The 211197-nt window shown below is 38.7% G+C and overlaps 1 protein-coding gene, 2 long non-coding RNA genes and 1 other non-coding gene across 4 annotated transcripts; all 4 read left to right on the plus strand.

Annotated features, from left to right (window-relative positions):
• Positions 1-23305: 23305 nt before the first annotated feature.
• Positions 23306-56762, plus strand: LOC119513865. The gene is made up of 4 exons (XR_005212704.1): positions 23306-23372; positions 48810-49043; positions 51533-51620; positions 56706-56762. It is a non-coding gene; the product is annotated as an uncharacterized LOC119513865 (long non-coding RNA).
• On the plus strand, positions 35574-37821 carry LOC119513866. Its single transcript, XR_005212705.1, has 3 exons — positions 35574-35748; positions 36568-36886; positions 37557-37821. It is a non-coding gene; the product is annotated as an uncharacterized LOC119513866 (long non-coding RNA).
• Positions 56763-85717: 28955 nt separating the features above from the next.
• On the plus strand, positions 85718-210597 carry METTL16 (methyltransferase like 16). Its single transcript, XM_037808969.1, has 10 exons — positions 85718-85883; positions 91060-91188; positions 116663-116862; positions 128575-128715; positions 129690-129805; positions 134901-135043; positions 151374-151443; positions 152441-152530; positions 202353-202526; positions 202636-210597. The coding sequence occupies exons 2-10, from the start codon at positions 91061-91063 to the stop codon at positions 203257-203259; spliced, it is 1686 nt and encodes a 561-aa protein (XP_037664897.1). The 5' UTR covers positions 85718-85883; position 91060; the 3' UTR covers positions 203260-210597.
• On the plus strand, positions 107000-107130 carry LOC119515022. Its single transcript, XR_005212920.1, has one exon. It is a non-coding gene; the product is annotated as a small nucleolar RNA SNORA31 (small nucleolar RNA).
• Positions 210598-211197: the final 600 nt, after the last annotated feature.

Here is a 211197-nt window from a genome sequence, read left to right on the forward strand (position 1 = left end):
CATGATGCTGTAAGTAAAAATGCTGTACCTCATTCTGACCAAAGCTAAAGAGATATAGACACAGGGTTATCAAACTTCAAGAGAAACAAGGAAGTATTAAAATTTAGGGGATCTGGATGATTGTATGATATGTGAATATATCTCAATAAAACTGAATTTTAAAAATAAAAAAATAAATAAAAATTTAGGGGATCTATTTCTTATGCAGGCATCGGAAATAAAGGCAAAGCAAGAAGAACTGGCAAAGCACATGACTTAAGGATCTGGCTTAAGAGGGGAGCTAGTATCCAGAAAATATAATTAATGATACCTAGGAGAAAAGTTTAACTTTGAATATCTCTGGATAAATATTTTAATCTGAACATTCACTCGAAGGATAACCATAAACTCTGTATAAAGGAGGCCTAGAAAGGGTGATTAACGTATGTTCATCATTTTGGGTAAAGTTTCTTACAGGGTCTGAATTTCTTGTGTGGGCAGTCTCTATTTGGGAATATATCATTTATGTAAATAGGACTGTTTGACTCCTGGCTGAAATGGACTTTGCATCACGGGTTTCATGTAAATGAGTCCCATATATAAAATGTGGGAATTTCTTAAGTGATTATTGGAAACCTTTCTACCCATTTTTTTCTCTTGTACTTGTAAGTCCTTATAGACCATCTTGATTCATCAGCTTATCAAGCCTAGTCAGTAATCATCACATGTGGTCATTTTAATTCAGACAGTTATTCTGAAGCACCTCTAAAATAAACTCTGAAAATTTAATAGCTTGAGAAAATAAAAGTATGTCCAGAGCAAAAATCTGTTTTCAATAAACACAAATGTTAAAATATTATTTTGAGAATTAAACCACCCTCTATGGTTTATAGTTAAGTGTACACTGTTGTATGTGCATATTGATAGCAAATTAACATGGTGAGAAGATAGCTCTCAGGCATATGAGTTGTGTGAATCAAAGTCCCATTTGAAGGAGAACCGTGACCCAATTGGCAAAAGACATTAAAAGAGAGTCACCCTAGAAGATTCTAACTAACTAACTTGTGTGCCTGCAATTCCACAAAGCACAGATATGTCAATGAGGGCAGGTCCAACTGGATCAGTCATTCTTCATCTCAGCACCGTGCCATCCTCATGTGTCATGAATATTGGGCAACTATAGAAACAATTATAAGACAATTAAAAGAACAAAACTCTCAACCTGGACATGGAAGGAATATTTAAAAGCAGCACTTTATAATCTGAAACATTTTTTTTAATATAGTAAAATAATTTTAAATTGTTGACATAAAGAAACATAACACAAAAGGATATAATAAAATTCATTGGTAATAGCACCACAGTAAAAGAAGCAAAGAGAAAAACATACTTTATTTCCCTTTAGGCCTGCTTTGTGCACCCAGTGGAGTAATAGATTAATTCTCACCTGGAGGACTCAAAAAAGATTTTACGAAAGAGGTGATTTAAAGCAGGACCTTAAAGAATGGATAAAATTTTAATTCATTCATTCAAAAATATTTATTGAGTGCCTACATGTGCCAGACCCTGTGCTGGGTGCTGAATAAACATAATGAACAAGACAGACAGAATCCTTGAGCTCATGGAGCTTATAGTTTGGTAGAGGAAACAGAAAAAAAGAACTGAAAGTGGTGAGACCTGTTATGAAAACAATAAACAGTATTGAGATGGAGAAAAGTAGGAAGGACTATGTTAGTGAGGTATTAAGAGAAGACATTTCTGAGGAGTGAGTGGCGTTTAATCTGAAACTTAAACAGCTAAGGCATTCTAGATGAAAGAAGAGCCAGTGCAAAGGCCCTGAGGCAGGAAAAGGCTTGCTGTGTCTGAAGGAATGAAAGAAGACCCAGACAGGTGAGATGAAGTGATAGTGAGGAAAGGGGCCTCCTAGCTGCACTGCTCCAGAGGACAGCATTCACGTTTTATTCCCTGAATAGGCCAGGAGAGGAAAGTATCAGAAAAGAAGATTAAAGAGACAGGTAGGGCCTTGGGAGTTTGAATTTAATTTTTATAGAGCAAAAAGGAAGTACACATTTTAACTCTGCCTTTTGATCTTAAGTATTTTTAAACATTTAGGTTATTTTATCTGTTATTATGGAAAATTTCAATTATATACAAAACTAGGCAGAATGATATAATGAACCCTCATATACCTACAATACCAAGCTAATCTTCTTTGATCTATACTCCTACCCGCTTCTTCCTTATTATTATGAAACAAAAGCTAGATATATTATTTCACCCATTCATAGTTTGGTGTGTATCTCTAAAAATGAAAGAACTCTTTAAACTTAATCATAATACCATTATTACATCTAAAAAAATAACATTAATTCCTTAAGGATATTTTTACCATACCCATTGCTCTTTTCTCCATCAAAGGCATGGAATGATCAGAGTTACGGAGAAATTGCACAAGCAATATGGTAAAGCAATCCTGGACAATAGAATTTACCAGGATTATTCAAGAACTGCTCACAATTTTCTCATGCATAAATTGAGAAATTAATACAAATTAATGGTGTTTTTTCTAATTTAAAATGAAGATTACTAACAGAAATGATTTACAGAGCATATAAATGATGTGATGGCTTCAGTTATGTACCCCAAATTTAGACAAAGTGTTGGTCTTAATCCACATTCCTGTGGGTTTGAACCCATTGGAAATAGGATCTCTTGAATGTGTTATTTTTAATTAAGGTGTGGCCCAACTGGATGAAGTTGGGTCTTAATCTGAATTATTGGAGTCTTTTATAAGCAGAAGAAATTCAAAAATAGTAAGAGAAAGCTATAGGGAGGAGACAGAAGGGGGAAGTCAACGGAACCTGGAAGAAAAAGGAGAGGACATCACCATGTGATGGGAAAGCCAAAGAACCCAAGGATTGCTAGCCAGCCAGAACACTACCATCCCTGGAAGGAAGCAAGCTTTCTAGCCTCTGAAACCTTGAGCCAATAATTGCGGGTTTAGCCAACCCATTGTGTGGTCTTAGCAGCCAAGAAACTTAAACAAATGGCAATGGCTAAAATTGCACACAATATATTTTTGATCTGCAAACCTTGCTCCAGGAAAGTTGCATGTGGTCAAAACCATGGCCACAGAAGGATACTCACATTAACAGAAGACATAAAAAGACCACACACACACACACACACACACACACACACACACACACACACACACACAAATCTGTGATAAATAAATCAAATTTTCTTGTAAAATTATTATAGGAAAGAACCAATTCCAATGCAAATAATTTCATTAAAATCAGGATGCAGATAAGAAAATTGGAAATGACTTAATTTTACTAAATAGAGAATAGACCAAAGAATGAGGTTGGTTAAATAGGATTTCTTCTGACAAGTATATTTAACCTAAAAATTCACTGAAGTTAGAATAGTTCTGATTAAAATACTTGGATTTACCAATGTTGACGCAACTTGTCCTTGAGGTAAGATGTAAAGGTAAAAACTTCCTGGATCAAACAAAAAATTTAAAAATTTAAAAATTTAAACAAAAACAAAACTTCCTGGATCTAAGGCAAGCACTGTCCAATAGAAATATAATTCAAACAATGGATGTACTTTGAAATTTTGTAGTGGCCACGTTAAAAAAAAGGGATGAAATTCCATCTTTTTTTTCATACTAAGTCTTTGACGTTGGTGTGCATTTTACACTTAACACACATCTCAGTCTTCACCAGCAATGTTGCAAATGCTTAATAGACAGATGTAGTTAGTGACTACCATTCTGGACCGAGTAGGGGAAAGGCAAGCTAGGTGGAGAGAACAGCTTGAGCATAGGTAGGGAGTAATGGTCCAGTGTAGCTGAAAAGGAGTGTTTATATATGTGAGAGACGGGTGGAAGGGAATTGGAGGGTTGGAGAGGGAAAGGGGGAGAAATACAAGGGCTATAAGCCTGGAAAAATAATCTGAAATGGAAGGTTGTCAGTACCTCAATAGTGAGTCTGTCCAGTTTGCTCTGGGGCTGCTCGTACTATTTTTGTATAAAACCCCAAGCCAATAATCTTCATCTTCTGAGGAGATCTTTCTTAACTCCCTTCAACAGTTCCCTCTTCTTCCCTCCCAGTTGCTATTTCTACAGTCCCTCTTCCCCCTATTGACTGTACAGAGAAAAGAAGGACTAGATTCCGGGTCTCGAAAATGATAGTCCAGGAAAACCACTAATATTGAGTTATATCAAGTCATACCCTAAATCATGGTTTTCATACTTTATTTTTTCCAAAGCTTTTACCAAACAAAATATTGTACAGAATGCCCATATGTATAAAATAGAAAAAAGCAGGACTTCCCTGTTTGAAGTAGAGGTTTGGGACCCAAAGTGCCACCTCCACCACACTGCACCAGTAGGAAGAAATTTATACCATCTCACTGTGCATCCTTGAGAGCCTTCACAACTCTCACCGGATTAATTTCTTCATTTAAAAAAATTAGTAAACTTACTCCACCCCCTTTTTAAAGGTGAGTAGATTACAGCTGTATATCCAGAATTTAAGACATCCTCCTACAGTCCAGCATATAGCACTTAAACAAAATAATACTCTGCTCCCCATAATCACTTTTGATACCCGATAATTAAAAGAATGTAAAACTTTGTTCCAGACTTCTTCCTTGTAAGATTGGGGTTTGTTTTAAAAACCTGTGCATATTCTAGGACTGCAATCAGGTGGGAGCACCCCAATAGCAGGAAAGGAAATTCTTTAGGTCAGAAGGCCCCTGTGCCCTACAAACCATAGCCAGCTTATTTGTGGCACTGGCTATTCCTTCTCATTAGTTATTTGTTTATTTCACTTGTTTATTGCTTATGCTCATGGTAAAAACTTGGAAAATGTGGAAAATATTAAAAAGGTAATCAAAATCACCAGTGATCCCATAACAGATACAACCACAGTTAACAATTTGAGATATGCCATTTGAATCCTTTTTTTGCATGTATGTAAGTAAATATTTTTCATAAAATTGGGGTCATAGTTTAAATGCAGTTTTGAATAATATTTATTACCTTAATGTTATATCATGAACATTTTCCCATGTCATTAAATAATCTTCAAAAGCATAATATTTTAATAGCTGCTAAAATAGCCAATTGTACTGTATTAGTGCTTCACACAGAGCCACTATTGGCATTTTGCATGGGACAGTCCTTTTAATTATTTTTAATTAGATTTTTTATTTTAAGATAATTGTAAATTCACATGACATGCAGTTGTAAGAAATAATACAGAGAGATAGATCCCTTACACTCTCCCCCAATGTTAACATCTTACAAAACTAGTAAATATCACAACCAGGATATTGATACAGATATTTATGTGGAGCTATTTCTGGATTCTCTATTCTGTTCCATTGATCTATGTGTCAATTCCTCCTACAATACCACACAGTCTTGATTACTGTAGCTTTATAGTAAACCTTAACATTTGGAAGAGTGATTCCTCCACCTTCCTTCTTTTTAAAGATTGCTTTAGCTCTTCTAGTTCCCTGGTCTTTCCATATAAATTGTAGAATAATCTTATCTATATCTATTAAAAAAATCTTGCTGAGATTTTGATAGAAATTGCATTAAACCTCTATTCAAATCAGGGAGAATCAGCATCTTTACTATATTGAGCCTTTCAATCCATGAACACAATATATTTCTCCTTTTATTTAGGTCTTCTTTGATTTCCTCCATCAGTTTGTAGTTTCAGTATACAAGTCTTTTACATGTTTTGTTAGATTTACACCTAAGTATTTTTTGAGTTGATTATAAATGGCATTGTATTTTTAATTTCTATGCCCACATGTTCACTGCTAGTATGCAGAAATACAATTGATTTTTGTATGTTTATCTTTTATCTTGAAACTTTGCTGAACTCATTGATTAGTTCCAGGTGTTTTTTTCTTGGTGACATCTTGGAATTTTCTAGGTAAACAGTTATGTCATCTGAAATAGAGATTTTTTTTTCCCTTTCCCATCTGTATACATTTTATTTCCTATTCTTGCCTTAATGCACTTGCTAGAACTTCAGCACTATGTTGAATGAGAGTGGTCAGAGTGAACATCCTTGACTTGTTCCCAGTCTTAGGAGGAAAGTATTCAATCTTTCAAGTACAATGTTAACTGCAAGCTTTTTGTAGATGCTTTTTATCGAGTTGTGGTAGTTCCTCTCTTTTCCTATTTTTTTCTGAGAATTTTTATCATGAAAGCTTGTTAAATTTTGTCATCATCTGATTTTTCTTCTGTTAACAAGGTTGGTTGCATTGATTGATTGATTTTAGAGTATTGAACCAGCCTTGTATTGCTGGTCATGATGTATAATTCCTTTTCTATATTACTGAATTCTATCTGTTAATATTTTTGTTAAGGGTTTTTGTGTATATATTCATGAGGGGAATTGGCCTGTAGTTTTCTTTTTAATGTACTGTACTTGTCTGGTTTTGGTAGCAGGATAATATGAGTTGGGAAGAGTTCCCTCCTCTTCTAATTCCTGGAAGAAATTATGTAGAATTGGTGTTAATTTTTCTTTAAGTATTAGGTAGAAGTCTCCAGTAAAACCATCTGGGCCTGGAGATTTATTTTGAGGGAGTTTTTAAATTATGAATTCAATGCCCTTAATACATATTTGAATTATCTGTTTGATATTGGGTAAATTGGGATATTTGTGTTAAAGAATTGGTCCATTTCATCTAAGTTGTTAAATCTATGTATGTAGAGATGTTTGTAGTATTCCCTTATCTTTTTTAGGTCTACAGGGACTGTAGTAATATCCCTGTTTTCATTCCTGGTATTGGAAATTTGTGTCTTCTCTCTTTTTTTCTTTGTCAATTTTGCTAGAGGTTTTTAAATTACATTGGTCTTTTCAGAGAATCAACCTTTTGCTTCATTGATCTTCGCTATTGTTTTTCTGTTTCCAATTTTACTGATTTCTACTGTTGTCTTTATTATTTCTTCCCTTCTGCTTGCTTTGGGTTTATTTTGTTCTTCTTTTTCTAGGTTCTTGAGTTGGGAGCTTAGATTATTGATTTGAGATTTTCCTTTTTCTAATGTATGCATTTAATCTCAGCACTACTTTAGCTGTGTTCTACAAATTTGGGTATGTAGTATTTTCATTCTAATCCAGTTCAATGTAGTTTTTTAATACCCTTGAGATGTCCTCTTTGACCCATGGGTTATTTAGAAGTGTGTTATTCAGTTTCCAAGTGTTTGCAGATATTCCTGTTATTGTTATTAATTTCTAGTTTGACTTTATTGTAGTCAGAGGACATACTTTGTATGCTTTAAGTTATTTTAAAATTTGTTGAAATTTGTTTGTGGCCTAGGATGTGATCTAGCTTAGTATATGTTCCATGAGCATTTGAAAACAATATGTATTCTGCATTTGGGGTTAGGGCTAGGGTCCTATAAAATGTAAACTGTGAGCAGCCACCTTCCGGATTTGGCCTAGTAGACAAGCTGCAGCCTGCCCTTGAGTTCCCCCCGCCCATCGAGTGGTGCCAAGATGGCGCCCACATCCTGCTTCCGGCTTCTGATGTATGTAACCACCCGCTGTATTCACCAATCATGCTTGTGTGCGTGGCGTTAGCCCATTGGATACACGCAAGGTTTATAAGAAAGTTCCCGGGCAAAGCTCGGAGAGACAGCCCACAAGGAGCCGTACCTGACGGCCGCATCGAGGTTGTTCTCCCCCGAGGTGTCTCGCCCCGGGTGGAACCTGTAAAGTTGATGATTGCCTAGTCCCATTAAAAGTTTATCTGCTTTACCACCGCGAGTCCTGAGTGATCACAAGTGCTCCGGGTAAGACGTTGTCCGCACCCTCTCTCCCCTTATCTCTCTGGTCCCCATCGCCGGCCGACCGAGGACTCGAGGCGGGGCGGAGAAGCGCCGGACAGTAAACTAGATCTTGTTGGTTGGTGGCATTTTTGAGATCTTCTGTGTCTTTGTTGATTTTCTGTATGGTTATTCTATTAATTGTTAACAAGGGCTGAAGTCTCCAACTATGATTGTGGATTTGTCTGTTTCTCTTTTTAGTTCTATCAGTTTTTGCAATTCTATTGTTTGGTACATGCACATTTAAGACTGCTAAGGCTTCTTAATAGATTGATCCTTTTATCATTATATAATGCCCCTCTCTGTTTATAGTAATTTTCTTTGCTCGGAAGTCTACTTTATCTTCCTCGTTTTTAGTATAGTCACTCTTCCTTTCTTTTGATTAGTACTTGAATGATATATGTTTTTCCATCCTTTTACTTTTAACCTGCTGTATTGTTATATTCGATGTGAATTTCTTTTAGATAGCATATAATCAGGTCATGTTTTTAAATCCACTCTACCAATCTCTGCCTTTTAATTGGTATATTTAGAACATTTACATTTCATATAATCATCAGTATAACTGTTAGGGCTTAAGTCTGCCTTTATTTATTTTTGTATTTACCATATTTTTGCTTAGCATGTTCTTCCTTTCTTCCTAATGTTCCAAGGCTCTTTCTTTTATAATTTCCTTTCTGCTTAGCCTTTCTTTTAGGGTAGTTCTGCAGAAGTCAAATTCTCTTAGTTTGCCATGATCTGAGAATATCTTGGTCTCCCCTTCATTCTTGAGGGATATTTTCATTGGCTATAGGACTTTGGATTCACAGATCTTTTCTTTCAGCATTTGAAAAAGGTTTTGCCACTTCATTCTGGCCTCCATGATTTCTGATAAAAAATCCTCTGTCATTTGAATTGTTTTTCCCCTATAGGTAAAGTTCAATTCTTTTTCACTGCTTTCAAGATTTTCACTTTGTTTTTACTTTTTAGAAATTTCTCTGTGATGTGGATTTATTTTTGTTTATCCTTTTTAGGGTTTTCTCATCTTCTTGAATATGTAGGTCTGGACAATTTCCCAAATTTGGGAAGTTCTCAACCATTATTTCAAGTACTTTTCCCCACCCCATTGTCTTTCTCCTCTCTTTCCAGTACTCTGATGACATGAATGTTAGATGTTTTGTTATAGTTTCACCAATCCTGAGGTTCTGGTCATTTTTTTATATAGTCTATTTTCTCTCTGTTGTTCAGATTAATTTCTATTGTTCTATCTTTGGGTTAGATAATTCTTTCTTCTGTCTCCTTCATTTTGCAGTTGAGCTCATCCATTGAGTTTTTTATTCCATTATTATATTTTTCAATTCTAAAATTTCCATTTGGTCCTTTTTTTTATCTTCTATTTCTTTGCTGACACTTTGTTTCTTTGCTGAGACTTTCGGTTTTTCCATTTGTTTCAAGTTGTGCTTATAATTGCTCATTTAAGTATGCTGGCTTTAACGTATTTGTCAGATAATTCTAACATCATCATCTTGGTGTTGGCATCTATTGATTGCCTTTTTTCATTCCATTTGATATCTTCCTCGTTTTTGGTGTGACAAGTGAATTCTATTGAAAACCGGACCTTTTGTTATCATGTAATGAGTCCTTTGATCTTATTTAAACCTTGTGTTTTAGCTGGCTTCCTCTAACACCATTCCAGCAATGGAAGGAGGAGGGCTACCTTGTTACTTCCAAGTGAGGGTGGAAGTCCTGGCTTTCCACTTTGCCTCTGTTGTGTTTTGAGAAGGAGGACCCCTCATTACTGCTGGGCAGGGATGGAAGTTCTGGCTCCCTACTAGCCCCTACTAATTCTTTCCTGAATAGGAAGGATAAGAGAACATTGTTACTGCTCCCCACGTGGTCTCCAGTGACACTACAGAAGAGGAGAGAGTAGGGTGGCCTCACTGCTGCGGGGAAATGGTGAAAGTCCTGACTCTTCACCAGGTCTCCTCTGATACCACCCCAGTGGGAGGGGCAGGGACACCTTGTTATTGCTGGGTGGGGCTGGAAGTCTAAGCTCTCTATTCTGCCTTTTCTGACACCACCCTGTAAGAGTTGGGGTTAGAGTGTGGCAAGGTTGGAATTCTAGGTTTCTCATTTGGCCTCTGCTGGTCAGTGGAGGTGGGGTGGGGGGGACCGGCACAATGTTTTCTCTATGTTTGGCTGGAGTAGTGTAGTTATTACCTAAATGTAAATGTTTTTTGTTTCCCTAGACTGCCCATTTCCTGGTTCTTTTGCTAGCTAGAGCAAGCATTTATTGTGCTTTTTTTTTTTTTTTTTTTTTTTTTGTCTGCACCTGATGGCATTTCCAAAATACTGGCTTCTTCAGCTCCAAGTCTGCGAGTACATGAGGCAAAAAGAAAGCCCAGGAAACTCACCACCATGTTGTTCCTTGGGTTCCAATTCCTCTGGCCTCTCTGCCTTCTTTTCTCCAACTTTCAGACTCTTCTTATATTTGTTTTACATATATAATTTTTCAAAGTTTTTAGTTTTACTTAGCAGAAGCAATAGGAAAAAGTATGTCTACTCCATCTTCCTGGAAGTGGAAGTCAGGTCTGTCCTTTTTTGAAAAGGATGTTTCACATCTCTGACCTCTGGGCACTAAATACTAGTAGTACTCTCAGCCACTGTGGCTACAAATGGCCTGGGTTGGAATGATTTAATTGTTTAAATATTCCTTTATTGTGCATTAAGTTTATTTCTAATATTTCATTATCATAAAGCATTGATGAACATTCTTGAACATACTTCTTTGCAGCATTGTGTTGGTTATTTCCTTAAACTAGATCCCAAAAATTGAGATTACTAGGCCAAAAAGAAAGAAAATTTTTTACAACTCTTAAGGCACATGTAAAATCACTTTTCAGAAAGACAGTGTCAGTGGATTCATTTATCCATATTACATTGAGTTTTATCATTCTTTTCTAAAAAAGATTATCTTCTATTGTGTTTTTCAGATTATAAAAGGAAAATGTGTAGAATAAACTTTTTTTTTAATCCAGTGTATTAGTTAGGGTTCTCTAAGGAAACAGAATCAACAAGAGATATCTATAAATAAAAGATTTTATAAAAGTGTCTCACGCAACTGTGGGTATGCACGAGTCCAAATTCCATAGGGCAGGCAGCAAACTGGCAACTCCAATGAAGGTGTTTGATGAACTCCTCAGAAAACGCTTCATTGGCTAGCTGAAGAAGAAGTGAAGGTCCTCTAACTTTTCTTGCCTAAAAGTCTTCAACTGATTGGATTAAATCCAGCCGATTGAATTCTCTCATTGAGGAAGACATGCCCTTCATTGATGTAATCAGTCACAGCTGCAGCCAGTTGACTGATGATTTAATAAACCAGCCTTCTGATTTATTAACCAGCCACAAATGTCCTTGCAGTTCCGGTTAGGCCAGTGCTTGCTTGATGAAACACCTGGACACCATCACCTGGCCAAGTTGACACATGAACCTAACCATCACATCCAGGGAATTGTACAACAAAGTGAAACTTAAACCATAGACTATAGGTTAAAAAAAAAAACAAAAAAATGGAATATGTGATCATTCCAGAATAATCAGTAAAGAACAAAAAGCTGAGCAGGATGAAAATAAATCTTCCTATACAATAGCAACTGCTTTTTCAATTTTGGTGCCTTTCCACAATTTTTTTATTGTAGTTATTATTTACATTTGCTTATATATTTTACTTTTCTAAACATTCAGTCATACCACATATCTGTTTTGTAACCTGCTTTTTCAACTGAACAAATTTTAATAACTATTTTTGTATGTCAATAAATTTCTACAACATAACTTTTAAAACATTGTGGTAACACATATATAACAAAATTTGCTATTTTAACTACTTTTGAAGTTATGAAGTTATGATTCAGTGATATTAATTGCATTTACAATGTGATGCATCATCATCATCCATTTCCCCAAGCAGAAACATTTTCATCACCCAAAACTGAAACTGTAACAAGTAAGCAATAACTCCTCATTTATTTCTCCCCCACCCCCTAGTAACCTCTAATCTAATTTCTGTCTTCATGAATTTTCTTTTCCTAGACATTTCATGTAAGTGAAATCATACCATATTTGTTCTTTTGTGTCTGGCTTATTTCACGTAACAGTATTTTCAAGGTTCATCCATATTGTAGCCATATCAGAATTTTGTACCTTTTAATGGCTGAATAATATTCCATTGTATGAATATACAGCATTTTGTTTATCCTTTCAGCTGCTGATTGACACTTGGGTTGTTCCTGCCTTTTAGCTATTGTGGATAATGCTGCTATGAACACTGTATACAGATAGCTTCTTGAGTCTCAGTTTTGTTCTTTTGGGTATATACCTAGGAGTGGGATTGCCAGTCATATGTTAATTGTATGTTTAACTTTTCAAGGAACCACCAAACTGTTTTCGACAATGGCTGCTCGATTTTTTAATTTCCACCAATTTTTCCAAGGTTTTTAATTACAGCCATTCTAGTGGATATGAAACTATCTCATTGTGGTTTTGATTTGCACTAAAATGACTAATGATGTTGAACATCTTTTCATATGCTTAAAATATGGCCATCTGTATATCTTCTTTGGAGAAATATCTATTCAAGTCTTTTGCCCATGTTTAGATTGTTTGTCTTTTTGTTGTTGAGTTGTAGGAGTTCTTTGTATATTCTGAATATCGAACTCTTATCAGATATATGATTTCCAAATATTTTCTTCCTCCATCTATAGGTTGTCTTTTCACTTTCTTGTAATGACCTTTGATGTACAAAAGTTTTTAATTTTGATGAGGTCCAATTTATCTATTTTTTCTCTTTTATTGCCGTTGATTGGTTTTGAATGTTAAAGCAATCTTGCATTCCTTATATAACCCCCTTTTGGTACTTGAAACCCTTTTGTTTTGTCAGAATGTTTTACTATGTGCACATAGTACTTATTAAATATTAATTAAATAAAATTTTAATATATATACCTGTCAAGGAGCACTGCCATTTCTGGGCATTTATCCTAAGGAAAACTGTATAAATATATGTCCATACAATGATGTTCATTGTTGTGTGCTTTTATAATAGTGAAAAAAAATGCTGTAGACAACCCAAATACCCACCATTTAGGGAGTGGTAAATAGATTAATTTATATCTAGACAATGGAATAATAGCCAACCGTTAAAACTCATAATTTATTTCCATAAATAAGCATAGAAAGATGACTAACCGTCTATCAAATTTTGAAAGCAGGTTACAAACTCTGGCTAAAGAGTGATCTCATTTTTTAAATCTCCAAGACATATTAAGTGAAAAAAATTAAGTTGCAGAGTAACACATTTAACATAATTCAGTTTATGGCAAAACAAAAAGAAAAAATATGTTGTATACATACATATATTTTTGCATATCAGGATTCTTCAGTAGTGAACTACACAATCTAATTTAAGCAAAACAAAAGGCAATAACAACAAAAATAGCTTATTGGTTGATAAGGGCCCACCCACAAAACTTAAGGAAAAAAAAAAAAAGAAAAGAAAAGAAAAAATGAACTGTTAACCACCTCTCAGTGTCTGGGGTTTGTCCTTTTCTTTACCTGATGTCAAACTTTGTGCATGTATTTCAATAAAAAGAAAAAAAGACAAAACAAAAAACAAAAAAACTTAAGGAAAATGCAGTGAACCAGGTCTCAGGAAAGCCAAGTATCATGCAGCCCTGGGGAGCTAAAGAGAAGCAAACGATGGTAGGTTCTTTCTGGTCCTGGCTTTAGAATGAACACATTCCAACAGGGCTGTATTTTTTCAGCTCAATATTCAAATTACATGAAGAGAGACTCTGATTGGCCTAGTTTGGGTCATCCATGTACCCACCCTTGACTGATAGCCCAACAGACTGTCTCTAATGTGGATGTTAAAATTTCAGTGCTGATTTCTTTGGTTTTTATATAGTTTGCTCTGGGAGTGCACAGCCTTTTACATAGACTATGACAAAATGGCATTCTCTAGATTTGCACAACTCTGCTACTATGGGAGGGGATTTATACTATTCACTTTTGAGTTTCTATCTCTCTGTGCCAATTAAGGCCAGAGCAGTCTGTGGCTCCAGCCCCATGACAGCACCCAGTATTAGAAAATGAAGTCCACACATGAAAAGTGGCAAAGACAAGAAACAGAGAGAACAAAGAACCTGATGCGGTCCACACCCTGGATCCAGTCATGCCTGAAGCCACTTCTACTCCTTCCCTTTCAAGATTTAGAGGTGGAACCACTAAATCCTTCCTCACCCTTTTTTTTTCCCCTAAATTGGTTTGAATTTCACTTGCAATCAAAAGAGCCTCATACATATATCCTTGTGCACTTGTGAAGGATTGTCTTTTAGAAGTAAAATTGCTAGGTCAAAGGATAAGAAATTTTATATTTTTGACATCCTCTCAAGTTATCCTCCAAACCACTTACCAATTTGTACTCTTACAAATAGAGTTTGAGAGCATCCATTCTTACCAACACTGAAATAATATAATTTCTTGTAATATAATTTCTTGTAATTTTTTATAATTTTTCCCCATCTGGTAGATGAAAAAAACAACAACAAAGATCATTATTTGTAAATTATATGATTGTTTACCTGGAAAACCCCCCAAAATTAAAGCTTAGACTGGAGAATAAGGTATGTATGAGGGAAAACACTCATTTCTGGTGGAAGTGTACATTGTACTCTGGAGGGCAATTTGGCAATATGAGTTAAAAACATTAAAAAATTGCATCTCTTCTAATCCAGAAATCAAAATCCAAAGTTTTTTGTTTCCTAGGGAAATAAGGAAGTGTACAATGATTTATCTACAGTAATTTTTTTGAAGCATGGTTTATACCTATGAAAAATTGAAAACAACCTAAATTTCAACAGTAAAGACTAGTTAAATAAATGAGGTTTATTTATACAGTTGGCATTATATATCCATTAGAAGTTATATTATAGACTAAAATTTATTGACAGATTAATTTTTCATATTATAGTACTAAATGTAAAAGGTTACAAAAAAGCATGTACAAGATGATGTCAGTAAAAAAATAAATGTAAATAAATGATGCTAAATTGCCCATCAAATTCAGTTTGATCAAATTTAGTCTGTTCTAAAAGTAAATTCTTTTAGAAGCCCAAGACAAAAACACTAATCCAAATGTAAGCTTAGCACCTGACACCCAAACTAAGCTCCCAGGAGTGGATACAAATATAAAACTCAGAGATAATCCTGACATAAAAAGAAATGCCTGCTCTGGGACTGTAAAATGAGGCATCTTAATGAAATTAACAGCTGTTTGAGTAACCTCTCTCTGCTTGTTTACAAAGATGACAAGCTCTGCCAGGGTGTTCAGGATTGTTTTAAGCCTCCCGGGGACCCTGGGAGCCCCATATTGCTTCTCTCATTTAGATATTTAGCCACTGATTGGGAGGATCGAAGCACAATGCTTTCAGCTAAACATTGCAGTGTCCCCAGCAAAAGCGACCACCAGTGCTTGCACTGTGACAATTCCATTTTATCACTATGAATCAGCCCCATTGTCCCACCCTTCTCTGTGCATCATTCATTCTGTTCATCTTGCAAAGACAAGAACATGGTAAAGAAACTGAAATTCTGGGGAAGGGGGAGAACACGAGGACACAGTATGTAATTCTTGTAAGGACAATCAGATTTCACAGGGGCTCTTTCCAGGGAAATGGCTGGGAGTGTGTCAGAACGCTAATTTTATGGACAAAATCTAATTTAAAAAAATAGTACTTGGCAATTAATCAGCATTTTTCATCCAAAGGTTAAAAAAAAACTCCAAACATGAATATGTAAAAATTTCTGGACACACACCATATCAGTTCTTTTCCTTCTCTCCTTCATCAGCTTTCCTTCCTCCTTTGTTTCCTTTCTCTCTCCTCCTCCCTGCTTCTTTCCAGCTGGAAAAAAAAAATGATAGCTTAACTTGGATAATACTCTCCCTTGTTCTCATTGTACAAGCTGATGTTCACACAACTGGCCTAAACATTTCATGCAATTTATTTTACAAAGAATAAAAGGAGAGAAAATTCCAATCATTGCACCCATAGTCCAAAGTCAGCTCAGTTTTTAATCCCCACAGGCCAGGTCAGGTCCATGTCTTTCTACTCCATGATGACTCAGTTTACCTCTATTGTACTGGTTAGGACTCTGTAAGTAACAGAAACCCATTTGAGTTAACTTTTAAAATGGGGACAATTTTTAAAGGATAGAAAGGTACTTGCACAGCACCAAAGGAAAAGTTTGTAGCCAGACCACTAAAAGGGTCTGGAATCAGCAATGACACCACAATCATTTCACCTTACTTCTCTCTCCCTGCTTCAGTTATTTTCTCTCTAAATATCTGCTTTTTTTTTTCTCCTCTGATCCACTTGACAGGCAGAATATGGCTCTGTGTAGCTCCCAGTTCATATCTCAAAATTTCAGCCAACTGCAGGCTGATTAGCTATTTCTCAGTCTAGTCCTAAATTCCCCCAAAGAAATAATCTAATTCACCAACTTGGGTGATTTATCCATCGCTGGTCCAAATCGCCATGGCCAGGAAGGCAGGGTAGGGTGGTAGCAAAACGGCTCCCAATAGCCCACAGTGATGTTGAGTATATGGGTGTACTTCCCAGAGAAAGGGGGTGGTGAGTGGGCTGAGGAAATGTTCTAAAACAAACTACAAGCAGTTTATCACTCTGATATTTGGACTATTTGGTAAGAGATTTCTTTTTCTTGCTGAAGTTCAGGAATAGTCTGAAGAAAAAATTTCCAATGACATTTTTATAAAATGAAGTTTGCATGACTGTGCCCAGCTCACACAGCAAGGGGGAAAGGTGTGACCACTTCTCATGGGTAGTCCTAATGACTGTTTTCTTGGATCCCAACTGCACGAAATCTCTGAGCCTTTCCAGTTTTCAAGGTCTGCTAAGCTCAAAATTAAGTAATGAGTATTGGCTTTTTGCTTCCAGTGCTTCCAGTACATAAATAGTACTGTGCCTATTTATGGGAATAACTTGGATCTTTGAAAAGACAGCTCAGTGTTTATTGAAGGTCAGTAATGTATGGAAAATAGTGATGATGGGCAGAAGACCTGAGTTTGAATCCAGAAGCTCTCACAGGAAGCTTTCTCATCTTGGGCAAAACACTTAGCTTTTCTAGGTCTCCTCATCTGTAAAATGGGATATTTTTACTCCCACCTCACAGGGCTGATTGTGGGTCAAATGAAAAATGAAATTATGTACTCAAAAGTATTTTGTAAACTGTAGAGAATAACACAAGTGTATCACCTGAATATTCCCAAGCCTCACCAGACTTTAGTACAAATCAGGACCAGAACTATTATTGACAATATAATGTGATGACTAAGTTGAGAACAGGTAGGTTTCAACAACTGGTGCTGCAAATTTGCATTACCTATGCCAAAAAAAAAAAAAAAAAAAAAAAAAGTGAACATTGATCCACCATATACAAAATGAACTTGAAATAAATTATAGCCCTCAATTTAAAATTATAAACCTTCTGCAATAAAACATAGGAGAAAATCTTTGTGATTTAAAGTTAGGCAAAAATTTCATAGATAAAACACAAAAGACATGAACCATGAAAGAAAAAATTGATAAATTGGGCTCATTAAAAAAAAAAAAAAAAAAATCTGCTCTTCCAAAGACATTGTTGCGTTCTACCTAGCTCCATGATTTTGTCCTGAGAATTAGTGACAAAATGTGGAATTCCTAGGTCTGCTTTTTAAGCTGTCTGATACTGGCCTCTATGTGTGAAAGCAACCATTTTGCCTCTATCTCACCAACATTGTGTTGTAGTTAGAGCACCTTTGGTTGTAAGAAAAAGATACCCGATGGAAATTGCTAAGAGTGAAATGAAGGTTTAGTGTAAGGGATAAAAAAAAAAGCAGAAACAAACCATGGAGCGTCAGGAAGGGCAGGATCCAAAGCCATTCTGGGATCAGCTGTTCTCTATATCTCTGTGAGGGTTTTTCTGCTGCTATAGATGCTTCTGCTCAGCTTTCTAGTTCCTTCCCAAATGTCTTCCTCTGGGTCTTACTCCTTCGTTTCTCTGACTTGCACATGCACCACTTCCTTCCACCCCCCACCCCCAGTGTGCTGCCCCATCCTTGATTCTTCACAGTGTTTCAGTTCAAGTGCCTACCTTGGACTGACAGCTTCCCTCTGTGTTATTTCCTGAGGGAGGAATACAGTAGGTCAAGCTCATCGTTTCCACCTTGGCCATACAAACGACAGATAGCTGACTGATCTGTGGCTCGTTCCCTTCAGAGAAGGTGTCAGCCAAGGTCCGTCACGTTTCCTGGTTTGGTCAGGTGGCTTGCTGATCATGACTGGCAGGTGGGAATGGCTTATCCGAAAGGCATTCAGAAATATGCTTAATGAAGGTGAATACTTTTTTTTTGGCAATTTTATTGAGATATAATCACATAACATACAATCATTCAAAGCATACAATCAGTGCTTCACACTATTGTCATATAGTTGTGCTTTCATCACCACAAACTTTGAACATTTTCATTACTCCAAAAAATAAAATAAAAATAAAAATAAAAAAGAACATCCAAAACATCCCATTCCCCTCCACCCCCATTGTTCATTTACTTTTTAGAAATTCAGTTTAATTGAGATATATTCACACACCCTAGTCATCCACAATGTGCAATCAGGTATTCAGAGCACCATCATATAGTTGTGTTCACCACCAGAATCCATTTTTGAAAATTTTCCTTACTCCAAAATAAAAATAAAAGCAAAAAAGAACCCCTAACTCTTTCCATCCCCTCCATCCCACCCTATTGTTCATCTAATGTTTGTCCCCATGTTTCCACTCATCTGTCCATACACTGATAAAGGGAGTAAGAGCCACAAGGTTTTCACAGTCACACAGTCACACTGTGCAATCTACATAGTTATACAATCGTCTTCAAGAATCAAGGTCACTGGGTTGCAGTTTGACAGCTTCAGGTATTTCCCTCTAGCCATTCCAACACACTAAGGACTAAACAGTGATATCTATATAGAGCATAAGAATACCCTCCAGAGTGACCTCTCGACTCCATTTGAAATCTCTCAGCACTGGAACTTTGTTTCATCTCTCTTCCCCTTTTTGGTCAAGAAGGTCCTCTCATTCCTGCAGTGCTCGGTCCAGGCTCATCTCCAGGAGACATCTTCTACGTTGCCGGGGAATTCACACCTCTGGGAGTCACGTCCCATGTAGCAGGAAGGGGGAAGGTAAACAGTTTTTAAAAGGTGAATACTATCATAAGATTTTATTTTGCTAATTTGACACATGAAAAATAGGGTTTCATTTTAATTGCAGTTTTTATTAGGAAGATTGAACATTTTCCCTTCATTTATCTGTTTATAATCTCTATTTTGTTTGTTTTTCAATGTTCTTGGTGTATTTTTCTATTGCTGTATCCATCTTTTCCTCATTGATTAGCAAAGACTATTAACCATTTGTTTATTATGTATATTGCAAATACTCCCACCAGTTTGTCATTTGCATTTTAACTTTGTAGTGGGATTTTGTCGTACAGTAGTTTTGTTTTTATGTAGTCAGAACAATTATCTTTTCCGTCACGCTTTCTACCCTTAGGGTCATATTTAGAAAGTCCTTCTGCTCCCCAGGATCATAATAATACTCATTTATTTTCTTTCTAGAATGTTTATGGTTTCATTTTGTACATTACTTTGTATGTGGTATAAGGTGGAAATAATAACAGCTAACATTTATGAGGCCCATTTTGTGTGATAGGCACTGTTTTTACTTTTTTATACCCGTATGTCTTTTAATCCTTACAATCCAATCCTATGAGGTAGTCACTTTAATTTCTTTGTTTTTAAATATGGGAAAAATGAAGCTTAGAGAGGTTAAGTATATTGCCTGCAATTACCCATCTAATTAGTGGCAAAACTGGCATTCAAACCCCAATCCTGTCTACTTTCAGAGTTCTTAAGCATTGCTGTCTATTCTTCTAACTTCCCCCCAACATCACTAGTCAAGTTTTTCAAAATTATTTATTTTCCAATATCATTTATTTGTTGTAAAATCCAGGCTTTCCCGCACTAATCTGAAATGTTCTCTTTTTATCTAAGAGTAGCCTGTAAGTCCATGGGTCTATTTCTGCCCTTTTTTGGTTGTTGTTTTCTGTTCTATTGATCCTTCTGTCTATTCCCGTGGCAGCAGCATACTGTTCTAGTTACTGCTGCATTATTTATACATTCCAATATTTGGTAGGCCAAGTCACCCCTAGATGCTCTCCTTTTTCAAAGTTTTCTGATATTTTCATCCATATTTATTCTTCCAGATGAAATTTAGAAGTATGTTTCAATGTCTCCCAAAAAATCCATTGAGATTTTTACCAAAATTGCATTAAAAACAAATTCTCGGGGTTCTTCCTGCGGCCCCGGCGCTCTGTCCCCTGCGCGGGCCGCGGAGCCGTCGGGCGGACGCCCCGGGGGAGCCTCGGGAGGCGGAGATGGTGTGTTGCGGGTTCTCAAGACCTCCACGATGTTGGATGATTGATTGGTGTGACTTCTGGGAATCAGTGTATAGTCCTCCTCACAACTGATTTATGACAGCAAAAGGATACAAACCAAAAACAGCAAAGGGAAAACAAACATCCATGGACCAAAGTCTGGAGGAAATCAGGCAGTGAGACTCAATTTCAAGCCAATAGGCTGGTTTCTCCAGAGGAAAGTTTTGGAAAAAACGTATTCAAGGAACAAAAAACATCAAAATTCACAAAAAATGATTCTTGGATCAGCATTTTAGGAAAAAATATCGATGCCCATAGCATTGAAAATCAGTGCAAAAGCCAGAGGAGAAATTTGAGGTGAATTACACTCACAAGAAAAAGCAGTGTACCAATTGGAAATCTTGGTATATCATGAAATTAAAAAAAAAAAAAAAAAAACACAAGGAAATAAAGCTATATGCCTGACTTCAAATTTGTCTATTTTCAGAGAATTTCACCAAAAATGTCTTCTTAAACGTAACATAGAGAGGTTCACCATTTGAAAAATAATTTAGGTGGAAATAATATCAAGAAACCCCATATGTAAGAAACACTTTTTTTGATGTTTGTAGTCAAGCCCTCTTCCAGGGTATTCAGTTTATTCTCCTTTCAGACAGAATAGAATACTATAAATTCTAATATTGACTAAAAATTTAAAATCATTAGTAAACCATTAACAATTTGTTCCTCATTTTAACAGAAATCATAGGGTGGAGAGAAGCTCTGAAAGTAGTGAAGGTGGTAATCAATGCAAAGAAGCCTTCAGCCAAATTCAAAATCTTAATCTATATAAGATAACTGCTGGAGTAACATTCTATGAATGTAGTGTGTGTGGGAAAGTCTTCAGGAATCATTCAGCTTTAAGAGGCACAACAGATCTCACATTGGATATGTGCCATGTGAAGGCAAGCCTTATGAATGTAAAAAATGTGGGAAAGTTTACAGCTATCTCCAGTTCTTTCGAAGACATGAAGGAACTCACACTGGAGAGAAACCATATGAATGTAAGAAGTGTGGGAAAGATCTTATTTATCTCTCAGAATTTCGAAGACACATGGTAACACACACTGGAGAGAAACCCTAGGAATGTAAGCCATGTGGTAAAGCCCTTAGTTGCCCCACTTCCTTTTGAAGACATAAAAAGACTCACATTGGAGACAAGCCCTATAAATGTAAAAAATGTAGGAAAGCCTTCAGTTATTCTCAATCTTTCCGAAGATGTGAAAGAACTCATACTGGAAAGAAACCCTATAGATGTCAGGAGTGTGGAAAAGACTTCATTTGTCTCTCAACCTTTCACAGACACATAATAACACATACTGCTAATGCGAACTCTGTAAAAAATGTAAAATAAATATTTTATATTGTAGAATGTAGAGGACCTAGAGATAGACAGCAGCTAGTGAAGGTGAAACGATAATCTAATAAGAACAGATGAGCTATTGAAGGTAATCTCAGTGGTATGGGAATGCTCTGGAATGATTATGGTTTGCCAATTTTCTTGGGTATGGTAGAAACATGTTGGAAGCAATGTAGTTATTTTAGGTCATTTGTTTTTCTTATTCCTTTGTTTTGTTTGAATTGTTTTTTACAAATTTTTTTTTGATAAAGTAAAAAAAAGCTATTGCATTAAAAAATTAGCTTCAATGTAGTTACTTTAGGTTATATTGTTTTTCTTATGCCTTTGTTAATTTTCTTAGGGTATAGTAGGAACATGTTGGAAGCAATGTTATTTTAGGTTATTTGTTTTTCCCAATTCTTTGCTTTGTTTTGTTTGAAATGTGTTTTTTTTTGTTGGTTGTTTTTTTAATTTTTTGATAAATAAAGTTAAAAAAGTAACATAAAAAAAAAAAAACAAATTCTCATATTTCTGAGAATTGAGTCCATCAGATCACCCCATACATGGTTGTTTCGGTTTACTAAAGCTACCAAAATGCAAAATACCAGAAATAGACTGGCTTACATAAAGGGGGTTTATTTGGCTGCAAATTTACTGTCCTAAGGCCATAAAACTATCCAAACTAAGGCATCAACAAGAGCATACCTTCACTGAGGAAAGACCGATGGCATCCCGGGACACCTGTGTTAGCTGGAAAGGCACGTGGCTGCCGTCCTCTGGTCATTTGCTCCCAGGTTGCATTGCTTTCGGCTTCTGATTCCAGTGGCTTTCTCTAAGCGTCTGTGTGTTTCTATTAGCTTAGCATCTCCAAAAATCTTTCTATCTGTATCTCCAAGCATCTGGGTCTATGTTGGCTCTTAGCTTCTCCCAGGGGCAAACTCTGGATAACATATCTTAGCTTCTATCCAAAATGTCTTTCTCAGCTTCTCTAAGCTCTTTCTTTCCGTGAGCTCTCTTAAAGGATTCCAGTGATCTAATCAAGACCCAATGGGAATGGGCAGTGTCACACCTCCATGTAAATGATCTAATCAAAAAGTTCTTACCTACAGTTGGGTGGGTCACATCTCTATGAAAACAACCTAATCAAAAGGTCCCACTCTAATCAAAAGACTATTAAGTATGCCCCCACAAGATTGCATTAAAGAACATGGCTTTTATGGGGGACATAATAGATTCAAACCAGCACAATGGTGTACATGACCTGCATACAACTCTTCCCTAATTTTAACCCCTCCATTATGCTTGGTCTGCATTCTCCTTCCCTTCTCACATTATCACCCACATCATATATTTCAAATGTGCTCTTTGGATCTGTAAGTATTCTTGTAAAATACATATTGCTATTTTGAGTGTGTTTTTAATTTGCATAAATAGTATTGGCTTAAGGATTTATTCTGTTTTATTTTTTACTCAACTGTTTTTAAGACCTACCCATGCTGCTGCATGTATATCTAGTTCATAGGTCCTACTGCAGAGCAGTATTCCACAGGATGCTACCAGATATTCCACTAGTGATAGACACCTTCCACAACAAACTGCAGTGAACATGTCTTATGGACCTAAAAGTATGTATTCTTATGGAGTACGTACTATGGGTTGGGATTGCTGGTTGTTCGTTATTTGCATCCTTGACTTCCCCAATTCTGCCATATTACTTCCCTCAATGTCAGTAACAGTTTGCATTCCCATAATGACCCAAAAGTATTTTCATTTCTTTAATTCTCACCATCACTTGGTATTTTCCATCTCTCTAATTTTTGCCTATCTGAGAGGTAAAAAATGATATCTCGTTTTAATTTGCATTTCATTGATTATCAGTAAGTTTGAACCTCCCTTATGCTTGTGAATCATTTGTGTTTTCCCTTTTGTCAATTACCTGTTTATATCCTTTACCCATTTTTTTAGTAGGTGTTTTAGTTTGCTAATGCTGCCAAAATGCAAAACACCAGAGATGGATTGGCTTTTATAAAAGGGGGTTTATTTGGTCACACAGTTACAGTCTTAAGGCCATAAAGTGTCCAAGGTAACACAACAGCAATTGGGTAACTTCACTGGAGGATGGTCAATGGTGTCCAGAAAACCTCTGATAGCTGGGAAGGCATGTGGCTGGCGTCTGTTCCAAAGTTCTGGTTTCAAAATGGCTTTCTCCCAGGATGTTCCTCTCTAGGCTGCAGTTCCTCAAAAACGTCACTCTTAGTTGCACTTGGGATATTTGTCCTCTCTCTGCTTCTCTGGAGCAAGAGTCTGCTTTCAACAGCCGCCTTCAGACTGTCTCTCATCTGCAGCTCCTGTGCTTTCTTCAAAGTGTCCCTCTTGGCTGTGTCAAGCTCGCTCCTTCTGTCTGAGCTTATATACTGCTCCAGCAATCAAGGCCAGGCTGAATGGGCGGGGCCACACCTCCATGGAAATTATCTCATCAGAGTTATCACCTACAGTTGGGTGGGTCACATCTCCATGGAAACACTCAAAGGATTCCAATCTAATCAGCACCAAAACGTCTGCCCTACAAGAGTGCATCAAAGAATATGGCTTTTTTCTGGGGGAAGTAATACATTCAAACTGGCACAGTGGGTTTCCTGTCTTTTTGGTGTTCTTTTATCTTTCACATGTAGATATATCATTCACTTGGAGTGTAGCTTAATGTATGGTATGGTATGTGATTGGAATCGTACTTTATTTTTCTTCAAACAGTTAGTTTTCCTGACATCATCCTTTCTACATTGATTTGTGGCATCATCTTTATCTTATATAAGATTCCCTTTGATGTGTGGATCTGTTTCTGAGCTCTATTCTGTTCCTCTTGTTTGTGTATCTATTTCTGTAGCATCACCTGGTTTTATGTCTATGCTCATAGTGTATCATAAAATCCGGCTGATCTAGTTCCCTCTGGTTCTTTGTTTTCAAAACTAATTTAATTATTCTAATAAGAATAAGTTTGTCAAATTTCTCAAAAACTCCTGATGACATTTTGATTGGAATTGAATTTAATGTATTGATTAATTTTGGGAGCATTAACTTTTTAAAGGAATATAAGTATATAAATATAAAAATAAAATAAAACTATAAGGTTTATAATAAAGTTAAGTAGTCCTCTGTTCCGTCCCTCCCCAATCTCAAGCCCTAATCCTTAGAAGCCACCCCTTTTATCCTCTTAGGCCTTTCTTCTAGTATTTATCTCCCTATCTATAAAGAATATATTTACACCAACATTTAAAAATGTTCCTATTTTAGACATTTATCTGTTGAATACTTACTATAGGAATAGAATTTTGCTCTATTTTACATCAGACATACATATACAGACACATAAACTCACATACACATCTTTCCTCATCCTCCCAATATGTTGTTTCTTTAAACTTTTTATTTTCAAATACTTTCAAACTTACTGGATAATTGTTGCAAAAATGATATAAAACCCATGTAGAGAACTCCAACATACCTCCCCAGATACCCAGATCTACCACTTGACATTTGCTGCATCATTCTATCTATCCGTCTTCAGTTTTTTTAATGTTTAAGAGTTGGTTGTATGTATCATGGTTTTTGAACACATAATATTTCCATGTATATTTTCTAAGAACAAGAATATTCACTTTTGTAATTACCTTAAATAGCTACAGTTTCAAGTTCAAGAATTTTAACATTGATATAACACTTTCAGTTTATATTCCAGTTTCTTCATGTGTCCCATTAACAGGCTTTGAAGACTTTTCTGTTCCATTTTTAGATCCCATCCAGGATCATTAATTGCATTTAATTGTCATTGTCTCCTTAGTTGCTCTTTCTCTTTTTTTTTTAATTGTGGAAACATATATAAACTTTTCCATCTCAACCACTCCCAAACATACCATTCAGTGGGATTGATCACATTCACCATGTTGCTATACCCACACCACCAATATGGCTTTATTACAAGTTTTTAAGTTGATGCTCAGTGCTTATATTGTTATAACCATATAATGTTGTTCACAGCTGCACCATATACTATGCCATGATTACACCTTGTCATTTCTTACACAACTTGGTTTCTCCTGGCATTAAAAATGGCTTCACTTTTCTGTTGGTTTTCTATGTACCTATCAAATGTATGCCCAAAGTCTGCCCTATAACTCCAAAACTCCTCTCAAAATAGTCAAACTTATCAGGAAAGCCATCTTGGGACGTTGCCCTTGAAGCTTTCTATCCTTCTGCTCTAATATGAGTCAGTTATTCTTTGTTGTTGTTGTTGTTGTTGTTGTTGTTGTTGTTGTTGCCAGTTACTCTTAAGACCTGTGTATTTGTATCCTAGAGCTACTATAACAAATACCACACAAGGGGTTGGCTTCAACAACAAGAATTAATTGGCTTGTGGTTTTAGAAGCCAGAAGTCCCAAGTCAAGTCATTGGTAAGGCGGTGCTTTCTCTCAGTCTGTAACATTCTGGTGATGGCTTGCCACAATTCATGCAACTCCTTGACTTGTGTTCCTGTCTCCATCACATGGCAATGTCCTTGATCTACTTCCTTGTCTTTCTCTGACTTCTGGCTTCTCTTTATAAGGCCTCTGGTAATAAGGATTAAGACCCAACTTTATTCAGTTGGCCAAACCTAAACAGAATCTTCAAAGATCCTTTTCACTGATGAGTCCCCATCTTAGCTGATAATAACATCTTCAGAGGACCCTATTTACAGATGGATTCACAACTACAGGAATGTGGATTAAGATTAAGAACGCCTCTTTTGTAGGGGTACATGATTTAATCTACCACAACCTGCTGAAGAATTGTTATCTTAGACTTCCTCTCAACAATCCTGGGTCTCTAATTTAAGCTGGAGCACCTATTTGTGGACCCATGTTATCCTCTTCTTGCTAGAGATCATCCTCCCCAACCTTCCTGGGTGTGCCAGTTTGAATGTATTATGTCCCCCAAAATGCCATTATCTTTGATGCAGTCTTGTGTGGGCAGGAAACGTATTGGTGTTGCTTGGGTTGGAGACTTTTGATTGGATGTTGCTGTGGAGATGTGATTCCTCAACTGTGGGCGAGATCTTTCACTGGAATATTTCCATGGAGGTGTGGTCCCACCCATTCAGCATGGGCCTTAATTAGTTCACTGGAGCACTATATAAGCTCAGACAGAAGGAGTGAGCTTGCCACAGCCAAGAGGGACACTTTAAAGAATGTACAGGAGCTGAAAGAGGAGCTGCAGATGAGACACATTTTGGAGATGGCCTTTGAAAGCAGACTTTCACTCTGTAAAAGCTAAGAGAGGACAAACATCCCAAGAGCAACTGAGAGTGACATTTTGGAGAGAAGCTGAAGCCTAGAGAGGAACATCCCAGGAGAAAGCCATTTTGAAACCAGAACTCTGGAAAAGATGACAGCCATGTGCTTTCCCAGCTAACAGAGGTTTTCCAGATGCCACTGGCCATCCTTCAGTGAAGGTACCCCCTTACCTTGGACACCTTCTGGCCTTAAGAATGTAACTTTGTAACCAAATAAACCCCCTTTATAAAAGCCAATCCATTCCTGGTGTCTTGCATTCTGGCAGCATTAGCAAACTGAAACACTGGGAGAAAAATTTTTTGAGAACATGCATGTTCAAATGTGTATTTATTCTTCCTTCACACTTGAATTATGGTTGACTAGACTTTTAGGTTGGAAGTCAGTTTTCCTCCATATTTCGAAGGCATTTCTCCATTGTCCTGTAGCTGCCAATGTTTATAATAAATCCAGTGTCATTCTGATTCCTGATTCTTTATGTATGGACCATTTTATTTCTCTTAAGATTTCTGTTGCCTCTGATGTTCTGATATTTCATGAAGACTGACTTGATGTGGGCCATTTCTCAGTAATTATGCTGGGCAATTGCTAGGTCTTTTTAATTTGAAAACTCATCCTTCAATTTGGGAAATTTTTTTTGTGTTATTTCTTTAATACTTTCCTCCCAACTACTTTTTTCTGTATTCTTTTTTCTTAAAACTCCTATTATGTAGTTGTTGGAACTTCTAAACATTCTAAACATACAGTCCTCTCTTTACTCTTTTCCTCCCCCTCTCCCCCCAATATGCTACATCTTAGGATGTTTTCTTAACCTTATCTTCCAACTCTTCTATTATTTTTTTTCTGTTGACATATTTTTAATTTTAAAGACGTACTTCTTACTTTCTGAATGTCCTTTTAGAAAAGCATCCTGTTTTTATTTCATAAATGTAATGGGTTCTGTTAGCTATCTGGGAATATTAATTATAGTTTTTATTTTTAAGTTCTCTGCAATGTCTCTGCCTCACCTGAGTTCCATCAAATGTTTGATCTATATCTATGCCCTCCTTTTTAAGAGTGAGGCATGGCAAAGGTAATTAGAAACTCTGCATTTGTAAGGCTTCTGGTAGCCTCACCACGGGTGAGGGATGCAACCATTGGTTGAATGATCCACAAATATCAGTATCTATAGAACTTTTCCCTCATAAAGTCCATTTCCCTAGAGATAAAAACCACCAATTCCAGGGTGAAGGTTGGTGGAGAGTAGCAATAATTCTGTCAGTCAGTGTTCCTGAAGCTAAGTGATGGAAGGAAGTAGGATGTTGAGTATGCAGACTTCCACTTCATCCTCCTCTTTTCAGTAAAGCACCTCAACCCTGCCCTGAGTTATGCCTGGTGTCCCTAGTCCAGAGTATCTTTAATTTTTCCAGACATTGAAACTCCCATCTTCTATTGGGAGATGTTACCTGCTTTTGCAGGGTTGGAGAAGTAACTTTCAGCTAATCCTCTTGTTTTCAGCCCTAACCTGCACTCCCATCTGGAGAAATATCCAATGCTTCTAATACCTGAGGCTTTCTACAGCCATTCTTCAGAGTGAACCTGCTGCTTCTTGCTTCTTGTGGCATTATCCCTCTGCAGTACTTAGCAGACAAGAGAAAGCTGAAACCTAAATCAGTTATCACTAATCCATCCCTTTTCCATCTTCCAAAATGTGGTTGACGTCTCTTATTTGCTTTCTCTGCTGCTGTTCCCTTTGACCTGTAGGCTTATTACATTTTTAGTCCTTTATTGTCCTTTCATAGGTCAACAGGAGGAACTAAATAAACGCTTGTAATCAACTGGAATGACTAACCAGGCATTCACTGTTGAGTTTTGTAAATTGATCTTGTACCTGGCCTTATTGCTGGATTCTATTTATCTCTAAGAATTTGTTGATTCATGAACCAAATTTGTTATATATAGATGATGTGGTTATATATAGATGTTTATACCATCTGCAAATATGACAATTTTGTCTCTTTCCTTCTGTATTAATTTCCTATTGCTGTTGTAGCAAATTACCACAAAATTAGTGATGTAAAACAACACAAATTTATATCTCATTACAATTGGTCAGAAGTCCAAAATGAGTTTTAGTGGCTCAAATCAAGGTATTGGCAGGGCTGCATTCTTTCTTAAAGGCTCTCCAAAAATCCATTTTCTTGGTTTTTCCAGCTTCTAGAGGCTGCCTGCATTCCTTGGCTGGTGGCTCCCTTACAACTTCAAAACCAGCAATGGCCATCTGGGTCTTTCTTACATAGGATCACTTTGACTCTAACCCTTCCATCTCTCTCTTTCACTTATAAGGCCCCTTGTGATTGCGTTGGAGCCACCTAGATAATCTAGGGTAATCTCTCTATATCAGGGTCCTTAAATTAATCACATCAGCAATATTCCTTTTGCCATGTAAGGTAACACATTCACAGGTTCTGAGGTTTTGAGGAGATGTGGACATCTTTGGGGACCATTATTCTGCCTCCCACACCTTCTAATCCTTAAAACTCTCATTTTAAAATTTGCTCTATTTTCTTGGCCATGACATAAATGTGAACAACAGTAGCATTGGTAGATATCCTTGTCTTATTCCCGATCTTAGAGGAAACTTCATCTGAATTTCTCTATTACGTTTGTACATAATGGATTTTTGATAGATTATATATATTAAGGAATCTCTGTTTTAAGTTTTCTGGGGAATTCTTCTGATCAGTAGATGTTGAAGTTATCAAATTATTTTCTTTGTTTATTTAGATAATCTCGTGTTTTCCTTCCTTAGACTATTAGCGAATTATCTTGATAGGTTTTTGTATTAGTTAGGGTTCTCTAAGGAAACAGAACGAACAGGAGATATCTGTAAATATGAGATTTTATAAAACTGTCTCATGCAACTGTGGGGATGTATGAGTCCGCATTCTATAGGGCAGGATTCACGAATCCAAATTCTATAGGGCAGGATGCACAAGTCCAGATTCCATAGAGCAGGCAGTGAGCTGGCAACTCCAACAAAAGTCTTCAATGAAGTCCCCAGGAGAGTCTGGCTGGCTGAGGGAGTGAAGGTTCTCTCTCTTCTCCCTTAAAAGTCTTCAACTGACTGGGTTAAATCCAGCTGATTGAATTCTCTCATTGAGGAAGACACTCCCTTCATTGATGTAATCAGCCACAGATGCAATCAATTGGCTGATGATTTAAAAAACCAGCCACAAATGTCTTTGTATTAATGGTTAGGCCAGTGCTTGCTTGACCAGACACCTGGACACCATCACCGGGCCAAGTTGACACATGAACCTAAACATCACAGTTTTCCAATGTCACACTTTTCATACATTCCTATTTGATCATGATATATTATTTTTATTTATAATTGGATTTGGTTAGTTAATATTTTATTTAAGATTTTCACATACATGTTCATAAGTGATGTAGATATTATTTTTTCCCTTTTATTGTCATTATCTGTGTTAGAAAAAAAGATTATATTAAGCCATAAAATGACGTACAAAGCCTTCACTCTGTTTTCTAATTTCTGGAACAACTTTTATGAAGCCATGGAGTATCATTCTAATATTTGATAGAACTTACCTGCAAACTATCTGGATATGGATTGTTTTTGTGGGGTAGAGGTTGAGAGAGGTCTTTTATTACCATTTATTTTACTTAATGACTCTTGGTCTATTCAAGCTTCCTATTTTTTCTTGCACCAATATTGTCATTTTATATTTTCCCAGAAATTTGTCTAGGTTTCCAAATTTATTAACCTATACTTATTTATCGTAGACTTTTTATTATTTTTTAATATCTATTGTGTCAGTACTATTTTCCCTTGTATGTTTTTATTTTATTTGCATCATCTCTTTCTTGAGTAGTCTAAATAGAGGTTTGTATAGTACTAATGTATTTAAAATTCATCTTTTGGTTTTATTAATCCTCACTCTCTTGATAATCCATTTTATTTATTATAGTTTCCTTCCTTCTTGTTCCTTTCAGTTTACTCTGTTATTTTTTTCTAACTTCCTATTTTTAATGTTTAGCTCATATACTTTCTAATAAATGTATTTAAAGATATTTATTTTCTTCTATTACTTCTTTGTGTCCTGTGTGTGTGTGTGTGTGTGTGTGTGTGTGTGTGTGTGTATATATACATTTTTTTGTATACTGTGTATATATATATATTTTGACATGTATTATTTTGTAATGCATTATGCCAGAGCATGTAGTATATTACTTTGGGTTTTATTGAGATTTCCATAAGAGACCTGGTACATGGCTAATTTTTGTCAATGTTCCCTCTCTGCTTAAAAAGAATACATACTTGCTGGGGTTTTGTGGGGAGTGCGTGTGGATGCACACACACACACACACACACACGTACATACATTTTTACTTACTTATTTATTGACATGCATATACACACATATATACTTGTTTGAGTTGATTAATCATATTATCCAAATCATGTAACGTTACCTATCTTTGTGTGCTTAAGTTACCAGTTTCTAAGTGGTGCAGATTTATCTATTTCTCATTTTAGTTCTATCAGTTACTACTTTATATAACTTGAAACTGTATACTTAGTTACATGTATGTTACTGATAATTATATGTTCTTGATCTGTTGTTCCTTTTTGTACTACGAGATTATGATTGTTGTTTTCCTTAAACTCTATTATGTCTGATGTTAAGATTACCATGGCTTCTCTTTGGCTCATATTTGTATGGTTAATTTTTTATATTTCTTTATTTTCAACCTTACAGTATTATTTTTGTTTTAAGAAATTCTTTTGTAGACAACATTTGCTTGATTTGTTTTTTGATCCAATCTGAGAGTCTTTTTTGATAAATGATTTCAATATATTTACATTTATTGTAATTATTTCTGACTCTTAATTTATGTTTTTTTATTTATCGTATTTCCTTTTTTTTTGCATTACATTGGATAGACAACATTCTTTTTTGTTGACTTGAAAGATACACCTATTTTTATTCTCCTTGTTGTTACCCCTAAACAGTGCAGTGCTGATAAATGTTTGACAATTGGCTCTCTGGAAAAAAAGCCCCGATTTGTAGTGTTTGCCAATTTCCATTGTGTAAATACTACTATCATGACCAATTTAAAGCTACCAATGTGACATCACTGAACGTGGAGTTGGGAAGAGATGTGCAGAAATAGCATGGACTATTTTCACCCTACAGATCTAATAGATGTAAATAACCTCAAAAAACATAGCTAATAGTAAATTGCACTAAAATCATTTGGATATGATGAGTTTTGAGTATTTATTACCTTTGTTTGGTTTTTATAAACATTTTATATTGTGATTAAAATGTACATAACATGAAACCATTTTCAGTGACAACTCAGCAACATTAAGTACATTAACAAAGTTATGTTACTTCACCACTATTTCCAGAACATTTTCATCATCCCAAATAGAAAATCTGCGCCCAATAAGCAGTAACTCCTTTTTCCCTCCTTCCCCCAGTCCCTAGTAACCTCTAAACTACTTTCTGTCTCTATGAAGTTGCCTACTCAAGACAACTCAGGTAAGTGGAATCATACAATATTTGTTCTTTTGTTTCTGGTTTATTTTACTCAGTATAATGTTTTCAAGGTTCATCCATATTGTAACATGTGTCAGTGCTTCATTCCTTTTTATAGCTGAATAACATTCCATTATATGGATATACCACATTTTGTTTATCCACTCATCTGTTGATGGACACTTGTGTTGCTTCCACCTTTTGGCTATTGTGAAAAGTGTACAATTTTATTGTATTGAGATATATATATATATATATATATAAAACGGGGGGTGAAAATATTAACACAATCAAGCCTATCAGAGTTTTAAGTAACTATACTCTCCATATATCTCAAAGTCTCTAAGGGTATTTTTCTTCTTGCTGGAGCGCATCTTTCAGGAGTGTTTTTAAAGTTGGGCTTTAGGTAATGAATGTTCTAATTCCTTGTATGCCTGAGAGTATCTTTATTTCAGGAATCATTTAGATAATAGTTAAGTTCTAGGAAAAATTCTGGATTTGAATTTCTCTTCTTTTAATATTTTGAAAATATTACTCCATGTTCTCCTTGCATGCCAGTTGGATTCTTGTTCTTTTATAGGTGAACTGCTCTTTTACTCGAAATTTTTATTTTCTCTTTGTCTTTGATACTGTTACATTTTACGGTAAAGGCTTCTAGCAGAGATTTTTCTTACCTATTTTGTTTGGCACTCTGCTCTCCCTTTACCTTGATCTCTTTTTTTCTTTAATTTTGGGAATTTTTCATCATTATTTTTTCATACATTTTCTCCTATTATATGATATAACACTTCTCTTTCTATCATGTGTATCTCTTAACTTTTATTTCATATTTTCCATCTCAACACCTTCTGGAAGAATTCCTCAACCTAATCTTCCAACACATGAATTAAAATTTGGCCATAAGCCCCCTTCAACACATCACTATTTGTTTATTTTAGTTTATATTTTTTTATTTAAATGATTATAGTTTTCATATATAGCATTTCCAAATTGCTCTTCTTCATAAATCTTGCTCCTTCTTTGCACATCTGAGACCCTCACTTATCGCTTTGAGGAAGATTTATTGTGCTTATTTTTAAATCTTTTCCTGCTTGGTCCATTAATTCTCCTTTGACTAAAGAAGATTATCTTTTTTGATGATGTTTGCTTTTTTTAAATATTTCATTTTTACCTCTGAGCTCATGTTCCCCTTTCGGTGTCCATACCTGATGGGGAGGGGCTACAGATCAGGCTCTGGTTTATATTCCTCCAGATTTTAGAGAGTTGAGGAGGAGGGGAGGGAAGAAAACTCCTTAGAGCTTTAGGGCAGTGGATTCCTGGCATAATTTCTTCTCAACCAACTCCCACAGGCAACCCTGCCCTTTGGGAAGCCCCCTGCATGTCTGCCCCAGGCACATCTCTTTCCAAAAGTCTGTTTCCCTTGGGCCTACTCATAATCAACTCTCCTTCAGGAGGCAGTGCTGGGGGACTGTATCAATATTCAATCAGAGAAGCAGAACCAGTAGGATATTTTATACTTACAGGGATTTTACCTTACATACTTGTAGGAGCTGGTCAAGCAGTTTCTAGAAGGCTGTTATCTCCACATCTGATACTTGAGCTTGATGTCCCTAGGGAAGGCAGTCAGGAAGGGAAGATGGATACAAAGTGAGGGAGAATTATCTCCTGCTGCCTAAGGAATTATCCCAAAGCTTTCTGGTTGAAAACAACAAACCATATTATCTCACACAATTTCTGAAGATCAGGAATATGGGGATAATTTAGCCGGGTGGCTAGGGCTCAGGAACTCTCATAGGTTGTAGCTAACCTGGGGCTGCAACTATCTGATGGGGCTGGAGAAGATGCTTCCAAGCTTACTTGTGCGACTGTTTACAGGGAGGCTTCAGTTCTCACCGTGCGGTCCTGTTGGTAGTAATCCTGCTCACACAGTATGGTAGCTGTGCTGGTTTGAATGTATCATGCCCCCCAGAAAAAGCCATATTCTTTGATGCAATCTGGTGGGGCAGACATATTAGTGGGGATTAAGTTGGAATGTTTGGAATGTTTGGATAATTTCCATGGAGGTGTGGCCCCACCCATTCAGGGTGGGTCTAAATTAAATCACTGGAGCTATATAAATGAGTTGACATTTATATATGCCAGTGCAGGAACTCAGTGCAGCTGTGAGTGACATTTTGAAGAGGAGCTACAGCCAAGAGGGACACTTTGAAGAATGCACTGGAACTGAGAGTGGAACTGCAGTTTACAAAGACATTGTGGAGACGGCCTTTGAAAGCAGACTTTTACTCCAGAGAAGCTAAGAGAGGACAAACGCCTCAAGAGCAACTGAGAGTGACATTTTGAATAGGAGCTGCAGCCTAGAGAGGAATGTCCTGGGAGAAAGCCATTTTGAAATCAAAACTTGGAGCAGATTCTAGCCACGTGCCTTCTGAGCTAACGGGTTTTCCGGATGCTATCTGCCATCCTCCAGTGAAGGTACCCGATTGTTGTTGCATTACCTTGGACACTTTATGGCCTTAAATCTGTAACTTTGTAACCAAATAAATCCCCTTTATAAAAGCCGATCCATTTCTGATGTTTTGCATCCTGGCAGCATTAGAAAACTAGAACAGTAGCTAACATACCCCAAAGTGAGTGATCTGAGAAAGAGAGGCCAAGCTAGAAGCTGCAGCCTTTTATAACCTAATCTCAGAGGTGACATACAATCACTTCCGCCATATGCTATTGGTCACACAGACCACCTCTAGTACAAGGATGTGACTAATAGGCAATAGAAATCATTGGGGCTCCCTCTCAGAAGCTGGCTACCAAAGGCCTTTGAGATATAAACAGAGTCTCTGGATTGGACTTTCGAAAAGTTCTGTAAAAAGGGAAGACTCATCTGGCATGTGCGTCTTTGAATTTGGTCCTTTGCCCCGCTTACTTCTTCTTCCCCAGAAGTTGGAAGGAATGCCTAGATGTCTAAGAGTTACCTTGAGACCATGAGGATAAGAACTGCACACTAAGAATGGGGGAAAAGAAAGACAAAATGATCCTGGGACAATGATGCTATTTGAAGCCACTGCAATAGCCCTGACCATCTAATATTGTTTATAGAAGATATTTTTCCAATGCTGAAATTCCATGTAAGTTTTATACAGCCATTTTGAATTGTGGTCACTAAGAGATCATTATAGTATGTCTCCAGGGAACAACCTCTTTCCAAAAGGCATTTGAACTTTTGATTATTTGAGTAGTAGTTGCCTTAAGCTGTGTAAGAGAATCTATGCATCTGTGAGTGAACTCAGAATTCCATCATGGCAGAGTGGGAGTTGGTCAAGTTGATCAACTTGATTGTATCATTTAACTTTCTCATTTTCTGGCTGAGGAATCTGAGACCAAGAGAAATGGTTGTATTAACAAAGTCACCTGTTGGAAACAACAGAATATTAACCAATCAGCTGGTACTTATTGTGCAAATGCAGTGTTTCAACTCTGCCTCATCTCCAGAGACCCATGCAGGTAAGACATCATTTGGTTCCCTCAAGGAGTTTACAGCCTGGTTGGGGTACAAGGCTAGCAGAAAACAGAGAACATTTTAAAAATAACACAGGAAACCAACAAGTAAGCACTGAGTTGTGTTTTTACTTTTTAAGCACTGAAAGAGACCATGGAATGCAGAAATCATTTAGTCATGCACAACAATTATTATAGTCAATTGTCTTTGATGTTTTGCCAACTTTCAGTTATATAAAAACCATGGCTTCATGTTTAAAAGAAAATTATTGTGACAAAGGTATATTTGTCAAGGTAGGAATATAGAACATATTTCATTTTACTGTTTTGTTAACTTGATTTATAACTGTTAAATATTTAGACGTACAATATGAAGTTATCCATTTGTACTCTTACCAAATATCAGGTGCAGCCACAAGTCCACTTTTCTCTATGTTGGCTTCATTCAGGCAGGTTCTTGCAATTCAGTGACAAAGATGGCCAGCAACAACACCAGGCTTACATTTTATTTCTTCAGCAACCTCCAAAGAAAGAGAGCTTCTCTTTATAAAAGGATATCACAAAGTCCTGGGATTGTATTTCACTGAAGAAACTGAAATCATATGCCCACTCCCAGGAAAAAATGAAGATCAAAAAGGAAACCCCATCCAAACCACATGGACTTAAATAGGAAAAAAGTGGTTTCCCAAAAGAAAAATCTATTTGCCATTATAAGAAGAAAGGGAAACAGCATCTGGCCAGGCAAAAAACAAGAGACAGCCACTAAAGGTAAGATAGGAAGAGAAAATGCATGAAGGAACTATCACTTGTGAAGTACTTTTTATATCAGTTGTTTATTGCTTCATTACAAAACATCCCCAAACTTAGTGACTTGCTCTTGCTTCTGTGGGTCAGCAATTTGGGCTGGCATCGGCTGGGTAGTTCTTCTGCTGATCTAGCCTAGAATCATCTATGTGTCTGTAGTCACCTGGTAGCTTAACTGGGGCAGGATGGTCTATTATCTGATAACTGGCAGGCTGCTGTCTGGGGGTCTTCAGTCCTCCTGCATGTAGCTTCTCTAGAAGGCTATCTCAGGCTTATTCATCACAGGCTCATGGTTCCAACCACAGCCCACAGTGGGTGAGCCAGGTAAGCCCTTTTGTGCAAGCAGTTTTCAAGTCTCTGCTTGCATCATATTTGCTAATATCCCATTGGCCTAGCCCAGATTCAAGGAATGGAGGAATAAACTCCACATCTTGATGGGAGGTGCAGCAAAATCGCATTGCAAAGGGACTTGTGTAGAGGGATGGGAAAAATTATTGCAGCTATCTTTGTAAACAAATGACCAATCCAATCATCTCTTCTATATATATGTGTGTGTGCGTATGTGCATGCGTGCATGTGTGTGTGTGTATATACATATTTAGTAAGTTAATAAGTGTCATGTGCTGTGTGCTAGGCTCTATGTATAAAGAGAAAACAGCCACGTTTTCTGTCCTCAAGATCTGAACTGGTGAAGAACCCAGACAACTAAATTAACAACCTGATGCAGTGCAATAGGAACTCGACAAAGTTCAGAGGATATGGTGCAAGTAGGTGGAAGGGAATGTGACTCACACTGGGTGAGGGACACAGGGAAGGTCTCCTAGAGACTTGTTTTTCTATACTGTTGTTTAACATTCTATAATTCTTTCTTGCTCCCCAATAAGACTATAAACTCCTTGAGGTGCTGAGATATTTTATACTCTGTATCCTCACAGCCTGAGACAGTGACGAAGTGTAGTACATGCACGATATGGATATATAAAAAAGCATGGCGCCATGTTCTGTACGTCATCTAAAATGAAGCATGGAATGCTTATGGGAGATGGTTGGGAGGGCAGCAGTGTCTGGGTCCTGAAGTCTACAGAGCTTGGAGTTTATCCTGAAAGCAGGAAGGAGCCAACAAAGAATTTTCAGTGTATGTGTGTGTGTGTCAGGATCACATTCTCCTTGAGGGTAGTGTGACAGATAAAAGGAGTAAGGCTGGAGATTGGGAAATAGGATTAGAGGACTCCAACAGGGCTATAGGAGAAATAATGAAGGTCTTGAATTAAAGCCATGGACATTGTGACCCCCACCATTTTGACTCAGAGGAAATTTTTATCCTTTCCATTTTAATCCCAAGAATTTTTTAACCTTTTAGTGAAGTATGAGGTACATATAGAAATGTGCACGTATCATAAGTATATAGCTCAGTGAATTTTTCACAAATTTTTCACAAATTGTACACACCCATGTGAGCAGATAATGACCAGCCTCTCACCAAAAGCCCCCCACTTGGGTCAATCACAGTTCTAATTTCCAACAGCATAAGTTAGTTATGTCTGTTGTTGTACTTTATATGAATGGAATTACAAAATGTCTACTCTTGCATTTGGACTCTTTTCCTTAATATGTTTGTGAGATTCATTCACGTTGCTCTAGTATAGTTATGGATTATTCATTCTGATTGCTGGATAGCATTCCACTGTGTGACTACTCCCGCATTTATTTCTCCAGCCTATGGTTGATGGGCATTTGAGTAGTTTCCAGGTTTGGGCAATTCTGAGTAACACTACTCTAAACATTCTAGTACATGCTTCTGGGTGTGTACATGTATGCATTTCTGTTGAAATCACTGGGTCATGGGGTAAGCATATGTTCGTGGGCAGTAACACAATAAAGCACAGCTATTTCAAGAAAGAGGCAAAGATTTAAAAAAAAAAAAAAAGCAACCTAATGTCTATCAGTCAGGGAATGGTTAGGAAAGGATAAATACATTTTGATAATCCATACTCTGGAATTACCATGAAGCTGTTCAAAAGAATGAGGTAGAAGAAAACAAGTTTGATGGTTCCTCAAGAATTTCAACAGAGAATTACCATATGGTTCCAGTTTGCCAATGCTGCCAGGATGCAAAATACCAGAAATGGATTGACTTTTATAAAGGGGGTTAATTTGGTTATACACAGTTACAGTCTTAAGGCCATAAAGCGTCCAGGGTAAGGGGGTACCTTCACTGGAGGATGGCCAATGGTGTCCGGAAAACCTCTGTTAGCTGGGAAAGCACATGGCTGGCATCTGCTCCAAGTTCTGGTTTCAAAATGGCTTTCTCCCAGGACGTTACTCTCTAGTCCGAAGCTCCTCTTCAAAATGTCACTCTCCGTTGCTCTTGGGGCATTTGTCCTCTCTTAGCTTCTCCAGAGCAAGAGTCTGCTTTCAACGGCAGCTACTCTCTCAGCTCCTTGTGCATTCTTCAAAGTGTCCCTCTTGGCTGTAGCAAGCTCTCTCCTTCTGTCTGAGCTTATATAGTGCTTTAGTTAACTAATCAAGGCCCATGCTGAATGGGTGGGGTCACACCTCCATGGAAACTATCCAGAGTTATCACCCAAAGTTGGGTGGGGCACATCTCCATGGAAACAACCTAATCCAAACGTTCCAACTTAATCAGCACTAAAATGTCTGCTCCCACCAGATTGTGTCAAAGAACATGGCTTTTTCTGGGGGACATAATATATACAAACCGGTACACCATATGACCTAGTAATTCCACTCCTAGGTATATACCCAAGAGAATTGAAAACAAGTACTCAAACAGATACATGTATACATATGTTCATAGCCGCACAATTCTTAATAGCCAAAAGGTGGAAAGAGCCCAAATGTCCATCAGTGGATGAATGGATAAACAAAATTGTGGTATAGAGATAAAATGGAATATTATTCAGCCAATACAGGCATGAAGTTGATACATGCTACAATGTGGATGAACCGTGACAACATTAGGCAAAATGAAAGATGACAGACTCAAAAGGTCACGTATTGTGTGATTCCATTTATATGAAATATCCAGAAAAGGTAAATCCATAGAGAATGCAGATTATTGGTTGCCAGGATCTGGGAAAAGAGAAATGGGGGCGGGGGTGACTGCTCAATGGGTTTCCTTTGGGAGTGATGACTTGTTTTGGAACTACATAGAGGTGATGGTTGCACAATACCGTGAATGTACTAAATCTGACTGAATTGTTCACTTTAAAAAAGAAGAATGAGGTAGAGCTATACATTCTGACAGGGAAAGATGCCTATGATATAATGCTAGAAGAAAAAAAGGAGAGTAAAGAACAAGTTGTTTGGTATGATCATTTTGGAAAATGTGAGTGTGTTTAAAAATGCATAAAAAATGTTTGAAAGGATACACACCAACAGCTATGTGTACTTACCTCACTGGAATTTAGGGGGAGTGGGAACTTTCATAATTTCCTATATTTACTTCTTTATTGTTTGAATAATTTACAATCAGCAGATATTGTTTTCTAAGTTTTAAACTTTGAGAAAAGAGCCAAAAGTTTTATAGCTCAGGCATCTGAAGCGTTTCCATCTACTACTACTGCTAGTAATAATAACAATAATAACTAACTCTTATGCGCTAAGCATTTTTTTTTTTTTTTTAGCATTTTATAAGTATTTATTATACAATTATACCTTACAGCAACTCTGTAAGTTGGTACAATTATTGTTCTTGTTTAACAGATTAGGAAACTGAGACTCAGCTAAATTACATAATTTGCCCACAGTGATACTAAAAAGTATAAGAGCAAGAATTTGACTTTAGGCTGTTTGGCTTGAGAGTCAATTCATAATCACTATGTTATACCAAAATACGCCTAATAATAGAGGAAACAGAAAAATATTTCTGGAAGTCTGAGAGCACAACCCAAAGTGGCAAGTAGTTTGTTCAAAGCTTCATAGTTTACCCTTAAACTTTATCATAAATTTCTTTCTGTCTCATGATACATGTACATTTGTTTAAAAATAAAATAATGTAAATTATTTCCCATCAAGTCAAATGAATGCTCCTGGAAGATGCCCTGTGTTTATCCTGGGGCTTCACGTGCCCTGGGCACACCACTATGGATATTCAAGGAACCATTTGCATCAGGTCAAGAAACAAAAGACAAACTAGCGTTCCCTGGTAGATCAACAAGGTCAGAATGTTTTACTTAGATCCTGGGAGTGGTCAGACATCAGTTAACTCTCCTCTCTACCCTGGTTCCAGCTTGGGAAATAAATTTTTCCTCTTAAGTAAAGCATGCCAATTGACCTATCTGGTGACAGCTGGCCGGGGTGTGACATTCCTCTGGCTGGTGCCAGCTGTCTGTCTCTTGGTCAGCTCCTCCTCACAGCCACAGCACACTTTCTAGGAATTCACATACAGTGACTGCTGCAATGATGTGGTTCAATCCAAAACACAGTTAAAAACTTAGCAAGTGCAAAAATTTGTCCACAGATAAACAATATTTGGTCCCAGCCTCAAGGATGTTCTGGGGTTGGGGGATGGTAACTGCATTCTAGGTGGATGGAGCTACTAACCAAGGGGAGTGCAAAGCTAATCCTGTAACCCCCTCACCGAAAACCCTTCAGTGGCTCCCCATTACTCTGGGAATAAAGACCAAAAGCTTTGAGAGGCTTATGAGGCCCTGTGTGGTCATCTTGCTGGCCTTGTTTTGTGCCACTTCCCTCCTTGCTTTTTTTGTGTTCTGGCCACCCTTGCCTTCCTTGTCTTCGCTTGAACATGCCAAGCTCCTTTCCACCCGGGTCTTTGCACAGAATGTCCCCTTTGCTTAAAACCCCAGCCCCCAACTTTATTAATTCAATTCCAGCATTACTCTCTCGGGGAAATCCCCAAGACTGGGTCAGGTTCCATGTTATATATGCTTATAGAACCACATATGTTCCCTTTATAGCTACAAATCACAGAAAACAAACAAAAACAGTAGTGTAAAACATGATCAAAGCTCATTTCTTTCTCATGTTCAGAAGTCTTTGACTGGCCTGGTGCTCCACGGTACCTGGGGCCCAGGCTTTTTTTATGTTGTTGCTCCACTGCACAAGGCTTTTACTCTCAGGGTCATCTCATGGCCCAAATCAGCAGCTGGAGCTCTGGCCATTGTGTCACATTCCCACCAGTGGGAAGAAAAAAGAGGGAAAAGGGGCAAGCTTCTTCCCTTTAGGGGTATTTCCTGGAAGGTTTACATACCTTTTCTGCTTGCATCCCATTTAGCCACATCTAGTTGCAAGGAGGCTGGTATATATAGTCTTTATTCTAGGTGAGCAAATGTCTAAACAGAAACCAAAACTTTTATTACTGAGAAAGAAGGGGAGACTGGACATTGAGGGACTACTAGAGACTGCCACAACTGCATTCATTTCATTTTGCAATCATACATTCATTGAAAGTGGTCATTCAATTGCAGACTTTCTGTCATTAGATTGTAAACTCCATGACAGCTGGGTCCTGTTTGTTTATTGTCGTATCCCCTGTGCCTAGCATGGTGCTTGGTACACAGCAGGCATTCCATAAAGGTTTGTGGACTGAATGTGGAAAGAAGGCCCAGGTGCCATCTGGGAGAGCCTATAAGCTCTAATACTTCTGGTAAGAGCTAATAAAAATAGATAACATTTACCGAGTACCTACTATGAACTAGGTATTGTCACCTAATGCTCAAAAGAGCTCCAGAAGGGAGTTTTCAGTGTTAACCCATTTATTTTCGAGGTGGAAACTGCAGTTCAGAGAGGCTAATGTCGTGCACAAGGTCACACTGCTGGAAAGCAGCAGAATGAGGACTTGAATCAGGGTCTGTCTGACTCAGAAGTCCATGCCCTTAACCACGACTTGAGTTGTGCCCAGAACTGCGCTGCAAAGTGGCACACTCCATTTCCTCTACTCCTACGTAACAGTGCCTGGCTGCCCCAGCTCCCCCCAACGCAGCCTTGGCGCCTCAGGCCAGCTCAGCCTAATTCAACACTCGGTCTTCCATTATAACAAAACCACTGCCTTACTGAGAACAACCAGGAGAGAGGAGAAAAGAAACATCAGTGTTTCCCAGTGAAGCCCTGCACTGGGCTTCCAGAGGGCAAGAACGTGGAGAAATGGGGACAGGAGGTTTGTCCAGATAGTTGCTTTGCCCTGTTTTCCTCAGGCACTCTGCTGCGGTGAGACTGGGTTGAGAGAAGGGCCTGGATCATTTATGGCGGCTGTCGTGAACTTTTCCTGTTTCTTGGACTCTTTACAAGGAAGCACCAAGAACAGTAGGCCCTGCCTGTCCCTGCGTGCCCCTCCCACCCCCAGAACAGTGCTGGTCCCAGTGGGATGTGTGGGGCCGGGCTGGATAATTGGCAGAACCACACCCTCAGCTCTTCCCCTCTTTTACGCTCCCTGCACCGTCCCCTGGCCCTGGGGTTCCTCCCAAGGGTGACTGTCCTTGTGGGAAACGCCTTTGGGCTGCGGGTTGTCCAAGGAAGGCAGGGGAGTGTGCAGGGGCGTCCTCTCCCGCCCTCTTAGTCAGCAGCCCTGGGCAGGTGGCATGTCCCGTCTTGGTCACCGAGCTCGACAAAAATGTGGCCTGGCCAGGACAAGACCAGGAAGCAGGAGCCACTTGACATCACTGGGGGAAAAGAAAGCCAAGTGTTATGATACCACACCTGTTTTCTGGCCATTAAAGGGAATTTTTACAATCACATTTAAATTTCTTTAGTAATCTTATCTTTAGTAAAATAATATAGAGTTTTAAAAAGCTAAACAGTCAGTAGAAGAAAAAGACTTAAAGGAAAAACAGCAGCTCCTTGGAGCCAACCACTTTTAACTTCTTTTAGCTGTTTCTTTTGGTATTTACTCCCATATCTCTAATAACAAGCTTATATTGGTATTCCTTAAAATTTCAGTTATAGATATTACCCAAGGGCTTCCTATTTTGGACTTGGAGGACTTAACTTCTTACATTACCTCTTCCCCAACCCTCTCAATGTATTTCAATGCAATTTTGGTTAAATCCACTCTTAGTGTCTTCACTGTTAACACTATGCAAATAACAGTGAATCTGTTAAGTGTTCCCCTACTTTCCAACGACTCTGTAGAATCCCTCTTAATCTAGTTTTCTACACAAATTTATCGGATAATCCCTCAATTCCATAGTTTCCTCGAGCATCCCTCTTGCAGTCCCCTGGCCTCCCTGGACTTTCCTTTGCTGATCTCCTGGGAATTCCGAAGAGAATTGTTCTATGACTATTTTTGTATGACTTCATTGTAGAAAAAATAGAAAGGCACAAGAAAGAAAATAAAGGTGACATATTCCTCAGTTGCATTAGCTACGTTTCAAGTACTCCATAGATGCATGTGGATAGTGGCTACAGCACTGGACAGTGCGGAAGAGACTATTCCCATCATTGCAGAAAGTTCTATTGGTCTCTAACAAAGATCAAAACCTTGCAATCCATGGGTGAAATTTAATTCTTTGATGTAAAGCATGATGATTAAGAGGGTAGTCTCTAGAGCCAGACACCTGAGTACAAATCCTGCCTCTACCGCTTGTTCTCCACATGCCCTTAAACAACTTTATCTCAATGCCTCAGTTTCCTCATCTGTAAAGTAGAGATAATAATAGCTTCTATCTCATTGGTTGCTTTAAAAATCAAATAATTAATACCTATGAAATGCTTAGGAAAGTACCTAACACATCATAAGTACTCAATAAATATTTTGGATTTGCCTATTAGTTATGAATGAATGAAGTGAGGATTTCAAAATAAAAATCTAGATTTCTGGCTTTTTTTTTTCCTTTTCTTTTCCTTTCTTTTGCAAGGTCTGGCAACCCTGGCTCCCATCCCTGCAAAGCAACGATTGGCTGGAACTGAGTAGCAGCTGCCAGGTTAAGATGGGGCATGGATTCTCCAGTGGCCCCACAAGGTGTGCCTATGCACTTAGAGCCAGCACACTCCCCTCGTGTACCTGCCACCTTTGTAGGCAGTGGAGTTTGTGACTTCTGCTGTAGAGAAGGATGGGAAGCCCGAGGAGCAGATGTTAAGCTGGGGCTGAAGGGGTGCGGGTTAGTGGGGGTGGAGGGTGGGGCAGCGGGACCACTGCATGCAAATTCAGCCTACACAGGATCACCTGGCCAAGGGGGTGTGGGTGGGGCAGAATCCGATTGTGTTCTTAATTGGGAGTTGCTGCATTAGCCACTCAGAGCAGGTGAAATTAGCACAATGGCACAGTGTAGGCTAGTGGGCAGCACTGGGGAGGTGGCAAACAATGAACATCCAAAAATGTCTTGAAATGGGAGAGTGGCAGATGATTATTTAAGACAGTGAGATCTATTTAATACAGTGAGATGTTCAAATTTGAACTGTAACCTGGTTATGGAGAATTGTGATGCTGTACCTCACAACTTCAGTGAAGTCTACTACACCTATAGTTTGATGTTGGTGTACAGTATTTTGGGGAAATAAGGGAATGAGGTGGTGTCCAGCATGGGACAAAAAATGGTGGGGAAAACAGGACAGGAGTTACAGAGTGAAGCCTGAGAATTTAGCAGTGTCCAGGAGAACAGTAAGCCCCTTGAAATATCTTAGGAGGTTTTTTGAGGGTGGATACTAAAATATGTGGAGTCATTCTGTTTGGATAATCTGGAAAAGCAAGACATTCTAAGGCTAGAAATATTGGCAATCTTCCAGGGGAGACATTTGGATTATATGCTCAGACACATTGGATGCAGAGGAGCAAAGAATAAGATCATTTGCAATGGTTTAACTTCCTCATCATGAACCTCTTTCTATGTCATCATTTTTTTACATCTGTGATTCTCAAGGAGGGAGGGCGTCCTGTTAGGGGTCATATCAGAAGCACCTGTGGAGCTTCTCCAACTCACACAGGTGTACCAGTCTGGGATCAGGTCAGGAAATGAAATCACTTCAAGTATTTAAAACAGATTGAATTTAACATATAGATTAGGTGATTTCCAAATCCCTGGAAGGGCAGGAGGAGCAGGCTGAAGGCTTGCCTCCATGAATGACTCCCAGAACACTACTGGGGAGCCATTGCCTCTGCCACTCTTGGGAAGATGGGCACCAATGAGTTCTAGAACATACTGCTTTAGACACAGTCCAGGTCCCAGAAACTGGGATAAGAAGGCTGCTGCCACTGCTCCAGCCTGGAAATTGGAAGGTTGATTTCTGCCACTGCTACCTCTATAGCTTCCTCTCAACCTTTCTGAACCTGGAGACTGGACCCTGGCATCTAATGATCTTGCCAGCAGCAAACAACCCAAAACACAAGAATCTGGCATGACCTCCATCTCACTTCCACTTTTCAAATCTTGCAGAAATGCATCTAACTGGCAGCACCTAGTTTGCATCCAGAATCCTAGCTGCATGCATTCGGTGCAAGAAGTCCCACTGGAATAGAACTGAGGGTCAATCAACCATATCCAGCATAGAGAGTCTAATATATCACCTTGAGGGAATCATTACCATCTGGTATGGTCAGGGTGATCATGGCCCTCCCCAGGATCGATGCCCCTTATTCTGGTAATTAATAGCCCCCTGATTTTCCTCTGAGGAACCACCTCTCCCATCCCCAGCAGTGGGTATATGTCCTAGTCCTGGGCAACTAGTGTATTCCATCTCCCATTCTCTGCTAGTGTATAATCCCTTAGGAATATGTGAAAAGATGTGATATATTCTTGGAGGCACCAGGAAAAGAAAGGACAGCCATTTATCTTGGACTGTTGAGACATTTGCCAACAGTGAAGCAGGGACCAGAATCCTATATCATTGTCACTTTCTGCTCTAAGTTTTGGCAATTGTCTGTCCAGGGTGATCCAGATGAGCAAATCATTTACAAATGTCTTTCAGAATTTCAGATTATCTACAAATAAGTAGGCAGTCCTGATTTCAAATACTCTGCCTTCTTAATTAAAAGAGGCATCTGACCACAATCTCAATATTTTATTTGGAAAATACAATCCCATAACACCTTTAGACTCAGCCTGACTTTCCCTACACCTCCTTCCCCCCACACTTACTCCATTTTTCCCAGCCTGGGATCTCTATTCCTCAGCACAAACAACCACGAAAAGCAGGGTCACTCCCCTTACCAAGAATTGAACACACCAACACTCAACAAAAAGGAGGAGGAAAGAGAGACTGAGAATATCCACCTTCTTAAGAAGTTTCTGGTGACCACGTGTGTTGGAGACGCAGGTCTGCTTGCCGCAGTGCTCAGCCCCATTCGGCTGAGGACCTGGGCTGTCTGTAATGGAGACAGCCGTGACTGACACAGGAGGACAGCCAGGCAACCCTGGGTAGTCTCTGGGCCTCGGTTTCTAGTTCGTAAAATAAAGGAGTTGGACTACTTGAACAGGAAGGACCCTTCCAGTTTTGATGGTTTACAGTCGCTTATTGGGTCAGTGCTGATTGGGGGTAAGCTGACCCAAGCCATAAGGTAGTTGGTTTTAGAAATACCCCATTTGTGCAGAAGACAAGCATTACTGTATTAAAGGGAGATCCCTGAGCTAGGAGTCAGGAAGCTTGGGCTCTGGTACTTACTGTGTAAACTAAGTACCACTGGGGAAGTCGCTAGACCCCTCTGGACTGTAAAGTGAGGGAGTTGGAGCAGATGATCTCTAATGGCCTTTCCAGCTCTGAAATCCTATGAGCCCATGAGCCCATGATTCTAAACTCACTAAGAAAGTGTCAGACCTGCCTGATGTTTTTCTGGGGAAGTACATCAGACTAGAAAGTGAATGCACGCTGTGGGTTAAGGGGCTGCCCTTAAAAGGTTCGAAGGCCTCCTGCATTCACAGGAATCTTCCTGGCCATGCCTCTACCCTTACTCCCAACCCCTCATGTCCAGGCTTAAGGGTAGGAGCTGGCACATCTGAGGCCTGAAGCCAGGACCTTGGGTTCTGCTGAGTCTTCCCAAGGCTGGAGTCCAAGGGTTGAAGAACAGACTTTCCCGGAAGCTTATCAGAGTCCATTATTGGCCCAGCCCTGGTGACTACTTGGCAGTGGACTTTGTCTGATCTATTGCTAAGTGGTCCAACAGTGCCACTTCTGCAGGCACCCTCTTCCACGCCAGGCCCCGTGCTGCAGGGGTCCTAAGACCTCCAAGTCTGGCTGCGTGGGAGGTCAATAAAGATCAACTCTCCTGGGAGATTTTCCAAGCTGAGTCACTTTGGAGAGGCATCACAGGGGCAGGGCCCAGTTTTGAAAGGAGTATTAACTAAGGAAGCATTGTGGCAAGAGAATGAGGGGAGGAGAAGTGGGAGTGGGGGATTCTGGAGTTACACACGGGGGGAAAGCAAGGTTTGAGCTGAGCGGAGTGAGAAGAGGCGTGGAATCAAGGAAATCCATTCCAGTGTTGGTAGATCTTTAGGGAAGTAACAAATTAAAATGTCCAAACCAATATTCCAAGTAGTCTAATTATTTATGTTACCTTTCGGTAATCCCCCCACCCCAATTTTAAAAGTAATAATTATCCAGTGTAAAAACTATGGAAAAGAAGAACTAAAAAAAATCAGTCATAATCCCACCACCTCGTGATAATCGCTATTACTGTGTTAGCATGGTTCCTTCTCAGCTTTTATGTTATGTACATATACACAATATACTTTTTAAAGAGATGATACCATTTATGCTTTTTTTCTATCCTGATCTTTTCACTGTGCTCTATATTATGAATGTTTTTTTCTTCTCAATCAATATTGATCCTTGTCACCATTTTTAAAAATCTGTGGCCAAACATTTTATGTTAGGAATTAATCAGCTGGTTCAGTTTAGATGATCCCAATTTTGTTGGCAACATCCAAAGGATCATAGTCAGGAACGAACTGAACATATGCCTTCTTCTCTCCAACAGGCCCGATCAGGGTGTTGACCTTGGCCACGTCAATGTCATAGTGCGTCATCACAGCCTGTTGGATCTGGTGCTTGTTGGCCTTGACATCCACAATGAACACAAGTGTGTTGTTGTCTTCAGTCTTCATGGCTGACTCAGTGGTCAGGAGGAACTTGATGACAGCCTAGTGGTCAAGCTTGTTTCTCCTGGGAGCACTCTTCTGAGGGTATTTGGGCTGTCTTGGGCCACTGGAAGGTGGGTGAAATGTGGATCTTTTTTTGTGTGTGGATGTGGATGCTTTTCAGTACTGCCTTCTTGGCTTTCAAAGCCTTTGCTTTGGCTACAGTTTTCAGAGGGGCAGGGGCTTCCTTCTTTGCTTTCAGCACCATCTTCGTGAAAATGGCCTCATCATCATTTTTAATGATATTTGACCATATGGATGTACGGTTTTTAAATTTAACAACCCCTTATCGCTAGATATTAAAATTATATCTATTTTCAATTATTGTAAACATGATCCCTTGGACCTCCAGACACACACGTCCGTGCATGTCTATCTAATCATTTCCTTCAGATGAATTCCCAAAAGTGGAATTGCTAGGTCAAGGTTTCTTATACATATTGACAAACTTTCTGCTGAAGGAAATATGTATAAGAAAGTTTCTGCCAATGTATTCTCTACCACCAGTGTCTGAGGTCTGATTACCCTTGCCTCAACAGCTTTGGCACTCTTTGTGTTAAGACTACAGTGATGTATCTCTTATTTAACATCAAAGTTGTACAAGTTTTATAGTTTGACTCAGTCATTCAATTTCTGGGAAATTTTTTTAAGAAAAAGTCCAAAGTACAGACACATAAAATGTTTATGAATATAGATAGATAAATAGATGGAGTGTGTGTGTGTGCGTGCGCATGTGCGTGCTCATGTGTTTGCTTGTTTGTTTTGAGTAAACCAGTTGCTTTGGACAATCATCACTACCCTTTTGGATTGCAAAGAGCACCCTGAATTGTGCCACAGCCTTCTCCCCACCTCTGCTCACTGAGGGAGAAGGAGCTGGTGGTTACTCCTAGCTCCTTGGACAGGGCCTCAATTATTTGGCCACCATCAGTCCACATCCTTCTCATTTTTTTAAGGATGGACCACCTGTTTATACACTCTCTCTACCCTCAATCTCCACAACTTTATCTCACCTTCCTTAATTACATCAGGCCTTGACTCACACACAGTTTTCTGCCCCAGCCTAAGGTCTCTGGTGACATGCACAAAAATTTTTGCAGCATTATTTATGAGGCAGGATAATAATTTGAGTTATTAACCAGGGTGTTCATTTCCTCTCTCTCAAAATCCCTTTTAATCCAAACCACCAATCCTCCCTTTGGACTATAAGATTTGGGGTCACCCTAGGGAAGAGTTGGTAGAACAGAACCAAAGAGCAAAGTCAACAAAATCTTGGCTTTTAAACCCACAAGCTATGTATCTAAGTATAAACCTAAAACATTTAGGAGAAAACATGATTATCCAAAAAACAATTTTCCCCACCTTCACTCCAGATAAGACCTTATTAGAGAGGGAAGTCCAGTGGAGAATTTGAAGAAGCAAGAGAGCAGGAACTGTGCACCCAGCCCACCTGAAGTTCAAATAAACCCCCTTTAATTGGGGATTGAAAAGACCTCGATTCCTGGGCAAGGCCCAAACAGGCAGCAAGCCTAGTAGAGAAGTCTTCCCCCACCATTATGGGAAGGATATAATGGAGTAGAAATGGCAGCTTGGCATGTCCAGGCTAGAGGACCAGAAACAGATTCTCCCAGTTTCTGCATCCCACTTTTGCAATGTGGGGGGTGTCTCATGGTTGAGGTAGGTGGATGCCCCCTGGGCAATCCCTCATGGACAGTTGAGGACACAGCTACACATCAGCAGATTGTCCGCATGAAGCAGGGGGATCCCTTCCCACCTCTCCCTCACCACACCTCTGCCCCCATCCAATCTCCTCCCCCTCCCAGTTACACCCAGAGCCAGACAAGGATGGGTTTCACCTGGAACAGGAGGTTGTCCCCTCCCTGCTTTCTCGCTGGTGATATTTTCATAACTCCCTCAGAAATAAAGAGAAGGGCTGCGAAGAGCTGAAAGATCCAGATTATGACTGAGTTTATATGGAAATGACTCGTTAATGTTTTCTGCTTCAAGATATCTGGAGCTTCTTAAGAAAGAAATTTAGTTCAGTTATAGAAAAATAAAGGAAGTCATATTTTTCCATATTTTAGTTCTTACAACTGTGAAATTTGAACCTCTTTTTTTAAAAATAATGAAAAATCAGAAAAACTGGAACATCTGACAAGAAAAGAAAGAGTACAATATTATGCCATCACTTAGTACTTACAAATACTACCTAATAAAGTAAAAAAAAAAAAAATTATGAAGTAATGGAAAGTGAAAAAAAACAGTATATAGAAATATATGTCCTTTTTAATTATAACAATGTGTAAAAGAAAAGCCTGAAAACATACAGTTGAAATAAAATTTGGGAAGGAAATATACTAAAATGTTACATGGTTGTCTTTGGGTGGGAAAGCTGTGGGTAACTTTTTTCTTCTTTCTCCTTGTTCTTAACTATCTTCTAGGAGCATATCTTTGTTTTGTAATGAAAATTTATACTTATATATTTAAATCGGTATGTGTATGTATTATCTTAAACATGGCTTGATCTACGGCCTGGAAATTTTTTCAGAGTTCCTTTTCTCTTCAGGTTGGAGAAACGGGGGAGGAGAGTGAAAGGGATTTTCCAGGCTCTGTTTAACTCTGTCCTGCTGAGTGACATCACCCATCATTACTAGGTAAGAAGATCAGAGGTAACAAGAACAGGCATTGGTTTCAGTCTGTCCTCACAGGCTCCAGCCCATGCTTGTGTGCTCCACCTTGGGCTTGTTCTCTTCCACTTTACGTCCATTCTCCCATCCCGACTGCCTGACTTGTGGCCTTCAAGCTCAAGCATCAAATGTGGATATAACAGCCTAATAGATACTCCTTAACTTGTTCTCACAATTGTATAAGGTCAAATCCCTGTAATAAATATATACTGGCAGTCTTTGCTTTGCATGGCAGTTCAGAACCATAAAATGCCCATGCAAGCTGAAATCATGCAAAGCAATCTCAATCAATGGGAAAAGTTATGATTGTTCTGAGACCTTTAAAAATTTGTTCAAGATGTTAAAAACTCTCTTACTGTTGATTATAAATGTATGGGGAAACGAAAAACAAGTAAAACTAATATTTTGTTGATACACTGTAATTTGAAACATTAGAAACAGTGAGAATTAAAATGTTTTATTTCTTTGTTAAAAAAAAAAAACTCATCAAGAGTAGTTTGAACAATGCTTGCCTTCTTCTTATCACTTACCATACAGAGCAAGCATCTTTTCTATACCTTAATGAATTGTCATACTAAGTTTGGATCATCTTCCAACATTTTATCCTTTGCACTTTTGAGGTCATGGAATATATCCAAGAGTTCCTTTAATGTGAAGTGGGTTTTTTGTGACCAGCTTTGTTTCCTTTGGGACACTGTCATCCTTTTCACCACAACCACCTGCCTTAACCAATTCTTGGAATCTGCGTGCAAATATCCCAGGAGCATTCTTACCTGCTCTAGCAACTTCACTGGATATCTTAACTAATCAATTCATGACAATTTCTGAAATGATGAAAGCAGCCTGAAGAAGTTTCTTCTTCAATGTCCTTGTAATTATTATTTTCTTTCAATGTGGCAACTAATTTCATTGTTTTGGCCTGAATGCGAGTCAAACTGGGAATTTCTTTTTATTATTATTATTATTATTATGACAGTCTTCAAAGTCGAAGTAAATGCTCAACTATAAGTGGCATTCTGTTCCTAGCACAATTTAAACTAAAAGTCATTGAAGAGACTTTACTTTTTAAAAAACTTTTTATTTTGAAATAATTTCAAACTTAAAGGACAATTGCAAAAATAACACAAACCCTGTACAGAGAACTTCAACATACCTCCATCCCCACCCCCAATACCCAGATTCACCAATTTTAACATTTTGCCACCTTCACATATCATTCTATGTACTTATCTTTCTTCTGAATATTTGAGAGTAGGTTGCACACATCATACTCCTTAAACACAATACTTCCACCTCCTATTTTTCCCTGTCCATATTCCTTCCATGAACAAGGATATTCCCTTATGTAATAACCTTAAGCACAATTATCAAGTTCAAGAAATTTAACACTGCTCTAAAGCTTACATTCTATATTCCAATTTTTTCTTATATCCCAATATGTCCTTTTGAGCCATTTCTCCTCCATTCTTAGATTCCATCCAGTATCATATATTGCATTCAATTGTACATTATCTGTTTAATTTATCTTTCTTTCTTTCTTTTTTAATTGTGGAAACATATGTACAACATAAATCTTCCCATCCCTACCCCTCCCAAGCATACCATTCAGTGGGATTAATCATATCCACAATGTAACAGTAGTACCCTCACCAGCATCCGTTACTAGAACTTTCTGTTCACCCCGAAAAGAAACCCTACACTCATTTTGCATTAACTCCTCATTACCCCCTCCCCTACCCCCAGCCCAAGAGGGCTTTTGTAGCCAAAGGACTAAAGAAAGCACCGGACATGTTCTGAGATATGAGCTTTTATTATAGGGCTTACTTACAGGGTGGGGAAATCAAGCCATGTTGCCCCGAAATCAGGAGCTTCTCTGAATGGATTCAGGAGCTGCTCTGAATGGCAGCCAGTTCAGAGCACAACGTGGAAATAGTCCGCTCTTGGGGAGCTGAATAAGCTGGTTATAAGGGCTCGACATTCCAATGGGTATGAGAGCATAAGGCAAGGAGAGGGGTCCTGCAACGTAGGGAGGGGTTGATTGTCAACAGGGAGGAAGGGAGGATTATAGAGATAACAGTATCTCAGGGAGTCTCAGAGAGGAGGTAGTTTTGGGTATAGATTACAGTTAGCATCTGATATTACAAGGAGAATAGGTCAAACCTCAGCTGTCTTAGGTCAAGCAAACTGCTGTGTGCAGTTTTCAAGACACTTGGGGACCAGGGGCTCCCACACCTGTACCCTACTTTTCTGTCTCTATGAGCTTGCTTATTCTCTGATATTTAATTGTGGTTACCATGGGGCTTATTTTAACACCCTAAATCTGTAACAATCTCATTTGCTTGATACCAACATAACTTTAATAGCATACGTAAATTATGTTCCTATACCCCTCTGTCCCCCCACTGCTATATAGTTCTTGCCACAAATTACAAATATATACATTATGAATCCAAAACCATTGATTTATTATTATATTTTATGCATTTGCCTTTTAGCTCCTGTAGGATGTAAAAAGTGCAGTTACAAATAAAAAATGCAGTAATAATGGTATATATATTTATCCATGTCATTCTCTACTGGAGATCCTTATTTCTTCATGTGGTTTCAGTCAATTGTCTAGTGTCCTTTCTTTCAACCTGCAGAACTCCCTTTAGCATTCCTTGTAGGGCCAGTCTAGTTGTGATGAAGTCCCTCAGCTTTTGTTTATCTGGGAAGGTCTTAATCACTCCCTTGTTTTTGAAAGGCAGTTTACCATATATAGGATTCTTGGTTGGCAATCTTTTGCTTTCAGAATTTAAAATATATCTTCCCACTGCCTTCTTGCCTCCATGGTTTCCAATCAGAAATCAGCTCTTATTCTTATTGAGGCTCCCTTGTGTTGCTTTTCCCTTGAGGCTTTCAGAATTCTCTATCTTTGGCATTTGACAGTTTGTTTATAACATAATATGGTGGGTCTATTTGGTTTTAAACTGTTTGGAATTTGTTGAATATCTTAGATATGTATCTTGTCTTTCATTAAATTTGGGGTTTTCAGGCATTATTTCTTTGAATATTCTCTCTGCCCCTTTCTTTCTTCTCCTTCAGGGTCTCCCACACTGCATATATTACTAGATTGCTTGATAGTTTCCCACAGATTCCTCAGGCTCTGTTCACTTTCCTTCATTCTTTCCTCTTTCTGCTTCTCAGACTGGATTATTTCAATTGTCTTATTTCCAAATACACTGATTCTTTCTTCTCCCAACTCCAATCTGCTTTTGAACTCCTTTGGGGAATTTTTAATTCCCTTTACTGTGGTCTTCAGCTCTATTTGGTTCCTTTTGATAATTGCCATCTCCATTGTCATTCTCTTTGTGCTCATCTATCATTTTTCTGATTTCCGTTAATTCTTTGCCCATTTTTTCCTTTAGTTCTTTGAGCATATCTAGGATCATTTTTTTTAAGTCTTTGTCCAGAATGTCCCAATTCTGATCCTCCTCATTGATCGTATCTAATGTTTCTTTGTATGTTTTGTAACTTTTTGTTGAAAACTGGATCTTTTGATATTTTGGGGTGTTATCGCTGGAATTTAGAATCTGTGATGTCTGTTCCTTAAGCTTGTATCCAGCTATTGTTATGATAGGTCTTTCCTTGAATGCCAGGAGCAGCAAAATAAATAAATAAATAAAGAGGGAGAGGGAGGGGGAGGGGAGAAACTTTCCCAGTCTTTGCAGGTTGACCTGAGTGAGTGCTCTCCTTCAAAGCTTACACATACAATGAGTTTAGAAAATAGCTCCAGACCAAAGTGTAGTCCCCATCTCCACGTCCTTTCTGCACATGCATCTTGTCTTAAGCATACATATATGACCCTAGGAATTTCCTCATTTACAAGGTTTCAAATGTGCCCTCTTCTCTAGGAAACAGTATCTTCACAGTTCCAAGAACAACACTGTATGTCTACAGCCAGCAATCGCTTGCCTCAGGTAGCACGACTTGACTGCTCTCCTATGGTGTTTCCATAGGAGAACTTGGTGAACTGCCTTCCACATGCAAAGCAAATTCTGGGACAGTGAGTCCCTTGTGACAACCACCAGATGGATTGGGCCAGACATACCTGCTCCCAGCATGTGCACGAGGGTCAGTGTGCTTCCACACTGGGAGCAAAGCCAGCTCTGCCCCAACCAGTATCGGCTGAGGGAGGCACCAGCCAGGGTGCTAGCAGAATCCTACCACTTTTTATTACTTTTTTTTACTTAAATTTTTTTTTTCTTTTTTAAGAAAAAAAGTTGTGGGTTTGCAGAACAATCATACATAAAATACAGGATTCCCATACACCACCCCACCACAAACACACTTCATTAGTGTGGAATATTTGTTACAATTGATGAAAGCACATTTTTATGATTGTACTGTTAACTGTAATCCATGGTTTAACTTATGATTCACTGTTTGTGTAGTGCAGTTCTATGGATATTTATATATATTTTTATTCTGTTAACATGTATGCAATCTAACTTTTCCCCCTTTTAATCACATTCAGATATATATTTCAGTGCTCTTAACCTCATTCACAATGTTGTGCTACCGTCACTACCATCCATTACTAAAATATTTCCATCATTCCAAAGAGGAACCCAGTACATTTTAAGCCTTGACTTCCCATTCCCTATTCCTACCTTGTCCCCTAGTAACCTATATTCTAGATTCTGACTCTATCAATTTGCTTATTCTAATTGTTTCAAATCAGTGAGCTCATACAGTCTTTGTCCTTTTGCATCTGGATTATTTCACTCAACATGATGTCTTCAAGCTTCATCCATGTTGTCACATATATCAGGACTTTGTTCCTTTTTACAGCCGAATAACGTTCCATTATATGTATATACCACATTTTATTTATCTATTCATCGGTTAATGGATACTTGGGTTGCTTCCATCTTTTGGCTATTGAGAATAATGCTGCTATGAACATTGGTGTGCAGATATCTGTTCGAGTCCCTGCTTTCAGTTTTTGGGGGTATATACCTAGTAGTGGATTTGTTGGGTCCTATGGTAATTTTATCTTTTTTTTCTGAGGAACTTCATTGGAGTTGCCAGCTTGCTGCCTGCCCTATGAAATTTGGACTCGTGCATTCTGCCCTATGGAATTTGGACTCATGCATCCTGCCCTATGGAATTTGGACTCATGCATCCCTACCGTTGCGTGAGATACTTTTATAAAATCTCATATTTATAGATACCTCCTGTTGGTTCTGTTTCCATAGAGAACCCTAACGTGTTTTCCAAATATTTTCACCCATTCTGTAAGTTGTCATTTTACTTTCACGATAAAGTCCTTTGAGGAACAAAAGTTTTTAATTTTGATTTATCTATTTTTTCTTTTGTTGCTTGTGCTTCAGTGTAAAGTCTAAGAAACCATTGCCTAACACAAGGTCCTGAAGATGCTTTCCTTTGTTTTCTTCTAGGAGTTTGATATTTCTAGATCTTATATTTAGGTTTTCAATCCACTTTGAGTTGACTTTTGTATATGGTGTGAGGTAGGGATCCTCCTTTTTTTTTTTTCGAATGGAGATCCAGTTTTCAGAGCATCATTTGTCAAGGACACTATTATTGCCCAATTGAGTGGCCTTCACCCCCTTGACAGAAATCAGTTGGCCATAAATTGGAGGGTTGATTTCCAATCTCTCAGTTTTGTTCCATTGGTTTATATGTCTGTCCTTGTGCCAATACCATTCTGTTTTGATTACTGTGGCTTTGTAATAAGTTTTAAGATCAGAAAGTGTCAGTCCTCCAACTTCATTCTTTTTCAAGATGGCTTTAGCTATTTGGGGCCCTTGCCTTTCCATATAAATTTGATGATTGGCTTTTCTATTTGTGCAAAGAAGGTTTTTGTGATTTTGATTGGGTTTGCATTGAGTCTAAAAATTGCTTTGGGTAGGATTGATATCTTAATGATATTTGGTCTTCCAATCCATGAACACAGTATGTCTTTCCATTTATTTAGGTCTTCTTTGATTTCTTTTAGCAATTTTTTTTTAGTTTTCTGTGTACAAGCCCTTTATATCTTTAATTAGATTTATTCCTGGCTATTTGATTCTTTTAGTTGCTATTTTAAATGGATTTTTTTTACTTGATTTCTTCTTCTGATTGTTCATTGCTTGTGTATGGAAACATTATTGATTTTGGGGTGTTGATCTTGTACCCTGCCACTTTGCTGAATTCATTTATTAGCTCTAGGGGCTTTGTTGTAGATTTTTCAGGATTTTTTGTTTATAGAATCATATTGTCTGCAAATAGGGAAAGTTTTACTTCTTTCTTTCCAGTTTGGGTGCCTTTTATTTCTTTTCCTTGCCTAATTGCTCTAGCAAGAATTTCCAGTACATTATTGAATATCAGTGGTGGCAGTGGGCATACTTGCCTTGTTCCTGATCTTAGAGGGAAAGTGTTCAGCCTTTCACCATTAAGTAGGATGTTAGCTGTGGACTTTTCACATATGCCCTTTATCATGTTGAGGAAGTTTCCTTCTATTCCTAGTGTTCTAAGTGTTTTTATCAAGAAGGGGGGCTGGATTTTTGCCTTTTCTCCATCAATTGAGACGATCACGTGGTTTTTCTCCTTTCATTCTGTTAATGTGGTGTATTACATTAATTGATTTTCTTACGTTGAACCAACCTTGCACACTAAGGAAAAATCCTGTTTGATCATGATGTATAATCTTTTAATACACTGTTATATTTGGTTTGCTAGTATTTTCTTGAGGATGTTTGTGTTCATAAGAGATACTGGTCTGTATCTTTTCTTGTGGTGTCTTTATCTGGTTTTGGTAGGAGGGTGATATTGGCCTCGTAGAATGAATTAAGGAGTTTCTCCTCCTCTTCGATATTTTGGAAAAGTTTGGGTAGAATTGTAGTTAAGTCTTCCTGGAATGTTCGATGGAATTCCCCTGTGAAGTCATCTGGTCCTGGGCTTTCCTTTGTTGGGAGGCTCCTACCATTTTTAAGTAGCCTTTTTCTTGGCACTTGCCCTGTTACGCAGTTTTCTAACTGATTTCTAGAGCTTTGAGAAAGATGTTTCTGCCCATTCTTGCTGGTTGTTCAAAGCTTCTGTGTGGGAGCAGAACCCTGAGGCTTCTCATTCTGCCATCTTGATCAGGGAAGGCTTACTTTTTTTTTTTTAATTAATCAAACTTTTTCAATATGGTTTGTACTAGAACTTTATGCAGGTCTAGGTCTCATCCTATCTTAGTTTCATTGTCACCATTTTCAAATCTTCCAACCACACCCAATTTCAATTCTAGCATTATCACTTTTCTTTTTTTTGTTGTTGTACTTTCATCTTTTTTGGCCAATTCTCTATCCATTTTTGTAAAATATCACATGAATTTATTATCAGGAGACAAAGAGGAAACACAACTACACTTTGTTATCTTTGCATGAATTGAATAACGGATATGTAATGACCAATCACTAATAGATTTTGAAAGAAGTGATGTGGTTGATCATTGACCATGGTGCACTTCTGTTATTTGCAAAGTTACCTGTGGACTGAAGAGGTAGTGTTAGGTTTGTACTTTGGGCAATTGCTCATATTTAATATAATGTGGTAACTGAAGTTAGAACTGCATTGTTGGGGACTAGTGTAATTGAACAATTCCATTGTTTTATATACCACATTTTGTTTTTCCATCCATCTGTTGGTGGAAACTTGTGTTGTTTTCACTTTTTTTGGATATAGTAAATAATGCTGCTATGAACATCAGTGTACAACCTGCAAATTTTAAAGTATTTAAATCATTTGGATTATTTCCACTGACCATAATGGAATTAAGTTTAAAATCAATAATAGAAAGATTAACTAGAAAATTCCTGTATATTGGAAAAATTTAAATACACTTCTATATAATCCATAGATGAAACAAGAACTCCCAATGGAAATGAGAAAATATTTTGAATTAAATAACATAAATATGATATGTCAAAGCTTATGGAATGTAACTGAATCTATGCTAAAGCAAATTTTATAGTCTTAAATGTACATATTAGAAAAGAAGAAAGGCTAAAAATCAGTGTTTGGAGCAGCCATGTCTATTTCAATGACAAACTAAGTCCAAAGAAAATGGAAGAAGAAATAATTAAGATAAGAGCTGAAATTAATGAAGTAGAGGTAAACATACAATATGGAAGATTAATAAAGAAAAATATTGGTATTTCAAAAAGACTAATTCCTAAACACCTGGCAGAACTGATCAAGAAGAAGAAGAAAAAAGGCTTAAGTAAGGAGTGAAAAAAAAGGCGATATCACTATAGGGTCAACAAATATTTTTAAATGATTTTACAAACAACTTTATTCAACAAATTTCTACATTTTGTTTGAAATGGGCAAATTCCAAGAAATGTTAAACTTATGAAAACAGACACAAGAATTGGAAAATCTGAATTGTTTAACATCTATTAAAGAAATTAAATCCATACTTAAAAGCTTCCCCCAAAAGTAACTCTAGGCCCAGATGGCTTTATCACTGAATTCTACTAAATATTTAAGGGAGATATAAAACTAACTTTACATTAACTTCCTCTCTGGGTCTCAGTTTCCTCATCTGTAAAGGAGGTGCTGAACCAGCTGAGCTCAAATGTCTCTTCCAGTAACAGTCCTTGATGTCTCTTTTGGCTCTCCTTCTGGCAGGCTCCAGTCCAAAGGCAAAGTTGAGGACAGTTGTCTTTGATGGGAAAAAAGTTTTAATTCTGTGGTTTGTTACCCACTGCCCACCAGTGGAGGAATGGGAGCTGCCTGGATCCTTTTCTCTGTGGTCTGTTATCTGCTATGGATGTTGCCATCGGCACTGAGGTGGGCCCTCCGCCAGTGGCCCTGGAATCTCCACCACTACCTTTTATCCCCAGTGGGGAACAGGATGCTTAAAAAGCACCCTTCATTGACCAAAAGGGGGATACAAAATGAAACAAAATAAAGCTTCAGTGGCTGAGAGATTTCATATGGAGTCGAGAGGTCACTCTGGTGGACAATCGTATGCACTATAATAATAACACTTTTTAGGTTTTAATGTATTGGAATAGCTAGAAGTAAATACCTGAAACTACCAAACTCCAACCCAGTAGCCTTGACTCTTGAAGATGATTGTATAACAATGTAGCTTACAAGGGGTGACAGTGTGATTGTGAAAACCTTGTGGATCGCTTTCCCTTTATCCAGCATATTGGATGGATGAGTAGATAAATGGGGACAAAACCTAAATGAAAAATAGAGTGGGATGGGGGGGATGATTTGGGTGTTCTTTTCTTATTTTTATTTTTTATTCTTATTCTGATTCTTTCTGGTTAAGGAAAATGTTCAAACATAGATTGGGGTGATGAATGCACAACTCTATGATGCTACTGTGAGCAGTTGATTATACATCATGGATGATTGTATGGTATGTGAATGTATCTCAATAAAACTGAATTAAAAAAAAAAAGTGCCCTCCAAGAAGAACCCGGGGTTATTGGGCTTGGGGTCCTGGGCATGATGTCATAGATGCAAAACCTCACCTCTTCAGAACCTGCAGATTTGCCCCTTTTAAACACCAAAACTTTATTTTAACCATTTTGCTTGGAAACTATGCTAAATATATTATTCCTCTCCCTTCTTCCTTAAGTATAGGTTACTAAGCATACATTCTTTAGCTTTTTCTTTAGATTACAGGGTCATGGTGATGAGTATCAATTATTATAATCTCAGAGAAGCAACCAGGAAAATTAAAATTTATGGTTATTTGCTCCTGTCTAATTTTCTGAGTTTTTTTAATTCTTGTCTGCTTTTAAAAACTCCTCTTCCTCTGTTTTAGGCTGTTTGCAGTCACCTTAGGTATTATAAATGCGTTCTCATTAGCAGTTCCTGAACCCTTTTTCTAATCTGTTGCTCCTATTTTTCTGCGAATTAAGAAAAGAGATTATAAGGCTTGTTAGGATTATGTGTAAACCGGAGTAAACCCCAAAGAAGGTAGAGTAGAAAACTTTTGTTGAGCTATTAACCTATGCACACATTTTCTCTCTCCCGCTGCCCATTGCAGCAGATAATAGGCCTTGTGCTACTAGTCTCAGGGAAGATTTGTGGCTCCTAGGGACTGAGAAGTGATGGATTTACTCTGACTAGGGTTTCTTATGATCTGGAGGCCCTGAACTTGGATAGGAAAAAAATTACATCTTTATTTTCACTAAACTGTATCTGTAATGCAGCAGTTCCTTCAACTATAGTAGGCAACAAATCACTATCATATTAACAGTACCTATGCCTTTGTCATTAGCAGAAATCATATATTTTCACGTCATAGGATAATTGTTGCAAAATGTTGAAATATTGTTTACACTCATCACCACTACAAAAGTGTGAAATTATTACCTCCATCAATAGATCTTGGCATTTAATGTATCTTTTTTAAATCCATATATTACTATGTCATAATTCTGTTTTTAAAATAGTTTTTTATAATTTAATTGCACATCCATATTTCCCCCCAGGCTGATGGAAGGAAAGCTGGAAGGCACAGAGAGGGCTGTGAGGCTGAGGGAGCCCTGGGCCTGTGGGGAGGGAGTGGCTGCTCACCGCGTCTAGGGACCGGAGAGTCCCCTGCTGCCAAGTTGGGGATGGAAACAGGCAATGGAGTCACTGTGACCTGGGGGACCAATGTCTGAGAACCCAATGGGCCCCCCCGACATACGTCCTTCCCAAACTGGACACAGCACATGGGAATAGGGGACCCCCAAAACAAAGCCCTATTTCTTACTCAAGTGAGTTTGGGGGCTGAGGTGTTTGGCAGCCATGCAGGCTTCTCGTGACTGAAAGACAAGGTGTCAGTGCAGAGGGCTGTGGAAACCTCTGACTGGATTGCTCAGGGGGCTCCAAAGGACTCCCAAGTCGTGGTTATGTTTGCCTGGGTGCTGAAGTATTGCAGTCTCTGTGCCAGAGCTGGGAGAGGCTGTGTGCAGTCCTGGCCTCTGTATTTGCAACCTCACAGGTCAGGGGACCAAACTGGGGCAGCCAGACATCCTTGTACTGAGGCCAGCCTCCACTGCCTCCATTGGAGTCTGCACTGGCAGCCTCCTGACCAACTTGGCCCTCTGTCTCTCCTGCTCCCACTTCTTCACAGATAAACCTCAGCTCCTGGGATGAAAGAAGGACCAGGCCAAAAGCGTCCTCCTCCTCCTTTCTAATTTGTTCACAAATTCCTTCCTCAAAATAGAAGACTCCTCTGGGTGGTAAGGAGAAGGGCCTGTGTCTACTACTCTGGCCCCTCAACTCAGGCAGAAAGAGCTTGCTTTTTTACCTCTGTTTCCCCTCCTTAGTCAATCTTACCTTCAATCCCCCCAAACCTCTTCAGGGAGAGAGGGTAGGATCTGAGGGAGAGGTGGGGGTATTGCCACAGTTTTTGTTATTCTCTACACCTTGACTTTCCCCTGTACAGCTGGGCCTAGTGTGGGAAAAAGAGCCCCAGGCCTCAGCTTGCCAAGTTGTGCAATGGAGCAGCTGACAGGTGAGGCAGGCCCCTCCTGCCCCCACATAGTGTCAGCCTCATCAGCAGTTTCAATATCAGCATCTTCCAAGGGTCGAGTGACTTGGCCTTGGGTAGAGCAGGAGCAAGTCTAGGCTCATGGCTGTAGGTCTTCCTCCCTCACCTCTGTGTCTCAGCAACAAACCAGCCCCCAGAAGGAGAGACATCAGCAGCAGCAGGGAGGTAAGGTAATGGACAGACAGGAGTCCTGGGTTGTAGCCCAACATCTGCCACTAAAGAGTCAAGCGTCCCTGCCCAATCCCAGCCTCTTGCCCACCTGAGCTTGAGTTTATCCATCTTTAACACAAACTAGATTAACTTTCAGGTCTCTTCCACCTCTAAATGTTCTGTGCACATTATCAACATCCCGAAAGTCAAGAATCTCTCTATCTGCCAGGCCAACCAGTAGGCTCAGAGGGAAGAGGGGCTGCCTTAAGCCACACGACCAGGCAGGGGACAGAGGTGGTTTGGAACACACCTATCTTGACTCCTGGTCCACTGAATTACATTTTCACTCATTGCATTTCTAAGATTCATCCATGTTGAGGTGTGTATAGTGCATTCGTTGTTCTATGTATAGTATCCCATGGTGTGAATGTACCACAATCTGTTTATCTGTTCTCCTGCCAGTGGGCATATGGATCGGTTCTAGTTGTTTACTGTTTGTAACAATGCTGCTAAGAACATCCTCATTTATGATTCCTGGAGCCCATTCGCAAGAGTTTCTCTGGGGTATATACCCTGGAGTGGAACTATAGGGTCAAATTGTTTTTCAGAGTGGCTGGACCAGACCAACTTATGTTCCCACTAGCAGAGTTCCTGTTGCTCCATGTCCTCGCCAAGGCTGAGTATTTTTCTTCCTTTTCCAGCAGCATCCCTAACCCCGGGTATCACTGCTGCTGACCCTGGGGTGCTTCTCTTCCCAGCTAGAGCCAGTGGCCTTTCTCTTGTCCCAACAAATATGCCAAGATGTCTCTATGTGCCCCCTGTATCCTAACTGAATAACACTGAGCTGCAGGGAGAAAGGATATGCCAGGTTAGGGATAGACTAGAGGACTTGGGGTCTTTCTCTGTGACTATCAGAATCACTGGACCCTCTTAGTGACTGAAGGCCAGCTGGTAGATTTGTTAGCACAAATCCAAAAGCACACTGGAGCCTGGCTCCCAGGGGTTACTGAAGACACCTAATTGATTTTCTTCCCTGTCAGCCCTACAATGGCCTTTCCTATTTCTCAGGAGAACACTATTTAACTTCCTCCACGCTCTAAGTTAGTTCTCCGAGTGTGGTCCACAAGCCACCTGTTTAAAATACAAATTCTCGGACCCCTCCCCAGCCTGAATCAGACTCTCTGGAGTAGGCTTATGAACCCGCTGTTTAACAAGTTCCCCAGGTGATCCGTGTACACTTTGCACATTGAGATTTGAAAGCTCTAAGCACTGCCATCAGGGAGGCCAGGCCAAGGTCACCACCAGTCAGTTTACTCATCCAACAAAAAGCTCCTCCGTAAGGGACAAGTTGAATCCCATCTTCTCTTACCCTGCCCTTCCTCTCCTTCCACTGTCCCCCAGCTCAGCAGGGATAAAGAGATCATTTAAATTATAATATCTGTGTCTACAAGATGTGCATCCCAGTGTTGTTTCTAATAAAAACAAAAAAACTGAAAATAGCTGCCCACTAGTAGTAGCCTAGGAACATCTATAACGGTATAACTTTCCAGTGGAATACTATGCAAGTATTAAAAAGTGATTACGTATGTTTTTATTCATGGGATATCCATGTTTCATTTAATTTGAAGAACTTACTTTTAAATGCATGTTAAATTTTATTGTGTCCAGTATTGTTTGTGAGTTTTCTATGTAAGTGTGTATTATCTTTATAACAAGGAAAACACAATGAAGTTATTTTCATTTGGGAAATAAAACACACACACACAAACAGAAACATACAGAAGCATTTGCTGGATATTTATAAAGGAGCCCTGATGATAAAAATCTCTTTGGATTATCAAAGAATATACTACAAGAAAAATTTTGTACATCTAAGTAACTTGAAATTCCAGATTGAAAGCTCACTAAAAGCCTAACACAATAATAAAAAAGAAATGATGCACTTATTTGTCTACAATTTCAGAACATCAAGAATAAAGAGAAGATCCTAGGAGTTTCCAAAGAGGGAAAAGGAAAAACAAGTCAAAGAAAAAGAATCAAGAATCAGAGCGGTATTTGGGCCATATTAGAGGCATTGGCTATCAGAAGACAATGAAGTTTTGCCTTCAAAATTCTGAGGGAAAATGATTTCTTTTTCCATTCTAAACAGTCACTCTTGTGTGCACATAGAATAATGACATACTCAGATTTGCAAGGGTTCCAATATTTAATTTCCCATGCACTCAATCATAGGATATTCCTGGAGGGTGTATTTTAGCAAAATGAGGATGTACAATGTGAAAGAGGAAGCTGTGGGCCCAGGAACCCCAGTATGCAGAGGCCACAGCAGGTGCAGCTGGTCTAGATTGAGGCGGGAGGATGGGTTGCAAGATGGATACCTCAATATTCAAAACTCAAGTGGAACTAACAAAGAATTTCAAACTGTGTTAGAGTATATGGAAACAATATTGTCAGGCATGTGACAGCTCTTTTGTAACACTTGAGAAGTAGTGAAATATAGACAGGCACTCAGAAAATTATGCAATTGAAAATATGACAACTGATAATGTCAGGAAGTCCAAAAAGTTGTATAAGAAAAAAAACACGGTATTGGAAATCAGCATAAAGCCTAAAACTGATAAACTATGCAATTGTAGCAAGTGGATTATTCAGAAATATTGTGGAGTTGAGAGTTGATTGACTCTGGATAATGGGACAGGAATGGGTAAAGGACTTTTGTATTTTGCCCATAAGCCTTATAGTACTATTTGCTTTAAACAAACAAACAAACAAACAAACAAACTATATCCATGTATTGTTTTGATAGTAAAAATTAAAACCCTCATATATTACTGATAGAAATATAAAATGGTGCAGCCACTGTTTGGCAGATCTTCAAAAAGTTAAACATAGAGTTACCACATGAAACCAGTTACCATGTAAACCAGTCCTAGGTATATACCCAAGAAAACTGAAAACTCAAACAAATATTTGTACACTAATGTTCATGCAGCACTAGTCACAATACCAAAAGGTAGAAACAATGCAAATGTCCATCAACTGATGACTGGATAAATAAAATGCTGTATATCTATACAATAGAACATTTTCATCCATAAAAAGCAATGAAGTACTGATACATCTACAACATGGATGAATCTTAAAAATATGCCAGATACAAAAGGCCACATATTGTATGATTCCACTTACATGGAATGTCCAGAATGGGAAAATCCATAGGGACAGAAAATAGATTAGTGGTTACCAGGGGCAAGGGGAAGGGAGGCTGACTGCTAATGGGCAAGGGATTCTTTCTGGGGTTCTGAAAGTGTCCTGGAATTAAATAGTGGTGATGATTGCACAACATTGTGAATAGATTAAAAACCACTGAACTGTGATCAAAATGGTGAATTTTGTTATATGAATTTTATCTCGAATTTTTTAAAAAAGATACATTAGTTGGAAGTAACAGAAAGCTCAATTCAAGCTGCCTTAAGCAAAAGGAGCTTTGTTTTGAGTTGAGTAAAAACACCCCCAAATAACATTTGAACCACTTTGCAGTTTGAAAAGCTGTATCACAGACACTGAGTTAGTGAGATGTCTTGGGATCCTCCAAACAACAGGCCGACTGTTAGTATTTCCCCACATTAAAAGAAGAAACTGAAGCTCAGGAAGATTAAATTCTTCAAAGGCACAGAGGTTGAGAAACACTAAAAGTCATCATGGAGACGAGTGATGCTGGGGGATTAGTAAAGAGGAAAAAGTGAGAAGTGCCAGTCCTTTGGGAGGAGGGGGAGTTTGAGGGAGGCAATTACTTACTTGAGTGGGAATATTACCAGCGCTGACTGGGACTTTTTTTTTAAATTCAGTTTTATTGAGATATATTCACATATCATACAGTTATCCATGGTGTACAATCAACTGTTCACAGTACCATCATATAGTTGTATATTCATCATCCCAATCTATTTTTGAACATTTTCCTTACACTGGAAAGAATAAAAATAAGAATAAAAAATAAAAGTAAAAAAGAACAACCAAATCACCCCCCCCCCATCCCACCCTATTTTTCATTTAGTTTTTGTCCCCATTTTTCTACTCATCCATCCATGCACTGGATAAAGGTAGTGTGATCCACAAGGTTTTCACAATCACACTGTCACACTACGTAAGCTACACAGTTATACAATCATCTTCAAGAATCAAGGCTATTGGGTTGCAGTTTGATAGTTTCAGGTATTTACTTCTAGCTGTTCGACTATACTGAAACCTAGAATGGGATATTTATATAGTGCGTAAGAAAGCCCACCAGAGTGAACTCTCGACTCCATTTGAAATCTCTCAGCCACTGAAACTTTCTTTTGTTTCATTTCACTTCCCCCTTTTGGTCAAGCAGATGTTCTCAATCCCACAATGCCGGGTTCAGGCTCATCTCCCGGAGTCATATCCTGCATTGCCAGGGAGATTCACACCCCTGGGAGTCAGGTCTCACGTAGTGGGGAGGGCAGTGGGTTCACCTGCCGAGTTGGCTTAGCTAAAGAGAGAGGGCCACATCTGAGCAACAAAGATGTACTCAGGGGGAGACTCTTAGGCACAATTACAAGCATGCTTAGCTTCTCCTTTGCAGTAACAAGCTTCACAAGGGCAAGCCCCAAGATAGCCAGTCCTCAATGTTTGTGAGAACATCAGCAACAACCCAGGTGGGGGAAGACCAACATTTCCGCATTTCCCCCCAGCTCCTCAAGGGGGCTCTGCATATATAGTTTTATTCTCTGCCCAAATTATTTTGGGATGTATCACTATTTCACACTAACCTGTACAAACATACAAGATCTCACTTCCTATTCAAAGTTCCATGTAATTATGGTGTTTGAATAAACTGACCATACAAGTTAAATTATTTAGTGTGCTATAGAAAAGGCAGATCCTGTACCAAATAAACATCTCTTCCCTTGGTCTCACATGGAAGTTGAAGTTTTAAAACAGTCAATATCGTCCTTTACCCTTTGGTCTGATTTGGCTGGCTGGGACTTTTGGCCTGGTCTGGTGCTATGTGTGGGCTTGTCTGCAGCTAGACCCATTCAGAGGCTCAGGCGTTTTCCCTCTATACTCTTCCATGGCCTAAAATCCACTGCTCCTCGAGACCCTCTGCACACAGGGCCCTGGGAGTAATCTGAGCACCCATTCTGCAGAACGGCTGGCAAGGGCAGTACATGATAGTGGTACAGTGGCACCTGAGAGCCTGGTAGTCCTGGCTGGAGTTCTAGTTCTGCCACTTACTGGCTGCAAGTCCATGTGTGTTAATCTCTCAAATCTGTTTCCTTATCAGTAAAATGGGACAATAACAGTGCTTATCTCATCCCAGGGTTGTGCAGATTAGAAGAGAGAACGTTTGTAAAGCCCCAGGGCACAGCTCTGACCCGTAGTAAACACGTAGATCAGCCATTTAATATTAGGATTAGCCAACTCTGCAAGCACGGACACTTTGGGAATGCCTCTCCCTGCGCCCACAGTGAGCAGCATAATTAAGCACAACGGAGCAGAGCAGGTAGAAGGATTTCAGGAAAAAGCAGTGCTATCTAACACTTTTTGAGTGCTTACTCGTGACGAGCCCTGTTCTAAGGCATTTCCGTGTATTCGCTGGTTTCCCCAGGCTGCCCTGCCTGCCCTCCCGCCCGCCCCTGACCTAGGGAGAGATGCCTTTGGGGTCCGAGATGCGGGCAGCACCAGGGCGAAATTTCGGGGCTGTGCTCTGCAGACACGCCGGCTTGCTCGGGGCATATGGGCGAGGAAAGGCTCCAGGGCCAGATTCATCCTGAAGAGGGCTGCCGGGCGGGGATCGTACCCGGCTCTGCAGCGCGGCGCTGCCCTTAATTGGTGACTTGTAGAAGGAACATGGGGCGCGGGGAATCTGGGTGAGGCGGGGCACGGAGGCCGGAGGAGGCGGGGACCGCAGGGAGCAGGGCTGTAACTGGGGCGGGGAGCGAGAGACGCAGGGGAGGCGGGCCCTGGAGTTGAAGGGGGCGCCGAGGGGCGCGGAGACTGGAGGGGAAGCAGGCCCGGGGCCGGGGGCGCGGGAGTGGGAGAGGCTTAGTAATCCGTAGGTTCCCGCCCACTCGAGGCTTGTTTTGACCGCGCCCCTCCCTTTACGCTCAGAGCCCACTCTGCGGGTTTGCTGAGAGCCTTTCCGGTTACCCCGGCTCTGTTTACTTTATTTCCTCCTTTAGCCTGAGGATGGAGGCGGTTTTGTAATCCCAAACGGCTTTGTCTGCGGAGTTACATTTTCTTCGTTTAAAACAATGGATAAAGGTTCCGCACTGTGTCCCTCTCTTTGGCTCCGAAAGACCTCTGGGCACCTTGAAAGCAGACTGGCCTTCTTTCTTTGTATCCCCAGTGCCAGGCGCAAGGTAGTCTCCATAGGTGGTGACTGAATAAATGACTGAATGGCTGAGTGAGCTACCTTTTCTTGGGGACACAGATTTCAACCTTTGGGACTCTACAAGCAGAGGTAGAGGGCTGTGTTGGGGGCTCTTGGCCCAGAGGTAATGTGCTGGTTTGTATATATTATGTCCCCCAGAAAAAGCCATATTCTTTAACACAATATTGTGGGGGCAGATGGTGAATTAGGTTGAAACCTAGTGGTTCATACTTCCATGGAGTTGTGGCCACACCCATTCAGCGTGGGCCTTGATTAGTTTATTGGAGCTTTATATAAGCTCAGACATAAGGAGCTCACAGCTGTTGCTGAGACAGACATTTTTGAAGATGACCATTGGAAGATGATGCAGACATTTTGGAGAACGCCATTTTGAAAGGCATCCTGGGAGCAAGCAGACACCAGCCAAGTGCCTCCCCAGCTAACAGGTTTTCCAGACACCATTGGCCATCCTCCAGTGAAGGTACCCAATTGTCAATGCTTATCTTGGACACTTTATGGCCTTAAGCCTGTAACTGTGTAACCAAATAAACCTCCTTTATAAAAGCCAATCCAGCATTAGCAAACCAGAACAGGTAATAATACCCCACCAATCGCATTTACAGGAATTTTTCCCGTGAAGAAACTCAGGAGCTACTATAATCCCTCACGTGTATATTGGTGGGCAGTTTCATTGCTGTTTTCTCTTCTGTGCCTCATATTGTCCTTGGGAAATAGATATGGCTAATGCTGTTATTCTTATTTTACAGCTGAGGAACCTGAGCCGCCGAAGAGTAACCCAGCTAGATATCACGGAGAACCCCATCTTGCCTTGCACCAGGCTGGTAGCTAGGAATGAGTGTAGGACTGACATTTCTCCTGTTTTTTTCCCTTGGCCACTGCAGTATTCGGGGCTGCTGGGTGCAAAGGGAGGGTCCTGGGCTGGGGACTACAGCCCAGGTTGTGTGGCAGTAAAGGTATTGAAACAGGATGGGCAACATTGTCATTAATGCCAGTCCAGGTTTGATTCAATGCCCGTTTGCTTTCCAAACCTTCTCTGGGCTAGGTATTCAGAGTGCAACAATCAATAAGACACAGGCCTTGCATTCAGGGAGCCAAAACTTGGTGTGATAATAGCTTTATATATATATGGTATTCAGGAGCTCATGAGGTTTATCTAGAATAGTGGTTCTCAACCAGAGGGTCACAGAATACCTATGGAGATTTTTAAGAATACACATGCAAAGTATAGATATGGGAGCCCCACCTGAGGCCTACTGAATCAATTTCCTGGAATGGGATCCAAGCATGTGGGCTCTGCTGTGCATTCCTAGTCAAGACCCCTCACTCTAATGCAAAATTGTTTTTAATTGTGGTACAATAAGAGAAGCACACAAATAATTATAACAGAGGTCTCACCTAAGAGAGTGAGACACCAATTGCTATGGGGTTTCAAAGGAGGGAGAGGTCACATCTGGATGGAGAAATCAGGAAGGCTTTTTGGGAAAGTGGCAATTTGAGATGGGAGATGTAAAGGCTGTGTAGGATATGGGCTAGTAGATATTGTGGGAAGGAGAGGAGACCATTTCTGGAAAAGAGAACAGCTTGAGCAAAGAGGCAGGCAGAAAAGAACCTTGAAAGTGTTCAGGGGTCAGATCAAGTGAGTTTGGCTGAAGGCTAGGGTGAAGTCTTATTAAAAGTAAATGAAAAGGTCAATATTGTAGAGATGCTGATCCTCTCAAGATTGATATATATATATTTAATGTAATAATTAAAAAAACACAAGAGGATTTTTCTAGAAAACTTAAAATGATTATAGAATTTATTTGGAAACATGAATATGTGAGAAGAGTCAGGTAAATTCTGAAAAGCAAGATTATATATCTGTGTTATGTGATGTTATGTATAGTAATAGAAAGCTACTTTAATGAAAACAAATATGTACATGTGTAGAAACAGATCAATGAAACTCAAGCTTATATGGGAACTTTGTAAATTATCAAGGGGGCAATTCAAATGGTTGCATTAAAAATGGCATTCAAACATCCAGCTAGGCATTTGGAAAAGACCCAAATCTCACTGCATTCTAGACTGATAACAAGAGTAAGCAGTAGGAAAACCCTCTATAGGGCACAGAGGCATTACCTGAGGAGGGCCCTTATTTACTCAGAAAGGTCCATAAAGATTTAAAATTCAGTATGGTCTTTGGATTATGATTTGGCAGGCAGTTTTTGGAAGGAAGCAACCAAAAGCCCTCAACTTCAGGAAATGAATCTCTAGTAGGTAACTGTGGAAAGAAATAGGATTTGTGTCTCAAAAGTAAACTGGAACCATTTTATTATGTTCACTAACTTACATAAAAAAGTGATTAATTCTTTGAAATTTTTCGAGTATTTCATTTAACGTAATTTCTGATATGTTGGGATTTATTCCTGCTGTCTTTTTTTGTTTTCAATTTAATATGCATTGTACCTTTCTTTTTCTTGTCATTCTCTAGATTGGTTAGATTTTGTTTCTATTTCCCTCCATTAGTTTGGGGTAAACATCCTATTTTTATACCCCTAAAAGCTATTTATAGCATTCATATTTAAAATTGCATTTTCTATAAAAGTCTTGAATTAATCAGTATTTATGTCTTTTTCCTAAAAAGCAAGGATTTTAGCGTTCCTCTACTTACTGCCCCCAACCCCAGCCTCTCAAGTAGATCATTTGGGATTTTAGTTCTAGATTTTTTTTAACTGTACATCAATGTTTATTTAGATTTTATCTGTAAATTTTATTAACTTTGTTCACCATTGCTTCTGCATTCCATGTCTCTCTCTCTCTCTCTCTTTTTTTTTTTTTGTTTTGTTTTGGCAGACTACATCTTCAGAAACTCTTTATGAAAGAGGCTATGAGTGGTACATATTTTTAGTACTTGCTTGTTTAAAAACGTATTTATCTTGCCTTAACACTTACATAATAATTTACCCTGGCAAAGAATCCTAAATAAAAATAATTTTCCCTTTGAACTTTGAAGACTCATTCCATTGTTTTCCAACACATATTTTTGACCCTGAGAAATCTGATGAAATTTGATTTTGTTTACTTGTAAGTAAGCACTTTTTTTTTTTTTTTCCTCCCTGAGAGCATCTGGATGTTTCTCTTTATCCTTGGTGGTCTGAAATTCCATTATGATGTGACTTGGTGTGGGTTTTTAATGAAGTCATTCAGTTTGGTAACCCAGTGAACTCCTTCAATTTGAAGATTTGTATCTTTCTCTGCTGTTAGAAGGTTTTTGCCGTCAAAGTTTTTGCCATCATTCTTTATTCTCCATTCTCACCTTCTGGAATCCTGTTAGACGGGTGCTGAAGTTTCTGAAAATATCTTCTAAATCTCTCTTTCTCCCCCTGTTATCCAATTCTTTGCCCTTATGTGCAGGTTCTGTTTATTTATTTATTTTTATTTTTGCCCTTCATTGTGCCATTCTACTTTTCAGCTCATTTGTTGAGCTTTCAGGTTCAACTATTTTATTTTTAATTTCCAAAATCTCTACTTGGTTTTTTTTTCACACTGACCTTCTTGTTTTATGCTCTCCCAAGATAGTATTTATTATCTATTTTAAAGTCCTCTTTGCCTTATTAATTCCTTTTTAGGGTGTACATTTTTTTTTTTTAATTTGATGCTGTCGTGGACATTTGAGGCAGCTGGTTATGTTTTGAATGATTTTTCTATATTAGGGAGAAATCATCATGTTACACATGCCACTTTACCACTGTAGAAGGCAGAAATCCAATTCACAGCTTTCTTACAGTGAGGACGAAGAAGGTGTGTTACCTAGACTCCACCAATCAGAAACACTCAAGCAGGATTTTTATTTACAAGGGAGCCACATGAGAAAATAGGGGATTCCTGTTCTTCCAGTGTAGGCTGGGACTCAAGACATCTTTTTGAGGGCAGCAAGCATTGAAAATACAGATACAGGCTGTCTGATAAGAATCTCATGGGTGCTGACAGCAGTAGCCGCAACCATGAAGACAAGTCCCTGGCATTTAGTGCTCAGTGGCAGTGTCCGTGGCAGCAGCAGCAGCAATATTTTTCTCATCAGGCCAGTTCTGCAGCATGGTTTTGGGCACTGTTCCACCCCTTCCCACGGTCCTACGAGCTAATATCTTCTGATGAATTCCTTTTGTGCTCTCATGTGACCGATACAAGTGCCTACCTTTCATGGTGCTGGCTTTCTTTATATTTTTGGTGATTCTTGGATATTTTGTCATGTGTAAACTTACCCTCTCTTCATCTATATGCTGATTCTGTTTCCCTCTGTCTCTGGTGCTCTGGTGATCATGGATGAGGTGTGTGCAGTGAGCAATACCCAGTTCTTCGTTTCTGGGCACGTGGAAGGAGTATATTCACCACCCACTCCCCCTACACACAGTGGGGGGGGCATGCGATTTCCTTTGGCCAATGAAATGTGAGTAGAAGTGATGTGTCACTTCTAAGTTGAAACACTAGAAAGCCACACTCTTCCCTGGCGATGGTGGTCACAGAAGCACATGTTGACGTGCAGGTGCCACAAAGTTGTGGCCGCCTAGATCACTGAGTCCTCATGTGGAGGCGGGCTGTCCTGGACCGCTGCCCAGGCCACAGTGGACTTGGCTCCTCCTCCAATCTGTCTTCTCCTGCATGAATTGTACAAATATGTTACCATGTTCTTGCTGTAAAACACTCAAATGATAGAAAAAAAAATTAAAGTCTCTCATGCCCCCACTTTGACATTCCAACTTGCTTCCTCTGAGGTAACCACTATTATTGGTTTAGGATTTTTCTTTTCAGATCTTTTCCTATGGCTCCTTTTTTTTTAATCATATTTTTTTAATGTTGAATATAACATATATACATAGAAGTGATAACTTTCCAAGTGCAATTTAACAGGTAGAGAGCAGATTTCAAAAAATATTATAGGTTACAGTTCCACAGTTTCAGTTATTTCTTTATTAGGAAATATAACATATATACAAAAAGGCAATATCTTTCAAAAGTATGATTTAACAAGTAGACATATAGGAAGTTTCCAAAGTTGTTATGAGTTATGGTACCATAGTTTCAATTATTTCCTTATTTTGAAATATATATATATAAAGGTTATAACTTTCAAATTATAATTTAACAAGTAGCTATAGAACAAAATTTCATGGATGCTATGGGTTACAGCTCCATCATTTCATTTTTTCGTTCTAGCTATTCTAATACCCTAGCAACTAAGAAAAAGAAAGTTATATAAAGATTTAAAGATTCAGTATTGATAATCCTTTATTAAATCCCATCTTGTCTGTTGCTATGCCTTCCTCTAGTTTAATCACTTTCCCAATCTTCAGGGATGTCTAGGCAGTGACCACCCTAACGTGTTCATGTTGAAAGGGGTGTCAACTTTATGAGCAAAGGGGACACATCTAGTTGTTGTTCTTGAAGAGGCTATTGCCTCTTGGTTTTGGGACTTAGCTGGCATAGGAGCTCTCTAAAGGATTTAAATCTCTGAAGAATAAACTTGTGAGTGAAACTTTTATAGAGTCCTAGATAGGGATCCGGGTTTTCATTAAGGTTTTTGGGACTACTGATGACTTGGGCTTATCATATTGTGGTCATTTGGCATATCTAGGTGAAGCTTGAGTAGGAATAACCTCCAGGACAGACTCTTGACTCTATTTGAACTCTCTTAGCCACTGATACCTTATTTTGTTGCCTTTATTTCCCCCCTTTTGGTCAAAAAGGCACAATCAATCCCTTGATACCAGGGTCAGGCTCATTCCCGGAATCCATGTCCCACATCACTTGGAAGGCTCATTCATCTTCCGGGTCCTGTTCCACGTTGGGAGGAGGGTGATGAATTTATTTGCTTAGGCTTAGAGAGAGAAAATCCACATCTAAGCAACAAAAGAGGCTCTCCTGAGGTGACTCCCAGGCACAACCATAGGTGAGCTTAGCCTCCCCTTTACAAACATAAGTTTCACTGGAGAAAGCCTCAAAATCGAGGACTTGACTTATAAAGCAGGGGGTTCCCAAGTTCACATAGCATAGTTATATCCACAGTAATCCAACCATATCTTACATTATCATCACTTAGCTGTACAATCTTCATCACTCTCCATTTTAAACAATTCTCATGACCTAAAACATCTCTTGGCTCATATCCTCTCTCAATTAATTGTCCCAAGTATTTGTGTAATACTAGTATGGTATTCCTATTAATTATAGTCTCTAGTATGCAATATGTAGATTTTTCCCATATAACCTTCTGTTGTCAACTCTCTGAGCTAGTGTCATACCTTAGAAGTATGTCATGCAAGCACCTATCTATATTTGTGGTGCTGATCTGTGGGAAACATGCCTATGGCTACTTTTATAACAGTTATATTTTCATATTGAAATATGCGCTTTGTGGGTTTTTTTTCCTGTATATCAATGATATCAAACTGAACTTACTGTTTTATAATTTGCTTTTTTTTTAAAGTAGGTTGTGTTTTTTAGTAGCTTGTTTTAATTTTCTGCAGTAACAGACAAACACCAAACAAAACAAGTAGGCTTTGAGTGCCCAAGGGCCAGTACAGGCAAAAACTTAAGTCCCCCAATAACAAAGTGGCTTTGGCTTCAGAAATCAATGCCCAGGGGAAGAATGTATTGCCTAGGAGAGGACACAAAGATAGGCCTCTGCCCCCTTTCCCCGCCTGAGGCTTAGCAAAAAATGCTGGGGCAAAGCACTGCACGGTGAGCACCAACAGGGAAAGGTGGCCAATGCCCGCCATGATGGAGACACCGGGTTGGCCAAGGTCAGCAATAGATAGACCACCAGGATATTGCTGATTGCTGTGTGTACCTTCTGCACAGGCGCTCAGGGGTGGGCATTTTGGAGCCAGGGACCCGCGGGTGTTCTCTGCCTCCAGAGGGCACAGTAAAGGCACAGTAAGGGAGAACCGGAGCAGTTGGCTTCCTGGCCCTCTGGCTGCGGTCACAGTGCCTCCAGCGCCACTGGAGTCCCTGGGCCTCCTGGGGTCCTTGGCTGCCAAGAGCACCCCTGTCGCGCTGGCCATCAGCATGACCCCTGCATGGTCTACACCTGCGGCTTAGGTGTCTGGAGCTCCTCTACCTTTGTTTCTACCTGCAGAGACCAGGTGGAACCCGTGCACCAGGCTGATGGCTGACTTAAATTTCTTCCTATATTTTGGATATTTTCCATGTCAGTGTATTTGGATTTACTTTTTTTTTTTTAACTACATAGCATGTGTATTATAAATGTACTATAATTTATTTATTACTATATATATATAATCCTTCCCCTACTGAGGGACATTTAGGTTGTTCCCACTTTTTTCTTTTTTATAAACAATGTAGCAATAAGCATCTTTGTATCTATCTCACTGTAAATATGTATTTCTCTGGGATATTTATTATACATTTTTATTAATATTAAAAATGAGATTACTGGTTAGAAGAACATGTACATTTCCTTTATTTATTTTTCACCCCACATACCTTGGTACAAAATCCAAAAGATACATAATCCATCATCTTGAAAAGCAAGCCTCCTTCATACTCCTGTCTCCCAGCCACCAGTTCTTGCCTCCAGAAGCCAATCACTATCATCAGTTTATTCCTTCCACAGATATTCTAGGAATGGATGGTTTAGATTCTATTATATATTGAGCCTTAAAAAGACAGTTTCTACTTACTATGGTAGCTTGCAAATGGCCACAAATTGTTTGCAGCTGCTCCCATCCAGAGGGGACGTGTAGTTCCTCACCCCTGGCACCTGGGTTGGCCTAGTGACTTGCTTTGACGAACAGAATGCAGAGGAAGTGATTGATGTCTTGAGGGTTGTGAACTTAGACCTTAAGAGCTATTGCAGATTATGTTCTCAATAAACCCAGTCTACCCTACCGGAAGATGAGAAACAGTGTGGAGCGGAGACAAGCACTCACAGCTAAGGTCCCTTAGATTGGGGGTGGGCAAACTTTTTTTTTTTGGTAAAGGGCCAAATAGTAAATATTTTCAGCTTTGTGGGCTATATGGCCTCTGCAGAAATTGCACAACTGTGCTGTTGTATTGTAAAAGTAGCCATACACAAGGCATAAACAAATTGGCGTGGAGAGATTTGGCCCACAGGGAGTAGTTTGCTGACTCTTTCTCTAGACTAATCAGCCTGCCAACTGCCAGACATATGAGTGAGGCCATTGGAGACCATCTAAGCCCTAGCAGAGCCTCCAGCAGACTACAGAGATCAGCTAAAGCCCAGACCAGAATAACAGCCCAGCTCAGCCATAAAATTGTGGGTAATGTCTGTTGTTTTAAGCCCCCAAGTTTTAGGATAGTTTGTTACATGGCACTAACTAACCAATACATGTGCCTTTACCATCCCTGGATACTATAATTTCATTAACTTGATGTGTTTTTAAAAAATGGTGTGTGTGTATATATATATATATATATATATAAAATCAAGGTATTAATTAATAGGGTGGTATATGCAAATCCTGTATTTTATGCATAATTGTTCTGTAAACTCACAACCTCTGTAATGAAACAAACAGGTATATCATAGTTATTTTAACATAAATTTCCATGAGTACTAATGAGTTTGAGATCATTTTTTCTTATATTTTTTGGTAAATTATACATGCTCTTTTGTGAGTTTCCTTTCATATCCTTTGTTCATTTTAATGTTGGATTGTTTTCTTACTGATTTGTCATTGTTTAATAATATATCCTGGATATTAATTTTTTTGTTATATATGTCGCACATATTTTTCCCTCTTTGTTGTCTATTATTTACAGTGCCGTTTATTATATTAAAATTTTGAAATTTTATATAATCAAATTTAGCATTCTTTTTCTTTTAGGTTTTGAGTTTTGTGTCTTTAGAAGACCCTTCCTATTCTAAGTTTATAAAAATATTCTAAAGTTCTCAAAAACTTTTTTTTTATTTTAAATAAAAAGTTTATTTAAAAAAAAAATGGATGGGACAAGATGCATCTCAATTGCCAAAGGTAGGCCCTGAAAAGTTAGTTCAATCACAAGTTTTAAAAGTCATAATACCTCTATTTTGACTTAAAAAGTTATCAGTAGCTTATTTTCATTTATCAGCTCTAGACTCTTCTAAAACTTTTATAGCTGATTTTATTTGTTTTTATGGTTGTTTTGTTTGTTAATTCATGAGAGATTTATTTTCTATATGCTGGTAATTTTAATTTTTTCCAAGTAGACAAACAGTTTTTGCACATTTAATTTACTGATATATTTTGTAATCATCTTAAGTTCCCTAGAAAACCTTTTGACATTTTAATCACTATTCCTATTTGCTTCCTATTTTTTTCAGATTATCCTTAAGTTTTCTGATCTGTTGATGCACTATTTCTTGGTTTTCAGCCCTATTTGAAATTTAGTGTTTTATTTTTTAAAATAATATTTTCTGCTCCATGGGACTTGGGACAAGAGGGAGAGTACATGTGCACATTTAGATCCAATCCTTCCACCAGCTATTCATTTTTGAAATTTACTTTTCAAGTTTTTTGAAAGAATTCAGCATTATTTATAATAATGAAAAATGATGTCCTAAGTATAAAGGGTTACTTTACTTGCTCTCTCAGTTATGTAAATGTAGACTGAGAAACAGTCATTATTCTGGGACTTACTTAAAGTGGCCATTAGATCTCTGGTATGTTAACTTGGTCCCTAAGAATGAGATGGATAAATTTACACAAGGACAGGGTATTCTGGGCTAAAAAGAATTGATACCCAACCATGGCTCCCTGAGACATGAAGTTAGAGACCTGTAGGTGTTGACTGGCTGGCCGTGGCCAAAGCACAGTGGCAGAGAAGAGCAACAAGGTCCTTGAAATTATTAAGTAAAGTGGGAGTCCAGGCTGATACCCCAAGGGTTGATTTCAGTCCAGTAGGTGGTTGATGATGACAGCAGCTCTGGCATCAGCTATGCAACATTTCAGAATAAAGCAGTATTAACTTATGAATATGCAGAATCAGTTTCCTACTACAACACAAGTGGCAGCAAGAAGCAAAGGACGTAATTGACTAATCAGACATCATACTGTCCTTGCTGGGGTGTGGAAGTTGGACAGACCTCTCTGATTAGATTAAATCCTTGTGGGATTTGAGGGCAAGTCATGAAGAGAAGCCCAAAGAGGGAGATGAATATCTCATTAATCTATTTTGTGGAGGTGCCAGACAATTTCCATTTTATATATAAAAAATTTACGGAGATATATTTATTCATTGTATCACAAGTTTTGGAAGTAGGTCATACCAGTTACATTAGAAACAACCTCATGTCTATCCATAGGGGAACTAGTAAAAAAAAAAATTGTGGCACATCCACACAAGGGAATACTATACACCCATCACAAAGGATGATATAGAACAATATTAATTGAAGGAGGAGAATCTCCAAGACTTATATTTGAGTAAAATATGTATAATATATATGTACCAGTTTGAATGTACTGTGTCCCCCAAAACACCATTATCTTTGATGCAATCTTGTGTGGGCAGACTTATTAGTGTTGATTAGATTGTAATTCTTTGAGTGTTTCCATGGAGATGTGACCCACCCAACTGATAACTCTGATTGGATGATTTCCATGGAGGTGTGGCCCTGCCCATTCAGTATGGGCCTTGATTAGTTTACTAGAGCACTATATAAGCTTAGACAGAAGGCGTGAGCTTGCTACAGTCAAGAGGGACACTTTGAAGAACATACAGGAGCTGAGAGAGGAGCTGCAACTTACAGAGACATTTTGAAGATGGCCGTTGAAAGCAAAATTTTACTGATGCTTTGGAGGTACTAGCCCAGTTTGCCCCAAGAAGCTGCAGCCTAGAGAGGAACATCCTGGGAGAAAGCCATTTTGAAACCAGAACTCCGGACCAGGCGCCAGCCACGTGCGTTCGCAGCTAACAGGTTTTCCAGACACCATTGGCCATCCTCCAGTGAAGGTACCTGATTGTTGACACCTTATCTTGGACACTTTATGGCCTTAAGACTATAACTTTGTAACCAAATAAACCCCCTTTATAAAAGTCAATGAGGAGAGCGTTTATTCCCTTACAGGTACCACTTTATTTCCGACAACTTGGGGGCTCGTCTGGGATCCAAAGCTTCGGAGGGGGACCCCCGAGGTGGACAAAGGGAAGGCGCGCCCCGCTGATTGAGCGGTCTCGGACTCCGCCATTGGGGGCCCATCTCCGGCAGCTAAAGGGCCCGAGACCAGATGCTTGGATCTGCCGGTTGTGGATGAGAAAAGGGGGAAAAGAAAAGGCCTGCCTCTGGTTAACCAGGCAACTCCGTGCACGGACCAAAGCGGCTATGAGAGAAAGAGAGAGACTGCATCCACCTAAAATAAAATTGGCTGTACCCATATCCCCAAAGAACGATGAAAGTTGAGGTTTGAAGTCAAGTGGTCTCAGGCTGGGAGAGTGGAGTGGCCCACATGCATGAAAAGGGCACCGTGGACTGCTGGCTCAGACCCCGCCTCTTGAATTTGCTGCCCATCGACATCAGCCTGGCAGCTGGGTTCTGATCCAGTCATGGAAAGAATCCAAACTTCAACCGATCTGGGAAGGACCCTATCAAGTCTTGCTGACAACTGAGATGGCAGTCCGAATGGCAGAAAGAGGCTGGACTCATTACACACAAGTGAAGGGACCGGTGCCTGAACCAGACGATAAGTATCCAGCAACTCAACCTGAATCCTGGAAAGTGACTCCTACCTCAGATCCCCTAAGGATCACTTTAAATAGGCAACAGTTAAAGGAACATATTAGAAGGGAGAAAGGGCTGGATTAAACCCTATGTTTGCATTGCGCTCTGTGTATAGCTTAATGATGAAATTGCTTATGTTGATCATAATGTTCTATATTCAAGGAGTAACAGGTTCTGCTAAGCTGGTTATAAGTGTAGTCAAAGGCTTAAAGTCTCAAACTGTACAATTTGATGTTTGTCAAGTAATGAGCTGTAAAAATCTAAAACATCAGCAACAACTGAGGGAGGAATATAAGCATTTATGTAAGCAGACTGTTCAAATAGAAAGCAAGATTGTTGGGGGGCGAACATTTGAGAGTATAACTTATGAGACACCTAACCCCTGTTATTCTTGGAACACTGCTTGGTGGACCACACAGTATGAGGGATGGGTCTTACCCAGGTTGGAGGAAAAACCATTAAGGGAAACTTGGCTGGAATTTAACTCTCCAGTACAAATTGACCCCAAGGTCATTAGAATACTTAAGACCAAAGACTTAAAGCAAACCACAGAAATAGAGACAGGTTATGGAAATACAAATGCCTGGGTAGAATGGGGCAAACATACCATCCAGAGTCTAAACAGAAGTGACTGTTATGCTTGTACAACCAAACAACCCACTGTTCAGATTATGCCCTTCTCCTTGGGGATGAAAAAGCATGAAAGGGAGTTTAAATGTATAACACTCCTCTTTCAAAATGCTACTCCTGGTGAAAGTTGTAGTACGTTGTCCTCCCTTTTCCCTCCAGTCCAGGAGGGAAGTGTCAAAGCCATACCAGCGTCTCACCTTGGTCCCGGAAACCACTCTGCCTGTCTCTCCAGATGGGAAGAAGGGCTCCAGGATCTTGGTACCATGGCTTTGTGTACACAGGTGTGGAATGTGAGCAAGGATAGTACTGGCAACTTCTCCAGCCTAACTATACCCCGAGCAGACCTCTGGTGGTACTGTGGGAAGGGCATCCTCTGGCCAACACTACCTGAAAGGTGGGGAGGAACCTGTGCTCTGGTTCAACTGGCTATCTCATTTACCCTGGCATTTGAAAGTAATAAAGTACCAACCCAAGGCAAAGGAGAAAAGAAAAATGTACAAAGTGTACCTAGTTCCTTCAATAAAAAATGTTTGTAGATAGTATAGGGGTTCCCCAGAAAGTTCCTAATGAGTTTAAAGCTAAAAATCAATTAGCTGCAAAATTTAAATCGTCCTTATTCTGGTGGGTCACCATCAATAAAAATGTCAATCATCAGCTAAAATTTATCAACTATACCAGGAATGTCATTAAAGAAATAGCAGAACAGTTAGATGCCACTAGCTGAATGGCATGGGAAAACAGAATGGCCCTAGACATGATGCTAGCTGAAAAAGGAGGCGTCTGTGCTATAGTTGGGGGAAATTGTCGCGCATTCATCCCCAATAATACCGCACCTAATGGAACTATCACCAAAGCCCTACAAGGCTTAACAGCCTTATTTCAGAAACTAGAAAAGAATTCTAGCATTAACAACCCACTCATAGAATGGTTGGAAAATTGGTTCGAGAAATGGAAAGGAATTGCAACATCTATTTTAATTTTCCTTATCATTCCAGCCAAAATGTTTATAACAGCTGGGTGCTACATAATCCCGTGTGCTCAAAGGCTAGTTCAAAAAGCCATCAAAACCACTAGAATCAAAAATAAGAAAGATCCCTATAATGAGGAATGTAAAAAAGCCCTTAGAAAATTTGAGAATCTAAAATGTGAAAACTAAAAGTGTTTAAAAAAAAAGAGGAGGGAATCTGTAAGAAAGGAATAAGTTTCGTTTTCACATAGAGACAGCATGGAATAAGGGAAATGGAGGCAAAACCAGTTTAAACAAGCCCCAGACAAAGAGAAGAGAGAATCTGCCTGATGTAAAGAGACATGAGGTAGTATCAGAGGCGGGAACTCACAGCAAAAAAAATAAAAATTTGGGGGGGCATTGGCTAATCAGTTCAAAATCTCAATAATGAGCTAGTTGGCTCTCTGGGATTGGCGGTACAAATTAAAATCTCAAAAGAGGAATTAGTTAGTGTTCTCGGATAGGCTGTAACCTCTGTAGTACCCAGTCAATGGGGAAACGGGAGGGACTTGCGAATTAGGAGTAGGAGATTTAAAGATCGCCATTCTCTTCCTCTGGCGCGCCAGCCTTCCGCGTGTTTGGCTGGACGCCCCATCTTGCAAGATCGTAAATAAATTCTTTTCTCCTCCAAAAAAAAAAAAAAAAAAAAAAAAAAAAAGTCAATGCATTTCTGGTATTCTGCTTAACAGCAGCATTGGCAAACTAGAACAATATACTATCTGCATAAATATTATAGAGTTATTTATCCTTATGAGCATATATTCACAGAGATCTAGAAGTAAGGTTATCAAAATTTGATGGTGGTTTGCTCTGGTGATGAGATTTAGGTAAGTTTTTCTTTGTTTTTCATATCTTTCTGTATATTTTGTTACAAATGTTCTATAATGAATGTTTTTATCTTTATTAAATATATTTTTAAAATGGAAACTGATCAGACAAATTTTAAGGAATAATTAGAATATTAAGAACATAATATGTGCCAGATGCTATTCTAAGTGCTTTACATGCATTATCTTATTTAATTCTCACAACAAAGCTATGAGATTATCATCCAGTTTTGCAATATTGAACAAACTGAGGCTTGAAGAGTTTAATTAATTGCCAGTAATCACAGGATTAGTACCAGTGGTGGGGCCAGAATTAAAGCCCAAGGTTGCCTGACTATAGGGCTAGGGTAGCTCTAGTTCAATCCATAGTGGAGCTGGATGCCTGTCTGGAACTTTCAGAGAAATTCACCAGTGTCTTAAATACAACTCACTTTCATCCCCACCAGTCATATTTCCAGGGCCATTTTCTCTTTCACCTTTCTAGAAACAGTGCTAAATAATGGTAAAAATAACTAGTACCAAAGTTGCCATCATCTAAAGACAGAGAAGTTTCTTTGGTAACCTGTTATATTGATGGCCCCAATGAATCTTGCCTTCTGGTATTGACCAGGCATATCCCCTTCCCTTGAATCCAGGCTGGTCCTGTGATTTGTTTCAACCAATAGAACATGGTAGAAGTGATCTTGCTGCAGTTCTGGGCCTAAGTCTTAAGAAGATCTGCCAGCTTCTACTTTTGCCTTTTTGGGAGCCCTGAGCCACCACGTAAGAAGTCTGGCTACTCTGCTGGAGAGAGATCACTTAGAAAGTCCACATGGAGGAGAGGACCTGAGAAGACAGGGAGAGAGGCCCATCCAACCCAGAACCCAGTTGATCCACAAGCTCAATGCAGCCACACAAATGACCACTAGGAAGACCATATGAACAGTGGAGCTAATCTGAACCTAAATTACAGAACTGTGAGCAAGAAGAGTTGGCTGTTGTTTCAAGCCACACATTTATACAATAGATAATGGAAACACCTCAGCTTTTCTTGAAGACCGGCACACTCAGTTCTGCATATAACTGAAGTCTCCATCCCTTCCTCCCTGCTATCTCTCAAATTTATGGCAATACTTTGTCATAACTTTTCATGTTAGTTACTAGGAAGCAACCTTTTTAAATGAAGAGATAGTAGATAGGGGTCCAGAGGCTCAGAATTTAGCTCTAGCTTTGTTATTATCTCTACGTCTCTTGAAAATCATTTGTCTCAATTGTAAAACGGGGCGACTAATGATCACACTGTTTATCAGAGAATAAAAACGAGTATAACCAAGTTGAAAAGAAAAATGAAGTGCATTAATGGCGCTTCCAGCTAGAGAGGGAGGTGATAAAATAGAACATGGATTTGATGTCATCTGGTTTTAAGATCTTGAGTAAGTGTAACTCCTCTACCGCACAGGATCTACGATTAAATGTGACATCGCCTGAGGAAAGACTTGTTGCTCAATAAACGCTAACAGCCCACCATCAAACCCCAAAGCCTCCATTCGTCATCCTCGAATTCCGCGCCCACCATCCAGACAATATGATTTAGTAAGTCTGGTCGGTCCAGAAATTTCCATTTTTATAAACAAGCTCCCTATTGGAATGTAACCCAGGTCCTCCTCAAACCACACTTCAAAACAACGCCGCAAACGCCTCCGCTTCCTACCACGACCCCTCCCTTGTCGCCAGGAGCTGCAAAGTCCAGGTATCGCGACAGTTTCCTCTTTCTTCAGGCTCGGCCTACAAGTCTCACGAGAGTAACTCGTCCAATCACGAGGCTAAACGGCAGCAGAAGATGGCGGCGCGCCGGTTGCGTAACTTCTGTGTTTCTAGGAGCTCACGCAGCGGGTAGCTTGACTCGGCGTTTATACCCGCCCTCTCCAAACAGGTGGTCTGGCAGGAACTTCTGCCTTCGAGGTGGGTCACTTAACGTCTCTCACGCGTGTTGCGAATTACTTAACTCCTGGGTCACACGGGTTTCTCTTCCGCGGGTTCTGGGCCCGTGAGATGCTGACTTGGGTCTAGGGAAGGAGACCTCGCGGGTGAACGTGTGTACGCTCGGGGGATTGGTGGGTGGGAGGAGTTGGCGAATAAAATAGAGACTAGAATTGAAGTCGGAAAGACCGGTTGGGCTGAGGAGATGAGATTTAGAGAGATCTGGAACTAAAGTGGAACTGAGTGGGGAAGAGGAGAGCGTGAAGTAGTGGAAGCGATGGAGAACTGGCAGTGGCGGCAGTTGTGGAAAAAGTCGGATATATGAAGGAAGACGAGAAGAGAAAACTGATGTGGTAGTTAAGGCGGGAGAATCTGTGCAGAAGGAAGTCAAAGTTTTGAAAGAATTTAGACTGTTATACAGGCTTTTGTGTTAAGAGACATGGTGGTTGAAGAGGGCCAAGGGTGAAGAAGAATCGAGGAAAAAATATGGATATGAGAAAGAAAAGTAGAGGCGTCAGCCTCAAAGGTTCACTCTTCTGGCTTTCTGGACCGACTCAGATAATCCGGAAGAAAACGCTCCAGCCTACGGGGTGACTTTTTGAGATTCAAGATGGGGACTGCCTACCCATAATTAGGGTATAACGTTTCGGTGGCATGGACAATGAAAAGAGTTCCATCGTGCTTTCAGTCAACAAGTGTTTATCGGGTGTCAAATATGTCGAGCCCTATTTTAGGTTCTGGGATATGGCAGTCAATAATACAGGCAAAAAATCTTTTCCCTCGTGAACTACCGACAGAGAAGGTTAAAAAAAAGTAGAATATATGGAATATCAGATGGGTAGGTTCTATGTAGAAGACTAAAGCAGGGGAAAGAGACAGGGAGCACATGTTTAACTAGAGTAACCAAAAAGCCTTCATTGAAAAGGTGACATTTGATCAAAGACCTGAAGAAGAGAGTGCCTTGCCTGTATGTATTTGTGGGGGAAGAGAATTCCATGCAGAGGGGACAGCAAAGTGCAGAAGCACTAGCAGGAGTGTGCCAGACTTGAGAAACAGCAGTGGGAGGCTAGTGTGACTAGAACAGAATGAGCCAGGAAGAGGAAGGTAGGAGTTCAGGTTAGAGAGAAGAGGAAAAATGACAGCGCTGGTACCAGGTCAGAGTTGATGCCACAGTTAAACTGAAGAATTGTTTATATTTAGCTAAGTACCGGTTACCTGTATTAGGACTTTGGTTAGCAAAGGAATGGCTTTAATCACTCTTTCTACATCTGTTCTTCTGACCAGAAAGATTGAGTAATGTAGAAAATAAACTGATTTTGCCATATTTGTAATTTAATTTGTTTCACGTATGTGCCTAGTGTTAGGTTGTGTGTGTCCTGCTGACAGCTATGTAGTCTTTAGAATCTTTCTTAATGTGTTGCAGAGCCCTAATATGCAAGAGTCTTTTTAAATTACTGTACCTTTCTTTTTTGTTGCTTGCCAAAATCATATAAAATGAAAGCATTTTCCTTTTCAACTTTTTCTTGGGATCTGAGACCTATTCTAATTTTTTGCTCACCTGTCTCCTAATGACCTGTAAAGTGTATGTCGGTGTTAGGAAATTAAAACTGGTGTATAGTGAATGTCAGTGATCATTTTGGTGATAGTGTGAGGAACCAAAGGTGGTAACTTAGTGTGCTGGAAATCCTTCCAGTTCTGAATTGGTTCATTCATTCACTCAACAAATAATTTAGTGTATGCCAGTTGCTGGAAGTACAGTGAAGAATAAGATGGACTTGGCTACAGCCTGTGTGTGTGTGTCTGTGTTTGTGTGTGTGTGTGTGTGGAGGCAGGGAGAGACAAATGTAAACTAATTGCACACATGATGGCAAACTAAAGAGCTGTGAGGAAAGAGCCCAGGATGCTTTAAAAGCATATGGAGTGGTTGCCTGATAGGATCTGTGGTGTCAGAGAAACCCTACGTGAGAAAATGATGTTTAGGGTGGGATTTGAAGTACTAGTGGGCGTTGAAGAGATGAAAGGGTATGGTTGCTGGTTGAGAATCAAGAAGTAAGAGTAGCAGATAGTGGGAGCATGATGCAGCTAAGAACATAAAAGAAGACTAATATGTCTGGAGCATAGTGTGGGTAGACGAAACTGGTGACAAAATAGGAGGTGTAGGCAAGGCTTAAATCATGCATTCCTTTTTAATGATTTTGAGCTTCAGCCTAATGGTGTTGGGAAGCCACTAAAGGAATTTAGCAAGAGAATGTTCAGATTTGAACTGAGGGAGAACAAGACAGACGGAGATAGAAAGACTTGTCTGCTGGGCAAAAAATGGATTCCAGAATGGCTAGACTGGTTAAGAGAGACTAGTTAGAGGCTATTATAGTAATCAAAGAAAGATGATAACAATCTGGACTAGAGAGGTGCGATTGTGAATGATAAAAATTGGGTAGGGTGAAGAAATAATTAGAAGACCTAAAATATTCAGGACACAGTGTGTATTTTTGGAATGGGGGAGGCAGGGAGGAAAAGATGCTAAAGGTTTCTGGCTTGTACACTACAAAGATAGTAGTGCCCAAGTGAGATAGGGAAGATTAGAAGAGGACCAGTTTGGGGTGGGTGGAAATGATTTTACTTTTGAGCCATTCAAGATGAAAAGTTTGGTAGGCAATTGGATATGTGATCCTGTTGCTCAGAAGAAAGATCTGGAGTAAAGACATTCTTTTTTGAAACTGGTTGTTATATTTTGAGTGTAGAAAGCTGTCAAAAAAAATCTTCTGAAATAGAGTGCTGACAGACTTATTATTATGTAAAATAACATCTCTAACAGAGGCTGTGAAGGAAAGGTGTTTGTTGCTCAGAGTTTATAGTAGGGGCAAATGGCTTAATTGGGGAGAATAGGGAAGTCAGGACCTTCCTGAAGAATACTTGAACTATGATTGGAAAGATGTGCGGGAATTCACCAGGTGAAAAGGGTGCAGAAAGGATATTATAGACAAAAGGAGTAGCCTTTGGAAGGCCCTATGGCAAGAGTGGAGGGACAGAAAAAATGTGGACGGACAGAAAGAAATGTGGCCAGAAAGGGAAGAGCAAGGGGGTGTGTGGTTTAAACTGAAGGTGAAAAGATAGGCAGGGCAAGGCCTTATATGTATGCTAGATTAATGATTTTTTTTTTATCCTAAGATTAAGGTTTTGAGCAAGTGAACATAGGAGGAGGACACAGTAGATTTGTGTTCAGAAATGCATTGTGACTGCAAGGTGCAAAAAGGAATGGAGACAACGAGTGGATGCAGGGAAACCAATTAAGAGGCTGTTGTAACGGAATAGTCTAAGTAGCTTTTTCTAGGATGATGGCGGTGGAGATAGAGTGAAACAGATGGATTTGAAAGGTATTTAGTAGGTAAAATGCACAGCACTAGTAACTTCTTGGATATGAGAGGGAGAGAAAACTATCAGGTGACTCCTAGGTTTCTGGCCTATATGATACTTACAGATAAATGTTCATTTTAGAAAAAGCTTGGAAAATACAGAAAGATAATAAAGAAGAAAATAAAAATCACCACCCAGGGATATACACAGAAATATTCTAAAAATTGCCTATACCTAAAGGTATTTACTAAACCACTAGTAGTGGTTTTTCTTCCAGTTTTTATTTTTTGCTGTGACTGTGTTAACTGTTTCATCTTTGTAATTTGGAAGAAGTCAAAATTATGTTTGGTTTGGTTTTTAGCTACTGGTAAACAATGATACTGAAATTTGTAAAAAAAAAAAAGTTAGAATAACAAATGTTTTTTTCAAACTCTAGTGACTTTGTGGTGTGCTACCAGATACTCAGTCCTTTAAGTCCACTGTAAAAACCAACCACTAACTAGAATGTTCTTGGCTGTAGATTATAGTACATTTTGTCACTTTGACACTCTTAAAGGAAGAATAACTTTCAATTTTTCTTCCTTTGGTTTAAAATAAAATGATTTATCATATGTTATATACATTTTAAAGATAAAAATTCTACTTTCTTATTGATTGGCAAAGATATATTGGCTGAATCTGTTGACTTGGTAACTGTGGCTTTTCTCCTGTTCTGAGTAAGGTGAAGGAGGGACTGTGTAATAAGACAGCCTTCCACCGAACTCTGAGGGGTATGACAGACCAACGAATGACTCGGACAAGTCCAGTTGGCAAGTAAGATAGAGTGTTTATTGGGGGCTTTCAGAGGGTCCTCATCCTTGTCAGTGGGAGGAGAAACAGCAGTTCCTTGCTATGATGGTTTGCACTGACCAGAGGACAGGGCAAGGTTTTATAAGATTTGAACAAAAGGAAGTGTGGTTGAGGCACTGGCACAGTGTGGTTGGCTGTGTGTGCATTCAAATTAAGGATTACAAGTTGGCCTGTCAAGCTTCTACAACACTAGACATTTTTCTTCTAGGCATAACTTCTGATGGTGGTGCTGTTTAACTTACTGGGCATAGATTTGATAACACTACTGTTTTCCTCAAGCTAAGATTTACTGTTTTACTGAATATCTGTTCTCTAGGGCCCGTGGGAAAGGGAAGAGTTGGGGGGGGGGGGTAATGCAAAAGTTCATGTATGTTACATCCCCATTCATGATTTTTTAAAAATTTTCCCAAGTTCATTTTATCAACAAAAAGTACAAACTGTTTTGAACAAAGGTAAACCATGAATCACAGTATTCTGCAAGACATTAGACATGAAAAAGTGAACAGTTCTCATAAGTAAAATATAAGCAGATGAGTTGTCTCTCACGTGTATGTATTCATGCTTTTTCAATATTCTCTTAGACAACTTTCAGTGTAATTTTCACAAACAGGTGTAGCAGCTTAAATGCCAATGCAGAAGCACAATTGCAAAGTTGGGCAGTTATTTTGGGCAAGTTATGAGTATGAAAGACAGGTTTATACCACAGTTTCATCTTCATGCAAGCAGCTGTGTAATATGCATGACTCTTTTGAAATCAGTAAGGAAACTTCCACTGTTTTCATCAGTATTGAAGCTGAGATCTTCAGGGCCTGTTTGTTCACCATCAGGAAAACTGGAATATGTGTCTTCATCTGGAAGGTGTGCCATGAAGAAGTCGTTAAATCCACCCATGCTGCTGTGCCTCTTAATGATTTTTAACTAAATATGATGATTTTTTTCCTTTTTTTTTTTTAAGGATGGCTCTGAATAAATCTATGCATGCAAGAAATAGATACAAGGACAAACCTCCTGACTTTGGTTATCTGGCATCCAAATATCCAGATTTTAAGCAACATGTTCAGATAAATCTGAATGGAAGAGTGAGGTAGGTATCAGATGAAGGATTCTTGATACCATATCATTCTAGCATAGTCTGAATGGACACAGTGTAGTGAGAAGTGTGCTGGACTGATACTGGCCCTGAATGCTGGTCCTAGGTATTTCATTAAAGTTCCTATCTGACTCAGACAAATTATAGCCCTCTCTCAGTCTCAGCCTTTTAATCTATAAAATGAGAAGATTGGACCAAGTGCTTTTACATTTCCTTTTGGCTTTAAAACAAAACCTGTTGGTGTCTAAATTGTTGCTTACTTGGCAGAGTTCCCACAGTAGCTGTAGAGATTTTAGGTTTGTGCTCTGCATGATTTGAAACTTGGTGATCAGTGAAGGTCTAAAGTCATTATTTTAGTAAGTGTATGTTTATTTTGATGAGAGGTAAGAAAGATATCAGGATATCTAAGGTATGATTTCCCAGATAGTATTACTTAAGATGCTGCTAAATTTAAGTTTAAAGGGTTGATTTTTTTTTAAAATTAGGAAAATAGTAGTACAATTGCTTCAGGAAATGGCAAGAATTATTATAATGGTGTAGGAATGAAGTATGTTATACCCATGAGAAGAAACCATTCCTAAACTCTGTGGATGTTACAGAGGTGATTGGAAATTGCCAACCTGCGGATAGACAGGTATGATGATTCAGCTGTGGGGAGGAGGAGCAGGGTTTGAGGAGAAGAGGAAAGGTAAGGAATAGGATTTTGAGGCTTTAGACATTTTGCCAACCTCTTTTTCCTTTCTCCCAGCAGTCTTCTTATGGCTTTTTCTAGAAATGAAGGCCCTAGGTTAGGTGTTCTTAACCTGGGTTTCAACACCCTTTAAATAACATACAGCAGTTTTTAAAATATATATATATAATGTAAATATAACATTCACTTTTCCAGGATATAGTCCTTAGCTTTCATTAGATTCCCAAAGGGATCTGTGACCCACCATCTTCTGCCCCAACAAAAGTTAAGATCCAGTCCCCAGAATTACGGTTTCTAAGCATTTTTGTTTGTTTCTAAGCATTTTGATTATTTACTCCACTCAGTAAAAAAAGTTGAACATACCCTATATAGGAATGCATATATCATTACTTAAGTACATTAAAAACCTACTTCAAAGTAGAAATGAAAAATGTATTTAAATAGGAGTTTTAATAGTCTCATTGTATACCCTAAAGAATCATCTTTGGATATCACCCTTAAGAGATTGAATTGGTATTTTTCTTTGTTTATAATATCCCTGTTGTTCTTAAATCTTTGTTCCGTAGTTATGCATGTGGGTGACTATTTATCCTAGGAGCTTTAAAGTAGATACAGTTTTTTGTTTTTTTTTTTAAATCTTCATTTTATTGAGATATATTCACATACCACGCAGTCATACAAAACAGATACAGTTTTGTTATTCTTTTTTCCTCTACTATATCTGCCATTGTACTTAATCAGCTAATTTACAGATATCTGTTGATTAACCAATTTATGCTAGGTTCTAGGAAAGCCATAATAAACAAGAAAAACACTCTTGCTGCCATATTTGGAACTTATATTCTAGTAGGGGAAGTGGACAATAAACAAGCAGTTCAGTATTCATTGTGACAAAATCTGTGGTTGTGCAGTGGGATCACATGAAAGGGAGAATGACCTGACTTTGGGACTTAGAGAATGATCTGAAGTGGAAGTGGTGTCTTGAGTGTGTTCTGAAGAATAAGTAGGAGTTAGCCTGGGATAAAGAAGAATGCTCCAGGCAGAGGGAACAGCATATGCAGAAAACACTGAATAGTAGGGGAACTGAAAAAGTTGAACGTGTAGTAGACAAACGACAGGAGAGGAGGGTGAGGAGGCTTAAGCTTGCTATTTGATAAAGCCATTTAAGGAGTTTAGAATTTATCTTAAGGCCATGGCAGGGGGGCCTCTTGTGACCTCAGGGCTATACACTCTATCCTTATCCCCTAAAGTTTTGAAGCAGGGGAGTAACATGTTCAGAATTGTGTTTTAGACAGATTTATTGTGGGAGCAGTGTGGAGAATGGATTGCAGGAGCTTTAAGACTGGGGCATAGAAGGTAGGTAGGAAATGGTTTCAGTAAACCAGCTTGGATACGTTGGAGGCTTCAGTAGGTAGAGACAGGTCTAGAGAACACTGGATGAATTTGAGAGAAATTCTGAGATAGGATTAACAGGGCTTGCTGGAAGTTAAGGAGAACAGAAAAGCTAAGTATGTCACTTAAGGTTTCGAATTAGGCAAGAGGATAGACGATAGTACCATTTACTGAAGGAGGGAACAATGGAGAATGAGCAGGTTTGGGGGCAGAGGGTATTTTCATTTAGGGAATATCAAATCTTGAGAAGTCCATGTGATATCTAAGTGGAGGTATTTAGTAGGCAGTTGAAAATACAAATCTGAAGAGACATACATAAGGCAGTGATGGTGGGGGTAGTGTTTGTGAAGGCCCCAGGCCTTTGAGCTGGATACTGAAGGATGAAATCAAAGGGTGAAAGAATACTTAGTATGGAGGGCAGATACTGTGAGCTGCATGTTAAGCTTTGAGAACTGCATGTAGGTGGGCTAAAGTGGATGTATGATAGCTGGTGGGAGAATTACAGAAGATGAGATTGAAAGGAAAACCAAGAACTGATCACAAAGAGCCTTTCATAGCACGCAAGTTAGAGTGGATTTGACAACTAACGGTAGGAAGCTAGTTATTTTTCTCATAGAAATGAATACTGATTAAAGTAAAGAATAATAAATAAAAAAGTTAGGATGATCTCGATTACTCAGACATTTGGGAACCAGAGGAGGATTTTAAGATGGTTAGTGACTTGGACAGTTTGACATTTGTAAAAAAATAAATCACTCTGAGAGCAGACCAAACAAATTTTTCACAACATATCAAAATGGATTGAAGGTGCCTGGCAAGTAATAGACATTCAGTAAATAATTGTTCAATGTATGAGAATAATTCCTCTATAAAATCTGGCTGATGCTGTTTATAAGTGGCATACCTAAAATGGCAGAAAAATTAAAAGTAAAGGGATGGGCAAAAATATACTAGGCAAAATCAGTCATGATACTAATATGAGATAAAATAGAAGGCAAAAAAAAAGCATCAAATTGGAAAAAGAGCTAGTTTATATTGGTAAAAGAAATAGTTCTCAAAGATTTTTTTAAAATGAACACTTTCAGCATTTCAAAAAATATAACGTAGAAATATCTTTTAAAAAGAATTTGACATAATTTGGGGACATTTTTCCTTGTATTTTAGACTGCTGTGGGAAAGCTTAGTGACTGCCTTCTTCACACTGGGCAGGTTCTGGTACAGCAAGTCTCTCAGGCCACTACCAGACAGACTGGGCCAGACATATATGGGCATATTTATAATTGGCCCATATAATTGGCTTAGAGGGGACCATGATAGATGTAGGAGAGAGGTACTTTCCTTTAGTGTAAAAGACCTGGCTGCTCCCAGACATCACATGCCTTCCTGTTTGTTTATGTGGGAGTTGCTGAAGAGCATCTGCATTGGTAGAATATTCTGTTTATTATTATTATTATTATATTATTGTGGTGGCATGTAAATAACATAAACTTTACCACTGTAAGCATTTTAAAATGTACTATTCAGTGGCATTAAGTATATCACAGTGCTGTGCACCCATCACTGCTATCTAATTCCAGAACTTTTTCATCACCTCAGACAGAAACTCTGTACACATTAAGCTGTCGCTCCCCATTCCCTCCAGCCCCCAACGCCAGGCAACCATTAATCTACCTTCTGTTTTATGGATTTGCATATTCTGTATATTTCATATAAATGGTATTATACAATATGTGATCTTTATGTCTAGCTTTTTTAACTTAGGATAATGTTTTCAAGGTTCATCCAAGTTGCAGTATATTAGTACTTCATCCTTTTTTATAGCTGAATAATATTTCAGTGTATGAAACATTTTGTTTACTTATCCGTTGGTGGACACTTGTTGTTTTCACCTTTTGGCTACTGTGACTAATGCTGCTGTGAACATTGGTATAAAAATACCTGTTTGAATCCCTGCTTTCAGTTCTTTGGGGTATACCTGGGAGTGTAATGCTGGGTCATCTGGTAATTCTGTGTTTAACTTTTTGAGGAACTGCCACACTGTTTTCCACAGTGGTTATTCCATTTTACATTCCTGCCAACAATGTACTAGCGTTCGTGTTTCTCGTATTTCTTCAGCACTTGTTATTTTCCTTTTTTTTTTTTAATAATAGCTATCATAGTGGGTATGAGGTAGTGTCTTGTGGTTTTGATTTGCATTTCCCTAAAATGTTGAACAACTTTTCATGTACTTATTGACCATTTGTATATTTTCTTTGGAAAAATGTCTGTTGAAATCTTTTGCCCATTTTTAATGGGTTGGTCTTTTTGTTGTTGAGTTGTAGGAGTTCTTTATATATTCTGGGTATTAAACTTATATTAGATGTATGATTTTCAACTGTAGGTTGCAACTGTAGGTTGATCTGTAGGTTCTCTTTTCACTTTCTTGATGATGTCCTTAGATATACAACAGTTTTTAATTTTAATGAAGTCCAGTTTATCTATTTTTCCTTTTGTTGCTTCTGCTTTTGGTGTCATATCGAAGAATCCATCACCAAATCCAAGGTCATAAGATTTTCCCCAATTTTTCTTGTAAGGGTTTTATGGTTTTAGCTTTTATAAGTTGGTTTTTATGTGTGGTGTGTAGTAAGGTTCCAATTTCTTTCTGCATATGGATATCCAGTTTTCTCAGCACAGCTTGTTGAAATATTTTATTCTTTTTGATGCTTTTCTAAATGGAGTTCTCTTTATTACCTTTTTAGATTGTTTGTTGCTAGTGTATAAAAATACAACTGATTTTTTTGTGTTGGTTGTGTATCCTGCAACTTTATATATTAGCTCTAACAGCTTTTTGGTGGATATTTAAGGTTTTCTACATATAAGACCATGCCAGTGCTCTTTATTTTATAATGGCTTTTTATTTAACTCCATGAGATGTATGAAAAAATAATTTCCAAAATATAAACCCAGCAATGATGGAAAAGGAATATCATACAAAACATTAGACCTGTGATGTTTTGGAGTGTCATTGATCTCCTTAACTCTTAAGTGCCTTTTTAAAGAAAACAGGGTGTTGTGGAAAGAATCATTTGTCCTAAGTACTGGTCTTAAGGGTGCCAAATTTTAGGTAATTTCCTTAGCTTCAGTGGAACTGAATTTCCTCATGTTAAAATGTGTGTGTGTGTGTGGGAGGTGTAAAAGGAAATACTTTGGATGATAAAGTTTAGCAACAATGTATGTAAAGTGACTGGCACATTGTAGATATTTAGTAAATGATAGGTGATCTTACTGTTACTAAGCCTAGTATAAATGATAAGGAGATGAAGATTGCTGCTGTGATCTCTCTGTTTTTTCTTCCCTGCACTTTTTGTTACTGTTATAATCATGTTTGACCACTGAAATTAGATTATTTTAGTTTGTGCTTTTTCATAACTGATTTTTTTTTTTTAAACCAAAGATCTAGCATTGAGGGGCTCTGTCATACTGTGTGACTGTACCATTTTTAGCACCTTATTGACTGTCTAATAAATAGAAACCAATGCTAGGGCAAGGTTGGGGGGTTTCAGCTTTTGTTGTTAAATCAGGTGCATCCTCTACAGTATTAGAACTATTACTATTTCAACTATGGATTTCAGAGTATCCTTCCAAACTCCCATTTATAATGATACTACTTTTTTCATAAGTAGTAAAGCAGGACTCGTTCTGGGAAATGTGACATGCCTGTTGAAACAGGCTATTTTGTGAAGCTGGATATGTAAAACAAACAACAAAGACTGATGAAATAAATTGTTAATTTCCACACAATAGCTGATTTTAGTTCCTGTGCCTCCTGTAATCTCAGAAATGAGAATGAAAAAAGATCTTGCCTATGTTCAGGAGTATTTTAATGTCCCAGGGTGTTAAAGTGACCTAGATACTTAACTAGTGAATTTGGATGACTAGACATTGTCCTATAAAAGAATTTTCAACCCTCAGATAAGTGTTTCTGTTTTCTTAGAAGTAGAAGTGACTATGTCTTGCCAACAAAGTCTAAGAATCAGCTGTTCATTAACTTTCAGTTTATTTTCTTCAGTTAGGCCTATGCTTGATATTCTGTATTTTTTGGTGATTAGGATCTAGTTCTTTGTTAATAAATTGTGTGCTCTAGTCTATCATGCTGAATATGTATGTATGTACTTTTTTTTAAAAATTCAGTTTTACTGAGATATATTCACACATCTTACAGTCATCCATGGTGTACAATCAACTGTTGACAGTACCGTCATATACTTGTTCCTCCATCACCCCAATGTATTTTTGAACATTTTCCTTATACCAGAAAGAATCAGAAAAAGAATAAAAAATAAAAATAAAAAAGAACAACCAAATCATCCCCTCATCCCACCCTATTTTTCATTTAGTTTTTGTCCCCATTTTTCTACCCATCCATCCATACACTGGATAAAGGGAGTGCGATCCACAGGGTTTTCACAATCACACTCTCACCCCTTGTAAGCTACATTGCTATACAATCATCTTCAAGAGTCAAGGCTGCTGGGTTGGAGTTTGGTAGTTTCAGGTATTTACTTCTAGCTGTTCCAGTGTATTAAAACCTGAAAGGTGTTGTCTATATAGTGCGTAAGAATGTCCACCAGAGTGACCTCTTGACTCCATTTGAAATCTGTCAGCTACTGGAGCTTTATTTCGTTTCATTTTGCATCCCCGTTTTGGTCAAGAAGGTGTTCTCAATCCCATAATACCGGGTCCAGATTCATCTCTGGGAGTCATATCCTGTGTTGCCAGGGAGATTTATACCCCTGGGAGTCCGGTCCCACATAGGGGAGAGGGCAGTGAGATCAGCTGCCAAGGTGGCTTAGTTAGAGAGAGAGGGCCACATCTGAGCAACAAAGAGGCATTCAGGGGCTTAGGCACAATTATAAGCAGGTATAGGCTCTCTTTTGCAGTAACAAGCTTCATAGGGGTGAGCCCCAAGATAGAGTGCTCAGCATGTCAAGCCTTCAGTCCCCAATGTTTGTGAGAACATCAGCAACAATCCAGGCGAGGAAGTCCAACACCTCCGCATCCTCCCCCAGCTCCTCAGGGGGGCCCTGAAAATATATTTTTATTCTCTGCTGAAATTACTTTGGGATGTGTTGCTATTTCACCCTAACTTATACAGGCCTGCCATATCTCACTTCCTATTCAAAGTTCCATGTAATTGTGGTGTTTGAACAAACTGACTGTAGAAGCTGTATTGTTTAGAAAATATAGAACCTACACGAAATAAACATTTCTTCACTTGGTCTTACATGGAATTTGAAGTTTTAACACATGGTCAGTTTCATCCTTTACCCTTTGGCCCAATTTGCCCTAGTCTTAACCAGATCTGCTTCATTCATATCTCTAATTGAAGTCTGGGCTTTTTTTTTTTTTCAAACGGTTGCTGTATTCTTTAATACTGACATTCATACCTGCCGAGCTTCTAGCTCTGAGTTTCAGGTGTCACATGGATACCCAGTGTTCCAGAGACCAATCAGGTTTATAGGGATCAACATCTCAGAATTTGGAGATAGCCATTACAATTCAGGAATAGATTTGACTGCTGTAAGAGCTTACAATCTAGGGACCATTACAATAATCATTGCCCTGTTATTCCACATTATAGTAGTTGTAGTTAGTCCACATTATAGTGTTTGCCTTTGTTTCTGGTGTACTTCACTCAAAATGCTGTCTACAGGATCCGTTCGCCTCCTTGTGTGTCTCACAACTTCACTCCTTCTCGTAGTTGCTCAGTATTCCATTGCTTGCATACACCACAGTTCACCATTCTATTCTTTAGTCAGTGTACCCTTAGGCCACCTCCACCCACTGCAGATCATGAATACTCCTCCATAAACACCAATGTACAAATGTCCATTCATGTCTCTGTCTTAGATCTTCCAAGTACATACCCCATAGTGAGGTTGCCTGACCTTATGGCCGTCGCGTACTTAGCTTCTTGTGGAACCACCACAGCGACCTCCAGAAAGGCTACCATTCTGCCTCCTCATCAACAGTAAATAGGTACATCCCTCTTTCCATGATTTCTCCAGCACTTTTACAACCCTATTTGTATTTTTTCCTACAATTTTATAGAGATACATTCACATACCATGCAATTATCCACAGTGTACAATCAGTTGTTCACGGTATCATCATATAGTTGTACATTTATCACCCTAGTCAGCACTTGAACATATTGATTACTATGAAAAAGTCTTTTTTTGTGTGTGTGAATAATAAGAAAGATAATAATAAAAAGAAAAATAAAGTGTCATGCAATATATTAGTAAGGACAGAAAACAACACGACTACCAAGAGTCCCATATCCCTCCCTTTTATCCCCCTCTCATACACATTTAACTTCGGTATATTGCCTTTGTTACATTTAATGGAAGCATATTACAATGTTACTGTTGACCATAGACTCCAGTTTGCTTTGGTTATGTTTTTTCCCAAATACCATCCCTTTTTCAATACTCGGCATAGTTGACATTCATTTGTTCTCCCACATGTGAGAACATTTTTATATTTGTACATTTAGTAACAGTCATTGGCCACTCCAGTTTTTGCCATGTTATACAGTCCCAGTCTTCATCATCTGTCTTTCTTTCTGGTGTCATACATTCCCCTATCCCACCTCTTTCAGCCTTAGTCACAGACATCTTTGTTCAGTGTACTTCCAGCATTGTGCCACCATCACACAGTATTTTGCTATTTCTGGATCTATACAATTAACCCTGCTGAACATTCTGTAGTCCTTCAGCATCAAATGCCTGATCTCTACCCTCTTTCTATCTCCTGGTAGACTGTGTTATTAGCTTTTAACTCTCAATGTTTGCTCACTAATGTTAGTTCATATTAATGAGACTGTACAGTATTTGTCCTTTTGTTTCTGGCTAACTTCACTCAATATAATGTCCTCAAGGTTCATCCACATTATTATTTGTTCCATGTCTTTGTTCTGTCTTACAGCTGCATAATATTCTATCATGGGTATATACCACAATTTGTTTATCCACTCATCTGTTGATGGACATTTGTTCTGCTTCCATCTCTTGGTAATTGTGAATAATGCTGCTATAAACATTGGTTTACAAATGTCCATTTGTGTCTTAACTTTCAGTTCCTTTGAGTGTATACCTAGCAATGGAATAGCTAGGTCATATGACAGATCTATACTTAGCTTCCTGAGGAACTCCACGCTGTCTTCCAGAGTGGTTGCATCATTCTACATTCCCAGCAGTAATGAATAAGTGTGCCACTTTTTCCATATCTCTCCAGCACTTGTAATTTTCTCTTTTTTGGATAATGGCCATTCTGGTAAGTGTGAGATGATCTCTCATTGTGGTTTTGATTTGCATTTCCCTAATAACCAATGAAGTTGAGCATTTTTACATATGTTTTTGAGCCATTTGTATTTCCTCTTCAGAAAACTATCTGTCCATGTCTTTTGCCCGTTTTTTGTTTGGGTTCTTTGTCTTTCTGTTGTTGAGTTGTAGAATTGCTTTATATATTCGGGATATTAAACCCTTATCTGATATGTGGTTTCCAAATATTGTCTCCAATTTTGTAGGCTGCCTTTTTACTTTTTTAACAGAGTTCTTTGATGTACAAAAGTGTTTGATTTTGAGGAAATCCTGTTTGTCTATTTGTTCTTTGGTTGCTTGCGCTTTGGGTGTAAGGTGTAGGAAACCACCTCCTATCACAAGATCTTTAAGATATTGCCCTACATTTTCTTCTAAGAGTCTTATGGTCTTAGCACTTATGTTTAGGTCTTTGATCTGTTTGGAGTTAATTTTTGTATAAGGTGTGAGGTAGGAGGCCTCTTTCATTCTTTTGAAATGGATATCCAGTCCTCCATTCACCATTTGTTGAAGAGGCTGCTCTGTCCCAGTTGCTTTGGCTTGACTGCCTTATCAAAGATCAGTTGTCCGTAGATGCGAGAGTCTATATCTGAACACTCAATTCAATTCCATTGGTCAGTATCTCTGTCCTTAAGCCAGTACCATGCTATTTTGAGTACTGTAGCTTTGTAATATGCTTCAAAGTCAGGTAGTGTGTCACCTCCCACTTCAGTCCTCTTTCTCAAGATATTTTTGGCTATTCAGGGCACCTTGCCCTTCCAAATAAATTTGGTTATTGGTTTTACTGTTTCTGCAAAGTAAGTTTTTGGGATTTTAATTGGTTTTGCATTGAATCTATAAATCAGTTTAGGTAGAGTTGACATCTTAATTATGTTTAGTCTTCCAATCCATGAACACAGTATGTTCTTCCATTGTTTGAGGTCCTGTTGGATTTCTTTTAGCAGCTCCTTGTAGTTTTTTTTTGTATAGGTCTTTTGTGGCCTTCGTTAAATTTATTCTTAAATACTTGATTCTTTTGGTTGCTATTGTAAATGGAATTTTTTTTTATTATTTTTTTCTCTTGTTGCACACTGCTTGTGTATAAGAACACTACAGATTTTTGCATGTTGATCTTGTGGCCTGCCACTTTTCTGTATTCACTGATTAGCTCTAATAGCTTTGCTGGAGATTTTTCTGGATTTTCTACATGTGGAATCATGTCATCTGCACACAGTGAAAGTTTTACTACTTCTCCAATCTGGATGCCGTTTATTTATTTTTCTTGCCTTATTGCTCTAGCTGGAACCAGCACAATGTTGAATAACAGTGGTGACAGTGAGCATCCCTGTCTTGTTCCAGATCTTAGAGGGAAAGCTTTCAATCTCTCCCCATTGAGTTTGATGTTATCTATGGGTTTTTCATATATTGCCTTTATCATATTGGGAAAATTCCTTTCTATTCCTATACTTTGAAGTGTTTTCATCAAGAAAGATGTGAATTTTGTCAAATGCCTTTTCTGCATCAATCAAGATGATCATGTGTTTCTTTTGCTTTGCTTGATTGATGTGGTGTATTACATTAATTGATTTTCTTGTGTTGAACCAGCATTACATACCTGGAATAAACCCCACTCAGTTGTGGTGTATAATTCTTTTAATGTGCTGCTGGATTCTATTTGCGAGTATTTTGTTCAGGATTTTTGCATCTATATTCGTTAAAGAGATTGGTCTGTAATTTTCTTTTTTTGTGGTAACTTTGTCTGATTTCGTTGTTAGGGTGATGTTGGCTTCATAGAATGAGTTGGGTTGCTTTCCCTCCTCTTCAGTTTTTTTGAATAGTTTGAACAGGATTGGTATTAATTCTTTCTTGAATGCTTGGTAGAATTTACATGTGAAGCCATCTGGTCCTGGGCTTTTCTTTTTTTGGGAGCTTTTTGATGACCGACTCAGTCTCTTTGCTTGTGTTTGGTTTGTTGAGGTCATCTATTTCTTCTCAGGTCAGTGTTGGTTGTTTATGCTTTTCTAGGAAGTTTTCCATTTCATGTAAGTTTTCCAGTTTTCTAGCATATAGTTGCTCATAGTATCTTCTCATTATCTCCTTTATTTCTGCAGGGTCAGTAGTTATGTTTCCTTTCCTGTTTCTGATTGCATTTATTTGCATCCGCCTTCTCTCTCTCTTTTTTTCTTTGTTAGCCTAGCGAGGGGTCCATCAATTTTGTTCATTTTTTTGAAGAATCAGCTTCTGGATTTGTTGACTATTGTTTTCCTGTTCTCAGTTTCATTTATTTCTGCTCGAATCTTTGTCATTTCTTTCCTTCTGTTTGCTTTGGGGTTTATTTGCTGTTCTTTCTCTAGTTCCTCCAGGTGGACAGTTAATTCCTCAATTTTTGCTCCCTCCTCTCTTTTAATATAGGCATTTAGGGCAATAAATTTCCCTCTCAGCACCGCCTTTGCTGCACCCCATAAGTTCTGATATGTTGTGTTTTCATTGTTATTTGCCTTGAGGTATTTACTAATTTCTCTTGTAATTTCTTCCTTTACCCACTGGTTTTCTGAGAGTGTGTTGTTTAGTCTCCATATATTTGTGAATTTTACAATCTTCTGCCTGTTATTTATTTCCAACTTCATTCCAGTATGATCTAAGATAGTGTTTTTTATAATATCAATATTTTTAAATTTGTTGAGACTTGCTTTGTGACCCAGCATGTAGTCTATCCTAGAAAATGTTCCATGAGCACTTGAGAAAAATGTGTATCCTGCTTTTGTGGGGTGTAGTGTTCTATAAATATCTGTCAAGTCTAGTTCATTTATCATACAATTCAACATCTCTGTTTCCTTGTTGATGCTCTGTCTAGATGTTCTATCCATTGATGAGAGTGGTATATTGAAGTCTCCAACTATTACTGTGGAGTTATCTATTTCTCCTTTCAGTGTTCTCAGTGTTTGCCTCATGAATTTTGGCCACTCTGGCTTGGTGCATAAATATTTATGATTGTTGTTTTCTTGATGAATCGACCCTTTTATTAATATAGTGTCCTTTGTCTCTTGTAACTGTTTTACTTTTGAAGTCTACATTGTCTGATATTAATATAGCTACTCCCACTTTTTTCTGGTTGTTGTTTGCATGAAATATCTTTTTCCAACCTTTCACTTTCAGCCTATTTTTGTCCTTGTGTCTAAGGTGAGTTTCTTGTAGACAGCGTATTGATGGGTCCTGTTTTTTAATCTATTCTGCCAGTCTGTGTCTTTTTATTGGGGAGTTTAATCCATTAACATTTAGTGTTATTACTATAAGGGCAGTACTTCTCTCATTTTGTCTTTTGGATTTTATACATCATGTCTTATTTTTTCCTGTCTCTCTTTTTACCCTTCCTGATAATCTTCATTTCTACACTCTTTTCCAAACCTCTTTCTCCTGTCTTTTCCTATCAGCCTGTAGCACTCCCTTTAGTATTTCTTGTAGTGCCAGTCTCTTATTCACAAACTCTCTCAGTGTCTGTTTGTCTGGAAATATTTTAATCTCTCCCTCATTTTTGAGGGACAGTTTTGCCGATTATAGAATTCTTGGTTGGCAGTTCTTCTCTTTCAGTATCTTAAATATATCATACCACTGTCTTCTCGCCTCCATGGTTTCTTTGGAGAAATCTGTACATAGGCTTATTGAGCTTCCCTTGTATGTGATGGATTGCTTTTCTCTTGCTGCTTTCAGAATTCTCTCTTTGTCTTTGATATTGGACAGTCTAACCAATAAGTGTCTTGGAGTAGGTCTGTTGGGGTCTGTTCTGTCTGGGGTGCGTTGTACTTCTTGAATCTCTAATTTTCTGTCTTTCATAAGAGTTGGGAAATTTTCAGTGATTATTTCTTCTTCTATTCTTTCTGCCCCCTTCCCCTCTCTTCTCCCTCTGGGACACCCATAACACATATATTTGTGTGTTTCATGTTGTCACTCAGCTCCGTAAGACCCTGCTCTTATTTTTTCATTCTTTTCACCATCTGTTCTTTTTGTGTGTGAATTCAGATATCTGGTCTTCCATTTCACTGATCTTTCTTCTCCCTGTTCAAATCTGTTGTATCCTCCATTGTCTTTTTCATCTTCTCCATTATGCCTTTCATTCCCGTAAGTTCGGTCATTTGCTTTTTCAAGTGTATGAATTCTTCCTTATAGTCATTCAGTTTCCTCCTTATATCCTTCATCTCTTTTGCTATGTCTTCCCTCAGTTCATTGACTTGATTTTTGAATTGATTTAGCTTTGTTTGAACATCTCCAATTAGTTCTTCCTTCAGTTCATTGAATTGATTTAGCATTAATTGCTTGAACGCCTGTGTCTCAGTTGAACTATTAGTTTGTTCCTTTGGCTGGTCCATATTTTCCTGTTTCCTAGTATGGCTCATTGTCTTAAGCTGTCTAGGCATCTGACTTTCTTGATTAGTTTATTCTGGAGCTTGTTTTTATTCTTTTACCTGGGGTTTTCTTGTTGGTTGGCTTTGTTCTTTAACCCTTGGTGTTCAGTTCAGCCTATTCTAGACCTTTAACTTAGATTCTGTTTAGTTGATCAGAGTTTTTCACCTCTTGTGTTTCTATTTCTTGCCCTGCCTCTATGTAGCCTTCTTGTGTGATGGTCTCTGATGCCTGCTGAGTAGTCACTACTTAGTCTTATGTTGTTTCCCTTGTATGTGGTAAATTACATCTCTCTTGCTACTTTCAGGACTTTGATGGTCTGATCAGAATATGTCTTGGAGTGGGTTTATTTGGATTTATCCTATTTGGAGTTTGTTGGGCATCTCTGATTTGCATATGTATGTCATTTTAGAAGGGTTGAGAAGTTTTCCCCAATAATGTCTTCGAATACTCTTCATAGCCCTTTACTCTTCTCTTTACCTTCTGGAGCACCAGTGATTCTTATATTTGTGTGCTTCATGTTGTTCATCATTTCCCTGTGATCCATTTTACATTTTTTGATTTTTTTCACCATTCATTCTTTTGTGCTTTTTCCTTCCATCGTTCTGTCCTCTAGTTCGCTTATTCTTTTCTCTGCCTCTTCAGATCTGCTGTTGTGTGTCTCAAGTATATTTTTAATTTGTTCAGTAGTATCTTTTATTTCCATAAGGTCTGCTTTTTTTTAATTTACTCTTTCAAATTTTTCTTTATGCTCTTCTAGGGTCTTGCTGTCCTTTATGTCCTTAGCTATCTCATTGCAATTGTTTGGAGATTTGTTTGTACTTCTTTGATTAATTGCTCCCACTCATGTGTCTTCTCCAGCTTTTTAATTTGGTTGTTTGGGTTGTCTATATCTTCATATGCTTTATGATTTTCTGTTGTTGGCCTGGTGGCATTTGCTTATCTTGATAAGGTTATTTTAGGTTATGCAAGATTATTTGAACATTTATCTGTAACTTGGCAGAGCTACAGCTTGGTGGTGTGCACTTCCCCTGTCCTACCAACAGTTAGCACTCTTAAGCCACCTCTTACTCTCAAGCCAGCTGTACCCCTACCTTGTCTGTGTGCTGGGCGGTGTCCAAACCGGGTTGAAATCCAATCAGCGCACCAGTTTTCTGTGTGCACTTGGGACTGCCAGCCCTGAGGGAGGGGAGTGGTTTCTGTGCAGTTTGGCAGGGTGTCCGCTCCAGGGCACAGTGGTGCCGGCAATTCCAAGGCTGTGAGTGGACCACTCAGGCTATGAAAGTGCGTGTCTCACCTTCCAGCTTAAATGTACTGCAGTCCCTGTCCACCGTGTGTCCTCTTGTCCCTAGTGCTGTGGTGGGCCTCCTGGCACTTCCGTGTGGTGCCTTTCCCTCTTGGCTTTGCACATCACAGGCTTTCATGGAGTAAGAGTGGCTGTGGTCACAAGCCTGTTGAATCCTGAGTTCCCTCACAGTGGCTTTCAGCTGTGGGGCTGTGAAGGATTATCTCCCCGGCCAATTGCTGAGATGGGTGCACAGGACGTGGAAAACTGCTCCCTTCCGTGTTTGTCTGCCAGCTCCAACTGCCAGTTCTCAGCACTAGAGCTCTCATTCACGGGGCTGCTAAGGGTTATCGCCTCCAGCCAACTGCTAAGAAGGGTGCACAGGGCGTGGAAGGCTGCTCCCTTCCACACTCGTTAGCCGGCTCCACCTGCCCCTCCCCGGCAGTGTTCCAGGCTGAACTCTTACACCCTTTCTAAACTCAGTTTCTCTGACTCTCCAGCCATGTCCTCACTATGTGTTGTAGAAGTCTCTGCCCAGTTGGTGGCAACCTGGAACTGCTGTTCTGGAGCATTTTCTGTCTTTTATCTAATGTTTTTCATGGAGGAGAATTTTCCTCTCCCTCTCCCAATCCACCATCTTCCCGGAAGCCTCATTGACTTTTAAACATGTTGAAATCTTTCATTAAAAAAAATTAATAATGCATCTATCTGACAGACGTGGATCAGTTTATGTCTGCTTCTAAGGTTTCCATTATAGATGCAAGAAAAAAGATCCTCACACTTACTGTCTGTCGGTTTGGGCAGTCAAGATTGAATGGGGGAATACAGGAAGTACAAAAAACGAGGTAGAGGAGATAATTTTTACAACTCAGAAATAACCTTGTAAACAGCAAAGAGTCTTTTTCTACCCTAAAGGAATCTTAAAGTTTGACTTTACATGAAAAAAAAAAAATAAAACCCCTTCTTCAACCCCACACTTCTGCTCCACTTCTCTTCTCCCTTGCACAACCCAGCTTCTTGAAAGAATTGTCTATTTTTGCTGTGTCCTTTTTCTCCCATCGTACTTAATCTTTAACTTTCTCCAGGGTGGTTTCTAATTCTGTTACCAGAGTAGCTCTTGAAAATGTCTCCTCTGATATCGTGTCACTATTTCCAGTCTTCACCTCTTAGTGGACTCTGAGTTACTCTTCTCCTACATAAACACCTTTTTTATCTTGGTTCCTTTGCCAAAACTATTCTGGTTTTCCTTCTTCCTCTCTGGCTCCCCTCTCTGTCGCTTTGTGTAACTTCCTTTGTAATGAATGATGTGTATACAAGTGTTAAAGGATTCTTCAAAGCTTATTTTTAAGTTCTTCTCACTTTGTATTTTCTCCTTAAGCAGTCTCATCTATGCTGGGGCTTTATTTGTTTGTTTGTAGATGACATAGATATTTATTTCACCAAACCTCTTATCTGGGTACCATACCTTAAAATCACTGCTTACCTAATATCTCCAGTTGGATGTCTCAAATACAGCTCAAATTTATGGTGTTTCTTCTCAAAATGGTTGTCTACCAGACTTCTCAACTTCAGTGAATGGCAGTGTCTATTCTGTTGAACAAGCCAGAATCTTAGGGGACAACTGTGAAGCACATCCCTTCCCTCACCTGTCAGTCCATCGCCAAATCTTGTAACTTTTCCCTCCTCAATATCTCTTAATTCCTTTCACTTTTCCCTATTTCTGCCATTGCCGCTCCCCTCTTTTTAGAAAGCAGTTTTATTGAGATAAATTCATATACAATACAATCTTTTAGTATATTCAAAGTTGTGCAGTCATTACCACATTATATTCTAGAATATTTTCACCCACAGGAGAGCTCACTATGTTACACAGTCCATGTTTCACCCCCTGGCTTTCCTTCTAGTGACATACATGACCCTAAACTTTCCCTTTCAACTACAATCAGATCCACATATCATCGCTGTTAATTACACTCAATATAATGTGCTACTGTTACCTTTATCCATTTCCAAACATTTACAACCAGCCTTATTACATATTCCCAAATTAAGCATCAGCTCCCCTTTCTCTGCCTTCACTCTATCTTCTAGTGACCTATGTTTTCGGTATTAACACCATGAGTTTGCTAGTTATATTTAGTTCATATTAGTGAGGTCATACAATATTTGTCCTTTTGTGTTTTTTCACTCAACATAATGTCCTCAAGCTTCATCCATGTAGTCACATGTGTCATGACTTCATTTCTTCTTACAGCTGCATAATATTCCACTGTATGTATATTCCACATTTTGTTTATCCATTTATTGGTGGATGGACATCTGGGTTGTTTCCATCTTTTGGCATTTGTGAATAATGCCACTGTGAACATCAGTGTGAAAATGTCTGTTTGCATCCCCAGTTTCAGTTCTTCTGAGTATATACCTAGTAGCGGGATTGCCAGATGATATGGCAATTATATACTTATCTTCCTGAAGAACTGCTAGACTGTCTTCCACAGTGGCTGTGCTATTCTACATTCCCACCAACAGTGAATGTGTGTTCTATTTCTCCACATCCTCTCCAACACATAAAGTTTTCTGTTTTTCTAATAGTGACCATTCTAATCGGTGTGAAATGATATCTCATTGAAGTTTTGATTTGCATTTCCCTAATAAATATTCACCATTGAGGAGGTTCTATTTATCTGTTTTTCCTTTTGTTGCTCCTGCTTTGGGTGTAAGGTCTAAGAAACCACCTCCTACCATAAGACCTTGAAGATGCTTCCCTATATTTTCTTCTAGGAGTTCATGATTCTGGCTTTTATATTTAGGTCTTTGATTCATTTTGAGTTAACTTTTGTATAAGGGGTGAGATAGGGGTCCTCTTTCATTCTTTGGATGTGGATATCCAGTTTTTCCAGCACCATTTATTGAAGAGACTGCTCTGTTCCAGTTGGGTGGATTTGGTAGCCTTGTCAAAAATCAGTTAACCATAGATGTGACGGTCTGGTTCTAAACTCTCAATTCAATTCCGTTGGTCAATATGTCTATCTTTATGCCACTACCATGTTGTTTTTACCATTGGAACTTTGTAAATATTCTTTCAACTTTGTTTTTCTTTTCCAAGATTATTTTGGCTATTTGGGGCCCCTTACCATTCTGCAGAAATTTGGGAATTGGCTTTTCCAGTTCCACAAAATAGGCTGTTAGAATTTTGATTGGGATTGTGTTGAATCTGGAAATCAATTTGGGTAGAATTGACATCTTAATATTTAGTCTTCCAATCCATGAACATGGAATTTCCTCCCATTTATTTAGGTCGTCTTTGATTTCTTTTAGCAATGCTTTGTAGTTTTCTGGATACAGGTCCTTACATCCTTGGTTCTTCTGTCAGTAAGATTTAGATTGTACTCTATTGTAGTTCATTGATTCTTTCTTCTTCCTGTTCAGATCTGCTGTTGTTTGCCTCTAGTGTGTTTTTGATCTCTTGTATTCTTCCTTCATCACCTTAAGTTCTGTTATGTTTCTTTTCACACTTTCACATTCTTCTTTATGCTCAGCCACGATCTTCTTAATATCCTTTATCTCTTTAGCCATATTTTTCTTCATCTCCTTGAATTGATTTAGGAGGTTTATTTGAACATCTTTGATTAGTTGTTCCAAATTCTGTGTCTCCTCTGAATTTTTAATTTGTTCCTTTGACTGGGCCATATATTCTTGTAATTTTTTCTGATGTCTAGGCATCTGATTATCTTGATGAGTTTTCTCTGAAGGTCTTTTCAGTCCCACTATTCATAATAGAGGATGCAGCCTTTTAGTCTGGGAATTGTATAAGGCTTGCATTTATTGTTTATTGTGTGCATTGTATTTTAAGAATTGAAGAAAATTCATATTAAAATATGGATTCCTGGTTTAATTTGAAAAGTTTAGAGATCTGGCAATACTGTGCTGGCAAGCCCACTTGATATTAATTGCCTAGGGCTGAGTGGTGGCCATACTCTTTGAAATGATCGTTTGTGTCATCTGGCATACAGCTACTAAAACTGTGATCAATGGACTGGTTGCTGGGCCACAATTTGTTACTGTCCACAGAGATAAGGACCTTGTGTCAGGATGTAAATCAACAGTGTCAGTAAGCGTTATGTTTAATTCAGCTGACATTTCTTTGGTTGCATGACTTTCTTTAGTGTGTTGATTTACCTTCTGACACAAGCTCCTTAGCTTGTCAAGGGCGGGCATTTTGAGTAGCACTGATAGCTATTCCTTGTAAATATTTGAATTTGCAACCCCTGATTGTCACAGTTTCTTTGAAATGCTAGTGCAAAATAATATTCAGAAATTCTAAGACAATATTTATTATAATATGTACTGCTCTTAGGAATACTGTTCATTAGGTTTATTTTTGATAAAGTACCTAGGCTATTAAGTTTGATACAAGAATTCTGCTATTTTACATTTGAGATTTTAAGGCTTTGGACATAGACATCGTATTGGGATAGTTTCCTTTTGTGTGTTTAGCAATGAAGTTTTTTTAATAGATTGGGCTGTCACTGTAGAGGAAAAGAAAAGAATTTATTCGAATACCTCAGTGTTGTAATCAGATGTTAACTTCTTTCTGTGTATAAAAATTGTCTCTCTTTGCTTTGTCATTGAAGAAAATGATTGTGGCTCATCTTTTTCACATACTTGATGGATTTTACAGGAGTAAAATACAGTATTCTTATTAGAATGGAAACTGAAGTTTTTATAATTTTCATTCCTTTTTATTGCTACTTCATTTATCTTATTGAACCTGAGTTTGTCCTGCTTTTAACTGAGGAGGAAATACTAAGGTGGTGTGATTTTACTGTTTTTTTTTAATGTGAAAATTTGTTGAGGCAGTTGCTATTGATTAAGTGAAACACAGATGTGTTCATGCTTGTTTGCCCACAGAGTAACTGTTTTATCAGCCCCCACAAATGAAAGAAGTAATATATATCTAGATCTGATATATAGGAATAGACTTATAATCTTTTTAAATAGGCTTATTATATTTAATGAGACTTTTTATGCTAGCATATATTTGCACAATCAACTTCCCCTTCTACTGTGCTGTAGGAACTGTTCTTTAAAAGCTCACCAATTCCCTCCTAACTATAAAGTCAATGACTTCTAAAAGTCATCCTCCTTGACCTCCAGTGGTTTGAATTTTTGTCTCTTCTTCAGCAGTTGCTTTCTCTTTCTACCCCACCTCCTTTTTTTCTTGAGTAGGTTACCTAATTCTTTTTTGGGGAAAAACAATAAAACAACTTTTACATTTAATTCCACTGTATTCTTTTTCTAATACATTAATTTCTGCTTTGGTCTTTAATAATTTGTTCCTTCTGCTATCCTCAGGTTTATTTTGTTTTTTTCATTCTTCTTTTGAGTCAGATTCTTTGTTTCCATTTTTTCTTGTTTACTAAGGTAAGTATTTAAGATTTTTAATGTTCCTTGATGGAACTTTAGTTCTATCCAAGATGATTCTGAATTTCCAAGTTGTGTCTCGGAGCATCTGTTTTCTAGATTGGATAATACTATGAAGTTTTACCACATTTGTGATCAGAGAATTTTTCATACCTTTTCTACTTACTGAGATTTTCTGTATGGGCAAATGGTTGATTTTTTACAAGTTCACGGGAACTGAAAAGATGTATTCTCTGTTTTCAGGATTTAGAGTTTTGATATGTCTTATTAGATCAGACTTATTAATTATGCTATTTAGTTCTTCCATATCCTTTCTTATTTTTATTTGGTTTATGTCTTGTCTTGAGAGGCTACATTAAGGTCTCTTACTACTAATATATTTACATCTGTTTTTCCTTACATTTCCTTTAGTTCTTATTTTATGAATTCTAATGCTCTTTTAGGGGAAGTGTAATATATATTTATGATTATTAAATCTTTGTGGTTTCCACCCTTTATAGAGGGCATTTTTTGTTTCATTTGCTTTTGTCCATAATTTAAGGTTGTCTATTATAAGATCGTGACCTCCTGCTTTCCTTTTATTTGCGATTGTCTGGTATGTTTTTGCTTAAGCTTTCACTTTGAACCTTTTAGTTACTTTATTTTAGGCATGGTTTTTGTCTACAGTATAGTTCATTGCAGTAAGTTGGTTTTGGCTTTGCGATCTGATTGAAAGTCTTTCTTACTGTTTACATTTATTTGTATGTTTCACATTTGTTTTGTGTGTGTGTGTTTTTTTTTTTTTACCTTATATAGTGTAAAATCTGGGTTTGATTCTTTTCCCCCATTCTTATTTGAGTTCCTTTTGATAAATTTAAGGTTGTGTTATGTTTTTAGATCTTCTGTTGGTTATTTTTATAAATGTATCTAAGTCTTTAAAGAGTACCAACTGATTACAACTACAGCAATAAAATTATTATACTTCCACTTCCTTTCACTTTCCCTTCCTTTACTACCTGATTTTGATTGCGTTATTTTCTTCATTCTTCTTGTGTTTATATTCCTAAATGTATACTTATCAGCTTTTTTTAATTTTTTTTTCTTTTTTTAAATAGTTTTATTGAGATATATTCACATACCCTACAATCATCCAGTGTACAATCAACTACTCTCAGTACCATCATACAGTTATGCAGTCATCACCAGAATCCAGTTTTTCAAGATTCATTTTATTGAGATATATTCACATGCCATGCAGTCATACAAAACAACGTGTACATTCAGTTGTTTACAGTACCATTATATAGTTGTGCATTCATCACCAAAATTAATTTTTGACATTTTCATTAGCACACAAAATAATAAGAATACAAATTAAAGTGACAAAGAACAATTAAAGTAAAAAAGAACACTAGGTGCCTTTGTTTTGTTTTGTTTTGTTTTGTTTCTTTCCTCCTTCCCCCATTTTTATACACATCCATCAATAAACTAGACAAAGGGGTGTGTGGTCCTTATGCCTTTCCCAATCACATTGTCACCCCCCATAAGCTACATTTTTGTACTGTTGTCTTCAGGATTTATGGGTTCTGGGTTGTAGTTTGATAGTTTCAGGTATTTACTGCTAGCTATTCCAATTCATTAGAACCTGAAAAGGGTTGTCTATATTGTGCATAAGAGTGCCCACCAGAGTGACCTTTCGGTTCCTTTTGGAATCTCTCTGCCACTGAAGCTTATTTCATTTCCTTTCACATCCCCCTTTTGGTCAAGAAGTTGTTTTCCATCCCACGATGCCGGGTCTAGCTTCCTCCCCAGGAGTCATATTCCACATTGCCAGGGAGATTCACTACCCTGGGTGTCAGATCCCACGTAGAGGGGAGAGCAGTAATTTCACCTGCCAAGCTGGCTTAGCTAGAGAGAGAGGGCCACATCTGAGCAACAAACAAAGAGGCATTCAGGAGGAGGCTCTTAGGCACAATTATAGGGAGGCCTAGTCTCTCCTTTGCAGCAACAGTCTTCCCAAAGGCAAGTCCTGTGGTAGTAGAGGGCTCAGCCCATCAAACCACCAGTCCCCTATGTCTGTGAGCACATCAGCAACCGTTGCGGTGGGGCAGGCCAATACCCCTGCATTCTCCACCAGCTCCTCAAGGGGGCTCTGCGTATATTTCATTGCTTTTTTTATTTATTTTTTATTTTATTTTTATTTTTTATTTTTTTTGAGATTGTTCAGATACCATACAATTATCCAAAGATCCAAAGTGTACAATCACTTGCCCCTGGGTACCCTCATACAGCTGTGCATCCATCACACTTAATTTTTGTTCAATTTTTAGAAACTTTTCATTACTCCAGACAAGAAATAAAGTGAAAGATGAAAAAAGAAAAAAAGAAAAGGAAACTCTAATCCTCCCCTATCCCTAACCAACCCCCCTCAATTGTTGACTCGTAGTATTGATATAGTAGATTTGTTACTGTTTATGAAAAAATGTTGAAATATTACTAACTGTAGTATATAGTTTGTAATAGGTATATATTTCTTCCCTATATGCCCCTCTATTATTAACTTCTAATTGTATTGTCATACATTTGTTCTGGTTCATGGAAGTGATTTCTAGTATTTGTACAGTTGATCATGGACCTTGCCCACCATAGGATTCAGTTTTCTACATTTCCATCTTTTGACCTCCAACTTTCCTTCTGGTGACATATATGACTCTGAGCTTCCCCTTTCCACCTTATTCACACACCATTCGGCGCTGTTAGTTGTTCTCACATCTTGCTACCAACACCCCTGTTCGTTTCTAAACATTTAAGTTCATCCTAATTGAACATTCTGCTCATACTAAGCAACCACTCCCCATTCTTAAGCCTCGTCCTATATCTTGGTACCTTATATTTCATGTCTATGAGTTTACATATTGTAATTAGTTCCTATCAGTGAGACCCTGCAATAATTGTCCTAACGTGTCTGGCTTATTTCACTCAGTATATTGCCCTTGAGGTTTTGTCATCAACCCATTTTTTTTAATATGGTTTTGTTCACTCACCATACATTCCATCCCAAGTAAATAATTGATGGTTTTCTGCATGGTCATACATTTATGTGTTCACCACCTTCACCACTATCTATATAAGAGCATCTACATTTCTTCTCCAAGGCAGGAGGGAGAGTCAAAGAAGGTAGAGAGGCAAAAGAAAGAGGAAAAAAAAATGACAGCTAGGAAGCAGCAAAAGGAAAAATAACCTTAAATCAAAGTAGAATAAAGAATCAGACAATACCACCAATCTTTTTTTTAAAAATCAACTATTTAAAAAAAAATTAAAAAAAACAATTAAAAAAATTTCAAACAAACCATAACAAGGGAGTAATAAAAAAACAACTAACCTGAGATAACTACTTCCAACATGTACTCTACCCCAAGAAAATAACCGAATATAGCAACATTTCTGTCAGCTTTAATTGAAATCTTTTGACCACATGTACAATGCACTTCTCCCTTTCCTGTTTCTCCTCCTGAATATTAATTTATGTGTACATATAATGGCTTGTAAACACATTCTGTTAGCCAAGAAATTGTGTTAGCCACAATTTATAGGTGTTTTAGGTTTAGCTGTTTGTCAAAAAAGCTCTTTCTGCCTTTACTTTGTTCATAGTCCATCCCCTATACTGGCTTTCTGCTCTCCCTTCTCCTACTTGCCCCATTTGTAATAAGGTCTAAGATTTTCAGCATAGCAGCTTTTTAACATCAAAATAGTTACATTGGCACGAGTTTTTTATTAAGAAGTCAAACATAAATTTAACCTAGACCAGCAATTCCTCTCCTAGATATCTACCTGAGAGAGATGAAAACATGTCTCCACAAAAAAACTTGTACATGAATATTCTAGTTGCATTAGTCATAGTAACCAAAAAGTAGAAACAATCCAAAATCTCCATCAACTGGTGAATGGATAAACAAAATATGGTATAGCCATACAATGGAATACTTTTCAGCAATAAAAAGGAACTAGTGACACATACTACAACATGGATGAACATTACAAACATTGACCTAAGTGAAAGAATCCAGGCACAGAAGACCATATATTGTATGATTCCATTTATATGAATTGTCCAGAAAAGGCAAATAAATCTATAGAGACAGAAAGTAGGTTAGTGGTTGCCTAGGGCTGAGGGTGGAAATAAGGAATGACTTGCAAATAGGGATGAGATTTCTTTTTGGAGTGGTGGAAATGTTTTAAAATGGGATTGTAATGGTGGATGGACAGCTTTCTGAATACATTAAATGCCATTGAATTGTACATTTACAGGTGAATTTTATAGTAGGTAAATTAAGCCTACTATAGCTGTTAACAGTAGGTACATTTTAATTGTGATATCTGTGATATTCGTTAGATTTACATGTTTTATGCTGTTTTTATTATTAAACCCTTTAATACTGCTTTATTTCTACTTTTATGTATGGTTTTCAAAGAACTCTAATGTCAAATAATATTAACGATAATAGAAAAAATAGCCAGCATTTACAAAACAGTTACTATGTACCAGGCATTACGCTAAGTACTTCTCACAATTATCTCACAGCAGCATGATGATACAGGTACTGTTATCTCCGTTTTACAGATGAAATGGGCTCAGAAAGGTTAACTTGTCCAAGGTCATAAAGCAGTAAGCAGTAAGGAAGCAAGCAGGGAGGAATTAGAACATTGGCACTGTTAACCTCTATGCTCCATGTATGGAAGTTTAATGTTTTTGGTAAAAAATTATACTGCCTTTTATATATTGTGATGGTGCTAAATACCCATGTGTGTACACCACTGTCTGAATGTTCTAAGTAGCTATTTATTTGTGATATTGCTAGAAAATTCAAGTGGCTGTTTGCTATCACCTGACTGCCGTAGAGCTAATACAACATAATTAATCTTACTAATCAGTTTTACTTCTTTTTCTCCACCCCCTAGTCTTAATTTTAAAGACCCTGAGGCAGTCAGAGCACTGACTTGTACTCTTCTAAGGGAAGATTTTGGACTTTCTATTGATATCCCGTTGGAGAGGCTAATTCCCACAGTTCCCTTGAGACTCAACTATATTCATTGGGTAGAAGATCTGATTGGTCATCAGGACTCTCACAAAAGTACTCTCCGAAGAGGAATTGACATAGGTATATGGTTTTAAATTTTTTCTTGGCTAAACATAAGTTTTATAAACTTTGCAACATCAAAGTCTTTGTAAACTTCTCTACAGGGTATTTGTTTTGAAAGAAACTGGCTATAGATATTACTATTCTTATTTGCTGTACTTAGGCTTTACTTCACTGATTTCTCTTGAGAAGGGATTGTGAGTTCCAAACAAGGAGCAGGGGGCGGAAAGAGGTGTGAAATGAAAAGGAGACTGCTGTTTTCTTTGATTTTCTATTACCATATTGATGTCTGTGCTTATTGGACGTTATTTTCACTCTGAATTATTTGATGATAATACAGTAGTCTCCATATTGTGATTTTGTGGTGATGGCCATTTAATATAAGATCATGTGGCCCTGAATACTTTAAGGAATCTCTTGGTGATTATTAGTAGAGGGAATTTTTAACCAAAATTAAAAGGAGGAAAAAGTCATTGAGTTAAAGTAAGATGTTCTCTTAATTGTAAAATTTTGTGATGAGGAATGCTGTCCACTTTTATTCATTTGGGAGAGTAAATGGAGGAGATACAGAAGGTAATGGAGCTAGGGTATGTTTTGTAGTTATAAATGTGTTGTAGTTTATCATAGCCAGTGTTTTTCATTTAATTTTTTTTTTTTAATCCTTTGGCTTTTGCAAGTTCTTTATAGGAAAGATTGAATTATAAAGGTCTGTGACTATTTCTAAATATAACTAATAGCTAGTAGTAAATGTTTAACTTTTATAGTTGCATGCATTTTCAGTGAAGATTTTTAGTCATCACCTTTTGTAACCTTTTCAGCAGCATTTATGGATCATTCCTTTTTCCTTCTTGCACTCTCCTCCATTGGCTTCTGTGACACCAGGCTCCTCTAGTTTTTCTTTCGTTTCTCGTCACTTCTCCTTTTCAGGCTTGCCTTCCTGTATCTGACAATTAGATGTTGAGAATCCTTCTTTAAAGCTCAGACTTGAGTCCTTTTCTCATTCAGTACCCTAGTTGTAGGCAATTTCATTTACATCTCTGACTTTATTTTCCACCTCTGTGCAAATAAAACACTACTTTTTATATTCCTCTATATAGTAAGGAATTTGGCCTCCGTAAAGAGGTCTGGCCTTTGTTTCTGCTCCTAGGGCTGCTAAATCTTTGGAATCTCCCATGATCTGAGTGTCTTTTTTTTTTATGGTGCCCCCCATCTGGTAGTTTATTGTAATGAGGTGATTCAGCCTTGGACCAGCTGCACCCATAGTCTTAGGATGGTCCAGAAGGATCAGCCAGCCATGTGATTAGGGAATTGGAGCTATGAGCCATATCATATCAGTCTGACACCTGAGGAGGGGAAGGGGCTGGAGGTTGAGTTCAACCACATAGTCATTGATTCCATCAATCGTGCCTACATAATGAAACCCCAATAAAAATTCTGGACACTGAAACTCAAGTGATTTTCCCTGATTGCTAATATACATTGATGTGCTAGAAGGGTGATACATCCTGATTCCATGGGGAGAGGACATGGGAGCTATGCATTTGTGGACCCCCCCCCCGACCCTGCCTATGTGTCTCTTATTTCTATCCTTTTCACTATAATAACACTGTAACTGTAAGTAGAGTGCTCTCTTGAGTTCTTTGTCATGCTAGCAAATTATTGAACCTGAGGAGGTAGTGGGAATCCCCAATTTGTAACCATTTGGTTAGAAGTGGGGTGTTCTGGGAACCCCAAACTTGTAGTTGATGTTGGAAATGAGAACAGTCCTGTTAAGGGTTGTGCTCTTAACCTGGGATTGTGCTCTTAACCTGTAGACTGTAACCCAGCTTTGGGTAGAGCCAGAATTGCGTTTTGTAATTGGTGTTGGAAATTACTGTACCTCTGTATTAGTTATGGTTCTCTAGGGAAACAGAATCAACAAGATATATAAATATAAGATTTTATAAAAGCGTCTCACACAACTGTGGGTATGCACGAGTCCAAATTCTGTAGGGCAGGCAGCAGGCTGGCAACTCCAGTGAAGGCATTCAATGAACTCCTCAGGCAGCGAACTGGCAACTCCAATGAAAGTATTCAGGAAATGCTTCTCTGGCTAGCTGAAGAAGAAGTGAAGGTCCTTTACCTGTCTCACTTAAAAGTCTTCAACTGATTAGATTAAATCCAGATGATTGAATTCTGTCACTGAAAGACAGGCCCTTTGTTGATGTAATCAGTCAGAGCTGCAGCCAATTGACTGATGATTTAATAAACCAACCTTCTGGTTTATTAACCAGCCACACTTGTTCTTGCAGTAATAGTTAGGCCAGTGCTTGCTTGACCTGGGCACCATCACCTGGCCAAGTTCACATATGAACCTAACCATCACAGTCCACCCCTTGTCAACTTGGCAGTTATACACATCGCCTTAAACCATACTTTAACTCTAAGTGCATAACAATAACAGACATATTTTTCACCTAATGATACTCTGCTGTCCTGCATACAACTGGAAATGCACTAAATTTCTCCAGAATAGGGTGCAAGTCCTTGGGTGATATTAACTCTTAAAATTGATTTCCTTTAACTTAAATACTGCAAAATGAACAATACAGCTTATGTCATATAAGGGCATAAGATAGAGAAGAAAACAAAGATATTTGCTTTATAGGCAAATACATACTCATAACAAAACAAGGAGGAAATATTCTTGCCATCATAGTCCTCGTTTCTGTAACTGGTCATGTGGTTGTAGTTCATATATGTATGTATTTTTACACATAGGTATTTCAGTATATAGCTTTAGCAGTATATATCTTTAATATAACCACAGTAGCATTATGACATCCAACAAAATTAACAGTAGTACTTTAAAGCCATCTGATAGATGGTCTCTGGTATTTAATTTCCCCAACTGACTAAAAAATGTCTTTTTACAGTTTGTTCAAAATCAAGCTCCAAACAGGTCTACGGATCTCATTTGGTTAATATATCCCTTAATAATCTTTTGAACTGTAAAAGTTTCCACTTCCATTTATTCTCCCTTTACATTTTTTAAAATTCAATTCCGCTGAGATATATTCACATACCATGCAGCCACACAAAGTGTACATTCAACTATGCACGGCACCACCACGCAGCTGCATGCCCATCACCAAAATCAATCCCTGGACACCTTCACCACCACACACACAAAAATAACAAGAATAAAAATTAAAGTGAAAAAGAGCAACGAAAGCAAAAAAGAACATTGGGTGTCCATTTTTTTTTTTTGCCCCTATTCCTCCACTCATCCATCTACACACCAGACAAAGGGGAGCGCAGTCCACATGGCTCTCCCAATCACACCGCCACCCCCCACAAGCCACACTTTTACACAATTGTCTTCAAGATTCAAGAGCTCTGGGCTTCCACTGACAGACGGTTCCTGGCATTTGTAAGTTCATATTTATCACTACTTTCTTCCACTACCCATTCCATGTTCCCTTTACCCTCAGCAAGCACTTCAGCTGGCCGTGGTTCTTTGTCTGGTGGAGTAACCCAAACCTTCATTCCTGAAGTTTCTTGGCAGTTGATAGTCCTGCCTGGATTGGGTTGTTGCAGTTTTCCATTGGCTTTAATCATAGGACATGGTAGTACTAAGAGATGCCCTAGGGCATCTCCTGTGTTCCAGGAAAACTCATCTTTACCTCCATTGTGTAGTTGCAGTGCTCTTTTCTCTTGATAGTCAGGATCAATCATCCCAGCCAGTACAGAAATCCCAAAATGGCCATGTGGCAGTGTTAACTTCCAGTTCAGTGGAATTATTGTTATGTTTCCTGGTGGGAGCACTCCTTTTGAAACTAAGACTTGTAGACCAGCAGAGGTTAAGCTTGCGGGGAGAGGAAGCAAAATGTTCCTAGTGGATCACTAGGAGTGATAGTGAGTGGTGCCACTCCTGTTTCCACCCATTGATTCCTGGACCCATGAATCTTAACTATGGGAGAAACAGCACCATAGAGTTGACACTGATTCAGAGCACACACAGCCTCCTGGAGAACACTGTCCCAGCCCTGCAAGGTATTGCCACCTAGTTGACACTGTAATTGAGTCTTCAACAGGCCATTCCACTGTTCTGTCAACCCAGCTGCCTCTGGATGGTGGGGAACATGGTAAGACCAGAGAATTCCATGAGCATGTGCCCATTCCCTCACTTCATTTGCTGTGAAGTGGGTTCCTTGGTCAGAAGCAATGCTGTGTGGAATACCATGACGGTGGATAAAGCATTCCATAAGTCCATGGATGATAGTTTTGGCAGAACCATTGCATGCAGGGAAGGCAAACCCATATCTGGAGTATGAGTCTGTTCCAGTGAACAAATTGCTGCCCCTTCCGTGATGGAAGTGGTCCAGTGTAATCAACCTGCCACCAGATAGCAGGCTGATCACCTTGGGGAATGATGCCATATCGGGGACTGAGTGTGGGTCTCTGCTGCTGGCAGATTGGGCACTCACAAGTGACTGTGGCCAGGTCTTGACCTTGGTCAGTGGAAGTCCATGTTGCTGAGCCCATGCATAACCTCCATCCGTACCACCATGTCCACTTTGTTCATGAGCCCACTGGGCAGTGACAGGAGTGGCTGGGGAAAGAGGCTGATTGGTATCCACCAAATAGGTCATCTTATCCACTTGATTATTAAAATTTTCTTATGCTGAAGTCACCTCTGATGAGCATTCACATGGGACACAAATATCTTCATGGTTTTTGCCCACTCAGAAAGGTCTATCCACATACCTCTTCCCCAGACTTCTTTGTCACCAATCTTCCAATCATATTCCTTCCAAGTCCCTGACCATCCAGCCAAACCATTAGCAAAAGCTCATGAATCAGTATACAGACACACCTCTGGCCAGTTCTCCTTCCAAGCAAAATGAACAACCAGGTGCACTGCTCAAAGTTCCAACCACTGGGAGGATTTCCCCTCACCACTGTCCTTCAGGGACATCCCAGAAAGGGGCTGCAGTGTTGCACTTGTCCACTTTCGGGTGGTGCCTGCATATCGTGCAGAACCATCTATAAACAAGGCCCGTGTTTTCTCTTCTTCAGTCAACTGATTATAAGGAACTCCCCTGAGGTCATAGCTGTGGGCTGGGAAAGAGAAGGTGATGTGAGAGGAGTGGGGCCATGAGCATTTGGGCTACTTCCTCATGTAATTTACTTGTGCCTTCAGGACCCACTCGAGCTCTGTCTCATATATACCATTTCCATTTTATGATAGAGTGCTGCTGTGCATGCCCAGCTTTATGGCTTATCGGGTCCGATAGCACCCAGCTCATGATAAGTAACTCAGGTCTCATGGTAACTTGGTGGCCCATGGTTAAGCATTCTGTCTCTACTAAGGCCCAATAGCAGGCCAAAAGCTGTTTCTCAAATGGAGTGTAGTTATTTGGAGTAAAGCTTTACTCCAAAATGCTAAGGGCCTGTATTGTGATTCTCCTACAGGAGCCTGCCAAAGGCTCCAAACAGCATCTCTGTTTGCCACTGACACTTCCAGCAGCATTGGATCAGGTGGATCATATGGTCCAAGTGGCAGAGCAACTTGCACGGCAGCCTGGACCTGTTACAGAGCCTTATTTTGTTCAGGTCCCCACTCAAAACTAGAAACTTTTCTGGTCACTCAGTAAATGAGCCACAGTAGCACACCCAAATGAAGAATATATTGTCTCCAAAATCCAAAGAGGTCAACTAAGTGTTGTGCCTCTCTTTTGGTCGTAGGAGGGGCCAGATGCAACAGCTTATCCTTCACCTTAAGAGGGATATCTTGACATGCCCTACACCATTGGACACCTAGAAATTTTACTGAGGTGGAAGGACCCTGTATTTTTATTGGATTTATCTCCCCCATCTTCTGACACACAAATACCTTACCAACAAATCTAGAGTAGTTGGTACTTCTTGCTCATAGGTCCAAACAACATGATATCACCAATATAATGGACTAGTGTGATGTCTTGTGGGAGGGAGAAATGATCAAGATTCCTGCGGAAAATATTATGACATAGGGCTGGAGAGTTGATATACCCCTGTCGTAGCACAGTGAATGTATACTGCTGGCCTTGCCAGCTGAATGCAAACTGTTTCTGGTGGTTCTTACTAACAGCTATAGAGAAAAAAGCATTTGCCAGCTCAGTAGCTGAATACCAGGTACCAGAGGATGTGTTGATTTGCTCAAGCAGTGATACCACATCTGCAACAGCAGCTGCAATTGGATTCACCACCTGGTTAAGCTTACAATAATCCACTGTCATCCTTCAAGACCCACCTGTTTTCTGCACTGGCCAAATAGGAGAGTTGAATGGGGATGTGGTGGGAATCACCACCCTGCGTCCTTCAAGTCCTTAAGAGTGGCATTAATCTCTGCAATCCCTCCAGGAATCTGGTATTGCTCCTGGTTTACTATTTTGCTAGGCAGGGACAATTCCAGCAGCTTCCACTTGGCCTTTCCCACCATAATAGCCCTCATACCATAAGTCAGGGAACCAGTGTGAGGATTCTGCCAGTTGCTGAGTATGTCTATTCCAATTATGCATTCCAGAACTGGGGAAATAACCACAGAATGGGTCTGGGACCCACTGGACTTGCTGTGAGACGGAACTGAGCTAAAACTCCATTGATCACCTGACGTCCAGAAGCCCTAACTCTGACTGGTGGAACAGAGTGATGTGTTGGGTCTCCTGAAATTAATGTCACTTCTGAACCAGTGTCTAATAATCCCCCAAATATCTGATCATTTCCTTTTCCCCAATGCACAGTTACCCTTGTAAAAGGCTGTAGGTCCCTCTGGGGAAGGCTGGGAGGAAGAGTAACAGTATAAATTTTTGGCAGTGTAACAGGGTCGTTCCCCAAGGGTACCCAGCCTTCCCCTCATTCAAGGGGCTCTGGAACTATAAACTATCTCCAGTCTAGGAATTGACTAAGGGGCCGTGACTCTGTTTTTGTAGTTCAAGGTAGACTTTTGTTCACTTGACCTAGAATTCTGCTTATACAGCTCAAACAAGAATTTCATAGACTGCCCATTTATTTTACTGCTAGGTACTCCATGATCTACTAGACAAAGCCATAAGTCTCTGCAAGTCAGATTATTTTGACTGCTGCTTTGAGCCTGTTTTCCATTATGGTAGCCACGCCCACCATGTCTTTGATGATTAACTGCTGCCCTGTGGCTTCTGCCAACTCAGGATCTGATTATCCTCATTGTGTTTAAGGATTCCAGCTCAGTGACAGCAGTTCCCACAGTAGTATCTTACCTACAGAGAAGGGCAACTACAGAGCTCTTCAAGGATTTTGGAGCTAGTCTCACAAATTCATTCCTCACAGTCCTGGTAAAAGGTATGTCCTCTGGACATTGCAGGGGTGTGTGAGCAGGTCTTCCATGATAAATCCACTCTAACATTCCAATCTCTCTAAGCCTTTGACTCCCCTCCTCTACCTTATACCAGGGCAGTTCTGGCATTTTGATCTCAGGTAATGTCGGCCACCTTTTGATCCATGTTTCAGCCAACCACCCAAACAAACTAAGGCCCTTTCTAACCCCTTGAGCTACAACATGGAATGCAAAATCTCTACTTAGTGGGCCCATATCAGTAAATTCAGCCTGATCCAACTTTATATTCCTTCCACCATTACACCACATCCTAAATATCCATTCCCACACATATTCTCCTGATTTCTGTCTGTATAAATTGGAAAACTTATACATTTCTTTTGGAGTATAGCATACTTCCTCAATGGTCACACTGTACCTCACCCTTCAGGTCCTGTTAGGACTTTAGTCTAGTTTTCAGTCTTGAAGCAAAGACTGGTGGTAGGGGTGGGTCATGAAAGGAATTAGAAGTATCCCTCAAGCCATTTACCTCAGGACATTCTGTTTCGTGAAACACGATTAATCTCTCCAGACAGGGGAATGAGGGCTACTTCCTCAGGGTAGGTGATTACAGGTTTAGCAAGCACTGAAGGGTGATCTTTTTAGGTGGAGGTTGGATGGCAGGCTCCTCAGGGCAGACTGGAGGTTGGGAAGCTGTTTCCTCAAAGCAGGCTGGAGGTAGGAGGGCTGTTTCCTCAGGACAGACCACTACAGGCATATCTAACAAAGACTCAGCAGAATCCAGAGTTCCAGTGTCCTCACTGCTATTATTATCAATCCATATGTCCCCATCCCAAGTTTCAGCATCCCATTCTTTTCCAATCAATGCCTTTACTTTAACAGCAGACACCCTACGAGTTTGAGATTTCAGTTTACATTGTAAATCTACTTGCACAATGAGACTCTGGGTCTGGTTTTCAGAAATCTCAAGTCTGTGGCCACAGAAAATAAGATTTTCTTTCAGGGCACACATGGAGACCTTTACATCTGTCATACGGCACTTCAGTTTCAAATTTGAAGCCTTTAGCTCATCCCTTTCTCTTACACCTTTATCCAGCGTTTTTAAAAGCAACTAGCCAATGTCATTATACCTCTTAACTCTGCAAGACTCTGTTAAGGTGTCAAGAACACTGTCACCCAGAGCCTTGCTTCATACAAGAGTATGATTAGAAGAATCAAACGGTGATATTTTGCATATCTCCATTGCCAACTCACGCCATGGACTGTCAGTGCCATCTTGATTATTGGAAATGGAGTCATTAATGCCTTTGAATCTAATCAGAGTAGAAAAGCAATTGTAAAAGCCCATTTTAAGATTCTGTTTCTCGAGAACCACTTCCAGTACCGAGTTGTATTAGTTAGGGTTCTCTAGGGAAACAGCATCAACAAGAGATATCTATAAATATAAGATTTTATAAAAGTGTCTCATGCAACTGTGGATATGTACGAATCCAAATTCTGTGGGGCAGGCAGCAAGCTGGCAACTATAGTGAAGGTGTTTGATGAACTCCTCAGACGGCGAACTGGCAACTCCGATGAAAGTGTTTGATGAACTCCTCAGGAAACGCTTCGCTGGCTAGCCGAAGAAGACGTAAAAGTTCAGTATCTGCCTCCCTTAAAAGTCTTCAACTTGGATTAAATCCAGCTGATTGAATTCTCTCATTGTTGAAGACAGGTCCTTTGTTGATGTAATCAGTCACAGCTGCAGCCAATTGACTGATGGTTTAACAAACCAGCCTTCTGGTTTATTAACCAGCCACAAATGTCCTTGCAGTTACGGTTAAGCCGGTTCTTGCTTGACCAGACACCTGGGTACCATCACCTGGCCAAGTTCACACATGAACCTAACCATCACAACCTCCAACTCAGATTACGTTTCTTGAGATCTAGCCCCGTATATCTGAGAAACTTGAATATCTCAAAAATATCTCAGACTCACCATATCTAAGGCCATACTGATACTTTTTCTTCCTAATTCTGGTCCTTTTCTTTTGCTCTTTAGTTCATTGAAACCTACCACAGTCCACTATGGTATGCAAGCCAGAAGCGTCCTTGACATTTACTTATGCCCTATTCTCATTGTCTTGTCTATCACTATTTCCTGTTTATTTTCTCTCTTAAATCACCTACTTCTCTCCATTCCACTGTTGCCATCCCAGTCCAAGTCACCATTGTCTCTCACGTGGACCCCTGAGGGCTTTGTATGTTATTTACTCTGCCTTGAACTTCCCCACCTTAATGTCCTTCATTCTCATTTACTTTTTGGTTGTCAATTCCAGCCTTATTTTCTCAGGAAAGCCTTCTCTTAAGCTAAGTTCTTTTCTCAGGAAAGCCTTCTCATAAGCTAAGTTCTTTGGTTATGTTTTCAGAAAATCATGTTTCTTCCTTCATGTCATTTATTTCAGTTTTTAATTGCACACTCATTTGTTTGAATATTTGATTAATGTCTCTTTGCCACTAGATTGCACTAGACGGCTTTTTTTTTTTTCTTTTTAAGTGTAATATCCCAAGGCCCAACAAAATTTCTGTTACATAGTTAGCATCCAAAATAAATAATTTGTTGAATGTTGATGCATAAGTACATCATTCTTTCAGCATTTAAATTTCTGAGGACTCCATATGTGTTAAGCACTACATAAAAAATAATGGGCCTTAACAAAGCCTCTGTGCTTTTATGTTCATGGCAGAAGATTGGCTGATGGGTTGTAGAAAGTTTGAAAAGATCGAGAGCTTGTTTGGTATTTAATTGATGTTAATTTTGCCCAATAGCCTCCAAAATAACACTTGGGGATATAGGAGGTTAATGATTATAACATTTCATGAGGGGCATTCCTTGCTAGAATCACATCCATTCTAATTAGGGTTTTCTATAAATTCTTTCCCTAGACTCTATCATTTTGCTCTAATTCTATGATGATACACTTTCCTTTTTTACTTATGGTTATAAAAAGAGATTATTACCTATTTTAAAATGTCATTCAGCTTTCTGAGGGGATTAGGACGTTAGAATACAAGTCTTGTTTGGTCTTTGGAATTGAGTGGCTTGATTTATTTATTTACTATGTATTTACTTAGTCTTTTATCCACATTAATTCTGGAGGGCACTTTTTTTTCTTTTAAATGAAATTGAAGAATAAAGAGAGAGCCAGTTGTATGAGATCTAGAACCAGGACTCTGCTCTGGATATTTTTCCTGCAGAACTGAAAGTACTACTTAAATGTTCCTGTTTGGCTTACCAGAATAGCTAGTGGCTAAATAATTTTGGCCTCTGGGATGAGTTTGAGTGTCCTTTACCACCTCTCTCTCCATCACTTCACAAGTCCCCAAGGAAGTGTTTGCCCAGTAGCATGAGGGGCAGGATACTCATGGACAGTCATGGTAGGAAATGAAGCAATCACTGTGACTGTTTAAGAGCTTAAATGATCTGGTTATCAGTTGTGTCTTTCAATACCCTGTTCAAAATACTTAATGAAGAAGCAATAAGATGAGCCTTGGTTTCCTCTGAGTTAGGAGTATCTCCATCCTCTGCCTCTTTCTGTCAAATCCCTGGGAAGGCTAGACTGGAACCAAGATGTGGTCCAGGAGAAATCAGGCCTGGAATAGCTGACGGAGCCTGATTACTGTAGGCCATGGGAGAAACACTGGCTTTCCTTCTCTTGAATCTACTCTTTAGGACCTCATTGGCCATGATTAATCATTGGTCATAAAAGCAATTTTCGTGGTTAGTAATTAGTCCATTCCTTGAGTAGGAGTTCTACATAAAAGTTTAGGACCAAACCCTAGTTGTTAAAGTGATTTTTGTCTGGGTAGTTTGTCTCTGAATGTCTCGCTTGAAGCTATGGTGGAGCCAAGCAATTGGACCAATGATTCCACTGTTTTGGCTTCCAGGCAAAGATCTTTCCATCTTTCTTTATCTGAGAAATGAGTTCTCTCTTTAGGGTTTTTTTTTTTTTAATCTGGTTTCCTTCAGGTGACAACTTACAGAAATTTGGGGAACTGGGCAGGTTAATATTATACAAATTTTATACCCTATGTATTTTTCTGAAGTAAATTAAATTCAGTTTTGACCTTTTCAGTTAATTAGTCATATAGTCCTTAACTATCAATTATATGCCCTTCATTTTACATATGGCATACAAGAGAGGAGGAAAGCAAGGTTGGTATCTTCTAGAAAGTTTAAGTGTAATTGTGAGGTGTTAGAACTAACTTATATAAAATGACTAGAGAACCCTGTAGCCACAATGTATATGTAATCAGGTGATTTACATTAGTGTATGAAAATGATATTTTCCCTTTTTTATTCCCACCTCTCCCTCTGGTGGTTGGAATGGGTTTTCATTTTTCATTTTTTCTAGGTACTGGGGCATCCTGCATCTATCCTTTACTTGGAGCAACCTTAAATGGCTGGTATTTCCTTGCGACAGAAGTGGATGATATGTGCTTCAACTATGCAAAGAAAAATGTGGAACAGAATAACTTATCTGATCTCATAAAAGGTTAGTTCTACAGAATGAATATCCTTTTTAAACTTTATTAACCCATCTTTCTAATTTAACACATCTCATTATTAATTATTGTTTGCTTTAATGCACAAACTTTGGTAATATTTTTAAACCTGGTATGCTGCAGTTGGGTTGGCTGTTTTAATAGCAGAATTAACCCAGAAAGAAATATAGTAAATATATAAAGTAACCTAGGCATCAAAATTTAAAAGGAAGAAAACTCTATTGATTACACTGTGCTGTCTTTTTTTATCTCAGTAGATGGAACTATGCTAGAAATACTCAAATACCCTTAGTGATGGTTGCTTTGTTTTTGTGCCTTTTATATATATATAAAAGGGTATTATTTTTCTCTTCTCTTGTGAAAGGGACATCATGTCTCTTTAAGAAAGAAATAAGTCTTTTCTTTAGTGTTGTTAAACATATAATTGTAAGGGAGACACCGGTATCGTTAATACATTTGTTTTAGTTATCTGTTCCTGTGTAATAAAATTACTGCAAAACTTAGCAGTTTTAAGCAACAGACGTTTATTAGCTCATTGTTTCTGAGGGGCAGGAATTTGGGCATGGCTTAACCAGGTGGTTCAGGTTCAGTCTTGCTTGAGGTTGCAGCCATCTGAAGGTTTGCCTGGATATAGAGGTGTGTTTACAGATGGCTCACACACATGGTAGTGTTGGCAGGAGGCTCAGTTCATTGACATCTGGAGTTCTCCATGGGCAGCTAAGCATCCCCACATATCAGCCAACTTCTGGTACAACTAAGTCATTTCAGAGATAGAGAAAGGAGGAAGTGCAATGCTTTTGTTACTTAGCCTCAGAAGTGAGTCACTAAGTCCAGCCTCCCCTCAAGGCAAGGTATCTTAATCTTTACCTCTTGAAGGGAAGAGTGTCAAAGAATTTGTGGACATACATAAAAACTACCACAGCATTAATAGTTAATTAGTTGTTCCTTTTTTTTTTCCTATTAGTGGTAAAAGTACCACAGAAGACACTCCTGATGGATGCTCTTAAAGAGGAATCTGAGATAATCTATGACTTTTGCATGTGCAATCCTCCTTTTTTTGCCAATCAGTTGGAAGCCAAGGTAAAATATCTTCTGCTTTACAGTAATTGAATGTTTACCTAAATTTGCCTTGTTTGCAGAGATAAGAACAAAAAGCAGCTTTTACTTTGGAAATTGTATCAGTTAAGATGCTTTTGGTTCTGAGTACCTGAAAACAGTTTAGATTGACTTAAGTCTGAGTTTGTTGACTTACATATTTGAGTATGGACTTCAGGAATGATTTGATCCAGAAGTTCACAGTATTATCAAGACTGAGACTCTATTTTTCTAGGTTTCTTTTGGCTCTGACCTGATCCGTGGATTGTTTGTGTTCTCAGACAGATTTACTTGTGATAAAGTAATATCTAAGGGGAAGGAGCTCTTTTCTTCTCCAAATCATTCAACATTAGGTTTTCTTCTCATTGGACCATCTTAAATCTGGACCATCTTAGGTTACAGTCCACTCCTGGACTGGACTTAATGGCTTAGGGAGGAAGTACTGTTTCTACTGCTGCCTATCACTTGATAGTATACAAATGTCCAATTTGGTCTTTTCAACTTAAAATCAAAAAACATATTTGCCCGTGAATATAAAAAGATACACATTGGATAAAAAAGAACTCACCTAACAAGAAAATACCCAGTGCTGTAAAATACCATTAGTTTAACCTAATTTTTCCTTTGCCTAGTAAACCCTCTATTAACAGAGAATGAATAATATTAATCAGATAGACATGAGGGAGGTGTATGCTTAAAACTTTTGAGAGAAAGTTTTTAGAATCACTCAGATACCCTGTAAAAGTTAACACACCTCATAACAAAATAATTTCTAGGTGGATTAAATTGGGATTAAATAAATTTCTAGTTGGACTGAAATTTATTACCAATACCAGCTTTCCAGATTAGAACATAAAAGTGAAGCGGGATTTAAGAAATCTAAATTCTTGCCTTCATTGCAGATAGATAAATTTCAAGAACTAAAATTGCCTCATCCTGGAGTAGAGTTTCTTTAGAATGTTGAGGTATGACATAGAGACATAAAAGCACACGTTAAAAATGAAGACTGAATTTTCCAAAGTGAACACTAATATGGAACCAGAATCTAGACAAAAAAAAAAAAAAAAGAAAATCTAATATTACTAGCACTTCAGAGCAAAATAATTTTTTAGAATAGATTTATTGAGATATAATTCACATACAATTCACTTATTTAAAATGTACAGTTCAGTGGTTTTTAGTATATTCAGAGTTGTGCAACCATCACCACAGTTTTAGGACATTTTCATTATCCCGACAGGAAACCCTGCACCCATTAGCAGTCATTCCCTATTTCCACCCAAACTCTTTCAGCCCAGGCGAGCACCAGTCTACTTTCTGTCTCTATGGATTTGCCTGTTCTGGTCATTTCATACAAAGGGAATCATACAATTTGTCGTCCTTTGTAACTGGCTTATTTCAGTTAGCTGAATGTTTTCAAGGTTCATCCATGTTGTAGTATGTATGAGTACTTCATTTCTTTTTATTGCTGAAATAGTCCATTGAATGATAATCCATTATATAATAATCCCCATTATTCATGGATTCACTATTTACAAATTCACCTACTCTCTAAAATTTATTTGTAGCTCCTAAATCAGTACTCAACGGTGCTTTTGTGGTCATGTGCGGACTTGTACAGAGTAGTGAAAAACGGGTCGCCCAGTGTCCAAATTCCTAGGTGAGGTTAAAGATGATGCTCTGCCTTCTTGTTTTGGCTCTCATATTGTGAACAAGTGTCCTTATCACAGTATATTTAGAGCCACATTTTTTGCATTTTCATGGGTTTTTGTTGGTGATTTTGTTCTTTAAAATGGCTCCCAAGCAGAGTGAAATGCTACCTAGTGGTCTGAAGTACAAGAAGGCTATGATGCCTTCCTGAGAAAATATGTGTTTTAGATAAGCTTTGTTCAGGCATGAGTTACAGTGCTGTTGGTCATGAATTCAGTGTTAATGAGTCACTAATACATATTAAACAAAGTGTCTTTAAACAGAATCAAACCTAAAACAAGGTTATGTATTGATCACTTGATGAAAATATTGTGTGACCAGAGGTTCACAGGTGTCAACTCTACTATGTTTTAATTATCCATTCATCAGTTGATATAAATTTGGATTATTTCCACTTTCTGCCTGTTCATGAATAGTATACTTTCATGTACAGGTTTTTGTGTGGACATATTTTTTCATTTGTCTTGGGTATATAACCAAGTGGAGTTTTTGGGTCATATGGTAACTCTGTATTTAACCTTTTGAGGAATTGCCAGACTGTTTTCCAAAGTGGCTGAACCATTTTACATTTCCACCAACATTGTATGAGGATTCCAATTTCTTCACATCTTTGTCAACACTTGTTATTTCCTGATGTTTTAATAATAGTCATTCTAGTGAATGTGAAGTGGTATCTCAATGTGCTTTTTTATAAAAATTTAATTTTATTGAGATTGTTCGCATACCATACAATTATCCAAAGATCCAAAGTGCCCATTGTCAGTTGCCCAGAGTATCATCATACAGCTGTGCATCCATCACCACAATTAATATTTTTTTTCCAATTTTTTAGAACATTTTCATTACTCCAGAAAAGAAGTAAAGACAAAAAAAGGAAACTCAAATCCTCCTATACCCCTAACCACCCACCCTCCATTACTGACTTATGGTATTGGTATAAGTACATTTGTTACTGTTGATGGAAGAATGTTAAAACACTACTAACTGTAGTACATAGTTTGCATTAGGTACACTTTTTCCCTATATGTCCCCCCCTATTATTAACTTCTAGTTATAGTGTCATATATTTGTTCTAGTTCATGGAAGAGATTTCTAATATTTGTACAGTTAATCATGGACATTGCATACCACAAGATTCACTGTTTTATACAATTCCATCTTTTAACCTCCAACTTTCCTTCTGGTGACATACGTGACTCTGAGCTTCCCCTTTCCACCACATTCACACACCATTCAGCACTGTTAGTTATTCTCACAGTAATGTGTTACTGTCACCTCTGTCCACTTCCAAACACTTAAGTTAAACCTAGTTGAACATTCTCCTCATAATAAGCAACCGCTCCCCATTCTTTAGCCTCGTTGTATGTACTGGTAACTTATATTTCATGTCTATGAGTTTACATATTATAATTAATTCATATCAGTAAGGCCCTACAATATTTGTCCTTATGTGTCTGACTTATTTCACTCAATATAGTGCCCTCAAGGTTTCTTCATCCACTCGTTTTTGGTTTTTTTTTTAAAGGCGGTTTTGTTCACAGACCATACATTCTGTCCTAAGTAAACAATAGATGGTTCCCTGTATAGTCTCATATTTATGTAATCACCACCGTCACCACTGTCTATGTAAGGACATCTCCATTTCTTCCACAAAGAAGGTAGAGAGGCAAAAGAAAAAGAAAGAGAAAAGAAAAAAAGAAAAACAAACATGACAGCTAGGAAGCAACAAAAGGAAAGATAGCATTAAATAAAAAGTCAGACAACATCACCAATGCCAAGAGTCCCATACCTCTCCCTTATGTCCCCCTCTTATATGCATTTAGCTTTGGTATATTGCCTTTGTTACATTAAAGGAAGCATAATACAATGTTTCTGTTAACTATAGTCCCTAGTTTGCATTGATTGTATGTTTTCCCCAATAACACCCATTTTTAACACCTTGCAAGGTTGACAATCATTTGTTCTCCCTCATGTAAAGACATATTTGTGCATTTTATCACAATTGTTGAGCACTCTAGGTTTCACTGAGTTCTACAGTGCCAGTCTTTATCTTTCCTCTGTCCTTCTGGTGTCCCACATGCTCCTAACCTTCCTCTTTCAACCATACTCAGTTGACTATCTTTGTTCAGTGTACTTCCATTGCTGTGCTACCATCACCCAAAATAGTGTTCCAAACCCCTCACTCCTGTCTTTTCCTATCTGTCTGTAGTGCTCCCTTTAGTATTTCCTGTAGCGCAGGTATCTTATTCATAAACTGTCTCATTGTCTGTTTGTCAGAATATTTTAAACTCTCCCTCATATTTGAAGGACAGTTTTATCGGATATAGGATTCTTGGTTGGCGGTTTTTCTCTTTCAGTATCTTCAGTATATCACATAACTTCCTTCTTGCCTCCATGGTTTCTGCTGAGAAATCCACACATAGTCTTATCAAGATTCCTTTGTAAGTGATGGATCGCTTTTCTCTTGCTGCTTTCAGGATTCTCAATGTGGTTTTGATTTGCATTTCCCTAATGACTAATGATGATGAGCATCTTTTTATATGTTTGTTGGCCATTCATATATCTTCATTGGAGAAATGTTGGTGCAAATCCTTTGCCCATTTTTAAATTGGGTTGTTTTTCTTTTTGTGTTGAGTTGTAGAAATTCATTATATATTCTAAATACAAATCCCTTACTAGATATATATGATATGCAAAATTTAATTCTGTTGTTGTCTTTTTATTTCCTTGATGTTGTTCTTTGAAGCAAAAATGTATTTTTAATTTTGATGAAGTCCAGGTTATCTACTCTTTCGTTTGTTTATTGTGCTTTTGGCTTTGTATCTATGAAACTGTTTCCTAATCCAAGGCCACAAGGGTTTCATCCTAGGTTTCTTCTAAGAGTTTTGTAGTTTTAACTCTTAAATCTAGGTTTTTTGATCCATTTTGAGATAGATTTTATATATAATGTGAGGTGGGGTGGATTAAATATTTAAATGTTAAAAGTGAAACTATAAAAGTGTTAAAGGAAGACAGGAAAACACAAGTAAGTATTTGCATAATATTTGAGTGGAGGATTTTCTATGTATGATACCAAAAACAGAAAACCTAAAAAAATAAAATAATTAAAAGACTGGACTACATAAAAAGGTGAAAATTCTGTATATTTAATCAGAAAGATAGAAGAGACTATGAGAAGGAATATTTGCATGAATGCAGTGTTTAAAATAGAATATTGCGTGGCTATATGATTTTTAAATCCTAAACCTAACAATATTTGCAAAGTAAAATTACATGTAAGCATTATTACTTAGAGCTAGATTACATTCAAAGACTTTTGTTCTTATGGAGTAAGAATTTTTCACCAGGGTTTTTGTTGTTGTTGGTTTAGGGAGTAAACTCTCGAAATCCTCGAAGACCTCCACCTAGTTCTGTAAACACAGGAGGTATCACAGAGATCATGGCAGAAGGAGGTGAATTAGAGTTTGTCAAAAGAATCATCCATGACAGTTTACAACTTAAAAAAAGATTAAGGTAAGCTAATAACTTGTTTGTTACAGCATGGGAATATTGCCCCTTTTTTTCTTTCCCTATGCAATTCCAAAAGAAACCAAGTCACACAAAGGAAAGGTAATCACAGTGATCTGAAGAATAAACAGATAATGATGGAAAAGGTAGCAGATTCTACAGTCTGCAACGACTATGTTTCTAAGGCCGATCTCATGCCTTTAATTTATTTGCGTTTCCTCGAATCATTTATACTACATGGGTACAAAGGAAAATACCATATGATTGTATTGCTCCCATTAGTATGGTATTGTGATGGAATAAAACTGATTCAAATATGGCTTTTGATTAGAAAACAGATGGGTTCAGATCTGTCCCGTGAACCAGAATAAATTTGTTGCCTAGTCCTTGAAGCAAATTATGTTTTTGGAATCAATCTCCCAAACAATGACAGATGTGAGGACATTGAGCTATAATGAAGGGAAACTGAGATCTCTAACCAGTTCAAGAAGAGGCTGTTCCTTTTTAATAGCTAATTATTTTGGACAACATACCTGTCATTAAGTAGCATAAGGTGCTCAAGAAGAGCTATGTGTCTCGCCTGACTTCTCACCCTGCCATGTGTGGTAGAAATGATGGATAATGTAGTTCAAAACTAAAGGGACTTTCAACCCTAGTATTTAGCTTTGGGATACAGGGTAGATTTTTTTCTTTTTCTTTTTTTCCTTTTGGATTTACAGATGCTTAAACTGCTTGTTTTAGTAAAAGGACAATTCTAAAATCAACTGGACATCCTCATTTATTATATGTGAGTTCATTTAAGAAGTGTGGACAGCAACTTGATTATTGTATTCTCATTCTCAGAAGAATTATACATCATTGAAACCAAAGGTCAATACATTCTTACTTTAAGTTGGTTTTTTCAAAGGCATATTAGGATAGTTGAAGAAGAAAGAGAATTAAGTTACACTAAGCACTGAAAAGAGTCTGAGTGAGTAAACTTAAAGAAGGTACCGGAACACTGAAACTCATGTAAAGAGGTAACTAGGGCCATGAACATTTCAGTATGTCAGCTTTTGAGGGGACTGGAATCAACAGGAGAATGGGAACTGTCTTTTTGTAGGGGACACTTCAAGGCTACTGTACTCTGGAGTTTGGGGATGCTTTTTAACAGACAATATAATGAATTCCTATTATTTCAGAAGTCCTGTTTGAACTGCAGAAAATTCATTTTAAAGGAATAGAAATTGGTTTAGTATGTTTCAAGACTGCCTGTACTTGGCTCTATGGCAGCACTCAAATGAATGAAAGTTGTAAGTTTACTAGAAGGATAAATTGCTAGAGCCCATCATATGTCTCTAAAGAGCTGACTGTTTTGAACTTGTTATCATATATGGGAAAGGTTACCTAGTTATGATCAGCAGTTTTGTTTGCCCTGTTCAGACTCAGGCAGGTTGAGAGGGAAAATAAAGGAAGAAGGGAAGAAATGAAGTGATTTTTGTTGAAAAAAGAATAGCACTGGTTTTTTTTTTTTGAAATAAAATATTGCTCACAAATATTGTTCACAATTTCACATACTTTTTATTCATACATATTACCAGTTCATATCCTCATGTATATTTTTATAGTTGACGTCACAGTGTTTATACCACTATGAGACTCTGAAATTTTAGAAAGCTGTGAAAACTGCCCATGTTAAAACTCTAAAAAATAAGGGTTTAAAGACAAATATCTTAACCCAATCATCTATTTCATATCCCGCTAGAACTTTTTTCTTCCTTTCTCTGCAGAGGTATAGAAACTAAGCAGAATTTGCAACATTATGGGGCAAAATAAGCTACATTTGTTGAACTGATCTTGGTGATGACACTGAATATACCTCCCCTCCCCTTCAAGGTTCAGGTGTCAACTAAGGTTTATGTTTATTTAAAGGAATTTTGTAGCTGGAAGGAACATGGGAGGTAAAGTTATCCAGTCTGTTCATTTGACATACGAGAAAACTGGGACCCAGATCTCCTAACTTTGGTCCAGTGCTCTTTTCCACCACCCCACACAGCCTCTGCAGCCCCAAGCTGCAGGTGGACTTCTAAGCAGATAGCCTTTCTATTGTTGATGAAGTGCTTGTCACCTTTACTTTCACTTTTTACACCTTGTGGCCAGAGCTTACTTAATAGCATTCTCTTTTCTAGGAATTCACCCACCTAACTAACCTATAGATAAATTACTATACTCTCTATATGGAACCTCTCATGGCCTGAATTCTGCTTGCAGGTTTTAGCTCCACAGCTGGTGCCCTTGTGGCAATGATTTCATGGTTTTTCTGGGAACCAGAGATCTGTCTCTTATAAAGCACCAACTTAACACTGGCCTCACCCATTCTCCCTCTTTTTGCTTTTTCCTTTCTATTCCCTACCCCCTGCCAAGTGTTGGGATACTTTTATATATAATCCATATACTTGGGTAGGCAATAAAATTGAAAATCTGGGTCTTTTGAAAGACTTATCTTTGTAATTTTGTTTTCTTATTAGTAAGATGAGATAATAACTACTTCAAAGGGTGATCATATAATTGAACATATATTTGATATAATCACTAATAATAATAAGGATCAAATAGGGTCATTTTAATTCTTAACTGTTACAGGAATCCAAGCGACTTAATGCCATGGTCCACTGTATTGAAAGGAAATACTATGGGTACTTTGGTATTTTATTTAAAGGTAGAGCCCTCTTCCCCCTCCACCACCCCCATTTTTCTGTTTTTTAAAACTGGTTAATAGTATAATTAAGGGGTGCTATTAGTAATGGTTGCAGAGAGCAAATGTAGATTTTATAATTGAGCTTTTAGTGAACTCTGGTTGAAAGCTATGTTCAGTTCTAGGATGCCTTTTACTTACTTTTATAAAAGGGTAAGCCGCTTCAGTTTTCTTGTCTATAAAACTGGAATATTACCTTTTATTATGGTTGTTATGAGTGAAATTATGTATACTATGCGTTTGTAGACTGTGAGAAGTGCTCTGTAAATATTAGATAATATTACTATTATTCATAATTTTGCTGTCTCTTAAACAGTATAACCACAGTTACAGAAAATTAGAAAATGGAGAAAACATTGATCTCACCACTCAGACACAATTGGTAGCTTATTTTGGGTGCATTACCTTCTAGCTCCTCCCTTTCTAATTCACTTGGTTGTTATCATGAATACAAAGAATGTTGTCTTCTGCTGATGCTTTTATTTTTATTTTTTTAATTCATTTTTATTGAGAAATATTCACTTCCCATGCAGTCATACAAAACAAAGCGTACATTCATTTGTTTACAGTACCATTATATAGTTGTGCATTCATCACCAAAATTAATTTTTGACATTTTCATTACCACACACACAAAAATAATAAGAATAAAAATTAAAATGACAAAGAACAATTAAAGTAAAAAAGAACACTGGGTACCTTTTTTTTTTTTTTTCTTTTTTTCCCCCCATTTTTCTACTCTTCCATCCATAAACTGGACAGAGGGGGGTGTGGTCCTTATGGCTTTCCCAATCACATTGTCACCCCTCATAAGCTATATTTTTATACAATTGTCTACAAGATTCATGGGTTCTGGGTTGTAGTTCGATAGTTTCAGGTGTTCAGTGCTAGCTATTCCAATTCATTAGAACCTAAAAAGGGTTGTCTTTATTGTGCATAAGAGTGCCCACCAGAGTGACTTTTTGGCTCCTTTTGGAATCACTCTGCCACTGAAGCTTATTTCATTTCCTTTCACGTCCCCCTTTTGGTCAAGAAGATGTTCTCTATCCCATGATGCCGGGTCTAGATTCCTCCCCGGGAGTCATATTCCATGTTGCCAGGGAGATTTACTCCCCTGGGTGTCAGATGTAGTGGGGAGGGCAGTGATTTCACCTGCCAAGTTGGCTTAGCTAGAGAGAGAGGGCCACATCTGAGCAACAAAGAGGCATTCGGGAGGAGTCTCTTAGGCACAATTATAGGCAGGCCTATCTTCTCCTTTGCAGCAACAGTCTTGCCAGTGGCAAGTCCCATGGTAAAGGGCTCAGCCCATCAACCACCAGTCCCTTATGTCTGTAAGCACATCAGCAACCATCGAGGTGGGGAAGTCCAACACCCCTGCATTCTCCACCAGCTCCTCAAGAGGGCTCTGCATATTTTTTTCATTTTTTTTTAATTAACTTTTTTTTTAATTAACTTAATCAAAAAAAAATTAAAAAAAAGATATACAATAAAAAACATTTCAAACAAACCATAACAAGGGAGTAAGAAAAAGACAACTAACCTAAGATAACTACTTTACTTCCAACATGTTCCTACTCTACCCCAAGAAAGTAACCTAATATAGCAACATTTCTGTGAACTTGTTCCTACTATAGCCATCAGAAATTAACAGACCATAGTCATTCCTGGGCATTCCCAGAACGTTAAATTCACCCACGATAGCTTTTCTCTTCTTATTGGGTTATCCTTCCCCCTTCATTAATTGCCCTCTATTGCTAGTTCCCCTACATTCTACATTATAAACCATTTATTTTAGGAGTGTGTTGTTTAACCTCCCGATGTTTGTGAATGTTCTAAGTCTCTGATGCTTATTGACTTCTAATTGTATTCCATTGTGGTCAGAGAATGTGCTTTGCATAATTTCAACTTTTTAAAAATTTATTGAGGCTTGTTTTATGGCCCAGCCTATGGTCTGTTCTGGAGAAAGTTCCGTGTTCACTAGAGAAGAATGTGTATCCTGGTGATTTTGGATGTAATGTTCTGTATATGTCTGTTAAATCCAATTCATTTATCAGGTTGTTTAGGTTTTCAGTTTCTTTATTGGTCTTCTGTCTGGTTGATCTGTCTATAGGAGAGAGTGATGTGTTGGAGTCTCCCACAATTGTTTTGGAAACATCCATTGCTTCCTTTAGTTTTGCCAGTGTTTGCCTCATGTATTTTGTGGCACCATGATTGGGTGCATAAATTTGTATGATTGTTATTTCTTCTTGTTGAATTGCCCCTTTTATTAGTATGTAGTGGCCTTCTTTGTCTCTCGTAACATCCTTGCATTTAAAGTCTACTTTATCTGAGATTAATATTGCTACTGCTGCTTTTTTTTGGCTGTAGCTTGCATGAAATATTTTTTCCATCCTTTCACTTTCAATTTCTTTGTTTCCCTGTGTCTAAGATGAATCTCTTGTATGCAACATGTTGATGGTTCATATTTTTAAATCCATTCTGCCAATCTATATCTTTTAATTGGGGAGTTTAAGCCCTTTATATTCAACGTTATTACTGTGAAGGCATTTCTTGAATCAGCCATCCTATCCTTTGGTTTGTGTTTGTCAGATATATTTTTTTCCCTCTCTCTTTTATTGTCCTTTAATGAACCAATATTGAATCTTTAGTACTGAACCTTTCACCACATCTCTCTCTTCTTTCTTTGTTTCTCTGTTGGTAGGGCTCTCTTTAGTATCTGAAGTAGGGCAGGTCTTTTATTAGCAAAATCTCTCAGCATTTGTTTGTCTGTGAAAATTTTAAGCTCTCCCTCAAATTTGAAGGAGAGCTTTGCTGGATAAAGTATTCTTGGTTGGAAATTTTTCTCTCTCAGAATTTTAAATAAGTCATGCCATTGCCTTCCTGCCTCCATGGTGGCTGCTGAGTAGTCACTACTTCGTCTTTGCTTATGTTTTTAACTTTACTTTCTGTCATTCTTGTTTCTTTATGGCTGATAGTCTACATATCAGCATTTTAAATAGCTTCACAACAGTCCATAAGTAAGTAATTCCTTAACCTGACATTTAGATCTCTTTTTTCACTATTACAAAGAATGCCCCACCTTGTCTTGTTTGATTTTGAGCCATCGTAGATTTATCTGTGTGTTACGGATGGCCATCTTTGACCTCTGGTTTCATCTTTGACCTCTGGTTTCATCTTTGACTGAGATCCAATTAGGTTTTTGAGTCTAAAAAGAAATGTACCATTCAATTAATGACACAGATTTAGAAGGTAAAGATTTATTGGAGTACAGATGGCATACCAGCTTGTTCAAAAAGCTTCCCACAGAAAAATGCCCAGGGCCAGATGGCTCCACCCAGGAATTCTACCAAACTTTCCAAGAACTGCCACCAATCTACTTAAACTCTTTCAAAAATTGAAGAAAATGGAACACTACCTAACTCATTTTATGAAGCTAACACTACTCTAATAACAAAACCAGGTGAAGGTTATACAAGAAAGGAAAACTACGGGCCAATCTCCTTCATGAATATAGACACAGAAACTCTCAACAAAATACTTGGAAATCGAATCCAAAGATACATTAAAAAATCTACACCATGACCAAGTGGGGTTCATTCTAGTCATGCAAGGATGGTTCAACATAAGAAAATGAATCAATGTAATACAATACATTAACAAATCAAAAGGGAAAAATCAAATGATCATTTCAATAGATTCTAAAAAAGCATTTGACAAAATCCAGCATCCTTTTTTGAAAGTTTCCTTCAATTCTTACACCTCACAAGGTAGGACTTGAAGGAAACTTCCTCAGTATGATAAAGGGCATATATGAAAAAACCCACAGCCAGCATAGTACTCAATGGCAAGAGACTGAAAGCCTTCCCTCTAAGATCAGGAACAAGACAAGGATGCCAGCTGTTACCACTGTTATTCAACGTTGTGCTTAAAGTGCTAGTTGGAGTAGTTCGGCAGGACAAAGAGATAAAAGGCATCCAAATTGAAAAGGAAGAAGTAAAACTGTCATTATTTGCTGCTGATATGATCTTACATTTGGAAAATCCTGAGAAATCAACAACACAGCTGCTTGAGCTAATAAACAAATTTAGCAAAGTGGCGGGATACAAGATTAATGCACATAAGTCAGTAATGTTCCTATACACTAGAAGTGACCTAACTGAAGAGACACTCAAGAAAAAGATTCCATTCTCAATAGCAACTAAAAAAATCAAGTACCTAGGAAAAATTTAACCAAGGATGTAAAAGACCTATACATAGAAAATTACGTAACTTTACTAAAAGAAATAGAAGGGGACCTAAAAAGATGGTAAAATATTCCATGTTCATGGATAGGAAAGCTAAAAATTTTTAACATGTCAATTTCTACCCAAACTCATCTACAGATTCAATGCAATTCCAGTCAAAATTACAACAACCTACTTTGTAGACTTGGAAAAGCTAGACATCAAATATATTTGGAAGGGAAAGATGCCCCAAATTGCTAAAAACATTCTAAAAAAGAAAAATGAAGCAAGGGGCCTTAACACTTCCTGACTTTGAAGCTTACTATAAAGTCACAGTAGTCAAAACAGCATGGTACCAGCACAAATACAGACATATTGATCAATGGAATCGAATTGAAAATTCAGAGATAGAGCCCCAGATCTATGGTCAACTGATCTTTGATAAGGCCCCCAAAACCACTGAACTGGGACGTAACAGTTTCTTCAATGATTGGGGCTGGGAAGGCTGGATATATATATCCAAAAGAATGAAAGAGGACCCCTATCTCATACCCTACACAAAAATTAACTCAAAATGGATCAAAGACCTCAGTATAAGAGACAATACCATAAAACTCCTTGAAGATAATGCAGGGAAACATCTTCAAGACCTTGTATTAGGAGGTCGCTTCTTAGACCTTACACCCAAAGAAAGATAAAATAGATAAATGGGAACTCCTCAAAATTGAAAGCTTCTGTACCTTAGAGGAATTTGTCAAAAAGATGAAGAGGCAGCCCACTCAATGGAAAAAAATATTTGGAAACCCTGTATATGACAAAAGACTGATATCTTGCATATATAAAGAAATTCTGCAATTTAACAGTAGTACAGACAGCCCAATTATAAACAGACAAAAGATATGAAAAGACATTTCTGTGAAGAGGAAATACAAATGGCTAAAAAACACATGAAAAAATATTCATATTCCCTAGCTATTAGGGAGATGCATATCAAGACCACAGTGAGATATCATCTCACACCAATTAGAATGGCTACTATTAAACAAACAGGAAACTACAAATGCTGGAGAGGATATGTTGAAATTGGAACTCTTATTTACTGCTGGTGTGACTGTATAATGATACAGCCACTGTGGAAGACAGTTTGGTAATTCCTCAGAAAACTAGGTATCAAGTTACGCTAGGATCCAGCAATTTCACTTCTCGGTATGTACCCAGAAGATCTGAAAGCAGTGACACGAACAGATATTTGCACACCGGTATTCATAGTGGTATTATTCACAATTGCCAAGAAATGGAAACAATCTAAATGTCCTTCATCAGATGAGTAGATAAACAAAATGTGGTATATACACACGATGGAATACTACGTGGCAGTAGGAACGAACGAGGTCCTGAAACATATGACAACATGGATGAACCTTCAAGACATAATGCTGAGTGAAATAAGTCAGACACAAAAACTGATGTATGTTACCACCAATGTGAACTCTGTGAAAAATGTAAAATAAATATTTTATTTTGAAGAATGTCGGGGACCTAGAGATAGACACCAACTAGTGAAGGGGAAACAGTCATCTAATAAGAGCAGATAAGCTATTGAGTGTAGTCTCAGTGTTCCAGGAATGCTCAGGAACGATTAAGTTTTGTGAATTTTCTTGGGTATGATAGGAACATGTTGGAAGAAACGTAGTTATTTTAGGTTATTTGTTTTTCTTATTCCTTTGTTTTGTTTGAGGAACGGCTATGGTTTGTTAATTTTCTTGGGGTATGGTAGGAGCATGTTGGAAGCAAAGTAGTTATTTTAGGTTATTTGTTTTTCTTATTCCTTTGTTTTTGTTTTATTTGAAATGTTGATTTTGTTTTTTGATTTTTTGATAAATAAAGTTAAAAAATAATAAAAAATAATAAATATCATAGGCAGCAAAGTTTTGGCTCTATTAATAGAGAATGAGTTTTTAGAATAGGCTTGCAGTCCCTCTCATCCCAAACCTCTGTTTTTCTTTTCTATGTTACATTTTAGTTTAGGGTTTTAAGAAACTGTGTAGCCAGAGTTCTCTAGGGAGAAAAACTGAGAGGAAATATTTGTAAACATTATGAGATTTTTCTTAAAATTGTCTTACTTTACTGTGGGGATGCACAAATCCAAATTCTGTAGGTCAGGCTGCAAACTGGGAGCTCTGATGAAGGTTTTGAATGAATTTCCCAGGAGAAGCTGCCTGGCTGAAGTGGAGATGTTAATCTCTCTGCCAAAATCATAACTTCTTTTAAAGCCTTCGACTGATTGGGTGAGATGTCTCATTGTTGAAGGCAGTTGCCTCAGTTGATTGTAGATACAATCAGCCATGGATGCTGTCAACTTGTGATTTAAGTTCACGAAATATCCTCACAGTAACAATCAGGCCAGTGCTTGCTTGACCAAACAACTAGGCACCATCACCTGGGCCAAGTTGACACATGAATCTAACCATCATAAGTACCATTGCTTAAAAAAATGTTTCTTTATTGAAATGGTGGAACTGTAACCCATATCATCCTTTGAAATTTATTCTATAACTACTTGTTAAATTGCATTTGAAAGTTATCACCTTTTTGTATATGTATTTCACAATAAGGAAATAACTGAAACTGTGGAACTGTAACCCATAACATTCTTTGAAATTGCTCTAATTAGTTGTTAAATTGCACCTGGAAAGTTATCACCTCTATGTATATATGTTATATTCTACAATTTAAAAATATGAGTAAAAAAAGACAAAATACTAGAAATAAATAAATACAAAAACAACAAAAATGTTCCTTTATATCCATTCTCCACTAAAAAAAAACAAAACAAAACAAAAAAAAAAACAAAAAAAAAACAAACTGGGTCCTTTGGAGAAATGGTCGTTTCCAGGGCTGGGTCAGGATAAATGTAAGATGAGACTGGAATATCTCTCCCCACCCCCCAATTTTACTGAGATATATTCACACACCATTACAGTCCATCCGAAGTACACAATCATTGGCTCACAGTATCATCACATAGTTGTGCATTTATCACCACAATCAATTTTTGAACATTTTCTTTACTCCAGAAAAAGAAAGAAAAATGAAAAAGAAAACCCAAAACATCCCATACCCCTTATCCCTCCCTCCATTATTGACCCCTAGCATTGGTGTGGTACATTTGTTACTGTTGATGAAAGAATGTTAAGATATTACTGTTAACCGGAGTCCATAGTTTACCATATGTATGTTTTTTCCCATGTACTCTTCTATTATTAACTCCTTGTAACAGTGTTGTACTTTGTTCTAGTTCATGAAAGAAGTTTTTTATATTTGTAGAGTTAATCACAAATAATCACAGTTATTATCATCCAGAAGATTCACTGTGTTATACATTCCCATGTTTTCACCTCCAGGTTTCCTTCTGGTAACATACATGACTCTAAACTTCCCCTTTCCACCACATTCACCCTCAATTCAGCATGTTAATTTATGCTCACAATAATGTGCTTCTGACATCTTTATCCATTTCCAAATGTTTAAGTTTGACCTAGTTAAAAATTCTGTACATATTAAGGAACCGCTCCCCATTCTCAAGCCTTATTCTGTCCTCTGGTAACCTATATTCTAGATTTTGTGTCTATGAGTTTACGTATTATAATTAGTTCATATTAGTGAGATGATTGATTCATGGAAGAAATAACAATGGAAAATTTAAAAAGGAACAGGATATTTAGCGTTTCAAAGTTTCTCCCTGCAGATTACTTACTTAGTTATAAGGAAAAATATGGTAACTTTACAATGGAGAAACCTGAGGGGATACCACCTTGACCAGGTGATCATCTTCTGGTGTGTTGCACCCAGGACACAATAGCACCTCTGTGCTCGTCCTGCCAGAAATGTATAACCTGACTCTAATCATGAGGGAACTTCAGGCAAACCAAATTCAGGGATTTTATAAAGTAATTCTCCAAAAATGTCAAGATCATCAGAGTCACAAAAAAACTGAGGACTCATTCCACATTGAAGGAAAATAAAGACAGGTAAATGAAACGCTTGATCCTAGATTGGATCTTGCGTCAGTGGAATAAATCCATGTGAAGAGCATTACTGGTAAAATTTGAATATGGACTGTTTTTCAGTTAATAGATGTTAAATTTCCTTAATATGATAATTGTTCTGTGGTTATAACACCACATGTATATGCTGAAATATTTCGGGTTTAAAGAGCATGATGAGGTCTGCAGTGAACTCTCACATGGTTTAGAAAAAATGCACACGCACAGCAAGCAAATGGGGGAAAGTGTTAATTGATGCATCTAGGTGAAGGGTATACTGGAGTCATTTGTACTAATCTTGTAGGTTTGAAATTATTTCAAAGTAATTTTTCTTGGAACCTACTGTCTCAGAAGAATTGCTAAATGCTGTAATGAAAATGGGTTCAAAGCCTCTTGAGTACTAGATATTCTTTTTGCTCAATTTTTTGTACTTGTGCTTCCCTTAGTTGTCACAAGATGTCTGTCGAGAGTACCTGGGATCTAACAGGGAGACATTTTTTCAAGTGAAGCTAAAACAATGTTTTTAACACATCTAGTTACTTCTGCTTTTTCTATAAGAAATATAATTGTTGTAGAAAACAATATATTGATGAGGTTGAAACTTAAAGATTTACAATACAGTATTCAGCTTAGAATAAGAGTTAAAAGAAATATGAACTCTCCTAAGCTTATATTAAATACCAGTGACATGGTTAACTGTTATAAGCCATTGCTTATTGAAATATTTGCTCTCCTTCATCTCCTGAAGAAGGCCTTAGAGTATTTTTCTTTTGTCTTTGTCTAGGCCATATCGTGATTTCTGGTGGATTCAATCTAATCTGTTCAGGATGCTGATTTAAAAGAAAGGTGTTAATTAACCTATGTTGTGCTGATACTATGTGAGCACTAATTGCTCTTAATTTCTCTTCTTTCATCTTGTTCATAATGTACCCAAGGTTTTTAATTCCTGATCAATGATTTCTCCATTTTTAAAATGGCTTCTTAAAAGGAGCATATTGTTTTTATTCCAAACATTTTTAAATCACCAAATGAAATTGTTTTGTAAGTAAATTCACTCAGATATTTTTAAAGTAGTTTAGGTAGGACAGTTTATTTCTCTTAATACTTTAAAATTCACCATCATCGTAGTTATTTTGTATGTAAAAAATATATTGAATGCGTATCCCCTTTATCTGAAATTTCTCCTTAATGTACAATTAGATGAATTTTGAAAGACATGGGAATAATTTTGATGCTTAGTGAAAAAAGCAGGACACAAAATATGTATTGCTAGTGTGCACAAGCTATTGTAAAACAGAAAGGAAATATGCAAAACATTTTTATATGATTATTCTTTATACATTTTTGAAGGTATAAGATACATCAAATTTATACTGTTACATATTTAATTGTTTTATTGAGGTATTGTTTGCATATAGTACAATTATCCAATTTTAAGTATAAAATTCGATGAGTTTTGACAAATGCATACATGTTATTACCACCATAATCAAGATATAGAACATTTCTATCACCCTAAAAAGTTCACTAGTGCCCTTTTGCAGTCAGTCAGTACACCACCCCCAACCACTAGGGACCACTAATCTGCTTTCTGTTACAGCAGTTTAGCTTTTTTTTTTTAAGACTTTCATATACATGGAATCATACAAAATTTAGTATTTTCCATTTGGCTTCTTTCGTTGTAGCATATACACAATTTTTTTATATCAGTAGTTTGTCCCCTTTATTGCTAAATAGTATGCCATTGTATGGATATACCATAACTTTTAATCCATTCACTAGTTGATGGACATTTGGGTCATTTCCAGGTTTGGGCTAGTATGATTAAAATTCTTATGAATATTTGCATACAAGTTTTTGTATGAACAAAAGTTATTCTCTATCCTGAGTAAATACTTATGAGTAGGAATATTGAGTCCTATTGTAAGTATATGTTTAATTTTATAGGAAGTTGACAGACTGATTTACAATATGGCTATACCACTTTACATTCCCACTAGCAATGTATGAGCATTCCATACATTTGGTATTGTCATCCTTTAAAAATTTATTTATTCTAATGGGTATATAATGGTATCTCATGTGGTTTTAACTTGCATTTCCCTGATGACTACTGATATTAAGCATCTTTTCATGTGCTTGTTGGCCATGCCTATATCTCTCTTTATTGGATTATTATTAATCTTATTGAATTGCAGAATTTCCTTGTATATTCTGAATACAAGTCTTTTTCTAGATGTGTTTTGCAAGTATTTCCTCCCACTCTGTGGCTTGTCTTGGCATTTTTATAAAAATGTCTTTTGAAGAGCAAACCTTTTTAAATTTTAGTCAAGTGTATTTTATCGATTTTCTATTTTATGATTTGTGTTTTTCGTTTCTTAGGGAATCTTTGCCTAACCTCAGGTCACAGGGAATTTCTGTTATGTTTTCTTCAAGAAGTTAATCATTTTAGCTCTTATAGTTGATTTGTGATCCATTATGTTTAAATTTTTGCATATTACACCCAGGTTGAGTTATTTTCTTTCCGTATGGATATTCAGTTTTTCTACACCATTTGTTTAAAAGACTGTACTTTCCCCAAGGTGGTACCTTTGTTTAATGTCAATTTACTGTATAACTGAGTCTTTTTCTAGACCCTATTCTTTTCTCTTGATCTATCTATCTGTTTTTGTGCCAATGCCATATTGTATTGATTATTGTAGCCTTATGGGAAGACTTGAATTCAGGTAATGTTAAGTCCTTCAACTTTGTTCTTTTTTAAAATTATTTTGGTTATTCTGGGTCCTTTATATTTCTATATACATTTTAGAATCAGCTTGTAAATTTCTACAAAAAAGCCAACTGGGTTTTATTGGGATTGCTTGAAACTATGGGTCAAATTGGAGAGAATAGAGACCTTAACAATATTGAGTCCTCCATTCCAACATGGTAGATCTCCCCGTTGATTTAGGTCTTTATTTTTCTTACCCATATTATGTTAACTATATTCCTAAAGTATTTTGTGTATTTTGATTCTATTACAAATTGAATTTTCAGACTTTAATTTCTAATTGTTTAATGCTAGTATATGGAAATAGAATTGATTTTATATTGCCCTTGTGTTAATATACTTTGCTAAACTTACTTATTAGTTCTTGCAGCTTTTCTTACATTTAGTAGACTGTTCTACATAGATGACCATGACTTCTGTGAATAAAGAAAGTTTTACTTCTTTCTTTCCAATTTATATGCATTTTATTTCCTTTTCTTGCCTTATTGCACTGACTTGGTATCTCCAGTACAATTTTGAGTAGAAGTGGTGAGAGTATATTTTCCTCATTCCCAATCTCATGGGGAAAGTATTTAGCCTTTCACCAATAAGTATGATGTTGGCTATAGAGTTTGTTATATGTACTTTACTGGGTTGAACAAGTATCCTTCTATTCCTAGTTTGTTGAGGGTTGTTTCATGAATGGATGTTGAATTTTGTCAAATGCATTTTCTGCTTCTATTGTGACAATAACATGTTTTTCTCTTTTATTCTGTTAATATGGTCACTTATATTTATTTATTTTTTCTTTGATAGGTTTTTTAATTTTAGGCCAGTGGTGCATTTTTGGCATAAACCTCACTTGGTCACAATATATTCTTTGTATATGTTACTATATTAAATTTGCTTGAAATTTTAGTTTATTCCCTTGACTGAGCCATGTCTTCCTTTTTCTTAGTATGGCCTGTAATTTTTTCTGATGTCTAAGCATGTGATTATCTTGATAAGTTAGTCTGAAAGTCCATTTCACCCTCTTGTCCAGGGTTTTATTGTTGATTGTCTTTGTCTTTCACCATTGTGTGTGATGTGAGCTATGCATTTTTCGTAAAGGCTTTTTATCATGTTGAAGAAGTTCCTTTCTATGTCTAGTTGTCTGAGTATTTTTATCATGAAAACATGCTGGATTTTTTTCAGATGTCTTTTCTGCATTGGTTGAGATAATCATGTTGATTTTTTTCCTTTTTCTATTAATGTGATAAATTATATTCATTGATTTTCTTACGTTGAACTACCTTTGCATTCCTGTGTCTAATAGCTGTTTTAAAACCTTACTATTTGCTAATTCCATCATCTCTCTCATTTTTGGCTCTGTTTCTAATGATTGTTTTTTCTCTTGGATGTGGGGGGGCTCATATTTTCCTGCTTCTTCGAATGCCTGGTGATTTTGACTGGATTCTGGGCTTTGCAAATCTTATATTTTTAGTGCTTGATTTCATTGTATTCCTTTAAAGAGTGTTAGAGCAAATAGCAGACAGCAAGTGACCAAAAGAAAAAAAAGGTGTTAGACTTTGTCTTGTCACCTGCTTAAGTTACTTGGAAACAGTTTGATCCTTTTGAGGCTTGTTTTTAAGCTTTATTAGGGTAGATCTAGAATAACATTTAGCCCCATTACAAAGCAGTATCCTTTCGAGGACTCTATAAGATGCCTCCTTTATTTCATGGACCTCTTGCATCTCATCATCTTGGCATTTGGATTTCTTTTCCCTGCAGTGTAGCCTAGAATTGTCCTCAGGAAGTAAGCTCTGAGAATTGTAGGGCTCACTTTTGTTTGTTTTCCTCTCTCAGAGATCATAGGCCTGCACTGCCAATTGTCCAATGTCTAAAAACAGTTGTTTTATATATTTTGTCTAATTTCCTAGTTTTTATGTTGGAATGGTAATTCTCATAATAGTTAATCCTTCATGGGCTGAAGTAGAAGTTCTGTATAAATCTTATACTTTGCAAAATTTTAGAATAATTAGAAGAAATGAATTCTGTCCTTTTACATTTTATCCACATCACTCCAACTTCCTTGTACTTCCTCTTCAGGTTTTTTAATAGAACAAATTGATTTCATGGTGTGTTGAAACTCTAAAGGAATATATAAAAGAGGGAAAATGCTACTTAAAATATTTATAGGTGAGGACATCTGAAAAAACAGGTTCATGCTAGATCTTACAGGTTCTTCTGTTATGGTGCAGGGGGTGTTTATACGTGTTCTTGTTATTTATTGGCTAATTTCTTTCCTAGAGCCAAATGGCCTTCATTCTGATTACTATAGGTGAGACGTTTCTTATCCCTTCCCTCTGTGTCCAAGTACATACAGCCCCGAAGCATTAAAGAGCTCTAAGTTATTATTATTTTTTTTAAGTTGCTTTGGGCTTGTTTTCCATTACTAGATTTAGTCTTTCTCTAAATACATTGTAACAGTTTTTGTTATTACTTACAATTTGACGCAGTGTTTGCATCTTTTTCACTTGAGTAATGCTTAATTTAAAAATGTAACCACGTAAACAGTGTTTTACTTGTCTTGATTTTTTTCCAGGTGGTATAGTTGTATGCTGGGAAAGAAATGTAGTCTGGCTCCTCTGAAGAAAGAGCTTCGCATTCAAGGGGTAAGGCTCTCTGCCATCACTCTTCCGGTGTATCTATTTTGGATGGTAGTTTGACTCTAGAATTTTCATTTATACCCTGAAACTAAATGTGAGGATTTTTTTTTCCCTCTTTTAATTGTTTAATTTTAGGGCTAGAAAGAACTTTTAATAGATGATTAAAACAAGGCCTTCTTTTTATAGAAGCAAAACCAAAGGCTAGCTAAGTTGAGGGACGTGTTCTGGATCACACCGGTAGTTATTGAAGAACAGCTGGAATTAGAATGTGGCTTCACTACAGTGTGCTTCCCTCGATAGTTATCAGCCCATATATGAGTTCAGCCCGTCACTCCTGTTTTGAACTACAGGTGGTGAAAGAATACTTGCTGCCCCACCCACCCCTTTTCATGTAGTGGTATGGTATGAGTAAGATGATGACTTCCTTGCTCCACAATCAAAAGAATTAGGACGGCATCTTTTAGGAATTAAAAGAGGTTGGGTGTGGGTGGGGTCAGTGGTAGACATCAGGTTTTTGGATTTCTGGTTTCTCTCTGACATGTACCTCATCCTGTTTTCCTCGCAATACCTTTTCCCTGTTATAATTGGAAAAACTACAAAGTGGTTCCTTTTTCTTTCCTAAAATCTGATAGACAAAAGGGAGACTATGTATCCATTTCTAGCCAGTATTTGGTTGGCTCTCTTTCTTAGAAAAGAAAACAAAAAGCCATTTGTAAAAATCATTTTACAGATGATTCTCTGAAAGAACAGTATTTGTGTTTCATATTTGACTTTTAAGCCAGATCTGCAAATTCTCATGTTTTATGGGAGGAAAAAAAAACAGCATTGTTGAGAGAAAATTTATTCATTACTTATTAGGCAACTATGCATAGCTGGTTTTGGATAATCGTGTTTATTGACTAACAAAAACAAGGACCAGCACATAATTTTATGTGAGGCAGCAGCCAGAAACCTATTGGTCAAATGATTTTACTTTGATGAGATGTTACTTTGTTGGTTTCAGGTTCCTAAAGTCACCTACACTGAATTCTGTCAAGGTCGGACAATGAGATGGGCTTTGGCATGGAGTTTTTATGATGATGTGACAGTACCAGTAAGTAGAGACCTTGCCTGGGCTTCTCCAAATACCAGCACATGGTGGGTTTCAGTAGTCGTAAATGAACTAAATCTGTACTGGCCTGTTTCACTGAAGCATGCTGATAGTGCTTCTGTCAAAATGGAAAATGGTTGTAAACAAGACACAGCCCTAGAAGGCTGACCGTGGTGGCCATGGAACCTTCCTTTGTGGGGTTGTGCAGTCCAGTGATTCTTGCCCAACAAACAAATGAATTGGGAAGGCATCTTTTAGGGATTAAAAATTCAAGTAATATAACCTACAGAAACACCTGTGGGTTTAATTATTCTAGTGGACATTTCTTAAGAATTGATATTAAAGCCTGTTTCTATATATTTTCCTTCACCACTGCTGCTTCCCAGAGCAGTTGTGTCTTAGGGTCCCTGGTAAGTTTATAAGTCACCATTTTGGTTTCCGGCTTTTGATGTGTACCACTTAAGGATCATTCTGGTGACAGGTTCTATCTTGGTTTTAAGATGAGCACTAAAATATTGGTATTTTTTGAAGATGGGGATGGGTCATTATCTTAGTGTCTCTACTTTATGTGTGTTGAACGTTTTCTGGAATAAGATTTAAAAAATGGATAGCATTATATAGACTCACTGTCCCACAAATTTCTCTTTGTCCTCTGTGCTTCTCTATGTAAAGGGGAAAATGCTGCTTTCTAAGCTGGCCTGACTGAACGATTTCCTCCACTAAGCTGAGAGTAGTGATAGAATAGCATCTGTTTGTTCTCCTATTTCTCCCATATGTGTTATGTCATCAAAAAAAAAAGTGATTGACTGAGGCCTGGAGCCTCCAGCCTTAAGTTTGTGCACCCATTGCTTCTTTCTCTAGTACTTAAGGAAGCCAGTACCTTGTCCTTCAGGTCTCTAATCCACAGTCCATATGTTATGCTTGTTCTGGCTGTTCCCCACCCAAGGTCTTGTCCTTGTTTGTCTCTTAAGTCATCTTAAATGTTGCTGTGTCTACAAATGTCTTTCCCTCCTCTTGTAGGAAGGGAGTAGAGACGTGCAGAAACAAAGGGAATAATTTGCAGATGATACTTTGATTCTGAATATACAAGCTCAGATTTGAGTGGGCCTGTTCTTCTCTACTCTGAGTCTGTTGCTCCTAGGTGCTGCTGGGTTGAAATAAGTTTCCTAGTCATGTTTGACTGGCGTAGACCCGCCAGAAGCCTAGACTCACCCCTGTGCAATGGCTATAAGGTATCAGGAGGTTAGTGTTTGAAATATTCACTGATTAAGAAGATGGTTCTGTTTTTTTTTTTTTCAATTATGGTAACATATATATGACATAAAATTTGCTATTTTAACCATTTTTAAGTATACAATTCAATGACATTAATTACATTCCAGTGTTGTGGTACCATCACCATCATCTATTAACAAAACTTTTCCATCACCTCCAAACAGAAACCAGACCCATTAAGCAAAACTTCCCTTCCCTCCTCCTGCAAGTCCCTGACGACCTCTAATCTGCTTTCTATCTTTATGAATTTGCCTATTCTAGGATACCTTCATACAGTATTTGTCCTTTTGTGTTTAGCTTATTTCATTTAGCATGTTTTCAGGGTTCATTCATTTTGTAGCATGTATCAGAACTTCATGCCTTTATATGGCTGAATAATATTCCATTGTGTGATGTCCTTTGCCTGTTTTTCAGTTGGGTTGTCTTTCTGTGTTGAATTGTAGACTTTTTTTTAATATATTCTGAATATTAAACATTTATCAGATATGTGGTTTGCCACTGTTTTCTCCTATTCTACATGTTTGGTTCTGCTTCTTTGATCCCATGAGGGATCAAATGCCAGGGCCTTCATACTACATGGTTAAAATCATTAGTACTCCCTTAAGTTCTCCCTGGGCAGGCACTAATGGCTGCAGGAAAGTGGAACTGCACCTGTTGCCAAATGCTTTCTGCTTAACCTGCTTCCCACATTTGATGGCACCACAGTTTCTCCCATGCTCTAGTGTTCATCCCTCTCCATTCCTACTCCCAACCCCAAGATGTTAATAACCCATTCCCAAGTGTTCCATTAGATGCGCTTAAACTGCTACAGGAAAAAAGGCAATTTCTGATTGAACAAACCAGCAACAATTTCTTAGCACTGATGCCCTTGATCAGCAACTCTTTTCCCTTGGGGTAGGCCCAAAGTATTTGTGGGATTTTTATATGGCTATCCTCTTGGTTCTCCTTCCCTGTACCCAGGCCTTTCCTCAGTCCTCTTTTTGAAAACTCACCTGACTAGGTCCTTTTCACTCCTTTGGGTGGGGTGGGGAGATGCTGCTTTAAACGAGCAGAGGAAGCCAAGGAATAGAGCTAGTTAAGCAGAAATATTGACCTAATTCTCTACCCCACCCCCACTCTCGCCTTTTTAGAATAAATGTGCATGTTACTATGGCAGCTTCTACTTTCACTTATCTCAGGGCTACTGACTGTTTCTATCAGGCATACTGACTTGTTTCTATTGGTGCTGAATGACTGAAATTCTCATTCCCTGCTGATTCAAGTGCCTGCACTAAACCCACTGCTCTTGTCTGGATTTAGCATCAGAGTTGTTCTAGTGTTAATAGAATTTCTGTATAATCATTTCTCACTGATGATGAATATAAGGGAGCATATATTAATGATTGTTTTTTACAGAATTCTAACAAACCACATAAAATGTCTCTTTGTCCCAGCTCCTCCTCCAATTTAGCTTTGCTTTGCCTTCAGGAAGTTTGACGATTGTTAAAAGAAAAAAGAAAAAAAAGTGGCTCTAGTATGTTGTGCATGCTTGTTGTGAGCATTGCCTAGGAACTCTACTTTTAAAAAATTATTCCCCTGTGTTCAAGACATTTCCTTTAAGCCTGGGAATAATAACTAGAAATTGCTATGGGATCTTTGATTTCTGGAAAATAAGGCAGCTGCTATTGTATTGGTAGTCTGGTATTCTAAAAATTAACAAGGAAGCAAGGCTGTTGAAGACTATTTGATAGCAGATGGAAAGGAGGATCAAAGTAATTAAGTAAACTTCTTAATGTCAGTGCTGCGGTATCCTGACAGCACTCTTACTTATTATTCCATTAGTTTTCAGACTAGTTCCAGGTAGATTAGGGATTCTGTATAGGTGCCCCAGGGGTTTAAACAGAGCACCTCTGCTTTTATCATTTTTATGTATTGAATTTTATTTGTTGAAAAGGTTTTACTATTAAAAAGAATGTTTTGAACATCAGTACAAAACAAGGCTGTGTACATTATGCTACAGAACAGATGTGATGATTAGGAAGCTGAGCTCTTGAGCAAAACCAAAGCTAAGCACCCTCTTGTTAGTTACTTTTCTTATTAAGTATAATATTCATTGTGATGTTTACCAACGAAATGAGACACCATTTTCTATTCCTTAAGGGACTTAGTTTTATGGGGGAGAAAAACACACATAAAACAATGGATACAAAATTGTATTAAGTGCAGAAATGAATGATAGGGAGGTGATGTCATCAGCATGGTGACATAAGGCATCCCCTGAAAAAGCCTCTTCCAGAGATTTAGCAAATAAAAGGACGAATACCACTTGCTTAGAACTCTGGAGGATGGTAGAGACTAGAGAAGGACTCCACAAATGCTGAATCAAAGAAAAAGAAAACTATCAGGACATTTCTGTCCCAGGCACCTGGTCCATTCCCCCTTCGCCCTTACTTGGTCCTGCACAGCTTGGGAGTTGCTCAAAGGCAGCACAGCCTGGGTCCCTCCTGCTGCAGACAGACTATAGCGCCACCCATGGCAGTGAGTTAGAACCCCACCCATACCCAAGAACAGGGATCCAAGTCCACAGAGACCTGGGGTGAAATACAAGCTGCTGTGTTGTGCTGTGTACTACTGCATACAAAAGGTTTCCTGGGAGGTAGGTGGTGGTGATGGTGGGGACACCACTGTAGAACTGCTGGCAAGAACTGTTATGCTCTCACTGTATCTAGTTTCTGTTCTCTGGGCCAACAGAACACAAACTGACTCCTCTGAAGTGACCCACCCTTGTTAGATTGACCCTATCTGGCTCCCCAGGGCAGGACCCCCTAATGGAGAAACCAGAGGCTAAAAAGCCTCTATTAAAGTGAACTGCTATAAGAAAGAACAGGTCCCAGAACTGAAAAGTAAGGAAAACGGGTCACTGAGTGAGGGAGAGAATTTAAACAAATCATAAGAGCTAGGGAAAAAGTTCTCCACAAAGACAAACAGAACAAATCAAGATACCTGGAGAAGGAGCAGAGGAAAGGAAGCTTTCTCCAGGAGGTGAAACAATTACACAAAAGAACCACCCTAAAAATTGAACCACATATCCAGGGCAAGAATCAGATGAAGAAGAGCTAAGAAAATCTGAACAAACATGCTATTCCAAAGGTCGAGAATAAGTTGGGCCAAGCTTCAAAGAGCTTTAACACAAAGCCAGTCAACAATAAAACCCTAGATAAGAGGGAGAAACTGGCCTTAAGAGTTAAATTAATTCATTGAGATTATCAGATGCCTAGACATTGGCCAAAATTACAAGCCATACTAAGAAACAGGAAGGTATGGTTGAGCAAAGGGAACAAATTAAAACTTCAGAGGAGACGCAGAAGTTGGAGCAACTAATCAAAGATGTTCAAACAAATCTTCTAAATCATCAAGGCGATGAAGGAAAGTATGTATAAAGAACTAAAGGATATTAAGAAGACAATGTATGAGCATAGAGAAGAATTTGGAAGTATAAAAAAATAAATTATGGAGATGAAAGGCATGATAGCAAAGATTAAAAATACACTAGAGGGTGAGAACCTAAGATGGCGGCTAGGAGAGACAGGGCAAAAAAACACCTCCATGAAAAATACTAGATAAAAGCCAGAGTGACCCAGAACACCAGTTCTAGCGATGCACCAGTCAGACAAGGTTTGCTAAATTCACAGGGACCATGCACTTGGTGAAACCGGGAGTCTACGTTGTGAAATGAGTGTGTGAGCCTGCTGAATGTCTGGCAGCCATGCTGTGGTGTGGGGAAACCGTGGGTTGGCGTTTGGAGGCAGACTAGTTCTTTTTCAGAAAACCCAAGAGCAGCTGCAGATATGACAGCGAGAACCGCATAGTGAAGCGTGGCAGGAACGGGCTGTGCGAACGCCTCAATATCTGGCATGGAAGATAGCCTTTTGCACACCCGCTGCTAACTGTCTTGGAGCGAGGAAGGCAGAGGTGAACCGAAAGGGGAAAATAACCACACCCCTTGCAGCCAGTGGGCTGGGAACGCTCCTGCCTGGCGCTGGAGCCACAGCCTGGAGCTGCTCCAAAAAACCCAGTGTGACAGGAAGTGTTTCCAGCAACACACGCACATGCCACAACATTGGGCATGGACAATGGCCTTTCGCGCACCCACGGCTAATTGTCCCGGAGGTGGGAAGGCAGAGCTGTGCGAAAAGGGGGAAGTTAACACGCCTCATACATCCATCCTTACAGCAGGCTGGGAACACACCTACACAGCCCGGTGGCCCAGAACTTCCCTTGAGGGATGGCGTTCACTTGTGACATAGCACAACCTTCCCTCAGCAGAGGCCCTAGAAGGGCACGGCTTGGAAGAGGGACCCACTCAGAAATCCCAGGGACCATACCCCAATACCAAGGACTTGTGGGTCAGTGGCAGAGACAGTCTGTGGTGAGACTGAAAGAAATGAAGGTTTAGACTCTTGCAACAGCCTTAAATCTCCAGGAACACCTGGGGGGTTTGATTATTAAAGCTGACCTTCCTCCCTAACTGCTCACACACCCCACATTCAGGGAGGACAGTACCAACAACGCACCCAAACTTGGTGCACAAATTGGACCCCAGAAGAATCAGACCCCCACACAGCACAAAGACAGAGTTGGGGAGAACTGACTTGAGGGGAATAGGTGACTTGCAGACACCATCTGCTGGTTAGTTAGAGAAAGTGTACGCCACCAAGCTGTAGATCTGACAAATTAGAGATTAGTCTTTGAATAATCTTACATAACCTAAAAAAACCCTATCAAGTAAAGCAAATGCCAAGACGCCAAAAACAACAGAAAATTATAAAGCACGTGAAAAAACCAGACGATATGAATAACCCAAACCCAAACACCCAAATCTAAAGATCAGAGGAGACACAATACTTGGAGCAATTAATCAAGGAACTAAAGACAAACAACGAGAGCATGGCACAGGAAATAAAGGACATGAAGAAGAGCATGGCACAGGATATAAAGGACATGAAGAAGACCCTAGAAGAGCATAAAGAAGAAATTGCAAGAGTAAATAAAAAAATAGATGATCTTATGGAAATAAAAGAAACTTGACCAAATTAAAAAGATTCTGAATACTCATAGTACAAAACTAGAGGAAGCTGAAAGACAAATCAGCGACCTCGAGGACCACAGAACGGAAAATGAAAGAACAAAAGAAAGAATGGGGAAAAAATCAGAATGGCTCTCAGGGATATGACAGATAAAATAAAATGTCCGAATTTAAGACTCATTGGTGTCCCAGAAGCAGAAGAGAAGGGTAAAGGTCTAGAAAGAGTATTCAAAGAAATTGTTGGGAAAAACTTCCCAAACCTTCTACACAGCATAAATACACAAGGCATAAATACCCAGCAAACTCCAAATAGAATAAATCCAAATAAACCCACTCCAACACATATTCTGATCGGACTGTCAAATACTGAAGAGAATGAGCAAGTTCTAAAAGCAGCAAGAGAGAAGCAATTCACCAAATACAAAGGAAACAACGTAAGACTAAGCAGTGACTACTCAGCAGCCACCATGGAGACAAGAAAGCAGTGGCATGACATATTTAAAATTCTGAGAGAAAAATTTCCAACCAAGAATACTTTATCCAGCAAAGCTCTCCTTCAAATTTGAGGGAGAGCTTAAATTTTTCACAAACAAATGCTGAGAGATTTTGCTAATAAAAGACCTGCCCTATTTCAGGAGCCCTACTGACAGAGAAACAAAGAAAGGAGAGAGAGATATACTGAAAGGTTCAGTGCTAAAGAGATTCAATATTGGTTCATTAAAGGACAATAAGAGAGAGAAGGAAAAAATATATTTGACAAACATAAACCAAAGGATAGGATGGCTGAGTCAAGAAATGCCTTCACAGTAATAACGTTGACTGTAAATGGATTAAACTCCCCAATTAAAAGATATAGATTGGCAGAATGGATCAAAAAATATGAACCATCAATATATAGCATGTAGGGGAACTAGCAATAGAGAGCAATTAAGGAAGGGGGAATGATAATCCAATAAGAACAGATAAGCTATCGTGGGTAAATTTAACATTCTGGGAATGCCCAGGAATGACTATGGTCTGTTAATTTCTGATGGGTATGGTAGGAACAAGTTCACAGATACGTTGCTGTTTTAGGTTATTTTCTTGGGGTAGAGTAGGAACAAGTTGGAAGTAAAGTAGTTATCTTAGTTGTCTTTTTCTTACTCCCTTGTCTTGGTTTGTTTGAAAAATTTTTTATTGTATTTTTTTTTAATTTTTTTTTGATATAGTTGATTTAAAAAAAAAAGTTAATTAAAAAAAAAAAAACAATGAAAAAAAATATGGAGAGCCCCCTTGAGGAGCTGGTGGAGAATGCAGGGGTGTTGGGCCCCAGCTCAGTGGTTGCTGAAGTGCTCACAGACATAGGAGACTGGTGGTTTGATGGCCTGAGCCCTTTACCATGGGACTTGCCATTGTCAAGAATGTGGCTGCAAAGGAGAGACTAGGCCTCCCTATAATTGCGCCTAAGAACCTCCTCCCGAATGCCTCTTTGTTGCTCAGATGTGGCCCTCTCTCTCTAGCTAAGCCAACTTGGCAGGTGAAATCACTGCCCTCCCCACTACATCTGACACCCAGGGGAGTAAATCTCCCTGGCAACATGGAATATGACTCCCGGGGAGGAATCTAGACCCGGCATCATGGGATGGAGAACATCTTCTTGACCAAAAGGGGGATGTGAAAGGAAGTAAAATAAGTTTCAGTGGCAGAGAGATTCCAAAAGGAGCCAAGAGGTCACTCTGGTGGGCACTCTTATGCACAATATAGACAACCCTTTTTAGGTTCTAATGAATTGGAATAGCTAGCAGTAAATACCTGAAACTATCAAACTGCAACCCAGAACCCATGAATCTTGAAGACGATTGTATAAAAATGTAGCTTATGAGGGGTGACAGTGTGATTGAGAAAGCCATAGGGACCACACTCCCCTTTGTCTAGTTTATGGATGGATGTATAGAAAAATGGGGGGGAAAAAAAGGTACCCAGGGTTCTTTTTTACTTTAATTGTTCTTTTTCACTTTAATTTTTATTCTTATTATTTTTGTGTGTGTGGTAATGAAAATGTTAAAAAATAATTTTGGTGAGGAATGCACAACTGTATAATGGTACTGTAAAGAACTGAATGTGTGCTTTGTTTTGTATGACTGCACGGTATGTGAGTATATCTCAATAAAATGAATTTAAAAATACACTAGAGACATACGATAGCAGATTTGAACAGGCAGAAGAATCAGCAAGCTAGATTAGGCAATTGAAATCATATAGTCAGAAGACAGAGAAAAGAACAGAAAAATGTGAGAAGTGTTTCAGGGATTTGAGTGACAGCACAAAGTGCACAAACATACGCATCATAGATGTCCCAGAAAGAAAAGGGGAAAAGGGCAGAAGAAATATTTGAAGAAATAATGGCTGAAAATTTCCCAAGTCTTATGAAAGATGTCAAATATATATGTCCAAAAAGCACTACGAACTCCAAACAATAAATCCTAATAGACAGACCTACTCCAAGACACATACTAATCCGAATGTCATATGCCAAAGTTAAAGAGAGAATTTTGAAAGCAGCAAGGAAAACGCAATTTGTCACATGCAAAGGATATCCTACAAGACTAGGTTCCAGTTTCTCATCGGAAACCATAGATGCAAGAAGGCAGTGGCATGATATATTTTAAGATAAAAACTGCCAGCCAAAAATTCTTTTTCCAGCAAAACTGTCTGTCTAAAATGAGGGAGAGTTTAAAATATTCACAGATAAACAGAAAATTGAGAGTTCATCAACAAAAGTCCTACCCTACAACAATTACTAAAGTGAGTTCTGCAGGTGAATAAAATTGTTAAAAAATAAACAAAGGTAGAAGTGCTGGAGAAGATGTGCAGAGATATACCTGTTCACTGTTGGTAGGAAAGTAGAATGGTTCAGCCTCTCTGGAGGGCAGTGTGTTGGTTCCACAAGAGGCTTAGTATAGGATTACTGTATAATCTTGTAACTCTGTCATTTGGTATCTACTTGGAAGAACTGAAAGCAGGGACACGAATAGGCATTTGGACACCGGTGTTTATGGTGGCAGTATTCACGATATTCACGATTTGCAATGGATGGAGGTGGCCTAAAGTTACATTGACGGGTGAATGAAAGGGTGAACTGTGGTGTATACATACAACAGAATATTGAACAGCTGCAAGGAGGAATGAAGTTGGGAGGCGTGCAATTACATAAATGAACCTTGAGGATATTATGTTAAGTGAAATAAGGCAGAAACGAAAGGACAAATATTGTAAGGCCTAATATATACTAATATATATATATAAACTAATGTAAACCAACTATAATGAGCAAATGCTGAGAATTGAATTCAAGAACATAGGTAATTGGGATAGAATGGGGGCAGAGATTGGGCAGTAGACGATACGGGAGTATAAAATGTTCAGTAAGACTTACTGTAAAGGTCTTACTTGTTGTAAAGATGTGCAGCAGTCACATCTATTTCTGAGTTCCATTATTTAAGAGATGTTTATTTGGTACAAAATTTATATTCTCTGTAGCACGCTAATTTAACCTGTGTGGTCAGTTTATTTAAGCGATGTAATTACACAGAACCTAGAATAGGAAATGAGATCTTGTTATTCTGTACAGGTTACTGTAATACCGCAATGTATGTCAGAGTTTTTTGGGCAGAAAATTTTAAAAAAAGTATTTGCAAAGTCCCCTTGAGGGACTGGGGTAAAATGTGGAAATACTAAATTTCCCCACCTGGGGAATTCCTGATATTCTTGCATTCTTGCAAGCATTGGAGACTCCCAATTTAATAAGTCAGGCCCTCAGTCTTGGGGCTTGCCCTTATGAAACTTAATCCTGCAAAGGAGAGGCTAAGCCTACTTATATTTGTGCCTTAAGAGTCACTTCCAGAGAACCTCTTCTGTTGCTCAGATGTGGCCTCTCTGTCAAAGCCAACTCTGCAAATAAACTCACTACCCTCCCCACTATGTGGGACCTAACTCCCAGGGGTGTAAGTCTCCCTGGCAATATGGGACATAACTCCTAGGGATGGGGTTGGCCCTGGCATCATGAAATTGAGAAATCTTCTTGACCAAAAGGGAGAAAAGAAACAGTCTCAGTGGCTAAGATGATTCAGAGAGAGTTGAGAGGTCATTGTGGAGGTTATTCTTATGCATTATATAGATACTCCCTTTTACTTTCTAGTGTGTTAGAATAGCTAGAAGGTAATACTTGAATCTGTGAACTGTATTCCAGTAGACTCATCCAAAGTGTACAACAGTTGTGCACAGTATCATCATATAGTTGTGCATTCATCACCACAATGAATTTTTGAACATCTTCATTACTCCAAAAAATAAAAATAATAAAAATAAAAGTAAAAAAGAACACCCAAAACATCCCATACCTCCCCCCCATTACTCATTTACTTTTTGTCCCCATTTTTCTACTCATTTGTCCATACAGTGGTAAAGGGAGTGTGAGCCATATGGTTTTCACAATCACATGGTCACAAAGTATAAGCTATATGGTTATACAATCATCTTCAAGAATCAAGGATACTGGATTGCAGTTCTACAGTTCTTCTAGCTATTCCGATACAATAAAACCTAAAAAGGGTTAGGGTTTTTTATGTCTTTGGGGTTTTATATTGTCATATCTTGTTTTATTTTTACTTTTATTTATTTTTTTCTCTCTCTTTTACCCTTACTGATAATCATTTCTACACTCTTCTCCAAACCTCTCTCTCCTGTGTTTTCCTGTCTGCCTGTAGTGCTCCCTTTAGTATTTCTTGTAGGGCAGGTATCATGTTCACAAACTCTCTTAGTGTCTGTTTGTCTGAAAATATTTTAAACTCTCCCTCATATTTGAAGGACAGTTTTGCCAGATGCAGAATTCTTTGTTGGTAGTTTTTCTCTTTCAGTATCTTAAATATACCATACCATTGCCTTCTTTCCTCCATGGTTTCTACTAAAAAATCCGCACATATACTTACCAAGCTTCCCTTGTATGTGATGGATTACTTTTCTCTTTCTGCTTTCTGAATTCTCTCTTTGTCTTTGACATTTGATAATCTGATTATTAAGTGTCTTGGAGTAGGTCTGTTGTGATATATTCTGTTCGGGGTATGCTGCGCTTCTTGGATCTGGTATTTTATGTCTTTCATAAGAGATGGGAAATTTTCAGTGATTATTTCCTCTGTCATTCTTTCTGCCCACTTTTCCTTCTCTTCTCCCTCTGGGACACGCATGACACATATATTCAGGTGCTTCATGTTATCATTCAGCTCCCTGAGTCGCTGCTCATATTTTTCCATTCTTTTCTCTATCTGTTCTTTTGTGTGTAGCATTTCAGGTGTGCTGTCCTCCAGTTCATGAATCCTTTCTTCTGTCTCTTGAAATCTGCTGTTGTATGTCTCCGTTGGGTTTTCCAAGTATTCTGTTTCACTTTTCATTCCCATAAGTTCTGCCATTTGTATTTTCAAATTTACAAATTCTTCTTTGTGGTCACCCAGTGTTTTCTTTATATCCTCCACCTCTTTTGCCACATTTTCCTTCAGCTTGTTGGTTTGATTTAGAAGATTTCTTTGAACATCTTTAATTAGTTGTTTCTACTTCTCTATCTCATTTGAAGTGAGTTTGTTCCTTTTACTGGGCCATATGTTTGTGTTTCCTAATGTGACACGTAATTTTTTGTTGTCTAGGTGTCTGGTGTCCTTGATTACCCCAATCACATTTTCCCAGACCAGACAGAGCTATGTCTCAGGAGGAGGGTATCATCAGTATCAGATTTCTCTGAGGATGAGACCCAGCAGATTGTCAGACTTTCCTGTGAGTTGTAGAGTCTGGACTTTTCCTATTCTGCCTGGCAGGTGGTGCTTGTCAGCCCACAGCAGAAAGAAATCCCCTTTTCAGAGCCAGTCCCCAGCCCCCCATTTTCTCCAGTTGACCAGAGATGGTACCTGCTTCTATGTGCCCCTTTTCTTGGGATACAGCCTGTTAGTTCGGAGTCATTCAGGATCCATACAATGCAGCGAGTTAAAGTTTAATTATAAAGTTTAAGATTTGTTAGAGGAAGAAAGCAGGTGGGAGCCAGCAGAAAAGAAGAAAAAAGATAATGGCTCCCGCTTTCTATCTGAGAGCAGCATTTTTTAATGAAAAAGGGGAGAACCTAGAAGATGGTGGCTAGGTGAGACAGGGCTAAGGAACACCTCCGTGGAAAACACTAGATAAGGACCAGAGAGTGACCCAGAATACCGGTAGACAGCGATGTGCCAGCTAGACGAGATCTGCTAGTTCCCAGGGGCTGTATACTTGGTGAAACTGAGAGTCTGCATTCTGAAACGAGTGAGTAAGCTGGCTGAAAGTCCCGCAGCCGCACGGCGGTCCAGGGAAATCAGGGTTTGGTGTCTGGAGACCAACGGGCTCTTTTAATAATAAAAAAAAAAGAAAAAGGGGAAAAGCCAGGAGCGGCTGCAGGTGGGATCGGCTGCAGGTGTGATCATGGGAAACACGCAGTAAAACACAGCAAGAGGGGGCTGGGCCAGCCTCTGGGTGTCTGGCCTGGAAGATAGCCCGCTGCAGATATCCCTGGGGCCGGGGGAACGGAGTGAAGAGCCAGAAGCTGAAAGAATCCTCGCGGCTAGCAGCTCACTCCCGGGAGGGCTGGATAAACTCCTGCCTGGGGCTGTGCCCACAGCCCAGAGCCCCGCCAGTTGTTTTAGAGCTGGGAAGGAGGAACTGTGCGAGGAGCGGGGTGTGGAGACGCCCCGTTCGGCCATTTTTGTTTAAGTCTGAAAGCGAGCCGGCTCGGCCCGGCGGCCCAGGGCTTCCCTTGAGGGATGGCGCGCGCTGATGACGTAGCACAGCATTACCTCACTAGAGGTCCTGGAGGATCGCAGCTGGGCGGGGGTCCTGCTTGAAGATTCCAGAGACACTACGCCAAGTCCGGTGGTTTGTGGGTCATCGAGAGAGAGCGGCTGGGGCTGAAATGAAATGAAGGCTTGGACTCTTGCGGTGGCCTTGAATCTCTGGGAACCGGGGGGATTTGAATATTGAGGCTGTCCTTCCTCCCTGACCACCTGTACAAGCGCCCTGCATTCAGGGCGGACAGCTCCAGCAACACACCCAGGCTGAGTTCTCTGGCTGGACCCCACAAGAATCGTTTCCCCATATAACGCAGGGACAAGGTGGAGAACTGACTTGAGAGGTATAGGTGACTCACAGACACCATCTGCTGGTTAGTTAGAGAAAGTGTATGTCACCAAACAGTGTTTCTGAAAAATTAGATAGGTTTTTTTTTTTTTTTTTTTACAAATTAAAAGAACCCTGTCAAGCAGAGGAAATGCCAAGACGCCAAAAACAACAGAAAATCTCAATGCATATGATAAAATCGGACGATATGGAGAATCCAACTCCAAACACACAAATCAAGTTATCAGAAGAAACGAAATTCCTCGCAGAATTAGTCAAAGAAACACAATCGAGGAGCGAAAGCATGGCAAAGGATTTAAAGGACATCAAGAAGACCATGGCCCAGGATATAAGGTACATAAAGAAGACCCTAGAAGAGCATAAAGAAGACATTGCAAGGCTAAATAAAAAAATAGAAGATCTTATGGAAATAAAAGAAAATGTTGACCAAATTAAAAGGACTCTGGATATTCACAATACAAGACTAGAGGAAGCGGAACAACATCTCAGTGTCCTAGAAGTCCACAGAACAGAAAATGAAAGAACAAAAGAAAGAATGGAGAAAAAAATAAAAATCGAAATGGATCTCAGGGAAACGATAGATAAAATAAAACGTCCAAACTTAAGACTCATTGGTGTCCCAGAAGGGGAAGAGAAGGGTAAAGGTCTAGAAAGAGTATTCAAAGAAATTGTTGGGGAAAACTTCCCTAATCTTCTACACAATATAAATACACAAAGCATAAATACCCAGCGAACTCCAAATAGAATAAATTCAAATAAACCCACTCCAAGACATATTCTGATCAGACTCTCAAATACTGAAGAGAAGGAGCAAGTTCTGAAAGCAGCAAGAGAAAAGCAATTCGCCACATGTAAAGGAAACAGCATAAGACTAAGTTGTGACTACTCAGTGGCCACTATGGAGGCGAGGAGGCAGTGGCATGACATATTTAATGAAAAAGGGAACCCATGTTGGGTAGGCTGTCTGCTGTGGTGGTATGTGCCTCGATTGAGTAAGTGCTTATCTAGTTTTGGCCTGATTGGTTGGTAGAGTTCTGAGACAATATTCTTATTAGGAAAGCAGCTGCATTATCTAACTAGGGAGAGCAGGCCTTTTTGGTTGTTCATCTTATGGACCTATCTGACCTTGCCTTACCCGCCTTTGAGGCGCCACTGTGGCTGGAACAGCCTTAAACAGCTTTGACCAGCCTTCATTCTTTAGTTTATGGGGCACCTGTTTTCTGTGAGATAAGCTGCGGGGCCCCTGGGTTAGAAAGTCCTTCTAAATGTTAATTTCTTCTGGGATCTAACACAGCCATGTTCCAGTATTCTCAGCTCAACTGTCTCCAAAAGCCTCTGTTATTTATTTGTTTGTTTGTTTGTTTACTTTTAATTTAATTTAATTTTTTTCCATCCCGCCTCCTCTCTGCTGGGAGAGACCTCAGGGTTCCTTTCCTGCTTGCTCTGGGTTTATTTGTGCTCATAGCTTGTATTTAGTAGTCCACACTTGTTAATTAAAACCATAATTGGAGCTTGGTTGTGTTAGTTTCCTTTGCTCCTAGTAGACTGCTTCTTTTTTCCACAGGTAAGTTTTCCAACTCAGCTGCCATACTAGTGGGGTAAGGGTGCTAGCTGCACAGTTTGAGCAACTTTACTTAAAGTTCTAGACTGTGATCTCAGCTTTTCTACCCATTCTAGACTGGTGTATGATGTGTGTTCTGTTACTGATGTCCCCCAACAGTTATTCCATACTATTTACTGGTTGTTCCTAGCTATTGCTAGTTGCTCTAGAGGACTCACTAAATTCCACACCTCCCTATGCCTCCATCTTGATACACTTTCAGTGTCTTCTTAATATCTCTTGTTAGCCATCTCCTTGAATTGGTTTACAAGATTTGTTGAAACACTGTGATGGTTAGGTTCTTGTGTCAGCTTAGCCAGGTGATGGTACACAGCTGTCTGGTCAAGCAAGCACTGGCCTAACCGTTGCTGCGACGACATTTGTGGCTGGTTAATAAACCAGCAGTCAATTGGCTGCAGCTGTGACTGATGACGTCAGTGAAGGGAGTGTCTTCCACAGTAAGAGAATGCAGTTGGCTGGGTTTAATCCAGTCAATCAGTTGAAGACTTCTAAGCGAGACAGACAGAGAAACTTCACTTTTTCTTCGGCTGCCCAGCAAAGTGTTTCCTTTGCTGGCAGTTCGTGAAAATTGCCAGTTCATTTCCTGAGGAGTATGTCAAAAGCGTTCGTTGAAGTTGCCAGTTTGTTTCCTGAGGAGTTCATCGAACATCTTCATTGGAGTTGCTAGTTTGCTGCCTGCCCTATGGAATTTGGATTCATGCACACCCACAGTTATGTGAGACACTTCTATAAGATCTTATATTTATAGCTGTTTCTCATTGATTCTTTTTCCCTAGAGAACCCTAACTAATACAAACATCTTTGATTAGTTATTCCACATTCTCCGACATTTTGATGTGCTTCTTTGACTGGGCCATAGCTTCTTCTTTCTTGGTATGTCTTGTTATTTTTTGCTGATGTCTGAGCATCATATTATCTTGGTGAGTTTACTCTGAAGTTTGCTTCTCTCTGTTTTTAAAGCTTTTGTTCTTTATTGGGTTTGTGTTAATGCTCTCCTTTGACACTTGGTTTGTCAGTATTACCCAACCAGGATTTGACCAGGGACCCATAAAGTGGGCATACACCACTTCCCCAGGGCCCTGGGGAAGGAGTCATGAAAAGACACCCAAAAGCCTTTAATTCCACTTCCCAAGGGTGCTCTTTCCTTGCCTGCCAGCAGATGGTGCTTGTCCTAGTTTGCTAATGCTGGAGAATGCAAAACACCAGAGATGGATTGGCTTTTATAAAACGGGGATTTATTTCGCTACACAGTTACAGTCTTAAGGCCACAAAGCGTCCAAGGCAACACATCAGCAATCGTGTACCCTCACCGGAGGATGGCCAATGGCCTCCGGAAAACCTCTGTTAGCTAGGAAGGCAGCTGGCATCTGCTCCAAAGCTCCGGCCTCAAAACGGCTTTCTCCCAGGACGTTCCTCTCTAGCAAGCTTGCTCCTCTTCAAAACATCACTCCCAGCTGCACTCTCTTCCTCCCCCGGAGTCAGCTCATTTATGTAACTCCACCGATCAAGGCCCACCCCGAATGGGTGGGGCCACGCCTCCATGAGAACATCTCATCAGAATCATTGCCCACAGCTGGGTGGGGCACATTCCAAGCAAATCCAACCATCACCAAAATGCCTGCCCCACACAAAACCACAAAGATAATGGCATTTGGGGGACACAATACACTCAAACCGGCACATTCCACCCCCTGAACCCCAAAATGACATTATCTTTCCAAATACAAAATATATTCATTCCATCACAATATCACAAAAACTTAAATCATTTCCATAACAAAAGTTAAGTACAAAATCCCATCAAAATCAGTTTAGGCTTGGTCAGTTCTAAGGCATAATTCCCCTCTAGCTGTGGATCTGTGAACCTAGAACAAGTTATGTGCTTCCAATATATAAAGGAGAGACATTCATAGGATAAACATTTCCATTGCCATAAGGAGAAACAGTAAGGAAAACAGGGTTAACAGGAGCAAAACAGTTCCTAAAACCCACAGGACAAAGTCCATTAGATTTCAAAGTCCGAGAGTCATTTCCTTGGGGCTTGAGAGAGTGGGAGCCTAACCCTTCCCAAGGGCCTTTTCGGCAGCCCGTTCCTCTCCAAACACTTAGGTGAGTGCTCCAACATTTCCACACATTGGGGAGACCACCTTCTCGGCCCCACCCTCCTCAAACATCGGGGCAGCTCCCGGATTCCCTTCCATCTCCGGGTCACACGCTCAACCCCTTCAGAACAGTGTGGTGGCAGCCAGGCTCTCCCCAATTCCCTGGAAATGTGCTCCACCCTCTTTGGGACCTGAGGTGGCAAAACTCTTCCAGAGCATCGAGGCGGAAAGCCCGCCCTCGACCTCCAGGGCAAACTCACCCTTTCCATGCATGTGGGCTGCTCCGCTCTCCCAGCCCTAAACCTCTTGACTGCAGACCTCAACCTCCATGGCTCTGTCTTTGAAGAGATTTTTCCTTTAATTTTTTCCTTGTCTGTCTCCTCCAGTCCAGACCGGCAATGGCTCCGTCTATAAAGATCTCGCAAAAATTCTGTTGGCTTTGCATGAAGCATGCAGGGGTCAAAGCCATCAGACAATAGGAGTTTCCACAAATCCTTTCTGCTTAACTCCTTATCCAATCTTGGCTTGTCCTCAGGTTGGGCTGTAGCTTCTGGGATTCTACCCACTGGAAGCCCGTAATTTTCCAAGCCATCAACTTCTGGTTTCTTTGAACCCAAGAGTTCAGTTCTAAGTTTATCTCTCTCTGCTCGCATTTTACTATAAGCTGCAAGGAGAAGCCAGGATACGTCCTCCACACGTAGTCTGGAGATCTCTTCAGCTAAGTATTCCAAGTTGTTGCTTCCAGATTCGTCCTTCCATCTGACACCAGGACTCAATTTTGCCAAATTCTCTGCCACTTTAAAACAAGGATCGCCTTTCTTCCAGTTTACAACACATTCATCATTTCTGTTCAAGTCCTCATCAGAAGTATCTTTAGAGTCCATATTTCCACAAACAGTCTCTTTAAAGCAGTTTTGGCCTTTTCTATCAAGCTCCTCACAACTCTTCCAGAAATTCCCCCTTATCCATTTAAAAAGCCGTTCCAACATGTTTGGTATTTGCAAACTCAGCAGCAAAAGCACCCCACTTCTCTGGTACCAAAATCTATCCTAGTTTGCTAATGCTGCAGAATGCAAAACACCAGAGATGGATTGGCTTTTATAAAACGGGGATTTATTTCGCTACACAGTTACAGTCTTAAGGCCACAAAGCGTCCAAGGCAACACATCAGCAGTCGTGTACCCTCACCGGAGGATGGCCAATGGCCTCCGGAAAACCTCTGTTAGCTAGGAAGGCAGCTGGCATCTGCTCCAAAGCTCCGGCCTCAAAACGGCTTTCTCCCAGGACGTTCCTCTCTAGCAAGCTTGCTCCTCTTCAAAACATCACTCCCAGCTGCACTCTCTTCCTCCCCCCGAGTCAGCTCATTTATGTAACTCCACCGATCAAGGCCCACCCCGAATGGGTGGGGCCACGCCTCCATGAGAACATCTCATCAGAATCATTGCCCACGGCTGGGTGGGGCACATTCCAAGCAAATCCAACCATCACCAAAACGCCTGCCCCACACAAAACCACAAAGATAATGGCATTTGGGGGACACAATACACTCAAACCAGCACAGTGCTCTTTGGCAATCTGTTCCCCTCAGCCCTCATATGACAGGCTGTTCTTAGCTGTGGGCTCCAGACAATGGCTTGGCCAGATTGGTTGAAACCGCTGGTCCCAGCAGTCCAAATTTGCTGACCAAAAGCTGGCACAGTGCTAGACCCCATCCCACCCTATTCTTGGGAGAGTGGACCTCGCTGACTTTCATCTTGCAGGTACATACCTACTAGGGACCAGAGATCCTTAAGCTTTCTGCTGCAAGAGTGGAGGATGTGTGCCAGGAGCGAGGGCTGAGGGGGTTACTCATGATCCCTCCTCGTAGCTTCTCTCTTTCTTCGTCCTGCACTTTCCTGGGTGTTGTACAGCACTCCCCCATCCCAATCTCCAGAGCCCCAACATCATTGCTGCAAACAGTTTCTGCCTACTCACTAGGTGTTTTTTTCTGGGAGATAAGTGAGCCCAGCCTCTCCCTAATCAGCCATCTTGGATCTTCTAGCCAATTGGTTTTTGACTAGGTTGCCAAGTCCTTGCACTTGGGACAGAATAGTCTCTTCAACAGATGGTGCTGGGAGAACTGGATATCTACATGTAACAGAATGAAAGAGTACCCCTGTCTCACAATATATTCAAAAATTAATTCAAAATGGATCAAAGACCTAAGTATAAAACCAGGATTATACAACTCCCAGAAGAAAATGTCGGAAAGCATCTTTAGGACCTTGTGTTAGGCAATGGATTCTTAGACTTTATACCCAAAGCACAAGCAACAAACGAAAAAATAGATAAACGGTACCTCATCAAAATTAAAAACTTTTGTGCATCAAAGGACTTTGAAAGTAAAAAAGACAACCTATTCAATAGGAGAAAATATTTGGAAACCAATATCTTATAACGGATTAATATCCGGAATATATAAAGAAGCCCTACAACTCAATGATAAAAAGACACACAACCCAGTTTAAAAAATGGACAAAGACTTGAATAGACATATCTTCAAAGATGATTATGTAAACGGCTAAAAAGTACATAAAAGGATTCTCAGCATCACTAGCAGTTAGGGAAATGCAAATCAGAACCACAATGAGATATCATTTCCTACCCACTAGAATAGCTACTATTTAAAAAAAAACAAACAAACAGCAAATGCAAGTGTTGGAGAGAATGTGGAGAAATAGGAACACTCATTCATTGCTGGTTGTAACAAAAAATGGTTTAGCCACTGTGGGAGAGAGTTTGGCAGTTGCTCTGGAAGTTAAATATAGAATTACCTTATGATCCAGCAATCTCGCTTCTAGTTATATACCCAGATTAATTGAAAGCAGATACTTCAACAGATATTTGCACACCAATGTTCATAGCAGCATTAGTCACAATTGCCAAAAGACGGAAGCAACCCAAGTGTCCATCAGCCAATTAATGGATAAACAAAATGTGGTATATACATACAATGGAATATTATCAGCTGTAAAAAGGAATGAAGTCCTGATTCATGTGACAACACAGATGAACCTTGAGGACTTTATGCTGAATGAAATAAGCCAGACACAAAAGGACAAATACTGTATCATCTCTCTGTGATGAACTAATTATATTAAGGAAACAGATAGAGTCAGAATCTGGAATATAGTAGTGCTGGTTTGCATGTGTTATGTCCCCCAGAAAAAGCCATGTTCTTTGATGCAGTCTTGTGGGGCAGACATACTAGTGGGGATTAAGTTGGAAGGTTTGAATTACGTTGTTTGCGTGGAAAAACGCCCCACCTAACTACAGGTGATAACTCTGATGAGATAATTTCCATGGAGGTGTGGCACCGCCCATTCAGCATGGGTCTTGATTATTGGAGCACTGTATAAGAGCTGACAAACAGAAGGAACTCAGTGGAGCTGAGAGTGACATTTTGAAGAGGAGCCGCAGCCAAGAGGGACACTTTGAAGAAAGCACAGGAGCTGCAGATGAGAGACATTTTGAAGATGGCCATTGAAAGCAGACTCTTGCTCTGGAGAAGCTAAGAGAGGACAAATACCCCAAGTGCAACTAAGAGTGACATTTTTGAGGAACTGCAGCCTGAAAAGCAACGTCCTGGGAGAAAGCCATTTTGAAACCAGAACTTTGGAGCAGATGCCAGCCACGTGCCTTCCCAGCTAACAGAGGTTTTCCAGACACCACTGGCCATCCTCCAGCGAAGGCACCCAATTGTTGATGACTTCCCTTGGACACTTTATGGCCTTAAGACTATAACTTTGTAACCAAATAAACTCTTTATAAAAGCCGATCCATTTCTGGTGTTTTGCATTCCAGCAGCATTAGCAAACTAGATAGGTTACCAGGGGATAGACTGAGGGTACAGAATGGGGAACTGATGATTAATTTGTATAGAATTTCTATTTAAGTTGATCATAAAGGTTTGGAAGTGGATGGTGGTGGTTCTGGTTTGTTAGAGCTGCCATTATGCAAAATACCAGAAATGGATTGGCTTTTATAAAGGGGGTTTATTAGGTTACAAATTTACAGTCCGAAGGCCATGAAAATGTCCAAATTAAGGCATCAACAAGAAGATACCTTCAGTGAAGAATGGCTGATAGTGTCTGGAAAACATCTGTTAGCTGGGAAGGCATGTGGCTGGCATCTGCTGATCCTTTTCTCTGGGGTTCTGGTTTCACAATGGCTTTCTCCAGAATGTCTCTGGACTAGCATCTCCAAATGTCCTAAGCATCTCTAAGCGTCAGCTTCCAGGTGTCTCTCCAAAAGTCTTTCTCAGCTGCTCTTGGGAAGTTTTGTCCTCTCTTAGCTTCTCTGGAGCAAACTCTAGGCCAGCATCTCAAAGCATCAGCAAGCGTCTGGGTCTGTGTTGGTTCTTTATAAAGAACTCTAGTAAAGTAATCAAGACCCACCCTGAATGAGAAAGGCCATACTTCCATGGAAATAATCTAATCAAAAGTATCACCTACAGTTGGATGAGTCACATCTCCATGGAAGCACTCAATCAAAAGATTAATGTCTGCCCTTGCAAGATCTCATTAAAGAACATGGCTTTTAGGGGACATAATATAGCCAAACTGGCACAGTGGTGAAGGTAGCACATTGTAAGTGTAATTAACAGTGCTGAATTATGGATATGAATGTAGTTGAAAGAGGAAGTTTTGGGTTGTGTATGTTACTGGAATGAAAGAAGGTAAAGCATGGGACTGTGTAACACAATGAACCCTGTTTTGGATTTTGGACTGGGGTTAATAATATAAGTATGAGAATATTCTTTCATGAATTATAACCAATGTACAGCACTAATACAAGGTGTTAATAATACGGTGGTATATTGGGGAAAATACACCTAATGTAAACTATGGACTATACTTAATAATATAAGCCTGTTTAGGAGGTGAACACACTGGAACTTGACTCCCAGGGGTGTAAATCTTGGCAATGTGGGACATGACTCCCGGGGATGAGCCTAGACCCGGCATCGTGGGATTGAGAAAATCTTGACCAAAAGGGGGAAGTGAAAGGAAACAAAATAAAGTTTCAGTGGCTCAGAGATCTCATATGGAGTCGAGAGGTCATTCTGGAGGGCATTCTTATGTGCTATATAGATGATCCTTTTTTAGCTTTTAGTGTATTAGAATAGCTAGAAGGAAATATTGAAACTGTCAAACTGCAACCCAATAGCCTTGATTCTTGAAGATGATTCCATAACTATGTAGCTTACGTGGTGTGACTGTGTGATTATGTAAAACTTGTGGCTCACACTCCCTTTAGTGTATGTACAGATGAGTATAAAAATGGCGACAAATCTTAAGTGAAAAATAAGGCGGGATGGGGGATGATTTGGGTGTTCTTTACTTCTTATTCTTATTTTTGTTCTTTTTGGAGTAAGGAAAATGTTCAAAAATTGATTGTCATGACGAATGCAGAACTATATGATGGTACTGTGAACAGTTGATTGTATACATTAGATGATTGTATGGTATGTGAATATATTTCAGTAAAACTGAATTTAAAAAAAACTGGCTTCACATAGTGCCTAGAACATTGAGTCTCAATAAATGCTGGCTACTACTGTTAAAAAAAAAGTACAATTATTAAAAAGTATTATCAGTTATAACAGATGTTCCACACCAGTGCAAGTTGTTTTTGGTAGGATAGTGTATAGGAATCCTGTATTTTCTGCATGATTGTTCTGTAAACCTACAGCTTCTCTAATTAAAATAATAATAATAATAATAATGATGAAGTGAGTGTTACAAGACAAGAATGGTTCAGAAAGGGAAATGGTTCAGATGGGCTAGAAACAACTGCTTGGAGGAGGAATTGCCAATGCCCTGCTTCTGGTTGGTGCTCTATAAATATTTGTTGTATGTTTAAAGCAATGATGTAGGGCTGGTAATGGGAGGAACATTGTGAACAGGATAGCAATAGGCTATTGGATGGGAAGCCCTTGATATGTTTGCTTGTTTTTTTTTTTTTCCAGTTTTTTTTTTTTTTTTTTTTTAATTTTATTGAGATTGTTCACATACCATACAGTCATCCAAAGATCTAAAGTGCACAATCAGTTGCCCACGGTACTATCATACAGCTATGCATCCATCACTGCAATAAATTTTTTTTCAATTATTAGAACACTTTCATTACTCCAGAAAAGAAATAAAGACAAAAAAGAAAGCTTGAATCTTCCCATACCCCTAACCACGCTAACTCCATTATTTTTTTTTGTTTTAAACTTGTATGGTCAGTTTATTCAAACACCATAATTACATGGAACTTTTTTTTAATACAATTTTATTGAGATATATTCATGTAACATACAGTCCTTCAATGTGTACAATCAGTTGTTCATAGTTGTGCATTGATCACCACAATCTTTGAACATTTTCATTACTCCAAAATATAAAATAAAAATTAGAATTAAAAAAGAGCATCCCAAACATTGCATTCCCTTCCTCCCCCCATTGTTCATTTACTCTTTTTTCCACACTCAGTTTTTTTAACTTCATCAAAAAATTTAAAAAACAATATTTGAAACAAAACCAAAACAAAGGAATAAGAAAAAACAAGTAACCTAAAATATAACTACATTGCTTCCAACATGTTCCTACCATACCCCAAAGAAAACAGACATACTATAACCCAACAAAAAATAAGAAAAACAAATAACCTAAAATAACTTCATTTCTGGGAACTTGTTCCTACCATACCCGCCAGAAATTAACAAAACATAGTCATACCTGGGCATTCCTAGAACATTAAGTTTACCCTCCATAACTTACCTGTTCATATTCGATTATCATTCTCCCTTCACTATTTGCTGTGTATTGCTAGGTCTCCTGCATTCTACAATATACACCATTTATTTTACATTTTTCACAGTATTCGCGTTAGTGGTAACATACAGTGTTTCTCTTTTTGTGCCTCGCTTATTTCACTCAGCATTATGTCTTCAGGATTCATCCATGTTGTCATATATTTGAGGACCTAGTTCCTTCTTACTGCTGATAATATTCCTCGTGTCCATATACTACATTTTGTTTATCCACTCATCTGTTGAAGGACATTTGGGTTGTTTCCATCTCTTGGCAATTGTGGATATTGCTGCTATGAACATTAGCATGCAGATATCTGTTTGTGTCACTGCTTTCAGATCTTCTGGGTATATACCGAGAAGTGCAGTGCTGGATCGAAGGACAACTCTGTATCTGGTTTTCTAAGGAACCGCTAGAATGTCTTCCAGAGTGGCTGTACCATTATATAGTCCCACCAACAATGAATAAGAGTTCCAATTTCTCCACATCCTCTCCAGCATTTGTAGTTTCCTGATTGTTTAATGACAGCTAAGCTAATGGGTATGAGATGATACCTCATTGTGCTCTTAATTTGCATCTCTCTAATACCTAGTGAAGCTGAACATTTTTTCATGTGTTTTTTGGCCATTTGTATTTCTTCGTCAGAGAACTGTCTTTTCATATCTTTTGCTCATTTTATAATTGGGCTGTCTGTACTATTGTCATTGAGTTATAGATTTCTTTATATATGCAAGGTATCAGTCTTTTGTCAGATACATGGTTTCCAAATATTTTCTCCCATTGAGTTGGCCGCTTCTTCACCTTTCTGACAAATTCCTTTGAGGTACAGAAACTGTAAGTTTGAGGAGTTCCCGTTTATGTATTTTTTCTTTTGTTGCTTGTGCTTTGGGTGTAAGGTCTAGGAAGCGACCTCCTAATACAAAGTTTTGAAGATGTTTCCCTACATTGTCTTCTAGGAGTTTTATGGATTCTCTCTTGTATTGAGGTCTTTAACACATTTTGAGTTAATTTTTGTGTAGGGTGTGAGGTAGGGTCCCTCTTTCGTTCTTTTGAATATGGATATCCAACTCTCCCAGCCCCATTTGTTGAATGGACTGTTTTGTCCCAGTTCAGTACTTTTGGGGGCCTCATCAGAGATCAGTCGACTGTAGATCTGCGGGTCTGTCTCTGAATTCTCAGTTTGATTCCGTTGATCAATATATCTGTCTTTGTGCCAGTACCATGCTGTTTTGCCTATTGCGGCTTTGTAATAAGCTTCAAAGTCAGGGAGTATAAGTCCTGCTGCTTTGCTTTTCTTTTTTAGAATATTTTAAGCAATTCGAGGCATCTTTCTTTTCCATATAAATTTGATAACTAGCTTTTCCAAGTCTGCAGATTAGTTTGTTGGAATTTTGGTTGGAATTGCATTGAATCTGTAGATGAGTTTTGGTAGAATTGACATCTTAATAACATTTAGCCTTCCTATCCATGAGCAAGGAATATTTTTCTGTCTTTTTAGGTCCCCCTTCTATTTCTTTTAGTAAAGTTATGTAGTTTTCTATGTATAGGTCTTTTACATCTTTGGTTAAGTTTATTCCTAAGTATTTGATTTTTTTTAGTTGCTATTGAGAATGGAATCTTTTTCTTGAGTATCTCTTCACTTAGGTCATTTCTAGTGCATAGGAACGTTACTGACTATTATGCATTAATCTTGTATTCCGCTACTTTGCTAAATTTGTTTATTAGCTCATATAGCTGTGTCGTCAGTTTCTCAGGTTTTTCCAGATAAAAGATCATGTCATCTGCAAACAATGACAGTTTTACTTCTTCCTTTCCAATTTGGATGCCTTTTCTTTGTCTTGTCGGATTGCTCCGGCTAGTGCTTCTAGCACAGTATTGAATGACTGGTGACTGCGGACATCCTTGGCTTATTCCTCAACTTAGAGGGAAGGCATTCAGTCTCTTGCCATTGAGTACTATGCTGTCTGTGGGTTTTTCATATATGCCCTTTATCATACTGAGGGAGTTTCCTTCAATTCCCACCTTTTGAAGTGTTTTTGTCAGAAAAGGATGCTGGATTTTGTCTAATGCTTTTTCAGCACCTATTGAGATGATCATTTGATTTTTCCCTTTTGATTTGTTAATGTGTTGTATTTATTACATTGATTGATTTTCTTATGTTGTACCATCCTTGCATGCCTGGAATGAACCCCACTTGGTCATGGTGTATGGTTTTTTAATGTGTCTCTGGATTCGAGTTTCAAGTATTTTTTTGAGGATTTTTGCATCTATATTCATTAGGGAGATTGGCCTGTAGTTTTTCTTTCTTGTAGCATCTTTACCTAGTTTTGGTATTAGAGTGATGTTAGCTATATAAATTGAGTTAGGTAGTGTTCCATTTTCTTCGGTGTTTTGAAATAGCTTAAGTAAGATTGGTGTCAGTTCTTTTTGGAAAGTCTTGTAGAATTCCCCTGTGAAGCCATCTGGCCTTCAACATTCATTTGTGGGAAGCTTTTTGATAGCTGATTGGATCTCTTTGCTTGTGATTGGTTGGTTGAGGTCTTCTATTTCTTTTCTGGTCAGTCTAGGTTGTTCATGTGTTTCCTGGAAATTGTCCATTTCCTCTACATTATCTAGTTTGTTGTCATACAGTTGTTCATAGTATCTTTTTATAATTTTTTTAATTTCTTTGAGATCTGCAGTAATGTCAACTCTCTCATTTATTATTTTGTTTATTTGGGACTTCTCTCTTTTTGGTTTTGTCAATCTAGTTAGGGGCTTGTCAATCTTGTTGATCTTCTCAAAGAACCAATTTTTGGTGTTATTTATTCTGTCTATTGTTTTTTTTTGTTATCTGTGTCATTTATTTCTGCTTTAATCCTTGTTATTTCCTTTCTTCTACTTGGTTTAGAATTAGTTTGCTGTTCATTTTCTAGCTTCTTCAGTTGTTCCATTAGTTCTTTGATTTTATCTCTTTCTTCCTTTTTAACGTATGCATTTAGAGCTATAAATTTCCCCTTCAGTACGGCCTTTGCTGCATCCCATAAGTTTTGATATATTGTGTCCTCCTTTTCATTTGTCTCTACATATTTAGAATTTCTCTTCTATTTCTTCTTTGGCCCACTGATTGTTCAGGAGTGTGTTGTTTAACCTCGAGATATTTGTGAATTTTCTGTCTCTAATGGTTATTGACTTCTAACTGTATTCCATTATGATCAGAGAATGTGCTTTGAATAATTCAATCTTTTTAAATTTATTGAGGCTTGTTTTATGGCTGTTCTAGTTTGCTAATGCTGCCAGAATGTAAAATACCAGAAGTGGATTGGCCTTTATAAAAGGGGGTTTATTTGGTTACACAATTACAGTCTTAAGGCCATAAAATGTCCAAGGTAACGCATCAACAGTTGGGTACCTTCACTGGAGGATGGCCAGTGGCTTCCGGAAAACCTCTGTTAGCTGGGAAGGCACATGGCTGGTGTCTTCTCCAAGTTCTGGTTTCAAAATGGTTTTCTCCCAGGATGTTTCTCTCTAGGCTGTAGCTCCTCTTCAAAATGTCACCCTCAGTTGCTCTTGGGGTCTTTGTCCTCTCTTAGCTTCTCCAGAGCAAGAGTCTGCTGACAACAGCCATTCTCAAACAGTTTCTCATCTGCAGCTCCTCTCCTCAGCTCCTGTGCATTCTTCAAAGTGTCCCTCTTGATTGTAGCAAGCTCGCTCCTTCTGTCTGAGCTTATATAGTGCTCTAGTAAACTAATCAAGGCCCATGCTGAATGGGAGGGGCCACTCCTCAATGGAAATTATCTAATCAGAGTTATCACCTACAGTTGGGTGGGTCGCGTATCCATGGGAGCACTCAAAGAATTACAATCTAATCAACAGTAATAAGTCTGCCCACACAAGATTGCATCAAAGACAATGGCCTTTTGGGGGACATAATACATCCAAACTGGCATAATTGCCCAGCATATGATCTATTCTGGAGAAAGTTCCATGAGCACTAGAGAAGAATGTGTATCCTGGTGATTTGGGGTGTAATGTCCTCTGTCTGGTTGATCTATCTATAGGAGAGACTGATGTATTGAAGTCTCCCACAATTATTGTGGAAACATCTGCTTCCTTCAGTTTTGCCAAGTTTGTCTCATGTATTTTGGGGCATCTTGATTGGGTACATAGACATTTATGATTGTTATTTCTTCTTGTTGAATTGTCCTTTTTATTAGTATATAGTAACCTTCCTTGTCTTTTATAACATCCTTGCATTTAAAGTCTGCTTTATCTGAGATTAATATTGCTACTCCTGCTTTCTTTTGGCTGTAGCTTACATGGAATATTTTTTTCCATCCTTTCATTTTCAATTTCTTTGTGTCCCTGTGTCTAAGATGAGTCTCTTGTAAGCGACATATTGATAGTTCATATTTTTTAATCCATTCTGCCAATTTATTTCTTTTAATTGGGGAGTTTAATACTTTCATGTTCAATGTTATTACTGTGAAGGCATTTTTTTGAATCAGCCATCCTATGTTTGTCACATATATTTTTCCCTTCCCTCTCTTTATTTCCTTTAACACGTACCCTTACTAAGTCTCTTAAGTTCTGAGCTCTTCGACATACCCCTCTCTCTTTTCTTTGTTTCTCTGCTCGTAGGGCTCTCTTTAGTATCTCAAGTAGGGCAGGTCTATTGTTAGCAAATTCTCTCAGCATTTGTTTGCCTGTGAAGATTTTAAGCTCTCCTTCAAATATGAGGGACAGCTTTGCTGGATAAAGTATTCTTGGTTGGAAATTTTCTCTCTCAGAATTTTAAATATGTCATACCACTGCCTTCTTGCCTCCATGATGGCCACTGAGTAGTCACTGCTTAGTCTTATGTTGTTTCCCTTTTATGTGGTGAATTGCTTCTCTCTTGCTGCTTTCAGAAGTTGCTCTTTCTCTTCATCATTTGGCAATCTGATCAGAATATGTCTTGGAGTGAGTTTCTTTGGATTTATTCTGTTTGGATTTTGTTGAACATCTGTGATTTGCATATTTATGTCGTTTAGGAAGGTTAGGAAGTTTTCCTCAACAATTTCTTTCAATACTCTTCCTAGACCTTTAGCCTTCTCTTCCCCTTCTGGAACACCAATGATTCTTATATTTGTGTGCTTTATGTCATCCATCATATCCCTGGGATCCGTTTCAATTTTTTCATGTTTTTACTCCATTCTTTCTTTCGTACTTTCATTTTTCATTCTGCACTCTTTGAGTTTGCTTATTCTTTCTTTAGCTTCCTCTAATCTAGAACTGTGTATATCCAGAATCTTTTTAATTTGATCAGAAGTTTCTTTTATTTCCATAAGATTGTCTATTTTTTTTATTTACACTTGCAAATTCTTTTTTATACCCTTCTAGGGTTTTCTTCATGTCCTTTCTATCCTGTGCCATGATCTTGTTGTTTGTGATTACTTCTTTGATTAATTGCTCCTAGTAATGTGTCTCCTCTGATTTTTTCATTTGGGTGTTTGGGTTTGGGTTATCCATGTCTTCTGGTTTCTTCGTGTGCTTTAAAATTTTCTGTTGTTTTTGCCCTCTAGGCATTTGCTTGTCTGATAGGGTTCTTTTAGGATATGCAGGATCATTTGAGCAATTATCTATAATTTGTAAGAGCTACAGCTTGGTGGAGTGCACTTTCTCTGACTTACCAGCAGATGGCGTGCCCTATCCACATATTACCCTCAAGACAATTCACCACAACTTCATCTATGTGGCGAGTGGGGGTCCGAATCTTCTGGGGGTCCAATCAGTGCACCAAATTTCTGTGTATAGTGGTGCAGCCAGTCCTGAAGGTGGGGGGGGGGGTGTCGTGGGCAGTTAGGGAGGGAAGGCGGCTTTAAAACTAAATCTCCCAGTGGTTCCTGGAGACTTAAAGCGGTTGCATGAGCCCAACCTTTCGGCTCAGACTCTCCACAGTCTCTCTCTGCTGTGGGCCCACAAGTCCCTGGGATTAGTGTAGAGTCATTGGGACTTTGGCACTGGACCCCGCCTCCAAGCCGTGCCCTCCACGGACCTCTGCGGATGAAAGATTATGCAACGTCACAGGTGAGCGCAATCCCCTAGAGAGGCTCTGGGCCATGGTGCCATGCTGGTTGGCTCAAAGATGGCTGTACGGGACATGTTAATTTCCCCCTTCTGCTGACCTCCACATTCCTAGGTCCGGGACAGTTACCTGTGGGTGTGCGAAAGGCTATTGTCCACACCAAATCTCAAGGTGTTTGCCCAGGGCGTGAAAGGCACTCCCCACCATGCTCGATTGCGCAGCTCTCGCTGCCGGATCCACATCCACTTTTGGGATTTTTACACTAAGCGTCTCCAAACACTGATCCCCGGTTTCTCCTGACCACGGCATGGCTCCTCTTTCCCCAGCAGCCTTACTCACTGGTTTCTGAGCACAGACTCTCTGTTTCACCAAGTGCACAGTTTCAGTGGATTTAGTGGACCTTATCCAGCTGGTGCAACACTGGAACTGGTATTCTAAAGCACTTTCTTTTATTTTGTGTTTTTCACAGAGAAGTATTTTGCTCTATCTCTCCTAATCTGTGATCTTGGATCCTCCCCTCCATTATTGACTCATAGTATTGGTATAGTACATTTGTTACTGTTGATGAAATAATAATAAGATACTACTAACTGTAGTACATAGTTTGCAATAGGTATATTTTTCCCTATATACTCCTCTATTATTAACTTCTAGTTATAGTGTCATACATTTGTTTTAGTTTATGAAAGAGATTTCTAATATTTGTATAGTTAATCACGGACATTGTCTACCACAAGATTCACTGTTTTATACATTCCCATATTTTAACCTCCAACTTTGCTCTGGTGGCATTTGTGACTCTAAGCTTCCCCTTTCCACCACATTCAAACACCATTCAGCACTGTTAGTTACTCTCACAATAAGATGCTACTGTCACCTTTGTCCATTTACAAACACTGAAGTTCAACCTAGTTAAATATTCTGCTCATAATAAGCAACCACTTTCCATTCTTTAGCCTCAGTTTATATTCTGGTAGCTTATATTTCATGTCTGTGAGTTTACATATTATAAGTAGTTCATAAGTTCAAATCATTGAGCCCATACAATATTTGTCCTTATGTGTCTGACTTATTTCACTCAATATAGTGCCCTCAAGGTTTCTTCTTCACCCTGTTTTTTTTTTTTTAAGGCAGTTTTGTTCACCCACCATATTTTCTGTCCTAAGTAAACACTTGATGGTTCCCTGTATAATCACATATTTATGCATTCACCACCATCTTCACTATCTATATAAGAACATCTCCGTTTCTTCCACAAAGGAGAAGGAAGGGTCAAAGAAGGTATAGAGACAAAAGAAAAAAAAAAAAAAGACAGCTAAAAAGCAGCAAAAAGAAAGCTAGAATTAAACTAAAGTACAATAAAAGCATCAGGCAACATCACCAATGCCAAGTGTCCCATACATCTCCCTTATGTCCCCCTCTTTTACGCACTCAGCTTTGGTATATTGCCTTTGTTATGTTACAGGAAGCATAATACAATGTTTCTGTTAACTATAGTCTCTAGTTTGCATTGATTGTATTTTTTCCCCAATGCCACCCCACTTTTAACACCTTGCAAGGTTAACATTCATTTATTCTTCCCCATGTAAAAACGTATTTGTACATTTTATCACAATTGTTGAACACTCTAGGTTTCACTGAGTTACACAGTCCCAGTCTTTATTTTTCCTCTTTCCTTCTAGTGTCCCACCTGCTCCTTATCTTCCTCTTTCAATCATACTCATAGTTATCTTTGTTCAGTGTACTTTCATTGCTGTGCTACTGTCTCCCAAAATTGTGTTCCAAACCTCTCACTCCTGTCTTTTCTTATCTGTCTGCAGTGCTCCCTTTAGTATTTCCTGTAGAGCAGGTATCTTGTTCACAAACTCATTGTCTGTTTGTCAGAGAATATTTTAAACTCTCCCTCATATTTGAAGGACAGTCTTACCAACTGTAAGATTCTTGTTTGGCAGTTTTCCTCTTTCAGTACCTTAAGTATATCACACCACTTCCTTCTTGTCTCCGTGTTTTCTACTGAGAAAGTGCACATAGTCTTGTGATGCATTGCTTTTCTCTTGCTGCTTTCTGGATTCTTCTTTTGTCTTTAACATTTGGTAATCTGATTATTAAGTGTCTTGGCGTAGGTCTATTCAGATCTATTCTGTTTGGGGTACACTGTGCTTCTTGGATGTGTACTTTTATGTCTTTCATAAGAGATGGGAAATTTTCATTGATTATTTCCTCTATTATTGCTTCTTCCCCTTTTCCCTTCTCTTCCCCTTCTGGGGCACCCATGACATGAATATGCATGCGCTTCATGTAGTCATTCAGTTCCCTGAGCCGTTGCTCATATTTTTCCATTTTTTCCCTTTCCTTTTGTGTATAGGATTTAAGGTGTCTTGTTCTTCAGTTCCTGAGTGTTTTCTTCTGCTTCTTGAGGTCTGCTGTTGTATGTCTCCATTGTGTTTTTCATCACTTGTGTTGTGCTTTTCATTTCCATAGATTCTGCCAGTTGTTTTTTCAAACTTTCGATTTTTACCTATGTTCACCTGGTGTTTTCTTTATATCCTTCATCTCTTTTGCTATTTCTTCCCTAAACTTGTTGATTTGGTTTTTGAGTTAATTTAACATATTTCTTTGAAAATCTTTAATTGTTTCATTAAAGTGAAACAACATCTCGACTGTATCTTAATTGAGGTGTGAGTTTGTTCCTTTGACTGGGCCATATATTCGTTTTTCTAGCATAATTTATAGTTTTCTGTTGTCTAGGCATCTGGTTTCCTTGGTTACTCCAATCAGATTTTCCAGACCAAAACAGGTTCATATCTCAGAATGGGGTTATATTCAGTTTCAGGATTCCCTGAGGATGTATCATAGATGAATAACAGACTTTTCTGTGAGGCCTCTAGCCTCTATGCTTTACCTAACATGCCTAGTAGGTGGCATCTGTCCACCTGTTGCTCCTGAGTGGTGTATGGAGTTATGGCCCCTTTAGTTTCTGTTTTGGCTGCTTTCCCCCAGACTCTGGGGTGTGAGTTCTGAAGGGAAGGTGGGCACTACAGCAGGGCCCATCTCCTTCGTCTTAGGAAATCTACACCCTCTAGGGAGTTATCGTCTGCATTCGAATTGCTCCTTTGTCTCTCTGGCTCTTATCTCCACCCCTGTCTGGGTCAGAGTGCTGAGAACTGAAAATGGCTGAGGCTCTCACTCATGGAGCCACTCAGGTTCAGAGAGAGAAAAAGGGAAAGAAAGCCTCTTTCAGAGCCAGTCCATGGCCCCCCAGTTTCAACCATTGGTCAGAAAGAGCACCTTGTCTTCTGGGCTACCCTTCTCAGGGCACAGGAGTTTTCTGTCTCTTTAAGGTTAGTCGTCTCTAAAAGCCTCTACTTGCTTGTTAGGGGTTTGTCTATGCTTATGCTTGTATGGAGAAGTCCACATTTGTTAATTAAAACCCCAGTTGCAGCTGGGCTGAGCTGTCTTCACTGGGTCTGGGACTGCTGCTTTCTACTACAGTGAGGTCTTGTAGCTCAGCCTGCTGTGGGGGGAGGGGGCTCCCAACATGCTTCCGCAGTTTTTACTTACAGATTTTATGCTGTGATCTCAGCCAGTTCCCCCAATCCAGGTTGCTGTGTGATGTGTGGACAGTCACAGTTGTCACCCAGCAGTTGTTCCAGATTACTTAGTAGTTGTTCCTGGTTGTTTATTAGTTGCTTCGGGGATCTAATTAAATTGTAGTCCTCTGTATGCCACGATCTTGCCCTTCTCCCCCACTACATTCTTTTTTGAATGCTTTATTTATCTCATTTTATTTATACCTTGTAGCAATCAATTGGAATAAATGCTGTTATCCTTATTTTATTGATGAGGAAATTGGAGGCTCAGAAAAGTCAGGTTGGAATCCAGATCAGCCTTATTTATGAGCCTGAGCTCTTAATCATTCTGATGTTCTGCTCCCCAAGGTACTCTTTTATCTTTTTTCAGGCCTCACCATATGGTAACCAACTCACACAGGCCCTCATCATCTTGCTTATGGGCTATCCCTATAGCTCCTAATCTTAGAGTCACTTGGAGTCATCCTAAGTTCATCATTCTGCTCAGAAACTCCTGAGTGTCTACCTACTGCCAGTGGTATGAAGTATAGCTCCTCATTTGGTTTCTTCAGCTGCCCAAATCTGTCCTTTCTTTTCCTGTCTATACTAGTTACTCCCTGTTTTCTTAATTGTACTGTCTTCCTCCTTAGTAAGCTCCACAGACTTCTCGTGATACCAACATCCCATCTGACTTTGTACAACCTTTGCTCACATGTCATTCTCTGCCTGATCCTTCTTTCTGACTTCCCTCCACATTTTGGACTTCCTCTTTCAGTCACTGGTAGTGTGTATGAACTTCCTTGTGACACACCTTGTATTGGTATTTTGTTTTAACCAAGACATGATGAATAACTTCAAAACTATTGCATTGTATATGGAGAAGGCCTTTCATGAGATGGACCCCGTCTAGCTTTATGTTGAGCAGGTTTCTTAACTTCTCTATGCTCCAGTTTCTTCATCTGCAAATAAGGAATAATAATATTACCTACTACACAGAGTTGTTTTGCTGATTAAATGCTTGTTATGTAGCAAGTGCTCGGTAAAAATTGGCTGTATTAGTATATTATCATTTCCCACCGGTTCTTCCCACCCACCCTACCCACCCCTGTATTTGATGTTCCAGTAATGTTGAGTGCTTGCTTTCTGATCCCTCTGCCTGGAGATTCCTCCTTTGTCCATCAAAGTCCTACTCATCCGTGAAATCTTGATTCAGATGCAGCCTCCTTTGAAGCTTGCCCTTACTCTTTCATTGGTTATGTTTCTCCTGTGTTCAGTGTACTTTGTCCGTTCTCCCATTATTGTATCTTTTTTGTGGCACCAACCTTGCAGTGCCTATCCCAGAAAACCCCAAATAATTATTGAATGAATGAAAATGAAGGTATAAATGATGCTATATGGTGATTCTCAGTGTTTTTCTACCAAAGTACCAGCTATATAGCAAAAGAGTTACTGACAAACTTCTAGGTATCAGGGTAGCAAAAAAGAAGTCCCTGGGAAGCACTCTATGCTCATGAAATCTTCTCTTTTCTCTTTTAAAAGCTGTTTGAATTTTGTATTCTATCCCACAGTGTATAGATATGTTAGTTTTCATTTTAAAATTGTTAAATAATTTAATATTGTGTGAAACTTATATTCTAAAAAGATACATATTTATGATTTGGCTCCTTGTTTTCAACTTATTTATTTTATTTATTTATTTTGAAATAAATTCAAATTTACAGGAACAGTTGCAGAACAATACAGACCCCATACACTCCAGCATACCCTAACCCCCCTCCCCCAATACCCCGATCTACCAACTTTAACATCCTGTCACACCACCATTTCTTTCTTTCCTCCCTCTCTCCCTCCCTATCATCCATCGTCTATTGCTCTGTCCTCTGAACATGTGAGAGCAAGCTGCACACATCCTTGAACAAACAATATAATTCACATATACATTTCCCATGAACAAGAACATTCCTTTATGCAGTCCCATTAAGCGCAGCTAAGAAGTTCAAGAAATTCAACATTGATACAAAGCTTACATTCTATATTTCCTTTTTTTTTTCTTTCTTTTGTCCCAACTGTGTTCCTTTGAGCCTCCTCTCCCCATCGTCAGATCCCATCCAGGATCACCCTTGGCATTTAATTGTCATTATCTATTTAGACTGTCTTTTTTTTGTTTTTGTTTTTGTTTTCAATTGTGGAAACATATATACAGCCTAAATCTTCCCATTCCAACCCCTCCCTGGCATTCCATTAGTGGGATTAATCACATTTAGAATGTGCAATGCCATCACCTTCCCACCATCCATTACTAGAAATTTCCCTTCACCCCAAACAGAAACCCTACACTCATTTCTTAACTCCCCATTGCCCCTTCCCCCACTTCTCATAACCCATACTCTACTTTTCATCTCTATGATCATATTCTCTGATACTTTCTTTGTGTTTACTGTGGGGCTTAAATTTAACCTCTTAAGTCTATAGCAATCTTGTTTTTCTTTGATACCAACTTAACTTCAATAGGACACATAAACTATGTTCCTATACTCCTCCATTCCCCCACCTTTATGTAGTTCTTGTCAAAAATTAAATATTTTACATTGGGTCCAAAACCACTGATTTATCATTACAGTTTATTTATTTTAGATCCTATAGGAAGTAAATAGTGGAGTTCCAAATCAAAAATACAGTAGTAGCTGTATTTATATTTACCATGTGATCTTTACTGGAAATCTTTATTTCTTCAAGTGGTTTCAGTCACTTGTTTAGTGTCCCTTCCTTTCAGCCTGCTCAATTCCCTTTAACATTTCTTATAGGACTGATCTACTGGTGGTGAAGTCCCTCAGCTTTTGATTATCTTGCAATGTTTTCATCTACCCCTCATTTTTACCCTCCAGGTGTTTGTGAATTTTCTGAGTCTCTACTGGTTAGTGACTTCTATTTGTATTCCATTGTGGTCAGAGTATGTTCTTTGAATAAATTCAACTTTTTAAAAAAATTTATTGAGGCTTGTTTTATGTCCCAGCATATGGTCTATTCTGGAGAAAGATCCGTGATCACTAGAGAAGAATGTGTGTCCTGGTGATTTGGGATGTAATGTTCTATATATGTCTGTTAAAATTCTCTATATCTCTCTCTCCTTTCTTTGTTTCTCTGTCAGTAGGGCTCCCTTTAGTATCTGAAGTAGGGCAGGTCTTTTATTAGCAAACTCTCTCAGCATTTGTTTCTCTGTGAAAAATTTAAGCTCTCTCTCAAATTTGAAGGAGAGCTTTGCTGGATAAAGTATTCTTGGTTGGAAATTTTTCTCTCTCAGAATTTTAAATATGTCATGCCAGTGCCTTCTCGCCTCCATGGTGGCCACTGAGTAGTCACTACTTAGTCTTATGCTGTTTCCTTTATATGTGGTGAATTGCTTTTTTCTTGCTGCTTTCTGAACTTGCTCCTTCTCTTCAGTATTTGAGAGTCTGATCAGAATATGTCTTGGAGTGGGTTTATTTGGATTTATTCTATTTGGAGTTTGCTGGGTATTTATGCCTTGTGTATTTATATTGTGTAGAAGGTTTGGGAAGTTTTCCCCAACAATTTCTTTGAATACTCTTTCTAGACCCTTACTTTTCTCTTCCCCTTCTGGGATACCAATGAGTCTTAAATTTGGACGTTTTATTTTATCTGTCATATCCCTGAGAGCCTTTTTGATTTTTTCGAGTTTTTTCTCCATTCTTTCTTTTGTTCTTTCATTTTCTGTTCTGTGGTCCTTGAGTCATTGTTCAACTTCCTCTAATCTTGTATTATGAGTATCCAGTGTCTTTTTAATTTAGTCAACAGTTTCTTTTATTTCCATAAGATCATCTTTTTTTTTAATTTATTTTTGCAATTTCTTCTTTATGCTCTTCTAGGGTCTTTTTCATGTCCTTTATATCCTGTGCCATGCTCTTCTTCATGTCCTTGATGTCCTGTGCCATGCTCTTGTTGTTTGTCTTTAGTTCTTTGATTAATTGCACCAAGTACTGTGTCTCTTCTGCTCTTTTGATTTGGGTATTTGTGTTTGGGTTCTCCATATCGTCTGGTTTTTATCATATGCTTTAAGATTTTCTGTTGTTTTTGGCCTCTTGGCATTTGCTTTACTTGATAGGGTTCTTTTTTTTGTTGTTGTTGTTGTTGTTGTTGTTTTTTAATGTTTTTTTTTCATTTTTATTGAGATTGTTCAGATACCGTACAATTATCCAAAGATCCAAAGTGTACAATCACTTGCCCCTGGGTACCCTCATACAGCTGTGCATCCATCACACTTAATTTTTGTTCAATTTTTAGAAACTTTTCATTACTCCAGACAAGAAATAAAGTGAAAGATGAAAAAAGAAAAAAAGAAAAGGAAACTCTAAACCTCCCCTATCCCTAACCAACCCCCCTCAATTATTGACTCCTAGTATTGATATAGTACGCTTGTTACTGTTTATGAAAAAATGTTGAAATACTACTAACTGTAGTATATAGTTTGTAATAGGTATATAGTTCTTCCCTATATGCCCCTCTATTATTAACTTCTAATTGTATTGTCATACATTTGTTCTGGTTCATGAAGTGATTTCTAGTATTTGTACAGTTGATCATAGACATTGCCCACCATAGGATTCAGTTTTATACATTCCCATCTTTTGACCTCCAACTTTCCTTCTGGTGACATATATGACTCTGAGCTTCCCCTTTCCACCTCATTCACACACCATTCGGCGCTGTTAGTTATTCTCACATCTTGCTACCAACACCCCTGTTCATTTCCAAACATTTAAGTTCATCCTAATTGAACATTCTGCTCATACTAAGCAAGAGCATCTACATTTCTTCCACAAGGCAGGAGGGAGAGTCAAAGAAGGTAGAGAGGCACAAGAAAGAGGAAGCAAAAAAATGACAGCTAGGAAGCAGCAAAAGGAAAAATAACCTTAAATCAAAGTAGAATAAAGAATCAGACAATACCACCAATGTCAAGTGTCTAACATGCCTCCCCTATCCCCCTCTTATCTGCATTCACCTTGGTATATCACCTTTGTTACATTAAAGGAAGCATAATACAGTGATTCTCTTAGTTACAGTCTCTAGTTCATGCTGATTGCATCCCTCCCCCAATGCCTCCCCATTTTTAACACCTTGCAAGGTTGACATTTGCTTGTTCTCCCTCGTAAAAGAACATATTTGTACATTTTATCACAATTGTTGAATACTCTACATTTCACCAAGTTACACAGTCCCAGTCGTTATCTTTCCTCCTTTCTTGTGGTGTCTCACATGCTCCCCATCTTCCTCTCTCAACCGTATTCATAGTTACCTTTGTTCAGTGTACTTACATTGTTGTGCTACCATCTCCCAAAATTGTGTTTCAAACCACACACTCCTATCTTCTATCACCCTGTAGTGCTCCCTTTAGTATTTCCTGTAGGGCAGGTGTCTTGTTCACATAGTCTCTCATTGTCTGTTTGTCAGAGAATATTTTGAGCTCTCCCTCATATTTGAAGGACAGCTTTGCTGGATACAGGATTCTTGGTTGGTGGTTTTTCTCTTTCAGTATCTTAAATATATCACACCACTTCCTTCTTGCCTCCATGGTTTCTGCTGAGAGATCCGCACATAGTCTTATTAAGCTTCCTTTGTATGTAATGGATTGCTTTTCTCTTGCTGCTTTCAGGATTCTCTCTTTGTCTTTGACATTTGATAATCTGATTATTAAGTGTCTTGGCGTAGGCCTATTCATATCTCTTCTGTTTGGAGTACGCTGTGCTTCTTGGATCTGTAATTTTATGTCTTTCATAAGAGATGGGAAATTTTCATTAATTATTTCCTCTATTATTGCTTCTGCCCCCTTTCCCTTCTCTTCTCCTTCTGGGACACCAGTAATACGTACATTATTGTACTTTGTTTCATCCTTGAGTTCCCGGAGACGTTGCTCATATTTTTTCATTCTTTTCTCCATCTCCTCCTTTGCGTGTAGGCTTTCAGGTGTTTTGTTCTCCAGTTCCTGAGTGTTTTCTTCTGCCTCTTGAGATCTGCTGTTGTATGTTTCCATTATGTCTTTCATCTCTTGTGTTGTGCCTTTCATTTCCATAGATTCTACTAGTAGGTTTTTTGAACTTTTGATTTCTGCCGTATACATGTTCAGTGCTTCCTTTACAGCCTCTATCTCTTTTGCAATATCTTCTCTAAACTTTTTGAATTGATTTAGCATTAGTTGTTTAAATTCCTGTATCTCAGTTGAAGTGTACGTTTGTTCCTTTGACTGGGCCATAACTTTGTTTTTCTTAGTGTAGGTTGTAATTTTCTGTTGTCTAGGCATGGTTTCCTTGGTTATCCAAATCAGGTTTTCCCAGACCAGAACAGGCTCAGGTCCCAGAGGGAAGAAATATTCAGTATCTGGTTTCCCTGAGGGTGTGTCTTAGAAAATTGCTCCACCCTTTGATGCCTCGGGTCACTGTGCTTTTCTGCCCAGCAGGTGACGCCTGTTAGCCTATAATCCTTGACTGGTGTGAGGAGGTATGGCCATGTTCCCCCAGGCTCTGGGGTCTGGTTCTGAATGGAAAGGGCCCCACCCCTTTCCTCCTAGAGAAGAAAGACCCCTCAGGTGGAGGTCATTAGCATTTCAATGGTCTCGCTCTCTGCTTGTGGTGTCTCCACCCTTCCCAGAGTCACAGCCCTGGAAACTGAAAATGACTGGGGCTTTCTCCACTGAGCCAAAAAAGAAACAGTTCCCTTCAGACGGAGTCCAAGGCGACCGTCCGGCTCTCCCAGGTCAGTCGTTACCCAAAGCCTCTGTCTGTTTTTTGGGGCTGTGTACGTGTAGTGAGCAGTTCACACTCGCTACTTAAAACCCCAGTTGGAGCTCAGCTGAGCTATATTCGCTTGCTGGGAGAGAGCTTGTCTCTGGCACCATGAGGCTTTGCAGCTCGGCCTATGGGGGAGGGGGTCTCCCGACCTGGTTCCGCAGGTTTTACTTACAGATTTTATGCTGTGTTCTCGGGCATTCCTCCCAATTCAGGTTGGTGTATGATGAATGGACGGTCTCGTTTGTCCCCCCGCAGTTATTCTGGGTTATTTACTAGTTGTTTCTGGTTTTTTGTAGTTGTTCCAGGGGGACTACTTAGCTTCCACTCCTCTCTATGCCGCCATCTTGTCCCCTCAATCGATAGGGTTCTTTTAGGGTCTAAAAAATACCAATCTCTAATTTGTCAGATCTACAGCTTGGTGGCGTGTACTTTCTCTAACTAACCAGCAGATGGCGTCTGCGAGTCACCTATTCTCAAGTCAGTTCTCCCCAACTTTGTCTTTGTGGTGTGTGGGGATCTGATTCTTGTGGGGTTCAGTTGGTGCACTAAGTTTGGGTGTGTTGTTGGTGCTGTCCGCCCTGAATGTGGGGCGTGTGTCTGCGTGGTTAGGGAGGCAGGGCAGATTTAATAATCAAACCTCCTAGGTGTTCCTGGAGATTTAAGGCTGTTGCAAAAGTCCAAGCCTTCACCTCAGTCCTGCCACAGATCATCTCTGCTGCTGACCCACAAGTCCCTGGCACTGGCGTAGGGTCCCTGGGATTTCTGAGCAGGTCCCCCTTCTCAGCCGTGCTCTTCCAGGACCCCTGCCGAGGGAAGGCTGCGCCGGCCCTCCAGGGAAGCCCTGGACCCTCAGGCCGTGCAGGGGCATTCCCAGCCTGCTGTACAGATGGTTGAATGGGGCGTGTTAATTTCCCCCTTTTTGTACAGCTCCGCCTTCTCAGCTCCAGGACAGTTAGCTGTGGGTGCAGTAAAGGTCACTGTCCACGGCCGATATTGTGGCATGTGCGTGGTGCTGCGGGAAACACTCCCCATCACAGTGGGACCCTTGGCGCGGCTCTGGGCTATGGCTCCGGCCCCGGGCAGGAGCGTCCCCAGCCCACTGAGGAGATGGTTGCAATGGGCGCGGTTTCTTTCTCCTTTTGGCTCCCCTCTGCTCCCCCGGCCCCGAGACAATCAGTGGGTGTGGGAAGGGCTATCCTCCACACCAGACACCGAGGCGTTGGGACAGCCCGCTCCTGCTGTGCTTCACTGTGCGGTTCTCACCGTTGTATACGCAGTCGGTCCCAGGGTTTTTTTTTTTTTTTTTTTAGAAAGAACTAGTCTGTCTCTAAACGCCACCCCACATTCCCCACACCTAGCAGCACGGCCGCTGGACTTTCAGCCGGCTCATTCACTCGTTTCAGAATGCAGACTCCCGGTTTCACCAAATGCACAGTCCCTGTGGATTTAGCAGACCTTGTTCAGCTGGTACATCGCCGGAACTGATGTTCTGGGTCACTTTCTGGCTTTTATCTAGTATTTTTCATGGAGATGTTTTTTTGCCCTGTCTTACCTAGCCGCCATCTTGGGTTTGCTCAGTTTATTTTTATAAATCATACAAAACAAGCTAATTCAATATTTGAATATTTTTCATTTACTGTTTTAACCAGGAGCTTACAGAACTAAATATAAGGCCATATTAGTAGTTCTTGCATTTATTCTCTCACTGTCTGTCAAAGCATTTTATTTTGGTTTCAGCTTCAATTTTTTTTTAATTCCTAAAGTCACCCAGAGCTTGGAATTTTGTTAGAATTGCTTTTAGAGCCGTCATAGCTTATTTAGAATGTTATCCAAGTGGATATTTTTGTGCTTTGTAAATGGGTTTGATTTTATTCTAATAGTTGGAAATGATTTCTTATAACTATTACTTGGCTTCTTAAAGCATCATAATAAACAGTCTCCCAAGGTGATTACTTTAAGGAAATGGCCTTCCTTCCCTTGAATGTGAACATAGGGATTTATTTAAATGTGCATTTTAAAATCAGACTTGCAGATTTATAGTTTATACCTTAGGTATCTTTATTCCTCTATTAACTTGGAAGTTCCCTGAAGTCAGGAACCATAGTTGTATATTAGTGCATTCATTGATCTATTCCACAATATTTTTTAGTACTATGACATTCAGTAAATATTTGCTGAACAAATGTCTGAATTAGGATTTCTTCTCCTTGTTTTCTACCTTCCTTCCTTCATTAGAGAAAAGGGGATTTGGTAGAGGGCAGTTTTTTATTATGGAAAATTTCAAATTAGTGAAAAGGTAGAGAGAGAGAATAGTTTGATGAACTCCTATTTACCCACTGTAACTATTAACCATCATGGCCAGTTTTGTTTCATCTGTATTCTCATCTACTCCCCTCTCCCTTCCCCAGCAATACTTTGAAGCATACCTCAGGCAGGGTGCCTTTTCATCCATAACTGTTTCCATATTTATCTCTAAAAGGTAAGAATTCTTTTTTAAAAAATATAGCCACATGTTCTAGTTTGCGAATGCTGCCCTTTTGCAAAACACCAGAAATGGATTGGCTTTTATAAAGGGGGTTTATTTGGTCACACAGTTACAATCTTAAGACCATAAATTGTCCGAGGTAATGCATGAACAATCATATACCTTCATTTGAGGATGGCCAGTGGAGTCCAGAAAACCTCTGTTAGCTGGGAAGGCATGTGGCTGGTGTCTGCTCCAAGTTCTGGTTTCAAAATGGCTTTCTCCCAAGATTTTCCTCTCTTGGCTGCAGCTCCTTTTCAAAATGTCATTCTCAGTTGTTCTTGGGGCATTTGTCCTCTCTTAGCTTCTCCCGAGCAAGAGTCTGCTTTCAACTGCTGTCTTCAAACTGTCTCTCATCTGTAGCTCCTCTGTCAGCTGTTGTGCATTCTTCTAAGTGTCCCTCTTGGCTGTAGCAAAGCTCGCTCCTTCTATCTGAGCTTGTATAGTGCTCCAGTAAACTAATTAAGGCCCATGCTGAATGGGCGGGGTCGCATCTCCTTGGAAACACTCAAAGCATTATAATCTAATCAATGCTGATCCATCTGCCTGCACAAGATTACATCAAAGATAATGGCATTTTGGGGGACATAATACATTCATACCAGCACACCACAGTACTATTAATCACATCTAAAATAATTAACAATAATTCCTTAATATCAGCTATATAATTAGTCAGATTTTTCTTACTGTCTCAAATGTTTTAACAGTTTGTTAAACTAAAATTTAATGTTTTATACATTGCATTTGGTCGATATATCCTTTAAGTTGCTTTTTCTCTTTAGTTTTCACTTCTCTCTCTTCCTTGCTATTTATTTGTTGAAGAAATTGGGTTGTTTATACCATAGAGTTTTTTTACAGTGTGGATATTTCTGATTGCATCTCCATGGTATTAGCATATTCCTCAGACCCTGTCTTTCTTTTGTAAATTGGTAGTTAAATCTAGAGGCTTGATGATCAGATACAGGCTTGATTCTTTTTTAATTTTTTGCCAAGACTGTTTTCTAGGTGGTGTGTGGTATATGTCCATTAGAAGGCACATCATGTCTACTTGTCTCATCGTTGATGGCCATTTTCTAGATCCATTAACCTGTTAAGAGTTGCAAAAATGATGATACCCTAGTTCTATCACTCCTTCATTTATTAGCTGAAGTACTTCAATAAATAGAAACTTCCCCTTAGTCAGCTATTTGTTTACCCCAAGGTATCTTTCATCTAGTAAAAGCAGAATAGATGCTTGAGTCTGCTTTATTTTCCAATTTTAAAAATAATGAAAATAATAAAATTTAAAATAATAATGAGTTGGTGGTTCCCTAGCATCTTCTGAAAGTGACCAGGGAGGATGGTTGGTTGGTTTGTTCTTGAGGTTTTTTAGCATGTCATGAACTCATGGATTTAAACTTATTTGATGTTTTTCATCCATTGCCTCTATAATCTTTATTGATGCACAGGATGTCCAATATTTGGCCATGGGGAGATGATTCTGGTTACCTCCTGAGTCTTTTTGTCATGACCATTATAGTCTTGGATCATTTTCTTGCATTCTGTTATGACAGTTGTTCCAGGCTCATGGTTTTTCCTGTCCTAGACCTGGAATCAACCATTTCACCAAGGAGCTCTGGTTTATTTTAGTGGGAAAATGGTAGGTAGGGGTATATAATGGTATTCTGGGCACTAGGGATGTTCGTTACTGCTGAGTCGGTCATCGTCTCTGGGCCTTTTCAGTGGCTAGAGCTAGGAATTACTATATTCTTTTTAAAGGTAAAATATATCATAAGTTCATGCCAATGGTTTCTCTTCAAGTTCATGCCTACGAGTTTTTACTTAACTTCATCAATTGTCCATCTCTGTCTCCCAGTCAAAAATTCCATGTCAAAAATCCTAGTCCATACCAACATAATTACTCATTTGTTTTATCCCATAACTCACCACAACAGTTTGAAAATTAACATCATCATCAACAAAGTGGTTTCTGAAAATTGTTCATTTGCACTTCTCTTTGTCCATGGGGACTCTGTTATCTCATGAGGGATTTTTTTTTTTTTAACTTCAGTTTTATTGAGATATATTCAGATATCATACAATCATCCATGGTGTACAATCAACTGGGTCATTGGTTTTTTTGTTTGTTTGTTTTGTTTTGTTTTAATTTTTATTGGGATTGTTCAGATACCATACAATTATCCAAAGATCCAAAGTGTACAATCAGTTGCCCCTGGTACCCTCTCATGAGGGATTTTAAAGTCATTTGGAATGTTTCCTCTTTTTAGATTTATGCCATCAAGTCAGTTACACAGATTGATTTGTTTTCCTTTTAGAGATTTTGTTGTTGTTACTTAATCTTATTTTATAATTATGGAAAATATTTACATGGTCTCCAAATCAAATATCAAAAAAACATGTAGGTACAATCAAAAGTTTCTTTCTCTCTTTCTTCCATCCTAAGCCCTCCTAAGCCCTCACTTGCCTGTGGGTTACTATTTGAACAATTTATGGTGTATCCTTACCTTTTTTTTTTTTTTTTTTAAGTATAAGGAAAATATGTGTATATAGTTATAACTAACCCTTCTTAGGTGGCATTCTGCATAACCTTTTTCTTCCCTTTGCTTTTTTTTTAACTTTTCACTGTTTTATTTATATTCTAGGAATGATTTTAGGACATTTTAACAGTAACGTGTCAGATTATGTTAACAAAAGAAATATCCACAAGGTTGGTAATGAGGGAACTAAACCACCAACAAAATATTCAGTCCACATCATGGCAGCAGAATTGATAGATGTTTGAATAAGGCAGTCTTGGTAAGATATTCTGGCCGTCCTTCCCAATACACCACCTGTCTGTGTTGCTGCCAGGTGCTAGTGTTGGCTAAGCTCACAGGTGTTCTGCTTGTTTCTGGAGGGCTTGGAGCAGGAAAGTGGCAGAGCAGTGGAGACCTGCGTGTCCTGGCCGAGAGCACCCCACCCCCCTTGATACCCGCCTCCCAGTTCTAGAAGCTATTTTGTCAGAACAAGGAGTCTGTGGCTTCATGCTGAGCAGATCTCTAGGAAATGACTCTTTTTCCCTTCTTCCCAATAATAGAATTTAATGCTTTCATGCTGCTTTTGGCTTTGTTGGGAGTTTTTGTTTAACTATAGTCAGTAGCAGAGCTTTGGCAGTATAGCAGATGCCACTCTTCCAACTTATGTTTAGTTATACTTCATTTCAAAGTCTCTTGACTGATTGGACCACCAAGATTTAGAAATCAAAGTGAAAGTGAGATTTTAAGAAATTTCTAGACAACCCTAAGTAAAACATTTTTAAACTTTATGGACTGCCTTTTGCACAGATGATGGCTTTCATCTAACATGTTTTAAATGTTGCAACAAAATAACACTGAAGCTCCTCCTCCTGTTCATTGCCATTCATTAAATTCCTACAGTTCAAAAGATACCAAACTTGTATCCCCTATGGGGCCTACAGCTCCCCAGATTTCTTTCACATTGTAATTTCAGCCTGGTAATGCATTCGATCAGTTGGAAATTCACATTTTGGTTCTTTGCATTAAACTGGATTCCTAAGTGTAAATGACTGCCTTTTTGTTTCAAGACTTTAAAATGTTGAACTATTTTTGTATATCTTGCCTGCTAAATGAATGTGGCACCTTTTATTTTAAATATTTGTAGTTTGAGATCACACGTATATTAGCAAAATAAGATCATTTTAATAGGGGAAAAACAGCAGGTTCTATTTACTAGTGTTTGTGGCAGGTTGTAAAATCACCTAATACCAGGGACTTGTGGGGTTGAATTTAAATATTAATTTCTTAAGAACTTATCTTGTTTTTGCTATGGCTCTGCCTACTAAGAATTTTCAGTAGAAGCAAGAAGTGGAGAAAAATGAATGCTATGAACTGTGCATAAGTTAATCTTTAATTATATAAAAACATTGCTTGAGAATTTCTGGAGTATAAATTGTTATTGTCTCTTGAGTGACCAGCTTTTATAGTAAATAAAACTAAGTTTAAAATAATCCTGAGAGTATGAATGTGTATGTGTTAATTAAAGCAATTCATTAGAATTCTTCAGAAAAGTCAGATTTGTTCATCGTCTGTTTTGTGTGGAAAACGGGGGCCAGTGTCGGAAATAAAGCGGTACCTGTAAGGGAATAAACGCTCACTGGGTTCTGGAGGAGAAAAGAATTTATTTACAATCTTGCAAGATAGGGCGTCCAGCCAAACATGTGGCAGGCTGGCGTGCCAGAGGAAGAGAATGGCGATCTTTAAATCTTCTACTTCTAATTCACAAGTCCCTCCCCTGTTTCCCCATTAACTGGGTACTACAGAGGTTACAGCCTATCCGAGAACACTAACTAATTTATCTTTTGAGATTTTAATTTGTACAGCCAATCCCAGAGAGCCAACTAGCTCATTATTGAGATTTTGAACTGATCAGCCTATCCCGGAGAGTTCATTTAGTTTAAAAAAAAAAATTTTTTTTTTTTGCTGTGAGTTCCCGCCTCTGATTTTACTTCATATCTCTTTACATTCCAGTAACCATGGTTACTTTGCCATATAAGGAGCTAGCATAGATTTTCTTTCTTCCCTTTACCATAGGGCTTGTTTAAGCTGGTTTTGCCTCCATTTTCCTTATTCCATGCTGTCTCTATGTGAAAACTAAACTTATCCCTTTCTTACAGCCAGGATGCTAGATAAAGAAGCTGAATTTCAGATAGGGAAGTTCTCATGTTAGTCCTGGGATAACAGGGTTATAAGTTATTTATTTTATTGATTCTGACTCCTTAGAACTTGGAAAGTAGATCGCTGATAGAGCTCTTATTAGGTTAGGTGAGAATCCATGTCTCTCTTTTGGTGTCTGAAAAGGATGAGTTCTTTCTTACTTTTGGAGGAGTCTTGAAGGCCAGCTCCAGCATGACGAACAAGAAACAACAATAGCTTCACTTTGCTGATCAAAATTTATGAGCATAAATGACTACCACCTGTCAGAACAAATTTGAGGCACTCTCCTTTGAACTACACTTGTAGATGACCTTTGGAGTGCTGGTGGGCTGTCAGTACAGCCCTGTTACAGGGAGCCTTCCATGGTAACAGCCTGGGATGTTGGGAAGTGGAATGGAGAGTCCAATTCTTGTTCTCCATCATCCATCCCTGCACATACTTTCTTCCTTCCCAATTCAATAATTATAGTTTATCTCATCAGTGCAGTGTCTGTTAGGCTCTCAGTAAACTGTAGAAATTGTATTTCTCATGCTGAGTGATTGGATAATAACAATACTACTGTCTTAATGTCGGTATGAATCTGTCTGATCTTGTCTGAAGCATTAGTTGAACAAGTTCAGGCTCAGGCAGGATTAGAGTCCACTGTTCATCTCTCAAGAGCGGGTCTTAACTGATCCACACACACACATCCTTTGTTTTTTGGTCCTTTTCTTTTTTCTCAGCTTATTTTGTAGCATTTTTTAAATTTCCATATTTTATATTAATTTCTGATATAAAAGGAAAATGTAGATTGCTTCTTAGAAATACTATTTCTCATATTACTTTAAAGGTTTCTGGCATACAACAAACTGGTTATTTTGTTGTCTTTTTATAGGGTGTGAGATTGCTAGTTAGCTCTTCTGAAGTGTTTCCCGGTTAATAGGACCTTACTCTGTGTGGGTGCACGTGTTTTGACAGTGTTTCCAGATGGAATTGGGGTTAGCAGCAGCACAGTTATCAGGGATTCCTTTTTCCAGGAAAAGATCTTCAAAGCTGACTAGGTGTTTTTTGTTGTTGTTGTTGTTTGTTTGTTTGTTTTTGAGCCTTTCTGCTTACTATTCTCAATTGCTCATTTTCATCTTGACCTTAGAACTTAATTTTTAAAAAGTTTTGATAAATTTTGTCGGCCACTACAACTCTGTCTCTTAAAACAAAGCGAAGAGTTTTGCCTTACGAAGTCATTTTTTTTTAAATGTCATGTAGAAAATTTTCACTTCAAAGAAATGCATTTTAAATAGAGTGGTATTAGTTGGTTTTTAAAACGGAACTTGAGTCCCTCTAGTGGGTAGAATATAATTCACCTTCTAAGCATGAGAGAGAAGGGGATGACAATTTTGATTTACATGGAACCGTTTTCCCACCCAGGGTTTTCATTGGTATTCCTCTCCTCCCAGCTGAGAGGCAGTGCTCAGCTAGCCACTGGCTTGGTCTGAACATTAGCCAACATCAGCAGTCCCCGTCTTCAGCCCATGTGATCTTAGTGGCCCAGTCATTCCTAACATGTGATTTCATAAGCCATGGTTCATCAGCTGCTGGATTTCAAGCTTCAGCAAGTATAAACTCAAAAAAGTTGATTTCACGCCATGCAGTTCTTCACAGAAAAGAACACAGTGCCCCAGGGTCCTTGAGTTGCCATGAAATAAATAAATCTACAGGTCTGTATTGGGTACAACAGGTAGTTAAGGACCTGTAGGAATTGGAGGGGTTATATACTGAGAGCCAGAACAGCGGCAGCATGGAATGGTAGAGAGAACTTGCGTTTGTGGTTCAAATCCTAACCATAGTTACTAGCTCTGTGATCTTGAGCTGGTTACATAGTCTCTTTGTGTCTTGGTTTTTCCATCTGTAAAAAGGGAAGATGATAAATCTATCTTGCATAGTTGTTTTAAGTATTGGAAATAACACTAGCAAAGGCATTTGCATTTTTAGTGCTCTATGATTGGTAGCAGTTGTATCATGGAAATTCCCTAGCTGAGTCCATTATAATATATGAGAAGTTAATTATTTAGATAACTTTCCTCTTCCATACCTTCTTTTTCTTTCAGTCACCACCAAGTAAGCGAAGAAAATTGGAGATGCCAAGAAAACCCATTACATTTGTAGTGTTGGAGTCTGTGATAAAAGAATTATCCCTCAAAGCATCAAGTTTGGGTTCCGAGGCAGTAGAGGGCATAGTAGTTATAACAACATGGATTGAAAAAATTCTCACTGATCTGAAGGTAGGTACCTGATTAAGCACATTGAAGAGTTACTTGGAATAATCTTTTTAAGGAGTTTGGAGAAGAAAAAGAAATGATTCCTATAAAATTATTTTTTTCTTCTAAATAGGTCCAGCATAAACGAGTTCCCTGTGGAAAGGAGGAAGTTAGCCTTTTTCTAACAGCCATAGAAAATTCCTGGATTCATTTAAGGAGAAAGAAAAGAGAACGAGTGAGACAATTGCGAGAAGTTCCCCGAGCTCCTGAGGATGTCATCCAAGCCTTGGAAGAGAAGAAGTCCATCCCCAAAGAGTCTGGCAGTAGCCGAGATTTGGCCAAGGGTCCCCGTGAGAGTGCCCTGTGTAGGCCTGCTGAACTGGAAGGCACGTCTGCCACTATTGAGGGCCATTGCCCAAACCAGGATTCATTTTGCCAAGAAGAAAACCCAGAGCCCATGGAGGATGAAAGGAGTGAAGAAAAAGGAGGGTTGGAGTTTTTGGAAAGTTGTAAAGGCTCTAGCAATGGAGCCCAGGACCGAGAGGCTTCCGAGCAGTTCAGTAACCCAGTGGCTGAAAAAGGGAAACAGTTCCAAGGAATGGCTGGACATTATCTGTTTAAGTGTTTGATAAATGTTAAGAAGGAGGTAGATGATGCATTAGTTGAAATGCATTGGGTTGAGGGTCAGAACAGGGATTTGATGAACCAGCTTTGTACCTATATACGTAACCAGATTTTCAGACTTGTTGCCAGTTAACTACAGACTTCTTGCACAGTTGGGAAAAGTATCTATAAAAGGAACTTGCTTAGGAGTCGCTGGTGGGGTTGCAGGAGGTCTTCTACCATTGGCTCATTAATAGCTTTATGTGGAATTATCTTTGAAAATAGAAACAAATTAATCCATTTTTAAATCCAGCCCCCTCCCCTTTTTTATTTTTAAGTGACTGGTAGTTATAGGAGTTCAGGGAAAGAATTGTGGTTATCAGCAACAACAAAAAGCTATCAGTAGACTCATGAGGGATTTAAATCTGACCTAAGCTGGTCACGGCAGCCTTGGGTTGGTTCTCTGATGCCAGAGGAATCTGGTCTGGGTTGGGCCTACACAAAGCGTCATGTTCTCTCTGTTGGCCAAGCTTGCTTCTTGAGGAAGGGTGACTCTTGCTCTGAATGGAGGCAGTCCACCAGAGCAGGCAGGCCTGGTGCTGTCTTCTGTAGTTACCTTCACGACTGAGTCTGCTCACCCTGGGTATACAGTTTTACCCCTGCTTCATGCCTGAGAAAGAAATTGACCCAATGGTGGGTGATGGGAGAGTCAGGGAGAGAAACCTCAGTAATGAGGGAAGAAAGTCCTGTGTGAGAGCACTTGTGAAAGGTCACACCCATGATTCCTGTTTTCCTGTTGCTTACTACAAAAGCAGAAGCAGTTCGGCCAGGCTCCCAGTCGTGACTGAGATCCAAGAGAATACGACCATCCTCCTACCTCCAACCTGTTGAAAGTACCATTTGTAGCAGTTTTGCCTTTTTACTGCTGTATGATTTTTGTTTCGACATTTGACATATTAATTTTAATATAAGACTATTTAAAATTGAAAACTGTCTTATTTGAATCCTGGGGCTGGGGGAAATATTTTCTGGATTTTGGGTAGGTAAATGGTTGATGATAGAAAAAAGAAGTGGAGCAAGATAGTTTGTACAGTCAGCTTAAGAAAGTTTCATCTTTTGGCAGATAAGATGTTGCTGCAAATACTGATTTTTGTGATTTCACTTGTAATCCCCTATGCCTACCTGCTAGCATTAGAGAATTCTAAGGTCAGAGTAATCATGTTCTTAAAACATATTTCTAACTGGAATACCAGGATGCAGCAGAAATGCCTCTGTAAAAGGAATCTCCTTTTTTGTTCTCTTGGTGACTCGATTACCCTCTGCTCTGTTTAACTTTCTCAGCTTGTGTTTGCACCAGCAGCCTAGAGTTCTGTTTAGACTAAAATCTTTGAGTATGGTACCACCTTCTTGCCATCTGCAAAGAAGATTGTGGAGTGGCACAGTTAAGCCACCCTTTTGACGTTGGTTAGGGCACAAAGCTGATGACCTTGACACATCTTGGCAGCAGTGAGGTCAAACCCTCAGCAAAGATACAGGAGATACTGACCATGTTATGCTTCCCTGCGGCGGTGGAAGCAGAGCTGAGGAAGGGAACACACTCATCGGTGTTCTTGACCTGGTCCAGGGATCTCTTGAGAATCCATAAACCTCCTGGGATTATTTCCAAAAGCTCTGTGAGCATATGTGTTTTTTTCCTGGAGAGTGGGTCCGTGTTTTAATAGAGGGCTCAGTAACCCACTGACGATTAAGAACCACTATTCCAGTCCAGCCCCTCTTTTGACAGTATGAGATCAATGCCAGGATCACACTGAGCCAAGATTCAACCCAGAGCCTTGGATTCCTCCAGGCCAGTAGTTTTCTGCTGTTTCTGCTCATACGATAGCACTGTACTTACCTTGGAGGATATCATATTTGAATAATATGCTGAACCCCAAACCTAGTTTTCTTGATACAGTTGTAGGATAATTCAGTGGCAGCAATTCATTCTATAAGTTGACAGTTAGTATCACATGCTCATTAAAGAAGATTAGAGAAAAAGAAAAATAGAAAACAAAACAAAAATCATCTCTACTGTCAACATTCTCTGACCCAACCAATATTAGTCTTTTAGTGTGTTTCCTTTCCGGTATTTCCAAAGATGGGGTTGTATGAGTGCATGGCTTTAACTTTGGTTGTAATTATGCTGTATATTCAGTTTTAGATTATGCTTTTTCATTTACCAGCTAAGTATTTTTTCCATGTTATAATAGGCAGTGTATTTATATACACTCCTTGCCTTGTTCAAAATGGATTTCAGGCAGTTTTGGCCTTAAGTCTAAGTTCTTAGGGATTCACAGAGAATATTCATAACTGGGGACACAAAGTGTGTCTGTGCCTCTGTGTTTCAGTGGCCCACGTTTAAGACTTGGTGTCACAGAAGAGGTTTTATAGATAAGCGAATGCTCTTAGAATTAAAAAAATATGTGACAGGAGCTTCTGCAGTACTGGAAGATTAGAGCTTTGAGTGCCTTCTTTGCATTTGCATGTCTCCATTTCCTTCTCTGAGAAGCGTAGTGTATTCTAATGAGAGAACATTGGAAAAAATTTTAAAGGTCTTTGAAAAATTGTTGTGGTGATTTATAGACAATAATTGAGTGATAGCATACACCTCTGGTCCAGGGAAAGGAATTGATTCTTTAAAGAAATAGTTATTGACCCATGTATCATAATGTTATATGATACTCTCCTTAAGTGTCTGAAGGTAAGTTTTTCTTGGTGGATTGGCAGAAAATTAAATCTCAGTGGTAATATCTTAAATTCTATTCTGGTCCCTGGCTTCTGATTTCTTGATAATTAAGTGGGAACAGAAGTTGAACTTGTTTTCTGAGAAGGGACCAAAGCTGCTTTTGTTCCTGGGAATCATCTGTGTTTCCAGCAGTTTGGTTCCTTCACCCACAGCCTTGCCAGAGCATTGCTGCCCGCCCTAGCAGTTTTAGCTCATCCTGAGGATTCTTGTTGATTGCTTGAAACTTTAGTATATGTATATTAAAACATATTTCTGTTGATGGAAACGAAAGCTTCCCATGTGAGCACACCAACTTTTAAGCTCTGACAGTTATAGTAAAACTGCAAGGTGTGAAAAAGACAAAGAAGCATGTGGAAAATATGAGCCTCTTAAAGAAGGGAGTGAATGAATTCTTAACTAACTGCTGTAGCCGTCATTTTACTTAATCCGCAAGCATTTTCCTCTGTGGCCACACGAGGGCATATTTGGCCCTTTGATCAAGCGCCTAAGTTCAGTGTGGGAAAAGATAAAAGTTGTGACTTGTATTTTGTTGACATATCCCATTGCTACCCAGATAAGTATTTTTATGTAAAGAAGTGCTTTTTCACATGCAGAAAATTTGAAAAATAAAAGTTGAAAGAAAAAAATCACCACTTAGAGGTCTTTTTATCTGGCATAATGCCTTTCCTCCTTTTAATGTAGCTTTATGATCCTGGCTGACTATATTTTCTTTGCTTTCCATCTGTCCTGCTACTCTAGTATATAGCCAGGTTGAGTCAGTCTTTTGGATCAACTTTTTATTGGTATCTAGTTAATGGGGATACTGGAGGGGGGAATGTTAGTGATCTCAAAAGCCTTATGTACCAGGATCAGACTTTGTGGGTGGCTAGTCCAAAAGATCTGCACATTAGGAGGGGGAATATCTAGTTGGGAGCCCTTGAGGAGGAGGAAATCAAAGGTGCAGCAGTCCTCCAGCCATCTGGGGATGCCCCTAGGAAAGGGACATGATCACATCTTTTTGGGGGGAAGTTGGTGCTCGGGAGATTTATTTTGCTGAACGGGCATGAAATCCAGTAAAACTCAGAAGAGGCTTAGTAGAGCAAATTGGCTTCTGCCTCCTGGAGTAGGGCATTCATGCTCTTGAACCTCTTGAGTAGTCCCATATCCATATTCCTTGGTGCCAGGGCCAGCACAGTTTTTGAGAGCCCTGCGTGGGGCTCCCCCCACTAGAAGCAGGGCTGTATGCTCCCACAGCAGGGAGTCCCTGCCTCCTGTACAGACATCCAGATCCTCTGCTGTGACTCACCCAAATGACTAAAACAGCAGTTTATTTTTTTTAATTGCTGGTTGGAACAACTAATGCTGCCTTTTAGAACAGCTAATGCTGCCATTCTGAGGCTGTGCTTTTAATCCTGGGGACTGTGTTGTGACTGAGGGAAGGCCTTGCACCTCCAAATGCCCTTTGAGGTACAGCCTATCCGCCTATCTTGATTCAAACAGAAACATCAGGGACTCGAGGCGCTCTTCAGGGAAGCAGGGGATCATGGGTGCTTATTAAGAGCCAGGGAAGTGTGGCCCAGAAGCAAAATTGGCTTGTATATGATGCTCTGAAGAGAACAAAAGATGTATAAGTCCAAGATACTTTTCCACCTACCCCAGGGGAGCAAAAAACAGGAAAGAACACAGGCATCATGTTTATCAGACCTGGGTTCACAGTCCAGTTCCACTTCTTACACAGGAAGTCAATTTTGCTAAGCCTTGGTTTCCTCATATAGAAGATGGGGAATACTTGCTTCACAGAGTTGTAGCAGCAGTTAATTTAGAGAATTTAAAACACCTGGAACGATGCATATACAAAGAGCAGGCTTTTCAGTTCACTCATTTCTTCTTATTCTTCTTTCAGCATTTTATTTCTGGCCAGAAAATTTTCTACTAATAGATTCAAACACAAAGGCTGAGACCACAATTGTATAATAGCAGGTATAGAGGAGCTTTTGACCAAGAGTAAAACCTAAACCTCCATGTTACATAGGAGGAAGGGAAGCCACTACTGATTAGCTATCTTCTGGGTAAATTGTCTCATTTAATGTACCTGTGAGGTGGTGCAGTGGCCTTTTGTGACAGCTTAGGGAAATGGAAGCTCAGAATGCTCAAGCGACTTGCTCTAGGGTCGTTCACAGAGCTGAGTCACAGAAATGGGATTTGAACTTGGATCCAAGAATCTGAGACTGGGATCTTGAACCAGATCTCAAGGTTCCATAACAAGCGTTGCACTAGGATGAAAGTAGACGCGACTAGTCTCATTTGACCCACCTCTAGGGAAGGAAACTTCAGTTATAGGAGTTTATAGAAGAGAGAGAAACATTCTTACTCAGCTTCATAATTTAATATTCTAAAATATTATTTTCCAGCCTAAGATCAATAAGCAAGACTTAGTAAAGTGAAAGTGCCTATAATTAGTTCTTGCTTTATGCTACCAAATCTTTACAGAATTTTGCATTTGGCAGTAGTGTGGATAATTAAGTAGTTAATGAAACCACAAAATCAAATGTCTAGTGAAAGCACGTGTTGGACCAGAATCAATGCAGAATAACTGATAATTAGCTAATGACTCTTCAAAAATACATAATTGTATAATAATGGAAGAGGTTTAATTTTTTTTAATAGGCAGCTCCAAGTATTTCACTTCCAGAACAACACAAAACTGATGTGCTTTTTGGGCTTGCTGGAGAAGGTAGCAATTGTCAGAAAAAACAGCAAGTCCTCTTCCCCAAGTAGAATGTATGAACCTAGTATAAATCTGGGGGAGAGTGAAGGCTGCTTGCCATCTGGTGGAGCCATTCAGGGAGTGTGGCCCCCGAATCTAGAAACAACCCAGAGCCAGGAAGTCCTCAGCTGGAGAGCTTGGCTGGTTCCAGCAGCCAGTCAGTCTCCAGGGAAATGACAGCTTGTGCGGCTGCTGTCAAAAAAGAGAAGGCTGTTCAGAAATCACTGCTGAGTTGGAAGCCCTCCTGGGACAGGGTGGGTGAGGTCAGGGGCTGGCTTCCATAGGTTTGTGATTTTAAGACTTTATGTCTCTTCTGGTCTTGTCTGATGTTGAGTCCTCATCTTAGACATGTTTGTTCCAAGGTTCTTGCCTTCAGGGCCAAATGTGGGTAGATTGTTGGAGCTTTATGGACCACACTCTGATCTACGCTCTGCATGAGCACAGATAAGGTCCTTTTCATCCACAAGAGGAAGCTACTTAGCAACATCTACACCAGGAGCCAGGCAAGTATTGTTAGTAAGGTAATGGGAAGAGCTCATGCCCAGACTAAAAGGGAGTAGCTTTTATTCAACTACTGTTGGTTATTGCCATGCAACAAGAGATGCCCAGTGTTGGATCTTCTGATATTTTGAGGGAAGCCAGAAATCCAGATTTTATGAGAAGTTTACTAAATTGTAAATCATAATTCAATATTTCATATTAAAAAAAAAGTTTTTGCACTCGATCAAGTATCCTTTCTGCTACCAGGTGGTAGAACTCTATTATTTGCTGCTCTTGCTTTCCTAATTCTCAATTCACTTCCACTCTTGCAGTCTGGTTGTTGCCTGACGCCTTTTTTAGGGCTCTTCCCACCTCTTAAAGGGAGAATTCCAAGGATTGTATCCATGGGCCTCATGCTTCCTTCTCCATCTTCTGGGTGACCTCATCCATTCCCAAAACTTCAACTACTATTCTCCATACATTCATGATGCCCAGATCCCCTTTCCTGAATTTCTAGCATCCACATACCTAACACCTTTCAGTCATCTCCACTAGTACCATGACTGTATCAAACTCAACTACTGTCTACACCTGGTTCTCTTCTAATGTTCTTGGTCACCAAACACCAGATGTCCAGATTTGGAACTTCTCTTCCTTGTCCTTCACCACCAGGTACTAAAACAATTCCACCTTAGAAATATCTTCTAAATCCAGCCCAACCTCTCCATCCCTAGTGCCAGTGTCATAATGTGGTTCCTCATTTCTCACCTGGACTAGAAGAATAGCCCCAATGATTTCTAGGCACCTTCAGACTTAAGCAGCAGAAGCAGATTCAAATGTTCCTGAAGAAAAGGGGATGAAGAATTCTGCTTTGGGGGAGCGAATCGGGAGCTTTTCAGAACAAAGGCTAGGATGGGAAATAGACCCAGAGAGACTGGTCAAATTAGTTGAGATCAAGAGATACAAGATCCTAAATGGGTCCCTTCCTGGTAAAGTACAAGCTAAACTTTTCCCCCTTTAACTATTTAATTTTACTAAAGTTAAGATTTTCATTACAAAAAATTTAAAGAATAATGAATAAAGATGATAATTCCACTACTCAAGCAAATTTACATTTTGTTGTCCAAACTAGTATTTTTATGTGCATATGTTTTTAAACGGCAGATGTGGGATCATCTTGTGCATTACTGTTTTTATAATCTTTTTCATTTAACAATATATTGTGATAACTTTTTTCTAATTATAAAACTAACATGTTTGAGAATACTTGTGAAAATAAAAGTTACCTATGCTCACACTGCCCAAAGAGAACCACTGTTAATATTTTGATGTATTAAGAACCCTACTTTTCACATGCTGTATTGTGAGCATTATTTTACTAAAACGTTGCTACTCTTTGGAAATTTGGGCTTTCTGGCTTTCACTATTGTAAATTATGTTTCAGTGAATATCTGTGTATAAATATCTGTGTATAAAAATCATTATGCATTTCTCTTACTGTTTTAAAGGCTCTTCATATATATTGCCAGTTTTCTCACTTAAAAGTTGTGCTAGTTTACATTTCCTTGAGTGCCTGTTTTCACCACACCTTTGATAGAACTAGGAGGCTAATTTTTAAAAATTCTTTACCACTTGATAGATGAGAGATTATTTCATTGTTTTAATTTATTGTGGTATTGGTGAGGTGAAACATTTTCATGTATTTACATTTGTTATATATTATTTCATATATTCATTTGTTTTATCTATTTTAAATTTATGTTCTGTGTTCATTTTTCTATCCAGGTGTTCTTATTGAATTGAAAGGTCACATGTTGCCAGTATTTCCCTCCATTCTGTCACCTGCCTTTTATTTATGGTGATTTTGTGTTGTCTTTATGGTTGGGTGCTTTGAAGGGTTTATGTAGTCAAATCCAACATGCTATGACTTTGTATTTTTTTAGTCTGTGTTTATTGGTAGAAAACTCCTTCACCACCCTGAGAGATGAACAGTGTTTACCTGTATTTTATTATGACTATTTTTTGCTTTGTTTATGTTGGTGTATGGTGTGAGGTTTAAGGACCTAGCTTTGTTCGACAAA

Source organism: Choloepus didactylus, chromosome 18 (assembly GCF_015220235.1).
Source record: "Choloepus didactylus isolate mChoDid1 chromosome 18, mChoDid1.pri, whole genome shotgun sequence".
NCBI lineage: Eukaryota > Metazoa > Chordata > Mammalia > Pilosa > Megalonychidae > Choloepus > Choloepus didactylus.

What these genes read in the sequence shown, in the direction of transcription:
- METTL16 (XM_037808969.1), top strand. Translation starts at nt 91,061, where the DNA reads ATGGCTCTGAATAAATCTATGCATGCAAGAAATAGATACAAGGACAAA. An exon ending in CAACTTAAAAAAAGATTAAG is followed by an intron (nt 135,044 to 151,373) that starts GTAAGCTAATAA and finishes ATTTTTTTCCAG; the next exon opens with GTGGTATAGTTGTATGCTGG. An exon ending in AAATTCTCACTGATCTGAAG is followed by an intron (nt 202,527 to 202,635) that starts GTAGGTACCTGA and finishes TCTTCTAAATAG; the next exon opens with GTCCAGCATAAACGAGTTCC.